Genomic DNA, 287,538 nt, shown 5'->3' with positions numbered 1-287,538 from the left:
CATATACACATACATACATACATACACACATACACACATACATACATAACATACATACACATACATACATACACATACATACATACACACATACATACATACATACATACACACATACATACATACATAACATACAAACATACATACACACATACACACATACATACATAACATACATACATACATACATACATAACATACAAACATACATACACATACATACATAAGTTGATACTTAGTAATTAAACAACCAATGATTTGCTTCTGCAGATCGTTCAGTTGGGAACACTCGCATCAGACATGCTTGTGTGGCCGGCGTAGATTGTCTCATTATGGACCTGCAACCTCCCGCGTATTTTGATTAATATCATGCGCACAATTATATTTTATTTCATAATTAGTACTATTCAAGAAAAATATGAGAACTCTGCTTTTAATATTTAAATATTCTACTTTTATAAACACTTGAGGAATAAAAGACGAGCTTATTGACTTTTGCTCAAATGAAGCCAAAGCCTCATCTTTGCTGTGTTAGTTAGTTCTTACCTGCAGTAAATAAAAATACAATTATTGTATTTAGATGAACTTAACATTTATTTAGCAATAAAATTGTGTGCGCTCATTTGTTCGCCCTACATTATATTGACAACAAATACATGTAAATTATGTATCCTGCGAGTAGGATAAGAAGTTAAAACTGGGCCTGTGTGTGAAAATTGGAATCGTAATGTAAAAGGGGTAAATTTGGCCATAAAACAGGATAAATTAAAATATATAAAAAATATGTTAGTGTTTTAAATAATTAAAAAAATACTTAAGAAATAGAGGAAAATAACTAACTTTTAAGTCTGATTTAGGCCTAATATAAATTTTGTTGGTTTTATGGTCGAGTTTACCCCACTTTACGGCATGGGATCCACACCTGTGGAGTAACGATTAGCATGCCTGATAGTAAATGAGCGGGCCTGGGTTCAGATCCTGGTTGCAACAATTTACCTGATTTATTTTCCTCACTCCATTAAGAGCAAATGCTGGGTAACTTTCGGCGCTAGACCCTGGACTCATTTCCCTGGCATTATCACCGTCATCTCATTGACACGCTGCATAACAGTCATTGATAAAGTATCGTAAAATAACCAACTAAAAAGCCATCAGACAAAATGTAACATAAACCTTTATTCGGCCGCTTGCTTATATATATATTAAAAATCAGAATGAAACGAATTTTTCAGGCACTTTTCTTTGTAAGTAGAAGGTGCTGATATTATCAATTCGGTGTAGGTAGATTGCATTAGGCCTATAACAGGCCTACTGTTCTGCAACCAGGAGATTAACCTTGAAAGGAATGTGCTTCCTATTGCGTCATCTATTGGAGCGAAGTAGATAGATAATATTACCGTTTTAACGTCAGTTTAAAAATCATGCGCTCTCCTGCATATGTTATTTCCTGTATGGAGGGATTAAAAGACCAGGAGGTTAACAGTGATCTAATTTTGTAACTAGGGTAGTATAAGTATGTGTGTGTATCAGTGTTATCGTTTGTGCTTTGAGAGTTAGCCAATGGAGATGCGTGTACCCACGTGTGTGACCTTATGACATCAACATTCATTCATAGCATTACCCCGCTGCGTCTCATTCCCCTGAGACTTTCTCCTGGTTGGAGTACAGTGCTGTATTTATTATTTGGATCATTTATTTGATATTTAAACATGCAAATGGATTTAATTGTAATTTCTGGAAGATTTAAAAAATAATTTTGGCCTTAAACGGACTTGGAATAGATGAATGTAATTGAATTTTAGAACAAAGAATTCTTTAATTTTAATTCTGCGCATTCTGGCTGTGATGCTATTGGAACTGTAGCCTATAACATTCAGTCCAGTTTGTACTTTCGTTCATAAATAGTTTCTGGCTATACTTTAAGTCTTTAATCATGATGGCACCGACAAGCACTGTCTACTTCTTTTGCAGATATCTACAGAATTTGGATTTGTCGTATAACAACATTACCTGCCTTCAGAATTTGAATCACTTGAATATATTTGAACTGAATCTTGAGAACAACAATCTCAGCGAGTACGACGACTCCATGAGATTGTCCACATTGCCTAACCTCAAGTATTTGAACCTCAACAATAACAAGTTCACCACATTGCAGTTCTTAAGGGTGAGTGAAATGCTTGATCTAGTGGCTAGCAACGCTGGAGGTTCCGGGTTCGGTTCCTAACTCTAGCAAGGAATTGTTGCTTGGTATGGTGTTTGTGTTAAGTGTTGGGCGCACCCTATCAAAATCACCGGCGGACTTGGATCATCATGTGCACAGGCCTGTTTACAGCTCCTAATCGTGCTGATTCATGATTTCCTGATGAGCATTATCGAATTTCAATTGGGATTCGAACCGAATATACGCGTCCGGTACAAAGCCTTGGTCTCATCCAGACGATGTTGGAGGGAACAGCCGTCACTACAGACAAGTAGTGTCGTATGATTTCAATGTGTAGTTTCATCCATGCACCCTTATTCTGTATTTCTTAACTTGCCTCAAGTGCTGGAGTTTCTTAGTCCTGAAGTGTTGGTCCAGTAGAATCTGGCAATTATTTTTTTCTCCAGTGAAACGCTAACTTCAGGATAATTTTTCTCAAATTAGAGAGAAGCTGTCCTGAAAATCTGATGAAGAAGTCTATTTTAATTCTGCTAGTAATATCTTAAGGTACCCATCTACCCTTGATTTTTAATTTTCCGTAAAAATTTTAATTTTAATTTTTATGTCATCTGGAAGCTTGAAATTTCTAGTTTTCAAAAATATATCAGTTTTGTCTCTGTAATATCTGGTTAATATTACTTAACCTGAGTTTTTATTGACCGGAAGCACCCTTTCCTTAAACCGGAAGTGCAGTTCTGTAAGTGTGAGTCCGTCACATTCTGTCAATTTGATGTATTTTTCGTCTAATAAGAATTCGAATTTGGCGGTAGAGTCTGACTGTATTATTTTTCATACAGTCAGGAAGCTGTGTGTTTAACTTTAAAAGTTTTCATGTCCTCAGGATGTAGATGATTTTTCTCCATGTTCAGTTTTACAGCATTTTACAACACAAAGTGCACTTAGAATTAAGATACTTTCATCGTTTTTGCACCAAAATGAAGCTAATTAACGTAGCTAAGTGCCAAACTACAAACAGTGTCCTACTGATTAAGAAAGTTAATTTAAAACTCCAAGATCTTAAATTTTTTTGTTTGATATTAAAAAAAAGGCGTACATTTTTCCCTAATGGGATAAGATAGAGAAAAACTGTTTTCACAGCTTATTCTGTGTTCTTTCAGCAGTAAAACTTATTTACTTACGTACAAATGGCTTTTAAAACAAAACAAAAAATTTCAGTTCTCGTTTTAAAAAATTGCCCCCCTGAGCTCCCAAAAAATATTTGAGGGATTTATTTTGTGTGAGAATCCTTAATTATGTGTCAAGTAATGAGGGAAAAAAGAGTTTTTAAAATTTGGATAAAAGTTACAATTTTTTTTCCCCAAGGTTGATAAGTACCTTAAGTACGACGGGCGTCTCTGTCCCTGGAATATAAAACTGGTGTACACTTGTCTGACGACGGCTTCACTGTACATTTAAAAATCGATTTTGGAGTCGATCTTTCTTTTATGGAGTGCTGAAGGAAGTGCAAGTCCTGATAGTCTCCACAGCGAATAGGGATTATAAAAAATGGACACTGAGCAAATTTTCCTGTGTTTTGTTTCTGTGTGCGCCAGCGTTTAGTTCCACTTTCAAGCGCTAGAGGTTAGTGTAATCGAGTATATGCTGAGATAATAAATGAGTATAGAGTTGAGTCACAGGATCCAAACATCGCCTACCTTATTGCATAATCCAGTAACGCTTTGCTTCAAATAAATTCAAGTTAACAGCTTTTCCTTATTTCTCAGTGGCAAACTAGTTGTAATATATTTTTTTATATTTCAGTTATAAAATAATATAATACATCATAAAATTAAGTATCGAATTCATTTAATATTTGTATATAATGTAATATACTGTAGGTATATAGTTAACTTCTCAGAAGAGTTTTGTTTTTACATTTTAAGTGCTATCAAATCATTACCGTAAACTGGGGTAAAGAGGATCACATGTGGTAAAGTGGATCATATGTGTATTGTTAGATAAGTCAGCGCCACATGGATCACACATGCAAAGAAAACTATTTTAGTGACATTTATAGAAGAAAGGTTTTCTTTGCATGTGTGATCCATGTGGCGCTGACTTATCTAACAATACACATATGATCCACTTTACCACGTGTGATCCTCTTTACCCCAGTTTACTGTACATATTTTAATTGTTGTTGGGGTCAACGTCTCAACTCTCATTATAAAGGAACTCTAGAGTTACAGTTAATGACTGATTTATTATTTCATCGATCCAATTTATTTTATTTGAGTACATAATGTACCTAGATGTATTAATTGTATTGTTATATTTCCGCTGTGTCGACTACTAGCTGGTGTGATGTCAGCGCCAACTCTAGGGAGAAAGCAGAATCTCACGCTCTAGCTGGCTTGAAGGTCATTGAAATCAGTCCGGCTACATCAAAGTACAGACGCGAAGTGTCCATACTTAATTACCTGTACGCTGGTCTCCCTTTTGCAAGTTTTCCATGTTTTCAACTCTGTCGTAGCTGATAGCGGACTAACCCAACACCCCTCGTGGGTGCATTTCCAAGAAATAGCTGGCCTGCACGTATTTGAAGAAGTGCTGTTCCTTCTTCCCTCAGGGAGTTTACTCTGTACGTTGCATGGAAATGAAGAACAACGCAGTGGCCGAACTCCTTGAAGTAGACAACATGAAGACCATGACGTTGCTGGAAGAGCTGGACTTCTCTTGCAATCCGATAACCACGTGGCCCGGGTACAGGGACGCAGTCATACACAGTCTGCCTGCATTGGCTTACTTGGATGGAGAGCCTGTGACAGTGGGAGAAAAGGTAAATTTTGATACTGCTATTACCACCTCCATTGCTACTACTGCTGATACTACTACCAAATTATAACTACTACTGATACCGCTGCAAGTGCTACCCGTACTACAGAAGTCGTATCACTCTCTTATACAGGGCGATTCACGAGGATTTACCGTCCCTTACGGAGCTTATTGCGGAAGACATTCTGAGCAAAAAAGTCATAGGCCTATAAACATTTGTCCTAATCTCAATATTTTCAGAGTTACAGTAATTTGAAGTTGTTTGTAAAATATCATTATTCTTGAGTTTTAAGAGTAAAATTACAGATAAAGAATGAACTATTCAGGAGTATCATTTCTTTAATTAGCTAGTATTCTGAAGCTAAAACTGTGTTGTGATTTCCATAGTTGCTTCGTACAGAGTTTTTTCCCCGTTTTTTTAAATTACAAAATTACATTTTCTTACGCTTTTATCACAGCAATTGTTACAAATCACGCCACTCTTGTAAATTCTTCGAGACTGTACATTAGGATGCATAATTAAACTGCAAAGAATCAAGTTCCTAAAGTCGTATGATTTGTAACAATTTTTGTGATCCGTGCGTAAGAATGATGTCATTTTTAGTTAAAAATTGGAAAACAAAATCTGCACAAAGCAACTGACAACACATTTTAGCTTCAGAGCACCAGCCAATTACAGAAATGATGTTTCTGAATAGTTCATTATCTATTTGTAATATTCCTTTACCCTTAAAACTAAAGAAAAAAAAAGGTATTTTACAAACAACTTCAAATTAGTGTAACTTTGAAAATATTGAGATTAGGACAAATGTCTGTAAGACATTTTTTGCTCAGAATGTCTTCGTAAGTGACGGTAAATCCTCGTGAATCACCCTGTATATTGCGATTGCTACCCTTAACGGGTCTACTTCGTTATTAAGAAATTATTTTGTTTCGCAGTAATTATAAATTTCAATATTTTCGTGTAAAAGGAAATCATTCTCTTTCATTTGTTACTTTTTGCAGATTCTTATATTATGTATTAGAGCTATAATAAAATTATTGTATTTTTATTAGCAGTGACATGATCTCTGCTAACTGAATCAGTTACTAAACTGCATAAAACTACTTTACTCCCATCATAACCAAACATAGTTTCTTGATAGTTTTTCCTTATGCAAAACTGAAAGTCGTGACTATTTTCGCATCAAATAGATATTGTAATTTGTAACGTAAAAATATGAATTATTGATTTTGTGAAAAAAATGTGGGTGGACTTTTGTTTTCTCATAAAAAAAACTGATTCAGTTAGTTATTCGCACAAAATGATTTACCTAGACCTAGACTTTCGAAAATTTGTTACCTAATATTTCACTAAATTTAAGTCCCCGTTTATTATTTAAGATGCAAGAAATCTCGAAAGGTCAGGTAAGATGCTCGAGATTTCACATAAAGGCACTTTCTAAGGGATTAATTGCATCTCAAAAGTTGGCATCTAAACTCCAGCCTCATGGTCTAGTGGTCAGAGCTTCTGGCTATAGTTCATGAGGTCCCGGGTTCGATTCCCGGTTAGAGCACAGGAATTTTTTCTTAAAGGGGATTATTCCTGTGTTCGTCCATGGTCTGGAATTTAGGTTAAGTTTAGATTTAAGACCTCTCCTGGCACCACATTATCATAATCATCCTATCACATCATCGGGGTAATGTAACTCCGCCTTCCAGGCGCCCCAATCTCAGAAGTGGGTTACAACTAAGCCACAGCCAGGAGCGAAGACCAGAAATGTCGAAAAGACAACCTGGTGGCATTGGATTAAAAAAAAAATATTAGACCTTTGTTATTTTTTCAAGTTTATATCACTTTATATCACTATATCCATGTGGCAGTCTTCTAATGAGGGAAGTTTTGTGACTGTGGGAGAGAAATGACATTTCAAATGAAAATGGTCAACTAAGTCAGATTCGAATGTCTGTTAGGAAGTAATCGTATACTGGGAAGGACAGCAGAACCTTCCCATAAAATTGTGTAAGAACAGTTAAGTTGGTTTCTACCCAAAGCACGTCTGCCGCTCTGACCACTGTTTGCATTGCAGCTCTCTTCCATGCTGACGTTCGAGGCAGACGTGCGGCTGCTCGCTGCCCAGAACCACGCCAGTCTGCTGCTCGCGAGTCCTGAGATCGACTGCGACATTCCGCCCTTCGACGAGCCTGCGCACCCGCTGTTCGTTCTGGTCGGGCCAACTGCTAGCGGCAAGGCACGTCTTCTGCAAAATATAAGGAAGACATTTGGCAATAAGGTATGCAGTCTGCATTGTTTGATTTATCACTCGTTCTCTCTGTCAGTGTTGCCAATTCAGCGGTTTTCCCTCTAAATCTAGCTTTTTTGGATAACCGTTTCGCGGGTAAAATTATATTATCCCGCTTAGCGGGAATACTGGCGGTTTTTAATCTTTAAAGTTTCTGAAATGAAATTCATATTAGCATTATAAGCGGCTTTCATAATAGTAATTACATTTAATTCTTTCAGTGTGTGTTTTGTGAAATAATGAATGTGTTAATGTAGTAATAATTCCATATTATATATTATGTTGACGTTAAAACCCGAAATCCGTCAAACCAGTTTCAACTAGTAAAAACTAGTTTAAGCAAACAACGATAGATAGAAAGTGAGTTTTCGTATGATCTAGAATCAGTGTCAGGTTAGGTTGGTTTGTTTAGGTTTTTGTTTAGTAAAAGCTTAAAAAAAAAACCTAAACAAACCAAACCTGACCTGTCATTGATTCTAGATCTTACGAAAACTCACTTTCTATCTATCTGTATTTTAAAACTAGTTTTTACTAGTTGAAACTGGTTTTGTCGAATTTTGGGTTTTAAGGGTAACATATATCGTGCAATAAGAATTTAAATATGTTGTGTCTGTGATAAAAGTGTTCAAAATTGCTTTATAGCGCCACGTTGGCAATGATAATAGTGTGCAGTATTCGTTACATTGGCGGGCGGATGCTCTATCTTGACCATTATTATTATTGTTATTATTATTATTATTATTATTATTATTATTATTATTATTATTATTATTGAATAATAAGTATATATTAAAATCTAGAGATATTTGTTAGAAAATCGCGGGTTTTCGAAAGCCATCTAGCGGAATTAACGAACAACTGTTGGCAACACTGCTCTTTGTATCCTTTTACTCTACATTGCATATCACACCCGTCACTGTCGTTTGCGGGATTGTTTAGCTCTGTCTGTTCAGGAATTGTTAGTTTTATCATTATGATTATTCGGTATTATAAAATAGTTCACATGCAATGAGGATCTTCCCAATTTCCGTCGTCTTTTCCAGTTCTTTCAAGCGCAGATTCGAACTTGTGTACCCTAGAGAGAGGTGAGCAGTTTAGCAATAGTGAACCTTTCACACTGCCCAATATGAGAAACACGGAACAAAGATCATGCTGGAGCGATATAGGCAGCCTGGTGACTGAAGCATCCTTGGCACTCAGAGATTGTCGCGTCCATGAATCTCAGGTTCCTCAAGGCGCAGAATCCTTGGATTGTCCAGTCCTATGCAGAGGGGGCGGTTATTCCTTTCGTAGAGGCTGCAGTTGCGCGGAAGTTCCAGATCGACACACTGAAGAATGTCCAGGTGTCTTCTCTCTTCCGCCATCCCACGTTGGCAGACGAGGCCAATTAAATTGTCTTCGTATAGCCTATTTATATTTCTCTAGAACAGCCGTGTCGAAGATGCCATCGTGCGCCGAGCCACTGTAAGCTGCAACGTGCATAGCACCTATGGAGGGAGGCGGACACCCGAAGGGAAAGTGAAGCAACTGTCTGACTTATTGACGGATTTTAATTTTTTACGTCAAGCACTTAAATAAAATTATATACAGTACAAGGCTACAAACTAATGTTTAGTACGTGTAACGAAGACAACCTAAAATTAATTGTCTTCAGAATGTCTCTGCGACAGAGTTTCAAAATCAGGAATTATGTCACTTACTGCCAGTCGTAGTTGATCACGAAGGTATTTGTCTGTCAGTCGTGAACTAAATTTGGTTCTTACTATTTTCATTGTTGAAAATAATTTTTCACAAACGTAAGTTGTAGCGAACATGGCTTCAACAGAGCAAGCGAAAGAACGAAGCTTCGGATATTTATTTTTGGCAACGATTTGAAAGTTCAACATTTGTCAAGTCCTTACATCTAGCTTTCATTTGAGATCACATTATAAATCTGTGAGTTTAAATTGAAGATCTAACCGCATTATTCGTACATCTGCTGAAAAAGGATCGACGTACAGAGTTGACGATGATGATGATGATGATGATAATAATAATAATAATAATAATAATAATAATAATAATAATACTTAACCGTTTAATGTTTCATCAGTAACATGTAGTAACTTATAATGCCGTTTTATGTCATACAACCGTTTTCCTCGTAATACTTGTAAACAAATCATACATTTAATATTTTCATCATATGGTCAGCAAAAAAATGCATCCTCCCATCCTACTTGAAACTTGCGTTTTTATAGAGGTAGTGTACATGGTTTCGAGAGAGACATTGCGACGATACGCCACTCGCAGGTCAGAGACAAATACAAATGGAACGGAGTTTGACTCCAGTGAGTGAGAGGGTGGGGGTGCGAGGAGGTAGGAAGCAAGGAAAATGCACTGCGAGCCACAATGTGCTCGTGAATCGCTTTTTGGCACGGCTGCTCTAGAATAAACAGTTAACACTGTTCAAAATAAAACACAAGAAAAATACATAATGGAACTTGACCTTGGAATTGTAAAATTAAAATACCTTCTGTCTGAGCATACATTTTGATGGGGTAGGTAAAACAGTGGAAGTTTAGTCTCTCTTCTATCCGACGTGCTTTCTATGCAGTTACAGCAAAAGTGAAGAAAGTTTTCCCCTCTGAATGTAAACCTCCGGGTGGTTTTGTGTTAGTGACGTGAAATGTTCAATTCATTTATGGTTGCTAAGTCAAAGCCGATGTTCTCTTGTTTTACAAATTGTCAAAGCCTGCTAATTTCTAAACACAGCCCTGTGATTAATTAATTTTTTCATTGGTTTTATACATAGATTTCTTATGAAGATGTTAAATCCCCACGTGCTACACCAGTAAAACACGCGCTATGCATATTATTACGTGTTTAGAGAGTGATTCTTATAGATCCGAACGAAGAGTTTTTTTGTTGGCCTGCCAGGAACTTCTTCAGTGGACAGAACATGTGGTGTTCACATGAGACTGACTTGTCACCACTGCAGTTGTGAATCGCCTGCAGTTTGAACTGTTATATATTTTGTAGCTCTCTATTTTACCAGGCTGGTTAAAGAATTCAGCCGCCCTATAATATTACTACTACCAATGCCTGACTACAGTTCCTTTTCCTGCTCGCTAGATCGTCGTTGGAGTTCGTCATACCACACGAAACAGGATGGAAGGCGGCTGTGAAGAAGACGGGGTGGACTACCATTTCATATCGCAGCAGAAGTTCAACGACCTGCTGCGTGGAGGAGCGTTTCTGTCCACAGTGACGGCTCGAGGGAACTCCTGCGGCTTGAGTAGGTCTACATAATGAACCGTAGCAATTTTAAACTGTCGCACTTTTTTGTATTTCCAGATTCTAATGCTTTGATTTGTGAAGACCTAATTTTTATACAACCAACACGAACCAACCTTGAATGAACTAGTTATTATGATGTAATCTTTAAGGGAGAACATCTTTTAATGAAAGGGGATCGGTGTGTGCATTTATCTTACCTTTAATGTTTTCACTGGTAACTCCAAGAAGTTCTTTGTATGCAATGTTCAAAGTGTGATATTCTGCGGAATTGCTGGAAGTTGAATTCCTCAAGGATCAATATTAGATCCCCTACTTTTCCTAGTGTTCATAAATGATCTTGCCCCCCTAATAAAAGATGTTAGGTCATCCCATATTATTTGCAGATGACACAAGTGTAGTAATTATAGCCAATAACTCCAACACATTCCAATCTTCAACAGAGGAAATTCCCTTCAAAATATGTAACTGGTTCTCAGTCTATAAATTGGTATTAAACTGTAAAAAAACTGACATAATTCAATTTAAATCCTGTCAAAATTCAACGTCGCAAATTTGTAGCGCAATAATTAACAATAGATCCCTATTAGAAACAACAACAACCAAATTTCTTGGCTTAAAAATCGATAATGTGTTAAATTGGAAAAATCATATTAAAGAAATTGCCCCCAAACTAAATTCAGCTTGTTTTGCTATTAGATCTATGCAAAAGATAGTAAATATCAATACCTTAAAAACAATATACTTTGCATACTTCCACTCGGTAATGAGTTTTGGAATAATATTCTGGGGAAATTCCACAGATAGTAACAATATATTTCTATTACAAAATAGAGTAATTAGAATAATAGTAGGTGCCAAATCTAGGGAATCGTGTAGGACTATTTTAAAAAACTACAAATAATGCCCATGGCTTGTCAGTATATCTTTTCATTAATAATCTTCCTCGTATGTAATCGTGAAAACTTTGTAACTAATTCAACAGTTCATAGCATAAATACACGTCAAAAATGACTTTCATACTCCATCGGCAAGTCTATCGTGCTATCAAAAAGGAGTACGTTATATGACAGTAAAAATTTTTAATAGCTTCCCTATCGATATAAAAAATGAAACTCAAAACATAAGATTATTTAGGGCCAAATTAAAGAAGTACCTAATTTCTCACGCCTTCTATTGTGTAGGTGAAGTCATGACATTCAATAACACTTCATGAAATTGATACTAAAACTTTGTGTTGTACTAGTAGACTATATTGTAAACCTCGTCTGTATATATTTCATCTAGACTGTGACTATAAATTAAGACTTTATAATAGTATTAAGTTTTTTTACTTGTTCCATATTCTAGCTGTAAGCAATGTATGAATACCATGGAATGTTAATAAATACAATACAATACAATACAATATAATACAACATTGACTGAAGGGATACATTCTCCTTGTCGCAACTAAAGTAGGCTAACGGGCTTTGCAGAATGTACACGTCAGCCATACTTCCAAGCGAATATCCAGTTTTGTAGTCTGGTGTCTCGTAAAACGACGGTGGGTCATGCTGCCCTTTCTTCCCTCACAATAACGTTTCCATTTTCTGACGTCATGCTGCTTACCTTACTGGTCTTCCCCCAGGCCGCGGTGGTCTACACACATCGGTACCGGTACTCAAAATGAAACATGTTTACAATAACTTAAATTTGAACTACAGTATTGAAATCTGCATTGTAGACGGACATAAACCGCGCGGGACAACTACGTTTCTAACGACCAAGAGTCTTTGTGCCCCAACATACGAGTATTATTGCCAATACATTGTTGTCTAGTCAACTGTCCGAAGACAGGTTTGAACCTCATAAGTAGCACTAATAAGGATCAGTCATGAGGCAACTAGGCCAGGAGATAATGGGGTAGGGTGGCCAGTTCCTTTCCCCCCTCCATTGCATACATCGCCGACTATCTACACATTACACTAATCAGACTTCAGTTGTTCTTCCTCTGACACACATCGTCAAGTGAGATGTACTGCCTGATATATTTTTATGATGGGCATTTTCAATTGATGAGATAAACATTAACATTTTTTTTTTTCGTTGTTGTAACTCTATAGCATCTATTAGATGCTTTAGGTTGTGCTAAAAGTTGGAGTTACTTATCAACAATGTGACGCTGAAACGTGTGTTCAGGTTACTGCCCAGCGACAGTCCTGATGTATTTTTATATTTGTGATGATTGGTTAATTAATATTAACCCGGCACACTCCCAGTCATAGAAATACATTTCTTAAAATTGTTTATTCTTATTTTGTTTGTGAATTTGTATTACTTTAGAATTACTTTTAATACAAGAGAAGCAGAGTCAACAGAGTAATTTCGATTTCTTTTAAACACTGTCAGCTCTTTTGTCGTTATTGTCTGGCCTTGTACAGCCCTCCGCCTTCTATTAATTAATTTTTAACGTCTTTTCCCCCCCCCCCAATTTCTATGGTATTTTTATGTAAGTGTAAGGGCATTTAATGGGCTATATTTGAGCTGTTTGATGTAATCAACATCCGCCCCCTACTGACGGGTGAACATCACGTTGCTTTGGTTCAGGCCGCATGGAACTGGCGAAGGCCGTGCAGATGCGCCGCATGTGCATCACGGAGATGGAGCTAGAAGAGGCGCTCACCTTGTTCCTGAGCGGGGTCCGGCCCTGCCTGATCCTGGCCATCCCTGAGAGCGAGTCCCTGCACCACGCGCGCTTGAAGAGCAAGTACGAGGGGAGCAAGTTGGGCGGCGCCGTCCACATCAGGCGGAGGCTTTGCGACGCGGCGACACCAGGTACAGGCGGCTTGGAGGCGGAAATTATTAAAAGTTCCGTCGCTCTAATTTCCGGCAGCCAATCGCGTTGCAGGTCGGCTACATTTAAACGTGTGCGTCTTATGATTCGCTGATTCATTTCTTAAGGCTCGATAAATACTTAATATAATCGTCCGCCATTTTGGCTCTTTCGTTGGCGTTCGCAGAAAGCACAGGAAGACGTTATTTGCCGAATTACAGTGCGTTTGATTTATTATCATAGGAACTACGACATGATAATGTTTAACGGTGTGGCAAATAGATTCCTCGTATGGTAGCTCGGCAACGTAAGAACAAAAATGGCGAACCATACTACCTACCTAGACTTTATAGACCCTTCACTTCCTAAGACGTAAGCAAAGAGGAGGAGTCACGCCGGGAATAAGAGCGTCGCGACTATACATCCGTGCGTACCAGAAATCTGAACGGATGACAAAGGTCTTTTGTTTTGCTATGGCACTGTATGCTTATATGATTTGAGTCAGGTTAAATAGTAAATGATTTCGGGACTGAAATATAGGGTGTTCCATTAAAAGAATACAATTTTGTGTTACTACGAATTTCTGTATCACATTGGATAATGCCCACTACTCCAAACGGTAGGCTTTGGTCAACCTTGTAATGCAAATACATAACTATTATTATATCTGGAAGGTTATGGGACACTCTGTATAGACTGCAGAGTATTATAATCCGTGAGGGTTGCAAGACGTAATGCTGTTCTGCTGTGCTTTGACATGGTACAGCAGTTCATAATTCTGTGCCAAAAGGCGATATGTCAAATTTTGACGAAAATTAGTTTCGCGATGTGCTGTGCATCCTTTATTGGCATGCTGCCTGTTATTTTTCTGTGTAACCCGCTGGTTGTTATGAAACATGATTACTATGGTTTGCGTGAAAACCTGCGAGCAATCACGTATTTATATTTATCATCACGTTTTCCTTACTACTCAATATTTATGGGATATTCTCGTGTAGCAGTTAATCGTTAACTCTCTGTGCTCTGTACCCAGTGTTGCCATATTTAGCGATAAGTCGCTAAATCTAGGGAATTTTGAATCAGTCTCGGCGATAAATTTTGTAAAATACGATTAGCGACTTTTCTGCTGATTTTTATATTCTTACACTTTTTCCTTTCTTTTAAGTTAAAACATTCAACTGAAGTCATGCACTTCTTAGTTTTAGAAGAGGCATGGGTGCATGTCTGAGTGGTCTAATGATTCATACGTGAAAGCCCTGATCTCATATATTTGTGATCAGTGATCAGGGTAAAAGATGATGTTTCAATGATTCTCACGGTTAGGTCTCTCTCACTGCTAGATTTCACAAAAAAATTGTGGTCAAACGCTTGGGTGAAAATTTCCACACTTACAATTTGCCAGGAAGTGTAGTGTCAATGATTGGCTCAAGCGCAGTGTATTCACAATCAGCTATTCCCACACCTTCCACCTCAACATCACAGCCGTCAACAATACAACCAGACTCCGCAGAACAGGTGACGACAGGAAATTATATTTTTCTCCGCATATGTATGTTTTTCTTATTTTTATTTACTGTAATTTTATTATTAATTTTTAGCGACATTTCTCGGGATTTTTTTAACAAACTTTGGAGAGGTTTAGCTATTTTTTGTTGAAATTTTAGCGAGATTGTAGGGCGATATGTTAGCAACAGTGTCTGTACCCGTCCTCTGCTTAAATGATTCTTATTAACGGACGATCGACGCACGTTACAATGTCCCTAGGAGCTTTACAAGGACTTGCTACAAGAAAGTTCCCAAATTGCCTAAATTCGCAGCTCGTTTAATTCCAATATTCGGGACAACTTATGTTTGTGAACAATGAAAGCGAATTATATTCATTTATCTACACCCGTAACGTAATAGCGTCTTATCCCATTCATTTTAAGTGGGGTAAGAAGTTCATTGCCGCACTCGGTTTTCTTATGCCACTCAGCAATGAATGATAGCATCAAGTATATTTCAGAATGTATTGAAACTAAGTAACATAATATTACAACATGATAATTGTATTAATTTTATCTGGATATGTTTTTAAAGCTTGCTCTTCAATACCTGAAGTCAAACTTTCAGAATCACTCATCTTAGACTAAAACTTACAAATTAAAAATTACAAATTTGCAGTAACAACAAACTTTTGTTTATAGTAACATTGCGGTTGTCATGGACACAGCGTCGCAATACATTATTTCAACTGCTACCTAGATAGTTAGCTTCAATTTTCTGCTTCTCAAAAAAAAAAAAAAAAAAAAAGATAAATTTTTAAAAGTGAGATTATTTTGCTTAACTTTTTTATTTTTGAACGAGTGTAGATAAAATATTGTACAATACGTGTGATAACGCCCTATAAATGTACTTGTGGGTATTAATAATGCTGTTATCTCACTTGTCTATTATCGAATTTGCATTACCCAATTCTTTTTTTTTCTTTTCCCGTTGTTGGTAAGTCTATAGCATCTATTTATGGTTGTGCTAACAGATAGAGCTACTTGTCAACAATGTGACGCTGAAACGTGTGTTCAGGTTACTGCCCAGCGACAGTCCTGATGTGTTTTATATTGATGATTGGTTAATTAATATTAACCCGGCACACTCACAATCATACAAATTTCCAGACTCTAGACACTCAGGGAATTCTTCTTCTTCAAGAAAAATTCACCGGGAGCCGAGCCCGGGAATCGAACCCGGGACCTCCGGATCTGCAAGCCAGCATGCTGACCAACAGACTACGGAGGCTGTCAAATTCTTGTACAGACCCTAAACGCAACACAGGGATCTCCTCCAATCCCCTTTTAATGTTAACCGAACTTTCAATTATTCTACAAATATGTCGATGTCTTGCGAGATGCCTTATAGAAATTTATAAAGATCACTGCAGAAGCAAACATTTCTCTTATTCTGCTTTTTTTCTAGAATCTGCGGAAACAAGCTCGAAAACATTGGCCACTCAACTCATGGAGGACGTGTTGTCTGGCACAGAGAGAATGATAACTGAAAGTGAGCGGAGCCAGCGCGTCACAAAACAAGCAGCTGATGTGCTGGCGTCCAGGCCCGAACTGTTCTCAGAGTCGTCAGTATCCTCAGCTAGAAGTTTTCCAAATTCCGAATCGTTCAGAGATGTCGAGTATAACGCGATGGAGCAATCGTGGAGCGCCGGGAACACGAATGACTCTGCTTCGAACTCCTTACCTTTGCGTGTTACACAAGACGAGAAGCAGTCTATGTCTTCCGGTTCCACCACGAACGACCCGGATTACTATTCCACGTCAACAACGGAATGTTCGTCTGAAAATACACGTTCGTTCCAAATGCCAACTGAAGAAGAACTGGGAGTATCAGAAGACACGTGGATGGATTCAGTCCTGCGTTCTCGACGGATATATTTCAAATTACATAATCAGGTTCGTATGCGAGCTTGTTTGAAAGAATGCGACAGTTCTGATTTCATTCACTGCCCATGAATGAGCGAACTAATAAGTGAATGAATGAATGAATGAATAATTTCAAGGAAAAGTTGTTCCGGGGCTGGGTATCGATCTCGGGACCCTTTTGTGCTCACTCAAAGTTGGGTTCTCGCGTCTTGTCAGCACATTTGAGTTGTGTGGCTATAAAGGAGAAAAATTGTGACGGTGTCGTGTATAGTTCCTAGGGTAGCTCAGTTGGTAGAGCATTCATGTTCTAAGCGAAGGGTCCCGGGATCAATACCCGGTCCCGGAACAATTTTTCCTTGAAATTATTCAAACCTGCTTTACAGGGAGCTACTACCTGAATGAATGAATCCAACCTGCTTATCTACTTACCTATCTGTATCTATGTCTGTCTGCCTGCGAATCTACCAACCTTTCTATGTACCTACCTACCTGTCTGTATGTCTGTCTGCGAATCTATCACTCTATCTACTTACCGTATTGTCTGTCATTCTACCTGCCTGTCTGCTGTCTTTATTGCGTGGAGATCAGGGGAATATTTTACTCACGGTGTTTGATATTTTATTCTTACAGCTCAGGCCCTTTAATTCTAACTGTTCATATCACTACACTAGTTGGTTGATGTGTCTATTCTTTTGTGGTAGAGTTTGAGTCTCATGTTTGTTAGTTTCATTGTAACGAAATGCAGCCGGAAGACATTTCAGATTCATTTCCTTGTGTTCTACACGTACTACATTCGAATTCTCTGTTACTTGTATTAGATACAAATATTGCAATTCTTTACTTTCTAAAGGAAACTAAGAGAAATGAACGAGAACCGAAAGTTTTGGAGGTTATAAATCTCTGTGTAGTAATGAGTAAGCTGGGCGTTGCCAGTAGGTGATGAATCTCACTGTGGGGACCTCCACGCGTGTAGTTGAAATATTACGTCATGTTGTAACAGAAGGAAAACCGTGTTGTTACAGAAACCTGGATTCTTCGAAGAGACGGTATACACAGATGATTTAAGAAAAGCTTGCTTCAAGTTGAAAAGGTTTCTGAAAGCTTACCCATCTGGAATGAAGAATCGTCCCCTGTACTCTGTGACAAGTGACCCGTTGTACGAGAAGATGGTTTTGTCACGAGTGGATAAATTTACCGAAGAACTGAACAGACGCACAGCTGCATCACAACATTCATAGTTCAAACAAACAATACGCCAACTTTTAAAATTGACTGTTCAAAGAGAATAATATTAAATATACAGTAACTTACAAAACATTGTCTTGGTTATTATGAATTTAAATAGTCCGGGAAAAACTTTGAGAAAAAAAATCCCCAAACTACTACATGTTTAGATGTTTGGAAAGAGAAACAGAAAGCCTTGTTGAATGCACGGGTAGCTAACCACAGTATACGAGTATGCATACCTCTGCGCGAGGAGGAAAAAATGGTTCTCTAGCGTCGCAATTGTTGACATTGCTGCTGTGATCCTTGCTTTCATTTCAATTTAATCTTGCTTTCATTGCAATTTAATCTTGCTTTCATTTCAATTTAATCTTGTTTCCATTGCAATTTAATCTTGCTTTCATTTCAATTTAATCTTGCTTTCATTGCAATTTAATCTTGCTTTCATTGCAATTTAATCTTTCTTTCATTTCAATTTAATCTTGTTTTCATTGCAATTTAATCTTGCTTTCATTGCAATTTAATCTTGTTTTCATTGCAATTTAATCTTGCTTTCATTGCAATTTAATCTTGCTTTCATTTCAATTTAATTTTGTTTTCATTTCAATTTAATCTTGCTTTCATTGCAATTTAATCTTGTTTTCATTTCAATTTAATCTTGCTTTCATTTCAATTTAATCTTGCTTTCATTTCAATTTAATCTTGCTTTCATTTCAATTTAATCTTGCTTTCATTTCAATTTAATCTTGCTTTCATTTCAATTTAATCTTGTTTTCATTTCAATTTAATCTTGCTTTCATTTCAATTTAATCTTGCTTTCATTTCAATTTAATCTTGCTTTCATTTCAATTTAATCTTGTTTTCATTTCAATTTAATCTTGTTTTCATTTCAATTTAATCTTGCTTTCATTTCAATTTAATCTTGCTTTCATTTCAATTTAATCTTGCTTTCATTTCAATTTAATCTTGTTTTCATTTCAATTTAATCTTGCTTTCATTTCAATTTAATCTTGCTTTCATTTCAATTTAATCTTGTTTTCATTTCAATTTAATCTTGCTTTCATTTCAATTTAATCTTGCTTTCATTTCAATTTAATCTTGCTTTCATTTCAATTTAATCTTGTTTTCATTTCAATTTAATCTTGCTTTCATTTCAATTTAATCTTGTTTTCATTTCAATTTAATCTTGCTTTCATTGCAATTTAATCTTGTTTTCATTTCAATTTAATCTTGCTTTCATTTCAATTTAATCTTGCTTTCATTTCAATTTAATCTTGTTTTCATTTCAATTTAATCTTGCTTTCATTTCAATTTAATCTTGTTTTCATTTCAATTTAATCTTGCTTTCATTGCAATTTAATCTTGTTTTAATTTCAATTTAATCTTGCTTTCATTGCAATTTAATCTTGTTTTCATTGCAATTTAATCTTGCTTTCATTGCAGTTAATCTTGTTTTTAATGCAATTTAATCGTGCTTCATACTAACCTTAAACACATTCCCACCTGTGGCAGGTGGGGCTCCCATTCTCGCCAAACCCTGTCTACAGTCCTACAATAAACAATAGCACGTGACTCAAGGTCTGATTGGCCTCAGCTCGGCGCCACCGACTCTCAGTAAGTCTCTGTTGTACAGACCAGAAACAAAACTTGGGCCGCTGAATTTTGTTTCTGGGTCTGTACTTTCTGTTTCATGTTGAACATTTCTCATCACTCATCAAAGTGGACCTAACGTCAGTACCAAGCATTCCTTTGCTTAGGAAACAGTTGCAATCTATTGTAATTAAATTATTTTGAACTTTTGTGTAAGACCAATCGCTGTCGCACAAAGGTGTAGTGCAGTCGCACATCGAGGGTGCTGAACCCAGACTACAAGATCAAGTAACAGTCCACCTGGGTTTGCTCTTTGCTTCACAGTAAATAACATATACAAGTACATTTCTTTTACATAAGGATGTACATACAGGTTAAGTTTTATGTTTTATCTAATTTGCCAACTAATTCAAACTATCTTTTAAAATAAATCCAAGGTTATTGTCATGTGTATGAAACTATATTTTCCTGCGTCGTGTGAGAGCCAATCACAGGTATGACGGTCACGTGCTTGTATTGTTGCGTCTTTGCAATTCCGGCAGTGTCGTTGGAAGTGGAGGGACATAAATTTTGTCATTGTCAAAACCTCATGGGAAGAAATGGTATATTGTGAGGTTTGGTGACCGTAGTGGTCGCTGCACGATTATTTTTTGTGATGAAGCGACATTTCATTTACTCGAAAAGCTCAACAGGCAAAATATCTGGTACGTTCTACTGCTCCTCTTTGTCCACGAGTTGTGACATTAGCCAGTTTTCCAGAATGTAGGCCGCAGGTACAGCTGCCCAATGAAACTCCTGTCCTCGAAGAAGAATGAATCGAACAGGTGTCTTCTAGAGAGCACGTTCAATTTGATGTTGTCACGTTCATTCTGGAATTTTGGGATCCTGATGTTGTGCCTAGATCTTTATGAAACTCGGTGTGCACAAAGGCCTTTAGCTGCTTTATATAAATTTGCGAAAACATATTGAAATATTATCTACTTAAGCCACACAATTCATGTCTTACTTTTAGGATTGTAATAGTAGTAGCAATAGATTTATTTCTACTGACAGAGTTAAGGCCTTGAATCCTTCTCTTCCACTCAACCAGTATTAGAACAATAGCAATACAATAGCAGAAATACAGGAACAATATACAATTAATAATAATAATAATAATAATAATAATAATAATAATAATAATAATAACAACAACAAAAGTCCACACCTGTGGAGTAACGGTTAGCGCGCCTAGCCGCGAAACCAGGTGGCCCGGGTTCGATTCCCGGTCAGGGCAAGTTACCTGGTTGAGGTTTTTCCGGAGTTTTCCCTCAACCAATATCAGCAAATGCTGGGTAACTTTCGGTGTTGGACTCCGGACTCATTTCACCGACATTATCACCTTCATCTCATTCAGACGCTAAATAACCTAAGATGTTGATCAAGCGTCGTAAAATAACCTACTAAAAATAAATAACAAGAAAATGAAAACAAATTCGGGTACATATAATTCTAAAAATCAAATAAATTATAGTAAAATGAATCGAATTGTTAAAATAATAAAGACAGTTTATAAGCTAAAAATAAAAATCGTATATTTAGAAATAAGCAGTCTATTTGACAACCGGGTTTTGAATTAGTAAATGTCTGAGAGCCCCTTAAGGTATGAGGTAGGGAGTTCCAATGACGAGAAACTGAAACGGTGAATGATGAAATGTTATGATGAGTATACTCAATGCACCGGCGATCTGAGATCGAGTATTTAGGTTATGGTTGGAGCATAAATACATAAGACGAGACGGCAGATAACTTGGGGCTGAGGTGCGCAGAATTTGAAATAGAAGAGAAAGACAGTGTAAAGTTCTGCGGTCGTTGAGCCGGAGACAAGATAAGGATTCGAAAAACGGTGAAATATGATCGTATTGTCGGACATTGCACGCATAGGCTATTGTGAACACGTTATAATTTGTTCGAGAGTTCAGTGAACAACGCGTCACAATAGTCAAAGTGCGGCATTACGAGTGTTTGAACTATACTTGTTTTTTTGAAAGATGGGGCATGACCGTTAAGCGGCCAAGCTTGGAATTACAGTGCTATGTTGCCAATATGGACTATCACGCTCCCAGCTGATGGAAGCTAGCAAATGACGTTAAGATGGCTGACGTTAAAGCATTCGTTGACAATTGACGCGAAGGTAAGAAAACAATACAAAAATCGACAGAGAATCAAAGACGAAACGTACCAATGCTAACATTGTGTGCACAATAAATGTCGCCAAGAGAGCTATTAACGGGAACGGTAAATTTGGCAACTCAACCGTTGTTACCATAGCAACAGGCCTACCACGCTATGTGACATTCAGTTGTTTTTCCGATCGCAACGCTCCTGTCATGTCCCATCTTAAAAAAAAAAAAAACAAGTATAAAGTTTGTTTCTGTGGCGCGGAGAAGAAATGCTTGAACCGGCTTAACAAGTGAATAGACGAGCAGATGTTTTGACAAGCGTGCTTTACTTGGTAATTCCAACCCAATTCGTTATCAAAATATATTCTTAGATTTTCAACGTTAGATGAGTAAGGAATTTTAGTATTACTAAGCGTAATGGCCGGAATTTGACTATCGTTCAAAGGATTATTTTGTTTGTAATCCAGAGATTCGATCGAGATGTGATATATCAGAAAACTTGAAACCCCAAGCCCTTATATTTTATATCAGCCTTCTTGAACTATTGCAGATGATAGATGAGGTGTCCACACCTGTGGAGTAATGGTCAGCGCGTCTGGCCGCGAAACCAGGTGGCCCGGGTTCGATTCCCGGTCGGGACAAGTTACCTGGTTGAGGTTTTTCCGGGGTTTTCCCTCAACCCAATTTGAGCAAATGCTGGGTAACTTTCGGTGCTGGACCCCGGACTCATTTCACCCGCATTATCACCTTCATCTCATTCAGACGCTAAATAACCTGAGATGTTGATAAAGCGTCGTAAAATAACCTACTAAAAAATAGATGAGGTGAAGGGAAAGTGGAATGAAAGGGAAACGGGAGTACCCCATAGAAACAGTATGGTTTGTCTATCACAAATTTATCACTACCAGGACGTGGACTGAACCCGGGCCACCTGGATAGAAGACCAATGGGCCACTGAGCCACAAACGCGACCGATCATACATCGTATGGTGCTTTATCGAAGCCAAGGTAACCGCATACAAAAGTATAACGAACACCATAAGTAGCTATAGGAACGCCTGGTAGAATGAATAAATACCACATTTAATTCAACGCAATGGCTTGTGAAGATAGAGAAGTGCCTTTGAAATATGATCGAGAAATACAATCCGGGGACAAAAGAGCCATGATGATGCAATCCGTCATATTTATATTACTGATGGCCAGTTTGTCCAAGTAATGTTTAATTTTACTTAACGAATGTTAAATTAACAGTCTGTTCATTTTTGACGCTTTGTTAATGCATTTTCCATTTGTTCAACATAATTATGCTTAAGATAACCAACACTTAACTATAACGTCTGTTAGCACTATTTTAACTACTCAACAGCAGTTGGCAATGATTCCACACATGTAAGACAATTTTTGACTGGCTAAAATTAATCTTTAAATTCTATATTATAGAGTGAGTCATGAAACTTGCATAAAATGACAACCTATTATAGTAGGCCACGCTCCATAAACAAACAGTTGACAAATGAAAGTTGTAGGTGACGTGCTGAATAATAATTACAAAGTAAGGTTATATTTCCTCATTGCTATTATGGATACGAAATAAAATAACACTGATGTATTTAAACAGTCCAAAGTATTTTTTAAATATTATATTACCAGTCATATGCTAAACATTCCCTACAGAGAGACACAAAATATTAATTTCGCAACTTCTGTTCGAACAGCTGTGGAGACATCGGCCATGTTTAACTAACTGTTAAACGAGTTAACTGCCCGAAATCCTACATTTAAAATTAACAAACTGTTAATAATCTGTTAAACCAAACTGGTGTTGAAAACATACTGTTTAGAGCTTCAGTCGTTAAATTTTCTAACAATACTTGGAAAAACCGACCATCAATGTTATTTCTGTGTGATATTAATGGATAAAAAGCAAGCCTCGGAATTTAAATATAGTTTTCACTACACAATCTAGAAAATACTTCATTCATGAATGTACGTTTCAGGAATTTCCACACGAGAACCTGGTGCACATCGGTCGCTTATCGAGCAGAAATAGCGGTCGGGCCAGCGTACAAAAGCCCACTTAAAATGGAAGACCATGTTTCTGATAAAATCAGCTGAGTGTAAACAATGAGCAATAAAGTGGAGTATTACTCTGTGCTTAGATAAGATAGAACAAGACGTTGTGCTTAGTCATGCGCAAATGGAAGGCAAGGACGAACCTGCAACTGCAAACTGCACTTGTGAATTTCAGTGAACTGGGAACTTATCTCCTGGAACTCGCTGCTGCATTAATGGACTACTTAAATGAAATCTGATTTTGGGAGTGATTGTTATTCTCGATAGGCCCTTGGGAAGGACAGTAAAGTCAGATATTTCATCCCAAAGGGTTCGTCTCTGAAATAATCCGTTCTTGAATGACTGGGCCTTGACGATGACTACGGTCTCCCATCCAAGGCTTGACCACACACTACTGGGTGTTCATTTCAAAGTGTGTCATGACGTCACTGTTGTTGGGTCACCGATTTGAAGCGAGTTTCAACTTATATGTTAGAGAAGTTGCCTATTATTTAAGGCGTTCTTCAATCTGAACTTGAGAACGTGTACGGTATAACTTGAACGTCGTAGCAACAGATAGCGGTCTGTACAGTCTGTGTGCTACCATAACCTCTTTCGAACTGTGTTTTGCGCCGGCAAGTCGTACGCAGGGTATTTGTTATCATCGGTTGCGTACGGTAACATTCCACAACACAAATCAAATGCTCCGTGTCCATGTTGACCGTCGAAGTTAATGTCAACAAATACGTAAGTAATCGTCTTAACCCTCTCCCCATATCCCGACAGTACGTATTTCCAAACAGTTCACATTCCTGCCACTACCGGCGTTACCGTACATATCTGTACGTACTCTTCAGAATGAACGCCGTACTTGCTAGGCAACTTCTCTGCCTCTTAGATTATACACCTGAGCTGCGGAAGTGTAGGAAGATTGAATTCTCTAGGCTCATCAGCTAGCCACATGACGGCATACAGCGAGCCAAGACACATTTTGAACTGAACACCCAGTATGTTGCTGCATTATCCCCATCAAGCAAATGCCGTAAAAACGATCAGAATTGTTTTACGTCATGAACATTCCATTGAGCTTGTTTCACCTCGTGATGATCTAGCAGATACCTTGCTAGTTATTGGTCCTGTGTTCAAATCCGGCTGAAGACGAAAATGAAAATGACAATTGTGTATATTTCAAATATACAGGGCGCTATCCAAGGAACGCCAGATATGAGAACATGTTTCAGATGGTTTTCATTTGCGTGCCTGACTTTTGAGTATATTTTTCTTTTGACATTCATGTGGTGTTGGTTTTGGTTTGAAGCTCCCTTTTTGGCAAGATCATCTGTTTCATTATTGCTAGATCACTGAACTGGTATGTCCTTATTCTTATTCTGCAGATTCTGAATTCAGAGAATATCTTGTTGTAGGCCTATTGTTTCTCTGATTTGGTTAGGTTGATAAAAAATTAATGTTCGTTAGGAGCCAGTCTGAATTTTGTTTTGACGCTCACCGCGACTATCGGCAGGAAATCTAAGCTATGTGACGGGGATTCCCCGTTGCTTATCAGAAGCGACCTATTCTATTTTCTTTCTTACTATCTCCAGTAATGAGAGCGTTACTTTATATACAGATGTTAAATTTTCTCACGTGCTTAGACATACTTGAAATTTGATCTGTTTCATTCATCTTTCTTACAGAAATTTTGCTCCATAGTCGTTCATAGTTAGGCTATCGTCCAATCTTGTTAGTTGTTATCTTAAGAAGTGGCGTTGGGTTCAGCTTTGCGAATTCAGTCATCATGTTACGCGATTTTCATGGCTAAAGTGCGAGAAAATAGTTGATGGAAGTGTTTGCTCTTTAGTAACCGGGGTGTGAAGGTGGCCCTCAGGTTGACACTAGACATCAGATTTACACTCGTGTAAGCTGCAGTTAAGTATGCCCCGAGTGAATGCGAGGGATTTTAGGTCCAGTTTACAAGGGTTTACGGGTGCCTGCAGTTGGGTCTGACGAATTCCAATATGCTGTAGGCATGGATTTTAGAGAACCCGCAGGTTGATTGCCACCCTCACATAAGCCGCCATCGATCCCTATCCTGAGCAAGATTAATCCAGTCTCTATCATCATATCTCGCCTCCCTCAAATGCATTTTAATATTATCCTCTCATCTACGTCTCGGGCTCCTCAAAGGTCTTTTCCCCTCCGGCCTTCCAACTAAGATCTATGTACAGTAGTGGCAATAAAACCGGACCGACCCTTGTAGCTGATTTCAGAGCCTTGTTCACTCCAGAGCACGATAGACTGGTAACTAACACTTTCGTGGTTCCAATCCTGCCTGGGAAGGAAACTTTTTTTTGTTCCTTATTCAAATTTATTCCCAATACGCTCACCGTAAGTGACGGAACACTGCCTTGTACTGGGAAAAAGAGCTCCTGACCATTGAGAAACATCATGCACTCCCTAGAGACATGTTTATGATTGGAAAGAAAAGAGAGGCAGATGATGTTTATGAAATTATAATTGCTTCCTAAATCAGCGTTATGATAACTTACAAGGCACTCCTAAATGACACATCAATGTTAATGTGCTCAGATAGGCAATTCCGAGAAACAATTGCCAGCTGTCTCGTCTAAGCAACTGCACTGAACATTCGGGTGATGATTAATCTGAAGTGGGGCTTTTGTCGAAAATTATTTGATGAAAACTTAATTTTTATGTGAATATTTTAAAATATGTATTTGCATAAAAAATTCAAAATATGTGTTTTTATGTGAAATGAAATTAAAAATATATGCTCAGGTGACCTTGTCCGAAACTTAAAACACAATTACGGGTTTCTATTACAGTGTAAATAAAATATTTATTTACCTAAGAATCCTAGCCCTAATAATCATATGCAGAGAGATTGACAGAATTATGCTTCCATTCGAAAAACGTTTCAGGGATAAATGTTTAACTGAAAACAAGTGCGTAAAACGTTGTAACCCCCTCAAATTGGAAAATTTCAATGTTTTTGCTGCTAACTGTGAGAGGTCTAACATGAGGACGCCGTATAGAGGTTAAATGTATTGCATCAAAATTCTTATGTTTATTGCTCTGTCATAATTAGGGCTAGGATTTTGATGACGTATAAAACATGAAAAAAAGTCCTAAAAACAATGCATTTATGACCTATAAAAATCTTTCAAAATTGCCCTGAAAATTGACCTTACATAATTGGCTTAGTAGGAAAAGAGTTTTTGTACTACCTACATAATATTTAGACTAGTAATTAAATTAAATTTTACATAATTTCTTCTAAGTAGTACACTTTAATTATTTTACCTGATATAGTTTCCATGTATGATCGTTCACCTTTGCTTCGGCTGTGATGTGAGGTCAGCAGTCAGCTGGTCGGTCTTGGCTCTTCATGGGCTGTAGCACGATGGATTTACTTTACTTTTAGTTTCCATGTAGTCTACCACAAGGCCACTCTTATCCGGAACTAGCAGGTATGGATGAGTGTATATTGAAAGGGTGGTTGGACTGATCCATTACGTGGGGTGTAAAAAAAATCCATGGCGCTACAGCCCCTGAAGGGCTAAGACCGACCAGCCGGCTGCTGGCCTCACGTACATTTTGCCGAAGCGGAGGTGAACGATCATCCAACCAGTATGGAGGTATCGTGTGGTTAGCACGATATAGCTGGTTTGCCAAACCGGATTTTCGCTACCTATCGTAGCTCCCCAAGTGCATCACGATGCTGGGTGGACACCGGTCCCATACACTGGCCGAAAATTTGTTCCCCCACGAGGACTCGAACCAGCGCGCATTCCGTAACGCGAGTCCTAGGCAGAATGCCTTAGACAACGACACCACGGCGCGGGACTACATGGGATGTACTACATTAAAATGCCAATATTTGTGTAGAAAAAGCGATTAAAATATTATACAAAATAATGGGTATCAATGGACAAAATATGTAAAGAAAATATCAAAGAAAATAAACATTATTTTACATTAATAATGGGGATTTATGGCCAAAATTAAATGAAAATACCTAAAAAATGACCGAATAAAACAAAAGATGCTCTTATGAGTTGAAATAGGCAAAAAATGCAAAAAATGCCCCAACAGATATGTCTTAAAACACTCAGTTTATCACATAACATATAAATACTAAGGCAGGTATGTTTCTGGCTTACTAGAAAAAAGATGCAATTTCATCAAAATCCTAGCCCTAGTCATAATTATAGCATTTTCAAAACTAAAATTTTTTCCTCTTTTAAAAATGAAGGTTAGACCGTTTTTGCGCACATGTCTTCAGTTGTAAAATTGGCCTACGTGAAATACTTCAATAAATTATAGCAATTCAAGAGACAGGGTTTGCAATGAGCTGAATAAATAGGCCTACACAGAGAGTCGGGAAAAATAAATTAAGTGAAGAGTTATATAATATTTATTATACATTATTATTAGTTTTTTAAGTCACTTCCTTGTATTACAGTTTCACACCAGCATTTATTTATTGAATTTACTTATTAGGTTATTGTACTACTATGAAGGACACAAATTTCCCGTGAATTATTATCAAATAAGTTGTGTTCATGGCATATCCACATGTTTCACTTGATTTTCCTGTAAAGTCAACAGAGATCTCATGTTTCTGAACTCGAAATAATAAATATAATAATAATAATAATAATAATAATAATAATAATAATAATATTTTATTGCCAGAACAAAGATACATATTGATTTTTTAATATAAGAACTCTCTAGCACCCCCAGAAAGAGTGTTACTTCTAATTTTTGGCACTCAGACCGTATTAGTCGGTTTTGTCTTAACGTTTACTTTCAGAATCAGAACTGAGAGAAGACATAGTCACGTTATTTCAAGTCATGACACATCTGTGGCACTTCTGTGTAAATCTAGCCAGATCCTAAATTTTTCTGCAAACACAAATCTTAGTTTTGCTATTTTATATTGGCAGCTTCAAGTATTTGGGATAGGGACTTAAAAGAAGTAACATGAGCTGCTGCCAGGAAGTGAAAAGAAGGATAGCGATGGTAAAGGAAGCTTTTAATAGAAAACGGAGCACCTTCTGCGAACCTCTGGAAAAAGAACTAAAGAAGAGACTAGTGAAGTGCTTTGCGTGGAGTGTGGCATTGTATGAAGTAGAAACATGGACATTACGAACGCCAATGTACATATGAACAAAATGGCGTAGCATGAAATTTTGAGCAGGGGAAGCTAACTCAAGTTGTCTTTCATGCAATATGAGAAAACGTAGTACAAAAATACAGTCTTAAAATAAATAGTAGTCAATGTCAAGTCAGCAGTCGATTGGTTGGAACATCGTAAGTAACACCAATAAGGCATGACCTCAAATGATACGTAGTAAAATATGATTTCACGGTTTACACATATCTCTTAACAAATAGACACGTATACGTATACCATTAGCTCACTCCCTGTCATACTTAGGGAAATCACAATATTAGTATCATTACGTAAGTATGCGTCTGTCTTTTGGTTGTGTCCTTCATTGACAGCAAGGGAGTCGGTCATTTGTTTTTTAAATCACACTTTTGTTCGTCAGTCAGTTTTGATAATACAATTGTCCTAAAAAAATTCAAGTAAATTAGTGTCAGGAACTGTTATTTCGCTCATTATTTATTACATCAGCCACAATACACACTAACACTTCAACTGAACACAACTGACGAAAAGGGATAACTCGGAAACTACTTATTTTAAATGTTAAAGCTAGCTTCTTGAGAGCCTTGCGACTAGGGTAGTTTAGTTAGAAAGGGATGGAAAATCTGCGGGGTGGATTACACAGAAGAAACCAGTCTGCTTGGAAGCTGGTGTGTGCAGGCTTCTTGTTTACTGCTGCATCACAAATCATCCTGAGCTGCCGCATCACAATATTTAACGCGTAAATAAAAATTCTATTAAAATTAATAAATAATTTTCTCCATAAACTGCCGGTTTATTATGAAATTATTATTAACTGGGGAAGCTAAGCCTTTTTAGCTTACATTGACGCTACGCCACTGATGTACAGTATGGTATGAATAAAATAAGTAACTGATGTCATCTTATGTTATTGCGTCCAATCTTATTTTGCGTATTTAAATATTTTAGAAGAGAAGAAATAGGCCCGTGTTATTTTAAGGCTGAGTTCTAATTTTTTAGTTTGCATCCTAGAATGGGTTAATATCGATTCCATAGTTTCCTACAATGTAAAGCTATAACAGAAGAATGTATGGCAGTAGTGTCACCTATTGAGAACTAGAGGAACTATTCAAAATTTGTTGAAAGTATGATCTTAAGTTTTGACTCATTCCGTGGTTAGAAAGTTGGCTTACACGATACGAAAATTCTAGGTCAGCTATCTTTGTCTCTGTGAGACACTGTCTACCAAGAACTGCTAATAAACGAACACGAAGTCTAGTTTTTCATTGGTTTTTATTCAAAACTGGCATTAAATTACTCAATTTGCAAACTTAGTCATACATTCTTATTCATTCTTTTCTTATTTTATTTATTGTTGCTTTCTTTCTTTGACCTCTATTTCCTTTCTTTCTTTCTTTGTTTCTTTCTTTCTTTGTAGTCTCTTTTCATGAAATTCGGTATCAGTACAAAATTTCACTGTAAGAGTGTTCAATTACATTTTAAGCATAATTTTCCTTACAATTCACCTCATTTTTCATTTAAGGAAAGGTAAGATTTTTTAAAACATTTTCGTAATTTTATAATCCTCAGACGTACGTACTCGTTCGTTCGACTCTCCTATCTCAATTTTCTACCTGTAAATTTTCGATGTTTACTGGGAAAAATAGGAGCCGAACAATTTATAGACGCCAAAGCATCTATTTTTGCGTGGAGCGAAATCTTTGGCCAACCATTTCACTGATTTGTAGTCCGACCAATTGTAAAACAAAGCAAGTCACTACGTGCCTTGTGCAAGCAATGTTAATGTCCTAACACTGTCTCCCATAGACGTGTACACAACTTCCGAGATAGTGTTCTTGCGGCTGGCCTTCCTGCAGGGACAGCAGCACAGATATATGTTGAAGTAGCGTCTGAACTTGCCGCTGCCCACGTACAAGGCGATGGGGTTGACGAAGGCGTTGAGGAATATGACGAGATAGCCCACCGGTGCGAAGTACACGAAGGCGTCTTGTATCGGCACGCAGGCGAACATGATGACGACATCCATCAAGTAGCCCGGGAGGTAGGTGAGGGTGAAGGCCACGCTGAGCACGGTCACGACCCTGGCACTCCTGGATCTGCGCCGCTTCACCGCCGTCTGGCCGACGCCTTCCCCAGGCATGTTGGCCACGCTCTGCCGCAAGTGCCGGGACGTTATGGCCGACAGGGTCGCCACCGTCACCACGGGGATGAAGTCGTGGGCGAAGAAGTTGAACAGGAACACGATCTTGGCTTTCTGCACCGGGTTGTTCATGAACAGGAGCGCCGTTGGAACTGAGACGATCAGCGCAGCGATCCACACCACGTAGATGAGGACGGGGCTGAAGCGGCGCAGACGTGAGCGGACGCTCTTCGTCATGGAAATCACTGCCAGGTACCGCTGCACGCAGATGACCATCGCAGAGTACACGCACACTCCGAGAGACACCGACCACAGAATTAGCAGGCTGACAGCTCTGTGGTCAAACTGCCAGAACGCCTCCCCCACGGAGGGGATGAACATGAAGCTGGCCGTGAGGAGGAGATACAGCATGTGCGCGAAGGCCAGGTTGAACACCATCGTGTTGGTGCCCGTACGCAACTCACTGTGGCGTAGGAAGATCACAATAAGAATTCCGTTGCCAATTAGACCAAAAGCAATGATGAAGCAAGAGATTATTATTAAAGGGTACAGTTTAGCCATGTGTGTATATATTTCTTTATAATCTTCCTCATTTAGAAGTAGCAAAATGTTGCACTCAGAATACTCTGATTTCGTCCATCTCTTGACGTCAAGAAAATGTTTCACCCATACAGCAGGAGGGCGTGGCGACGAATTGGGAGCAGTTATATTTACCAAAGAAATTAGAGTTAGGAATTTCTGTTTCATCTCAGTGGCCTGGCTGACACACTCGTGAACACCGCTATAATTTAAGATCACGTCAAACTGGGCAAGCAGACATGACACACAGTTCAATTCTTTCAACCCATCGCCTTCTTCACTCATTATTTCATCCAATTCCTTGTCGCAAAAAAGTTTCTTTGACTTGTCATCGTCGTCGAAATCAGTTCGTTGACATCGGAGCTTCCCTCTTATGTCCTCAACCACGCGTTGAATCCTGTCCACGCGATTCGCAGACCTCCCGCCTTGCTGAAGACATTGTGACGTTCTCGCTGCCTCTTGTCGCAGGCCTTCTTGGTCGTCCTGCCGAAGATCCAGGCTGCACAACTCTTGCTTGAAGGTAAAACCGCACTCTGCTTCAACCGGCTGCTTTGTTTGAGCTGCTTGCAGCTCCACAGACATCAGCAACAACGCAATCAGGAAGAACATCTGGAAAAATAATTGATAACATAGTTCATTTAAAAGATAACAAGGCAATTTTAAGATCACTTCAGATAAAATTCTTTAAAATTCATGCAAACATACTGTTAACTAGCTACAACTTATTTATCAAATTTATTGTAAAAAATGTTATGAATGGTTTTTGATACTCCAGTAGGAGTATAGGAAAAATACAGGGACATCATCTTATTTTTACTTCAATTTTTATTGTACCCGAGTTTTTTAATGTACTTCACTCCCACCCCTTCTACTAATGAAGTTCCAATTGTCCTCTACACACAGATCCAAGACCGCATATAGTAAACAGTACTGAGTTAGTGAGTATAGTACGTTCCAGAAATATGTTCGCGTTTTCCAGTGACAAAAGAGCTTTCAATATTGAATCATATTTTCGCACAGGTACTGTCGTCCGTTTGCCTACGTCGCATCCCGATTTCCTCCACCTGCTTCTGCTCGCCCCTCTGTAAAAGCTGGGTTGTCTTAGCTCTTTTCTGAAAACGTTAATTTCTGTTAGGAATTGGACGTTTACGTAATATTATACAACTGTTTAAAATAACTTAAAGAGAAGGGCCTCGTTAAGTAATTAACTCTCACGTGATTTCCCCCCTTTCTACGATCCTGCGGCATAACCACTTGGACGGACAGTAGATAGCAAGTGTGAGTAATTTTATCTGTGCGGGTCAGACAGAAGTGAAGATTGAATTTACAGTACGTAAGGTACTCTTTTATAGACTATATACAGAATTATTTCAACATGAGTTACTAGTACGAAGGACGAAACTGGCAATTGGAATTAGATGCAATAGTCTATAGTGCGATAATATGCACAAAAGAACTGAAGCCTGTATCGAAATGAACGGCTACCATTTTCAAAAATGTGTTTAAATATCCATATTATTATTATTTTTCAATTTAACTTCATTCTCTATATTGTACGCTAATGTGCTGTAGACAGTATAATATACACTGCATAATGAATACGTCCGCATGGATAACTCAGTTCGTGAGTAAAAACACTTATTCTTAATACAGTACTGTATTTTGATTAAACAAAAACCTAATGAAAATTATCGAACCCAAAATCGCGATATTTCCTAGTTTACGTAAATGGATGAACTACTTTTCTTCCCTCCTATATCTAGTAGAGTGATTTGTTTGTGTTTTACGCCAGTATCATCGAACTACAGTCGTGGAAGGGGGTAGCAATCTGTGTTTCCGGTTCTCTAAAGGTATAGCCAGGTTAATATTAAAAATAAAATGATGTCCCTGTATTTATGAATACTATTTTGTTACAGAATGTGAAAGACTATGTACAGAGTGTGCACAAAGTCCCGTTACCCATATAAATACCTCAAATGTACATACTATTTATGTAATTTCGGTCATAATACAGACATACATTCACTTTACATTAACTGTGTGTCGTAAGCGACCGAACGGTAAAGTATGTCCCCCGTCAACCTCCTCACACAAAACAACGCGTCGCCAGGTTCGGTGTGACATTCGCCCCAGCATTGCTGGTGTAATCTGTTGGAAAGCGCGTGGCACGGCGTTCTTAATTTCATCAATGCTGTCGTACAGTTCCTGTGCAACAATGCTCTTGATGAAACCCTACAGTGCGTTGTCGCAGGTTGTGAAGTCAGGACTGCGAGGTGGCTGGTAAGATGGCCCACGGCCAATCCAGCGTTGTGGAAACACCTCATTGAGATACTTACTAACGGAAATGGCATAATGGGCAGATGCGGTGAGTCATCCATCTTACCAAGTCATCTCCACTGGCCATCTCGCAGTCCTGATCACCCAGGTACGTAGTAAATGAGGGGGGTGTAATTGCTGCCCCCTCGGAGCATGCATTTCATGGTACACATTACCTGTGGCAGTTGAAACTTCAGTGGTACATACGAATATAGGGAAAAGATTTATGATTATTACCAAGTCACAGTGTAGGGAAAAATAGAGTTTTTTCTGTTCAACATCTTCTTGGAGGATTTAGTAAAGAACTGTTTTCAGAACATGAGAGGAGTGATAGTAGGAGGAAGAAGACTAAAGTGCTCAAGATTTGCTGATGATATGGCGTTGTTAGCAGAAGAGGAGATGATACTAAGGGATATGCTACTGGAGCTAAATGACAGCTGTAAGCAGTATGGGATGAAGATAAATGCAAACAAGACGAAGACCATGGTTATAGGAAGAAAAATGGAGAGGTAAACTTGCGAATTCTAAATGAGGCAGTAGAGCAAGTGGACAGCTTCAAATATTTGGTGTGTACTATAAGCAGTAACATGAGCTGCTGCCAGGAAGTCAAAAGAAGGATAGCAATGACAAAGGAAGCTTTTAATAGAAAAAGGAGCATCTAATGCGGACCTCTGAAAAAAAACTAAGGAAGAGACTAGTGAAGTGCTTTGTATGGAGTGTTGCATTGTATGGAGCAGAAACATGGACATTACGACGAAGTGAAGAGAAGCGACTAGAAGCATTTGAAATGTGGATATGTAGAAGAATGGAACGTGTGAAATGAACAGACAGAATAAGAAATGAAGCTGTGTTGGAAAGAGTGGGTGAAGAAAAAATGATGCTGAAACTGATCAGGAAGAGGAAAAGGAATTGGTTGGGTCACTGGTTGAGAAGAAACTGCCTACTGAAGGATGCACTGGAAGGAATGGTGAAGGGAGAAGAGTTCGGGGCAGAAGAAGATATCAGATCATAGACGACATTAAGATATATGGATCATATGAGGAAACGAAGAGGAAGGCAGAAAATAGAAAAGATTGGAGAAAGCTGGGTTTGCAGTGATAGACCTGCCCTTGGGCAGAACACTAAATAAATGTATACTTCTGTAATAAGTTTACAGATTTTCTGAGCTAACCCTACCAGCAGATAGCAGAGCCTTGCCCTGGAGAGATTATATGGGCTTATCTTTTACTTATCTAACAGATCTACTTGCGGGTAACAATAATAGTTAGGAACACAATCCGTCCAATGATTTAGGAGAATATCCTCTAAAAAGTAACGACACACCAAAAACACCTCAATATGAGGTTAGCTTGAAAACGTTCACTTCCAGATAACGCTTACAACAGTTATTTTACAGTCACAGTGATTTAGTGCAGTGCTTGAAATGAGAACAGTTATCTACATCACCTACGTTTGTCCCTGAAGATATTTTGAAAATACCCAAAAACATCACAGCCTCAAATTTGAATGCCACACGCTTCCACTTCACTAAACTGAAAATAAGTGTGCGATGATACTCACTGCTCAGCTCTGAACACACAACTGCGGCGCTCTGCTAGGCTGGCCGCTAAGTAGGCTCTGATAAGATTATCTGCACTTCATTAGCAGGATCAGACGCTGATGTGACAATGACATAAACATTCGTAACACAAATTTTATTTAATATCTGTTTATTTAGTAAAGCTCGAGCTTGGGGACAGTTGATAACATAATAGGAGTAGCCTGATACATAATTGACAAATATAGACTATCTAGCCTATGTGCTTTATAAACTAACATTTAAAATTGCAGACACCAGGATCAGATTTTTAAGCAGTGCAGATAATACTTACTTACTTACTGGCTTTTAAGGAACCCGCAGGTTCATTGCCGCCCTCACATAAGCCCGCCATTGGTCCCTATCCTGAGCAAGATTAATCCAGTCTCTATCATCATATCCCACCTCCCTCAAATACATTTGGTCCACACCTGTGGAGTAACGGTTAGCACGACTAGCCGCGAAACCAGGTGGCCCGGGTTCGATTCCCGGTCGGGGCAAGTTACCTGGTTGAGGTTTTTTCCGGGGTTTTCCCTCAACCCAATATGAGCAAATGCTGGGTAACTTTCGGTGTTGGACCCCGGACTCATTTCACCGACATTATCACCTTCATCTCATTCAGACGCTAAATAACCTAAGATGTTGATAAAGCGTCGTAAAATAACCTACTAAAATAAAAAAGAATCAAATACATTTAATAGTATCCTCCCATCTACGTCTCGGCCTTCCTAAAGGTCTTTTTCCCTCCGACCTCCCAACTAACATTCTATATGCATTTCTGGATTCGCCCATACGTGCTACATGCCCTGCCCATCTCAAACGTCTGGATTTAATGTTCCTAATTATGTCAGGTGAAGAATACAATGCGTGCAGTTCTGTGTTGTGTAACTTTCTCCATTCTCCTGTAACTTCATCCCTCTTAGCGCCAAATATTTTCCTAGGCACCTTATTCTCAAACACCCTTAACCTATGTTCCTCTCTCAAAGTGAGAGTCCAAGTTTCACAACCATAAAGAACAACCGGTAATATAACTGTTTTATAAATTCTAACTTTCAGATTTTTTGACAGCAGACTGGATGACAAAAGCTTCTCAACCGAATAATAACAGACAATGGTTTTTCTTTTCCTCCATTATTTTCCCTTGCTATTTATATGGATATCGCTTCATAGAGTTTTGATAAACAGTAACTTTCTACTAACTTCATGTCTTTAGAAACGTTGCAATCAATTAAATGAATTTAAAGATCTACCTAACTCTGTTTCAGTCAGGGTTGCCAGATTGATTTTACCTAAAGTCGCCAAATCTTGGTGTTAGTGTAGTCCAATGTCGCCAATTTTCTACTTTAAAAATAAGTAATGTCAATGTATGCGTTTTTATGATAATATAATATCGTTACTTTATATCATATTTATGTAATAAATTCTATAAATTTAGTCTTTATGGAATACACTTTGCATAGGTTTTTGTGCCGATCTTCTCAGATTTTCCCCACTTCTGCAATTTGCACAACACAAGTCACTGTTATACCCCCTACAAATTAAACCAATCTCAATATTAACACCTTTGAAAGCATTAAATATTTAAGGAGCTGGAATAGAAACTACGGTTAGATTGCGATTTTTCACGTTGTTAGGAAATTCTCTATAATGCTTCGTCTTAAGTTCCAGTATTGATCAGTTTATTGGTCCTCAGATTATGAAAAAATAGCGCAGTAGGCCTACTTCCTGGGCGAGGAAGAAAGAGCGATACGTTTGTTTAAACAAGCGTCAAAGATCGGTGACAAGTTACGGCGCTCAACTACAATGTTGAGAATAAACATGAACAACTATAATAAAGTTTTCTTGGATAAAAAAAAACGAGTTCCGGCGTGTCAACAGTGATAAGTGTAACATTTCATGTCAGTCATTGAATTGGATTAGCGATGTATCAGCAATGGACTACTGAATAAAATAAAATTAATAAACGATTAGTGATTTTTCTTATGCTGCCCAAACTTCGCAAAATTCCGGGCGAAAGTCGCTGAAATGGCGTTAGTCGCAATTCTTAACAAATAGGTCGCAGAATCTCTGTTTATGTAGCCCAAACAGCGACATATCGCCCAATCTGGCAACGCTGATTTCATTACCAAGCAGTAGAGCACGTAGTTATTGATAGACCTTGCAGTAATTTTGTTGTTGGATTGTGTGTGGCATGAGTGACGACGCGAAAAGTGTTTCAAAGCAAAATATGTTTCTACTCCGCGTGAAACAAAGAGGCTGTGTTGCATTTATAAAAATATAACTTTTATTTGATATTTGCATGAACACAACTGTTGCAATTACTTTTTCCCAGCTGTATCATTAATGTCCCTTCTAAATTTTATTAATACAAAGAAACTAATGGTTAGCAATACAACAGCTTCAACGGCTTTGACGTGCTAGTTGTACGTGGGTTGGATAAAAAGTAATGGCAACAGTTCGATATTTCTGACATGGCTTTATTCACAGGGGTACAACATTTACGTACCTTCTATATAGTCGCCCCCTTATTTATTACCTTTTGCCAAATGTTTGGAAGGCGTCGTACACCATCAGCGCGTCCATCTTTGTTGATGTTCCGTATTGACCGTCCTAAAGCACGGATAAGTTCATCTCTGGTATTGTACCGGGTCCCTCGCAGTGGTTCTTTCACTTTGGTGAAAAGATCGTAATCGCCTGAATCATATCGGATGAGTACGGATGATGTTCCAGAATCTCCCATTGCCAGCGACGCAAGAGGTCCTTGACAGCAGCAGAGGTATGACTCCTTGCATTATCATGAAGAATGATGGGGTTCTGTACCCCCAAGTGTCGTCGTTTTCTCCTGAGGGCTGGACGAAGGTGGTGCTGCAGTCTGCCTTGGAGGTACAGCGTGGTGCAGTATTACCCCATCAATGTCCTACGCCACAATGAACATCACTTTCACAGCACTTCCAACAAGGCCTTCCCGAAACGCTTTAACACATCGTGCCACTGTGCGATATGGCAACGCTGCATCGCCACATGCTTCACGCAGTCCCTGAAAACATTCTTGTGCACTATGACCTCGTGCCACTTCAATTTTGATCCAGGAACGTTGCTCTAGTTTTGTAAACGTGGTATTAGGGCGCTCGCACTATCCCTATGAAAGTCAACGTTCTACACACTGCAGTAGATTGACAGAGTACTGTCGCCACTGGCTACACTAACTCATCTAGCTAGACCACTTAGAAAAGGCAGCTATGGCGGAAACCTAAATCATTTCCTTCTCCCACACTCGCTGCGTGTTCTCCTCTGTGCATTCCCCGACGTTGATCACCAATCAGAATCCGTGTCTTAACCTAAGTTGGCGATACTAGGCCTCTGTTATCGTGACTCTTATTGGATTGCTTTCTTTACTTCCGCTTCAACTGTACACTTCTGGTCAAAATATGTGTCCTATATTTTCCGCACATGCTCACATAATTTCATCTATTTTTCGGGGGAATATTCATCAATGAGTTTATGATCTAACAATATTTCTCACGTAAAGACATGCCAATACTCTGGTTATAACTTAAACACACAGCACTATTACTAGTATTCATTTATTTATTTTATACTACCACTTCACTTCACTTTGGCGCAACTGTACTCCCTTCGAACTCAACGTTCGCCATGAACAAGAACAGTGGGAGGGGAGGTTAGCGCATGCGCATTACAACTGCATTTACAAAGTGGTATCCCTATAACAGTCCTTGTTCATGTCCATACAGCTGGCAACTCTCGAACGCACCATCGTCACGTGACAGCAGTGTTGCCATTACTTTTTATCCAACCTATGTATATGCTCTAAGTTCGTCATCGTTCATTTAAGCGTGTCTTAATGGCTTAATTCATAATTTTTACGTAAATTTCCCACATCAGGTATCTAGGCTGGACCAGATGCTTGAGAGAGGCGCGGCGAAAATGGCCGTCTTTAGCGACCTCTGCACAGCGCTACTGTAAAGCATGACGTGTGATTTCTTTTCCAATAACATCACTTTTCTAATTAAGATGCTTTTATACTGATGATCACGTAAGAGTAGGCCTATTTCCTAAAAGGCTAATTTGGCCGTCTCTTCAGTATTGCCAACAAATACCAGATATCACCAAAGAGGATAAAGTCACAATTTCATGTACTGAAAGAATAATAATAATAATAATAATAATAATAATAATAATAGTAATAATAATAATAATAATAATAATACAGCAGTAGTCTGCTATATTATAGGCTACTACTGTATTTCATGTTATTTTATACCTACAGTAGACCGACCACGATTCAATTTTGTGCTGGATATATGGACTACAATCTGCTAAATAAAATGGAATGGGTAAGCACGTGTAATGGTGTCTTTGGTAATACGAAAAACTGCGTCCAAAGCTACCTGTGTTTTTTTTTTCTTTGATAGTTCAAAGTTTATTGCAATGCGCCACTTTTAAACTGTTTTTCTACCATAATAACATACCCTGAAGTGTACAGTTGGTACAATATTGACTGGAGCCCTGATTTTAATGTAAAGCACAGTATCACCTGAAAATAGATCAAGAGAACACAAAGGCAATTTCGGGATAATGTCTCATGTATCCTACAGTTTGTATAATACTGGTCCAAAAGTTGATCCTTGAGCTACACTTGCTGTAATATTTCCGGTAGTTTAGGAAGAAACACCTTCAATCTTAAAGTAAAATGATTTGCTTACTAAGTTATTATGAAGGATCATAAACATAGGACACGAGATGTAACAACTTATAAGGTAAACGCTTTATGCTATACCTTATGAAAGACTTTATCTACATTAAGGAGCAGAGCTGCCTTTCTTTCTTTCTTTCTTAATAAATCCCGCTGTAATATCTTGAATTACTCATAGCAATTGGTCTATATTTGGCCAATCACGAAGGAATGCGTATTGTTCTAATAGTATTGTACTATTCACTGCCTTTTCAGCTTCAAGTAAGGGTCCTGTGTTCATACTGTGTCAGATTGTTATTTCCTTATAAAAATCTACAGTAAGTAAAATGCTTAGAATGGGTTTCAAAACTGCATTTACAACTCTATAAAACCAATAGTGCAGGAACCTCAATCAACTTGCTTCATAAACTTTACGCCAGCCAAGGAAGATACGTTACGTAAACATGACACATTACACACTTTCCGATGGGCGGTGTAATTCCACATTGAATTGCACAATATCGTGTGTTTAATAAATTAAAATTATGTAACATATTTACTTTCATAGGCCCTGATATAAGTTCTTATTTTTAGGATACTAGCCGTACCCGTGCGCTCCGCTGCACCTGTTAGAAATAAATATAAAGTAATTACATAATTAAAATAGGACGTTTGATCCAGGGAACATTCGTGTTTGATAGAAAGATAAATAGTTTAATATGTTACTTAATTTAAATTGTATTTAAATAATTAAAATGCGGTTATTTTGGTCCAGAGACCAATCATTTGATGCAATGACAATTCCTTTAACATGTTTCTTAATTGTTATTACATGCAACCATAGTTTAATGAAGATTGACATATCATTTAATTTTAGTGTGTATACTTTATATTACTTGCTATATGTTTCAGAAGTTACTGTAATAACATTGTAGAATTTTGTCCATCTAGAGAAACTACACTTTCCAATGGTGAAATAATTATACAATTAAATTAGCTTCCCTTATTACTTCATACAAACACAGAAACATTGTCTTAGGCTATGTTTCATAGCTTTCGATTGTTGTTGTCCAAGGCCTCTTATAGACGAAGTCATTTGTTTTTATTTCAGTACAGCGCCTTAGATGGCGTTGTTATTGTAATTTTAAAATTCACCTATCTCTTTAAATATCAGTCCTATCATAATTTTGTATAGAATAAAACTTATCGGAAATTATGTTTAAAGAAACTTTTGTTATGTAATATTTTTCATGATAATTAATAATAAGCGAGATATTTCTATTTATTTAATTCAGGCCCCCTTATAACCCCCCTTTTAAATAAAGTATTTTGAATGTCATATAGCCTAAAATCTAAGTTACAACGAACTTAATTTATATTCCAATTTTCATATAAATCGGTTCAGCCATTATCGCGTGAAAAGGTAACAAACATCCAGACAGACAGACAGACAGACATACAAACAAAAATTTCAAAAAAGCGATTTTCGGTTTTAGGGTGGTTAATTATACATGTTAACGCCAATTATTTTGGGAAAATCGAAAATTACCAGAAGAATTTTGGCTTCAGATTTATTATTAGAATAGATTAAAAACTTGTAATAAATTCTTAAGAAACACAAACAATGCCCTCACCTTGTTTACGATTAGTTGTTCGGCATATTGTGACGGATTCACGATACGTGAAAACGCACATAATAACAATCCCATAATTCTGACTGTCGACGCGCGGATGGATATTAAATTCCTAGGTGAATTTCGTTAAGCGCCGATGTACAGAGCGTTGTAGTCTACTGTATTCACCGCATGGCGAGCGACTAGCCTCCAGGATAGGAATCAAATGGGTACGAAGAAGGGAGGAATGCAAGGAGACGTAGCGTCAGCTGCAGGTAGGCCTACATGATCACTAACAAGAAACTTTCATTTTAAGAAAACTGTTATACTCGTGTTTCGCAGTTTAGGGCAAAATAACACAAAAGCTTCCGATCAGGTTACTTAATGGACCCATTCACAATGATTTATGTAAAGCACTAACGTCTCTATCGATAAAAGATGCAGACGGTAGTGCTGTAAAGTGTAAACCAAAATTATAGTTGTTTGATGTAAACATTTAAACGCTAACCCGGGAGTTCGCAAACTACAAGCTTTCATATCCGCGTCAACATGATTACAGAGAAAAAACACTATCGCACTGCTCAGAAACAAGAGAAGGACGCGCTAAAATGGAGTCATTTAATGGGAAATTGATCATTATGTTTCAAAATCATCGTTGTCTTTACGACAGAAACACGAGTCCTATAAATTAAAAGAAAATATATGGAAACAAATAGCTTGAAAAATGAAATTTGAAGGTAGGTTCTAATTATAATATTAATTTAATATCTTTCCACGTTATGAGAAATATAAACATTACAGATTATTACCTGTTTAAGTTGTTTTCTTTTCATGTAGGAACATACGTTGCACTGCTACATCGTCGTTCATCGTAGAAGCATCCATTTCGTTTTGACGTCAGCGTTCTATGGGCAGTTTCCTGTTTCGTGCTAATGTTAATGTTTTCATCGTGTTAATGTTTCAGAGAATGTTTCAATGTAATGTACATCAATAAGCAAACATGCCACGTGTAACATTCTTGTGAATCGTTTATCTCATAGCTGTCCAGGGAAGTACGCTACTTCTATTAGTAAAGCAGTGTTGTATATTAACTACCTCTACAGTACTTAAGTGCCGGGTTTGACCTTGTTTGTTTATTTATTTACTTATTCAATTATATCTTTATTGGTTTATTTATTAATTTAATTATTTGTTTATTTACTTATATATGTCTATTTATTTAATTATTTGTGTATTTATTTTCCTTATATTTTACTTCTTTGTATACCTATTTATTTAAATATTTCTTATTATTTATTTATTTATGTGTTTATTTACCTATGTATTTATTTGTTCATATTTTGCTTATTTGATTTATTTGTGTATTTAGTTATTTGCTTGTTTACTTATTTATTTTTATATTTATTACTTATTTTGCCTATTTATTTATTTAATTATTTACATATTTATTTGTTTACTTATGTTTTTAATATTTATTTACTTATATTGTCTATTTATTTGTTTGCTTATTTATTTATCTATTTACCTTATTTAGTTATTTGTCTATTTATTTATTTACTTATATATCTGTTTATTGTGTTAATTATTTATATATTTTTATTTATTGATTGGCCTATTTATTTAAGGTCTTAATTAAGGATATGATAATTTTAAATAAAATCTTTTAATTATAAGTTTAATTTTAAGGTCATCTTCTAAGATTTTATTTTATGATTGATAATCAATGATGCTTAATTATTACATTTTACTTTATAACAATATTAATATTTAATTAATTATATTTTTATTTACTATTAATTTCCGGATCCTCGTGGTCATCCTTAATTAAGGCCGGACGAGTTATTCCTCTCTCTCTCTTATTTAATTATTTGTATTTAATTTGTTTCTTTTTGTTTCTTTTTGTTTTTGTTTTTTCGTTTGTTCATTTATTTACTTAACTTATTTGTCTATTTATTTGATGACGCCCTATCAACTGCAGGGTTCCCCAAAGTCGATGAATTGTGATAGTGCATCTCCTTGCTTTGGCCCGCAGTGGATTGGAAAAGCGTCATACAGAAACTGGCCTATACGGACTCTGCTGTACGTTTCACTGAGACACATTTTAATTAATCGAACTAGTTTCTTGGGAATACCAAATTCAGTAAGAATATCATGTAAAACTTCTCTCTTAACCGAGTCATATGCCTTTTTAAATCTATGAATAATTGATGCACTAATAGACTAATATCCTCCGTTGCTCTGCTGGCTAGTGAGTGTGATAATTAGCTGAAATGATATTCTTACACGCTATGGAATGTTAAAGGCACTTTTATTTCACTTTGAAGTCCGATATTTCCACATCAGTATTACATACAGAACTATTTGAAATGCAAATATCCATATGACGATGGCCAGCAAGTCTCTCTCGTAGGAGGCGTACTGCATGTCGAACTCCTCCAGAATATCTGCAGGCGACTTCAGGCGGCAATACGGCTGCGAACACTTCAGGTTGGGTCTGTCGAAGCCGTACAGGGACTGCATTGCAGCCTGGAATGCGTACCGGTAGTAAGAGAAGATGGTGAAGACCCTGAGAGGACCTGGCAGGTCCCTCACCCTGACGAAGAAGCCGGACAGCAGCAGCATGGGGTTCTGCAAGATGCCGATCAGGAAGATCCCGACCTGCAGAACAAGGAAGCTTGACTGAGCTGTTCTTAGATCAGTTCCAACATAGAACAGGCCTTTGCGTTCGTGTTGCGTGAATAAGTCTTTAAGTTCGGTCCAGGATGCCGTCCCAAAAATCGACCGACTCAGTTTCAGGCCAATTTTGTCGCGCCTATTTCTAAACAACATCACATATTCCAATGAAGTAAGCTCGTCTCAATGTAATTATCTAGCGATAAGCGGCACGGAGGAAGTTACACAATTTTGTAGGTCGCGCGGCAACCGAGGCAGTGTAAAGGCCCATTCACAATGAACATTAACGTAAACGTTATAGTAACGGTAAGGGTAAGCAGTGAAGTCATCAGTCACCATGGAAACTTGACGATCCCATAACGCCATGAATTTAATTTTATGCTCGGCCATGCCGAAATGTAGTAATTATACACCTGGTAGCAGACCTTTAATGCACCTCATTAAAGTACACCTATTCATTATAATTCAGTTGTTCAGCCAATGAGAAATCACCTTTGTACTGATTGTACCATTATAAAACCGCAAGTATCGATTATTCTCGGATATGCAATCGAAAGACAATTAGCGAAAAGTCACGGAGGCTGGAAATCCAATACTGTCGCAGAAAGTTATGTTCTGTTACTATAATAATTAGCGTTAATTGTAAATAATATTCAAATAAATTCAATTTGTCATCTCGTTTTTCAATTCTAAATCAATTTCCAGGTTATATCAAGCCTAATCTTCATGTTATTCTCTAGATTATATCAAGGTCAATGACATTCGTGTTTCGGAAAAAATCAATATTTTCGCGTCTGCGCACATCTCACAATTCAGGTCATTTCCACTCCTCACTTACATAACCATAACATGAATACGTCTTATGAATAATTTCAAGTTAGAAATATGGTCGAGCATAAAAAGTCGTATGAAACTTGCCTATAATGGTAGTAATTAAGACGCTCGTATGAAAATTATGAAACTCGCTTGCGCTCGTTTCATAAATAAACATACTCGCGTCTTAATTACTACCATTATAGGCTCGTTGCATAATGTACTGTTAACGTACATATTTTATTAATCAGCAGAATAAAAGTAAAAAAAAAGAAAAACTCAGATATCACAGTATTTGGAACTTATATTTTCTCTCTAGACAATAATTTTAAATTGATTTTCTAAAATACGGAGCATTAGCAAATTGAATGTTTGGTAATTTAGCTGTTGTCTTGTTATAAAGCCTTGGACCGAAGTTGCTACTGTGATTATAAGCTACAGTTGTGGTACATTTAGGTTCTGTCAATCATATGTTGTCTGATCTTTTAGTTTTATATTTATGTGAATACAAATTAAATATATTTCGGTTTTTATGTACGAAATTCAATTAGACATTATTATAAATATGATGGACAGCAAATACTTTAAATTCAGAATACAGCAGTTCTGAGGGATACTCAAGAGGCTTATTAAGACATATTTATTATTATTTTCTGTAGCTGTCTTATTGACATGAGGGAGGTACTGAAAGCACAATCCCTTCTTATAGTACCGTATTCTAATATAGCCTAGCTCAGTGATGTCAAAGCAAGCGCATTTTTCTGACGACGTCGTGCGCGGGCAGCAAGCGCTAAGTATGGAAAGAGGAAGGGTTGTGTATATGAATAAGCAGCCTGTTGGATTAAGAAAACAGTGGCGCACACACTTCAAATGGAACGTGAAATTTTCTGTCGTTATTTTTATATGGCTTCTTTCTGTTTAATATTATCTATATCGTCTGTAAAACAAAAGTACTAACACTGATTTCTTAATATTGCACTTGTTTTAAATCTTAATAACATCATAGAGAGTTAAGGAGGAATATTCACTTAAATTCCATAGTAGTATAATATTATACTGTATTAAGTGGATGAAACACATCATTCATAAAGAAAGTGATATTCCAAAGAAAGAGATTGAGTATGACATGATAAGTTGGAATTGAATTTGATGGTAACTTTAGTCCTATAAAAAAATAATAAACTAATCAAAACAATATTACAGTACAAAGCAAAGTTACCTAGGTACTGTATCTGTTTTAAGTGTAACTAATATTACATAACAAAACTCTTATCGCATTATGCTTTTAAGGTGAAATTTGTGAGCAACTTCCTATCATCAGAATATTAAATTATTTTCTCGAAATGTGCTGAAGCTATAGAGCTGACATTTTTACAACACATGGGCACGTATCTTTTGCCTATGCTGTAACAGTAGTTGCTTTGTTAATTCATTTCCTTACAAACGATTTCCATGCAAATATTTTCAAAATTTTCAATACACTATCTTCAGTAATACGTATATACGGTATATTAGATTTACGAAAACATTCTGTAAGGCTACTAAATAAATAGGCCTATACCTGAAAATTTCACTTTTCTATACGAAAAGTTGATAAAATATTTCTTTTGACTAAAAAAATCAAAATTGTGAAAAATGAGCATTAAAATTAAAACTTACATTCTTATAATGCACTTATACTTCTCAGGTAAATCTAAAAATTAAAAGGATACAGTTTTAATAAGTTCTCTTCCCTTTATCTATTGAATCAGTGCTGGCCATCCCTGAACATAGCTCGACCAAGCGGCATATACCACCTCTTTCATCTGTCTCTTTCCTTTCCGCTATAAAACGCTCAGACTCTCCTGGGCTCTAAAGCGCGCGCTTGCTCCTGTGGGCATCAATTGACATGCCTGGGCTAGCTTGTACTAATGCGAGGTAAAACAGTCGTAAAGTGTGGACAGTCAAGTAATTTCCTAGAATAACAAAACAGTGAATAATTTTTCTTAATCTAATGCACAAAAAAGAACATGTTTATCTCAACGTAAATGTTGGTAGATTATTAACATGAGAAGATCCATAAAACATGAAATACTAAATTAGAAAGCTGTGTTACCTGTGCTCCAAAAGCCGCACCAAACACGTAGCCTAGGAGCTGGCCTAGAAATGCCAGCAGTATGCAGATGGACCAAAGCCTGATGATTCTGGAGCCCTCCTGGGGCTGGCCGGACAGGGCGTAGCTGGCCAGCATGAACAGCGTGGGGCAGAGGATCTGGAAGAGCCGAGGAAGTACAGGGCAGTGATCAGCAGTTATGCGACCATTACGATGCTTGTTATTGGGCAGTAAACGAAGTAAGGACAACACAACACCGGATCTGTAAGTTGTGTCTTTAAAGAAGTACCGTAGCTTAGGCTGAAATGCATAGTCGCGTTTGAGACCGTTGTTGAGGATATTCCACAAAGTTCATATGCACGATCAAGTTTTTGATTGGCTGTGAGAAAAAAATAGCGGCTAAGATGACAATCGAGTTTCTTGATTTTATTGGAAATGAAAATGACTGAACAACGACTGCCAGAAACATATTTTAGAGACAATGAAAATTCACTAGAATTTTCCAATGATTGTATTGTATTGTATTACATTCCATGGTATTCATTCATCGCTTCACAGCTAGAATATGGAACATGTCAAAAAAAATCTTAATAGTACTACAAAGTCTTAATTATAGTCACAGTCTAGTTGCACATGTCCTGGGCTCTTGTCCGCACGGTGAAGTACTCCGTAACTCACGACACCATAGAATTCGTTCGATGATCGCCGAACAGTTTAGATCAATAAATTTTCAAATGTTCGAAGAAGTTCACGGACTGGCAGACAATGACAGTACAAGAAGAATAGACATGATTGCCATCCCGCCAAATAACAACAATGGCTACATCATCGATCCCACCGTTAGATTTGAAAAACAAAAGAGCCAACCTGAAGATGTAAATGGGGAAAACAACGACATCTATGTTCGTACCGTTCCATATTTCATGGACAAACACGGTCTACAACAAATTGAAGTAATAGGCCTTATGGTTGAACTATTCCCGGTTTCTTCTTCCAAACCTGGCAACGTTTCGGCCTACAGAGGAAGGCAATTGATGACATCGTTCTTGCAGCTCTGAGAGGATCAATATTTATACTCCGCTACCATCTCTACGGTGAACAGTGATCTTCAATTAATTACTTAGTAGCTACTTACTGTATTTATTCAGTCATTTCTTGTCATTGTTGTGTGACTCCATTAAACTTAAAAATAAGTATGTTATTTCTACTTCCAACTGCCTATTGCACAATATGCTCTGTCGTTGTGGCAGCCTGTTAATACAGGGAGCTGTTATCGTTCAGATAAATAAATAAATAATACGTACATAAGAGTTTTACAATATAGTCTACTAGTACAACACAAAGTTTAATATCAATACTTAATAGAAGACAGAAATAGGCCTATTCATGAAGCGTATTGAATGTCATGAATTTACCTACAGAATAGAAGGCGTGAGAAATTAGGTACTTCTTTAATTTGGCCCTAAATAATCTTATATTTTGAGTTTCATTTTTTATATCGATAGGGAGGCTATTAAAAATGTTTACTGCCATATAACGCACTCCTTTTTGATAGCACGATAGACTCGCCGATGGAGTATCAATGTCATTTTTTATGTGTATTTATGCTATGAACTGTTGAATGAGTTACAAAGTTTTCACGATTACATAAGAGGAAGTTTATTAAACTGACAAGCCATGGGCAGTTTCACAAACGCTACAGATTTACAAAGGACACCATTCTGAATGTATTTTTATTCATTACCGGTTGAAGCATCAAGGAAAGGTCGTGGTCTTCCTGTTGTAAGAATTCTGGAACTCGTGACTGCCCTAATATGTATTTTATGCAGCATGAGACTTTCAAGTGAGTGTAACTTAAACTTCATCATAATTACGCAAGACACTAAACTGTGTTTGTCAGGTTTAATACCCAAACTAGCCTGTTACAAGTTAATGACAACACGGATCTTAATTCGCGGACACTGGTCACGTGATCAACAATGACGACGTAAATGTATGTTGGGGGTTTCCCGACAAGAAAACGAATGTTGGGTAATCTCGTGATATCGGATCTCCCGACTCGTGTCTTTCACAGCATAGCTACGCACGGAAAGTAACACAACGTGCTTCTCTTGAGATGACAGTAACATGCGTTACAAGAGCGGCATGTTGAAGTTTTCATGTTCGAGGAAAAGTTTGAAAAAGCGAAACGTAGTTGAGCTTTTTTAATTTCCGAGAATTGAAAGAAAACATACCGGTCGTGTATCGTACATTATTTTGTGCGAAGATCGTTTATTACATACCTGAAAGAGGAATTTCTAATTAGTTGCAATGAAATCTCCATCTTGGTTTCTGTTCAATGACGGCAAATTTGCAAAACAAAAATATCTATCTTTAACATTGTTGCTTTAAAATGTTGTCTGTGTTTACTATACTCTATACTCCAGCAGGCCGTGATATACGTCTGTCTTTTTTTTTCCCCCAGTCTATGGAATCTTGTTGATTTTTTCACGGCTTCCTTAATGTTACTTGCATCACGAATGCTGTAACTTTAGTGGAGTTGTAGAGTTTACTTAATTTTTGCAAATATTTAAAAACAATAATTAACAGTGCAATTTAGGTGAAATTGCAGTGGTAAGTTTCCAATTTATAATTATTACTATATTGAACGTCTCTAAAAATAATATGTTAAGAGCCTAAAGCAGTAAAATCAATATGTCACTTAAGCGGTAAGAAGAGGGAAATTGTTATGTGTGTTAGGTTGGGAATACTGAATGTGGAATTTTAGACTTTCCGCGGATTGGTTTTGTGCGGAAACCAAGCAAATACGCACGATCTCGCACAAAATACAGTACTGTCTTCTTGCATTGCCCCCCTCTATCCCAAGCAGAGAACAACAATAATGGGTACTTACCTGCAAAGGAACTTCGGCAATCAGTTTAGAAACACAGTATGAGTACAGCGTGTACCAACTGTTGAGATGCTCCCGTCCAACTATCCCAGCCTCCATTGGAACTGAAACAACAGCATACTGTTAAAGCTGTTTCTCTATTACATCAGTCTCAAAATAATTATTGTGAAGGGCAGTTCATAGCCCCCTCCCCTAGTTACGACCATATTTCGACTTCGCATGCCGGTAGTAATACCACAGTCTAGTATATACAGTCACGAAGCTTGAGTTGTGAGGTGCTACAGTCGAGCCGTTCTTATTTCCGGCAGCAAATCACACGACAGCTTCTGGTCAGCTGACACGCTGCTTCACTGGCAGTGGTTGTCGTCAAGGTTATGCAGACGACATACCGCTTCCCGCTCACGGTGGATGTTACTGTGTTGTCAAATCTACCCTTGTACTCTTAACGAAGTTTTAGCACATGTGTAGTCTTAAACATCGAACGAAAAATTATTTCCTACGATAAATAATTAGTAATATATGAATATATAATATTATATATTATTGTTATTGTTGATCCTAGCATCCCAGGACACAGAAGACTTACCATGTTGTGCTATAATTGGTTTTTACGACCATTTGAAGTAACGATTTTCGTAAATACAGAAACAATATTAGAAATTACTAAAATGGGAGAAAGCTGTAAAATATAATAAATAAACATTTTTTATGTGAATGAATAACTAAAACCACACATCCTGTAAATTAAGTAAAATATGTTAGTATTAAAAATTTTGTCATGGTAAGTCATTGCTACATGAAAAAATTACACGAAGAACCTTGCCGAAGAACCTTGCCTAACGGTATTGTTCAATTTAGAGGTGCTACGCCTAGATCGCTACAATCATTGTTAGTACCTGCCGCCGCCATAGTTCTCAGTTTATTTTCTTCTTTGCCGGATTGTCCGTACTTCTCTGTCGTTATCTGAGAAACCGTGCACTTGTTCACATCACAGCATCAGCTGTTCTTTGCACCACTTGCATTAAAGGCAATAATCTGCTCTTATTTTACGTTCATTTTCGAAATAATCTCTAACGCTAAGAATCATTTCTCTGCTTTCTCTTCCGACTCCTCCGCGGCATTATGATGCTGAAAACTCAGCGATAACATAGAACTAACAACAATACCGTCTGATTGTTCGACAACCAGCTATTAGAACTGCGTTCGTTCACTATTGGCTTGACAGAGATTTAGCAACACCGCTATTGCCTACCTTCTTCGCGCCAAAAGTCGAGAAGGCGTGGCCACGCCGGAAATAAGAACGGCTCGACTGTAGTAACAATAGACTGTGTCCCGTACTATTTGGCATCGTCTGTAATGAGGTGATATTAGCGATCCTAGTGGTTAACAACTATCTATGGATGCGTATTTACTACGTATTGAGCTTCGTGACTGTATATACTAGACTGTGGTAATATCTTTATGCCTACTAGAATCTGTGGAAGTAGACTTTTTTATTATCTTCCTTCACTATTTAATCCGTTCCGGTTTCAAATTGTTCGCACGACCTCTTCTTTGACGCACTCACATTTCTTCTGATTTTAGTTAGAGATGTTAAACCTAGTTTTCCTCATTCGCTCTATATGTTGTCGCCAGTATATACGCCTTTGTTTATTATTTCATTACGATTTTGTATTTCCATTTATTGTCGGATATCTGTTTTTCTTGCGAAGTTTTGTGTAGCCAGCTACTGATTTGAAGAATCTCTTTTTTTGCTGCTTGTATTCTGAATGTACAGGGACATCATTTTATTTTTACTAACATTTTTAATATTAACCTGCCTAAACCTTCAGAGAACCGGAAATGAAGTTTGCTATCACCTTCCATGACTGTAGTTAGATGATACTGGCGTAAAACACAAATCACTCTATAGGTATAGGAGGGAAGAAAAGTAGTTCATCCATTTATGTAGGCCACCGGCGTGGCTCAGTCGGTTAAGGCGCTTGCCTGCCGGTCTAAAGTTGCGTTCGGGCGCGGGTTCGATCCCCGCTTGGGCTGATTACTTGGTTGGGTTTTTTCCGAGGTTTTCCCCAACCGTAATGTGAATGCAAGGTAATCTATGGCGAATCCTCGGCCTCATCTCGCAAAATATCATCTCGCTATCACCAATCTCATCGACGCTAAATAACCTAGTAGTTGATACAGCGTCGTTAAAAAACAACTAAAATAAATAAATCCATTTATGTAAACTAGGAAATATCGCGATTTTGAGTTCGATAATTTCCATTAGGTTTTTGTTTAATCAAAATACAGTACAGTATTAACAATGAGTGTTTTTACTCACGAACTGAATTGTCCATGTGGACGTATTCATTATGCAGTGTATATTATACTGTCTACAGCACATTAGCGTACAATATAGAGAATGAAGTTAAATTGAAAAATAATCATAATATGGATATTTAAACACATTTTTGAAAATGGTGGCCGTTCATTTCGATACAGGCTTCAGTTCTTTTTTGCATATTATCACACTCTAGACTATTGTACCTAATTCCGATTACCAGTTTCGTCCTTCATACTAGTAACTCATATTGAAATAATTCTGTACCGTCCACACTTGTGGAGTAACGGTCAGCGCGTCTGGACGCGAAACCAGGTGGCCCGGGTTCGAATCCCGGTCGGGGCAAGTTACCTGGTTGAGGTTTTTTTCCGGGGCAAACGGCAAACGGACAGTACCTGTGCGAAAATATGATTCAATATCGAAAGTTCTTTCGTCACTGGAAAACGCGAACATATTTCTGGAACGTACTATACTCACTAACTTAGTGCTGTTTACTATATGCGGTCTTGGATCTGTGTGGAGGACGGTTGAATTTCATTAGTAGAAGGGGTGGGAGTGAAGTACATTAAAAACTCAGGTACAATAAAAATTGAAGTAAAAATAAAATGATGTCCCTGTATGTATGTCCATGATTCTGATCTGTATATTAGACTTGGTATTGCCATAGGTTTGTAAAGCTTTGCTGTAGAGTCTTTCCTTGCTTTGAGTTGAAGGATGGGTTGGAATGTTCCTGTTTTATTTTATTATTTATGTCAACTTTTGAAGTTCTGGCTGATATGCACATCTGTTATCAGGCAGTACATCTCACTTGACGATATGTGTCAGAGGAAGAACAATTGTTTGTATGCATCTGAAGTCTGATTAGTGTAACATGTAGCTATTCGGCGACGTATGCAATGGAAGGGGAAAAACGGGCCACCCTACCCCATTATCTCCTGGCCTAGTTGCCTTATGAGTTACGCCTTATTAGTGTTATTATGAGGTTCCAATCTCTCTTCGGGTTGCTGACTAAACACACTGGTACGGTACTGCAATTCTGTAAGATCACCCGAGGAAAACAAATCTTCACACATGACCAAATGTGACTAAAATACTGTTGTACGGTAGAAACTGAACAATTGACATGAAGATATTGTGAATGTGTTCCTTACCACATTTTAATCTTTCAGTTGTTAAACACTTTAATCTGATCTTAAAATATATCAACGCAATTTCTGACCTATTCGTTTAGACGAGCCCTTTGCAATACTTACACGTCAGCACTGTGAGTACCGGGTTGATGAAGAACAGAAACATGAGGAAGAAGAATATGTAGGCGACGTTGGTGTACACCTTGGAGGCCTCGTCCCCAGCCCTGTAGCAGAGCGCCCCGAGGACTAGCCCCACCAGCACGTGCGTCACAATCCTGATTCTGGTCGTGTACTGCGAACAGATGTTGAGTCTTGGAATCATACTGAACATGATAATGTCCCTACTAGTGGATACTGGAGATAGGTTTGGAAGTAAATCCCGAAAAGACAAAGTATATGATTATGTCTCGTGACGAGAATATTGTACGAAATGGAAATATAAAAATTGGAAATTTATCTTTTGAAGAGGCGGAGAAGTTCAAATATCTTGGAGCAAGAGTAACAAATATAAATGACACTCGGGAGGAAATTAAACGCAGAATAAATATGGGAAATGCCTGTTATTATTCGGTTGAGAAGCTTTTATCATCCAGTCTGCTGTCAAAAAATCTGAAAGTTAGAATTTATAAAACAGTTATGTTACCGGTTGTTCTGTATATGGTTGTGAAACTTGGACTCTCACTTTGAGAGAGGAACAGAGGTTAAGGGTGTTTGAGAATAAGGTGCTTAGGAAAATATTTGGGACTAAGAAGGATGAAGTTAAAGGAGAATGGAGAAAGTTACACAACACAGAACTGCACGCATTGTATTCTTCACCTGACATAATTAGGAACATTAAATCCAGACGTTTGAGATGGGCAGGGCATGTAGCACGTATGGGGGAATCCAGAAATGCATATGGAGTGTTAGTTGGGAGGCCGGAGGGAAAAAGACCTTTAGGGAGGCCGAGACGTAGTTGGGAAGATAATATTAAAATGGATTTGAGGGAGGTGGGATATGATGATAGAGACTGGATTAATCTTGCTCAGGATAGGGACCGATGGCGGGCTTATGTGAGGGCGGCAATGAACCTCCGGGTTCCTTAAAAGCCAGTAAGTAAGTATATTTATATATTTGTTCAATCTGAAAAACATTAAAATCGGAATAAATGAAATTTGTTGGGTAATAAAATGATTTCTTTAAGCAAATTTTACTTATTCTCTTTTGAAGCGATATCAGTGGAGGAGTGTGACTTTTGTTGCTGAACCCATCCTAGTATGCCGGATTAGTCAGCCTAGATAAACTAATCGCAAGATATTTGTATGGACATAAGGGCGAAGAAGAACAAACTCATAAATGCGGTCCAGCCACTTTGATTCCACAGGGATACCAACAATATGCTGAATAATAGTTGGTGTTAGTTTGCTGGTATTTGGTTTCTTTGATTGATCTTCGTTTACATTATTTTTTGCTTAGATTAGGTTTACCCTTTCTACGCTACTTTTAGTTAGTTCATATTTTGGTTTGGTTTTCTCTCACCACTTTTTGATTGTTCACGTGATTTTCTTCGATCCATCAATTTTTGCTTTACGATAGTTTTGGTTTTCTCAGTCTAAATTTAGTTTACGTGGATTTTTATTTGATTTGCTTAGTTAGTTTTGATATCACATTTGATATTTTCTTTTTCAGTTCTTCGCGGACTATGAAGTAATGCAGAACTCTTCTTGGGGAAGATTCATTCTCATCTTTTCGACTGCCTCCGAGGTTTAAGTGTTGAACTACTGTTAGGAGTATCGGCAGTGTTGCTGGTTCGAATCCTATGATCTTCAATGGTAAGTACATGTACAATTTCACAATAAGTGTGTTTGTAATGTATAATGTAACAGTTGATAGAAGAAAGGAAAGGAAGAGAGAAATCAGAAGGAAAAAACGACAACAATAGGAGAGAAGTAAAGGTGTGACGGTCAGAGTCCGTGGACTCTAGTGACGGTTGGCATACAGAGCCATCTCTTATCAGTTTTTTTTTCTCGTGAGCCTGTATGTACGCTATCGGACAACAACGGCTCAAGTCGTCAGGATTGTAGGTTTTACCAAATTAAGTTTAAAAAGAGTATGGCCACTGAGTTGCGATTATTCGCATGTTTAAAGGAGAGAAAAGACATGTTAAAAAGTATACATTCAGTACATAGGTCAATTCCTATTGTCAATAAGTTACGAAATATTTTCGAAACAATTCCCTACAAGCAGTCGTTCTTTTTTATGCCAGAAATGAATAATATAATAATAATAATAATAATAATAATAATAATAATAATAATAATAATAATAATGAACTTGGTTTCATCAAATAAATCTGGCAAGAAACTAAACTCTTCATATTTACATCGTTGTTGAATGATTTCTGAAGCTCTACCTCTGATATTCAACTTGGTTCGTATAGGCGTGTCTCCAGTGCCATAATGTTTACAATGCGTGCCTACCATGTCTCTGAGAGTGCAGAGGATCGACCTCCTCACCAGGATGTAGATCTGCAACCAGGCGGACACCTTGTACTGCGATTTACTGCGCACGCGCGAAATCATTCTGTTGCCAAGCGACGGAGCTGGAAAAACAGAAGAGAGCAGCTCAAGAGCAGCCAATAGTCGATTTGGAAATGTTCAGAACATCTTCGGATAGTCTTACCATTTTCATTACGAGAAGAGTACGTTTCGGGAGAGACAACTTCGACCCTTTTGCTGTATTTTGAGACTAAATTCGTAATCTTCTCGTCATCCTTTCTGCTTGCGATTTCCAACGCTGAAAATATATTAAAATCACAATTAACTGTACAATGAATTAAAAGGTTATGAATTAAAACAATAATAATAATAATAATGCTAATAATAATAATAATAATAATAATAATAATAATAATAATAATAATAATAATAATAATAATAATAATCTATACTAATAATAAATCTGTAGCCAAAATTTTTCTGGTAATTTTCGATTTTCCAAAAATAATTGGTGTTAACATGTATAATTAACCGCCCTGAAACCGAAAATCGCTTTTTTGAAATTTTTGTTTGTATATCTGTCTGTCTGTCTGTCTGTCTGGATGTTTGTTACCTTTTCAGGCGATATTGGCTGAACGGATTTCGATGAAAATTGGAATATAAATTAAGTTCGTTGTAAGTTATATTTTAGGCTATATGGCATTCAAAATACTTTATTTAAAAGGGGGGTTACAAGAGGGCCTGAATTAAATAAACCGAAATATCTCGCTTATTATTGATTTTTGTGAAAAATGTTACATAACAGAAGTTTCTTTAAAAATGATTTCCGATACGTTTCATTCCAAGCAAATGGAACCAAATGATGGGACCAAATTGCACCAAAAACGGATGTTCTCTGAACCAAATGATCATATTTTAATTATTTGCATGTAATAAAAATTAAGAAACATGTTAAAGGAATTATCGTTGCACTAAATGAGTGTCTCTGGAACAAAGTGATCGAATTTTAATTATTTAAATACAATTTAAATTAAATGACATATTAAACGATTTATCCTTCTATCAAAAACGAATGTTCCCTGGACCAGATGTTCTATTTTAATTATGTAATTACTTTATATTTATTTCTAACAAGTGCAGCGGAGCGCACGGGTACAGCTAGTAATAGTAATAATAATGGTGATTAACTGTCAGAATAACCTCATATTCGGGAGATTCAGGATTCGACCCTAAGAGTCGACTGTTCTGAGTTGGGTTTTTCGTGGTTTTTAAAGTTTCTCCAGCGAATGTGAAGATGTGACGTCAGAAATGCTCACGGCCCGCCCCCTTTGCAGCCTTATGACCTTCCATCATCGCATTCTGTAACCATTGCCAGAGAAATGTCGCAGCAATGTTCCCTCTGTCTTGGGACGAGGAAGGCTGTAACGTCATTGAGCTTGAACCACTCATGAAAGTGAAAATGCCTTGAAATACGAGTAATGTTATTCGGGATAGAGTTTAATGCACTAAGCAGAGTGATTTCCAAAACATAGGAAAAGCTGTAGACTGCAAAGAGCAAGCAGGGTCACAGTCAGTCATTACCGAATGGTCTTCCATCCAGGCAGTCCGTGTTCCATTCCTGGTCAGGTTGTGATGAAATTTCTGTTGGACAAAGTAGATGCTGCAGAGAGTGTTCATTTCCATCTACACTCTCCACCTTCCCTCTTTCAATTATCATCTGCAGTAGTTAAAAATAGACTGGGTGAAGTGTTGTGGGTTGCCGATGCTGACAGGCTATAGGAAGGGCGAAGACGAGATCTCTGTCAGCATAGGATTCACAAGTGCCATCCAGGTCACCTGTGGCATTTGAAACGTAGGGGCTTAAGCAAGGAATACTCGGAAGCGATTATTACGCTAGGAGGGGTCTGTACGTTAGCCTTTGACACAATAAGAAGTAGTGTTTTTAATTCATCGATGAATGCTCATGACACGAGTTATGACGTCACAGACTAGTTCTGCTTAGTTGGAAAACCTCACCGAATAAAGGAACGCCCACACTTAGGTAAGATTGTATAATGAAACATTATTATGGCTATTTAAGATTTTAAATCTGACATATAGGGAGGGTGATCGTATTCCACGTTATCGTAAGTTGTGGTCTTTCGTAAGAAGTTTCCTTATTTTAATGCATTGTCTTAGCGTTCTGAGTACCATGAACAGTCCCATCCTTTACGCACAGCTTCGGAGTCACAAAAGATGCGACTTTTTTTTTTCTTAGTCGGTTTAACTTCTCCCTTTTCCGTCTTACACGCCACTGGGGTAGAGGAGGGAGAACCACTGAACTACACACAAGTGCGGGCCTCCCTGGTTATGGGATTAGCATGGCACAAGGCCAGCGCAGAGACATCACAGGACAATCACAAGAAAACGAACAAGCACTCAGTCCCGTGGACGGAAGGTAAATTTCTTTTGTAGCTCACGCTGGGAATTGAACCTCGGACCACTTGGTCGGGAAACGCACGCGCTATCCACATAGCAGACATACGAAGGTAAAATTATTTCAGGGCCAACTAATAACATTTCAGCAACACTATTAATAGCAATATTCAGACTACGGGGCGGGCAATTGTTTGGTGGAGGCACTACGTTTGAAGGTTAGTGCTGTTTTCGTTGCGCAATCAGATGTTGCCTTCCTTCTCATCGCCGTACTGCAGTTGTTGGGCTGGTCACCTCTTTCTAGGCGTGCCCACAGTCTGTTTCAGTGTTGTAACCGTTCTGTGATTCAGATGTGCTCTGCTTTTCGGTAGTCCCTACTGATTCTGCCAGGTTACTTTCTGATGAACCCTGCGGAGGCTAAGTGGTCAGGCCTTCATGCACACGATCCGGTCCGAATTCGAGTCCCAGTCAGTCCTCGAAAAATTTTTCATTTGAAAAATCCATTACCTTGAACATGTCAGTAATGATAACAGTGCGGGCTAATTGTTCTTGGTCCCGCGCCGTGGCGTCGTGGTCTAAGGCATCCCGCCTAGGACTCGCGTTACGGAATGCGCGCTGGTTCGAGTCCTCATTGGAGAAAAAATTTTCTCATGAAATTTCGGCCAGTGTATGGGACCGGTGCCCACCCAGCATCGTGATGCTACGATAGGTAGCGAAATCCGGTTGCGAATGCCAGCTATAACGGCTGGGGGGATCATCGTGCTAACCACACGATACCTCCATTCTTGTTGGATGATCGTCCAACTCTGCTTCGACATGTGGGCGTGAGGCTAGCAGCCGGCTGGTCGGTCTAGGCCCTTCATGGGCTGTAGCGCCACGGTTTATTATTATTATTATTATTATTATTATTATTATTATTATTCTTGCTTTATTGTCATTTGATGTTCTTAAATTATTTCTACAAATATCAAGGACAGAAAAATGTTCACTCAAATGGGGAAATTTAGTTAATTTCGGAGTAAAATTCGAAGTCTGCAAACACTGCTCTGGAGCCCCACAAGTCACTGGAGTACGAATATGAGTAGTGTGAACACTCCTTTATGGGTTCAGACTTCATAGTTGGCAAGAGTCGTCTAGCACGAACAAGGTTTTTCTGTGCGCTACAAAGGACTGGCACCGCAGCCTAACCTGATCTATCGTGATTCACTGTTGGTGCCATCTGTCGATTAAAGGCTGGTTCACAATAAACCGGAAACGGGAACGACAACGAGAACGAAAACGGAAATAATGTTAAAAGAAATGTATTTATATATTTATTTTAACATTATTTCCGTTTTCGTTCTCGTTGCCATTTCCGTTTCCGGTTTATTGTGAACCAGCCTTAAGCTGCACAACACCCGGTCCGACGCAGTCCACGATGAACGCCCCTCCCTTCCCCTGAGAGTTCTGCAGCCTACTCCCATCGATGTCTCTGTATGCAAACCACGTTACTACATCCTGCTGCATCCTATATTGACCTGAAGATCGCGTTCAGAGGTCTGCATCGGACGATTTCGCTCAAGCGCCAAGTAGTTCATAGCATAATCCGATAGGTAGCGCACATGCATGATGGGTAAAATTGTCACGAGCGATAAATCCTCGAATGGTATAAGCTGAGCGTGATGAACTGTGTAGTAACATCATAGATGTTTATCATTTCAAAACTTTGCAGTGTTTAACTAACCTCTCCATAGTACAACTACCAAACTTGCTTTAAAATGTAATATAAATGTTGTAGGTAAATGTTTTTTTTTTCACACAGGAGTGATTTTGTTTTTGCCACATCTGATAGATGTTATTGGATGTAAATGTAATTATTATGAACGGAGAACACAATCACGACAACGCAAGAACTGTATCAAGTTTCCTAGTAATAATAATAGTAATAATAATAGTAATAATAATAATAATAATAATAATAATAATAATAATCATAATAATCTCTAATAATTAGTGTATCAATCTTTGCGTCTGTAACAGTCGTGCAGCATGATTATCCGTTTTATTATATTTTCTGTGACGTTATCTCTGTACTAATATTGTTATTAATCTACTGCTATATCAATAATATTTTGTAAAACGTTTCTACATTGTCGCAGTATATAGGCGGAACACCATGTATGGACCTATCATATTATATATGTGGTAAGTCAAATATTGAATAATTATTAATTAGCGATAATAACTGTATATCGAAGTTTTTCATACTATTTTATTTATAACTTCATGTTCCTGACTGTTCCATTAAACGTTTGTCATAAACGCAGAAAATAAAGCCTTATTTTTACCGTGTGAACAAAACATATGTGTATCTTATCTGTCGCCTTCCATGCAAGATAAGACATGTCGGTGAGATGACCTTGTACTGTGCTTCTATTTATTACGAGCGTATCACGATCGAGCTTATCTCACTCGAGGGTGCGACATTCGACCGAGTTCAAGCCAGCGATTTAACTCCAATGCAGCACTCTGATCGGGTTACTGCAGATATCGGCTCCTTCGCCTCCCTTGGACTTTGGTTATCACGGCACTACATCTGCTGCATTATCGGTCAGCCTGAAACTACTGAAGATGATAGATGAAGTCGAAATCAGTCCGAGGTCAACGCCGAAAGTTACCAAGTAGGCCTAGTTCTGCGCTTCAGTTTGTTCAGGGGGAAGAACCTCGGAAAAACCCAAACCAGGTAACTTGCCCCAACTAGGATTTGAACCCGGGTCAGACATGCTGCTCACCGAAGTCCGCTCGGTTGTGGTGCTCCGGGCACGGGAAGCCCGCCTCTTCGAACACGGCCGTCATCTCGCGCACCGGGCCGTTGTAGAGGCACTGCCCCTCGGCCAGGATGTAGAGGTCGTCGAACATCTCGAAGAGCCGCGAACTGGGCTGGTGGATGGTGCACACCACGGTTCTGCCGCCTTGGGCGAGAGACTTCAGGTGTGAGATCACCTGCAGCGACGACGAGCTGTCCAGACCGCTGAAACAGGAACGGACATGTTGAAAGTTCAGCTTCAGGGAGACAGCAGGCTTGCAGTTTAATAGTCTACTGTATTAGAGAAGCTTTCTGTTCTTTTCTTCCACATTTTTCATTATAATATAATATGATTTTTATATACCGTTTATAATGCAAAATACGTGCCGCACGAGATGACACGACATTTTATTTATTTTATTTATTATTTGTTTAACCTGGTAGAGATAAGGCCATCAGGCCTTCTCTTCCCCTCTACCAGAGGATTACAACTACAATATTACGAATACAATTACAATTAATATTAAATTTACAAATACAATAAAAAACAAAGTACTAAAAGATTAACTGATTAATAAAAGCTAGACAGTTTATTGTAAAAGTTAAGAAGAGAGAAGCATTTCTTTTATTGATTAAGTAAAAATTAAACCTACTCTACGCAGTAAGAAAATGCTTAATAAGTTTGCTTTTGAACGCTACTAAATTCCGACAGTCTCTGATGTCACTGGGTAGGGTATTCCACAAGCGCGAGAGCGAGATTGTGTATGATGATGAATACGATGATGTCTTATGTGTTGGTGTGGCTAGTATGCGGCTATATATTTGTGAATATATTGAATATTGCAAATAGAATTTCAAACAAACACAAACTACAATGAAAAGTGCAATATGGAAAATTGTTGTGACGCAACACATGCTCAATATGGCCACCATTTTGATTGTTAACTTGATTTAAGCGAACTGCGATGTTACCGGTAACCCTACGGCATTAGTGGATTTTGGCTGGCACAAAAACGCACATTTTGTTCGCTAATTACACCAACATCCAAATGAAAATGCCTCTAATCATAAAACCAAACGTTATTAGGAGTTCGTTGTCTAGCCTCAGCCAATGACAAAACAGTAGTATCTGTTGCTTGTGAGTCACTTTTCAGAATCCGTTGACCAGATCGTCTAGAAATTCCCAGTTGTAATGCTGTGTTTCTACTCGATTTTCCGGGGCTTCTCTGGTTCGATATTTTCCGGCAGACTTTTGTCAAGGACGCTTCGGTTGCAATATTGTTCCTTCTCTTACACATTTTTCATACAATTGATGAATAGTTTTGTTGGTAGGGGCGCATCGTGTTTGAAACTGTCGTCGAAAACGCCTCCGAATGAAAACAATAGCCTACTTTTTGTTTCATGAAAAATTAACACAACTGATGATCGCTGCTGCGTTGTAAGCCTTCCCATGGATAAATATATAATAGGATGCGAAACTGCGGTCAGCACCATCTGACAGTAGGGGGCTGAAATAAGATGATCAGCGCCCAACGTCGTAAGTGGTGAACATTAGAACTACGTGTTGGGTACATTACCCAGAGTTCTCTATCCGTTCGAGATATTGCTCGAGGACTCGACGAGGAGCCAAGATGGCAGACAAACTTGCTAATAAGTGAACATAAAGTGATATGTGTGTGTATAAGCAGTGTATGTTAAACAGTGATGTTTATGGACGTTGTAAAAATAGTGTTGTTGAATGTATTGTAAAGTAATAGTAATATAATAAATTGAACTATCTAAGTAGTTCTCGCAGACTTTTCCATTGCGCTGTACAATAAATACCCAAAGAATACAATCCCAATTATCTAACCTTTTGCTTTATTTTTTTTATCTCTGTCTGGTAGAGATGGGAAAAGTTGTTATTTTCTCGTAACAGTTCCAACTGTTCCAGTTCCATGAAAATACTAGGTTCCAAATAACAGTTCCAAAATAACAGTACCACCATATATTTTATAGCCTACGCCGATATATATATTTAATGTGGAAACTGTACCAAAATAAAACACACCAGGAATGAACGAAACTCCTCCAGAGTCAAGTCCCTAAATTCAGTTCTGTCATTTTGTGAAGCGTGTGACACAATTTATTTTTGTTAAAACCCTTTAGTCAAAGTAGTTTATGCAAACATTTGGGTAAAAAAGGCAATAGTATAAGTCGAGGGCCATGAGAAAGTCCAGAAGTCATACTGACAGTATTGACACCACGAAACCAGTTACGTTATACACGTATTAATGTAAGCCGCCAGTTCAGGATAAAAAGTTGGTATTTATTTTGTCCCTGAAAATTGTTAAAAGTAGCCAGATCTAGTGACAAAGTCGGTAAATTGATAACACTGCAGCAACGGTTGTCATAATGTAGTTCCATACACGGCCGACTTGATGCTAGCTTCGCTTCACCTTTGAAAGCGAAGGTATCATCAAGTCGGCCGTGTTCCATAACATCGAGTATATTGTAACATGTAACAGCAAGTATTTTGTATAACAGGTACAGTACTACTAGTATGCAATGTAACAGTGATAGTTTGGAACAGGCCGTTACGTTATTTTATAGTTATGACTCATAATGTAGTTCCATAACATCGAGTATTTTTTCTAACAGCAAGTTATTTTTTGTAACAGCAAGTATTTTTTGTAACAGGAGTATTTAGTGTAACACTGGAAGAGCCACGTACTACTAGTACGTAATGTAACAGTGATGGTTTGGAACAGGCCGTTACGTTATTTTATAGTTATGACTCATAATGTAGTTCCATAACATCGAGTATTTTTTCTAACAGCAAGTTATTTTTTGTAACAGCAAGTATTTTTTGTAACAGGAGTATTTAGTGTAACAGTGGAAGAGCCACGTACTACTAGTACGTAATGTAACAGTGGTATTTAAGAACATGTACGGACGCTAAATGGTCACATACTTGTGATGCAGTACGATGTCATAATGAGTCGAGATGTGAATTCCTGGAAATGAAATCTTTTCTAATGCTAAATTGAATTCATAGATCAGGTTTGTTCGAAGCAGGAAATGTAATGTAATTTTAAATTATTTGTAAATTGGTCACGAAATCGAAATGGATCCCAGTGGTAAATAAAACCTAACCTGTTCTTCCTCTTCTGCTCAGCTGAAGGTCACAGTAGTGTTCAATTTCTCCAAAAATGCGTAAATAAAAGCTATAATAATTTTGGCCGTGCTAAAATTCGTATTAATAATGTATCGTCATGAAGAATAATAATCTCATTGTAATGAAATATGAAAATTTACCGTTGTACTTTTTTTTAAACAAAAGAACTTCAATAATACAGTCATGTTTCAACAGATTTTAGTTTAATTTCAAGAATTGGCAATGAAACTAAAACTGTAAAATATTTGGAAATAAAACATAACCTATATATTTTCATCTCCCTTGATAAAATTCACAATGTAGTTCCTATAATACAGGCATTATGTTATTTGATAGAATCCTATACTTAATTAACATCAGTTCCAAGATAGTGTGTACATTTTTTAAAGGCTATCTTCGTATCTTTACTATTTATCTTTTACTTTAGTTTCCAACATTTATTTCAATACGACGAAAAGATTCCTAATTCTGCTTTCAAACAGTGGCGCCAACTTATATGAGCTCGTGGAATCCGAGCCCACCCAATAATTTATCGTGAGATTTATTTAACTTAAGGCTCGTCAAATGTTTGAGCCCACCTACTGTTTTTCAAAAGTTGGCGTCACTGCTTTCAATAGTACCAAACATGTTCCGTTCTGTGGAACAGGCGTTGTCATAATGTAGTTCCAAAGTGAAACGAGTATTTGTAACCGCAAGTATTTCGTACTAGGTCAGAGCAACACTGTTATTTTGGAACATAGTGTTCCAAGGTGCTGTTACTTTTTGGAACAGTTCCAAACAAGGAACGGTTCCAAAATAACTGTTACGTTATTTTTTCCCCACCTCTACTGTCTGGTTATATTTTAATTGGGTAGTGTAAAATAGATCGTCTCTTTTATCTTCCTGCTGGCTCCGGTAAGAATTTTCAGTAGAAGGTGATGTGAGGAATAAAAATGTAAATGTTTTATTTTAAATTGAATTTGAATATCGATGAGGGTGGGAGGGAATACTTTATGTACAGTTTAACATTTTCGTCGCCAGGTGCGCTGCTAAATGCATGGAGTAATTACTTTTTTCGCTACTTGGTGCGCTGCTAGATGTAATAACGCCCCTCCCTGTAACAGATGGCAGCAAGATCATTTTCTACAACAGCGCCTCTAGTATGTGTTACAGGAAACTCGGTAAGTTTCGCATCCTATTATATATTCATCCATGGTCTTCCTTTGTCAGCCATGTTGTAAATACAGTCTCCTAGAGACAGTTTTGAGTTTTACACTTCGTTTGTTTCTTCATTCATTTTCCCAAAGACCACTGCAACTGTTACGGGTCATTGAATTCGATGTTTCGTATCAATATTAAAATATAACAAAGACAAATGGTGGATGATCTCGTGCGCCACTCTGCTTCTCTCATACCACAGAATTATGTGCTGGAAATGTTATACATTTCACTGTCAGATACACACTGAAGGCTGACTATTTTTGCTTCAACCACTGAGAAGGTTTTATGCATTTAGTTAAAAAGTACATACGAGTCTGACCTGCATCACTGGCAGTCGCTTCCCAGACTGAATGCCTACGCGGTGTTGTAGTCGTCATACAATTAGGTGTAGAACCAAGCCGCGTCTGGCATTCAAGTGCCAGCGTTGGTCTTCCAACCAGGCGGCCCGGATTCGATTTTCGACGTGCTAATATTCGGATTTGTGGGGGGCAATTCGGACGTTCCAGAGGGCTTTTCTCGTGGTACTCCCGTTTCCCTCTACCATTTCACTATCAACCTCAGTAGTGGGGTGAATTCTTGGGGTTTCCGATGCTGATATAGGAAGGGCTTGGGGGGTCTCGGCCCTGGGACTTACCAGGTACTCGTCTCAGGGCTCTGTTAGAGCTGAGACAGGATAGTACACCTGTCAGCATCGGATTCACACACAGCTACCTGCTGGACTCTGATCATCATAGCAAATACTATCGGGCGAATGCAAGGATCCGTACTGGGTTCGGCCCTCGGAAGGCAAAGCCATGGCCTAGAACCTCGTTAAAATAACATTTCTTATTCGAGAATGATACTTGATGATGGCAAATGTTAAAATAAGAAAAAAAGTGTTTTCATGAAAACTGTATTAGACAGCAGGGAGTGCATTTTACCGCAACCGCTGGGATTACCACTTCCTTCACGGCGATATAGTCGTCTATTTTTAATTCTGTATGTGAATTTAATAATTTATTTCATAAAATATACTGTTTAGGTCTGTAGAAGCCAAATAACAAATAATAACATAATTAAGACTAATGCAGCTACCTTAAGTTGAACCTTCATCATGTGCTTTATACAAGCAATACGCCTCATTTTCAATCCCGTTTATCATTAAAGTTCAGAAGGTGAATTCTGACGAGTCCCGCGCCGTGGCGTTGCGGTCTAAGGCATCCTGCCTAGGGCTCGCGTTACGGAATGCGCGCTGGTTCGAGTCCTCATAGGGGAAGAAATTTTCTCATGAAATTTCGGCCAGTGTATGGGACCGGTGCCCACCCAGCATCGTGATACACTTGGGGAGCTACGATAGGTAGCGAAATCCGGTTGCGAATGCCAGCTATAACGGCTGGGGGGATCATCGTGCTAACCACACGATACCTCCATTCTGGTTGGATGATCGTCCACCTCTGTTTCGACATGTGGGCGTGAGGCCAGCAGCCGGCTGGTCGGTCTAGGCCCTTCACAGGCTGTAGCGCCAGGATTATTATTATTATTATTATTATTATTATTATTATTATTATTATTATTATTATTATTATTATTATTATTATTATTAGGTGAATTCTAACACTTCGGACCTCCGTCAATGTAGCCTATAGCTTACAAATCCTGAATGAATTTTCTTACTTTCGAAGTTGAATATTTTGAAGAATAATTCAACGTGAGTAATAATAGCACAACACAAAAACTGTGAGTGACGTCCAAGATGGACACTTCATCGTGTTCAAAACGTCGCAAGGGCGTTATTTCGTTTTGAATTTAGAATGATTCAGATATTCGTGTTGTGTTGCAGTTGATTGCATTAAATAAGAAATCGATCTGGTTGGCGAGTTGGTATAGCGCTGGTCTTCTATGCCCAAGGTTGCGGGTTTGATCCCGGACCAGATCGATGGCATTTAAGTGTGCTTAAATGCGACAGGCTCATGTCAGTAGATTTACTGGCGGGACAAAATTCCGGCACATCCGGCGACGCTGATATAACCCCGGCAGTTGCGAGAGTCGTTAAATAAAACATAACGTTTCAATAAGACTGCACACTGTAACACCACCACTCTGCGCCCCGGGCAGCATGTGCGCCTGTACATTGTATCTCTTGTTTAAGGGAAGGCATGGGTGAAATTACTAAATCTTACAGTTTTCAATCTATTGAGCTGACAGAAATTTTTGTCACATGCTACTTTTATATGTCAGTTACATTGTGCAAAATGTCTTGTATCTAGCTTTGATGGTTTTGGAGATATTGTAATTTTAATCAATTTAATTAATTAATATATAAGTAGTTCCACACGTCGAAAATTAAAGAAAATCACGTTGAAAAAAATTCCTGCCATATATTTCATCTTAATAAGGAAACGTGTCACATAATTTTATTCTGGTGTCACATAATTTTATTCTGGAGAATCGCATTTTTGTCACATTTTTGCCAAAATTTCACCTCTGTCTCCCTTTAATCGACGTAACTGTTGAGTTGTGGGTCTCTTGATTGAGGTGTACGACAGCTTCCCTGCTAGCCCGAAGGTCGCGGGTTCGATTCACGATAAAATCATTATGGAATTGTATGTGGTTTTGTTCACTATTTTCCTGAAAATTGTCACAACCTTTTAAATGTGCCTGATAATTTTGTATTTTATAATTGAAACTAGTTCGGAATATTGACAGTAGTTGGTAAATTAGGATAGCATTTATTTTTGAATCGCTATGGTGTTACCTGGTCGGTTCGTCGAAGAACATGACGGGCGGGTTCGTTATCAGCTCAACTCCAATGGAAAGACGCTTCTTCTCCCCGCCGGACAGCTTTCCAACAGATGTGTCCTCGGCTTTCCTGAGCCCCAGCAGATCCAGGATCTTGTTGATCTGTTGAAATCCACAACATACAGCAGTTTAAGAGGAGGAATATAGTCCAAACAAGTAAAAGCACTTCCTATGCTTCTGAATATTTTTAATAATAATCTATTCTGTTCACGAAGAATGCACCCGGCAGTCAGTCATTTTTAAAATAATAAATCGATAAAGAAAAATTGTAAATACCGACATTAAGTCAATTGTTTCGTGAGATCTCATTAATAATACCGGATGATAAAGATTTGTGCGTTTGAAATGTAACTTCAAACCAGAGTCTGTCTTATGAATAGACCTATTTTGATCACCGGCAATACTTCGTACTCCTAATACAATAATTAAATTATGTATTAAACTGTGTACAATTGAGGACCGTTTTTGCAAAACTTGCTAATTGCAAAATTTGCAAAATTGAGGTTTTGGCGGATTCATTAACATAAGACAGACCTCTACATGATGTTCAAAGTGTCTTAGTAAAATTGGATTATTTCTCTTCATTGTAGTGTGTCAAAGTGTGATCGTTTTTTCAAAACTTGCTTTCTGCTATAAGTGAGAGATACAGCAAAACTTGCTTACTATAGTATTTTGTCTCTCCTGTAAAATTTAGTTTTTTCAGTTAGCAAGTTTTGCAAAAACAGTCCTCAATTTATCATTATTATTATCATCACAATCATCATACAGCGTTCAACGATAGGGTTATAGGCCAATGTTGACCTGTTCGGCCTCAGAATTCAACCGTCAGATCAGAATATGTTTGGCCTCCACGCTCCCCAGATTTCAATTCATTGCACTTCTTTCTGTGGGACACTTAAAGTCGTCGGTGTATTCGACTTCTGTGGATAATGAAGAAATTCTTCGTCAGAGGATTCTGCAAGGCGCCAGACAATAACAACTGTGCCAGGGATTTGGAAGCATGTTCGGATCTTAACGAACTACGACCTGTATCAAGCAGGAGGTGGACAATTCATCTAAGGAAATGTGAACTGAATGCATCAAAATAATTGCAGCAAACAAACGTTCTGAAGTACACTATGGTCATACATGTAAGCTTTAGTCAAAAACCAAGCATTTCCGGACCCATGTTGGTATAGCTATACATACGAGGAATCCATACCTGAATATGCCCCAGTTTTTCGTAACACCCTGTAAAGACTGATGGGCGACATAGCCAAAATCACTTTTCGGTAGCACCGCCCGCGCCGTGCTCACTTCTTAAAAGAGGGAGTCAAGAAACAGCAATGCTGTACGGCAGCCGTGGCGAAAATGTCTTCGTGCGCCGAGTCACTGTGTAACCTGCAACGTGCATAGCACCTATGGAGGGAGGCGGACACCCGAAGGGGAAGTGAAGCAACTGTCTGACTTACTAAGGGATTTTCATTTTCCTTACGTCAAGCACTTAAATAAAATTATATACAGTACAAGGCTACAAACTAATGTTTAGTACGTGTAACGAAGAAAGAAATGAAGAAGAAAACATAGAACACATTATCACAACCTAAAATTAATTGTCTTCAGAATGTCTCTGCGACAGAGTTTCAAAATCAGGAATTATGTCACTTACTGCCAGTCGTAGTTGATCACGAAGGTATTTGTCTGTCAGTCGTGATCTAAATTTGGTTTTTACTATTTTCATTCTTGAAAATAATTTTTTACAAACGTAAGTTACAGCGAACATGGCTTCAACGGAGCAAGCGAAAGAACGAAGCTTCGGATATTTATTTTTTGGCAAAGATTTGAAAAGTTCAGCATTTGTCAAGTCCTTACATATAGCTTTCATTTAACATCACATAGTAAATCTGAGAGTTTAAATTGAAGATCTAACCGCATTATTCGTACATCTGCTGAAAAAGGATCGACGTACAGAGATAATAATAATAATAATAATAATAATAATAATAATAATAATAATAATAATACTTAACCTTTTAATCTTTCATGAGTGACATCTACAGTAGTATAATGCCGTGAACGAATCATACATTTAATATTCTCATCATATTGGCAGCAAAAAATGCGTCCTCCCATCCTACTTGAAACTTTAGTTTTTGTAGAGGTACATGGTTTCGAGAGAGACATTGCGACGATACGTCACTCGCAGGTCAGAGACAAATACAAGTGGAATGGAGTTTGACTCCAGTGAGTGAGAGGGTGGGGGTTGTAGGTAGGAAGCAAGGGAAATGCACAGCTATCATTGCGAGCCACAATGTGCTCCCGAGTCGCATTTTCGCTACGGCTGCTGTACGGCATACCGCATAAAATAAACGGCTGTCTTCGTGGGGAATCATCTATGACAGAAAAGTATTCGATGGCTAAGAAGTGATATCTTGTGTCTACAAAAATGGTCATTAGATCGACCACATTATTACGATATTCACAACATTGGACAGATGACTGATAGTTTGTCCTCCAGTAGAAGATATTTGAAAACAAGAAACATATATAAATAAAAAGTTTGCCCATTTTGAGGAGAAATGATGTTGAAACATGTTTTATTCACCTGCAAAATTACAGATACGAGGTTTCACTTAGCCATCGTATGCTCATTGTGGCTCCCATGTTGCGCCCACGCCCTTCAGTGAGTCGGACAGACTGGACAGTCTGGAGTGGAGGAACCTGGACGCCACACGCTCAGCGAGTAGCAAATTATTAATGACGTATTTCGTGCACCTGTGGACAGGGTCGTGTTTTATACCAGACTCGTCTAACTTTCGTGTCCCCCCCCCCCCCATGAGTGACAGTAAACACAGCCGCTGGTAAGGATCTGTGGCACAGTCATGCAATCCGGCTGTGTGTCCGTCTATAATTACAAAGTCATCAGATCGAAACCCTCTTAAAATTCTTATTTATCTTAAGTCACGAAAAGTAGCTGCCAATTATACGAGCCGCGATGCCTCATAAGTGTTAAATTATGAATATAAACGTTGCTATAAAATAAAAAAGAAGAAATCACGATTCACGATGGCAGCATGAACACAACCCCTTGATATAGGCTACTTCGTGGCCTTGGAAACGTAACAACGACGCCATTTCATCATAATATTCTGTTCTGTTGTTATAAAGCATGAACATGAATGCTTCGAATTTTCAAACTCTAGTGTTGTCTTTTTTTTTTAAGTTTTATGCTTACGTTATGTTTATGATTAATTTTCATTGTAAAGGCTCATTCACAATGAAAATTAAACATAACGTAAGCGTTAACTTAACGTTACAGTAAAATCAAGAAGTCATACCATCATTCACGATGGGAACATAAACATAACAGCAAACATACTTGGTAACCATGGAAACATAACAACGACGCCATTTCCTCATATTCTGTCGTATACTTCAGCGCTCCACGATTGTGTTCTGTTTGCAAATCACGTAAGCATAAGCATGAAAGTTTGGAGTTTGCAAACTTTCATGTTAACGTCTTACGGTAATGTTTATGTCAATGCTTATGTGAATCATTGTGAATGATCCCATTTGGTAGCCTGGGCGCAAACTTCTGTGTTTATGTTACGGTTATGTTTAATTTTCATTGTGAATGGGCCTTAAGTGAGGTATAATGCATAATAAAACAGCTTCCAGAAAAGACCGGCTTTGATAAGCCTTTTGCAGATGCTTCTTTACAGAAAATCAAGAAAAAGTGGAATGGTTTTCCAGTAAGCCTATTTTGCAATAATTTTGCTATTTTAAAAGTAAATTGCTGATATTTTCCAGTAAGAGCTATTAGGCCTATGCACTACATACTTTTGAATAATTGTATTTATTTATTTATTTATTTACTCACTCACTCACTCACTCACTCACTCACTCACTCACTCACTCACTCACTCACTCACTCACTCACTCACCCACCCACCCACCCACCCCCATCCCCACCATACCAATCGGACCCTTCCAACCCCTAAATAACGTCTTGCAGATACAGATTCACGTAATGAGGCAAAGTTCTTTATTTCGAACTTTTAAAATGAAGTCAAATGCTATATATACTGCTACATAATTCCTGAATTATAATAGTCTATGTATACATTATAGCAACTACAACATTGAACTTTACTGTTCATTCAACTTTCAGTCACTCATGTTCCACTAGGGGGTAACTACATTTAACCACCAATCAGTATTTCTCTGTTGATCTGGTTTTCTTTAAGGAATTTTTAGCAAATACGAATGAAATGCTACGCAACTGAAATTACAAACGTTGTACTTCACCATAGCCAGTCCTTCAGCTGACTCCACAAGAAGAAGATTCGACCTCTTTGAGCACCACATTTGAATTAAAATAATGACCAAATGCTCGGCGAGCATGGCGAAGAATCGCGATCCTGTCTGGAAGTTCGTGTGAACCAATTACGTAGCCATTAAGGTAACAGAACCTCGTGGGAGTCGTGTGTAGGAAACGGAAGTGAAATGAGCTCTGTAATCTTCAAAAAGTGTCGAGTGTCATTTTGAGCTGCTGACTCGTGAGTAGAAGAAAGAGAATCTTGGCTCCCGTTGTTTAAAAGCCATGTAAGTATTTCTTAAAATTAAATCCACAGGTCCATTCGCGTTGAGTTTGAAAATTCCTTCTGAACGGTAATTCAACCTTTGAAAATGAGGATTTGTGGTAACTCTACGTACTCTGACGCTCCTCGAGGCACCAGATGATTGCTAGCGTGGAGACCTTGTACTGTGCTGTTACGTAAGCCTTATAGAGCCATCACGCAATACACGGCATGCGAAATGTGATTCAGAGAATAGCAATCACCGTGCGGAAGATTACTGTTCTCAAGCAGGACTGTTCTGTCTTCATTACAAATCCTCGCCGCCAACAGTTTTCCTCTTAAAACATAGTTCCTGATTCGAGGCCATGCTCCTGTGCGAGTTCGAACCCCGCTTGGGTCAATTATCTGGTTGAGTGTTCTTGCCAACTGTAAGACGAATGTAAGGTAATTCTTTGGACTAATCTCAGCACACTGTTGAAAAAACAAAAAAGTGTCCTGAATATTTCTGTAGCTTTACAAGCTGTGAAGACTTGCGCCATGTGCCTTTAAATATGTTATTGAACGACACTGTATCAACTGGCAGGTCAGTGGAGTTAATAATGATGAGATGACACCGGACTATATCCACTAACATTCTGATGGGGCAGATAAAAAAGTTAAAATTTTCCTTCAACCATGTTAATAATGTCAAAAGAAGTGCTTATACAAATTTTGGCCACTCGACCGCAATTACAAGACCGTTCAGAAAGTGATTTTCCCGGGGGCCGTTTACAAAAAGAAAGCATAATTGCATGGAAAGATTTATTGAAACAGATACAGCAATTATTGCGCTATTTTTCGACATATCCCCCACTGGAATTGAGACATTTGTCACACCGTGGGATCAATTTTTGTATTCTTGTGTCGCAGAAGTCAGCCGCCTCAGATCGAACCAGCGTTTGACAGCCGTCTGCACTTCTCTGTCGATCCCACGGTATGACAAATGTCTCAATGCCGGTGGGGAATATGTTGAAAAATAGATCAACAATTGCTGTGTATGTTCCAATAATTTTTTCTAATGAAACTGAAGATATTATTACAAAAACAACCCTTGTCAAAATTGCTATTTTTCAGGAGAACAATAAAAATAAATAGAACACATATGTCAGCTGTTTCCGTACAACTGGTGTTTATTCTTGTGGCTATTGCACCTGACATGAGTCTTTTTGGAGTCTATAAACATTTGAAGTAGTAGCAAATGTACTGGACGAAATAGTGGAAGACCTTTGTTGCATGTAATAGTGTCGGACGAAAAAATGTGGACAAAATGTCCGTGGACATAACTTTTTTGGTCCTAATTTGAAGCGGAGTTTGTGTCTGTGGACCAAAAATTGTGTACGAAATGTCTCTGAATGAAAAGAAGTAGACGAAAGCACTGGAAATATTACTTCATATTTTTTCCAAGGTGCGAAATAAATTATGCTTACTTATGTTCACATTGGGCACTATATTCATTCAACATTTTGTGAGTTAATAATTATAGTTTCATATTTACCAATCAGAGCGACACAAACAAGAGTAGACATCAACCATTCGTGGGAAGAAACTTATTTAGTTACTGAATATAATAATGCGGCAAAATATTGAATCTTATGAAAAAAAGAAACCTGAAGCGACATTAATCGACATTTAATGCTAATTAGTACGAAAAATATTTAGTAAGGAAAGGATAGCGATACTGGAATAGCTAAAAAATAACTTGTTTGTGGACGTAAGTACAGATTGTGTTATTAAATCACGATAAATCCTAATTACTCTGGTTATTATTGATTGCAAAGTACTTTAGACTCTATCGTAACGGATATTTTATTTCTTGACGTGTGAATGAATCCGTTGTTCAAGCCACAACGCCTTGTGGCTCTGAAGGAGAATTTGTGAAGGAATGTGACAATACTTTACCCAGATAAGACTGACGTCCTATATATAGGAACCGGACGTTTTATTTTTTTAACATTGCTGTGTAAGATTTTCATAGTCGGCAACCATGATACCATAATCCTTATGTGTTATAAATTGCCTCCAATTTTTTTTCTTATATTTAGTCTGTCATAGTCATTGTTATTAACATATTTGTGTGAAACGTCCGGTGTCCTATATGTAGGACATCAGTCTTATCTGGGTTAAATTAATGCTATTTTAGACAAGGAAATAAGAACCGTCATGCGTACCACAGCATTTGATTTGTATTGATAATAATAATAATAATAGGACCTAATAATAATAATAATAATAATAATAATAATAATAATAATACTTACTTACTGGCTTTTAAGGAACCCGGAGGTTCATTGCCGCCCTCACATAAGCCCGCCATTGGTCCCTATCCTGAGGAAGATTAATCCATTCTCTATCATCATATCCCACCTCCCTCAAATCCATTTTAATATTATCCTCCCATCTACGTCACGGCCTCCCTAAAGGTCTTTTTCCCTCCGGTCTCCCAACTAACACTCTATATGCATTTTTGGATTCGCCCATACGTGCTACATGCCCTGCCCATCTCAAACGTCTGGATTTAATGTTCCTAATTATGTCAGGTGAAGAATACAATGCGTGCAGTTCTGTGTTGTGTAACTTTCTCCATTCTCCTGTAACTTCATCCCTCTTAGCCCCAAATATGTTCCTAAGCACCTTATTCTCAAACACCCTTAACCTATGTTCCTCCCTCAAAGTGATAGTCCAAGTTTCACAACCATAAAGAACAACCGGTAATATAACTGTTTTATAAATTCTAACTTTTAGATCTTTTGACAGCAGACTGGATGATAAAAGTTTCTCAACCGAATAATAACAGGCATTTCCCATATTTATTCTGTGTTTAATTTCCTCCCGAGTATCATTTATATTTGTTACTGTTGCTCCCAGATATTTGAACGTCTCCGCCTCTTCAAAGGATAAATTTCCAATTTTTATATTTCCATTTCGTACAATATTCTCGTCACGATGCATAATCATATACTTTGTCTTTTCGGGATTTACTTCCAAACCTATCTGTTTACTTGCTTCCAGTAAAATTCCCGTGTTTTCCCTAATCGTTTGTGGATTTTCTCCTAACATATTCAAGTCATCCGCATAGACAATAATAATAATAATAATAATAATAATAATAATAATAATAATAATAATAATAATAATAATAATAATAATAATATGCAAAAATCAGTTTGTACTGCCAGCGTCATTTTTGTAAACGTGTCAAATTACGATACGACACTGCTGAAACCACTTCTGTGTCTGAACCACACTGCTTCGGAGCACAGAGGAGCAGGTAGTCCGCGCTCCATAGTGCTTCGAGCTGATGACGTGTCAGATCTGGCCTCTGCCACCCTCTCATCCCAACCCCCGTCCATAGCATCCACAAGTCTAATCGTGCAACCCTAAGGCTTGACGCATATGAGGTGCGACCCTAACTCACCAACTCCGCCTTGTGGTGCTCCGTGACCCCTCGCCCCAGCTTGAAGTCCGCGGCGTACAGCAGGGTCTCCCTGGTGGACAGCTGGGGGAACATGTCGAACTCCTGCGTGATGTAGCTGGACTGGTTCCTGAATTCGTCCACAACCCGATCTTTGCCGTTCACCAGTATGGATCCAGCCACGCCTTTGTTTCTACGACACAGAAATGTGACCGTGGCAGTCACCTCTTGTTCTTCCTCCTTTATAATTTGGCCCATAACTTTAAGAAATCCAGTACGTTATCCAAGATGTGCTATAAGCAAAATACTTGAAGAATTTTTATCAGAAAATCTTTTAAATAATTTTCCAAGAGTCACCAAGCTTTCTTCAACATAAAAATTGAATAGTAAAGAGACAAACACAACATTCTGCGCTACCACAGCTTTCCATTTGAATGCCGATAAGTACAAATTGTTCATTATATCTGAACACATGACAAAAAATCTGAAAGTTAGAATCTATAAAACAGTTATATTTTCGGTTGTTCTGTATCGTTGTGAAACTTGGACCCTCACTTTGAGAGAGAAACAGAAGTTAAGAGTGTTCGAGAATTAGGTGCTTAGGAAAATATTTGGAGCTAAGAGGGATGAAGTTACAGGAGAATGGAGAAAGTTACACAACGTAGAACTTCACGCATTATATTCTTCACCTGATATAAATTAGGAACATTAAATCCAGACGTTTGAGATGGGTAGAGTGTGTAGCATATATAGGCGAATCCAGAAATGTATAACTTATAGTTGGCTGTAAGACCGGAGGGAAAAGACCTTTAAGGTGTCCGAGACGTAGATGGGAGGATAATATTAAATGGATTTGAGGGAGGTGGGATATTGGTTTTTTCCGAGGCTTTCCACAGCCTTGGGACTGAAGCCAGGTGGTTTATGGCGAGTCCTTGGCATCAACCCCCTTTGATTAGATTACCCCCCTTTGATTTGTTTACATGGTTGGGTTTTTCCGAGGTCTTCCCCAACCAAAAGGCAAATGCCGGGTAATATTTTGGCGAATCCTCGGATCTCACCTCATCTCACTACATCTCGCCAAATTATTGTAAAAAATTGCACAAAATTGTAAAAATTGTAGAAAATTACTAAACTGTAAAAATATAAAAATTTGTAAAAATTGTAATTGTAATATTGTAAAATTTTGACTTGTTCCACATCTTAAAGCTTCATTGCTCTTGTAAGATCTATGGAATAAAATGAATGAATGAATGAATGAATGAATGAATGAATGAATGAATGAATGAATAGTAGGGACTGGATTAATTTTGCTCAGGATAGGGATCGATGGCTGGCTTATGTGAGAGCGGCACTGAACCTCTGGATTCTTTAAAAGCCGTTTGTAAGTAAGACCATGTTGATCAGCGAAGGTTAAGGCATACAAGATATAGTACATGCAATTACTATGGAAGCAAGAAAAACCTAAACTTTCTTGATGGGAATCGAACAGAGTCCGCTACTATTTGCTATTACCGGGATGTAAGCGAACTGCACTGTAGGCTATCTCACTTTCAATGACATCACATGCGACAATCCTCACTCAGAACGGTCCACTTACCTGAATCCTGACAAAATATTCAGCAGGGACGTTTTGCCGGCGCCCGAGGGCCCGAGTATGGCGGTCAGGTAGCCACTGCGGAACTGGCCGCTGATCCCTCGCAAGATCGGCTTCTTCTCCTTAGCTGGAACAGACATTGAGTTACTGACATGTCAAATTATTGAAGAAGTTTCACACACGCCCTTTCGTCAGTGGCTGATTGTAAGTCTAGAGCTGTTTTAACATGTCTTACAGAAAACATATTAAGACACTGGAAAAGATTCAAAAACGGGCTCTCAAGTGTTGTCGGAAAAATTCACCATTAAAATGGGACACACTCACGGACAGGAGAACGCGAATTCGATTATGCGCACTGTTCAAAACATACAGAGGTGAGCCTGCCTGGAGAGAAATAAAAAATAGGTTGCAGCCGCCAAATTACTCTTCAAGGAACGACCACTCATATAAATTGAGGGAAAGAAGACAGAGGACGGACATTGGAAAGTTTTCTTTTCTCAATCGTACTATCTGGGACTGGAATACTTTACCTGCAGACTTACTAAAGGCTTTACCAACAACCAAAAATGTATTTAAAAATAGGCTTAAGGACTTTACTAATAGAAGGTAATTATACACAGTATTTAAAGGGTGTAATTGATATTTTGTTATTGAAGTGTTGTGCCAGTGAAGAATTATGTTGTGTCAGTGAAACGTGTTCCTGTCAGTGAAGCTTTATAGTTTATAGTGGCAGTGCAAAGTATTTGAACAGTGAAATGTTTTTGAAGTGTTAGTGAAATCAGGATAGAATCAGTGAAATGTGTCGTAGTTCCAGTGCAGTGAGTGAGTTGACAGCGAAATGAGTGTAGTGTTGAAAGGTACTTGTGCAGATATGAACATATCATACTCGTGGGTTTTAGTTCGCACTTAGGTTTAAGATACAAATTAGATTTACTTTAAATGTTATTTTAAGTGAACGTGCTTCATTTAATTTAGGAGATGTTCCTTGTTGTTGTTATTATTATTATTATTATTAATTATTGTTAGTATTAATTATTAGTGTTATTATTAATTGTATTTTTTGTTAATTGTGTTTATTATTGTCATTATTGAGTGTAATTAGTTACCACTGCCACCGGGTATATACCCATTGCAGTGTGAATAAATATATACATACAATACATACAAAAGGCCCATATCTTCAAGTTCTTGTAGGCCCTAACAAATGTCCACCAGAAAGTTATACGTCTGACAATAGATTTAACTTAAACCTAATGCAAATACAGTCACATCTCCTAACATACGCTCTTTATCTGACACCGCCTGTACTAGTAATTTTTTTTTTTCGTTAATATACAATACAATGTAATTCGTTTCATCTCTTGCGTTCAAATGCTAATTTGTTTACTACCCTTGAAATAAAAGAACCCGAGCTTTACTTCCCTTACCTTCGGAGGTCGGTGGCCCATTTGCAGTTTACAAACATAGCGTCAACTTTTGAAGTGAGCGAAATTACAGCGGCAAGTTAGAAGACACTTTAACGGAGCAGTAACGTTAACGGACCGTTAAGGGTTAAAGAACCAATAAATACATCCTTGAAACCCACCATCATTGTCACAAAATAAGGAAAAGACAAAATCTCTAGTAATACAGTTTGATGACAACCGAATCTGGAGCAATGTGGAAGTTTGGGAAGAGGCGTTCTTTATAGATTGTGCATAATATATTAATATAGATAAAAGTGTTTACGTTGTTGGCAGTTGTTTACAAGGCGGTTCATGGTTTACTACTCTGTATATTTTAGCTGCAAATTCTTTTTTCCAATCCTAATGTCTTAGTTTTCCATTCTAAACGGAATTTCAGCAAATAAATAACGTTAAAAAAATAAATAATACATATATTAATATATTTATGCTCGACCATGCCGAAATGTAGTAATTATACACCTGGTAGCAGCCCTTTAATGGACCTCATTAAAGTACACCTATTCATTAAAGTTCAGGTGTTCCACCAATCAGAAAATACCATTGTAACAATATGAATGCGCAAGTATCGATTATTCTCGGATATGCAATCGAAAGACAACAATAAATCAATAAATCATCTATATTTGAAATAAAGTCAGTTCTGTTACTATAATAATCAGCGTTAATTGTAAATAATATTCAAATAAATTCAATTTGTAATCTCTTTTTCAATGTCAAGGTCAATGTCGACATCTGTTTCTCGGAAAAAATCAATACTTTCGCGTCTGCGCACATTTCACAATTTACGAGGTATTGCACAAGGTCAGTTCCGCTCCTCAGTCAGATAAGAATAACATGAATACTTATGAATAATTTCAAGTTAGAAATATGGTCGAGCATAAAAAGTCGTATGAAACTTGCCTATAATGGTAATTAAGACGCTCGTATGAAAATTATAAAACTAGCTTGCGCTCGTTTCATAAACATACTCTCGTCTTAATTACTACCATTATAGGCTCGTTGCATAATGTACTATTATATTATTATAATTTTGCAATACATTTTTCAAATAATTATATAATTATAATTAAAATTATTATATAAATATATAATATTAAAGTGTTAGATTAGACTAAAAGGAATGTTGAGCAAAGAAGTAATTAGAACAACAAATGGTCAGCAAGCTTTTCTAAAAAAAAATGGCATCTCAACACGATGCCTGGACTGCGCAGCTGTGGGATGTTATGCTTGGCTAGCCCGGCTTATGAGGTGGAAGTTGCCGCTATTTGTAGTCAGAAACGTGTGTGTCCTTCTATAAATTATTTGATATTTTGCAATACATTCTTCAAATTCTGTTATCTGGAATTAATTTAGTATTTCTTTTTTTTCCCTTCAAGTCATATATGATTTCAATGATTTGACCATATTTTGTCAATTTGTATAATGCAGTTACATAGTTAACATTACATTGTGCAACGTCGTTCAACACCCCTTCTATGTACAGTACGCAGACATCGGATTCTAGGGCAAATGCCTATTTTGTTTCTTTAGGAGAAAAGTAAAAATAATTATTAATATTTGTGTTTCATGGAAATTGAAAGTTATTCAAAGAGTTTTATAGTGCCCTAAAATGCCCTAAAACGGTTACTAGAGCCTAATTTGTTAATATTCGCCTAAAAATGCCTAACTCACTGTAAAGTTTCGCATTTTACTCTTACTTTTTATAATTTATACATGCATTCACTGCGAAATTTAAGGCATTTAAAAAGTGGAAAGTTTGCTTCACACCGGCCATGAAACCATTGATAAAGGAAACAAAATGTTTTGAATCTCACGACACTCGCAATAGATTTCACCGAATTTAACATGTTTGGAGGCATAAATGCCGACAAACAACCAACCTTAGTTTTGAAGCAGGCAACAATAACAACATGTGCTGCTACCGATTCAGAGATATACTATACTATAAAAATGACTGTTTTCGGTCTGAAACCGATTAGCTGTACTGCCCTTCAGAGTGTCATAAAATCACAATTTTTTGAGAAAGAGTGTTTTTGAAATATTTATGAAAAGTCGTAAAACTGCGAATTAGTAGGGTAAACCGTTACAAAATATTTAAAAGAATGGCCCTCCTAGTGTTAACACTACCAGGAAATGCAACAATAAGTGGAACTTTGTATTTTTGTCCAATTGAATCTCAATAACAACGGTTCATTTGAATGCTCGTTAACAGTTGCTCTTTCCCTCACCTTATTTGTGTTGAGAAATTTTGAGCGGTAGGACGTTTTCCTGTGAAGTTTAACGCGATAATGCCGAAAAATATAAGTGCAAAATCTACATTCATCCGGCAATGGCTAACAGAATATTCAGAATTCACTTATGATGGAAAAATAATATTCTGCAAGATTTGTAGCAAACAGGTATGTAACAATAGTTGAAATATATAAATTCTATTAATTTTAATGAGTAGACCTATAATATTTATACATTGACTGAGCTATCCTGAGGTATAATTCTTTTTAAGACCACTACACTTTAACCTTTTAAATTCCGATAGTTAAAGTATTTGCAGGTCATTAAAATTTTGATTGTTCGAACCCACTAACTTTGTGATAGAAATACGGCAATACAACAATTAGGATTTTATTTTAATTCAGTTTACTTTACATTTTTAGATTTCGCAAGAAAAGAAGTGCCACCTAAAGCATGTGCAAGGAGCGGCTTATAAGGCTAAAACTCAGCAGAAAAATCAACTGCAACAAACTTTACTAACACAGCCTACTTCATCCAATCTCAGCAGCAATTTCTATGCTGATTTAACCAGAGCGTTTGTTGCTGCTAACATTCCCTGGAATGCAATTGAAAATCCGGTTTTAAGACAGTTTTTACAAAAATACTGCAAACAAAATATCCCATCTGAGTCGACCCTAACAAAAAATTACTTAGACAGAATATACAATGAAACTTTAGCTTCCATTCGGGAGGATATAGGTGATTCTTACATATGGGTCTCTGTGGATGAAACCTCAGATCCTATGAATAGGTATATAGCAAATATGGTAGTAGGAAAACTTAGTCCTGATGGACCTTCGATTCCACACCTCGTATGTGTTAAGGAACTTTCGAAAGTGAATAGCCAAGCCATTGCTTATTTTGTAAATAAAGGCCTACAGTCTTTATACTCAGGTAATATAGACGATTCTAAAGTTCTGTTGTTTTGTACTGATGCTGCCTCATACATGGTTGCTGCAGCTCCACTTCTTAAAACATTTTATCCTAACCTCACGCATGTAACCTGTCTAGCACATGGCCTTCACAGGGTTTCTGAAACAATCCGGAATGAATTTCCTCTTGTCAATTCGTTTATTTCTAACACAAAAAAATGTTTTTGTAAAGCCCCATCCAGGATTTCAATATTCAGAGAGAACTTTCCAGATATCCCACTCCCACCTCAGCCGGTTGTTACACGATGGGGAACCTGGATTCAGTCAGTGGTGTATTATTCTAAGTATTTTAAAGAAGTGGTCACAGTTACTGATAAATTACCTGAAACTGATAGTGCAGCGTGTGTGAAAGCAGTGAAAGATTGTCTGAATGACTCACGAGTGAAAAACGATATTGCCTACATAACATCAAACTTTTCTTTCATACCTGCAAGCATTGAACAATTAGAACGTGAAAAACAATCTCTTTGTAGCCAAATAGCAATAGTAAAGGAAGCTCAAGTGAACATACATTCTGCTTTGGGCGAAACTGGGAAAAAAGTTAAAAATAAGTGGGACAACGTATTAAATAAGAATGTAGGATTTTCATTGTTGGAAAAAGTATCAAGAGTGATATCGGGGGAAAGTGTAAATGTTCCAGTAAGTATTGATGTTTCTATTGTACCTAATTTAAAATTTGCGCCTCTCACATCAGTTTCGGTTGAAAGAAGTTTTTCTGCTTTCAAAATGATTCTCAGTGACAAAAGGCAAAGGTTAACTGTGGAGAATTTAGAAAAAATTCTGGTGGTGTACTGTGCAGATAATTATAATAAAGTCTGAGCATGGAACTGAATTTCAATAACTTAAAATGAGTAATCTTGATATCAATAATCATTATTTCATTAGTTTCAATATATTAAATTTGTGCAGCTCTGTTTATAAATATAATATAGTATTCTTTTTTAATGTTTAAACATACTTTTTTGTGCGTATTTTAGTGTATAACTAAAAATTTCAGTGAAAGAAATAAGTATGATACCTTGATGTGCCTAAAATGCCTATTTTCATTAAAATAGAGCCTAATTTTACAAATTTTGAGCTTATTTTAGGCGCCTAAAACTGCAATTTTTAGTGCCTAAAAATCCGATGTCTAATTATCAGGCAGTACATCTCACTTGACGATATGTGTCAGAGGAAGAACAATTGTTTGTATGCATCTGAAGTCTGATTAGTGTAATATGTAGCTAGTCGGCGATGTATGCAATGGAGGGGGAAAGGAACTGGCCACCCTACCCCATTATCTCCTGCTTAGTTGCCTGATGAGTGATGCCTTATTAGTGTGATTTGTGAGGTTCAAACCAAACAAACAAACAAACAAACAAACATCAGGTCGAGATGAGTTGGTTGCCTAGATCATATATACCCAGATTGCTCGGGGTTATAGGCTTTGACGGTAACAACTTTTGTCAGGTTTACTATGCTGCCATCTAGTTGTTACATAAGGAGTCACGTCATAACTCCCATTTGAATTGCATTAGCGACTGTATTGCCATCTCGTGTTCGTTTACGGCGGACGGGTGGCGATCCTGGCGGTTGTTCTCTTCAAAGTGCTGCCGATTTTAACATAGGAATGAGCAATCTGTATGTGATCTGGGGTTGGTTGTTACCTCTGGCCTGGTCCCCCATGTAGCGCAGGTCCCTGAACTCGATGTCCACCGTCTGCTGGGGGGCTCCTTCCTCCATGGCTTCAGACTCCTTTGGCTAGCGACTGGTGTGCATCTGGAAAAGAATGGACCGTTCAAGTCTACACATTTCATTAATCAGAGAATACACAATCACAGTCTATGAATGCATTGGACAAGTAAAGGTTACAGAATATAGCAGGTCTGAAATAACGAGAATAATAAGCTGCTAAATTCAGAATCTGCGGAAGGAGATGTTATGATGATGATGCATGATATTTATACAAAGGATATAAATATCTTGCCGGCAAGCGAAAGTTCAGCTCCATGTAAGAAACTGAGTCAAGAAAATCAGAGCCAATTTTTAGCTGAACACCCCCTGTTTTGCCAGGAGACATCCTCTTCTTTCGACAGATATGGTAGGTCTGTATGAATGTGCCATTGCACACTCTGCAAGCTTAAGCTCTTAGGAGATGACTTGGTTAAATCGTGTCTCTCTCTCGTGTCACACGAGTAAATCGTTTTTTTTTTTTGTAAGTGAAATCTGGCCTCAGGGACGATAGCAGTATGACGTGTAATATGCTGCAAATGTCAGTCTAAAGCGGAGGCAAGTCTTCAAGCGGTTATCATTTCAATAAAGGAGTTGTCTTGCAGGATAGACAGAGTTGTACTTAAGTCACAGTTACGACAATAATATTGTGTGCAATGCCGATATAAGTTAATATATTTGGTCTGAAACTCATGAAAGAGGCTTTTGCTTTTATCATTAATCCATGTTGAATATTTCGTGCAATACTTTTAACACTTGAATATAAATAATTGATTAAATGGCGATCTTACTCGTGTTAATTGTTACTCTTACTCATTCAGAAAACAGAAATACAACACAGCATACAGAACAGAAAACACACTACAAAGACATCTCAACACACAAACAAATAAATACAACCACACAGGCGTATACAAACTCACATGCAATAGTTGCGACAGTTTCTACATTGGACAGACAGGCAGATCATTCCAACTCGATACAAAGAACACATTAAAGCAATAACCAGAGGACACAATACATCTACATGCCGAACACATAACTAATGCTAACCACACATACAATAACATAAATACGGACATGGAAATCCTACACATACAACCCAAAAACCAAAAACTCAACACACTAGAACAATATGAAATATACAGACACACTAAAACACACCCTGATCAAATTCTCAACACACAGATCAATTTCAGAACACACACTATTTGACACCACATTTCAACACATTTCAACAATCGAACGCACCGACACAACAGGCAGCGAAGTTCGAGATGACGCCGAGATCTAGTAGGCTCTGAGGATGGTGTGAAGAAGCACCGAAACAGCTGTAAGCCGCACATGCTTAAACAATTAACACGATTGCCATTTAATCAATTATTTATCATTAAATTGCTTATTTTTCTGGGGGGTATTCAAATTAATTTGAGGTCATCGAAATACATTATTATGGAAACTACGCGTTTTTATTTTATGGAAACATTGCTTCATTCGTATATTTTTCTGCTACCTGTATTGAACCATGATCCTGTATAGGCCACTTAGCCTGACATTTGATTATGGAATGATGCCTTCAGCATTAGCGATGATGGGTAAGGAAACTTCAGAGAAATAGACAGTAGCTATATATTTGTTGACGTCATCGTCTGTCAGATGCACCCGGTCTCCGTCTCACGCTCATATCCAGGTACATTGCTCATGGCATTAGTCGTGATGCAAAACGCCTACAAGGGTCAACGGACGGAGACTAGCAAGACAATACGACGGTGCGGCGATCTGATCAGCATCGACAGTGATAGATACTTCTACGATACTTTTTGTTTTCCTTCTTTCTTCCTGCCATGGATTAAACCTCTATTATGTGGAAGTTTATGGGGTCGTGTGGTCTATCCATCGTAGTTCCGTGTTTCATAAAACCGTCATGGATAAATATAAATATAATATGAAAATATATTTATCCATGGAAACGTGTTGTCTTTTCCACCATTTAACACTGAAGCATCTGGCCTCGCGAGATTCACAGTAATAATAATAATAATAATAATAATAATAATAATAATAATAATAATAATGATTTATTTAACCTGGCAGAGGAAAGACTATACGGCCTTCTCTAACACTCAACCAGGAGTAAAACTGCGTTACAAAAACACTACAAATTTACAAAGTACACTACAATTTTACACACAAAACTGAATAAGATAATAATAATAAAATGTAAACAACAAGCAAGTAGAAATCAGACATAATATATAGCATACAGAAAGAAAGGAAAAAGCATAATAAAATGTGAACAGCAGGTCAAAATAAATGAGACATACAAAGTATAAAAAAATAAGATAATTATTGATAATAATAATAATAATAATACTAATAATGATAATAATAATAATGATAATAATAATAATAATAATAATAATAATAATAATAATAATAATAATATAGCGTAGTGCAAAGCATACAATGAATTTTAAGTACACACAGTAAGGAAAATTATGATTATATATAGCTCAACTTATCACATTATAGATATACCATTATCGGAAAATATGAAAACAAAAATATAAAATCAGTTAAATATCACTAGAACATAAAAAATGTGAATACGTGGAAACATGCAATACAACACTTGTCATAATAGTAAGTTAGTTTGGCAACTCGTCATAAGATAATTTTCTAACTTGGATTTGAAAGATTTCAATGTTCGGCAGTCCTTGACTTCAGGCGGCAGAGAGTTCCAGTGACGAGAGGTAGCAACAGTGAAAGATGAGGAATACAGAGATGATGTGTGAAGTGGAATTTCTAGCGTGTTATCGCGTTGTGATCGAGTATTAATATTATGATAGCGAGAGAGAGTATGAAAACGAGCGAATAAATAATAGGGGGATGAAGTGTGCACAATTCGATATAGGAGAGAAAGTGAGTGCAGATTTCTCCTCTCATGTAACCTAAGCCATGATAACTTCTCGAAAGAAGGTGAGATATGATCGTAGTATCGAACATTACAAATGAAGCGGACGCACGCGTTATGAACACGCTGGTAAAGCATTCTCTACCGAAGAGAGAGATTTGCACGGTTTCCGTAGAATTTATTGTAGCCTGGCTTTATAATGACAAATTCTGACAAATCAAGCCATATGTTATCTATGAAGAAATAGTAACATGCGTTACAAGAGCGGTATGTTGAAGTTTTCATGTTCGAGGAAAAGTTTGAAAAAGCGAAACGTAGTTGAGCTTTTTTAATTTCCGAGAATCGAAAGAAAACATACCGCTCGTGTATCGTACATAATTTTGTGCGAAGATCGTTTAGTACATACCTGAAAGAGGAATTTCTAATTAGTTGCAATGAAATCTCCATCTTGGTTTCTGTCCAATGACGGCAAATTTGCAAAACAAAAATATCTATCTTCAACATTGTTGCTTTAAAATGTTTTTTGTGTTTACTATACTCCAGCAGGCCGTGATATACGTCTGTCTTTTTTTTCCCCCAGTCTATGATGAGTCTGGAATCTTGTTGATTTTTTCACGGCTTCCTTAATGTTACTTGCATCACGAATGCAGTAACTTTAGTGGAGTTGTAGAGTTTACTTAATTTTTGCAAATATTTAAAAACAATAATTAACAGTGCAATTTAGGTGAAATTGCAGTGGTAAGTTTCCAGTTTATAATTATTACTATATTGAACATCTCTAAAAATAATATGTTAAAAGCCTAAAGCAGTAAAATCAATACGTCAATTAAGCGGTAAGAAGAGGGAAATTGTTATGTGTGTTAGGTTGGGAATACTGAATGTGGAATTTTAGACTTTCCGCGGATTGGTTTTGTGCGGAAACCAAGCAAATACGCACGATCTCGCACAAACTAGTATTATCGCCACCATGGCAAGCTCATTTAGTCTACCGTATGGCTCCTTTTTCGCTACCTGGCCGCGCAAAATACAAAACTCGAGTATCACATACTTTCATGTTTTATGACGTTTTTAATTACTATAATACTCAAGGATACGAGGTCTGTTATAGTTGCGCTTGTTTGTGCAGCCCTTGCGTTGCGAAAGAAGAAATAGCGTGTTTCTTATCCTTGCGTATTATAGTCAGTTTTTGAAGACGCTTTCAAAATCCCTCCCTAGAACTAAACTCAGGCTGCGTCACTGCTGTACCAGTGAAGTTCAGGAACTAATGTGAAGCAGCCCTGAGAACTAAAAGTAATAATATGCATTATATTAAAGGAAAAATGAGTAATGATAAATGTTCACTATCAGTGTAGGCTACATGTCGTCACCGTCATTACTTAATACTTGTAAAATTTTCCTCACATTGTAGATTTTCCAGATAAAATTCTTGAAAATAATAAATAAGTAAAATTACAGTGAAATTGTGAAACATGCTAAAAGATATGGAGTGATTTTATCCCGATCCATTTTGTTAAGGCCCATTCACAATGAAAATTAAACATAACCGTAACATAAACACAGAAGTTTGCGCCCAGGCTACCAAATGGTCATTCACAATGATTCACATAAGCATTGACATAAACATTACCGTAAGACGTTAACATGAAAGTCTGCAAACTCCAAACTTTCATGCTTATGCTTACGTGATTTGCAAACAGAACACAATCGTGGAGCGCTGAAGTATACGACAGAATATGAGGAAATGGCGTCGTTGTTATGTTTCCATGGTTACCAAGTATGTTTGCTGTTATGTTTATGTTCCCATCGTGAATGATGGTATGACTTCTTGATTTTACCGTAACGTTTATATTCTTAAGTTAACGCTTACGTTATGTTTAATTTTCATTGTGAATGAGCCTTTACGCATACAACTTGTTTTGAATGAACCTGGGACCTAAAGAGATCGCATAGGCAGCCAATTATTCTACCGCTAGATTAGTGAACACTCGTAATTACAGCACAGAGTGTGTGGGGTAGGTCACATTCCTTTGCTATTCATCCTGTAAAAACTAACATGGAGGGGTGTCCAAACTATTTGAACAGATGTAAGAACCTGTATGTGACGGGACCAATAGATAGATTGATTTTTTTTTACAAAAACAAAACAAACAAAAAATCTCATGAAATGTGATTTGCTCCTATTTCGCATTTTTTCACTAAATTTCGCATTTCATTGCAGATTAAAATAGCTACAATAATATACTTAATAAGCTTTTAAACATAAAAATTACTTATTTTCACAGCGTTAGAGCACATTTCGTATTGCGAAAATCCACCTTTTCTAGTAATGAGTATCGAAACTCTGAAGCAGTATCGGGAAAATGGACTCAACCACACATGTGGAGTCGTTTTTTTTAATTGGGTTATTTTACGACGCTGTATCAACATCTCAGGTTATTTAGCGTCTGAATGAAATGAAGGTGATAATGCCGGTGAAATGAGTCCGTGGTCCAGCACCGAAAGTTACCCAGCATTTGCTCGTATTGGGTTGAGGGAAAACCCCGGAAAAAGCCTCAACCAGGTAACTTGCCCCGACCGGGATTCGAACCCGGGCCACCTGGTTTCGCAGCCAGACGCGTTGACCGTTACTCCACAGGTGTGGACCATGTCAAGTCGTGAGGTTGCTGTTGTCATCATGCAAAGATCGTAGTACATCAAATAGGCAGTGCAAATAGCCTGCAATTAACTGATACGTATTGCATAGCACAGTCTCTAATTACGTCACTGATTGTATAAATAGGATTACGTGTCAGTTCGCTTGGCGTCGATAATTGTTTAAGTCCACAAGCCGTCGCGTCCAGCCGTTCCGAGAAGTGCGGAGTATGAAACAATACTGATTATCCGGCGGGTACGATCAGAGCGGAGATATCTTGCTGGGGGGCACTGTAGGACGATAACATAAGCTAATTCATGAGTACACACGTATACGAATGCGCCCACAAAGACAAATACATACGGGCTATTCCATCTCAAATCGATCGAAATATAGAGACATTTTTAAATACAATGAAACTTTTTCTGTCCGTTGACAACTGTGATACAATGCCTTGTGCAAAGTTTGAGGCATCAGAACTTCATAGTGTTTAAATTAATAATATTTAAATTCATCGTATTTTTATAAAATTAGCAACTTTAAACTGTTGTGGCTCCGAAACCCTTGCACCCAGTGATCAAAATCATGGTTTATTTTGATGTTGAGAAGTTAAAGTTTATATTGACATGAAAACAGTTTTTCTTACTTTTTATGGAGAAATTTAGATTTTTCTTCATTAAGAAGCCTTTGCCAACGAAAAAATATTTTAAAAATATATGGTTATATTCCGCATTGAAAGTACAAATAAACACATATTTTTTACTGGTGCAACGTTAATAAGAAAGTATTGCAAATATCAAATAAACAAAATAAATAGTACGCGCGTGAACTAACCAGCTGACTGTGAGGCGGGAGCTAGCCGAGGCAAGCAAGGCCAGGAGACATAAAAACGTGATGTTTCGTCTATTAGCGCATAGCTGGGTAGCTTTATCACAAGTTTCCATAAACACAGGAGTAAAATGACGCCCAACGCTCGCTTATCTTCATCTCTCGGCCAATTCGTGCGGTATTGCGCCATTCAAGTCTAGGTGTGTGAATATAATTTATTTAATACCCTCGAAACTTATTGCCGAGCCAATAAGCAAACAATGCCGAATCCCTCTTAATAATGCAAGGTTTTTTCTCAATATTTTTTACATTTTTACAAATTGGCAAAAAGCCTAAAAGTAAGTAAAATCAGATTATCTGTATCTCTGTATACAATAAAAATAAGGATTACTTCTTAACATAACCTACCAAATGTCAGCTTCAAAATGAGCTCCAGTTCAATGTTCTGCAGTAAATGGTTCCAGAGTTCTGAGCGCTGAAAGAGGCTTGTTTTTATAAAATACGCTAAATTTGTCGCTCAATAGTACGAAAACCGTTTGACTTTCGATAGTATATTTTTGAAAATGCACTCTCCTCAGCACCTTGTATAAACAGGGAAAAAATTAGAGTATAAAAAATGCGAGGTTTTTTACCGATCGATTTCATATGGAATAGCCCATTAGCAGATTCTCTATTACTAATACGTTTACTTCCAGTTTGCTTTATATTTAAAAAAGGAACATATATCTCCAGAAATCATTGTCACATTTAGTGAACTGAATTAGAAAATGTTCCGGGCTTATCCCAATTCATTCTTACCCAAAAAGATAAATCGCATAATGAACGCCGCCATATTTGTTGATTTGCATATTAATTTCAGATAAACCTATTACAACTCCTCAAAATTACGCTTTCTTCACACCTAAAGCTTGATAGTAAACTATATCACTTCGACCTCCCATGTGTTCTTACTGCGTTGTTATGGCGACAGTGAACGCCATTCTATCATTGATTTGTTTTACATAACATTCTTTCTTTCGTGGTATTGTTCAGCAGTAAGTACAATCACTATGTACAGTGTGTCCAGGACTAAAACGACACACCTATAGGTATCCCCGTCACATGCCATGAAGGCACTTGGGGGGCATGGAGGTAGAGCACCATGCTTTCCATGACCTCGGCACTAGAATGAGGTGGTGTAGTCTGCACCACGCTTTGACAGCCTTTTACCCCCGGGAAAGATCCGGTACTCAATTTTATAGGAGGCTGAGTGAACCTCGGGGCCGTTCTGGAAGTTTGGCAACGAGAAAAATCCCGTCACGACTCGAGATCGAACCCCGGATCTTCCAGTCCGCAGCCAGCTGCTGTACCAACTGAGCTACCCGGCCGCCCTAAAACTACACACTCACACTTTATATAAGTTTTGAGTCCAATACGTCTTCTTGAATTTCTGCTAACCGTTGAAGCGAGCAATCACATACAGGTAATAAATCAGGGGTTATTTATTTCTGCGGGAACAGTGAAAGTAGCACATATCTGCTATTTTATGAAGGTTTAGGCTAGGCGTATGGCTGCAGCAAACAGCGGGACCAAAATGTTTAATTGATTTAATTGCAATTTGAATACATTAATTTGTACTCGTTTCTCATTAAGTAAACTCTCTATGTTTTGGAAATAAGTAGACCTACAAGTAAATAATTCTCTGGAACATCACACAGCTTGTTGCCAAGGTGTACAACGGCTTATGGTGCACCGCTAGCTATCATAGTACTGGAATTACTTCGATCTCATTGCAGTGTGTACATCCATAAATTCGCTCGCAAGGACTGTAATAAAGCTAGTAGCCAAAATCAGTAATAAATCTGGGGTTGTCATAGCAGTTTTATGTAATATAGTTTCGTGGGCCTACCCAAGTAGTACTTTTAATCTAATTGATTGTATCTTCATGTCTTTGTATTGTATTGTATTTATTAACATTCAGCTAGAATATAGAACAAGTCAAAAAACTTAATGCTGTTATAAAGTCTTAATTTATAGTCACAGTCTAGATGAAATATATACAGACGAGATTTACAATATAGTCTACTAGTACAACACAAAGTTTTAGTATCAATTTCATGAAGCGTTATTGAATGTCATGAATTCACCTACAGAATAGAAGGCGTGAGAAATTAGGTACTTCTTTAATTTGGCCCTAAATAATCTTATGTTTTGAGTTTCATTTTTTATATCGATAGGGAGGCTATTTAAAAATTTTTACTGCCATATAACGCACTCCTTTCTGATAGCACGATAGACTTGCCGATGGAGTATGAAAGTCATTTTTCGACGTGTGTTTATGATATGAACTGTTGAATTAGTTACAAAGTTTTCACGATTACATACGAGGAAGATTATTAATGAAAATATATACTGACAAGCCATGGGCATTATTTGTAGTTTTTTGAAAATAGTCCTACACCATTCCCTAGATTTGGCACCTACTATTATTCTAATTACTCTTTTTTGTAATAGAAATATATTGTTACTATCTGTGGAGTTTCCCCAGAATATTATTCCAAAACTCATTACCGAGTGGAAGTATGCAAAGTATATTGTTTTTAAGGTATTGATATTTACTATCTTTTGCATAGATCTAATAGCAAAACAAGCTGAATTTATTTTGGGGGTAATTTCTTTAATATGATTTTTCCAATTTAACACATTATCGATCTGTATATCTGTCTGTATCTATAGTTTGCATATCGCAAATAACGTGATGATAGCTAAGGAATATCATGTTTTGGGGCGCCTTATCCAGGTATTGATCGTTTCCTGTGAATTGTTTGTTATTAGTTATGAGATGTCGTTCTTATTTTATAACTGCAAATATCTGGAAATGTTCAATCTCGACATTTAAAAAGTTATAAAATTGTCATCACTTTTCGGTGAATAGAACTCAGTTGTAAAGTCTAGCTGTTGAAGAGTCCAAAAGGTTAAAACCGCCATAATTGTGGGTACAAAAATGCGGACACTTGTGTTTTTGATGAAGGGTGGGTGGAGCGGAGAAAAATTCTCTCCGGCACCGGGACTCGAACCCGGGTTTTCACATCTACGTGCTGACCCTTTATCCGCTCCATCCGTCCTCCATCATATGGCAATGCAGAATTTCTGTACGGAAATATCATACGTACTTCGGTACATCACAATAACTTGCGTTTCTGGGATATCATTTGCACTGAAGAAAGCTACCAATACGTAAGGAATGAGAGCGAAACTGAAGATGCGATACTTCTACTATGTGCTGTAGGATAGTTACAAAGATTAAACACACTGTAGTAATAATTTCAATCATAATTTTCATGCTCATACGAAGAATGCACTTGCTTTTGTTTTCTTTGTAGTCATAGAAATACGCGCATGAAAACTCTGAACTGACTTTTATTTGAAGCAATACTTTTGTGCGAGATCATGCATATTTGCTTGTTTTCCGCACAGAACCAATACGCGGTAAGTGTCAAATACCACATTCAGTATTCCCAACGTAACACACGTAACAATTTCCCTCTTCTTACCGCTTAAGCGCGACATTCATTTTACTGCTTTAGGCTTTTAACATATTATTTTTAGAGACGTTTAACATAGTAATAATTATAAATTGGAAACTTACCACTGCAATTTCACCTAAATTGCACTGTTAATTATTGTTTTTAAATATTTGCAAAAATTAAGTAAAGTCTACTACTCCACAAAACGTATTGCATTCCTGATACAAGTAACATTAAGGAAGCCGTGAAAAAATCAACAAGATTCCAGATGCCGATGTTATTACTGCAATATGTTATATAAATAATATTGTCAAAATATTAAAATGAAAAATAAATCATTATATAACCTTACCGTTTGTTTTAAGTTCGCATTTATAGACTGGGGGAAAAAAAGACAGACGTAGCTATATCACGGCCTGCTGGAGTATAGTAAACACAGAAAACATTTTATAGCAACAAGATATTTTGGTTTTCCGAAGTTGCCGTCATTAAACAGAATCCAACATGGGGATTTTATTGCAACTAATTAGAAATTCGTCTTTCAGGTATGTAATAAACGATCTTCGCACAAAATAATGTACGATACACGAGCGGTATGTTTGTTTTCATGTTCTCGGAAATTAAAAATCTCAACTGCGTTTCGCTTTTTCAATCTTTTCCTCGACCATGAAAACGTCAACATACCGCTCTTGTAACGTATATTACTATTACCTTATTTACTTGGAGTCTATTCCTTTCAGGCGTTCAAACGATTTTCATGGAAGAAAATACTGTGCACAGGTGCAGAAGTTCTGGGAAACGGTACACACATTCTATAACTTCCTCAAAATTGTTAGAATTCGTTTTACTTTCTTTTAAACTGTTGAAAAGCCAAACATATTTACGCCTTTCAGCTATCTCTAGGGGTCTCCCCCCCCCCCCCTTCCGACTTGATTTTTTTAAAGCACAAGATTCACGATCACGACCTCATCAAAAAGTTTGTGTTGATGGAAGCATTGGGATTAGAAACGAGTGAATTTATAAACTCAGCTGATTTCTGCGGTGTGATTCATTGCCTGAATCTATTTGAATCCAAGAAAATTATTCGGTACCCTTAAAACTCTCCCCCCCCCCCCTTTGCACAGTTCGAGATTTGAAATGCACTGTTCATGAAAGTTCAGAGTATTTTGTTCGAAATCCTCTTCCTTCATTTCAGCTTCAGTTTCTGTTCAGCTGTCAGGGGATGAATTTATGTTTTCTCCTGGAAGCGAGCTTCGTAATCTGTGAATGCAGTGCTTTGTTTTTTATGTATCTTTAAAACCAAAATCAGTGCAAACAGTGGCTGTTGCTATTGATTACAATGTAGCAGGAGTGTCATCCCTTGAAGGATGTAGCGACTAGTTATTGATCTCCTTTCTCGATCCAGAAAATACGGACATCTCGTCACTTTTTGACTTGTACGATACGGGCCTGCAAAATACAGACGTATGGCAACCCTACTTTATGGTGGTGAAACTTGGACTCTCACTTTGAGAGAGGAACATAGGTTAAGGGTGTTTGAGAATAAGGTGCTTAGAAAAATATTTGGGGCTAAGAGGGATGCAGTTACAGGAGAATGGAGAAAGTTACACAACACAGAACTGCACGCATTGTATTCTTCACCTGACATAATCAGGAACATTAAATCCAGACGTTTGAGATAGGCAGGGCATGTAGCACATACGGGCGAATCTAGAAATGCATATAGAGTGTTAGTTGGGAGGCCGGAGGGAAAAAGGCCTTTAGGGAGGCCGAAATGTAGATGGGAAGATAATATTAAAATGGATTTGAGAGAGGTGGGATATGATGATAGAAACTGGATTGATCTTGCTCAGGATAGGGACCAATGGCGGGCTTATGTGAGGGCGGCAATGAACCTCCGGGTTCCTTAAAAGCCAGTAAGTAAGTAAGTAAGTATGGCAACCCTACAAAGTTTTCAAATTCAGTATTTCAGATTAACAAAAAAATGTCTATGCAGAATCAGGTTGATTCGACGGATTGGAGTTGTAAAAATGTGACTATAATACTGTGCATCAAATCTAGCAAGTAAGAGCGAATCTGACGAACGTGGGCAATTTCATACCGTTATACAAATAACAAGCCTAGGTCATGCTGTAATGTAAACATTTCTTACTCCACGAGATGCCTATGTTTCGCCTTCCACGAATTGAAATTTTGTCATTACTTCAGTTAGGATGTTGAATCATTAGTACCTTCTTACGCTGTATGACAGGAAAGACAGCATCTGCTTGAATGTTCATTTAAATGCCAATGCTAATTTTAGTAGCTGGGCAGGGGAGCCCTGATCTGGCACAACACGGACTACACCACCACGTGGGTTGACATAGCAACTCGTTTTATACAATGAGGAAACAATTGAATGAAAAGAAGTGTGGTTGTTTGCTGTTGAATTACCTTGTACATCGCACCTCACATCCTGGTGCTGAAGGCAGACACACACAGTTCGCGCACGTCTAGCAGCTGAGACTGGCGGCCGAGCGCGTATCGACTGGCGAAGTTCGGCTGGCGCGTGCCATATGACATGCGCAATGCCTAGGAAGCAGGTCAGGAACAGGCGGCGTGGCAGTCCATAGCATATAGGGATCAACATTGCCATGAGAAACTTCTATATTATATATAATTTGAACTGGTAATGGAAATTATGGGAAAACGGCTGAACGGATTTTAATAAATGACCCCTTATTTTGAAGCCTGGAACCCAAAGTTTTTCAGAAAAATAGTAGTTTTCAGTGAAATGTCAATTTTTCTACATCATTTTCCTATTTTCCGAAATCCATCTGTCGTCAGTTTTGAGAAATGTGGCTTTTCAGAATAAAACAAAACACTACAATAAACAATATCACACGAAGGCTACGACCTGCAGGATTGCCGACATATTTAGAGTTCAGGTGGCTCAGATTCTCTGACATCATAACGTCAATATGTCGATCTTCATTTGTGTAACTTTTTCAGAACGTTTCTGTAATATTGGTTATTAAAAACTTCAAAGTCCTCTTGCTTCAAGACTTACTAAAAAGAATTTTCAGGTCAGATTCTCTGGTGTGTAATTTTCTGAGTACAGCTGTCTGTGTATTGGATATTAAAAACTACAAAACTTAAGAATGTTTGCTGACATTATTAGCATTAAAAACGAAATATTATTATAGTGAATATCATGATGTGAGTATTTGTCACTTATTATACAGATTAATGCTTTATTGATGATATGAAAGTCAAACCTTTTGGGGTTATATAAGTAGGCGTATAGAATGTCTCAAGTTAGATCTTCACTTCTTTAATATTTACTGAGTGACGGCTATATAATAGTCTATACAAAACTTACGTAAGATAACAATTTACTTACTTACTCACAAATGGCTTTTAAGAAACCCGAAGGTTCATTGCCGCCCTCACATAAGCCCGCCATCGGTCCCTATCCTGTGCAAGATTAATCCAGTCTCTATCATCATATCCCACCTCCCTTAAATCCATTTTAATATTATCCTCCCATCTACGTCTCGGCCTCCCCAAAAGTCTTTTTCCCTCCGGTCTCCCAACTAATACTCTATATGCATTTCTGGATTCGCCCATGTGTGCTACATGCCCTGCCCACCTCAAATGTCTGGATTAATGTTCCTAATTATGTCAGGTGAAGAATACAATGCGTGCAGTTCTGTGTTGTGTAACTTTCTCCATTCTCCTGTAACTTCATCCCTCTTAGCCCCAAATATCCTCCTAAGCACCTTATTCTCAAACACTCTTAACCTATGTTCCTCTCTCAGAGTGAGAGTGTAAGATAACAATATTGTTATTAAAAATGAAATATTTTATAGTTATTAATCAAATGGTATGGGTCTATTCCATATATTTAATGGCGGTGTGGTGTAGATATTTAAAGCTGAAAGTTAGAATTTATAAAACAGTTATGCTACCGGTTGTTCTTTATGGTTGTGAAACTCGGACTCTCACTCTGAGAGAGGAACAGAGATTAAGCAGGATAAAATGATTCTACCCTCTACATTTCGAAGTGGTTCAGGAACCATGCAGCAGCTATGCAAGACGCCATGTCTATTGTTGGAAAGCATGGCAAACCTGGTATTTTCTTAACTCTCACCTACAATCCGCAATGACCTGAAATAGCTATTGCTTCACTCCCATATGAAAAACCGACTGATCGTCCTGACATTGTTGTTTGCGTTTTCGCATTGAAACTCAAGAACTGAAGATGGATAGGTTCAATAAAAAGTATTTAGCATAAAGAAAACCATTCAGAGGGGTATGTTTCATTATTATGGAAGCAAATAACTTCCAATATGTCTGGTATTCTCATTGGAAATCAATTTGAACTTCTAATGATCTTAGTTTGCAGCATTTGCTGCACAAGCCACTAGTTGTGTATGAAAACAATGAAGAAATAACTTATCAGTGGCAGTGCCGGAAGGCAGTTGCCTAGGGCGGCAATTTCCAGGGGGGGGGGGCATTTTTTTTAGACTAAAATTTGTTTTTAAAATACCTGTTGCTAAATCTTTCCGGAAGTTTGTCCTTGAACACCTTGTGGAAGTCCGATTTTGTTTTGTTATCGCATTGTCGTGGTCGCCGCGAGAGTAAAAGGAAAGTGTGCAGCTGCATAATTATATTGTAATGCCGATATCACGTTATTACACAATGAAACTGCTTAAATTTAACTGCTTATATAAACAAGAATGCATTGTTGAAAATCAATCACGAATGGTACAAGGGAATAATGTTGCATTGTTCCGTGTTCCTTGGTATTTAGGCTCTACCGAATATGTTTAGTTTTTTTTCCCAAACATTATTACCAACTTATTATATGCCTACGTGACAACAGCATTTTGTATTGAGACTATTGAGAGAATTAGAGAGGTCATATCTCTGAAAAGTTTGGAAAAAGACGAAGGAAATTAAACGCATCATATTTTTAATAGCCCTAAGTAATATCTGATATCTTAGCGCGTCACTATAACGATGCTTAATCTATGAAAATCGAGTTGTCGCCTAGACCTGGAGACATAAGAGAGCATTGTTTACAGAAATCCGTGTTGCGCCAATGGACTATACAGCACTTGTAGCGGAAAGTGCTACACGCAGAAAGTACCGTACTTTGAATGCATGATGCAAGTCTAGTTGTTTCAGGTAAAGTTGCCTGTGAAGCAGACTTGAATAATTTCAAGGGAAAAATTGTTCCGGGCGGTATCGGTGCATAAGTTATGTAATAATTACTGCAGGAATATATACGCATATAAAATTCCAAATGTCGTAAATTGTAACAAATTTTTAAAATCCACGCTTTTAACTTGCTTTTTACCTATTTTCCGAAAGAATCGTACATTTTATGTACTATCCATGGGTTGGATCGTATACGATCAAAGAGATATGTATGTATGTACATGTACGACCCAGATCGTACGGTTGGCAGCTCTGGGTTTACTGGCATATTTTATAGAACAATAATTACAGGAGGAGCATTGTGTTGGTTAGGTTAATTTTATTATTAACCAGTCGAAATAATTAATAGGATGGAGGAAGGAAATTACCACTGACTCTGGAAATTACTGAAATATGGTGTCATCTATTGAGGAACATCAAAACACCGACAGATGCTTTTAGTTTCATAGCAATAACAACAGATGGCAGCGTGAGTAGTCCAGTGATCTCAACGTTGTTTTAGTCAAAGAGCTCAATGTTTCTGTCCAAAGCAGTGTTGCCAACTGGACGGAAATTCCGTCAAAATTCCGTCAAAACTGACGGAATTTCAAAGTAGCGGACGGGAAAAGAATGGCTTTGGCGGGTGACGGATTTTCTGGCGGAATTTACGGTTTACATCGTCTTTTGAAATTTTTTAGCTGCTGTCATTTTAATTGTTTAATTTTTGGGGGTTTTTTACTTTTTTTTTTTAACAGCCTTGCCTCTTCCGTAACATGTTAAAGAATATATATATAGGGTGTACTCTGGTGAAGTAGTGAATGTGACGAAAACACAAGACATAGCTCAGTTTCCTTCCTTCCTTCCTTCCTTCCGTGGAATAACATTGAGCAGTTTGGATAATTCCATGGTGAATAATTTCGAAGGAAAAATTGTTCCGGGGCCGGACATCGAACCCGGGACTTTTGTTTAACGTACCAACGCTCTACCAACTGAGCTACCCGGGAACGCTATCAGACACCGATCCAATTTTTCCCTCTGTATCCACAGACCTCAAAGTGGGCTGACAACCGTCAAGCAACCAACATTGAGGTCCCGGGTTCGGTGCCCGGCCCCGGAACAATTTTTCTTTCGAAATTGTTCAGATCAACTTTACAGGGAGTTACACCTGAGAGCTTGACTTACATAATTCCATGGTGTTTGGGTGAAGGGAGTTCAGGCATAAAAATGAGTTTAGAAACAAATGAAAATTAAACTTCGGAACCTTATTACAAATGATTTTCTGCACAAATAAAACACGTCAAATGCTAGTAGTCTTCTGTTTTTTGTAGAATGTAACTTGTGCATTCACCCAACACGTCGAATTGTAACCATATTTTTAACATTGGAGAATAAATATTTGCTAGTGCGTCGTGACTGCATTTGGTGTAATTAGTTGTGTTTCTGGCAGTGAATTGTTTGCAAGTGAATCGCAATAATGTTTTTACAATACCTACGACGTAAGTTGATTACTAACGAATTTGTATCAAAGGAAGTTGAAGTTACAATAAATTCATTTACTAGTGCCTTGGGAACAAGATTGTAACGTTTACTTTAAGTGCAAAGTGAACTCTAGGCCTAATGTAAGTAAATATATTTATGAAGAGTTCACGGGAAAAACGATGAATGTCACAGTTTTGTTAAGGTTGATGTCATTATCTAATTCAATGATCACTGCGAAATTTAATGTTGTTCTTATGAAAAATGGTAAAAAGGAGAATTATCACCACGAATACAGTAACCCTTTCCTTTATTTTCTATAGATAGATAGATAGCTTTATTGATATTGTTCACAAAAGTACAAAACTTAATAATTTAACAAAAGATCTATATACAAATGTAGTTCTACATAATAAATATACAATTTCCTAAACTAATTAATCTATCGCAAATGACAATAATTTATTGGTTCAAACTTGCACTTACGTCTTGTTTTAGTGCATGTTTAAACCAATCGTGATAATCCTTAAGACTTTAAACCTTAATTATTTGCTCCTTTTCAAAAATCTAATTGTAATATTTAGGTCTTATTTTACATAATAATTTATTATTCCAATTAGATGATCAGATGTCGACATACTGTAAGTCATGAACCTGAAATAGCTGAATCGGTACATTCCATATGTAGGTTAATCTTTCTTTCTTACAATATTTTCATGTCAGCAGAAACGTTTGCGTAACTTCTACGAAGACTACCGCATGCCTGCTTAAAACAAGCTTGACAAATTGCTTACATAATCAACCTCAATTTAGTTTCATCATTATGTCGCATGTACTCATTATCGATTCATTTCTGTTATGATTTCTATTATGATCTAATAAATTTATTATAATTGCATTCTTATTGAAATTAAAATATATTAGTTAACCAATTTATAAAGTCAAATTTTCTTCTGAACTTTTACTAATTAATATAACTATCGGAATACCTTAATAAGTACCTTAGTTCTCTATTTTCAATTTTTTTTATTATTATTTTAAAAAAACCTTGACGTAATTCTATCTTATTTTCAAAACCTGTCTTCTTACCTTATTTAATTAATAATAAGTTTTTCTGATTTTAGGAAAATTTAATCTTTGCTGATGCCTATCTCTTAGTAGGTAGTTTCGTTCAGTATCTATAGTTTTGATTGAATCTGCTTTATTTCTGTTAGAGTTTCTATTTGTCATTTTACCTCTTATTAACTGTTCGTCACCTGCTTCTACTTCATCGGTCGGTATCGCACAGCTCCTCCAAATTGTAGCACTTTATTTTCTATAGAAACAGCACTACATCTTGCAGTTATAGACTCAATTAGCCTAGATCATTATCTAATCCTTAACAGAAATGTGACATTCATCGTTTTTCCCGCGAACTCTTCTTTTATGATTCCAAGCCGAAAGGTGATATGCCAATTTTTGACGAAAATGAGATTTTGCGATGTGCTGTGCATACCTTATTGTAATCTTTATTGTAGCAAAACATGGCAAGCTATCTCTGTTATTTTTCTCTTTAACCTGCTGGATGTTATGAAACATGATTACTATGGTTTGTAGTATAGGCTACGTTCAAACTTTAAATGCTCTGTCCTGAAAAACTGTAAGAAATGACGTCATATATTTCTGCTGACAAGTTTACTAGATTTATTTAGAGTCCACATTTGTTCTTTCACTTTGCAACGACGCAGAACATTTAGTGAGTCTAAATTTATTTGAAATTTCATGATATTAAATAATTGTTATTATTATCTTTTATGTATGTTCATGTAATTTGTTAAGTAATGTTCCTCCTCCCCCACTCCATCTTAAATTCCTGGTTACGTCACTGAGCGACATGACAGAGGAGCTGAGCGCTTGACAATATCGCGACTCGCATTTTATTTGGTGGTGTTTTAAATTTATGATTTTGCATCAGTTGCTGGTACGCTCTGTGAATCATTAATGTCAATGTTAGTGTCAGAGGATGTCCAAGCTCCTGCATTGCGTGCTCATGCTACAAGCAATAGTCCACACCTGTGAAGTAACGGTCAGCGCGTCTGGCCGCGAAACCAGATGGCCCGGGTTCGATTCCCGGTTGGGGCAAGATATCTGGTTGAGGTTTTTTCCGGGGTTTTCCCCCAACCCAATATGAGCAAATGCTGGGTAACTTTCGGTGTTGGACCCCGGACTCATTTCACCGGCATTATCACCTCCATCTCATCCAGACGCTAAATAACCTAAGCTGTTGATAAAGCGTCGTAAAATAACCTAGTAAAATGAAAAATACAAGCAATACAAATCCAACAAGGTTCACTTTTTAGCAAGATGAAGTACAGTCATCGCTCTTAAGGAAATGTGCGGGTTGCTGAGTGCACGCAGTGCAGGCGCTTTGACGTCCCTGGTCAACAGCAGGGACGCGAACTTGTGGTCCTTGTCCTGCCCAGTTCCAGGCGACTTCTGTCAGTTCGGTTATCGCGCGCCGCTATCTAGTAAGTAGCCAATTGTTGCCATGTACAAGAAAGCAGCGCTTATCTGCTGATAAATCTCGAACTTTGGCAATGCTCCCCATGTTGGTGGACACCTGCGCTGATAACTCCAGCCCAGCCGTGTGAGGAAAGCAGAATTAGTGAGTTCGGTCGTTGCTTTGTAAAGATTAATTCACAATGAAAATTAAACATAACGTAAACGTTAACTTAAGAATATAAACGTTACGGTAAAATCAAGAAGTCATACCATCATTCACGATGGGAACATAAACATAACCGCAAACATACTTGGTAACCATGGAAACATAACAACGGCGCCATTTCCTCATATTCTGTCGTATACTTCAGCGCTCCACGATTGTGTTCTGTTTGCAAATCACGTAAGCATAAGCATGAAAGTTTGGAGTTTGCAAACTTTCATGTTAACGTCTTACGGTAATGTTTATGCCAATGCTTATGTGAATCATTGTGAATGATCCCATTTGGTAGCCTGGGCGCAAACTTCTGTGTTTATGTTACGGTTATGTTTAATTTTCATCGTGAATGGGCCTTTATAGTCCCGTCGCTCTAATTTCCGGCAGCCAATCACGTTGCAGGTCGGCTACATTTAAACGTGTGCGTCTTGTGATTCGCTGATGAAGATGTTACGCATTTCCTAAGGCTGGATAAATACTTAATATAATCGCCCGCCATTTTGGCTCTTTCGTTGCCGTTCGCAGAAAGCATACGAGGACGTTATTTGCCACTCAATTATTTGCTGAATTACTGTGCGTTTGATTTATTATCATAGGAGCTACGACATGATAATGTTTAACGGTATGGCAAATAGATCCCTCGTCTGGTAGCTCTGCAACGAAAGAACAAAAATGGCGAACGATACTACCTACCTAGACTTTATAGAGCCTTCACTTCCTAAGACGTAATCAGAGAGTAGGAGTCACGCCGGGAATAACAGCGTCGCGAATATAGTATCCATTTGCAATACAAGAGAGACGAAAAGCCATCTGGTTGGCATGACAACGACACAAGCTCACATCTCGTGCCTTGTGCATGGAACCAACCTTGTGAAGACTTTACTCAGGCTCTGAACTCACTCCTCACTTCCCTTTCATTGTAAACGAAACACTATAAGCAATTCAGAGACTCTTTGGGTTCTGATGTAAATAAATGCGTGGGGAGGGGGGTTCAACAACCTAGTTCCTTTACTGTATGCAATAGGCAAAATAGTCTGCTCAGTTAGCCAGTATTTGTATATCAGAATTCATTGAATTGCATGTTGTTAGCTAGCAACATGTGACATGAAAGGAACTCCCAGCAACAGCGAGTGAAGTTACGGATTTCACTGGGGGTGTATAAAGCCTCTTAAAAGTGGCGAAGTAACGATTATCCTGAGCGTGTGTTATGAAGTATCCCACAGTGATTATTACAATTATTACGGAACTGACTGCAGAGTTTAAATACAGAGTGTAACAAAGTTTCTGTAACAGTATGTTAAAATTATACTCTTGTTTAATTTCCATTTTCTCAGGAACCATGACTAAATTTTATGGCGTAGGAGTTGGTACTACTTGATTGTGGTGTGATGTAATCCTTTATTAATAATTTGGCTGAAAATGTGAATATTTGAAAAAAAAAAAAAACTAAAATTTTCACTGTATCAGAAACTTTTGTTACACTCTGTAGTATAGAACAACGGTAATCAGCGCAATGCACCTCGAGCTACCGTCTCTTACCCGCGGATAAGAGAGGCACTAGTGTGCATCCGTGTCTGCTGGTAGGTATGCTTTCTACCTCTCCCTTCTGCACGATGGTGCATATTGCGATACACTCCTTACCCGTTACCCATTTCAGCGAGTTCTACCGATCACTGGGATAGAACATGCTGCTCGCTCGGAAACACTGAAACAGGAAAATTAACTCCCCGGAAAAAATCGCAAGAAGCCTGTATTAAAATTAGGGAGTGACGAATTGGTAAAAAGTGAAGTGCGAAGAAGTTTTCGTCACTTTCATGTAAATAATGAACCACTAAGAGTGGGTAAGGCTTTATTAGCAGCAAACAGTGAGTCAGATGATGTCTGAATTATGTTATAAACAGTGTTCTGTTTCTAAACATGGCTCTGTAGTATACCGTTAGTATTGTCTTCGTCGTCCTTTCCGTCACCACCACCACCACCACCACCACCACTTCTGCAGAATAACTTAGTTATGGAATGTCAGAGGAAAATACATGTTCTCGAATCTATACAGACGTGGACAAATTATTAGACTAAAACGTTTTCTTGGAACATAATATAATTCGTCATATTAACTATCAGTATAATTCACAGAGTCTTTATTGTTGTAAATATGATTGTTTACATCTTCTGGTATATTTTTCTAATGGTTAAGTATATTTTTTCTGGCTGTGTTGGTACTATATTAATTATATACTGGAGAAGATATTTTCCCATGGCCTGCAAGAAGACCGGACATGAACGAAATTGAGAATGCGTGATATATACTGAAGAAGAAAATGAACAAAAAGAGGCTTACAACAAAACATGGACTCATTTAAGCACTGTCTGATATCTGGCTAAATGATGCTGATATTCAAAGAAAGTGTCAAACTTTGGTTTCCAGCATCGCTGACAAAATCAACGTGTTAATAAAGAATAAGGGAATGTTCACAAAATATTAGTAACCTCCAGACTCAATTTTCTGTTGATTATATCTGTGCAAAATACATTTTTGTTTATTATTTCTACCGATAAATACAGCTTCGTTGCACATATAATTAATTTTGTCTAATAATTTGTCCACGTCTGTATGTAGAGGTTTTTATTACTGGGGAATTCTAGACGTCGCGTCGTTATGAAATTGTTTGAACATGAGTATAATATGACTTTTTATAAATGCAAAATTTGACGTTAATAGTGAAATTTGAGTACCAATTAATAGTCTTAATAACATGTAATTCAGGAGGAAAGGAACTGACCATCTTACTCTGCTACCTCTTGCCTTAGTTGCCTCATAAATGGCGTCTTATTGGTTTTACTTTTGAGGTTCAAACCTGTTTCGGACAGTTGACAAAACAACAACAATATATAATTTGAAGGTGGCCCTGTAGTACCTAATAACGTTAATAAAAAAGTGCAGCATTTCTGTTGGCTGCATAGGAGTATAAAAATCATGAAAGTAACCTGACACCGCCCGGCCTCGAAAAATAGTACCCTGACACTGCCAGAACTCATCAGGCCTGAAATACACCCCAGGGTATACATATATTGATATTAGAAGAAAAACACTTATCCTATCATTGTATGAAATATTAAGAAATTAACTTTGTTCAAAATCTGCTTTATTAAACATTACGATAGCGCTGTGATGTTACTGACATTCTGGGTTATTTCGAGCCGAGTGTAGACTCAAAAAGCATGTTTTAATACACAAGCGAAGATAAACATACGGTTTACTGTCACACACAGATCTTGAACTTTACAATTGAAGCGTCGGCTGGAACAACGTTGTAAGTTACAAAATTTTCATTCGGCGTGTTTCCGTGTAATAATGTTCTTATAACCAGTGTTGGCAACTCGATTCACACAAACCCGCTAAGGTACAGAGCAGAAACCGCTAAATTGCTATATTATCCATGTAAAATAAGATTATTTTACCGCTGTGGGTGTTAAAAAAACCGCTAAATCCCTATATCGACCCTCCCAAATACTAACATTGTAACTCAATTTTTATGGTTTTGAGTTATGCTAGTTAATATGGTCGTAAAGTGCTTCTTTTTCCTCCAGTACTATCACTGTAGTTCTAAACCTTCCCACTCGTATGTAAAATCTTATTGTTACTATCTGTACACACTGATTTACACGATCATTTTAAAACTTCATTTGCTTCTTCTGAAAAATGGAAGAAAGTGAGTTACAATGTTAATACTTGTGAGGGTCGATATGAGCAAGAGAAATTTAATAAATTTTAACCACTAAACTAACACTGGAAAACGCTAGATCTAGCGGGAAAACCGCTGAATTGGCAACCCTGCTTATAACGTTGTTCCAGCCGACGCTTCAATTATACAAACAACAATAAAGTACAGTTCACGTCACACATCCATTAACTAGCCTACATTTAATATTACGTGATTTCTTTGTTTCCTATTTACAATTTTTTTCCAAAATCTTGGATGGATTACTTTTTCCTTTCCTTTCTTGTTCTTTGATTTTCTTTTTCATACCCAAGAGACAAATAATGCCTGAATGTGGATCGGATTTCATATTATGGAGAGCTAGCCCGCCACTTGATCAGCTGTCACGCATGAATACTTGTGCTGCCGTTCAACAGCGCTCTCTCCTGAATGATCAGTGAACGATCAGAATTTGTGTTCTTCGGAAATGTGGTAAGCCTACTTACCCCTTTCTTACGCATGGGTGCACAGTTGATCTTCGTATACAGACGAAATATGCGGTTTCTAAAGTTTTGTGCCCTTTCTTTCTTTTATCTTTTACTCTAGTTTCCTTTACGCCAGCCTCCGTCCCGAACTAGCAATCTCAGACAAAAGGCTAGAGACGCTACGAACTGACAGTTGACACTTTCCAATAACAGCGACAGTGTTGCGATTAATTTACCTTCACAATATAAAATAAACTGTTCGTAGCTGCGACGCACCTATCCTCAGACACTCAGGAGTGTAATAATGCACTTACCGTGGGATCCGGCCATCCCGTGGGTCAGCTGATGCGTGTTCCGTCACTTGAAGCACACACACACATTGCGGTGCAGGTGTTAATGAAGCAGATTAGATTCGTCTGTGTGGATAAATCTCATTCAAGTGGCTATCCGAGGAACTTTAATTATGTACCGTATCAACACCTTCAAGTGCTCTGATAGTGGAAACGTCTGCCTCGAAACCTCTCCTGCAGATGTCTGCCGCGAGATTAGAGTCTGCTCGGGCTTGGGCTCAATTGAAATTGTGGGGCTCGGGCCTTAAAGAAATGCAAATCTTTCTTTCCCCGCCAATTATATAATACAAAGATTTTAACGCCTACATTATTAGATGTCCGCTATTACCCATCCAAAACAGTAGACTACCGATATCGTAAGTTGTTTAGCTCGACTTGGTGTTCCTAATGGTGTTTGTCTCGTCCCTCCTGCCATACACACACAGGCGGAGTTATGGGGGGCATTGTCCCCCTCCAAACTTGTCTGAAGTCTATTTTTATATTAACGTTAGAAAATATTAATTCAAAAGATTTTCCTTGCTTTTGTTTATGATTAAGTTTCTGTGCTTAAATTGACGAATTAATGTCTTCAGATCATGTGCCTGGACTATAATATTTATTTGAATTTCTGAATGTATAAGAATTTCTATACCTCATTTGAGGAATGGAAGCACTGTAATGTTTCTTTTGTAACAGCCTGTACTCGTGTATTAAAAGTCTGCAGGTGTTCAGGCCGCCACTTGGAGAAATATGAATAACATACTTCTCAACAATGCAGAAAAAAGAAAAGTGATCCGGGTATAATGTGTAAAATTAAAGACGAGATTAAATAAAATAATAATTGGAATTTACATTTCATATGATATCTTCAGGAAGGTAAACTTCAGATGAAAGTTCCTGTTAGCACTGTTACGTTTTGTTACTGATGTATACATGTGTTTGTGTATGACAGAGAAAAATAGGGAGACTGTCTTAGGTTACACGCAGTTATAAATTTATTGCAGTAGATCTACAGTTCTAGCTGGTCCGAAATATTGCGGATATGGATGTAACGCTGTAACAAGCATGCCCCCCGAAAATACCTTTATTGCACCACGGTCAAGCTATAACGGGGGAGAAGGTACATAATGTCCCACATGACCTTGTTGTATGGGGATTCTATGCTTTTGGTCCCCCCCCCCCCAAGGAAACAGTTCTCCCTCCGCCTATCATTGGTTATTTGTTCCATGTGGCAGCTTTCTGATGCTGTACTGGAGTGATATTGGGACAATGATTATTGGGGCTAGGATTTTGATGACCTATAAATCATGAAAAAATGTCCTAAAAACAATGCATTTATGACCTAAAAATCTTAAAAAATATATCCTTAAAATGCCCTAAAATTGACCTTACATAATTGGCTTAGTAGGAATATTAATATTTAGACTAGTAATTAAATTAAATTCTAGTACCAACATTTAAGTTTATTTAATTTTACATAATTTTTCTAAGTGGTACACTTTAATTAATTATTTTACCTGATGTAGTTCCCATGTAGTCCACCACAAGGCCACTCTTATCCGGAACTAGCAGGTATAGAGGAGTCTATATTGAAGGGGTGGTTGAACTGGTCCATTACATGGGGTGTACTACGTTAAAAGGGCAATATTTGTGTAGAAAAACGATTAAAATAATATACAAATTAATGGGTACTAATTGAAAAGTATCAAAGGAAATAAACAATATTTTACATTAATATTGCAGATTTATGGCCAAAATTAAATGAAAATACCCCAAAAATGACCGAATAAAACAAAAAATGCTCTTATGAGTTGTAAGAGGTAAAAAATGCAAAAAAAAATGCCCTAACAAATATGTCTTAAAACATTCAGTTTGTCACATAACATATAAATACTAAAGCAGCTATGTTTCTGGCTTACTAGAAAAAAGATGCAATTTCATCAAAATCCTAGCCCTAATAATTATTATGATAGTAACGGTTATAGGGACTTGAGCGGTGATATTCTGGAACTTATCGCTGCACGAACTAAGGACAGCAATTGTGCTGTTGTGAAAAACGTGCACGTCACGGACTCGTGACATGTGTTGTGGTTCACTACGTTATCACAAGAGGCCCAGCTACTCTGTAATAGCGGAGGGCTTCGGTTTCATTTTTTAAGATTTAGGCGGAATTTTGACTTCAGATCAGATCATGATTCGAGAACGAAGGCAGAATGTTGTGATTTTCTTCTTGTTCCTCATAACATTCACCTGAGCGCTGCAGTCTCTTGTAGGCCTAGCGCTAATAAAATTTGAAGATAAACAGTATGGAATGTTTTCCAAGTAAAGAGAGATATATGGAATTACGTAGTGCAGAATATTAACCTGCGTTTACACGATAAGAAATAGTTGTTTAGTCATCTGTCCGAAGACAGGTTGGCACACCATTGAGGCATAAAATTGAAAATATTCACAAACAATTACAGTAGCTACATTATATTCAGTAACCATATGCAAAGGGAAGTGAAGAGCTTCTATTGTTCAGCAGATGGAAGATTAAAAAAATGATAGAACTTGTCGATTCGTGCTTTGTGTGGTGATGACACACATAACAATGCTAACTAAATCTTTTCTTTCTTTGTCCTTCATCTACCGCTGCTCGTGTCGTCATGTTTTTACAGTGGCGGGTACTTGTCCCTTGCGTCATTGCCCCAGTGTCCCCCTCTAAGGAGAGGCGGTCTTACTTGTAGACAGAGCACAGTCTTGGTGGACTAATTTACAGCACACCAGTGTGATGAGTATGGGATTATGGAGCAATGGTTGAATGCTGGTGTGGAAAATGGAAATACCATCTAACAGTCTTTGTTCACCACAAAATCCAGTTGGAACCACCGGAACTCGAAACCGGGTTACTAGCATGGGAAACGGACGCTGTAGTTGTTACACAAACAGTCACCTATGTCAGCAAAATGAAAATGTCAAAAGAATTGAAAACCAGCTGTATTGGCCTGATAACACAGTATAAGAGTGGTGACAGTATAAACGGTGCATTCAGTAGGCTACTTTCAAACTTTTAAAATTTAAATTCGAAGAAGAAATGGGCGTCATATTGGAGGAGATCAAAGTGCTCTTAAAATACAGTAGGCCTATGTTTTATTATTGATTTGTTTCTTTATTTATTTACTCTGATATTAACTGTAATATCACATGACTTAGGTTTTATATATATTTAATAATTAATGTATTGGGACAAACACATGAGCAGAAGCACAGAAAATACGTTGGAGAGGTGCTGTTGGATATTGAAGTGAAGTTTAGATGCTAAATGAAGAATTAAGACATAAAATGTGTAGTGGTATTGGAATAGGACACCCCTGAGGTATTTTATAGATATTAATCGATTCGTTGAGTTCGCCCTCCTCTTAGAGTGTAGAGTGTACAAGAAGTTCCACTACTTCTGTTTTATGCTATATTTATGAACTATTGTGAATGGATATGTACCTCCTATGTGCCGAGGACGTCAGTACTACTTCCAACATCAATACATGCAGAGGATTGTGCCCAATTTCTTGATAAAAGTGGGGATGCTCTTTAGTCCAGAACAAGATGTTCCGATTTTGTATGGCATTCGTCAGTGGAGAGAGTTCCCTCTGCGTCACTCGTGTTGCAAATATTTGCAGCAACAAGGCACGTGCAATCTGGCGCCTGTCCAAATTCCGCCTGAAAATTCATTGATAGCCAGAGGACGAAAAGCTTTCATTCCAAAGTCTTCTTGCATGTGGTCGCGCATTGTTGATCACGGCACGTGAAACTCGGAGGCAAGCTTTTCTTGTTGATTTCATCGGCGACTGCAACACCAGTTTCCGTCGAATGGAGGGTCTCCCACTTCGCTTCGCATGTTTAACACAGTCCGTGCTGAAAGCTTTTCTCCCAAACCTCAACGAATTACCTCTACTCAGATGCTGTTTAATAAAAACAGCCCTGCAATCCTGCATGTTCTTCCTGCACGTGGCAGCTCACGACAGCCACAACTCTCTCTCCAAATTGGAAACTTCGTATCTGCATTTTGCAGTCTTGAAACGACAGATTTAACATATTGTTAGGATTTTGTTATGGTTTCTCTCTGGGCCCACTAGATGTCTTCCATCATAACCACATTTCGAAATATGTCTGCCAAATGTTTCCTGCCGTCATATTGGTATATTTTTCGTGCACAGACTTATTTTAAGGAAAAAAGGCGTAGTGGTTAATGTGTTAGTCTATTGATAAGTTTTTTTTTATTTTGTTGGTCATTCGATTTTTTAATTCTAGATCTTTACATTTTCTGTTTATCACAATAGTATTCAATCTCTCCACCTAGTTGAGTTGATTGCTTAGTCTATGCAGGCACTGAGCTGAACACAGTCTAGTTTCGAGCGCTGCTCCGCCTCAGCGTGAGATCTTGAGCCTGAGTCGCAGGATGAGGTGCAGCGCCACCTGCAGGGCCACGATCCAGACGGCCAGGCCCAGCAGGTCGAACCAGTAGTTGGAGTGCTCCATGCCGAACTCCTCCAGGTACTTCCTGGGCGACTTGAAGTGGCAGTAGGCTTCGGAGCACTTCAGGCTGGCCCTGCCGTAGCCGTACACGCACTGCATGGTGGCCTCGAAGCCGTACCTGAAGAACGTGACGTAGGACAGCCACTGCAGGCACACGTGGATGTCGCGCAGGCGCAGGTAGAAGCCGGAGAAGAGCAGCATGGGGATGGACACGACGGACACCACGAACACGCCCAGCTGCGGCACAATCAAGGAATGTTACCAGGCGTCTGAAGCACTAGAAAGAAAAGATCAGCATGGGGACGGACACCACGAACACGCCCAGCTGCGGCACAGACAAGCAAGGAATGTTACCAGGCGTCTGAAGCACTAAAAAGAAAAGAGCAGCAGGGGGATGGACACCACGAACACGCCCAGCTGCGGCACAGACAAGCAAGGAATGTTACCAGGCGTCTGAAGCACTAAAAAGAAAAGATCAGCATGGGGATGGACACCACGAACACGCCCAGCTGCGGCACAGACAAGCAAGGAATGTTACCAGGCGTCTGAAGCACTAAAAAGAAAAGATCAGCATGGGGATGGACACCACGAACACGCCCAGCTGCGGCACAATCAAGGAATGTTACCAGGCGTCTGAAGCACTAGAAAGAAAAGATCAGCATGGGGACGGACACCACGAACACGCCCAGCTGCGGCACAGACAAGCAAGGAATGTTACCAGGCGTCTGAAGCACTAAAAAGAAAAGAGCAGCAGGGGGATGGACACCACGAACACGCCCAGCTGCGGCACAGACAAGCAAGGAATGTTACCAGGCGTCTGAAGCACTAAAAAGAAAAGATCAGCATGGGGATGGACACCACGAACACGCCCAGCTGCGGCACAGACAAGCAAGGAATGTTACCAGGCGTCTGAAGCACTAAAAAGAAAAGATCAGCATGGGGATGGACACCACGAACACGCCCAGCTGCGGCACAGACAAGCAAGGAATGTTACCAGGCATCTGAAGCACTAGAAAGAAAAGATCAGCATGGGGATGGACACCATAAACACGCCCAGCTGCGGCACAGACAAGCAAGGAATGTTACCAGGCGTCTGAAGCACTAGAAAGAAAAGATCAGCATGGAGACGGACACCACGAACACGCCCAGCTGCGGCACAGACAAGCAAGGAATGTTACCAGGCGTCTGAAGCACTAGAAAGAAAAGATCAGCATGGGGACGGACACCACGAACACGCCCAGCTGCGGCACAGACAAGCAAGGAATGTTACCAGGCGTCTGAAGCACTAAAAAGAAAAGAGCAGCAGGGGGATGGACACCACGAACACGCCCAGCTGCGGCACAGACAAGCAAGGAATTTTACCAGGCGTCTGAAGCACTAAAAAGAAAAGATCAGCATGGGGATGGACACCACGAACACGCCCAGCTGCGGCACAGACAAGCAAGGAATGTTACCAGGCGTCTGAAGCACTAAAAAGAAAAGATCAGCATGGGGATGGACACCACGAACACGCCCAGCTGCGGCACAGACAAGCAAGGAATGTTACCAGGCGTCTGAAGCACTAAAAAGAAAAGATCAGCATGGGGATGGACACCACGAACACGCCCAGCTGCGGCACAGACAAGCAAGGAATGTTACCAGGCGTCTGAAGCACTAAAAAGAAAAGATCAGCATGGGGATGGACACCACAAACACGCCCAGCTGCGGCACAGACAAGCAAGGAATGTTACCAGACGTCTGAAGCACTAAAAAGAAAAGATCAGCATGGGGATGGACACCACGAACACGCCCAGCTGCGGCACAGACAATCAAGGAATGTTACCAGGCGTCTGAAGCATTAAAAAGAAAAGATCAGCATGGGGATGGACACCACGAACACGCCCAGCTGCGGCACAGACAGTCACGGAAGGTTACCAGGCGTCTGAAGCACTAGAAAGAAAAGATCAGCATGGAGATGGACACCACGAACACGCCCAGCTGCGGCACAATCAAGGAATGTTACCAGGCGTCTGAAGCACTAAAAAGAAAAGATCAGCATGGGGATGGACACCACGAACACGCCCAGCTGCGGCACAGACAAGCAAGGAATGTTACCAGGCGTCTGAAGCACTAAAAAGAAAAGATCAGCATGAGGATGGACACCACGAACACGCCCAGCTGCGGCACAGACAAGCAAGGAATGTTACCAGGCGTCTGAAGCACTAAAAAGAAAAGATCAGCATGGGGATGGACACCACGAACACGCCCAGCTGCGGCACAGACAAGCAAGGAATGTTACCAGGCGTCTTAAGCACTCAAAAGAAAAGATCAGCATGGGGATGGACACCACAAACACGCCCAGCTGCGGCACAGACAATCAAGGAATGTTACCAGGCGTCTGAAGCACTAAAAAGAAAAGATCAGCATGGGGATGGACACCACGAACACGCCCAGCGTCGGCACAGACAAGCAAGGAATGTTACCAGGCGTCTGAAGCACTAAAAAGAAAAGATCAGCATGGGGATGGACACCACGAACACGCCCAGCTACGGCACAATCAAGGAATGTTACGAGGCATTTGAAGTACTAAAGAGAAAAGAAATCTGGCGAAAGCTACATGTAAAGACAGTGCTGTCCGTTGTACCCGATGTTCGTGGGTTGAAGCTCCTGAGAGGCGATGGATTTTAAAAGGCGACAAAACTTAGGAATGGTTGCTTTCGGGGGAGAATCAAGCTTGTGGGTGCCGCAGATGTAGGGCACGTAAAATTGCCCTGTAACTGATGGAAGGCTTCAGGCAAAATTCGTCGGTCATTTCTAACCCATGTTCTATTTCGAATTTTTGTAAACCAAACACTGAATCTGAGAACACAGATCGTTCAGTGTGGAGTGGCTCTCAAAGCACATGCATGGAGTATTGTGCTAATAGAAAATAATAAATCAATAACACGGATTGTAAGCAATTTGATATAACTTGCTGCCAGGATATAGCTTACTGTAAACCATCGGGGAAGCCTTGCTCTGAATCAAACAAACTTTTTCGTCTGAGAGTAACCTATATTATTCACGTGTGTGGCTCAAGTGCTTGCACCCTGGGCTTTCAGCCAGGTGGCCCGCGTTCGATCCCCAGCCAGATCGTGTTGGAATTTGCGGTGGAGAGACAGACGATGAAGAGGGGTTTTGTCGGGGTACTCCTGTTTCTCTGTATCATTGCACCAACGTTGTCCGTTTCCCCCTCATTTCATCTGTCATATGCAATAGTAAAAATAGACTGAGGTGGAGTTTATGTGAGTAGTACGGGTTTGCTATGTTAAACAGGAAGTGCTTACGAGGGACCTCGCTCTATCGGGGGTTGAGGCACGAAGGCCCACCTGTAAGCGTCGGACTTGGAAAATCATCGCGTATATAGGACGCACAATAGTTAAATTTAGCAGACTGATTGTTTTTAACACAGGTTTAGATTATCAAAAATACTAATAATTGATTAAATGGCGATCTTGTGTTAATCATGTAAGCATGTGTGGCTTACAGCTGTTTCGGTGCTACTTCACACCATCCTCAGAGCCTACTAGATCTCGGCGCTATCTCAACTTCGCTGCCTGTTGTGTGGGTGCGTTCGTGTGATGAAGAGTTGTGTCAAATAGTGTGTGTGTTTTGAAATTGATCTGTGTATTTAGAATTTGATTAGGGTGTGTTTTAGTGTGTCTATATATTTCATATTGTTCTAGTGTGTTGAGTTTTTGGTTTTTGGGTTGTATGTGTAGGATTTCCATGTCTGTATTTATGTTATTGTATGTGTGGTTAGGATTAGTTATGTGTTCGGCATATGTAGATGTATTGTGTCCTCTGGTTACTGCTTTAATGTGTTCTTTGTATCGAGTTTAGAATGATCTGCCTGTCTGTCCAATGTAGAAACTGTCGCAACTATTGCATGTGAGTTTGTATACGCCTGTGTGGTTGTATTTATTTGATGGATAAACAATACGTTACAAAAATGTTTTTTGCGGTTTATGGAAAATATATAAACTGAATATGAAGTAACTTATTTTGAAACCTGACGCCTCACATGTTCAAGCTCGTATATTCTTAATCTGCCCTCGCAGACCACAAGCTTCCTATGTCAAAATGTTATTCCTGTTTAATTTTAGCACGCTTTTATTGAATCATCCTGTATAATATTACTACGCTGCTACCCCTTCCTACATGCTTTCGTAATTTCTTAACAAGTTCTTACATCCTATCCATCAAGATTGTGAGTACCTACCAGGTACCAACCCTTCTTCATGCTTTGATATCACATATTGGTGGCAGCACTGACCTGAGGCTCGACGGCCGCCCCGGTCACGAGTCCCAGGCTCTGGGCCAGCGCGGCCAGCAGGACGTACACGGCCCAGAACTGGAGAAAGCGCGTGCCGTCAGGGGGCTGGCCCGTCAGGAAGTAGGCCGAAAGCAGGAAGCCGGTGGGGCACAGGATCTGCAGCACAGAGCAGGGCCACTTCAATACTAGATTGGCTATTTAGGCAGGACTGATTATGTTATGAAGTTTAAATGCAGGAAACAAAGAAGAGACGTGGCAAAATGTTTATTTGTAAAAGGACAATAGTAGATTGGAACAGATTACCTGCGGCCATCTTTCAGTGTGGTCCTCTCAGAATCAATACATTTAAGGAAAGGTTGAAAAGATTATGCTGACATTTAATAGTAACGTAGATGCAGTGTAAATACAGTATTTAAGTTGACATGTAATTAAGTTCACGTGTAAATAAGTTGACATGTAGAATAATATCAGTTTGACGTGTGGCATAATTAAGTTGATGCTCGACCATGCGGAAATGTAGTAATTATACACCTGGTAGCAGCCCTTTAATGCACCTCAATAAAGTACACCTATTAATTAAAGTTCAGGTTTTCGATTATTCTCGGATATGCAATCAAAAGACAACGAGGGAAACGTCACGGAGGCTGGAAATCCAATACTGTCGCAGAAGGTTATGTTCTGTTACTATAATAATTAGCGTTAATTGTAAATAATATTCGAACAAATTCAATTTTTCATCTCGTTTTTCAATTCTAAATCAATTTCCAGGCTATATCAAAATTAGTTCATCAAGGTCAATGACATTATTGTTCCTCGGAAAAAATCAATACTTTCGCGTCTGCGCACATCTCACAATTTACGAGCTATGCACAAGGTCACTTCCGATCTTCAGTCAGCTATGAATAAAATAAATGCTTCTGAATAATTTCAAGTTAGAAATATGGTCGAGCATAAAGAGTCGTTTGAAACTTGCCTATAATGGTAATTAAGACGCTCGTATGAAAATTATGAAAGTCGCTTGCCCTCGTTTCATAAACAAACATACTCGCGTCTTAATTACTATCATTATAGGCTGGTTTCATAATGTACGATTATATATAAGTCATTAATTTGAGTTGTAATTATTTAGGTTCACAATGTTGGGTTAATAGAAATAGATTTACTTGTAAGTTAGGTTTAGTTTGGCTTAGGTATGCTTTATAGTAGACGTTATTGAGAGTTTACGCTTTATTTATAGTTAGATTCACTTTTATCAATGTTACTTTATTGCTGAGTAGCTGTAGAGTGTTAATACATATAGATACGTACATATAGGCTATACAGACATAATACTCATACATATAAACATACCTGCATGCATACATACATACATACTGTACATACATAACTTACATACTGTACATACATACATGCATGCATGCATACATACATACATACATACATGCATGCATGCATGCATACATACATACATAATGAAAGACTCAAATTTTCACAACAGAATAACAGACCTACATACGCCTAGAGAGTGACAGAAACGAGGCATAATGTGTTATATTCTAACACACAGGTAGCAAGACATGTAGTATTACCTTTATTGTAATGGGACATGCCGTTCAACTAATATTAAAAAAATACATACATACATACATACTGTACATACATACATACATAGGGGAAGGAAGGGCATTGGCGCTCACCTAAGAAAGAATGTTTAAAAGAAACCAGATTTTATATATAATAATTTAATATAAGTATAAAGTTTAACACTGGACATTTACCTTCTTGTAGACCACATAATTGAAACTCTAGCTGTGTAAATATCAAAATAAAAAATGGAAAAACAAAGAAGTACACTGAGCGGCATTGCCCTCTGTAGTAGGGCAATTGCGCTCAACATTATTCTAATTGAATAATTATTTACTGATCTCTTAAAAAGACAATAAATGCTTATTTTGAGCAATAATCACACACATAGTCATATGGAGTGTCTTTCCCGCTGCATTCCTCATGAGTTCATTGTGAACACAGTACACAGCGAAGCCAAAATTCATTGTCACGCCCAAGCTCCCCACATACCAAGCACAGATCTCGTGCTCTGTTATCCTCATAATTCATTACAATTTCATAATCATCAGAATCGTTGCATAGTTTATTGATATCAATATCCTCATCCGATGAACTTTCAAATAACACTTTCTTAGGAATTCTCTTTTTTCTTTTTCCACTACTTTCCTTGGTTTTAGGCGTTTGTTGGTTCTGCAACGTTCAGTTTCTTCCGGTTTTTTTTATAGGGGTTGCCGTCAATATTTCTGATCTCAATTTTCTTGACTGAGCCCTACATGCTTCTGGCTTATTTGCGTGGGAATGTTCTGGAATCGGAAATATTTTCATTTGCTAATTTTAGGGATAACTAGACCTTCATGGAGACACATACTTAGTTTTGCTTAACTTACATAGAATGAATAACCAACCTATTTTTGTAACATGTTAACAAATAGAAAGTTATGAAAATGAACGAGGCTTATTCTTTATAAAAATATAACAAATATTGTGGGCAGTTTCTCCCATCTAAGGTAAAGATAGATTTAATTGTAATGAGTTATTAACACCTAAAATAACGGAAATAAGATAAATTCATAGTGAGTTAATATTTAATTGTGTATAGGGCAATGGCGCTCAGTGGTAGGGCAATGCCGCTCGGTCTGAGCGCCATCGCCCGACATGGCTATCTTTGTTATTTGTCACAGTCTCGCCGCTAACACGTGGTGAATGTAAGACGAATATGGTATTATCAAAGAAAAGTGTACAGGATTCAATATTATAACACAGGCAAATATCCATTACAAAGAATATAGTCTCATACCTTGATATATGAATAAAGACTTCTTATAACAGGTCAATGCGGATTCATTTTTCTGTCACAAACTTTCATGCAACTATTCTAGAACAACCATATTTCTACTAAGGGGTTTCGGGAGTGACCTCTAGCTGTCAGCACAATCCTCTCGCTTTACAGTAGCACGATTATTCAAGCAAGCTACTGAGCGCCATTGCCCTCTGAGCGGCATCGCCCTTCTTTCCCCTACATACATACGTACGTACTCCGTAGAAAGAAAAACAATAAAATGTTTATAAATAGCAGCAATCCGCTTTGAATTTCCGGAAGAGAAGTACATATTTTGATGTAAGTGTATAAAGACTGGACGGTTTAACTTTCTTGTGTGCGTACACTCGGTCTCAGAAACGTTTGTCGTCTCTACGAAATTCCTAGGCTAGCGAACAGTATAAGACGTGTGCAGGACATCTCGTTAGAAGGAAGAGGTCTGTAGCGAACAGCGAAGGATACAAAATAATAATAATAATAATAATAATAATAATAATAATAATAATAATAATAATAGTTGGTACAACCTGCAGCGGCAGCTCTGCGATCAGTTTGGAGATGTGGTAGGCCTCCAGCGAGTACCAGTTGTTGAGGTGCTCCCTCATCACCACGAGCTTCTCCACGGGAACTGCAACAGCGGGTTTCTGTGACACTTAACACACATGTATTGCATGCTGCTTTTTGGCCGATCTTAGTAAAAAAACTTAATATTACTAATCATTTTAGTTTGTTATTTGTCGGCAGGTGTCATTAATATGTTTTTATTCGAATTTATTGATAGGCGTTATTCGTTTGTTATTTACTTACCGCACGTGTGTTGTAAGTTTTAACTTACAAGACTTACCAAGAACATCGGTAAGGTTGTTAAAAACACGATCGGCCAAAAAAGAGCATTACAAATTTATTCTTGAAACATTCTTCTGCACAGGAGTTTTAGGGACAGAGGCATCGTTGTGATGCTGATAATTACGTGAATAAATTCAATCAGTCAGAATTGAAGGCATTAGTGGATGAAGGGGTTCTGTAACGTTTGAGTTTTCTTAGTGAATAAATGTGGTGTAGCACCTACAGTATATGAGTTGACCAGTTCAGTTCCCTCCCAGTAGCGCTCGTCTCTCTCACGTAGTTGGCATGAAACCCTCGTGCATGTTCCGGTAGTCTAGGCACTACAGTCTCATATAACACTTTTGCAATTTCCATTCTGTTTTCTTGCTTGTCACTTGTGACGGCAGCTGAATATTCTACATCTTCTCCTCCAATCACCAGTGACGTAACCACTAATAATGCAGACCCTTATAGTTCATGGAAAGTATTCAGAATGCAACTAAATGGTATCCAATATCTAAGCAAGCTATTTCAGTTTATCTTATCACAGAATATAGAAATACAAAGAGGGTGAAGAACGTATGTGTTTATTGGATAAAAGTGTTATTTTTGCATGATAAAATTTGTAACTTAACCATCTTCATCCGCTAATACCGTCAATTGTTATGAAGTAAATTCAACATGTTGTTATTAAAGCGACTAAATAATACCTCATTCTCTAAACGTACATAATTAAAGAATATTGTTCAAAAGTGCCACAAACTATTAAATCAATGGAATCTTCTGTCGTTGGTTACACTTGAACAACAAGGCGTGACGTCGTGAAACTAAAATCAAGTGCCAGAAACTTTGATTCAAAGTGGAACCACTACTATTACTGTTACTATTACTATTACTACTACTATTACTATTACTGTCACTATTACTGTTACTACTGCTACTACTACTACTTTTACTGTTATTACTATTACTAGTATTAGGTACAGTTACTATTACTACTAGTATTACTTTTACTACTATGTTTACTAGTACTAGTATTACTGTCATTACTACTTTTACTGTTATTACTATTACTAGTATTAGGTACAGTTACTACTACTACTACTACTACTACTACTACTAGTATTACAGTTACTATTACTACTAGTATTACTTTTACTACTATGTTTACTAGTACTAGTATTACTGTCATTACTACTTTTACTGTTATTACTATTACTAGTATTAGGTACAGTTACTACTACTACTACTACTAGTATTACAGTTACTATTACTACTAGTATTACTTTTACTACTATGTTTACTAGTACTAGTATTACTGTCATTACTACTTTTACTGTTATTACTATTACTAGTATTAGGTACAGTTACTATTACTACTAGTATTACTTTTACTACTATGTTTACTAGTACTAGTATTACTGTCATTACTACTTTTACTGTTATTACTATTACTAGTATTAGGTACAGTTACTATTACTACTAGTATTACTTTTACTACTATGTTTACTAGTACTAGTATTACTGTCATTACTACTTTTACTGTTATTACTATTACTAGTATTAGGTACAGTTACTATTACTACTAGTATTACTTTTACTACTATGTTTACTAGTACTAGTATTACTGTCATTACTACTTTTACTGTTATTACTATTACTAGTATTAGGTACAGTTACTATTACTACTAGTATTACTTTTACTACTATGTTTACTAGTACTAGTATTACTGTCATTACTACTTTTACTGTTATTACTATTACTAGTATTAGGTACAGTTACTATTACTACTAGTATTACTTTTACTACTATGTTTACTAGTACTAGTATTACTGTCATTACTCCTTTTACTGTTATTACTATTACTAGTATTAGGTACAGTTACTATTACTACTAGTATTACTTTTACTACTATGTTTACTAGTACTAGTATTACTGTCATTACTCCTTTTACTGTTATTACTATTACTAGTATTAGGTACAGTTACTACTACTACTACTACTACTACTACTAGTATTACAGTTACTATTACTACTAGTATTACTTTTACTACTATGTTTACTAGTACTAGTATTACTGTCATTACTACTTTTACTGTTATTACTATTACTAGTATTAGGTACAGTTACTACTACTACTACTACTACTACTACTACTACTACTACTAGTATTACAGTTACTATTACTACTAGTATTACTTTTACTACTATGTTTACTAGTACTAATATTACTGTCATTACTACTTTTACTGTTATTACTATTACTAGTATTAGGTACAGTTACTATTACTACTAGTATTACTTTTACTACTATGTTTACTAGTACTAGTATTACTGTCATTACTACTTTTACTGTTATTACTATTACTAGTATTAGGTACAGTTACTATTACTACTAGTATTACTTTTACTACTATGTTTACTAGTACTAGTATTACTGTCATTACTACTTTTACTGTTATTATTACTATTACTAGTATTAGGTACAGTTACTACTACTACTACTACTACTACTGTCACTACTAGTGTTACTATACTGATATTTCTGTTACTATTACTACTATGACTGTAACTACTACTACTACTACTACTACTACTACTACTACTACTACTACTACTACTTCTGCACTACTACGTACTACAAACAATTTTGTTCAGAGGCGTTATTTTCATACGCTGCATGTAAAGCCAGGAATCATAGAAGTGTATATACGGATCAATGTACAGTTTTACTGAAGACGTAGGTTGAAACGTGATGTGGCAGAAAATGAAGAGAAATAAGGTTTTATATCTTTTTCATTATTAACTAAGATCGAAGTGGAAGGAGAGTGAGAATGTCTCTGTGTTGATTACAGGTCGATGTATAGCTGGGCAATGTTCGACATTGAAGTCAGTTCCGCGCTGTGACCTTGAGCTGATGATTGCGAGTTCAACTCCCGCCTAGGGCGTGGTTATTCCCATCCTTTGTGTGCTGTGTTTCGTTGAGGCTGGTCTGAGATCTGTGCAACATGCAGTTTTATATCATTAAGAAGATCAGCTCTGCGAAGGTCGTTCACTGCTATGGTAGCCACGCAGGTTCTGGTTCAAGCTCCCAGCGACGCTCTTCTAAGAAGAAGATGAAAAACGCTTTTTATTCATAAGTTAATTTATATTCGTATGAGCTTGCTTAGATATTGGATACCATTTAATTTTAACCTTTGCAGTCTGAATACTTTCCATGAACTATAAGGATCTTCATTATTAGTGGTTACGTCACTCTGGTGATTGAGGGAGAAGATGTAGAATATTCAGCTGCCGTCACAAGTGACAGGCAAGAAAACAGAATGGAAATTGCAAAAGTGTTATATGAGACTGTAGCGCCTAGACTACCGGAACATGCACGAGGGTTTCATGCCAACTACGTGAGAGAGACGAGCGCTACTGGGAGGGAACTGAACTGGTCAACTCATATAGAACTAAAATTTGACAAACTCTAGTGTATCTCACATAGTGAATGTGAATGTAAATATTGTTCACGTGAAATAGCTCATCATGTGAACCACACCCCATGGCAACTTGAAGAAAGACATTCACGGACATCGTTTTGTAACGGGCGAGGGTAAGGTTGTGGTTCCTTCTACAGTCCTCCAGTGGATAAATGTACGAAGATTACTTCTGAGGTAATAAATGTTCATTGACATTTTTAGTGACTAATCCATTTTCATTTGACTACCCTTCGTAGCAGGGGCGAATGCTAGTCACGAAAGTTAGGCTTTTTTATTCATAGGGGAAGATGGGGGGATGTAATAATTCATAATTAATAAAAATAATCAGACCCACATAAATAATTTATTTTATAATTATGAAATCATTATGAGTCATGGATCATATTCGCTTATCAGATTTAGAAGTTCGATATAATACAACAAACCTGGCCAACAAAACAGTTTATTTAGTTTTTTCGACCCTGCCAAACAATGCACATTGTTGTATTGAGCTGCAATGAACGAGCGCACATATTCTCTATAATGTCTGTCTTCTCTTGAATAGTCCTTCGGGAAAATGGATTTAATAATAAGGTTTCAATGACACACAATTCCGAACTCATTGCAATACGTCAAATTAATGTTTAAGAATTAATAATACATGCATTCCGCTCATACAATTACATTGCACAGCACATTCCCGCTGTCGATACTGCTCTGTGTAACGTTAAATAGTCGTTGGTGTAGCTCTCGGACCAGAGCTTCAAACAACACATAACAGAAGCATGTGCGCCTAGGACGGACCAAGGAGGAAGGCACTTGCGCGCGCATCATATTCTCGCTATTTCTACGTCTTTCCTGTAGCTCCGAGAAACGAGCAAGCATTGCGATACTTGCGATATGCAACCTGGGGATGGTATTACCCCTATACAATATTTCAAAAATAAATTTTAGTACGTAATCCCATTTTGAGAAATACACATTCTACGAAAATATTGGGCTTGCGCAGCAAGCATAGCATGCCCTGAGAAATCGCCCCTGGTTCGTAGTTTCACGGAAGAGACTGTGTATTGAAATATTGTTTTTAACCAAGTTTTTTTCTTTATAGACCCTATTGATAAAACAACACTAGAGTGAAAAGTTTAAAAACAATGCCATGGTAAGAAGTTCAAGGTCTTGGTTGCGGTTAAAGTGCACCTAAACCAGATTAATATAATATAGCTATCACAAACGTGATTGAAATCTCCCCTCAGAAAGAAATGGTGCGTACAGTGTGTTACTTACACGAATGCACGAAAGGGAAGAGGTTGCAGAAGAAGAGGAACATCATGAAGAACATGAGGCAGGCCGTGTTGCTGGGCACCTTGGAGGCCTCGTCGCCGATGCCGTAGTACACGCCCCCCAGGAACAGGCCCACCACCACGTGCGCGGCCAGGCGCAGCTGGGCCAGGTGCTGCAACACGTTCCAGCTCAGATGCATTCCTTGCCACGTTGGGGCCCTTGTCATATATTTATACACTTTCTGGTACAAAGCTTCAAGCGACATTTCTCGTCCGCGTTGAATAATCTCTGCAGCTGGATTACAGGGGCGGTTATTCAGGTGAAGTGCCACTTCACCTATTTACGTGTGAAAAACAATTATTTTTTCTCGCATTAATAATAAATTCTAGTTATTACCGGTACCGTATTTCTAAAATAAAAAAAGTTTTCTTTTTATTCGTCATGAACAGTGTTTAGTTATACAGGGACATCATTTTATTTTTACTAACATTTCTAATATTAACCTGGCTATACATTTGGATCAACAGGAGAACAGGAAACACAGTTTGCTACCCCCTTCCGCGACTGGAGTTCGATTATACTGGCGTAATATACAAACAAATCATTTTACTAGGTATAGGAGGGAAGAAAAGTAGTTCATCCATTTACGTAAACTAGGAAATATCACGCTTTTGTGTTTGATAATTTTCATTAGGTTTTTGTTTAATCAAAATACAGTATAGTATTAACAATGAGTGTTTTTACTCACGAACTGAGCTGTCCATGTGGACGTATTCATTATGCAGTGTATATTATACTGTCTACAGCACATTGGCGTACAATATAGAGAATAAAGTTAAATTGAAAAATAACCATAATATTGATATTTAAACACATTTTTGAAAATGGTTGCCGTTCATTTCGATACAGACTTCAGTTCTAATGTGCATATTATCGCACTGTAGCCTATTGTACGTAATTCCAATTACCGGGTTCGTACTTCGTATCAGTAACTCATGTTGAAATAATGCTGTACTTACTCTATAAAAGAGACCTTACGTACTGTAAATTCAATCTTCACTTCTGCCCGACCCGAAAAGATAAAATTACTCACACATACTATCTACTGTCCGTCAAAGTGGTTACGTCGTAGGGTCGTAGAAAGGGAGGAAATCACGTGACAGTTAATTACTTAACGAGGCCCTTTTATTTAAGTCATTTTAAACAATTGTATGGGTATAATATTACGTAGACGTCCAATTCCTAACTGAAATTAATGTTCTCAGAAAAGAGCTAAGACAGCCCAGCCACTAGCATTTACAGAGAGGCGAATAGAAGCAGGTGGGGGAAACCGGGATGCGACGTAGGCAAATGGAAAATGATGCAATATTGAAAGCTCTTTCGTCACTGGAAAACGCGAACATATTTTTGGAACGTACTGTTCACTATACCGTAAGGCTACTATGACTGTATATGCGGTCTTGGATCTGTGTGGAGGACGGTTGAGCTTCATTAGTAGAAGGGGTGGGAGTGAAGTACGTTAAAAAACTCAGGTACAATAAAAATTGAAGTAAAAATAAAATGATGTCCCTGTATAAATAGTACCTGTTACCGTCCGCTGAATAGAATAATGCCGAGCGGTGTCTAGTGGAACTTACAATACTGTGACATCAGAGACTGTCGGAATTTAACAGTATTAAAAAAACAAACTTGGTAAGCATCTTTCTTACCACGTAGAGTGCAATGCAGTAAACTGAACACCTGTTTTAACTTTATTGCAAATGTTTCTCTTGAAATTTCTACAGTCGCTTATTTTTAGAGATTTAGTCATTTCCTTTAATCACTAAAATATATTAGATAATTAATATATTATATTAGCACTTTTTATACGTAATTTGATTTTATCTTAGTATTTTATTTTTTTCTCCTTTTTGCATTTTATTTTTTTGTATCTGTATTCATGCTTTTATTTCTTTTTATAATTTACTTCTATCTTCAGTGCATTTGTTTTTTTATATTATTGTATTCTGGTGATGTGGTAGTCAAGGGGCCTTAACCCTGCAAGATTAAATGAATGAATAAATAAATAAATAAATAAATAAATAAATAAATAAATAAATAAATAAATACATACATACATAAATAAATAAATAAGTATGTAAATAAATGGTTAGAAATGAATAAGAGAATGAATAAAAATTAATCCTTTTTTGAGGTTGGGCACCCATTAAGTCGGACTCCGTTCTCCCCGTATGAATATGGAAGTAGGCTGGATGAAAACGGAGTAATATTGACGGTGAAATAAAATTAGAGGCCGGCGCCGAAAGTTACCACCATTTACTCTTAATGGGTTGAGAGAAAACCTCAGAAAAAACCTTACCCAGGCAATTTGTCCTAACCAGGGTTCGATCCCCGGCCCGCTAGTTTCACAGTCAGTCAAAGTGATGGACACTCAAAGACTTGTCCTCAAATCCTGTAACAGCGTATCTTTCTGGCCATTTTCCACGCCTTTTAAAAGTTCTTGGGTGTAGCCGGGAATGGAATCCCGGACCCCTTGGTTCGTAGCACGCTAACCACTACGCAACAGGCAATCAAAATTCCAATCCAGAACGTAATGTGTGGAATTCAATAGACGTCATTGAGCAATCGAGATTTATTTTTTGTGTGCATAAAACAAGAAATTGTTCGTTCTTCGCTGGTTGGCCTTGAAGCGCGTATCACTTGTCTGCAAGGTCGCTTGATTACCGTCAATTGCACTGACGTCAATTTCTTTCTTTCTTTCGGTTTACGTCTTACATTTTCAATGCAGGAGATGTGAACAGCGACGCCGAGAACTTCAGCACTAACATAGACGAAAAAATGACGACAAATCTTAGAGGGAATTCTCCAACACTCCTTTCATAATTTCTTCTCTTACATCTGATCTTTAATTCTTCTTACAAAGCTTTCAAATTCTGAAACATTCCCTATTTTATTTTAGAAAAGAAATCTCCTTCAACTTTTAAGAAAACCCTAGTATTTTCCTTTTTTCACTATACAGAAGCGAAAATGGAAGTTCCTTTCCTTTAGTACTGAAGGAAGCCCAAGAGGTACTTACTTACTGGCTTTTAAGGAACCCGTAGGTTCATTGCCGCCCTCACATAAGCCCGCCATTGGTCCCTATCCTGAGCAAGATTAATCCAGTCTCTATCATCATATCCCACCTCCCTCAAATCCATTTTAATATTTGATGAAAGAGTAATGGAACGGATATATATATACATGTATATATATATATACATATATATATATATATATATATATATATATATATATATATATATATATACATTTTAATATTATCTTCCCATCTACGCCTCGGCCTCCCCAAAGGTCTTTTTCCCTCAGGCCTCCCAACTAACACTCTATATGCATTTCTGGATTTGCCCATACGTGCTACATGCCCTGCCCATCTCAAACGTCTGGATTTAATGTTCCTAATTATGTCAGGTGAAGAATATAATGCGTCCAGCTCTGCATTGTGGAACTTTCTCCATTCTCCTGTAACTTCATCCCTCTTAGCCCCAAATATTTTCCTAAGCACCTTATTCTCAAACACCCTTAATCTCTGTTCCTCTCTCAAAGTGAGAGTCCAAGTTTCACAATCATACAGAACAACCGGTAATATAACTGTTTTATAAATTCTAACTTCCAAATTTTTTGACAGCAGACTAGATGACAAAAGCTTCTCAACCGAATAATAACAGGCATTTCCATATTTATTCTGCGTTTAATTTCCTCCCGAGTATCATTTGTATTTGTTACTGTTGCTCCAAGATATTTCAACTTCACCTCTTCAAAAGATAAATTTTCAATTTTTATATTTCCATTTCGTACAATATTCTGGTCACGAGACATAATCATGTACTTAGTCTTTTCGGGATTTACTTCCAACCCTATCACTTTACTTGCTTCAACAAGAATTTCCGCGTTTTCCCTAATCGTTTGTGGATTTTCTCCTAACATATTCACGTCATTCGCATAGACAAGAAGCTGATGTAACCCGTTCAATTCCAAACCCTCTGGTACCTTTAATATTTCCATGAATCTTCGATATCTTTCACGCCACACACGAGAGAAGAAACGCACTTAAATAATTTAAGATAACTCCTAAATTATAACACAGCACTTTTGAAACACGATGTGATCAGTACGAAAATTATATACAGAACAATGTTTTTGGTGAACTTTTTAAAAATAAATAAAATATCATATTTATAGTTAAAATATAACAGTAATTTCGTGTAAATTTCGTGATTATTTTCTCACCGTGTCATGCTGTCATACACAATCTTAATTACCAATATATACCGCATTGTATTTGCAACATTCTTGGAGAAGTAAAGTTAATAATAATAATAATAATAAAAAATCATAAATCATACATAGTGTTTTGCCCAAGGGCAGGTCTTTCAGTTTCTAGGAAGATATCGATTTATTGTGGAGTTTGTAGTGTCAATAATTCTGGAGGTGCCAGAAACACTGAGATGCTTGCGTATTCCGCCAATTATTAAATCGACAACTGCTTCTAGATTATTATGCTGTCGAAAGTCACCAAGTTGTGTAGTTGGTTTCTGAAGTCCCTTGTGAGGCTAGCCTATACATTCTTGTACTGTACTGTTACAAATTAAAGAAAAAGGCCATAGAAAATAATTTGTTTCTAATACTCGTATACGTGATATTATGTCCACAATAATAATTACATCTCAGGAAAGCTAGCATCGCAGTTCCCTGACAGTGTGCATTTTTTTCATAACAGAAGCCCAGAAGAGAAGTGAAAACTGACTTTTTTTGCGAGAGGATTTCCTACTGATTTTCTTTCTTTGATAAAGTATGGCATCGTCCGTCTATATTCAATTAAACTTTTATATTTGTTAATCACGAGCAACAATAAATTCTTTTCTTCGTCTGTAAACCTCTTTCTATCCAAAACACAGCATAAGAGTGAATTTAAATAGGTAAATAAAATACACAAAACGTTTTATCTCGCAATGTGTTTCTGATGTAGTGACTTGTACACCAAGTGCGGCAACGAACCACGGTAGAGAAAGAAGATGAAGATGCGAACTCTGCAGAAGGCGCTGTTGCCAGATGTTACGTTTTTGTAATAGGAATATCCTGAACTAGCACCAACAGATAGCGCGCGTGTACTTTGAGAGATGCGCTTTGCGTGTGCATTTGTTTTCCGGTATATAAACATTGTGGATTTACGTAGTATATTAGTGCATTAAATACTCTTAAAAATAACTCAAAATGCCAAATTTTTGTTGTGTTCTTATATGTAAAAACCAGGGAAATCCTTTGTTTTCATTCAGGTCCCGAAATATTGTGAATATATGTTTTAAACCATAAAAAATTTAACCAATTAAATTGCGCCTCGACAGTTATTAAACAAAAAGAACTACTTCAAGTAAGGAATTCCTGGCTACAGTTTCATTTTGGAAGAGGGGAAAGAAAAATTAATAAAAACATTTGCAACCTCGATAGCTAGCTATGTTAGCTTAGATTATATTCATTACTTCTACGAGTCTCGGAAGTTTACGCCAGCATTTTATGCCGGCAGTAAACTCTCGATTAAGTGGGATGTTTATTATCCAGGACAATCCATAGTCAAATCCATTTCCTGAATAATGTTTTTAATGTGCTGTAGACTAATTATTAAAATCATGTTTTTACTTCAGATTTTCAAACTCATCCTACATACTTACTTACTTACTTACAAATGGCTTTTAAGGAACCCGAAGGTTCATTGCCGCCCTCACATAAGCCCGCCAGCGGTCCCTATCCTGTGCAAGATTAATCCAGTCTCTATCATCATACCCCACCTCCCTCAGATCCATTTTAATATTATCCTCCCATCTACGTCTCGGCCTCCCTAAAGGTCTTTTTCCCTCCGATCTCCCACCTAACACTCTATATGCATTTCTGGATTCGCCCATACGTGCTACATGCCCTGCCCATCTCAAACGTCTGGATTTAATGTTCCTAATTATGTCAGGTGAAGAATACAATGCGTGCAGTTCTGTGTTGTGTAACTTTCTCCATTCTCCTGTAACTTCATCCCTCTTAGCCCCAAATATTTTCCTTAGCACCTTATTCTCAAACACCCTGAACCTATGTTCCTCTCTCAGAGTGATAGTCCAAGTTTCACAACCATACAGAAGAACCGGTAATATAACTGTTTTATAAATTCTAACTTTCAGATTTTTGGACAGCAGACTGGATGATAAGAGCTTCTCAACCGAATAATAACACGCATTTCCCATATTTATTCTGCGTTTAATTTCCTCCCGAGTGTCATTTATATTTGTTACTGTTGCTCCAAGATATTTGAATTTTTCCACCTCTTCGAAGGATAAATCTCCAATTTTTATATTTCCATTTCGTACAATATTCTGGTCACGAGACATAATCATATACTTTGTCTTTTCGGGATTTACTTCCAAACCGATCGCTCTACTTGCTTCAAGTAAAATTTCCGTGTTTTCCCTAATCGTTTGTGTATTTTCTCCTAACATATTCACGTCATCCGCATAGACAAGAAGCTGATGTAACCCGTTCAATTCCAAACCCTGCCTGTTATCCTGAACTTTCCTAATGGCATATTCTAGAGCGAAGTTAAAAAGTAAAGGTGATAGTGCATCTCCCTGCTTTAGCCCGCAGTGAATTGGAAAAGCATTAGATAGAAACTGACCTATACGGACTCTGCTGTACGTTTCACTGAGACACATTTTAATTAATCGAACTAGTTTCTTGGGAATACCAAATTCAATAAGAATATCATATAATACTTCCCTCTTAACCGAGTCATATGCCTTTTTGAAATCTATGAATAACTGATGTACTGTACCCTTATACTCCCATTTTTTCTCCATTATCTGTCGAATACAATAAATCTGATCAATAGTCGATCTATTACGCCGAAAACCGCACTGATGATCCCCAATAATTTCATCTACGTACGGAGTTAATCTTCTCAAAAGAATATTGGACAAAATTTTGTACGACGTGAACTCATCCTACATAGTATTCAAAACTGCAAAACACAGGAATAATCGTAATGCTACTGCGATCATGTTATATCATCTTATCAAACATTGGATTTGATCTTTCTGCAACGAGGAATTCAGTCTCGATAGTCCCTTCCCTATAAAAAACACATTAGTGACTGCATATCCTGTTTTTAGTGTACGGTTCTTACAACACTAATGATTAAAAAAGGCTATATTCACCTTCGCAAAGTTCCTATTTTTTTTTCGTGCACCTCGTTCTCAAAGTTTTCGTATTGTTAATGAATACTCGATTTACTCGTATCTATATTCTGCATACTGCAGATTTCCCCACCCATCTCTGAAGGGGAATCGCCCAGTATTAAACAAGTTTACGCTATTATTTATTGTAAATTAAATTAAATTGTGCCATTTAACGGTAAAACTTTGCATAAGATAAGGACACAGACTTGCACGTACCAGGTCCCTCACCGTGCACAGCACACTCCTCCGGAGCAGCACGCAGATCTGCCGCCACACCGAGATGGGGTAGCGCGAGCCCAGGCTGTCCGCCGCCACCTGGACCGCCGTGTGCAGCGACGGCCTCAGCATGGTGGCTGGAATGAAGGAGGACAGTTTACACCTCTGCCTCAGCCCAGACATGAGGGGAACATTGACGATAAAGTCGACCCCGGTAGCGTAGTTGGTGTAGCGCTGGCCTTCCATGCTGATCCCGGCCCAGGTCGATGGCATTTAAGTGTGTTTAAAATGCGACAGGCTCATGTCAGTAAACTTACTGGCATGTAAAAGAACTTCTGCGGGACAAAACTCCGGCACACCAGCGACGCTGATATAACCTCTGTAGTTATGAGCGTCGTTAAATAAACCGTAATTTAATTTATTGGCGATAAAAGAAACATATAAAGCAGGGCTGGGCACCAAGAGCGGATTCTACTCTCTCACGGGGAGCCATATGATTTCTCTTCATCCCCTTTCTTCCCCGCCGAACACCGCGCAGCGCTGATTCAGGGACGGATGAATATTAAGCATCCTCGTTTAGAGACTGGTTCCGCTCTCGATGCCCAACCCTGATATAAGGCGATCTGGAATTACAGAGACATAAACATGCCGCGATAAGAGGAGAGTGCAGCCTACTACTACTACTACTACTACTACTACTACTACTACTACTACTACTACTACTACTACTACTACTACTACTACTATGATGATAATCTATACTAATAATAAATCTGTAGCCGAAATTTTTCTGGTAATTTTCGATTTTCCAAAAATAATTGGTCCTAACATATATAATTAACCACCCTCAAACCGAAAATCGCTTTTTTGAAACTTTTGTTTGTATGTCTGTCTGTCTGTCTGTCTGTTAGTTACCTTTTCACGCGATAATGGCTGAACGGATTTCGATGAAAATTGGAATATAAATCAAGTTCGTTGTAACTTAGATTTTAGGCTATATGGCATTCAAAATACATTATTTACAAGGGGGGTTATAAGGGGGCCTGAATTAAATAAATCGAAATATCTCGCTTATTATTGATTTTTATGAAAAATGTTACATAACAAAAGTTTCTTTAAAAATAATTTTCGATAAGTTTTATTCCTTCAACAATTTTGATAGGACTGATATTTAATGAGATAAATGAGTTTTAAAATTAAAATAACTGCCATCTAAGGCCGTGTAATGAATTAAAAAACAAATGACTTCGTCTATAAGGGGCCTTGGACGGCAACAATCGAAAGCTATGAAAGATAGGCTACAGATAATGTTTCTGCGTTTCTATGAAGTAATATCGGAAGCTAAATTAACCGATTTGTATAATTAATTATTAATTCACCATTGGAAAGTGTAGTTTCTCTAGATGGACATAATGCTATAATGTTATTACAGTAACTTCTGAGTGAATCGAGGACAGGTAAGATTAAAATAGCTTCTTATGCACAGAAACCTTGATAGGCTATTCTGTACATTCGTTTCCTGTATTTCCTAAACTAATTTTTATGACCAAATGAGTGGTCTCTGGATCAAAATGATCGCATTTTAATTTTTTAATACAATTTAAATTAAGTAACATATTAAACGATTTATCCTTCTATCAAACACGAATGTTCCCTGGGTCAAATGTCCTATTTTAATTATATAATTACTTTATATTTATTTCTAACGGGTGCAGCGGAGCGCACGGGTACGGCTAGTAATATAATAATAATAATAATAATAATAATAATAATAATAATAATAATAATAGTAATAATAATACCAACACATCAAAGCAAATCGATCATCGGTTCCTTATTTTATAAGCAACATTTTATATCTAATATACAGGGTAATTCAGTAAAAATGACCAAAAATTAAACAGGAAGTAGGGAATGTCTTCGGAACATTTTCAGATATGGAACTTGGTGTCTGTAAAGTCAGATTATGGAGATATGAGCTGAAACATATCTACCGCTATCGATTACTGTTTGCATATTATCTACGTTCATTCTTTACATTTGTTTGCGCTTGTTATTTCCATTTACTTAAATTTTAAAATTATTTTCATATAATTCACAGATCTTAGTTAAAGTACCATTTTGTACTTCAGAAGTGCTCGAAATGATGGCTGTTAACATTTAGTATGTACAATTGAATATACATTTATAATTTACATTTACTATCACATTTATATTTATTATTTACATGTAGGCAATCCTTCAGTTTTGTCTGTTCACTTATCGTCCACCAGGTGGTTCTGTCGTATTTACATTGTCACATTACAAAACATGATATCAGTCAACGACAGACCCTTTCATACCTTTCCAAGAGGTAATCACTAATCACAGTGCGTTGTTAACTCATATTTGTAAATTATATTAAAATGTAAATAAATGTAAACAATATAGTCTATATATAATAAGCAAAACAGTAAGCAATAGCGGCACCGGCTTAGCTCAGTCGGCTGAGTGGCTTGCCTGCTGATTCGGAGTTCTGCCCGGGCGTGGGTTCGAGTCCTACTTGGGCTGATTATCTGGTTGAGTTTTTCCCTCGTTTTCCCCAATCGTGAGGCAAATTTCAGGTAATCTGTAGCGAATCCTCGGCCTCATATCGCTGTCACCAATTCCTTGGACGCTAAATAACCCAGTAGCTGATACGGCGTTGTTAAGTAACCAAGTAAACAAAGTAAGGATAGCGATAGGCATGTTTAAGCTCATATCTGCTTAATGTGACTTCACAGATCACAAGTTCACTATCTGTAGAGAATTTCCTATTTTCTGTTTAATTGTGCACGCTTTTCTGAATCACTCTGTATGTACTCCAACGCAGTGTGGCGGCACTCACTCTGTTCCCCAATAACCCCGTCGGGATCCTCTTTCTCGTTGGCGAAGGCCTCCTTCTCGTTCTTGGCCACCAGCTTCTCTATGTTGGCTCCTCTTTCTCGGCAGGCGACTTCGATAGCTGCAACATTGGCAATACACATTCTTATTTATTTATTTATTTATTTAATACTTTACACTTGAGCTACATTAGGCATTGCAGCCCGAAAGAACAGAAGCTCGTGCTCGGGCGCAGTTCAGATCAGTTATACAAAATATATCACAAAATTAAGAGAGTTCGTTGAACACAATAACATTAATAAATGGTAAAATATGTACAGGGTGTAATAATAGGGTCTATATACAAATATAAAATACGAAAGTACATGAATATTAGAGTATCAATTTTTAACTCAATTAGCTTAAACAATTAAATAATTAATCTGATTTGTTTCTCAAATCTATGTGTGTTAAGTGTACTTAGCTCAGGGTAAGCTCTAATTAATTCATTATATATTTTGGGTCCAAAATTCATGCTGTGTTTTAATCCGGCAGTTGTGTGGCATTTGATAATAGTGTAACAGTAGACATAAACTCAAGAATTAGGATGGCAAACAAATGTTATTATGGATTAAAGAAGCAACTCCAGTCCCGCTTTCTTAGCATAAAAACAAAATGTAGGCTATATAAAACATTGATTAGACCAGTCCTATTATATGGATCAGAGAGTTGGACCTTGAGTAAAGAAAATATAGAAAGGTTAATGGTATTCGGAAAGAAAGTGTTAAGAAAAGCTTATGGCCCAGTAAATGAAGAGGGTACCTGGCGTATCAGATATAACACTGAATTATGCAATTTGTATAAAGATGCGAATGTAATTAAAGTGATCAAGACCAACAGACTGAGATGGCTAGGAGGATGGATGATGATAGCCCATGTAAAAAAGTCACTCTTACCGACCCATTCTACACAGTAAGAAAAGTGGGACGACCAGCAACAAGATGGCTCGACGATGTTGAAAAAGATTTGAAGTCAATCGGAGTAAGCCGCTGGAAAAATGAAGCGCGGGACAGAACCAGATTGAGGAGAATCATTGAGGCGATGTTGGCCTAAGAAGGCTGTTGTACCATAGAAGAAGAAGAAGAAGTTGTGTGGCATTTGGGAGTATTTAGAAAGAAACTGTAGTTTTGTCTCGTATGGTATTCATGAGGATCAAATTTAAATTTATTGTGGTTTTTATGGAAGTAAATCAGCAATGTTTGTTTATAAATTTGTTCTAGATTTGATACACCAAATTCCTGAAAAATTAATTTTGTTGGGTAATCAAAAGGTTTATATAGACAAATTTTGATAATTCTTTTTGGAGCAAATTTAAAGGATGGAGAGTCGATTTTGCCATTCCTCCCCAACCTAAAATACCATACTGAATTATTGATTGAAACAGAGCTAAGTACACAGTATATAGAACATAATTATGAAAGTACAGTGTGACAAGCATGCCAAACGTCCATCAAACAGTTGTGTTAGTCGTTGTTATTATTCCAGAATCGCGGGTTCGGATCTGGCTGAGGACGGTGAAATTTGTATCGTTTCATCCTCCGGGAGTAAAGTCAAGCTGTGGGGCATGTCGCAGAACCTCTTTCCTCTAGGAATAATTCCTCGGAACTAAGGTCAGCATTCGTCGTAAGTCAGTGGAGTTCGTGTTACATTAGGCCTGCTGCTCACCGAAGTCGGCCCTGTTGTAGTACTTGGGGCACTGGAAGCCAGCCTCCTCGAAGACTGACGTCATGTCATTGACGGCCCCGTTGTAGAGGCACTGCCCCTCGGCCAGGATGTAGAGGTCGTCGAACATCTCGAAGAGCCGCGAACTGGGCTGGTGGATGGTGCACACCACGGTTCTGCCGCCTTGGGCGAGAGACTTCAGGTGTGAGATCACCTGCAGCGACGACGAGCTGTCCAGACCGCTGAAACGAGAACGGTAATAGAATCAAGCGCTAATGTTGGGTCTGCTTCAAGGCTGACTGTATTAAAGTATTTGCGCCTATTATTATATTTTAATAACCTTCATAGAAAAGGTATAATTAAAAAAAATTCCAAAATTTTTTTCAAGTCTCGTGAGAGGATTTATATTAAACCTCCAAACGAAGTTGAGATTTGAAAGGCTTCTCCAATGTCATGGCTCTTAAACATGGTTGAAAAACCCATATTCTTGACAACCCAATTGTATTGTATTTATTAACATTCCATGGTATTCATACATTGCTTACAGCTAGAATATGGAACAAGTCAAAAAACTTAATACTATTATAAAGTCTTAATTTATAGCCACAGTCTAGATGAAATATATACAGACGAGATTTACAATATAGTCTACTAGTACAACACAAAGTTTTAGTATCAATTTCATGAACTGTTGTTGAATGTCATGAATTCACCTACAGAATAGAAGGCGTGAGAAATTAGGTACTTCTTTAATTTGGCCCTAAATAATCTTATGTTTTGAGTTTCATTTTTTATATCGATAGGGAGGCTATTAAAAATTTTTACTGCCATATAACGCACTCCTTTTTGATAGCACGATAGACTTGCCGATGGAGTATGAAAGTCATTTTTGACGTGTATTTATGCTATGAACTGTTGAATTAGTTACAAAGTTTTCACGATTACATACGAGGAAGATTATTAATGAAAAAATATACTGACAAGCCATGGGCATTATTTGTAGTTTTTTTTAAATAGTCCTACAAGATTCACTAGATTTGGCACCTACTATTATTCTAATTACTCTTTTTTCTAATAGAAATATACTGTTACTATCTGTGGAATTTCCCCAGAATATTATTCCAAAACTCATTACCGAGTGGAAGTATGCAAAGTATATTGTTTTTAAGGTATTGATATTTACTATCTTTTGCATAGATCTAATAGGAATATAAGCTGAATTTAGTTTGCGGGTAATTTCTTAAATATGATTTTTCCAATTTAACACATTATCGATTTTTAAGCCAAGAAATTTGGTTGTTGTTGTTTCTAATAGGGATCTATTGTTAATTATTGCGCTAGAAAGCTTAGTGTAGTGCCTTGGGATACCACGTGACTGATATAGGTCAGAGTGTGGTCAAACGCTTGTCATCCCAATAATTGTATCATCATCATCATCATCATCTCATCATCATCATCATCATCATCGCCTTCCTGGGTTAGGCCCTGTATTCCACTGTTTTTAGGTTGTCCTATTGGCCGATATTCCCATGAGATTTTTGAAAATTGATAACCAAAAATTCTTTTTAAATGTTCACTTTATTTATTTTATACCTGTGGATTTGTTGATTTATTTAATCTTGTCGTATGTGTCAGTCCTAACACAGTCATTAAAATATGTGTAGCTATATTTCGCAGTTCGTGACTTTTTTTTTTATATTTCTTCCTTACTAATAAAATCTACTTCAATGTTTTCAATTATTTGTTCGTTTTATTTACCATTTAAATCATGTTTCCTTCGTTGCATAACTTAGTAGACAATATTATTAACTATTCTGTGTCAATGTCAATTACAAACCAACGAAGCCAGAAAATCACGTAAAAGATTCAGCCTTATATATAACTTGCCTTTCACTGTATAACTTTCAAGTGTTAAAACCAAGTGATCTTAAAATCTGGCATAGTTGCAACATTCAGTGCAATTTATTGCGTAATCCTGTGTGAGAGAGTGGGCAAAAAGTTGACACACGTTTACACCAGTCACGTGGACTCGGTGTGGTGTCTGAGAGCTGAATTTTGATACAGGGATGAATGGCCGATACATCGTTGACCGTCTCTGTTCAGTGCTTGACAGCATCTTCTTCCACGCCGAAGGCGCTCCCATCGCTCTTATGGCCGTTTTCTCGATCCATAACTATTCGTTGAAGATAGTAAGTCTGTACGTATTATGTACGATTGTCTCGATGTTCAGTAAGCCTAATGAATCCGTAAATCAGCGATTTAACTTCTCGATGTTGGTGGGATATGGAATCCGTAACTCTTCAGTTTTCAGCTGTTTTCATTTAAATAGCAAACAAAGCCCGCTAGATATATTGGAAATATTTGGTTGCTATGGTGATTATTACAGAAAAACAATATTACAAATCGCCAAATAAATTTATGAAGAAGTATTCGATATTGCATACAATATTAATAGACCAAGCAGTCCACGGTTAGCGTGCCTGGCGTGAAACAAGCGGGCCCGGTTTCAAATCCTGGTTGGCGCAAGTTACCTGTTTGAGGTTTTTCCGAGGTTTTCTCTCAACCCATTAAGAACAAATGCTGGGTAACTTTCCACGCTGGACCGTGGACTCATTTCGCTGGCATTATCACCTTCATATCATTCAGACGCTAGATGATCATAGCAGTTGATAAAGCATCGTAAAATAACCCACCAATCGGGTTGATTACTTTACAGAGTATTATAAATAAGAATTCTAGGAACGTTTTTGTCTGAATAAAGTACACCGAGCTTCGGTTGTGTTCGTGAAATGTGCAGTGAGTTCTGTGAACTATATCACGCTATGTGCTGCAAACAAAGAACTGTTTCATTGACAAAATTCTGTACTGACTAATGAACTGTTTCTTGTGCCAACTCCATTATTATTATTATTATTATTATTATTATTATTATTATTATTATTATTATTATTATTATTATTATTTAAGCTTTATATAGCTATACACAATGATTTTATGACAAAATTTCAACATTTTAAGCTGTAAATATGTTCAATGTTATCATTAATAAACTATTTCATACTAAAATTCTAGGACCCCGATTAGAGGGTAGTCAGGGAAGATTATGAACAGAATAACTTCAATACTTTTTCGAACGCTGGAAAAATAAACGTGTCCAACATGCGAGGTTGCCAGACTGCTTTGATTCCATGACGATCGCTGCTATGTGAAGAGGACAACTTACTTTGCTGTGACAGGGGAAGACAATTTGTCCAGTCATGCGAATTTATTGTGAGACAAATGAATGTGTGTGCCTCTTGAGTGTACGTAATTCCTTGTGACGTCACATTATTATCAGCAAACGTCGTGTAGTTTTATACTATGGATACTTATATCTTCTAGGATTGTGAGCTATAATCATATGTTGAAAATAGGAGAAATGAATGCAACTTAAAGCTTGGGAAATGTTAGTTTCATTATACCGTCAAACTCTTGTTTTAATATAATATCCACACGTTTGCATGCAGTGGCCTTACGTACAGTCCAGATATGTCAAGTGACATTTCTTTACTTGTCATGAATTATTCAGTGAAGTTTCAGACATAATTACATGTCTTGTAGTGCTTTGAGAAGTATGCACATTTTAATATTCATGACTTCTTACCGATGAAACTGCGATGTTGGATTGTCACGACATTCACTGGTGTCGTGTTTTAACAATCAAAGTTTAATGCAGCAGTACTGGTCTATTGCGGTAACTGTACCCCTATTGTCAGATATCAATTTTAATTTCAGTATTTCTAAAGATGAAAAATATGCGTATACATTTAACAGTGACATTATTTTATTTATTCTGGATATGAAGCGGTTCCCGATATCATCTCTGGTGAGGAAAGGAACTATACAAGTGATATACGCATATCTGTAGTCTATTGTATTGTTCAACAAACAGAAGTAATATACTTCCACCAGTCTTTAGTAGGAGAAAATATCATTTCCGGCCAGGAACGCGCGTAGAGACATGCATCAGTGGCCGGCTTAGGATAGGCTGAGATGATATTGAAAGGGGAATTGAAGGGTTCGGAGCCATAGTGGGCCAAGCGCCATTGATTAAAAACGGAGAAAGCAAGGGTTGAAGTTAAATGAATACCATAGTTTAATGAAGATTGACATATCATTTAGTTTTAATGTAAGGGTGTTTGAGAATAAGGTGCTTAGGAAAATATTTGGGGCTAAGAGGGATGAAGTTACAGGAGAATGGAGAAAGTTACACAACACAGAACTGCACGCATTGTATTCTTCACCTGACATAATTAGGAACATTAAATCCAGACGTTTGAGATGGGCAAGGCATGTAGCACGTATGGGCGAAACCAGAAACGCATATAGAGTATTAGTTGGGAGGACGGAGGGAAAAAGACCTTTAGGGAGGCCGAGAGGTAGATGGGAAGATAATATTAAAATGGATTTGAGGGAGGTGGGATATGATGATAGAGAATGAATTAATCTTGCTCAGGATAGGAACCGATGGCGGGCTTAAGTGAGGGCGGCAATGAACCTCCGGGTTCCTTAAAAGCCAGTAAGTAAGCAAGTAAGTATACTTTATATTACTTGCTATCATTGAAGTAAGTAAGTATACTTTATATTACTTGCTGTCATTGAAGTAAGTAAGCAAGTAAGTATACTTTATATTACTTGCTATCATTGAAGTAAGTAAGCAAGTAAGTATACTTTATATTACTTGCTATCATTGAAGTAAGTAAGTAAGTAAGTATACTTTATATTACTTGCTATCATTGAAGTAAGTAAGCAAGTAAGTATATTTTATATTACTTGCTATCATTGAAGTAAGTAAGCAAGTAAGTATACTTTATATTACTTGCTATCATTGAAGTAAGTAAGTATACTTTATATTACTTGCTATCATTGAAGTAAGTAAGCAAGTAAGTATACTTTATATTACTTGCTATCATTGAAGTAAGTAAGCAAGTAAGTATACTTTATATTACTTGCTATCATTGAAGTAAGTAAGTATACTTTATATTACTTGCTATCATTGAAGTAAGTAAGCAAGTAAGTATACTTTATATTACTTGCTATCATTGAAGTAAGTAAGTATACTTTATATTACTTGCTATCATTGAAGTAAGTAAGCAAGTAAGTATACTTTATATTACTTGCTATCATTGAAGTAAGTAAGTATACTTTATATTACTTGCTATCATTGAAGTAAGTAAGTATACTTTATATTACTTGCTATCATTGAAGTAAGTAAGCAAGTAAGTATACTTTATATTACTTGCTATCATTGAAATAAGTAAGTAAGTATACTTTATATTACTTGCTATCATTGAAGTAAGTAAGCAAGTAAGTATACTTTATATTACTTGCTATCATTGAAGTAAGTAAGCAAGTATACTTTATATTACTTGCTATCATTGAATTATGATAATAACTTAATTGTTTTCTACGGTTTTAGTAAATGGTGCTTGACCCAATATGATTCTGAACCCTTCAATTGTTGGCAGTGTTTGTGGAATGGGGAAGGGAAAACGCGAAATCTGTAAAAAATCCCCGAGTTTGGCTTTCTTCACTACAAATAAAATTCCACCAACGCCGGGATTTGAACTCTAGTCCGCGGTTGTTGTAACTAACTGGCTACCAAGCTGTCTTACATAGAGTACCGATATCCTGGTGTCCTCAGTTACCTGGTGGGCTCGTCGAAGAACATGACTGGCGGGTTGGTGAGCAGCTCCTGTGCGATGGACAGCCTCTTCTTCTCCCCCCCGGACAGACTGCCCACGCGCGTGTGCGCCGCCTTCCTGAGCCCCAGCAACTCCAGAATGTCGTTTATCTACGTGCAGAGGCTCCGTGTCAGCTTTGAAGCGCGTAATAATAGAAATGACGACTGCTGGTGGTGATAATCATAATAATGATTATTGATGATAATGGTAATTTATACTGGGTGTTCAGTTCAAAGTGTGTCATGGCTCGCTGTATGCCGTCATGTGGCTAGCCGATGAGCCTAGAAAATTCAGTCTTCCTACACTTCTGCAGAGGCGTATTACCTATGTGCCAGAGAAGTTGCCTGGCAAGTATGGCGTTCATTCTGAAGAGTACGTACTGTTACGTACGGAAACGCCGATAGTGGCAGGAATGTGAACTGTTTGGAAACACGTACTGAGGTGAATTTTTTTCTTACTGTCGGGATATGGGGAGAGGGTTAAGACGATTACTTACGTACTTGTTGACATTAACTTGGACGGTCAACATGGACACGGAGCATTTGATTTGTGTTGTGGAATGTTGCCGTACGCAACCGATGATAACAAATACCCTGCGTACGACTTGCCCGCGCAAAACACAGTTCGAAAGAGGTTATGGTAGCACACAGACCGTACAGACCGCCATCTGTTGCTACGACGTTCAAGTTATACCGTACACGTTCTCAAGTTCAGATTGAACGCCTTGATTAATAGGCAACTTCTCTGACATAAAAGCTGAAACTTGCTTCAAATCGCTGACTCACAATAGTGACGTCATGACACACTTTGAAATGAACACCCACTAGTGATAATCATCATGCTGTAATAACGATTGATGGTGATAATAATGAATTATGATGATGACTGATGGTTAAAATAATTATGACAATGATAATAATGATGATAATAATGTAGAATAATAATAATAATAGTTATAATAATATAATACTAATAGTAATAATAATAAATCGAACTATACAGCACCATATCCGTACATGGGCCAGGGTCGAACCGAGCATTTGCCATCTACTAATTGACTGCATATCTACCACACGCGATAAGAACGACGCATGGTGGCTGGTGCATAAAGATATTTTACACATTATTACATATACCTTGCCTCCCGTTTCAGTTACCTGTCATCATATCATAATCTCTTCACACGCACGCAAAATAGCCGCATACTAGCCATACCAACACATAAGACATCATCGTATTCATCATCATACACAATCTCGCTCTCGCGCTTGTGGAATACCCTACCCAGTGACATCAGAGACTGTCGGAATTTAGTAGCTTTCAAAAGCAAGCTTATTAAGCATTTTCTTACTGCGTAGAGTAGGCTTAATTTTTACTTAATTAATAAAAGAAATCCTTCTCTCTTCTTAACTTTTACAATGAACTGTCTAGCTTTTATTAATCAGTTAATCTTTTAGTACTTCGATTTTTATTGCATTTTTATTGTATTTGTAAATATAATATTAATTGTTATTATAATTGTAATTGTATTCTTAATATTGTAGTTGTAATCCCCCCTGGTAGAGGGGAAGGGAAGGCCTGATGGCCTTATATCTACTAGGTTAAATAAATAAATAAATAAATAAATAAATAAATAAATAAATAAATAAATAAAATATAATTATTGAAAAAATGCAACGATTTTCGCTCACTGTCCATTTTGAATCGCTTGTCAAGTGCGAAGTACAAGAGTCGTATTCTATACATAATCCGAGTGAAATACGTAACTACATGCGACATACCTACAGTCTGTATGCATATTTCAGCTAGCACAGTTTAAGGACACCCTCCATAAGTGATGTTGCACTCCTGTCCTTATATTAACTTATGTGAAACACTCTGATGTTCATACAGGGACCAAATGCTTGTGTTTTTACTGCAAATCCAATCTATCTTCCAAACTGTGGATTATATAACAATTTTTTGTTATGAAACTTATTGAAAATTACATATTTTGTAGGAAAAAAGAATTACTCCAGAATGGGTAGACTTAGATCAATGAATATTTGAAAAAAATAAACAGGAAACCTCGGTTATCAAGTAACCGGTAAATAATGCTGTGTAAAGATTTTGAGGTTTATTGCTATAGTATAGCAGTCCGGTTCCCCCGTAGGCGATTCCCACCTGAGCGGTCCGTGGTTCGATTCCGGCGTGAACGGAGATTTATCTCTATTCCACGGGTCTGAGTGCTTGTCCTCGCCTTGTGTCGTATCCACGGTGATGTTTGCATCGTGCTGGCATTGACGCCTGTACTCTGGAAGAGTTTAGTGTAGGTGCGAAGAAGATGACGTCAGAAAGAGAGGAAAAATGAAAATGAATGTGTAGTTACAATAGTAACGTTGGTGTAATTTTTGGGAATCACCCTGTGTATGAAGTTAATTTGAGATTTGGAAACACTGTTGACGTTTCAACAGTAGAGGTCGAAATTAAACACGGGCTAGAATTGACCAATAAATTTTGTCTGGAACTCTGAAGTCTGTAATAGGGTTGTCCCTCGCAGAGGAAGCCACGGCAAGGGTCTTATCCCCTGGATTTAATTTGGATTACCTTGTGTGGCTGATTGCCATGTTTAGATATATCACAGAATAGTACATTATGCAACGAGCCTATAATGGTAGTAATTAAGACGCGAGTATGTTTATGAAACGAGCGCAAGCGAGTTTCATAATTTTCATACGAGCTTCTTAATTACCATTATAGGCGAGTTTCATACGACTTTTTATGCTCGACCATATTTATAACTTGATATTATTAATTTTTTAGCAATGTCCCGTATGTTGTGAGATGTGCGCAGACGCGAAAGTATTGATTTTTTCCGAGGAACAGATGTCCACATTGACGTTGCTAGGCTATAAGAACCTACAGAGATAACATTGAAATTAAATTAGACATTGAAAAACGAGATGACAAATTGAATTTATTTGAATATTATTTACAATTAACGCTAATTATTATAGTAACAGAACATAACCTTCTGCGACAGTATTGGATTTCCAGCCTCCGTGACTTTTCGCTAATTCTCTTTCGATTGCATATCCGAGAATAATCGATACTTGCGGTTTTATAACGGTAGAAAGATGAACTGTCATTGGCTGAACAGTTGTAACCTGAGTCGTCTTTGGCTGAAAGACCTGACCTTTAATGAGTAGGTGTACTTTAATGACGTGCATTAAAGGTCTGCTACCAGGTGTATAATTACTACATTTCGGCATGGTCGAGCATAAAAATTATTAACGGTAGTTAATTATGGGGGTAAGTATTCGATGGACACATTTCTATCAATGTTTAGACTTCCGGCACTATGTTGAGCCTAAAACAGAATGAACAATAACACGACAAAACAATTGTTAACCTTAAAGTGCAGTTACTTTGCTCACTCAGTTCGACCTACAATTTCTTTGTTCACATTTTTGCGCAGTTTGATACCACCAGCCTCCTCACAACCTGATTACTCGACGAACCTTAGCGCAGTCAGCTGGTATGGGTTGGGATTGCATAATGGGCCAAGTGCACAGGCAGTCGGTTACCATGACATTCCTCTCCTGTTTTCCGATCTTTGGGTTCAGCTTGAAGCTGGCAGCCACCGCCAGGGTCTCCCTCGTCGTCAGCAGGTCCATGAGGTAGCAGTCCTGCGTGATGTAGCAGCACTGCCGGCCGAACTCTTCCAAGTCCCTCTCCACGCCGTTCACCAGGATGCATCCCGTCACGCCGTTTATCCTGAAATCAACGAGTCTCCAGTTATCACGCCAAAGTCACGACCCCTGTTAACAGTTCGTAACCACAGTGTACGCAGGCCTTGCAGCTTCACGATCTTGGATTCGAATCCTGTCTACGTGGATATTCGTTTTCGATGTGTTAAGCCACCCCCGGCATTAGTAGCAGTATGAATGCTTGCTGCCTGGCACTCGTATCTGTCGCAGGCTGAGTTGACCTCGTCGGAAATTGAACCCGCGAGTAACGTCGCCCCAGTTATGGCTCCTAAGAAACCCGCAGGTTCATTGCCGCCCTCACATAAGCCCGCCATTGGTCCCTATCCTGAGCAAGATTAACCCAGTCTCTATAATCATATCCCACCTCCCTCAAATCTATTTTAATATTATCCTCCTATCTACGTCTCGCCCTCCCCAAAGTCTTATTCCCTCCGGCCTCCCAACTAACACTGTATATGCATTTCTGGATTCGCTCATACGTGCTACATGCCCTGCCCATCTCAAACGTCTGGATTTAATGTTCCTAATTATGTCAGGTGAAGAATACAATGCGTGCAGTTCTGTGTTGTGTAACTTTCTCCATTCTCCTGTAACTTCATCCCTCTTAGCCCCAAATATTTTCCTAAGCATCCTTATTCTCAAACACCCTTAACCTATGTTCCTCTCTCAAAGTGAGAGTCCAAGTTTCACAACCATGCAGAACAACCGGTAATATAACTGTTTTATAAATTATTCTAACCTTCAGCTTTTTCGAGAGCGGACTGGATAATAAAAGCTTCTCAACCGAATAATAACAGGCATTTCCCATATTTTTTCTGCGTTTAATTTCCTCTTGATTGTCATTTATATCTGTTATTGTTGCTCCAAGTTACTTGAATTTCAAATTTTTATATTTCCATTTCGTACAATGTTCTGGTCACGAGAAATAATCATATACTTTGTTCTTTCGGGGTTTACCTTCAAACCTATCTCCTTAATTGCTTCAAGTAAAATTCCCGTGCTTCAGATATGATTATTATCGTTACTAAATACCAGTAATTGCATACTAGAATTGGCCTTTACAAGACCTTGGCGAGGCCTGTACTTTGTTACGGCAGTGAGGCATGGACATTGAGGAAGAAAGACGAAAGCAGAATAACGGCTAATGAAATGAAATTTATGAGATATACAGCGGTATATACGAAATGGGATCACAAACGCAATGAAGATGTAATGGAAGAATTACAACTAGAACCTGTAATTAATCACGTAAAACATTATCAGAACAACTGAATAAATCATCTGCAACGCATGCATAGAGATAGAATCCCAAAAGTCATGCTCCACTATCGTCCAAACGGGAAGAGATCTCTCGGTCGTCCAAAGAAGCGCTGGATTGAAAATTCAACTGTGAGATCGTAACTGGCCATTTGGCCTAATACTTGAAGGGAAGAAGAAGAAGAAGAATACGAGTAATGTAATCCCTGTATCATTAATTTTGTACAGGATGAATGTAATCCATAACGGAAATCTTTAAGTTACAGAACTTGTACTATGCTGTACAATTGAGAGCTTCTACTGCTGCACTTTACGGTGAAGAATCGGTAGAATGGAGAAAAATTCTCTCGGCACCGGGACTCGAACCTGGGTTTCCAGCTTTACGTGCTGGCGCTTTATCCACTAAGCCACGCCGGATTCAAGCTTCGATGCTGTCGGACCCCGGCCACTCAGTCACTCGTAATGAGTGCACCTCTGTACTGTGGTTGGACACTGTCTACTGTCACACACCCCACAGTATACTGTGACAGGGGGACACAGTAGGTAGGACATAAGATAAAAGGTAAAGGTAACCCCGTCACATGCCATGAAGGCACTTGGGGGGCATGGAGGTAGAGCCCCATGCTTTCCATGACCTCAGCACTAGAATGAGGTGGTGTGGTCGGCACCACGCTCTGGTAGGTAGAACATAAAAAAATAAATAAAAATAAATAATAATAAAAATATTAGAGGTATTCAATCGGCATCGGAGCTTGAATCCGGTGTGACTTCGTGGATAAAGCGCTAACACGTAAAATGGAAACCCGGATTCGAGTACCGGTGTCGGAGATAATTTTTCTCCGTTCTACCGATCCTTTACCACATGGAAACGCAGAATTACTCCACTGAAACTTGGATACATCAGAGTAATATTCTGCTACTGTAGTTAGCGTGTATATTGATTAAACATATCAATATGCCGAGTATTTCAGTGAGTATTTGAGGGGGAGAAAGAGGGTAAGTGAGCACGTCGACTGAGTTGGCAATCCTGTGTTAATCTTTTCTCTTTGTATGTACAATTTGATTTTTTGTTAACTAATTATGTTTTGTTAAAATATAAATCTTAGCCTAATTATGTTACAAACTAAGTTGCTAAATCATAACTAGTGTTAAAATAAAAAATAATTAACACCCTGTGAACAATTGGTTTCTGACCATTGATTTCTTATGTCTAATTGTTTAGTTCGCTGTCCTGTATAACTCCTCGGAGTTTGTCGGTAGAATTTAGGTTCACCCTGTATATTTCTTTGAAAATGTGCCACTCATTCCAATTACTTCTTGACGATTTCATTTTTCCAATGAACGTGTTACAATAGATAGATAACACTGAGTACGCCGTAAGTTCTAATTTTTTTCAGAATTATACATTTATTCAGAAAATTGTTTAAATACAAGCATGTTCGTACCACTTCAAAACAAAAGCGACGCGCTGAATATGCATGGCCTGCGTGTTGAAACAAAGGAATGTCTTCTATATTTAACTGCATTATGTAATAATTTTCGTGTGACGTAACGCTATTGAGCAAAGTAGTGATAGACAAAATTGCACACAAAAAGGGAAAAACAATGGAGTTACATAATTTTTAGAAAAAAATTCATGAACAGCAAAACTATATGATAGCACAAGAGAAGAGTTGATATGATATGTTAAGACCGATACTGCAAACATCGACACTTTCTGCATGTGATATTCAGGCCTGTATCGATTTCAGATGGGTCGATAGTACAATTTCTCTGTAGGTGTAATCGATACTCATATCTACTTGGTACTACTTCTTGAGGTCCTAAGTCATCTAGGTGTTTTGGTCTTCCTTTGGACCAACACTGTACTCGTAAGGCAGGCTCTCTGATCGTATGGTTAGACGATGCAGAACAACCGTGGAGAGTCAAGTCAAAGGGAAGACACCCAGTCAAGTAGAATGAAGATGAATGTCCACCGACATGGAGAATCGAAACACAGACTACTTGATTGGGCAGACCGACATTCGATGCCAGAACTTCAATGCCTGCTTGAACATGTGAGTCCTGCAAGCACAATGAAGAATTTGGACTGTCTTCCAGTTGGTACTTCTTATGTTCAGTCGAAATGTGAATGAAAAGCATTATATTGAATTAAAAGTTGTGACTTGTAATTTGTCTAGGCGTATTGCCCTAGTAAATTTACTCCTAAAGAAAAACATTAACAAAATCTGTTGGAGGTCTCAGGAGAAATGTACGAAGGTAAACTCATAGAGACACAAAGGAGGATTGTTGTAGTGATAATTTAACATTTTTATTTAGTTCATTCCAGCCGTCCTGCTTTCTATCAGGTTCTCTCCCGAATTGTTCCTCTCAAAATGTTCCTTTCAAAACGAAATATTTATGTAACCCCATCGGATTGTAGAACTTCCACTGCTACGTTTTCTGTCAGGAATCAAAACTTACCAAATGGCGGCATCGCTCATATTCCTTACCCACAAGGAGCGAGCAACAAGTTGCGGACAGAATGTTTCTGCAGCAACTCCTCGCTTGCCTGCGTATAGATATGATTTGGTCATCCGTGCAGAAGAAAACAATTCTTGGCAAGCAAACCAAGCAGCAATCGATAGCCATCTGTCTCATTGCCTTACCTTGACCGCGGGGTTCGCACATTAAAGTTTCATGAGGCGGTCTGCCCAACCGTCTCGTAGTGACTCCTGCAGAATCGTGGATTCAATCGCATGTAATTCTTAATTTGTCTAGTTTCGGTTTCACACACTGAGCTCCAAGTAGTACATCGATGCATATTGTGTGGGGCATAGCGCGATAAAGAAAAAACATAATAGTTTTCTTTTTAATTTCTGCTTTGAACTTCATTAGAGTACTTTCTTTTGTAGATCCTTGTATCTGGCCTTGCCTCATGAAGTCTGGTACTTCCAAGCTATGCTTGGTGGATCCTCCTCTTCGTGTATTCCTCGCTAAAGGTTTTAACTCTGCGAGGCTCTTCTCTTCTTTTTGACTCCCGCAGCTTTCGTCTCGTTCCCGTCTTGCGAGCCACTTGTCCAAACCGTTTCTGCTGCCAGCTAGCCAGGCTGTTGGGAGTCGATCCCGGTAGCTTCGCAAACAGCAGCGGTGATTTCCCCAATGTCGCATCCAGTGCTCACAGTTACTGCGTCCGGAAGGATTATATCAATGGGAAGAATCCATAGTCCCACTGGGAATCGAAAGCCGAACCTTCTGGCTTGTGGCTCAACGCCTTTAACACGACGTCACTGGGCGCCCTCTTGAGTGGGGTAATTGACTCCTCTGACATGGACATTTTTATCAACATACCCACTGCGTAATTTGTATGAATGTATGTATTTACATTGCAAGTGGGCAACTCCCGGTGGCAGTGGTTACTTAGTTACACACAATAATTACAATTAATGCACAGTGACAATTAATACACAATAAACAATTAATACACAGTGACAATTAATACACAATAAACAATTAATATACAGTAACAATTAATACACAGTAACAATTAATACACAATAAACAATTAATACACAATAAATAATTAATACACAGTAACAATTAATACACAGTAACAATTAATACACAATAAATAATTAATGCACAGTAACAATTAATACACAGTAACAATTAATACACAATAAATAATTAATGCACAGTAACAATTAATAAACAAATAATATACAATAACAATTAATACACAATAAACAACTAATACACAATAGCAATAAATTAATACACAATAGCAATAAATTAATACACAATAAACATTTAATACACAATAACAATTAATGCACAATAATTAATCTACAATAACAAATACTAACCAATATATAATTACAATATACAATAATTACAAAATACACAATCATTACAATTAATAATAATACATAAAATAACTAAATTAATAAGTGAACATAATTTTCCATTACAAGCTACACCTGTATAGGCCCTACATAAGTTTGACATTGCTACTGATTATCTTTCACTTCACTCTCGCCTCACCCAATGTTATAAAAGAAGCAGGATGAATACATTATCGTTATAGCTGATCAACTGAATATCCAGCATGTGTTCTTGATTTCGAATAGAACCATAGCAGTTTCCGTAAAATTGATCAATATTTCGGTACCAGGGACGCTGGAAGCAGCAAAAAGTAAAGATGGAGGTCTTATCCTGCACAACGCTAGTCAACAGCCGATACCTTAATTCCTGTTAACGTAACAGATCTAACCTGGAAGTTTATTATTATTATTATTATTATTATTATTATTATTATTATTATTATTATTATTATTGACGGCTGGCTGTTGATGGTTTTGGAGGTGGACAGTGGGTGGTTGCTAGATGGTTAGTTGGTGGTGGTGGTTAATGGTAGTACAGGTATATTCTATTATTGCAAAGAGTTTTGCTTTCCAAAGGCCTCATTTGTCTCTCATTAAAAAACCTCACGTTACCAGTTGCGCTGCATCTCTCCAGCGTTGTGACAGTGCAGCTGGCTTTAAGATTCCTTTGCAGATCGAAAACCTACATTTGTTGGGATCAGCGTTTAAAGGACAAAACTAAAATTCTTTCAGTAATTTATTATCATAGTGCACTGATCTCTTAAACTGACTAACCATATTGAGAATTAATTAAATAGCTTTCCAAAATACGGTGTGAAATGTTTGACGTAAAATAGCTTTTTTCTCGAAAAGGAAGCACAAACGAGCAAAATTGTGTTAAACTTTTGTGTTTTAAATATATATAAAAAATAATCCCTTGAAATTAATGGCATTACTGTATATTCCTACAATACAATAGATCCATAGTACAACATTCTGTATACGACAGAGTTGTCTGGGAAATAGGTCTATTCGAGGAACGAAATTTTAAGTAAAATATTAGCAACTTACTACTAAAAGCAGGCGTTTCACTTACTTGAAGCCTGACAGCACGTTCAGCAGAGAGGACTTGCCGGCCCCTGACGGCCCTAGCACAGCTGTGAGCCGTCCTGAGCGGAACTTGCCGCTCACGTCCCTCAGGATCGCTATCTGCTGCTCGTTGCGTGCTGAAACTGGAAAGATCCAACGTTAGTGTAGGGCTGGAAATAACCGATCAGCCTATTTTAAAATGTAGAACCCCCTTTGGTCTGATTTGTCACTCGCTTTGGTCTGATTACCTGGTTGGGTTTTTACCGAGGTTCCCCCAACCATAAGGCAAATGCCGGGTAATCTTTTGGCGAATACTCGGGCCTCACATGATCTCACTACAGCTCGCCAAAATGTTGTTAAAAATTGTAGAAAATTACAAAATTATAAAACTATAAAAACTGTAAAATATTGTAAAAATTGCAATTGTAATATTGTAAAATTTTGACTTGTTCCACATCTTAAAGCTTCATTGCTCATGTAAGATCTATGGAATAAAATAAATGAAATGAAATGAAAATTAAAGGAGGTTAACCGTTCAAAAATAACTTTTTGAATTCGAAAAATTAGTCACGAAGACAAAATGAAAGCTTCCTGAAAATGTACTCAAAGACCAATTTACAACGATTTGTTAACTAACCAAAAATGACGTCATTAGATGCTGAATAATAGAGTTCATAAAAAAAAACTACAAGTGATAACAAGAGTTTATTAAATTGTAGTATATAAATCTCAGTTTTAAATTTAAATATACATTTATTATTACAATAAGAAAACCATAAAAATATATATAAAGTTATAGAAACAATAGTAATATGCGTTACAAGAGCGGTATGTTGAAGTTTTCATGTTCGAGGAAAAGTTTGAAAAAGCGAAACGTAGTTGAGTTTTTTTAATTTCCGAGAATTGAAAGGAAACATATCGCTCGTGTATCGTACATTATTTTGTGCGAAGATCGTTTATTACATACCTGAAAGAAGAATTTCTAATTAGTTGCAATGAAATCTCCATCTTGGTTTCTTTTCAGTGACGGCAAATTTGCAAAACAAAAATATCTATCTTCAACATTGTTCCTTTAAAGCGTTTTCTGTGTTTACTATACTCCAGCAGGCCGTGATATACATCTGTCTTTCCCCCCCCTCCCAGTCTATAAATGCGAACTTAAACAACAAGCGGTAAGGTTATGTAATGATTTAGAGTTTACTTAATTTTTGCAAATATTTAAAAACAATAATTAACATTGCAATTTAGGTGAAATTGCAGTGGTAAGTTTCCAATTTATAATTATTACTATGTTAAACGTCTCTGAAAATAATATGTTAAAAGCCTAAAGCAGTAAAATCAATATGTCACTTAAGCGGTAAGAAGAGGGAAATTGTTATGTGTGTTAGGTTGGGAATACTGAATGTGGAATTTTAGACTTATCGCGGATTGGTTTTGTGCGGAAACAAAGCAAATACTCACGATCTCGCACAAAGGTACATTAAAAACTATTACATAGGTACATACAACAGAAATATAAATTAAAGAATTTACCCCCGTATGAGCAAACCTCGTGGTCGGGAGTTCAAAACCGCACTATAGACAAGCAGAAAGAAGCAAAAAACAAAATAAACAAGTTGCTCACTTAATTCACAAGGGCTTATAATAAATATAAAAAATAAAATAAAACTACACAATTACATCATTTTTTCAGTGCGGTAGTAATCTGTATATGACACATTCCGACAGACAGTCTGCTTATCTGTAACCAATAAATACTGAAGTTAACATTTCTCGCCGTTGAAAATGCTCCAATATTCTGAGAAGTCAACGATTAAGAAAGGCGTAGATTATTAACAGTTGAATGAGAATCGAATCTCATTTTGTCATCTATGGACAGATGAAGTGAGTAGGAAAGATCCACGCGACAATAATTTTGATTTGCAAGCTGTTTACTTATAAAATAAACGATGTTGGACAGGTATTTGAGATATATTTCATAGACGAGCATATTAAGAAACAAGTTTATAACGCAATAATTGTATAACATTATAAACCAGTTTCATACGCTATTTTTTGCATGACAGCGTTATAAAACAATATAATATATTGTAAATTTTATTAGTAACAACAACAATGTAATTTATTCGTCACAACAATAATTCCTTTCTACAATTCACCTTAAACGCTCTCGTCAACAATTGGATCTTCACTCAACACAGTATTCGGTATAGCACTCCACCGACGACAATGACAATTTACTTGTACTATTACGCACAACAATGAACTGTTAATCTTAACTAATATTTACAAATCACTATTTACAAATCAGAACTATCAGTTCTCAGTTCACAGTTCTTCTATCTCAGTCACTCGAGTTCACAGTATCTCGAACCAAAGACCTTCAGAGACAGTTCACTGTACTCGAACTCGGGTCCCTCCAACTGCGGTCCACTGCACTCGAACTCAGGTCCCTCCAACTGCGGTCCACTGCACTCGAACTCAGGCCTTCGGATGCTGACGCAGATGCGGACGCACACTCGAGTCGAACTCCGGTACACAAGACTGGCTTGCTTGCTCTGGCTTTCTCACTGACTGGCTGACTAATCAACTGAAAACTGCTGTCGTTCCTTCGCGTCCGTAATTTATAACCACAGCGACGTAGCCTCGAAGGTTCCACGCGTCTCTAGAGATGGCACTCCAGAAAAAGCCAGAGCCCTCTCCTCTCTACCAGCACCAGATGCGCGCGCACTCTCGCTCCACTCTCTCGCCGCGTTGGCCCTTTCCCCTCTTCGCCGCGCGCCATCCCAAAGTGCTCCGCGCGATCTTCTCTCTTGCGGGACGCTGGTCGTGAGTTCGAATCTCACGTCGCTGTCACAATATTATACAACGAGCCTATTATAATAGTGATTAAGACGCGATTGTTTATGAAATGAGCTTACTCGAGTTTTATAGTTTTATAATTTTCATACGAGCGTCTTATACACAAGATGCATACGACTGTTTTTGTTCGACCATAATTATAGGTCTCAGTTTTGAGCTTTTACAAATATGTTGCCATGTTATTTTCATGATAATACTTATTAATAATATATCTGAACTGCGACCGAACACGAGCGCTGCTCATTCGGTCCTCAAATTTTGTTAATATTACTGTATCTCCTTTTTTATATTGATTGTATTATTTTATTTCTATTTCTATAGTTGTAATTATATTCTGTATTCTGTATATTTAAATTTAAATAAATAAATAAATAAAAAATAATGAAATGGTGAACATGCATGTATTTTCAGCATGTTCTCGACTATTGCAACAGATGGCACTAGTGTGAGTGTCTTTTCATCGTGTTCCCGAGTAGTGCAACAGATGGCAGGCGTGTACGCCGTATTTGTTGATTTTTTGCTGGGCTTGGTATGGAGATTTTAACCTCAAAGCAACACACATTAAAACACGGGAAATTAACTCAATTTATTAGAATATTAAAATTAACATGAATATAATTTATTTTATTTTAAATAGATATTGTTGATTGTGCAGTTTGTGAAATTTATCTGGGGAATGGCTCCCAGTGAAATGTTTGGAGTTGTGTTAATGTTTATTTGAGTGATTCCATCAATGTCACTTTCAAAACTTGCGCCTGTCATTTTGGATTGGTGCTCTCAAGGCTTGCGGGATGTTGCGAGTACGATATTAATCAATATCGCATATGCTTAGTTGTAAATCGATAGTTGCAATAACATAATGAACAGCAGTACTTTAATCCATGCCATTAAGATACATGTAATTAGTGTATTACAGTATGGCAGAGCAAAAAAGAAAAAAATCAGATTTGTAATGACGGGAAGTTTGATATCATCACAGTCTAGTATATACAGTCGCGAATCTCAATACGTAATAAATATGCAAACATCAGATAGTTGCTCACCACTAGGATCGCTAATATCGCCTCATTACAGGCAATGCAAAATAGTACCGTCACAGTCTATTGTTTCTGGCACCCTCAAAACTCAAGCTTCGTGACTGTATATAGTACTTTGTGATATCATGATCTGTGAAGAAAGAAGTTACTATGAGTACAATGATACTATAGCATTGGCATATCGTTTCAGAATGAGACAAACTAGGCCTCCTGAATAGAAGTCATGACGTTTTAGTTGTCATGGTGATATTATGGCAGTAATGCGATAGTGTAGCATATTATGCAAGATTTTGACTAACGATAAAGATTGTTTGTAATGCTGGTGTACAAATAAATACATTATTTTTATTCAATCTATATTTAAAAAAATAACCGGTCGTTCGGTTATTGATGAGCAGAACCGGTTACCAGGTTAAGCCGGCATAAATGACCGGTAATTAACCGGTTAACCTTGTCAAAATAGCCGGTTATTTTTACTCATCTCTACGATCTAGCGAGGCCTGAACCGGATAAATGCTATTGGAATAACTCGTGCTTACTAAAACTAATACTGTGGTATGAACAATAGAAATTCATTATCGCATTCAGCGCACATAGGAGTAAAAAATCACATTGTTTTGCATTGGGGTAAAATTTCATGTTGTTAAGTAAATATTGGTTAGTGGAAATTGGTAGTTTATAAGTTCATGTGTACATTAAAACCTACAAACTTCGCAGGAAATTAATATGGACATGGCCACATCTTCAGATTCAGGACAATTCTTTCTTCAAATTAGATTATTATTATTATTATTATTATTATTATTATTATTATTATTATTACTATTACTATTATTTGGAATTGAATGGGTTACATCAGCTTTTTGTCTATGCGGATGACGTGAATATGTTAGGACAAAATCCACAAATGATTAGGGAAAACACGGGAATTTTACTGGAAGCAAGTAAAGCGATAGGTTTGGAAGTAAATCCCGAAAAGACAAAGTATTTGATTATGTCTCGTGGGCAGAATATTGTACGAAATGGATATATAAAAATTGAAGATTTATCCTTCCAAAAGGTGGAAAAATTCAAATATCTTGGAGCAACAGTAACAAATATAAATGACACTCGGGAGGAAATTAAACGCAGAATAAATATGGGAAATGCCTGTTATTATTCGGTTGAGAAGCTTTTATCATCTAGTCTGCTGTCAAAAAATCTGAAAGTTAGAATTTATAAAACAGTTATATTACCGGTTGTTCTGTATGGTTGTGAAACTTGGACTCTCACTTTGAGAGAGGAAGAGAGATTAAGGGTGTTTGAGAGTAAGGTTCTTAGGAAAATATTTGGGGCTAAGAGGGATGAAGTTACAGGAGAATGGAGAAAGTTACACAATGCAGAGCTGCACGCATTGTATTCTTCACCTGACATAATTAGGAACATTAAATCCAGACATTTGAGATGGGCTGGGCATGTAGCACGTATGGGCGAATCCATAAATGCATATAGAGTGTTAGTTGGGAGGCCGAAGGAAAAAAAATATATTTAGGGAGGCCGAGACGTAGATGGGAGGATAATATTAATATGTATTTAAGGGAGATGGGATATGATGATAGAGAATGGATTAATCTTGCTCAGGATAGGGACCGATGGCGGGCTTATGTGAGGGCGGCAATGAACCTCCGGGTTCCTTAAAAGCCATTTGTGAGTAGGTATTATTATTATTATTATTATTATTGCGTCCATATGTTTCATTTTCCACAAATATTGTAAATCCGTTTTTGCACCAGTTGACCCGCTCTGCCTGAAGCTGGTGAAAGCGGACAACCTTGATTATCACGTTGGTTGATTTCAGCAATTGCTGACTTATTCGACACCCAACCGTAACGTGCAATGAGGCGGATCTTTGACAAATCAGCTGAGGACAAGCTGAGACTTCTATTGTAAACGAAGTACAGTTGTCAGAAGTCACGAGGCCTTGCTACAATCATTGCACATTCCGATAATGCGAATTGCATTTTCGCTTCGACCAACTCTCTGCCACCTGACATGTAGCTAGATAGGATATTATTTTGTTCTAGAACAATTGGACTGTTCTAACTAAATGAAGAAATGAATGCAGTCAATGTAGGAATGATCAGAAATAAATTATAATGAATAAACGTCAATAACGTCATATCTTGGCTCACAACTTAATATAGGCGGAGTTATGGAGGGGATGGGGAGGCATTGCCCCCCACATAAACTTGTCTGAACTCTTTTTTTTTATCGTTAGAAAATATTGAATTCAAAAGATCTTTTTTGGTTTTGTTTATGATTAAGTTTCTGTGCTTAAATTGAAAAATTAATTTTTTCAGATCACGTGTCTGGACTATGACATTTATTTTAAATTTCTGAATATATAAGAAAATCTATACCTCATTTGAGGAATGGAAGCACTGTAATGTTTATTTTATGCGAGATCGTGCGTATTTGCTTGGTTTCCGCACAAAACCAATCCACGATAAGTCTAAAATTCCACATTCAGTATTCCCAACCTAACATACATAACAATTTCCCTCTTCTTACCGCTTAAGTGACATATTGATTTTACTGCTTTAGGCTTTTAACATATTATTTTTAGAGACGTTCAATATAGTAATAATTATAAATTGGAAACTTACCACTGCAATTTCACCTAAATTGCACTGTTAATTATTGTTTTTAAATATTTGCAAAAATTAAGTAAACTCTAAATCATTACATAACCTTACCGTTTGTTTTAAGTTCGCATTTATAGACTGGGGGGGAAAAAAAGACAGACGTATATCACGGCCTGCTGGAGTATAGTAAACACAGAAAACATTTTAAAGCAACAATGTTGAAGATAGATTTTTTTTTGCACATTTGCTGTCATTAAACAGAAACCAAGATGGAGATTTCATTGCAACTAATTAGAAATTCCTCTTTCAGGTATGTAATAAACGATCTTCGCACAAAATAATGTACGATACACGAGCGGTATGTTTTCTTTAAATTCTCGGAAATTAAAAAAGTTCAACTACGTTTCGCTTTTTCAAACTTTTCCTCGAACATGAAAACTTCAACATACCGCTCTTGTAACGCATATTACTTTTGTAACAGCCTGTACTCATGTGTTAGAAGTCTGCAGGTGTTCAGGCCGCCACTTGGAGAAATATGAATAACATACTGCAGAACAATGCAGAAAAAAGAAAAGTGATCCGGGTATAATGTGTAAACTTAAAGACGAGATTAAATAAAATTATTAGGGTGGTATTCATAGACATTTCGCAGCACGCGCTACGAGCGTACTAAGCTAGCCCCGGCTATCCACTGGTTACTAGTACAGAATTCAAATCATATCCTATCGCTAACACTGGTTTATGGATACGAAAAACGCTGATCATCCACCGGAAACCCGCGCTAAAAATGTCTATGAATACGGCCCTTAGAGTTTACGTTTCATATGATATCTTCAGGAAGGTAAGCTTCACATAACAAGTTTCTGTTAGCACTGTTACGTAGTATTACCATGTATTCATGTGTTTGTGTATGGCAGAGGGACGGAATTGCATAACACGCTTATTTTTAACGTGAAAGCCTCCGCGGTGGTCTAGTGGCTAGAGCGATGGACTTGTAATCCTGTGGATATAGTTCGATCCCCAGCATGCCCCCGATTGATAACTTGTGTTGGTCAAGCCCGTGGTCGCGATTTTCTCCGGGAACTCCGGATCCCCTGTCGTATCCCAACAAATCTCCATCTCATCGCGGCTGTAGCGTAGACCAGCCTCGTATGGCGCACCCTGGACAACGTCTCTGTCAGTAAACTGGTCTACACAACTGGCTTCATATGGGTGAATGACGAACAGTCAAATACCCGCCATTAGTTAAACGAACAACGTGAAATGTTTAAGCTGGATAAAATTGTAATACGATGACATCACTCGTGATGGTTTTCCACACTCCATTCTGTGTTTCATATGCCTCGATGTCGGGTACGTGGATTGTGTGACTTCAAATAAAGCACACTGCAGTGCAGTGCTGAAGAAAGTACTTCAGTTCGAGTCCAGAGATTTATTATTACGCGATTATTGGGATTGTCCTTAAATCCCGTCACTTCTAGTTATGGTTGCGTAACCAATAGTTTTTTAACCGAATTGGTGTGTAGCATAACCTTGATTTCAGCGTTTCAGCAATTGGATATCTACCACTCTCCGATCATTCATTTTTATGGAACATTGAGAATATTTCCAGAGATTTTAAGAAAGACCATCAACAGGCACTTTCAGACCAACTTCTGATCCTATGCAACACGTGCCACATCAAGTTCATCAGTGGCAAATAATGAAGTTGTCGTGGCCTGTAAACTGGTTCAGCGGTAGTGAAACCTTACTGTCTGCTACTCTCCAGTCTTATAAATGTTTTATGCGTTTCTTATAGCAGTCTGTACCCCTGAAATCAGTGGCTAGTCTGCCAGGTCTGTAACAGTGAATCACTTTGACTGTCTGGTGGAATCACACGCTGTGTTCCCAAAGTGCATACCGCTCAACACCTCATGGGTGAAAGCCGAGAACCAGATGCACTCGAATCCTTACGAAGTTGGCTTTTACATTGCCTCTTCCGACCATCATGTTTTCATCCATGCTCCATTTCTTCCTGGGTACATTTATATGTAGGTATATTATGTGAATCGCGGTTTTTCTGGGTATAGTATTGGGTTGGTGCTTAAGTTCGTAGCGTTTTTGTGTACTTTCATTCATTCAGTAGTACTATAGTAACACAGTTACCATAGCAACGAAAAACGCTGCGAACTTATGCACCAACCCAATACATACGGATTTAACATTGCCATAAGAACCCATGTACAAAATCAATGAAGAAATAGTTAATCAGAGGGCCATGTTTACAAATTAGCAGGCCTTGACAGTTTGTAAAACAGGTGAACATCAGACTTTGACTTAGCAACTACAAATGGTGTTCTCTTGTTTTACGAAAAATTGTCAAAGCCTCCTAATTTCTAAATATGGTCTACAGATTAACTATTTCTTCATTGTTTTTATACATGGTTTCTATGGATATGTTGAATCCGTATGTCTTATACAGTGACATCAAACACTTTTTCCATACATTTTTCCTTGTTTTTTGACTATACCATGCAGGCTTTGCATGTAGAGTTGCCATGGTAATATTTTACATTGCATAGGTACAATCAGGACATAGTTAAAAATGCAGGGGAAAAGTTTTTGATGTCACTTTACTTAGAAAAACACACGGCATATAATATTATAGCCCTATATAAAGAAACCCGATTCTGAACTCCGCGAGTTCCTTGTATCAGTGACCACTGAGATTGAGCTTAGCTGAAAGATGACACGGAATCATTTATTTTATTTTGAAGATTAAATAATTTGTATCTTAAAGCTTAAAAGAGATAATGTTTTTAAAAAACCGGCATTTTAAAATGAGACTCCTGTATGTCTTGCATCTAATATGTCCTATGTCTTTCTATTAAGGTTTGGATTAAGTAGCTGTATCAGGATAGGCATCCTTGTTCCGTGCGTTTTGTTTACAAACAGTAACGTGTTGTCGTGTGTCCCAGCCGACAGTAGTGACGACACATGATATATTATAGTTCACAGACAAAAATTATATACATATAATCATGTAAAACCTTACATTACACACTTTATAATTTTACACGTACTGTACATATATCATTTTTTAAATACAATTTCTACAAATTAAATATTTAATATAAGATTTTTTTATCTTGCGCTTGCGTCTAGTTTTGTGCAAGACTCAACTCATTTTAATATGCTGTTACGATTTGTATTTGTTCAATTGCCTAAGCTGTACTTTACGTTTCAATCTGCAACGTGTAGCTAGCATATAACACTTGGTACTTTCTTCCATGCATAATTCTACATCTATAACATAAAAACAAGGGAAAAAGACTTTTGGGGAAGCCGAGACGTAGATGGAAGGATAATATTAAAATGGATTTGAGGTAGGTGGGATGTGATGGTAGAGACTGGATTAATCTTGCTCAGGATAGGGATCAATGGCGGGCTTATGTGAGGGCGGCATTGAACTTCCGGGTTCCTTAAAAGCCATTTGTATGTATGTATATTATTATTATTATTATTATTATTATTATTATTATTATTATTATTATTATTGTTGTTGTTGCTTCTGACTCAAAATTAAGACGCGAAACTTAGTCGTATGCTTGTGTATGTTGTAACTGTCACACTTATGATATGAGGGACAATTCTCAATCAGTGCTGCAGATACATGGACAGTGTAATGATGTACCTACTGTTGTGTGCTTAGAATGATCACTACATCGCACTTCACTTTATACATTGGAATATGTAAACTTGTTTCTTATTGACTGTTACACGAGGCAGCTGCACTAAAAAATGATGACGTTTGATTCCAAGATGAAATACAATATTGTGTTTATTATAAACATCCGGCAGATGGGCAGACTATTCACATTACAATAATTGTAATTCCAGTATACGTCCTACAGAAAGTTATATACACTTATTTATCAATGTGAACCTAGATACTTATTGCTATTTTCATGATTTTGGTGATATTCATCATGCCAGGTCCACATACTGTACAGTACTTCCCCTTCATTGGATTGTCTCGCTGAGTGTGCCACGATGTGAGTAGTGGCAGAAGAGCGAGCGCTGACTTAACAGCTACTACGGACTCGAGTTCAAATCCCGGGGATGTAGTCTATTTGTAGTGGACAAATTCGAGATTTTAAGGGTTTTCCTCGGGTTTCTCCCGTCTGTCTGTCTTCAATCCACCAACAATTATATTATTATCTCCGTTTCGAAAAACAGAGCACTATTGTGTTTCTTCGACGTCGTATCGGCTGTTCGCCGTGCCAGTGCTCCTTGTAGATCGTCCCTCGGGTTCGTAGATGGGATTGGTGGTGCGTTCTGGATGACTGCAGGCGAAAGAAAGGTTTCGCTGTCCGTGACTGGGAATTGTACGACTGGGTGGATCTGTGACAATCACCAGAAGTAGGCTACTAGTTGACTGTCGAGCCTGCTTAGCCGAGTGACACAATCGGCACGCAACTCTTCCCGTGACGGGTGCACAAATGCTTTGGGCTGCAATTAGAGATGCTATACGTTCCGGATTTTCGGAGGACCATGGAAATGTGACCAGCACAATGTTGCCACATTGCCACAAGAGTCAGTCCTGAATCAAGATTAAAGGAAAGAGGGCTGAATGAAAAAATTCAAAACTAAATAAAATCTGGTGAATTTCATTTACCACTAGGAGACACGTGACCACGTGGTAGAGCCGCTACTGCACCCTTCATAAATAGGCTACCTGCATGGCGCCTTTTCTTAGCCTGTTTTCTTTCCCTTCATGTGTCACAGTGCGCCGGAAATTAAATCATCGCGGGAGAAATGTTTGTCATTGGTGAATGACAACTGAAAATAGTATATAGAATATAAAAAGTCAAACACGCAAGAGTTAGATCTGCTCATCAGGAGCAAACTTTATCGAATGTTTTCGATAAGATCCATAATCTAATAGAATTCAGGGTATGTCAAGAAAATGAACTGAAACATGTAGCAACCCTGTACAACTGTACAGCATCCTACAGACTTCCAGGGGTGGGTTTATTGTGAAGTACCCCAGCTGCAGTGTTGCCGGCTTTCCACAACCACGTTATTATAGTTGAGTGGATTTTGCAACTCCTTTTCAGGTAATTAATCCAAACGTGACTAATACTGAAACAGCTTACTCTGCACAGACATAACTCATATTTCAGACACTTTTATGGAAGCTGTAATAAACACGTCGTTCGCAGAGAACGAAATTATATAACACGTTCTTGTTCCTCATACTTGTGAATGTAGTAAGTTCCCTTCCACCCTGTATAGGCGGCCTTCTGTATGTTTGTCCGCCACTGCTCACTAAGGCCCAATTGTATAAAACTCCCTGACTAAAGATCAACTTTGATCGAAGATCGAAAAGTAAACCGAGTTCAGACACTTCTTCTATTGTATAAAACTTTTCTGCGATCAAATTACCTTGGTTCAAATGCAATCTAAGTTCACGTGAAAAGGATTTGGCAACATCGCATAAACAGGTGAAATACGTGATGCGCGGACCATGTTATACAGGTTTGTTCAGTGTTGCCAATCTAGCGATTTTAACTCTTTTTCAACAACAATTTCTTTTAACTTTTATATTGCTTAAATAGGGATTTAGTGACCTTTTTAGCACCCCATAGTGACAAAATTTAATCTTTCTTTGTTGATAATGAGAAATCTAGCGGATTTACAACTACTTTTTCGCGACTTTCCGTATTACACTCTGTTGGAGACACTGGTTTTTTTGCAATGTAAATAATGGCGGACAATAAGTAGGTTGACTGTTCTCCAAGTTGTTATCATGTTATGGTGTTTGATACTGCTAAACATAATAAAGCTTTATAAAACGACAATTTTCGTTTAGTAATACAGTTAATTGAACATTTATGAATGTACCTATCATATCCATTAATAATTAATGGTTGTTATAAACATAATATAATTATAGGTTATGTTATTTGATACTGCTAAACACGATAGAGCCTTATAAAATATAAGAATGTTTGTGTATTAAGGCAAGAAATTGAAATAAATATATATAAATGTACCTAACATATCTATTAATATTAATAATAATAGGTATTTTATTTGCACAATCTGTCACTCGTATATTTCAAACAGAAAAGAAATAACTGAACTTGGATCATCTAACTTAATCGGAGAAATTTCTTCAGTCAAAGTAGACTTTAGTTTGAGACAAATTAATCTCAGATTAGACTTTATACAACACAAAATTCCAAGTTCAGCTGAAACAAGGATCAATTTAACCTCTGATCTAAGATTAAATGGTTTATACAATCGGGCCTAACTGTAGTGTGATGCACGTGCTTTGAAGTCCCTAATGAATACACAACATGTTCAGTGTTTACAGGGAAAAAGTCTACGCTTCAATTCTGTTTGCATGTAACCTTTTCCTTCATAAATAAAAGAACTGAATTCTGAACTCATGAAAATCAGATAGCGGGTGTGTGACTAAAACCAGGACCTCCGGAAGAGATGAATAACTTTAGGATCTGTTTTATGACATGTTGTGCCTTTCATTCACACGTTGTGTACGATCCCACACGGTCCGAGGTTATTGCGGTATGATCAAGGTTTGTCATTATAAAAACAGAAGTGATTCACTCTTACGAATGAAGGCTTCGGCCCAGCATTTCAGTGCCATGAAGATGGCGTCCTCGGTGGTCCTTGGTTATACTGACAACGGACCCGGGTTCAAACCCGGTCGAGGACGATGGATTTTAAAGGGCGATAAAATCCTTAGCATGGTTTCCTGCGGGAGAGAAATAAAGCTGTGGACTCCATGTCTTGCGCCATAGATGGGCATCGTCACTGCCATCGTGATCTAATACAGGCCGTAAGGCAGACCACGTGACTCGCTTAACAGCTGATCGCGAAGGGCGGTCTTTCAACCATATGAATTAGTTGCAGTGCATGAAGAATAACATATATTTCTCTGAAATGCAGTGTAATTGCGTCAGTAAAATTTTAAACAGTGATTGTGAGACACTTGAGACACAATTTACTTGCAATTTAAGGTATAATATTATTTTTGGTGTGAAAATTACGTTGTTGCAGGCAAAGTTCGTATGTGTAATACCTGCCTTTATTTCGATTAAACATTGCGCCCTTATGTGGTTAAGTGAAATTTTGGTCTTATAAACAGTAGGCTAAATATGTGTAATAATACACATACTAGGTTAAAAAAGTTCCCGGAATTTGCTAGTATCATAGAAACAACGTACTTCAAACACTATTCTACAGCATTCCCTTCAAAATAGTTGCCTTCCGCAACAACACACTTTTGCTAACGCGTGTAGAGTTCCTGGAAGCAGCCTGGAAGCCATTTTGTGAAACCCGTCTTAGTGCTCTCGTCGCGTTTGCGATAACCTCTTCAGCATTGAATCTCCGTCCTTTCAGATGACTTTTCAGACGGGGAAACAGAAAGTAATCAGGTGGTGAGAGATCAGGAGAGTATGGTGGGTGATCCAAAGCAGTTATGTTGTGCCTGGCAAGAAAATTCTTTACAATAATTGCGCGATGAGCAGGTGCATTGTCATGCATAAGGAACCAGTTGTTTTCTACCCACTTTTCTGGACGTTTCCTTCTCACTGCGTCCCGGAGGCGACGGAGGATTTCTACGTACAATTCTTTCGTTACAGTACGACCTTCTGGAATGAACTCATGGTGGATAAGACCCTGAGAGTCGAAGAAAACTTCCAACATAACTTTGCCTTCGGAAGTGTCCCTAGGAAATTGTTGCTTCCGAGGAGATGTTTTCGATTTCCACTCAGATGACTGTCGTTTAGGGACTGGGTCGTACAAGTAGCACCAAGTTTCATCACCAGCAATAATTTTGTTTAAGAAATCACCATCTTCATCAGCCATACTGATCATGTCCCTAGCAAGAGTCATTCTTGTTTCTTTCTGTTCTGCCGACAACATTTTCGGAACTAACTTCTGAGACACGTAATGCATGTTGAGATGCTTGTGAAGAACATTGTGTACACTTCTGACTGATATTCCGACCTCTGCTGCTATCTCTTTTATGGTTTTACGTCGGTCGTCCCTCACAACATTATGCACACGCTGAGCGATTGCTTCATTTGTTGCAGTTGTTGGTCGGCCGCTGCGTACGTCATCTTTGATGCTATCACGGCCACCAGAAAAGCGTTTATGCCAGGCATACACTTGAGTTTTTTTCATTGCTGCTTCGCCATATGCTTCTTCCAACAATCTTAATGTCTCTGCAGGAGTTTTGTATAACAAAACACAAAACTTGACGTTTGTACGTTGCTCTGTGGACATAATTACAAAATGCGACGAACAAACAAAACACTATGATAAACAATTGCCTAAAACTCAAAACCAACAATCGCCAGTATCAACAAACTTTAAGGAAATGACATCATGAACGTTACCAACAAAACAAATGTATAATATCCCTTGTTATATATTAATACGAAAAATGGTAGTAAAATTCCGGGAACTTTTTGAACCCAGTAGTATACGTGAAAGTGAAACATTGACTGGCATGTAAAGTAAGTTGTGATTAGGCCTAAGTGCAGCGTTACCGATGTTACTCTTGTCTAATCCATTATTGCTAGTTTACCGTATTTGTCTTATTAAATTTAAATTATTGCGCCCTTTTTATTTGTGAATAACCTACATTATACGAGTAAATAATACGACGTTTGATAATATACACAATTTGAACTAAAAACGAGATACATATAGTATAGTATTATACCCTACTGTTAAAGCACTCATGCTTCATTACGAAATTCTTGCACATTCATTTATGCACGTTTCAACAATTTTCAGTTGCATCGCACGCATATTTTAATGTGTTGAAGTTATAGGTTATGTTTACTCTATCAGTACTTGCCTTATTTCCATATTCGCAATTATGCATTATAATTAACCATAACGCTACGTATAACTTACAAATGCAATTTGTCTACACTTCAATTGTATTTATTCGTTTCAGACGGTACTCCAATCTGAAGTCTGATTAGTGTAATATGTTACTAGGGCTAAACTAGCGCTGAGGTAGTTCCCTTCGTATTCATACATCTTGCATATACAAATTAGTTCGGTTCGTTCAGGATTTTAATATGCCTTGCTTATAGGATCAAATGCATCTCCACAAAAAATAAATTCAACTGTTTTCAGTTCAGAAATTACCGGAACTATACCTCAACGCTACTAAGTAATATAACGTATGTACATTTCATAGGGGGGACTGTGGCGAATTTTCTACCTACAAGTAAGGACGGTAACCATGTTCTGAAGTTTATCCTAAAAATATATTCTTCTTTATTAAATCTCAAAACAGTTTTCGTTCTCAACTTAAGCCTAAAATGTTGACGCAGATAGGTTATGTTAACATGGTAAATTCTCTTCACATAAAAATAGGCCTAACATAGTTTTATTTATTATTCCTGCCACATTATGCAACACATAAATGGAACTTACGCACATATTACATTGAATAAAAATTTAATTGTAGTATTTATTTGTTCCCTACTATACTGGGTTGTAATGAATTGTATTTATCTAACCTACCAGATTAACACACAACTGTACATACACTAATTTCATAGGAGGGACTTTGGTAAATGTTGTACCTACAAGTAAGGAAGGTAGATGTGCTAAATTAAAATCACAATATAAATAATTCTTCTTTATTAAATCTCAAAATAGCTTCCATTCTAAACTTAAAATGTTGATGCAAACAGGTTATGTTAACATGTAAAACTCCGTTCACATTAAAATAACACAGTTTTGTAATTATTTCTGCAACATATTATGCAATAAGAAGTGAACGTATCTTATACACACATTACACTAAATAAAATTGAGCGCCGACACGCTATAAAGTAATATATTTCACTCAGCTCCGTATACTCAAATAGAAAAGCCCGACTCATCGAGTTACGTCACACAACCTGCATTACGGCCTGGTCTAGATCACGATGGCAGTGGCATCGTGCCTCACTTGAGAATTTGTGCCTCACTGACCTTCACAGAGCTTATCGCTCTGAGTGACATCATCTTCACAGTCCCCGTCCCTCCCTCACGTAGCTCCTAGGCGTGGGCAGGTTCTATATCAGTTTCTTAAGCAATATCAGTGGTGGCATAATGGCATTATCAAAGCAGTGTGTACGCGTTAGAAAACGATTATTTCATGAGAAATGGGAGGAAGAGTTTTTTTGCTGTTTAGAAGGGGAGAACATACGATGTATGTTATGCTCGAAAATCCTATTAGGCATTAATAAATTTAATATACAACGACATTACTCCTTATGTCATAAAGAACATGCTGAATTAGAAGGTAAGACAAATTAAATGTTATTTTTCGTACTATTCCGAAGAAAATTTATGATCTTAACATTTGCATAGTATACTAAATACGACATTATACCTTAAACACGCTGCATTAAAAGGTACGAGGAATTAAATGTTGTTTGTAAGTATTATTTCCAAAAGAAACTTATAAAAATATATATATATATATATATATATATATATATATATATATATATCAAATGTGCGTAGAAAACGAAATATGATTTTCTGAAATTATTTTAGGTCGAGAACGTGCAAATCTATTAAGTAATCTTGAGAAACGCCAGAATATTCAAGAAAATAAACGTAGACAACGTGATGGAATATTATTGGCTAGTTACGCAATTTCTCGCCTATGATTTAAATCAGTTCAATGATGGAGAAATAGTAAAGAGGTTTATGATTAAAGCTGCCGAATTAATTTGCCAAATTGAATAAAAGTTTTCTAGTCTCTCACGTTAACCAAGCGCTTTCCTAATAATTCGCCACTGACCGCCTTAGCGATTACGATAAGGTGACGCAGGTCACAGCAGTTTATATTTCCCATCCTACTCTGCAGTCTCCTCTCCTAGTAAACAAACTATTTCAAATCGAGTGCCTCACGTAACCGAAAATTGTGCCCATGTATGTCTTACACGGACGTGGAAGAATCCTGTCGTATAGAATTCCACCATTCGTCGCCCAAGTTAAATTTCGACGCAGAATAAACTGCGGTTCAATAAATTATGTTTGGTCTGCATAAGAATAGATATGGAGATCTCTAGACGAGAGCCTCTCCTTAGGGTCACATACAGGGCTTGAATTTCGAAACTCACCAGTCTAAAAAAACTGTTTATTTCGATTAAATTTAATTAAAAAAACAATTCAATTAAATATTGAGGGGAAGATTAAAACTGGTATTGATTGCATTTTACGTTTCACCCTCTCACTCCCCCTCCCCTTCGACATTTCAAATGACACCCTGTATTATGATAATTAAATCTGAATGAGAATTCAATTGTTTATACATCTCATTCATTTGTTCTCACATATTTTGTTTTCTATTGCCTCCTGGCCACTCGGTAATGAGTTTTGGAATAATATTCTGGGGAAATTCCACAGATAGTAACAATATATTTCTACTACAAAAAAGAGTAATTAGAATAACAGTAGGTGCCAAATGTAGGGAATCATGTAGGACTATTTTCAAAAAACTACAAATAATGCCCATGGCTTGTCAGTATGTCTTTTCATTAATAATCTTCCTCGTATGTAATCGTGAAAACTTTGTAACTAATTCAACAGTTCATAGCATAAATACACGTCAAAAATGACTTTCATACTCCATCGGCAAGTCTATCGTGCTATCAAAAAGGAATGCGTTATATGGCAGTAAAAATTTTTAATAGCCTCCCTATCGATATAAAAAATGAAACTCAAAACATAAGATTATTTAGGGCCAAATTAAAGAAGTACCTAATTTCTCACGCCTTCTATTCTGTAGGTGAATTCATGACATTCAACAACGCTTCATGAAATTGATACTAAAACTTTGTGTTGTACTAGTAGACTATATTGTAAATCTCGTCTGTATATATTTCATCTAGACTGTGACTATAAATTAAGACTTTATAATAGTATTAAGTTTTTTTTACTTGTTCCATATTCTAGCTGTAAGCAATGTATGAATACCGTGGAATGTTAATAAATACAACACAATGCAACCTGGATTATTGTAATTGTTGATTAGAGCGGAAGACAATAAAACTAGAACGATAATAAAATTGAGCATTTAATGCAAGAGTTTTTTTAGATATTAAATTATTTAAAATTAATGAATTTGTACCCTTCAAGAGAGAACAGGAATAATCTTTATATTAATTTATGAAATTGCCCAATCAACTGATAGTAATAACAATTCAGGTTGCTAGGCGACAACAAAAAAAATGTGAGAACAAATGAATTAGATGTATAAACAAATGAATACTCTTAAATATAATAATAATAATAATAATAATAATAATAATAATAATAATAATAATAATAATAGGAGTGACCTTTTAAATTTTAAAGGGAGGTGAGGGTTGAGGGTGTGAAACCTAGAACGCAATTAACACTGGTTTTAAACTCCCCCTCAATATCTGATTTGATGTTTTTTTTTTTTACTTTGCATTAAACTAAATTGATATCCGTGGCTACTTAGACTTAGTCATAGTTTTGAAGCACAACAGTGATGCCTACCTTTCTTCTCCTGCACGGAGTAGCTGAGGTTGCGGAACTCGATGGTCAGGCGGTTCGGACACACCTGGATCTCCCCCTTCTTCCGCGTCTGCAGCTCTGATTCCATTGCTAACGGCGTGCGTATCAATGTTATACGATACTTTATTAGCTGCACTTCATCATACTTGCAGTTTGTGTGGACATAATTCGTTTCTGACGAAGGAGCAACTTCTGCAACAAAGAAACCTTATTACTTATGGCTTTTAAGGAACCCGCAGGTTCATTGCCGCCCTCACATAAGCCAGCCATCGGTTCCTATTCTGAGAAAAATTAATCCAGTCTCTACTATCATATCCCACCTCTCTCAAATCTATTTTTATATTATCCTCCTATCTATGTCTCGGCCTCCCCAAAAGTCTTTTTCCCCTCCGGCCTCCCAACTAACACTCTATATGCATTTCTGGATTCGCCCATACGTGCTACATGCCCTGCCCATCTCAAACGTCTGTATTTAATGTTTCTAATTATGTCAGGTGAAGAATACAATGCGTGCAGTTCTGTGTTGTGTAACTTTCTCCATTCTCCTGTAACTTCATCCCTCTTAGCCCCGAATATTTTCCTAAGAACTTTATTCTCAAACACCCTTAACCTATGTTCCTCTCTCAAAGTGAGAGTCCAAGTTTCACAACCATACAGAACAACCGGTAATATTACTGTTTTATAAATTCTAACTTTCAGATTTTTTGACAGCAGACTAGATGACAAAAGCTTCTCAACCGAATAATAACAGGCATTTCCCATATTTATTCTGCGTTTAATTTCCTCCCGAGTATCATTTATATTTGTTACTGTTGCTCCAAGATATTTGAATTTTTCCACCTCTTCAAAGGATAAATTTCCAATTTTTATATTTCCATTTAGTACAATATTGTCGTCACGAGATATAATCATATACTTTCTCTCATCCCTCTTAGCCTCAAATATTTTCCTAAGCACCTTATTCTCAAAAACCCTCAATCTCTGCTCCTCTCTCAAAGTGAGAGTCCAAGTTTCACAGCCATACAGAACAACCGGTAATATAACTGTTTTATAAATTCTAACTTTCAGATTTTTTGACAGCAGACTGGATGATAAAAGCTTCTCAACCGAATAATAACAGGCATTTCCCATATATATTCTGCGTTTAATTTCCTCCCGAGTGTCATTTATAGTAAATAAAAGTAAATACATTAAAGAAAGCAAGGAAGAAATTCTAGATAAGATTGAACAAAAATTCTTAATTTTAAAACCAAATGGCGATTTTTCCATTGATTCTTTTAATTTTGGAATAACTTCAGCAACAATTTTGTTTGCCCCATCCTTGATATTTCGTGATAAGGTTGTTGAATGTAGAATAATAAAATCTGCATACACCTTACCATAAGTAGCTTCAACGTGAATCATTGTCTGCGATTAAGGATCTGTTAATGTGCACTATTGTAAAAATGTTGAGCAAAGTGAACTTGTAGGTTTGGTTTATTTTTATTAAATATAGTGACTGAAAAGATTATGTTCGCTTTTGAAGACATTTGAGACACATCACAAAATCTCTGTTATTTTATGCAATCACATATTTACTAAGTTACATTGAACATAATGAGTTCGACAAGATGGATGCTGCATAACATTATTGATAATATAAACCCCTATTTCATTTAAAGAATTGTGTTATTTAAAAAGTATGTTTCTGTTTAAATGTTCAAATACTGTCTAATTGTCGTACTGAGATGAAAAGAAGTGGCAACCTTGTCAGGTAGGCTGTTTGGGTATCAGGCATTAATTGTAGTGCAACAACCTCGATCGGTCGCGATTCTCGACTGCGTGCAAATCAAGTCCCTGCCGGCTGTCCTCTTCGCAACAGTGTACTCGGGTCGGCCAGCGTTTCTCAAACTTTTTTGAAGTGAGGACCACTTTTTTTAAGTCAGAACAGTTCCGCGGACCACCTTATTCTTGTTTCCTTCGAAAGCAAATTTATAATTTTTGTAGGATATTTTAATACCAGTATACTTATATTTTAAAATAGAATTATTTAATTAAAATTAATTTAATTCAATTAATTTTATATTCGTATTAACTAATTAACAGACATCGGATTCCAGGGCAAATGCCTATTTTGTTTCTTTAGGAGAAAAGTAAAAATAATTATTAATATTTGTGTTTCATGGAAATTGAAAGGTATTAAAAGAGTTTTATAGTGCCCTAAAATGCCCTAAAACGGTTATTAGAGCCTAATTTGTTGATATTCGCCTAAAAATGCCTAACTCACTGTAAAGTTTCGCATTTTACTCTTACTTTTTATAATTTATACATGCATTCATTGCGAAATTTAAGGCATTTAAAAAGTGGAAAGTTCGCTTCACACCGGCCATGAAACCATTGATAAAGGAAACAAAATGTTTTGAATCTCACGACACTCGCAATAGATTTCACCGAATTTAACATCTTTGGAGGCATAAATGCCGACAAAGAACCAACCTTAGTTTTGAAGCAGGCAACAATCACAACATGTGCTGCTACCGATTCAGAGATATACTACTATACTAGTATAGACCCTACTATAAAAATGACTGTTTTCGGTCTGAAACCGATTAGCTGTACTGCCCTTCAGAGTGTCATAAAATCACAATTTTTGGAGAAAGAGTGTTTTTGAAATATTTATGAAAAGTCGTAAAACTGCGAATTAGTAGGGTAAACCGTTACAAAATATTTAAAAGAATGGCCCTCCTAGTGTTAACACTACCAGGAAATGCAACAATAAGTGGAACTTTGTATTTTTGTCCAATTGAATCTCAATAACAACGGTTCATTTGAATGCTCGTTAACAGTTGCTCTTTCCCTCACCTTATTTGTGTTGAGAAGTTTTGAGCGGTAGGACGTTTTCCTGTGAAGTTTAACGCGATAATGCCGAAAAATATAAGTGCAAAATCTACATTGATGCGGCAATGGCTAACAGAATATTCAGAATTCACTTATGATGGAAAAATAATATTCTACAGATTTGTAGCAAACAGGTATGTAACAATAGTTGAAATATATAAATTCTATTAATTTTAATGAGTAGACCTATAATATTTATACACTGACTGAGCTATCCTGAGGTATAATTCTTTTTAAGACCACTACACTTTAACCTTTTAAATTCCGATAGTTAAAGTATTTGCAGGTCATTAAAATTTTGATTGTTCGAACCCACTAACTTTGTGATAGAAATACGGCAATACAATAATTAGGATTTTATTTTAATTCAGTTTACTTTACATCTTTAGATTTCGCAAGAAAAGAAGTGCCACCTAAAGCAGCATGTGCAAGGAGCGGCTCATAAGGCTAAAGCTCAGCAGAAAAATCAACTGCAACAAACTTTACTAACACAGCCTACTTCATCCAATCTCAGCAGCAATTTCTATGCTGATTTAACCAGAGCGTTTGTTGCTGCTAACATTCCCTGGAATGCAATTGAAAATCCGGTTTTAAGACAGTTTTTACAAAAATACTGCAAACAAAATATCCCATCTGAGTCGACCCTAAGAAAAAATTACTTAGACAGAATATACAATGAAACTTTAGCTTCCATTCGGGATGATATAGGTGATTCTTACTTATGGGTCTCTGTGGATGAAACCTCAGATCCTATGAATAGGTATATAGCAAATATGGTAGTAGGAAAACTTAGTCCTGATGGACCTTCGATTCCACATCTCGTATGTGTTAAGGAACTTTCGAAAGTGAATAGCCAAGCCATTGCTTATTTTGTAAATAAAGGCCTACAGTCTTTATACTCAGGTAATATAGACGATTCTAAAGTTCTGTTGTTTTGTACTGATGCTGCCTCATACATGGTTGCTGCACCTCCACTTCTTAAAACATTTTATCCTAACCTCACGCATGTAACCTGTCTAGCACATGGCCTTCACAGGGTTTCTGAAACAATCCGGAATGAATTTCTTCTTGTCAATTCGTTTATTTCTGACACAAAAAAATGTTTTTGTAAAGCCCCATCCAGGATTTCAATATTCAGAGAGAACTTTCTAGATATCCCACTCCCACCTCAGCCGGTTGTTACACGATGGGGAACCTGGATTCAGTCAGTGGTGTATTATTCTAAGTATTTTAAAGAAGTGGTCACAGTTATTGATAAATTACCTGAAACTGATAGTGCAGCGTGTGTGAAAGCAGTGAAAGATTGTCTGAATGACTCACGAGTGAAAAACGATATTGCCTACATAACATCAAACTTTTCTTTCATACCTGCAAGCATTGAACAATTAGAACGTGAAAAACAATCTCTTTGTAGCCAAATAGCAATAGTAAAGGAAGCTCAAGTAAACATACATTCTGCTTTGGGCGAAACTGGGAAAAAAGTTAAAAATAAGTGGGACAACGTATTAAATAAGAATGTAGGATTTTCATTGTTGGAAAAAGTATCAAGAGTGATATCGGGGGAAAGTGTAAATTTTCCAGTAAGTATTGATGTTTCTATTGTACCTAATTTAAAATTTGCGCCTCTCACATCAGTTTCGGTTGAAAGAAGTTTTTCTGCTTTCAAAATGATTCTCAGTGACAAAAGGCAAAGGTTAACTGTGGAGAATTTAGAAAAAATTCTGGTGGTGTACTGTGCAGATAATTATAATAAAGTCTGAGCATGGAACTGAATTTCAATAACTTAAAATGAGTAATCTTGATATCAATAATCATTATTTCATTAGTTTCAATATATTAAATTTGTGAAGCTCTGTTTATAAATATAATATAGTATTCTTTTTTAATGTTTAAACATACTTTTTTGTGCGTATTTTAGTGTATGACTAAAAATTTCAGTGAAAGAAATAAGTATGATACCTTGATGTGCCTAAAATGCCTATTTTCATTAAAATAGAGCCTAATTTTACAAATTTTGAGCTTATTTTAGGCGCCTAAAACTGCAATTTTTAGTGCCTAAAAATCCGATGTCTACTAATTAAGTTAATGTTAATACAAGAAAATTAATTTTTTTTTTAATAATTCAAGGTATTAGAGTTTGGATAATCTTTAACTAATTTACTAAAAAAAAAAAATTTTGGTACTCGCACTAATGAGATGGACGAGCCTGCCGATTCTTGCATAGTTGTTCTATAGCCTACTTGGATGTATGCTGGTAAGCTTAAAGGCTGGTTCACAATAAACCTGGAACGGAAACGACAACGAGAACGAGAACGGAAATAATGTTAAAATAAATGTATTTAAATGTGAGCATTCACAATAGTTAATTGTGAATGCTGACATTTAAATACATTTATTTTAACAATATTTCCTTTCTTGTTCTCGTTGTCTTCCCGTTACAGATTTATTGTGAACCAGCCTTAAGTCGGAGATCGTCACATACATCAAGTCGATTTCGGTACTTTGTTTTTATTAGAGTTAGTGATACACACAGATACGTAGAAGCAAACTGAATTACAATTTCTAAAGCACCATTGTACAGTTCGCTGTATTCTCTTTTCAGTTGTGATGAGGTCCAGAAATTAACCATACCTTCCGCTGGGAATTTCATTTAAGTCCGGTGTCATTCGAGAGTTCAATTGACTGTTCTCTTTCACTCAATGAAAGTTTGTTAGTTCAATATCTCAATGAAAGTCATCACGAACCATGAAAATTCGTCACATTTACTTGGAAAATAAGTTTCAAATTGTGACCTCAGAGTTGTATTATTGGTGTACGACGTACAGTACGTGACCATTTCAATGTGCAGGCTGGGTGTCGGCAAAACTATTAAGAAAGTCGTAAATACATGGAAAGATTCGGTACTTTGGTCCTCTGTTATGAATTCGGGTGGTCCCTGCCTGGGTTACAGGCACCAGATGAGCTATAGTGTGATACGCAATTCGTTTCAATTTTATTTTTTCTTCTGTCTTTCTTGAAGGACCACAAGGGCAGACCTCGAGGACCACAGGTGTTCCGCGGACCATAGTTTGAGAAACGCTGCTCTAGAGAATGCAGGGGTCTAGTCGGCTGAGCAGCGCGACGTTTCTGATAATAATGTGACGTCACAAGGAATTACGTACACTCAAGAGGCACACACATTCGTCTTACAATAAATTCGCATTACTGGACAAATTGTTTTCCCCTGTCACAGCAAAGTTAGTTTCCCTCTTCACATAGCAGCGATCGTCATGCAAGCAAAGCAGTCTGGCAACCTCGCATGTTGGACACGTTTATTGTTCCAGCGTTGGAAGAAGTATTGATGTTATGGTTTCTTTAGTTTGTATAACAATTTTTACTGAAATGGAGGGACGACCATGAAATTGATCGCGTTTCACGAGATCTGCAGTTTCGATTCTATTATTAATTCATGTTCTGTCATCTTGACATCTATAATTAAATTGCTCAGTTTTAAAATTACGCGAACCCACAAATTTAGAAAAATAAATTAACGTAAGAATGATGCAAAAATTATTCTTAGTCCCTGAGAATTGTAATAAAGTTGTCCATGCTTAGTAGAAATTTCACTAGTTAAATATTTAGGTATTATCATAGATCAATATAAAATGGGATAAACGTACCTGCTGCTTACGTATGTAACAGGCCGAGTAAAAGTGTCTATAAATTTGTCATTCTCCGAAATTATTTACCCATTCTTCATTAATTAAAGAATAATACACCTAGCAATATTTGACATGGTGTAATTGGTTGGGGAGAAAGTGTTAAATCACAACTTATTCCGTTGTGTTTGCTTCAGTGAAAATTTATTTATCAAAACAATTATTTATTTATTTATTTCTGTTCATAATTTTCCCTGATCACCCTTTAATCGGGGTTCTGTAATTTTAGTGTAAGCCCTATTAATAATAATGAAATTGTTTATTAATAATAAAATTGAACATATTTACAATTTAATCAGTTGAAATGTTTTCATAAAATCATTGTATGTATATATAAAGCTGACATAATAATAATAATAATAATAATAATAATAATAATAATATTTGTGGCTAAAAGAGATGAAGTTACAGGAGAATGGAGAAAGTTACACAACACAGAACTGCACGCATTGTATTCTTCACCTGACATAATTAGGAACATTAAATCCAGACGTTTGAGATGGGCAGGGCATGTAGCACGTATGGGCGAATCCAGAAATGCATAATAATAATAATAATAATAATAATAATAATAATAATAATAATAATAATAATAATAATAATATTTGTGGCTGAGGGATGAAGTTACAGGAGAATGGAGAAAGTTACACAACACAGAACTGCACGCATTGTATTCTTCACCTGACATAATTAGGAACATTAAATACAGACGTTTGATATGGGCAGGGCATGTAGCACGTATGGGCGAATCCAGAAATGCATAATAATAATAATAATAATAATAATAATAATAATAATAATATTTGTGGCTAAGAGGGATGAAGTTACAGGAGAATGGAGAAAGTTACACAACGCAGAACTGCACGCATTGTATTCTTCACCTGACATAATTAGGAACATTAAATCCAGACGTTTCAGATGGGCAGGGCATGTAGCACGTATGGGCGAATCCAGAAATGCATAATAATAATAATATTTGGGGCTAAGAGGGATGAAGTTGCAGGAGAATGGAGAAAGTTACACAACACAGAACTGCACGCATTGTATTCTTCACCTGACATAATTAGGAACATTAAATCCAGACGTTTGAGATGGGCAGGGCATGTAGCACGTATGGGCGAATCCAGAAATGCATAATAATAATAATAATAATAATAATAATAATAATAATAATAATAATATTTGTGGCTAAGAGGGATGAAGTTACAGGAGAATGGAGAAAGTTACACAACGCAGAACTGCACGCATTGTATTCTTCACCTGACATAATTAGGAACATTAAATACAGACGTTTGAGATGGGCAGGGCATGTAGCACGTATGGGCGAATCCAGAAATGCATAATAATAATAATAATAATAATAATAATAATAATAATAATAATAATAATATTTGTGGCTAAGAGGGATGAAGTTACAGGAGAATGGAGAAAGTTACACAACACAGAACTGCACGCATTGTATTCTTCACCTGACATAATTAGGAACATTAAATACAGACGTTTGATATGGGCAGGGCATGTAGCACGTATGGGCGAATCCAGAAATGCATAATAATAATAATAATAATAATAATAATAATAATAATAATAATAATATTTGTGGCTAAGAGGGATGAAGTTACAGGAGAATGGAGAAAGTTACACAACGCAGAACTGTACGCATTGTATTCTTCACCTGACATAATTAGGAACATTAAATCCAGACGTTTCAGATGGGCAGGGCATGTAGCACGTATGGGCGAATCCAGAAATGCATATAGAGTGTTAGTTGGGAGACCGGAGGGAAAAAGACCTTTAAGGAGGCCGAGACGTAGATGGGAAGATAATATTAAAATGGATTTGAGGGAGGTGGGATATGATGATAGAGACTGGATTAATATTGCTCAGGATAGGGACCAATGGCGGACTTATGTGAGGACGGCAATGAACCTCCAGGTTTCTTAAAAGCCAATAAGTAATAATAATAATAATAATAATAATAATAATAATAATAATAATAATAATAATGGAGTTGGCACAAGAAACAGTTCATTAGTCAGTACAGAATTTTGTCAACGAAACAGTTCTTTGTTTGCAGTACATAACGTGGTACAGTTCACAGAACTCACAAACACAATCGTATTGCTTCTTGTAGTACCGCATATCTTGCCATGACATGTCGCAGTTCATAATGAATAAAGCTGAAATAAAACATTTCATAATACTGGGCGCCTCCTTTACTTTAATCAAAATGCAATACAAAAGCTGGGCAAAGTTATTCTTCATATTATGGATTAAAATTATACAATCGGTTTATTAAAATAAATCCAGAATTAAGTAATCTTATAATTAGTAACATTTTCAGTGAGACAATTAAATGTAATATTTCTTTAAATTGAAAGTGTCCATTATTTAACTTCCATCGTATAGATATCTCTCCTTTTCTTTATTTTCGACTAGTTTTTTTTTCTAAATTTCTACTTTAAATTTTAATTATATCGCACTAACTTCTAGTATTATATTAGGTAACTAGAACTGCCCCAGTCACAAGCATTTTTTGTTCTTTTGGTTGAAACTATAATTATATTTGAAATATGTCTATGTAAATTGTAATATGAATAAATTCAATTCAATAATAAAACTATAACACAAAAAGCTGTTATATAAGCGGTTAACGATATTTTATGTGACAAACAATTTCATAAAACTAGGCTTTAGCTTATAATGCTATAGCTCGAAGCACGGATCCCAGGTAAATAGCTAGTATATTATGCAACGAGTCTGTAATGGTAGTAGGTAAGACGCGAGCACGTTTATGAAACGAACGTAAGCGAGTTTCTTCATAATTTTCATACGAGCGTCTTAATTACCATTGTAGGCTAGGTGCATACCACTGCTTTTGTTCGACCATAATTAAATGTCTAAGTTTTGAGTTTTCACAAATAATCTTACCTTGTTACTTTAATGATAAAGAAATGGTGAACATGCGTGTATTTTCAGCGTGTTGTCGATTATTGCAACAGATGGCACTACTGTGAGTGTCATTTCAGCGTGTTCCCGAGTAGTGCAACAGATGGCAGGCGTTTATGCCGTATTTATTGATTTTTTGCAAGACTTGGTACGGAGATTTTAACCTCAAAGCAACACACATTAAAACACGGGAAATGAACTCAATTCATTAGAATATTAAAATTAACATGAGCATTATTTATTTTATTTTAAATAGATATTTTTGATTGTGCAGTTCGTGAAATTTATCTGGGAATGGCTCCCAGGGGAATGTGTGAAGTTGTGTTAATGTTTATTTGAGAGATTCGATCAATGTCACTTTCAAAACTCGCGCCTGCCATTTTGTTGGTGCTCTCAAAAAAAATGTTATGTTTTATTTAACGACGCTCGCAACTGCAGAGGTTATATCAGCGTCGCCGGATGTGCCGGAATTTTGTCCCTCAGGAGTTCTTTTACATGCCAGTAAATCTACTGACATGAGCCTGTCGCATTTAAGCACACTTAAATGCCATCGACCTGGCCCGGGATCGAACCCGCAACCTTGGGCATAGAAGGCCAGCGCTATACCAACTCGCCAACCAGGTCGACTTAGTGCTCTCAAGGCTTGCGAGATGTTGCGCGTACGATATTAATCAATATCGCATATGCTTAGTTGTAAATCAATAGTTGCAATAACATAATGAATAGCAGTACTTTAATGTATGTTATTAAGATACAGTTACGTCACATGTCATGAGCGTATGGCCGACAATAAGAAACACTATTATCAGTGAGAATGTATTATGGGAGGCAGTCTGCTAGGATGTCAGAATAGAATAGAATTAGAAATAACATAATCAGACACAAAATGACAGTTCGAATAAATATTTTGAATGATTACTAGCAAATGGACACGTTTTGACAATGCCTTAGGTCAGATTGCCAAAAATCACACATAATTGGATTCCAACATGAAGAAAGCAAACAACAGTGAGCCTATGAAGGAAGGAAATTAATTAGCCAACCAATGGATAGACGGTGTAAAATGGAACTTTTCTGTTTGGAGAAGTGTCCTTCAACAAGCTAGTTGGCAATGTATATTGATTCGGTTTGTTACAACATGTTATAGTAATATGCGTTACAAGAGCGGTATGTTGAGCTTTTTTAATTTCCGAGAATTGAAAGAAAACATACCGCTCGTGTATCGTACATTATTTTGTGCGAAGATCGTTTATTATATACCTGGAAGAGGAATTTCTAATTAGTTGCAATGAAATCTCCATCTTGGTTTCTGTTCAATGACGGCAAATTTGCAAAACAAAAATATCTATCTTCAACATTGTTGCTTTAAAATGTTTTCTCTGTTTCCTATACTCCAGCACGCCGTGATATACGTGTCTTTTTCCCCCCCCCAGTCTATGATGAGTCTGGAATCTTGTTGATTTTTTCACGGCTTCCTTAATGCTACTTGCATCACGAATGCAGTAACTTTTGTGCGAGATCGTGCGTATTTGCTTGTTTTCCGCACAGAACCAATACGCGGTAACTGTGAAATACCACATTCGGTATTCCCAACGTAACACACATAACAATTTCCCTCTTCTTACCGCTTAAGCGCGACATTCATTTTACTGTTTTAGGCTTTTAACATATTATTTTTAGAGACGTTTAACATAGTAATAATTATAAATTGGAAACTTACCACTGCAATTTCACCTAAATTGCAATGTTAATTACTGTTTTTAAATATTTGCAAAAATTAAGTAAAGTCTACTACTCCACGAAACTTATTGCATTCCTGATACAAGTAACATTAAGGAAGCCGTGAAAAAATCAACAAGATTCCAGATACGGATCTTATTACTGCAATATGTTATATAAATAATATTGTTAAAATATTAAAATGAAAAATAAATCATTACATAACCTTACCGTTTGTTTTAAGTTCGCATTTATAGACTGGGGGGGGGGGGAAGACAGACGTATATCACGGCCTGCTGGAGTATAGTAAACACAGAAAACATTTTATAGCAACAATGTTGAAGAAAGATACTTTGGTGTTCCGAAGTTGCCGTCATTAAACAGAAACCAACATGGAGATTTCATTGCAACTAATTAGAAATTCGTCTTTCAGATATGTAATAAACGATCTTCGCACAAAATAATGTACGATACACGAGCGGTATGTTTGTTTTCATGTTCTCGGAAATTAAAAAAGCTCAACTACGTTTCGCTTTTTCAATCTTTTCCTCGACCATGAAAACGTCAACATACCGCTCTTGTAACGCATATTATTATAGTGGAGTAGTAGACTTTACTTAATTTTTTTCAAATATTTAAAAACAATAATTAACAGTGCAATTTAGGTGAAATTGCAGTGGTAAGTTTCCAATTTATAATTATTACTATATTGAACGTCTCTAAAATAATATGTTAAAAGCCTAAAGCAGTAAAATCAATATGTCACTTAAGCGGTAAGAAGAGGGAAATTGTTATGTGTGTTAGGTTGGGAATACTGAATGTGGAATTTTAGATTTTCCGCGGATTGGTTTTGTGCGGAAACCAAGCAAATACGCACGATCTCGCACAAACATAATTATGATGAGCTTTTGTTAATATTAACATTCCAAGTAATATTTTGCACCCTACATGTAGATTTATTAATAATTTATTTTATCGAGATGGAATTAGTCAGAATCTTAAGGGAATAATAAGTAATCGTAATAAAATACAAGTGGGTCCATGAAGTGACGGATGTCACAACAGCGCGATATTGATATGGAATTAATTCAGATAATAAAGATGGTTTACTTTTGCAACAGTAGACAGACATTCATGTTTTTCATTCAAAGTTACGCAGTGTTAATGAAATTGTTTTTCTTATTTATTCCTATTGAAAGCTGAGTTAAAAAATACGAATTATATATTTTTTAAATTGGTTATTTTACGACGATGTATCAACAACTCAGATTATTTAGCGTCTGAATGAAATGAATGTCATAATGCCGGTGAAATGAGTCCGGGTTCCAGCACCGATAGATAGCATTTTCTCGTATTGGGTTGAGGGAAAACCCCGGGAAAAAAACCTCAACCAGATGACTTCCTTCGACCGGGATTCGAATCCGGCCATCTAGTTTCGCGGTCAGTCGCACTAACCGTTACTCCACAGGTGTGGATGAATTATATTTTTAAAAATTAATTCGATTGTAGATAATTACTCTTATAATGGCTGAAGTAACATAACATCATTCCCAACGCTTTTCCTCGCGTCGAAAGTACGAATCTGTAACGTACGTAGTTTTACAATGCACTGATTCAATTTCTGTAACCGAAGTTATATTTCAGTATTTCCAGGTTATTTTGGTCTTTTAATGCAATATTAAAAATTATGTAAAATATTAATTATATTTCTATGAAATAACTTTATAACTCAATTGTAACACTATAACAAAATATGATCGTCACAAATGATTTAGTTCTGTAATTCACAAAGCAGGGTTGCGTTACCTGTGCGGCCAGCGCTGCCAGCTCCGATCGCCTCGCCGTGCAGCGGTGCACTGACTGGCCTGTCCACGCTTCGATCCACTGCTGACAACCTGTGGAGCGCCGTGTAGCTGCTTTATTTCAACACGGAGCAGAGAACTACGGGCGGTGTCGTTCAACAGCCTTCCTTGGCTTACAGCAGTAATACGAAATGTAGCCTTCAACTGCACGGGAGAGAACTCAACTATTCCAATGTGGATTTTGTTGACCAATAAATTATATTAAAATGCCCTAAAGTAAGGAATTATGACCTAAAATCCTTAAAAAATGACCTAACGACTAAAAAAAGAACATCACATAAAGTAGATAGCTACTACGAGTATATTGTGAATTTGACACATAGGGAAAGAGTTAATTGATTAACTAGCGGACTTACTCCTGTTAATTATGTAAGATTTGTGCGGCTTACAGCTGTTTCAGTGCTTCACGCACCATCCTCAGAGCCTACTAGATCACGGCGTCATCTCGAACTTCTCTGCCTGTTATGTGGGTGTGTTTGGTTGTTGAAAGGTGTTGAAGAGTGGAGTCAAATAGTGTGTGTGTACTGAAATTGATCTGTGTGTTGAGAATTTGATCAGGGTGTGTTTTAGTGTGTCTGTATATTTCGTATTGTTCTAGTGTGTTGAGTTTTTGGTTCTTGGGTTGTATGTGTAGGATTTCCATGTCCGCATTTATGTTATTGTATGTATGGTTAGCATTGGTTATGTGATCGGCGTATGTAGATGTATTGTGTCCTCTGGTTATTGCTTTAATGTGTTCTTTGTAGCGTGTTTGGAATGATCTGCCTGTCTGTCCAATGTAGAACTTATCGCAACTATTACATGTCAGTTTCTGTACACCTGTGTGGTTGTATTTAATTGTTTGTGTTTTTGTGTGTTGAGATGTCTTTGTAGTGTGTTTTATGTTCTGTATGCTATGTTGTATTTCTGCTTTCTGAATGAAGATGCGATCTTATGTGTGCTTTTGTTTTCATATGTTAGTGTGATGTATTTCTTGTGGGTTTGTGTTGTGTTTTGCGTGTTTTTGTGTTTGTTACGTTTTTGGCTCTGAGGATGGTGTGAAGAAGCACCGAAACAGCTGTAAGCCGCACAAACTTACATAATTAACAGGAGTAAGTCCGCTAGTTAATCAATAAATTATATTCAAGTGTTAAAAGTGGGTTACACAAGATTCAAAATGGATAGGAAAAGAGTTTTGTACGGTTATGGGCCTACACAGCCTGTAAGCTATCTCTTGCCCCTGTTTTTGGGATGTAGGCAACACTGCATTTTAAGGAATGACCTTTGTGCACAGAATTCTCTCTACATACAAATCAAAAGCTTTACCCCTACACTACTGGTGACTGATTAAAAAAAGGCAACAGTTAGTTGTACGCACGAAACTGCCTCCACAAATGATATGCACACCGGCTCAAGGAGCGCAGGTTTGTGAATGTGCGGGACTATACAGGGTGTTTCCGAGGTGGTGTTAAAAACTTTCAGGAATGATGGCGAAGGGCACATGTATCAATTTGAGATAAGGAACCCTGGTCCGGAAATGACTGAGTCGAAAGTTATAAACAAAAATAATTGTGTGGAAATGGAATTGCAATTTTGTAACACGTGCCCTCCTTCCCTTAACCTTTGGAACAGTCGTGGAAAGATGGTATAGGCCTAATGTCTCCTACGTGGGTACTAGGCCCGATACAATCTGTGAGCTTGTCTACTGTTCCCATTGGCTCATCCGTATTCGAAAATCAGGTCTGCTTTTTCCGCTCTCGTGTACTCCTCCATTTCACTAGGACTGATCGACTGGACACTGCAACTTGTACACATACACTGCTGTCTACAGACGTGCATATCAGGACCGACCATGTCCGTTACACATTACGCCATCTGCATTGCTTTAGTGTAGTTTCCTGTCCCCACCCCTCAGACAGCGCACTGAATGGAATATTGTAAGTAGACAACGTAAACAACGTCAGATGAATACAGTATGTGTAATATGTACAGATAAATACACATAAATAAGGTGTACAGAGGAATAAAATTATTTCATTTCCACACAACTATTTTTGCTTGTAACTTTCGACTCGGTCATTTCCGGACCAGGGTTCCTTATCTCAAATTGATACATGTGCCCTTCGCCATCATCCCTGAAAGTTTGTAACACCACCTCAGAAACACCCTGTAGAACTTCAAAAAAATAGGGGTAAAAGTTACATCCGGTATTCAGACTGGTAGTATTAATAATTATTCCCACAATTTAATTCTAGTACCAACATTGAATTGCAGGTGGGGGTGAAATCTAAAATGCAATTAAGCCTGGTTTCAGACTTCCCCCTCAATACCTAAATTGACGTGTTTCTTGTTTAAATTTAATTCAATTTAAATAATTAGTTATTTAGACTGGGAAGTTTTGAGATGAAAGCCCTGTATAATGAAATAGCCGTGTACAAAGGCTCTCTATAATGTTATTTTCTGAAGATGACTTATTCGATTTATTCTAACAAACTTATTCAAAATATCATCTCGCAAATTCTCAAAGATTCCCTGCAGATTATACAGTTACATTTATACCATTCAGAAGGCCTTAATTAAGGATATGCTAATTTTAAATAAAATCTTTTTTATCAGTATAATTTAGTCATCTTCTAAGATTTAATTTTACAATTGATAATCAATGGTGTTTAATTATTACGCTTTATTTTTATAACACTATTCATATTTAATTAATCGTATTTGTTTGCTATTCATTTCCGGATCCTCGTGGTCATCCTTAATTAAGGCCGGATGAGTTCTCTCTCTCTCTCTCTCTCTATTATTGTTATTATCATTACTACTAATACTATTATTACTACTGCTTGCCACCAAGTTGTTTGAAATTCTCTTCATGTAAAAGTCAAGTGTTGGAGAACTCCATAGATATTCTATTGAAGAAGAAAATTGTACCCAAGGCGGTATATATATATATATATATATATATATATATATATATATATATATATGTAATATTTACAAGACTCGTCCCAAAAATTAGTTTATCGACATAGTCTGCATAGCGATTGAGGTATTTATCTGACCTTGAGACAAGTTTTTGATGCCGGATATGCATAACAAACCTTAGCAATCTCGTTATCTTCCATTTATAAAATTCCTATCCACATGTGCCGTCAGTCCCCGACAGGCAACGACGAAACTGGGGCACTCAGGTACGGCGTGTGTATGAGAATACACCACCACTGCCATCAGACAGTCTTTGGATAAATCACGAGAGATCCATCATAACGAACTATAGATTCGGCGTCACACAAACACAAGTGATGCCCTATTTTTCGGGACAGAGATGATAATGAGAGGGTAAATTGTAGAGAGTGTTTGGTAGAATGGCGAGGGAAAATGAGAGAACAACATTGGCTTTGTCCATCCCAAATACAGCTCTGACATCGCCGGGATTTGAACTCGGGTCTGAAGCCAGCTGAGCTGCCAGACGATGTGTAGAACTGGATTTGTGCCCTGAACAACTTTCGCGCCACGCAGTGCCGAGATCCTTACACATGGCGTTGCTAAGGAAATATTTCCTTAGAAACAAGAATAAAATAAGACTGTAGATGGGATTCTGTCCTGAAGACGTCGGCTGCAGGGAGCAATGTTGTCAGAATTACTGAAAAGAAAGACTGCTTACCTGCCACAGAGGGATGTACGCACGGCACACTGTGGGGATCCTTCCGAAGCATAGCCATCCCACCGCAGTTGTTTCTTATCGGCCAGGTTCAAAAATTCAGTTAACTTATCACGAACAGGAGAAAGTGTGTAGCAGGTGTCCTATCGTTGATTTTATCAGCATTATGAGCAGTAACGGCTTTCAGGGCACATTCATCGCACATGATACACTTTATCTTCTTTTGTAGCAAAGGAAGGCAACAACATCCACGTGCAGAAGTTCATGCATTGCTACATACAGCAGAGGGGTCTGAAGGGCAGTAGGGGACCCGAAGATAATTTCGATGGTGTTCGCGTAAAGGGTATTAGGTCATTTTTTGTTTCCCAGGTGAATACACAAGTTAATTGTACAACTGGGAGCAAAAAAAAAAAAAAAGAATACTAGCATTTGATGTGTTTCATTTGTGTAGAAAATTATTTGCAATAAGGGTTAGAAATTTAACTTCCATTTATCTCAAAATTTATTTTTATGATTTCTTTTCCCTTTTGTCCAAACACCATGGTTTATTTCAAACTTCAAAAAATGATTTCATTTAATTTATTATGGATTTATTAATTTGTCCTACAGAATAATATCTGTAATGTTGACAATTAATATTTGAGGAGAAAAATTCGCTCCGGCGCCGGGGATCGAACCCGGGTCTTTCGTTCTACGTACCAAGTGCTCTGACCACTGAGCTACGCCGAATTCAATCCACAGCACCGGAACGAACCATCCTCCTTCAATGTTTTCCCTTTGTGGCCTGACTCCAAGTTAGGCATACATGTTGAGTGTATCCAATGTCAACTGCCATTATACTAGGGGCGCACTCAGCTGAGTGACTTCTTTGGCCGGGATTCCGCAGTTATGATGCATTGCTAGCTATGATAATATTATGGATTTATTAATTTGTCCTTCAGAATAATATCTGTAATGTTGACAATTAATATTTGAGGAGAAAAATTCGCTCCGGCGCCGGGGATCGAACCCGGGTCTTTCGTTCTACGTACCAAGCGCTCTGACCACTGAGCTACGCCGAATTCAATCCACAGCACCGGACCGAACCTTCCTCCTTCAATGTTTCCCTTTGTGGCCTGACTCCAAGTTAGGCATATATGTTGACGTGTATCCATTGTCAACTGCCATTATACTAGGAGCGCACTCAGCTGAGTGACTTGTTTGGCCGGGATTCCGCAGTTATGATGCACTGCTAGCTATGAGAATATTATGGATTTATTAATTTGTCCTACAGAATAATCTCTGTAATGTTGACAATTAATATTTCAGGAGAAAAATTCTCTCTGGCGCCGGGGATCGGGCCGAATTCAATCCACAGCACCGGGCCGAATTCGGCGTAGCTCAGTGGTCAGAGCGCTTGGTACGTAGAACCAAAGACCCGGGTTCGATCCCCGGCACCGGAGCGAATTTTTCTCATCAAATATTAATTCATTTAATTTAATTCAGTAGATGAAAGAAAAATGAAAGAAAGTTACGCACTTAAGTCGATGAAACAACCGATCTTCATAATATCTCACATGATTTATTGATGGCGAATGTCAGGTAATCCTTGGCCTCACTTCGCCAAACACCATCTCACCACCACCAATTCAATCGACGCTAAATAACTGCTAGTAGCTGCTATAGCGCCATTAAATGACAGACTAAAAATAATTCATCATTGTCGTGGATTAAGTGAAATTCTTCTGAAAGTTTATATTTTTCTACAACATTCCACAGTGGGCCAGAATCTCGATCTAGCTGGAAAAAATTATATTGTTCAGTCACTGAAGTTTGTGTTTTTACCCTGTAAACACTAATCAGAAATCCGCAATGCAGAAACATTAACAACAGTAAATACATAGCGGAAGTTGATGACTGATAACACCCAGGCGGTCCGCACCCCAATGCAAGGGAAGATCATTCTATGTTGTGCTTAAGCAAAATATTTTATAATTATTTGTGGGAAGTGTGTCCAAAGTTTAATTAATTTATTCCTTGTTAATGATAATGTTCGGAATTACTGAATTTAAAATTAAATTTTCCGTCGTGAATATATAAACTAGAGAAATCTGTCATATCAGTTGTTTAACTCTGGATTTCTGAATTGATTTGGAATTGAACGGGTTACATCAGCTGCTTGTCTATGCGGATGACGTGAATATGTTAGGAGAAAATACACAAACGATTAGGGAAAACACGGGAATTTTACTGGAAGCAAGTAAAGAGATAGGTTTGGAAGAAAATCCCGAAAAGACAAAGTATATGATTATGTCTCGTGACGAGAATATTGTACGAAATGGAAATATAAAAATTGGAAATTTATCTTTTGAAGAGGTGGAGAAGTTCAAATATCTTGGAGCAACAGTAACAAATATAAATGATACTCGGGAGGAAATCAAACACAAAATAAATATGGGAAATGCCTGTTATTATTCGGTTGAGAAGCTTTTATCATCCAGTCTGCTGTCAAAAAATCTGAAAGTTAGAATTCATAAAACAGTTATATTACCGGTTGTTCTGTATGGTTGTGAAACTTGGACTCTCACTTTGAGAGAGGAACACAGGTTAAGGATATTTGAGAATAAGGTGCTTAGAAAAATATTTGGGGCTAAGAGGGATGAAGTTACAGGAGAATGGAGAAAGTTACACAACGCAGAACTGCACGCATTGTATTCTTCACCTGACATAATTAGGAACATTAAATCCAGACGTTTGAGATGGGCAGGGCATGTAGCACGTCTGGGCGAATCCAGAAATACATATAGAGTGTTGGTTGGGAGGCATGAGGGAAAAAGACCTTTAGGGAGGCCGAGACGTAGATGAGAAGATAATATTAAAAAGGATTTGAGGGAGGTGGGATATGATGATAGAGACTGGATTAATCTTGCTCAGGATGGGGACCGATGGCGGGCTTATGTGAGGGCGGCAATGAACCTCCGGGTTCCTTAAAAGCCAGTAAGTAAGCATTACTAAAAGTAGCCAATTCTGGATGAAGGTTTACTGTAGAATTGTAGACGTGGGCCGTGATTTGTACTATGTACTGTATGTAGTAAACCAGTAGTTTGAGACACTGAGATTCAATAAAATTAAAGTAGAATTCTCAATCCATCTTGTATTATCATGAGAGTAACAGTATGTATATAGGTACGCATGTTATAATACTCAAGCTTGTGAAGCGACTGAAGTTTTGTCGCTGTAATTAGTCTGTTTTTAAGAGAGGAAGAAAGTGGACCTCCTCGCTTAATCTGTCGTCCTGATGGAATATCTGTGTAGGACTCAGACCACTTGTCAGTCCCTCATTAGAGAGATCTAGATAATTCTGAAGGGATGAAAGTCCAAAGAAGACGTTGACATCGGTAAGATCACGAGAGGTTTTCATATTGCCACTAAATTGACTAGCAACTTCGGTCGCGAGTATAATTTGTCTGCGAAATATAAAATCCGCGAATGATATTTAGTAGAAATATTTCGCGAATATAATAATTAATTATTAAAATAAGATAAGAACGCTCATTGTTATTATCAAATTATAGTTTGCTGATCTGGTGTTATATTCCATAGATTGGCATATTCTTATGAATGCATGTACGTATTTACAAACATAGCCACCGCCATCTAACAGGTCATCCCAAGAGTACAGAGTGAGCCGTAACTAATGTCATTAATTGCAGGGGGTTATTCTTTCAGGTATTTCAAATAAAAAAGTTAAATACAGTTTTTTGTTTCTTTTTCGAGATGAAATTGTTTCATATGAAATATGTCATAGCGTGTTTTGGGAAAGCCATTGATTTAACTCCCAATATGCTCAATCAATTTAACACAGCAGTATATCATGGTAATAAATGTTTGAAATAATTTTAGTTTTTATCCTTAAATATGCAGAAATTTGGTCCTTACAAATGTAACTTTTCATTCTGCGTAGGAGTCTTACAATGTTGCATTTGTTCGTATCAAATTTATGCACATTTAAAGGACAAAATTATTATTTTTTCAGTAACCATGGGAATAAGAACTATGGGAAAACCAGACGGATGAAAGTTGTCAGAGACAGAACAGATTGCTATCTTGGTGGTTCTCATGTCGGCCTGTACACATACCTTTCAGGGGACGGGGATACGACAGTTGCAACGCGAGTGTTACGGGTGTACGTACAAATACAGGGACATCATTTTATTTTTACTAACATTTTTAATATTAACCTGGCTATATCTTTGGATTAAAGGTCTAGAACCGCATACACCGCTTGCTCCCCCTTCCAAGACTGCAGTTCGATGATACTGGCGTAAAATACAAATCACTTTACAAGGTATAGGAGGGAAGAAAAGTAGTTCAATTATGTAAACTAGGAAATATCGCAATTTTGAGTTTGATAATTCTCACTAGGTTTTTGTTTAATCAAAGTAGGCCTAAAGTACTGTATTAACAATGAGTGTTTTTACTCATCAACTGAGTTATCCATGCGAACGTATTCATTATGCAGTGTATATTATACTGTCTACAGCACATTAGCGTACAATATAAAGAATGAAGTTAAATTGAAAAATAATCATAATATGGATATTTAAACACATTTTTGAAAATGGTGGCCGTTCATTTCGATACAGGCTTCAGTTCTAATGTGCATATTATCGCACTATAGACTATTGTACCTAATTCCAATTACCAGTTTCGTCCTTCGTACAAGTAACTCATGTTGAAATAATTCTGTACCTACTCTATAAAAGAGTACCTTACGTACTGTAAATTGAATCTTCACTTCTGCCCGATCCGAAAAGATAAAATTACTCAGAAATGCTATCTACTGTCCATTCAAGTGGTTTTGTCGCAGGGTCGTAGAAAAGGGAGGAAATCACGTGATAGTTAATTACTTAACGAGGTCCTTTTATTTAAGTTATTTTAAACAGTTGTATAATATTATGTAGATGTCCAATTCCTAACAGAAATTAATGTTTTCAGAAAAGAGCTAAGACAGCCCAGCTACTAGACTTTACAGAGGGGCGAACAGAAGCAGGTGGGGGGAACCAGGATGCGACGTAGGCAAACGGACGACAGTACCTGTGCGGAAATATGATTCAATATTGAAAGCTCTTTCGTCACTGGAAAACGCGAACATATTTCTGGAACGTACTATACTCACTAACTCAGTACTGCATACGCGGCCTCGGTTCTGTGTGTAGAACGGATGGAAGTTTACTAGTAGGGGGTGGGAGTGAAGTAGATTCAAAAACTCAGGTACAATATAAATTGAAGTAAAAATAAAATGATGTCCCTGTATTTTGTTATGTGTTTAAGAAAAATTCATGTAAAGCAACGCTGTATTTACTTTTCCCTTGCTTTACTAGTTTTTCCATAAATGAATGTAGGCCTATTTTACGATCTGATGTTTTATGAATGATCATATTATGAAACGCCTGTCATTTTAGACTGTATGAGCGTCTTTCGATCACATGTACTCCAGCATAAACATTATAAGTCATATAAGGGTCATTAGCCTAGCAGTAAGCTCTGTTGACGTAATGCAAGAATCGATTTACTGATGCTGTATTAGTCGATCTTCATTTAATACACGGAACAGCAAGATGTCATGGCAAGGGAGCTCTATTGGCCACGATTTACAAATAGCCTGATGTTACCAAAGACTCGATCTCTTCGTCCTCTGGCAGGGGATGGTAGACCGTAAAGGTGCGTACACACTTAGCGAACGAACGACAAACGAATGCATTCGCTGATTGAAATCGGTATGTGTGTACGTCGCAGCAAAGGCAAGCCGATCGTTTGGTTTACCTTCGGAAGTGATCCGTCGCTTGTCGGTACCTCAAAGGAAGTTGTTATTCGTTGTGGACGGGATTTGCCACTAGCTTGTAGTTCGTAGCAGAACGCAGCGCTTAGTTCAATTTCACCAACAGGATGTCGAAACTGGAGTGGACGGAAGACGCTGTTATAAATCTTATTAATCTGAACTGCGACCGAGCACGAGCGCTGCTCATTCGGTCTCAAATTTTGTTAATACTACTGTATCTTCTTTTTATATTGCTTGTATTATTTTATTTCTATTTCTCTTGTTTGTTTTGTAATTATATTCTTTATTCTGTATATTTAAATTTAAATAAAATAAATAAATAAATAAATAAATAAAATAAATAAATGCATATAAGGAGAAGGAAACTTTATGGAATCCCAAGCATCCTACTTACCACAATAAAGTAAGAAAACTCATGATGTTTGGGAAGCTATTGGAAAGATGTTCAGCTCCTAGACAGGCGAGTCAAACACGTGCAAAATTTGAAAATTATTTTTGTTTATTTATTTTCAGTGGATACATGTTTGTTGTTTATTGTAGGGAGCAGAAGTCACAATTAATTTTGAGTCCCTACTGACATCATTCACTGTCTTTCTTGGAAATTTTGGGCCCTATTTTGCACAGTAATATTTCGAAGTCTGTTTCTGAAATGCGACAGAAGTTGTGAAACTGTCCCGATTCCATTCGACGTAAATCATGAAGCAAGTCAGTGCCTCCATATTGATTACGACTTTCGTAGAGTGGCGTCTGCCACCATCGCCTTTGGTTTTAACTTTCTTTTTGTTAAACTGCCTGTAATAACAACGGCTGCACTTGCTATAATTATATTTTCGTCTGCCTTTATTGCGGATAATCAGCGAGCGTGAATGTTTTCTGACCATTTGCTGATGATTTGTACGTTGCTCCAAACAGCGAACGAACAACGAAGTTTCGCTTCATTATTCGTTCGTTGTTCGTTCGCTAAGTGTGTACGCACCTTAACGTGACGTTGTTTCCTTCGTAATGTGACGCCTTTCTAAAAAAAATCAACATTAATTGAGAAAATATTAACTTGGAAAAGTGAACGGATCAGCCTGAGAGTATCAGGCTGGACGTCTTTGTTGTGTGATTGCGTCACATCACTTGCGTGCGTGTACATTCGTCATGTGGGAGCAAACAGCTGTTCTCTCAAGTGATCGATCCACTCACAAAGTATCATTTCAGCAGCCAATTACTATTATCGAAGGCTTATCTGTCTGTCTTGTAGACAATGTAATCGATAGCGATTTTCAACCCAAGACACGATAAACGCTAGGAGCGGCTTCCTGATAACCAAGGCCGCATTCGTTCCACGTGTGTGTAGACCACAGCAGCCCTCTGTGCCTAATTTCCACGGTGAAGGACTAACAATTTGAATTCCTAGCCCGAATTGGCTAATTTATCGATTTCAACTAGCAGGGTGCCCTGCAACCCTCTCAATTCGTTCACCTGAAGAATGGAGTGGAATGGAATTTACGTGAAGGGAGCACTATGACACAGCACTGTGACCTCTTACGATCTATTGGGCTAAGTCTCAAGCTAGGCACATTCCCAAACAAACACTAGTGGCCGTGTGCACCATTCTCGATCATCTAGCTCGTTTATCAGCAATCACGGAAACATGGTTAATTCTTGACAATGATCAAGTTACAGACGCGGTGCACCGACATTTTCCCTCGATCAACTCAGTACCGTCAGCTGACGGTACGCTCGCTTGAGAAGAATCATCTGAGCGCTAGGTTACCGCGTATAAAATACCGAACGAACGCACTCTGTCAATTATCGCTTCGTTTTTGTTTGTCGGACTGCTTTCAAACATCCTCGCAGTTTTCACATAACAAGTTTCAATAATCATGGAAGAAAAAAAGAAAAGAGCACCGAACTTCTCACAGTTCGAAGTGGGAATTCCTTTAGAACTCGTCAGCAATTATGCATCCATATTACAGAATAAAAGTACTGACGGAAGTTCTCTGAGAAAAGCAGGCTACCTGGTTGGATTTAACCTCACAATTCACATGAGTTATACGTGTTTACATAATTCCACATAATTTGTAACGTAATTTATACAGTGGTTATTTCATATTCTTGATAATAATAGGGAAAATTTCAGTATACGGATACCTCACTGACAATTATCTTGAAATAGGCTACTAAAAAGAGCAGATTGTATGTATTTGTCGAATGCTCATCATCTTGCTTACGAAAAGACACATTTCAGTGCCAATAATTAATTTGGGAAAATTTCAGTATACGGATACCTCACTGACAATTATCTTGAAATAGGCTACTAAGAAGAGCAGATTTGTATGTGTTTGTCGAATGCTCATCATCTTGCTTACGAAAAGACACATTTCAGTGCCAATAATTTATTTGGGAAAATTTCAGTATACGGATACCTCGCTAATAATTATTTTAAAATTAAAAAAAAAAAAAAAAAAAAAAAAGAAGCAATTCGTCTGTGTATGTCGAATACGCATCATCATGCATACGAAAAGGAAGTTTTTAGTGCCAATTTATTTTGTGTGCACAAGGTTGGAATTTTGGAATAAGAGGGAAAGGAAGGTATTCGTGTAATTTCTCTTAATTCAAGCGTAAATAGCCTAATTGTCCAAAACGTCATGTAGGTCCTAATAGTTTCAAACGGCAAATCTATAGCTAATAAGTGATAATCTCGCATTCTACAAAATGGTCATTTAGTTTTGCTATATTATTACCGGCATAGAATAACTACTTTATTATTATGTTAACAAAATTGGACAGTTAGGCCTAAATAATATTTTGTCCTCAAGTAAAGTCCCGATCTTCCAAAGCAGAAACATGTATAACACATTAGTCTATTTTGAGAAAAAAAAAACATTTTTATTATTCATCTACAAACTTACTCTTTCTACAATAACACCAATTCTGTCATTTCCGCAGTGATTTGCGTGTTCAAGATACATCATTTCATCTTCAATTCCATCAAGCACGTCAAATCGTGCCGCCATTTTGGTTTTCTCCACTTGACCATGTTCAGTTCAAGATAATCGGTCCCACACCCGTGATCAAATTTGATCATCATCAACTCGCTTGTTTAATTTTGATCGAGATTGATACTCCGCAAATTGGCGTTGAAGATGGTCAAGTGCGACTTAACCATGTTCAAATTTTAATCGAGAATGGTGCACACGCTCCATACCCAGGTTTCGAGCAGGCAACCCCTCGTCGGGGAATGATGAAATGGAGAAATGGTGACGGAATGATGTAGATGCCTAGTATGGGGATAAACGGGAGAACCTCGAGAAAAACCCCAAATGGACCTTGTCCGCTACAAGCGTCACTATGCATTTTTCAATGAAAAATCTCAGACCTGACCGGGACCCGAACTCGGGCCGCCTATATGATAAATATCTATTACACACACTAGCTGTTAGTGCACCATATTAAATGTCTTACAAAAATCTTGTCCTTTAGAAATTCTCTTAGTGTCTTCCTGCAGGAAACGAACGCTAACGACCGCTTCACTTTTGGAATTGTTTGCACTCGGAAGTCACATCGTCCAATTCCCCCGATGTATTGACATCGGTAAGTGAGGGATTACGCTGGAGGCTGAGCTAAGTTCCTCCCCATCATGAGCTGAAAGATGAAGTTGCTCATAATTGGTTCCAATCGCAGCACCAAGAGCGTAAAATGTAACCTGATGGAGTCATCCTTAAGAAGATCCTTACCACAGGAGATGCGAGTTTCCTGTCTTCCAAAGAGGACGATATAGGTGCGTGCCACTTCGTCAAAATGAAGTGAGTTGACTTTCATCGTTATAAGCAGGGAAAGGGATTTGGAGTATTATAAAGAATGGTGAAACATAGTATACTGGGTGTTCATTTCAAAGTGTGTCATGACGTCACTGTTGTTGGGTCACCGATTTGAAGCGAGTTTCAGCTTATATGTTAGAGAAGTTGCCTATTATTTAAGGCGTTCTTCAATCTGAACTTGAGAACGTGTACGGTATAACTTGAACGTCGTAGCAACAGATGGCGGTCTGTACGGTCTGTGTGCTACCATAACCTCTTTCGAACTGTGTTTTGCGCCGGCAAGTCGTACGCAGGGTATTTGTTATCATCGGTTGCGTACGGTAACATTCCACAACACAAATCAAATGCTCCGTGTCCATGTTGACCGTCGAAGTTAATGTCAACAAATACCTAAGTAATCGTCTTAACCCTCTCCCCATATCCCGACAGTACGTATTTCCAAACAGTTCACATTCCTGCCACTACCGGCGTTACCGTACGTATCGGCACGTACTCTTCAGAATGAACGCCCTACTTCTACCTCAAAGGTTATACACCTCTGAGGAAGTGTAGGAAGATTGAATTCTCTAGGCTCGTCAGCTAGCCACATGACGGCATACAGCGAGCCAAGACACATTTTGAACTGAACACCCAGTAGATATTCGTAGCTCAGTGACTGTCAAGCGAGCTGCGTCAAGGCGCATGGAAGAGTACAGTCCATTTCATACAAACTTACACGCAACGTCTGTAAATATATTTCAGAATAAACAAATTGAATAGTTTAATGACATATAGTGACCTACATACATAATCTGCATTTCTTTTTGAACTACATGTGCTTTTCTTCGCAACGCACAAGACACCAATAAACAACATTACAAATATACATAATTAAATATGAACCTCTGCATCTTCGAGTGTCAGTGGACATATTGATGTTGATAGACAGTTGTCTTCTGTATGGAACTCGCCTCTGAATATGTAGATCCAAACGAAATGGCATTTTCAATTAATGCTATGCCTTGTTATAATAAATTGTAAATATTATTTTCAAATTTTCAAAATACAACTTTGCTCTGTTGCAAGGAAGGAAATTTTGTAACATGGAAAAACTCCGCTCTCCATCTGCAGTGACAATTAGAGAGTACTTGAAACAAGATACGTCAATTAAATTCACATGTTGAATGACGTCATTGGGAAACGTCTTTGTTAGTACATCTGAAATCCGACTAAGAATACTGTACCTATCATTTTTAATCAAAACTTTGTTCATTTTTTCACCAACACGTTTTCCTACTTCACCTTCTACTGCACTCAGTTTATTTACAATAGTCCTCATAATATTTATTTGCTCAACTAGTTCCACTCCTGACTTTCCTAATTGAATAATGGCATCCGGTAAATATCCAAAATTTGACTTAATATCCGTGACTTCTTTCTCGATTGTTTCATCATTTAGCAGTTCCTGGCGTATTTGAATCGCAGCCGCGTCATCGGTATCGAAAGCCTGGACCACTTTCTTCACAGATTGGAGGTGACGTGCGTAATAATTGCAAGCTTCTAACCATGACCCCCATCTCGTAGGAACTGGACATGGGGGAAGCGACAATTTAGGGAATTGTTTCCTGAATTTTGATATCTGATCTGGAGGTTTTACAAATATAGTCTTTCAATTTTGTATTGTTAGTTGGTTTCACTTTCGGCATTGTGCCTGCACTTCATACTCTGAACTGTAGACCTGCACGTTGAAGTTCTTATGCGACAACTGTCCCGTTCACCTGTTGTTGACATGCAGAGATCTGCGAGTATGTCATGGAGGGGAGGACTTGGTATAAAGGGTTGTAAACAAATGACTGTGTAGATGCCAATACTAGCTTTTACTACTCCAAATTCCGTTCCCTAGTTATAAGGAAAGAAAACAGACAACATTGTATTGAGTATTTTAAAATAAAATGAACTAAAATAGGCCTACGTTCTGACATTGATTGGTTTCTTCCGAGGTTTTCCCCAGCCGTGGGACTGAAGCCGGATGGTCTATGGCGAGTCCTCGGCATCACTTCATTTCACCTCTTTGATTTGATTACCTGGTTCGATTTTTCCGAGGTTTTCCCCAACCAAAAGGCAAATGCCTGGTAATCTTTTGGCGAATCCTCGGACCTCACCTCATCGTTGTAGAAAATTACTAAATTGTAAAAATGTAAAATATTGTAATTGTAATATTGTAAAATTTTGACTTGTTCCACATCTTAAAGCTTCATTGCTCATGTAAGATCTATGGAATAAAATAAATGAATGAATGAATGAATTTCTAGGCTCTACAGAATTGAGCATTATTATTGAGCAATCCATGAAAAGTGTTCATGCAAATTTATGAGGTGATTTTTTGAAGAACAAAATTGGTCTTCATCTAAACTCCGGTGCCATTATAATAAGTAATAGTCTTTTGTTTCGTTAGCAATGGCAAGAGTTGTCCATTACAATCTCTTCTGAAAAGATGGCGACTGCTACGAATTTGTTAGGCAAACGACGCGACTTTTATTTGTAGGCAATGACGTCAATGAAACATCGGAAGTCTTCTGTTTCTTAACCTATTGAGATTCTACGAATTGATTCATATAGCATCCAATATACAATTGACACTTCATTGACCCGGACTTGTTTTCATCAAGTAGCGTTGTGGCCAGGCAGTGGCGTGCATGGCGGAGTTCTGTTTATGCTTTTGTTTGCATATGATACTTATGTTGTATGCTGCATCGTTATCATTCTCGAGTGAGGACAAGTACAGTCTGCTTCCAGTGCAAATAGACATGAGAGAGACAGTATATACCGGTAGCTGTTTATTCGGCAGGTTTACAATTCCTGGAATATTTTTCTGAGCATAGACTTTACTTTTTCCTTTCACTTCCTGGAGCATCTTCGTGTCCCTATCTCCAGTCTTTTCTCTCTCATCTTGCTGTTGTTTGTAATTTATGGATCTTATTTCGTTGGATCCAGTCAGTAACTTCCTCAGAGATCAGTTTTCATATAACAGTTTTTTTTTCTTATTTTATTAAAAACTGAAAATAACAATTTACTGATACTTCTTTGGTTTTGCAAATGATCCGTTAAATTTAATTCAATATCGACAATAAACAAGAATTATACTTTAATAGCTATCATATGCTGACTGACTGACCTCTCCAGCACAACAAAACGAAACTTCAACGTGCTCATAATTTGTGTGTACGTTTTGTAAGCAATGTTCGTAAATATGATCATATTACCCCATCCTTGGACACAATAGGTTGGCTTAAACTAGATAAGAAAAGAAATTTACATTCACTTCTCCTTCTCTTTGAAATCTTGAACTCTTCTATTCCTTCGTACCTGTCGTCTCGCTTCACTTACCTTTCTTCCCACCACAATCTGAACACACGCTCTCGCCATGAAACAATACTAACAATACCATCCCATCGCACCTCCTCATACTCATCCTCTTTCACAATAGCCCTGCCAAGACTCTGGAATTCGTTACCTGCTAGCATCAGGGACTGTCGAAATAAAATTCAATTCAAACGCAAACTTACTAGGCACTTGGTCAGTAATTGAGACTCGTTCAGACATGGTTTCTTGTAAATAGTTCTCTTAATCTATCACAAAATATCTCAATATATGGTAATTTCATCACTATAGAATTTTGTTATTGTAGGTTTAATTTGTAATTCAGTAAATACAAAAATATTCTTTGTTCTTAACTTCTATGATAAATTGTCTAGCTTTCATTAATCAGGTAATCTTGTCGTACTTTAATTTTTATTGTAATTGTAGTTTTAAATTTAATATTAATTTTAATTTTATTGTTCATATTATAGTTGTAATCCCCTGGTAGAGGTGCACAGAAGGCCTGATGGCCTTATCTCTACCAGGTTAAATAAATAAATACTAAAAAAATATGCCAGAAAATGTTTAACCAGCTAAAATACTTTATATGAAAGAGTTATAGACCTTTATTGTTAAAGAAGAAATAGGCCTATAAGTTACGAAGTGAATATAAGTAAGCGACGTATCGATTCCACGCAGGATGGATATTCTAAGCTCTAGCGTCCTTCAATATAATTCCACGCCGCGTCCCTGTGTCTGGGGGCAACACGACACGACACTCGGTTCACTGCTAGTTCGCTGATCAGCAAGTACAGCTGTCACCGTAGATCACTGTTGTTCTCCTCATACGAATTATGCTACAGAAAATGTTGTTGGTGCAGTTCCAGATTCTGATGGCAGTATATTTTTTTACATTATCCCTAACAAGGAGAATGTATGGTTTATACAGAGACATCATTTTATTTTTACTTCAGTTTTTATTGTACCTGAGTTTTTTAATGTACTTCACTCCCACCCCTTCTACTAGTATTTAAACTTCCAACCGTTCTCCACACAGAACCGAGGCCGCGTATGCAGTACTGAGTTAGTGAGTATAGTGCGTTCCAGAAATATGTTCGCGTTTTCCAGTGACGAAAGAGCTTTCAATATTGAATCATATTTTCGCACAGGTACCGTCGTCCGTTTGCCTGCGTCGCATCCCGGTTTCCCCCACCTGATTCTGCTCGCCCCTCTGTAAAGGCTAGTAGCTGGGCTGTCTTAGCTCTTTTCTGAAAACATTAATTTCTGTTAGGAATTGGACGTCTACATAATATTATACAACCGTTTAAAATAACTTAAATAAAAGGGCCTCGTTAAATAATTAACTGTCACGTGATTCCCTCCCCCCTTTCTACGACCCTGCGACATAACCAGTTGAACGGACGGTAGATAGCATTTAAATATCCATACTATGATTATTTTTCAATTTAACTTCATTCTCTATATTGCACGCTAATGAGCTGTAACAGTACAATATGCACTGCATAATGAATACGTCCGAATGGATAGCTCAAATTGTGAGTAAAAACACTAAGTGTTAATACAGTGCTGTATTTTGATTAAACAAAAACCGAATGAAAATTATCAAACTCAAAATTGCGATATTTCCTAGATTACGTAAATGGATGAACTACTTTTCTTCCCTCCTATACCCAGTAAAGTGATTTGTATTTTACGCCAGTATCATCGAACTCCAGTCTTGGAAGGGGGAGCAAGAGGTGTATGCGGTTCTAGACCTTTAATCCAAAGATATAGCCAGGTTAATATTAAAAATGTTAGTAAAAATAAAATGATGTCCCTGTATATCGACCTATGCTGTACTTCGCACATGTACCAGTACACGAAAGGAGTGTAAGAATCTATCGAGTTTAAACCAATCAAAGCCAACTATTTACCACAATCGTGTGGCACCTGATGCTCATTTGTCTAATATCTTGGAGCACCTAATGTTCAAATCTTAAATATCTTTTATCAATATGAGTACAGTGGGACGTTATATTGCGTGATGGCCAAAATGTATTAAATATCATGATTTATAATATAGTCTGTTTCTGTATGATATAAATGATTTATTAATTCGCGAAATAGTCGCAAGATTTCGCATCTTGTGGATAGTTCAAAATACAATATTATAACCTCAAGTAGAACTGTACATTTTTTAAATTTTGTTCGTTCACTTTAAGTCCCGTCGCTCTAATTTCCGGCAGCCAATCACGTTGCAGGTCGGCTACATTTAAACGCGTGCGTAATGTGATTCGCTGATGATGACGTTAAGCATTTCCTAAGGCTCGATAAATACTTAATATAATCGCCCGCCATTTTGGCTCTTTCGTTTGCGTTCGCAGAAAGGACACTAGGACGTTATTTGCCGCTCAATTATTTGCTGAATTACAGTGCGTTTGATTTATTATCATAGGAACTACGGCATGATAATGTTTAACGGTGTGGAAAATAGATTCCTCGTATGGTAGCTCGGCAACGAAAGAACAAAAATGGCGAACGATACTACCTACCTAGACTTTATAGAGCCTTCACTTCCTAAGACGTAAGCAAAGAGGAGGAGTCACGCCGGGAATAACAGCGTCGCGACTATAGTTGTATTTATTTTCTACAGCTATTGTCATGTTTACCCATTCTTATCGGTCATTGAAATATATTAATTAGGAACTTAAGTAGCGGTATCTTATTTAATAGTAATGTAATTACGTTCATTTTATTATTTATTTGTTTCTTTATTTAGTTAACTGTTCATACATTTGTTCATTTATTTACTTAGTTATTTGTTTATTTACTTAGTTATTTGTTTATTTAATTATCTATCTGTCTGTCTGTCCGTCCGTCTATCCCGTTGCTTCCACATCGCAGTTTCACTGCCATGGAAGTCGATCCGACCTTGCCAATAGATATTCAGGCACATTCCAGGTTGATAGCGCGTGAGAAAATGTCTTACTCAAGGATTCGAACCAGCACTCATTCGTTATTACTTCTCTTGAAATGACGCCTTACACCAGCCTTTTTTCAAGTAACAAAATCAAACTTTTCATTTTGCTGCGCAACTTACAGTATAATTATAGTCTATACGTGGACTTGCACAAGGCCGACTTTCTTTGTCTCTGCTCCCAGACAATTCGCCGCCTCAACTTCATGTGCGTGGGTGAGCCGCAATCAATTGCAGAGAAACAGATACTGACGTGACGAGGAGCGAGGCACTTCATTTTTTGCGCTATGAGCAATAACCGTACCAGACTTCAACATCCCCAAGGCTTCAGAACTGCATTCCTGGGGCAGCCGAACATAACAACTGGGCATGGGACCATAACTGTGTAGAGAGACTTACTACTACTACTACTACTACTATTATTATTATTATTATTATTATTATTATTATTATTATTATTATTATTGTCTCTGCACGTCGATTCTTTTTCAGCAGATGTACGAATAATGCCGTTAGATCTTCAATTTAAACTCACAGATTTAGAATGTGATGTTAAATGAAAGCTAGATGTAAGGACTTGACAAATGTTGAACTTCTCAAATCTTTGCCAAAAAATAAATACCCGAACTTTCGTTCTTTCGCTTGCTCTGTTGAAGCCATGTTCGCTACAACTTACGTTTGTGAAAAATTATTTTCAACAATGAAAATAGTAAAAATCAAATTTAGATCACGACTGACAGACAAATACCTTCGTGATCAACTACGACTGGCAGTAAGTGACATAATTCCTGATTTTGAAACTCTGTCGCAGAGACATCCTGAAGACAGTTAATTTTAGGTTGTGATAATGTGTCCTATGTTTTCTTATTCATTTCTTTCTTCGTTATACGTACTAAACATCAGTTTGTAACCTTGTACTGTATCAAATTATATTTAAGTGCTTGACGTAAGGAAAATGAAAATCCGTTAATAAGTCAGACAGTTGCTTCACTTCCCCTTCGGGTGTCCGCCTCCCTCCATAGGTGCTATGCACGTTGCAGGTTACACAGTGGCTCGGCGCACGATCACATTTTCGCCATGGCTGGTCCAAACTGTTATAAGAACAGAATTGTCTACCTATTCAAACCTCGCACTTACATTTAGCTCTTGAACTGCCTACTCGTACGTTTGTAAATTAAATTGATCTACTGTGGGGTGTGCAACAAGTAAAAAATTATGAAAAAATATCTCGTACATGTACTTCATAATTACGGAACGGATTTCTAGGTGCTAAAAAGAGAGATTTAGGACTTTATAAAATCTAAGTTAGAACTTTGAAGAGTTTATATATTACATATTATACCCAAAATTTTACCTGGAACCCTATTTTACCTGACATAGGCATGTTAGAGTTATAAATATATTATTATTATATTTATACGATATTGATTAATGAAATCTTATATTGAAAGTATTTTATAAGTACAATATGTTGTAATTATCAACTAATTTTAATTTTAGCACATATTCCGATTCAGATGGAATTTACGTACACAGAACTGGTGCTGACAACGCGTGCTACTGAACTGAAGGCTCAGATTCTATCAGAGAAACAGACTGATGTTGATTGGCCATTTTCTTTTCGCTTAACGGGGTGCACTGACGTTAAAACTAATTTCTAAGCTCTCGCCTAACCTGGACAATCTACCAGCTCTCTTATGCTAGGGTGGACTTTGTAAACGAACTCGGCTCCACAAAATCAGGCAAAAATCTTCCCCCCTCCCTTTCTAAGACCGATATTGAACGAAGTTGCCAGACCGTGTTTGTCTGTAAAAGAAGTTTTTTACATTTTAAGTATCATTTTTTTTTTTTTTTTTTTTTTTTAGTTTATGGGAATTTTCTCATTTTTAGTACCGGTATTTTAATTTTAAATATACGGCAAATACTAAAAAAGCACTTTTCAGGTACAAACATAGTTTTTAGATATTTATGGGCGTTTATGGTTCATTTGGGTGTTTTAGATCCTATAGAATTTTAATAAGGGGATCCTGCGTACATGAAACGTGGAGATATCTGAATAACATAGACTAGGACGTAGCAAACAAAAATAGGTTCGGAACTAGAAATCCGTTATCTGTTAATAATATAATAATAAGTTACAATGCCTATGGAAGATCTATGGGTTAATAAATGAAAAGAATTTTTTAAAAAGTTGTATCTGACGTACTTTCGACAATAAAATTACAAAATGTTAATGTTAAAATTTAGAAAAACTCTATCACAAATCGTGGAAAAACAAAATTGCAGATTCCTGTACATACTAGACGCTGTGAAGATGGCTGACTGTGGAGTAACGGTCAGCGCGTCTGGCTGCGAAACCAGGTGGCCCGGGTTCGAATCCCGGTCGGGACAAATTACCTGGTTGAGGTTTTTTCCGGGGTTTTACCCCAACCCAATACGAGGAAATGCTGGGTAACTTTCGGTGTTGGACCCCGGACTCATTTCACCGACATTATCACCTTCATATCATTCAGACGCTAAATTACCTAGATGTTGATACAGCGTCGTAAAATAACCTACTAAAAATAAAATAAAATAAAAAGATGGCTGAGGAGTGAGGCAGATTTACCGGAAGCGGGCGAAACCTCTTAACTTTTGATAGGCGTAATAACGAACGGTTGTTACGGAAAAAAAAAAATGGCAGCAAAGATTGGCTGTTTATGACTGTATTCTTGCAGCCATGTACTCGACTTCATGTGTGTGATTTGCCACGTGATCTCCCAGCATCCTTTTGAGTTTCAGTTAGGCATGGAACTTTTTTACTTCACCTTCAGTTCATTTGTACACAATCTATAAGTAAATCAGATATTGTTTTTCAAAATCAGAGACTTCCATGTTTTGGTATCGCATAGTAGTAAAGAAAGACACATTCGCAGAATTGGCCAGGGTTCGATTCCTGTTTTTCTGAAGAGGATGCTGCAGTAATGTCTGAATGTTACGTGTTGTGATGGCAGTTCAGAGCCCACACCGGCTGGCTGGTGGATAATGAAAGTTGTAATTTCCCTTTCTTCTGCTATTACTTGTTTACACAATTAATCTTTTTTGTTAAATCGTTTTATTATTGTTCTCAGCTGTTTTACAGAATAATTTGTACAGTACGTTATCTCGACAAGATAGAGGCAGGATGTGTTTTTCCGCTGCACATACAGTAACTTCCGTTTACAGAAATTGCTGGAATAGCTCATTTACCCTTCAATGTGCGACTTTGTCTTCCATATCTTGACAAAACCTACTGCTCCACAGCTCTGTGGTTCTCTGAGTCAGGTGAGAGCTTTCGAGAAGTGTTCTTGTACATAATTACTCCATAGTAAGTAATATATAAGTTTAGCTAACTTGGGTGCTAAAATAGATGTCATTATTAGGGGTAAATTTTTCTAACGTTTTGTATATCGGTTGCCTAACCGTCTCAAATGTAACTCATTTTACTTTTTAATTGTGTTTTCCAAATTATATATAATACGCTTTGTCAAACCTGGGAACCTTTTCGTAAAGGAAGTTTAATTAATTACTTACAATTGTTGTTATTATTATTATTATTATTATTATTATTATTATTATTATTATTATTATTATTATTATTATTATTCAGGGGCCTCCGGATAGCTCAGTTGGTAGAGCTGGCTGCGGACTGGAAGGTCCGGGGTTCGATCCCAAGTGGTGACGGGATTTTTTCTCGTTGCCAAAGTTTCAGAACGGCCCCGAGGTTCACTCAGCCTCCTATAAAATTGAGTACCGTGTCTTTCCTGGGGGTAAAAGGCGGTCAGAGCGTGGTGCCGACCACACCACCTCATTCTAGTGCCGAGGTCATGGAAAGCATGGAGCTATACCTCCATGCCCCCCAAATGCCTTCATGGCATGTGACGGGGTTACCTTTACTTTTACCTTTTTATTATTATTATTATTATTATTATTATTATTATTATTATTATTATTATTATTATTATTATTATTATTATTATTATTATTGGAGGATATACCCCTGATTCAGGTTCTGGCTGATATGTACAGTCTTAGAAAAAAGTTTTGTCGCACAGAAACTTTATAAGTTCCAGAAAGGAGGCAGTGCGCATGATCGGAGGACGAGCACCTGGTTCACAAGAGGAGGACTAGTTGAGGTGATACAATTAGTTTTGTTTCGTTGTATTTCAGATCATGCGCACTGCCTCCTTTCTGGGACTTATAAAGTATCTATGCGACAAAACACTTTTCTAAGATTGTACATCTATTACCAGGCTGTACATCTCACTTGACGATGTGTGTCAGAGGAAGAACAATTGTTTGTATGCATCTGAAATCTGATTAGTGTAATATGTATCTGGTCAGAGATGTATGCAATGGAGGGGGAAAGGAACTGGCCACCTACCCTATTATTTACTGGCCTAGTGGCCTCATGAGTCATGCCTTGTTGGTGTCACTTGTGGAGTCCAGACCTGTCTTCGGACAGTTGACATAACATTGGAGGATTGACTGTTATTCAGAATTTATTAGACACACTTAAATCGTACAGCAAACTGTTTATTTATCCTAATCCCATTACCCTAATTCTTGTATAGACATTACACGGAGTTTCTGAAATCCCCTGTCACTTCGTACCCTAGATGTTATGAATCAAATGAGGAAAAGGTGGACAGTTTTGGTTGAACGAAAGAGGGAAAATGTTATGCAACGTTTACATTGGCCATCACAAATTCCATCCTGCCCTGGGGGCTCCTGGATGGAAGACAAGAACGCTAACGATGAGCAAGAAACTCGGAGTCCACGTGACTTAGTACTTCGAAAACATTAACAGCGACTGCGAGAGACGTATAACTGAAGGACTTGCTGTAGTAATGAAGGAAATACATTTCTCTGTTCAGGCAATGACTGAAGTAGACGTGCTGCGCGTACTTCTAACGATAATGCTGTTCTGGGAATCATCGAGTGGATGTCCAGCAGTTTGCACGTGCTTCAAGTTCGACGCGGACTGCTCCGGCGCTTCTCTGCAAGCACTGCCCCAGAAAGTCCCTGCGAGCATCCGGAAGCTCGTACTTGACTCCAACAACTTCTCACTTCTGCAAGCAAACGTCTTCAACGTGTCGCGACTCCTCCACCTCGAGGTTCTGTCCCTGCAGTCGAGTGATGTGCATGTCATCGAACCTGGCGCGTTCAACGGCATGACAGTTCTGAGGAAACTATTTCTGGAGGACAACAAGATTTCTGACTTGACACCCGGAGCTTTCTTCGGTCTGAATCGCGTCGGGATGCTTCGCCTCGACAGAAATGAACTCGAGTCTCTGCATGAACACAATTTCATGGGACTCGGCGAGTTACTGACACTTTATCTTGGTAACAATTTGATTTACAAAATAGAACCTAACACTTTTAGAGGCCTTGAGAACTTGATGTTCCTCGCGTTAGAAGGAAACAAATTACATTCTCTTGAACCAAATGTCTTCGAACATCTGATATCCATGCAATATGTAAATCTTACGAGTAACTTAATAAAAACTATCCGCGTGGGCGCATTCTATTCCTTGGATTCGATGGCGAGACTGATGCTTGCTCAAAATGCAATTGAAAGCTTGGAGAATGACACGTTTCAAGGCATGCCGAATTTGATATATCTGGAAATGGAAGGAAACGCTTTAAGAAATATACAACCTGCCGTACTTCGAGGTTTAGAGATGATCAATCACATCCAGCTAAATTGGAATCGTATTCCACAGTTGCATTTCGGCATGTTCAACGGCATGACTCTAACAATCTTAGATCTGAGTCACAATGAGATCCGCGATCTACCAGCGAGAGTCTTTGAAGGTGTGGAAGTGGAAGAACTGCACCTCGAGTTCAATAAAATCCAAGTTATTAGCAATGACACGTTTCTGGGGCTGGCAATGGCAGCCGAACTGCATCTGCATCACAACAACATACACACGATAGATTCGAATGCGTTTCATGAGTTGGAGATACATATTATCAATCTGCAGTATAACAACATCACGTCTCTGTACAAAGATATGTTCAAAGCAGTGGGTGACACAGGGGTGCTGTACCTCAGCAACAACCAGATAACAGACATTGATGTGGAGGCGTTCAGTGGAATTTCTTTAATGCAGTTACATTTACAATACAATGAAATTCAGTCGTTCAGCTTGGGTGTGTTCAAAAATATCCTCCTCGTTAATGAATTGGATTTAAGCCATAATCGATTAAAAGATTTACCTACGAATGAATTCCATGTTGCTGGCCCAGTAGAACTGTGTCTTCAGGACAACGAATTGCGTGTGTTGAGATCCGGGACATTTGTTGGACTCACTAATTTATTACAACTAATAATAACTAATAACAGCATAAATCATATCGAAGCTGGCACTTTCCAGAATGTCAGTACTTCCCGGTTGCTGTTGGATTGGAATAGTTTGGAGAACATTACAAATGACACGTTTGTTGGAGCGAGCTACATTCAAGTATTATCTTTGAGTCACAACAAAATTCGAGACATTCACCCAGCAGCATTTGAAGCACTTGGCCTGAGGGAACTTTACTTGGACTGGAACAACATACAATCCCTGCACAGCGACGCGTTTAAAGGAATGCGGAACTTGGGAATATTGAACCTATCTGCGAATTCTATACTCACTCTGCCATCTAATGTATTTAGAGATTTGAATTTATTGAACTTAACCTTGAATTTCAACAAACTTGGAGTACTGCACCCCAATACATTTGCCAGTCTACTTAAGTTGACGCATCTCAACTTGACTCATAATGCTTTGCATGCTATAAATACGGGATCGTTCAACGGATTGCGAGGTGTGATGCGTCTTTGTCTGTCCTGGAATCATTTACAGAGTTTAGATGCAGGTATGTTTAAAGGAATGGAAAACTTGCAGGAACTGGACATCAGTAATAATATCATACAAGGCATAAATTCAAGTGCGTTTCAAGAAGTTCATTACGACATTACCCCGGAGAGGACAGACACGGTTCATAATTCCAGTTTTCAACTACTGACAAATTTGAAGCTCTTAATTTTGAGAAACAACTCCATTCGCGACATTGAGCCAGGATCGTTACGGAGCCTTGGCTGGTTGGCAGAACTGATACTGAGTCACAACGCCATCGACAACCTGCTGCCGGACACATTTCTTGGACTGGCGAGACTGCATCACCTGGATCTGGAAAATAACAAGATCACTCAACTGCACATGGGAAGCTTCAGTGGTCTAGCAAATTTAAGAAACCTTTGTCTAAGACGAAATAATATACGTGCAATTCTACCGCTAACTTTTCGAAATCTTCCAGAGCTCAAGACTCTTGATTTATCTTATAATCCTATAAAAATTGATGGAAACTCGATGTTCGAACTATCATCATTAGAGAACTTTGATCTGAGCGCTTGCAACATCACGAATTTGTCGCCGTCGTTGTTTCGAACGTTACCCAGTCTCCTTTATCTAATCTTGTCACAGAATTCAATACAAGGCTTTGACGTGGAAATTTTGAAGCCCATGAAGAAGCTGACACATCTAGACTTGAGCTCCAACCCCCTGCACTGCGACTGCCGCCTCCAGGAGTTGTGGTGGTTCTGCCATGACCACGTGATCGCAGATTCTTGGAGTGGGCATCGCAAGCCCACATGCAAGGAGCCTGCAGAGTACACAGGTCTCGAGTGGGACGTGCTGAGGGAGAGGCGGTGCAGCGGCAGCGTCGTGGACTTCAGGGATGCTGACTTCGAGCTGTTCAGGCTGTACGTGGAGCCAGTGCTGCTCGCTGTCATCTTCGCGGCCGGTGCAGTCGGCAATGGCGTGCTGCTACTGATCTTCCTGCGTCATCCCGAAATGCGGATTGCACCTAACGCATGTCTGTTCAACTTGGCATTCGGGGATTTCGTGTCGCTCGTCGTGAACCTCCCCTTGAGCTACGTGAACACTCTCCTCGGCTCCTGGCGTCTCGGGACTGTCATGTGCAAGTTGTTCACGTTTTCTCGCGATCTGTCTGTCGGCGTCACGGTGTTCTCGGTGGTGGCGCTCAGCGCCCAGCGGTACAGCGTCACCGTCAGGTCCTTCGACAGGGCCGCTGACTGCCACGTGTCCCCAAGGGCCTCCACAGCGCTCTATCTGTGCGCCATATGGACTCTGGCAGTCCTTCTGTCAGTCCCTACCGCCGCTCTCTCGTCTGTGGACAGCACTGCCAGCCAGTGCAGCTACATGTCCCCGGTTTACGTCCTGTTGCAGTTCCTGGCGTACTGCTGCGCTCCCTTGCTAGCCATAGCGTTCTTCTACACGATGACAGCTCTGCACCTCAGGAAGAGCGCTAGGCAGATCCCTGGAGAACTCCAGCAACAAGACAAATCGCGCTCCAGGAAGAGAGTTGCCAACGTGGTGCTCGTCCTCACAGGCGTGTTCTTCCTCAGTTACGGCCCTAATTATTTCGTTAGAGTTCTAGTCACGTGGTCAATGATAGATATTAACTCCAAATGGTCTCTCTATTGTGGATTTCTGTCCTATTGTTTATTTTTCTGCGACGCTTGTTTCAACCCCCTGGCGCTGTACTTCGTGAGCAGCAAGTTCAAGGATTTGTTCCGTAGATACCTGCTGTGCAGCAGTGAAGCAGCAGCGCCAGCCATCCCGTTACATGTGAGGGGCAACTGAATGGTTGGTTCGTTTATTGGCGTCAAAAGAACCTCCAGTGATGCAAAGCTGTTTAGTGTACAGATACGGAGCGGGTCTTGATTGGAGTCCACATGTATGCAGGCAACAATTTCGCACTTCTGTCCACAAGTAGCATATAAACAGGGGCTCCTATTTGCTGCACATGCGCAGTGTGTTGTAAGCGAAACGTACAATAAGAGAGCTCCAAATTTTATTTCCGTATGTGTACCTGATTTTTTTCCACTACCATATCTTTATATAAAATCTAATATATACACAATGGACCAAAAGTAATGTCTTTAATTTTAGGGCGTTATTCTTTGAGATATTGTAAACACAAAAGTTTAATACAGTTTTGCTCGTTTTTGCTTCGTTTTCTAGATAAAAATTGTTTCATATGAAATATTTCATAGCGTGTTTTGAGAAAGCCATTGATTTAATTCCCAAGATACTCAGTCAATATAAGAGAGTAGTGTATATGATAAGTGATTGGAAGAATAAATTTTAGTTTTGTTTTCTAAATGTGCAAAAATTTGATCAGATGATGATGATGTGAGCGGAACGGAAAATTATTGCAATAGTGTCTGGAGACAGGTTTTGTTGAGCATTTGTTTTCTACTCCATATGGTCTCCATTATGTATTATCATTATTAAGTTATTATTATTGTTATTGTTGTTATTATTATTGTTTTATCGCAATTGATGAATGATAATGTAAACGGAACGGAAAACTATGGCAATACTCTTTGTAAATATGATTTCTTGAGATTATTTAATTTTTCTGCGCGATAGATACATATCTACTCCATATTATTATTATTATTATTATTATTATTATTATTATTATTATTATTATTATTATTATTATTATTATTATTATTGGCATTATTGGCATTGTTTTTGTTGTTATTGGTTATGTAAACGGAACAGAATGTTATGGCAATTGTAATTAAAAACATGTTTTCTTGCGACTGATATTTCAGCTTTCTGCGCTATATATCCATATCTGTATCACAAAAACAGAATTACAAAAATAGTCCACGGCCGACTGATGTACACAAAGGTTCTCGTATAAATGCAATATGACCGAGATGTTGAATAAGCTTAAAATGAATGAATGTGTAAATAATATTATAAATGGCTATCTTTAGCAGAAATCGCTGGTGCACTGTGTATGTCAGGAGGCGATGTTTAAAAGAATGTCATACTCTGCTTTTACGGGTTCAAAACGGCAGAGAACGATTAAAATGAAATAAAATAATCTTGTTTGCACTCTTGAAACGTTACTGTAAAATTATTCATACCCTTCATCATAATTCTGGAAGTAGATCGCAGCTTCATATAGTTCTGTCTATTAATTTTTTGACCCAGCATCTTCCTCTTTTTGCTGTCCGACATTTGTAATTAAAACTGCTGATAGGTAAACAGTGTCTAGCATTTCATCATCTGAAACCGATTAGGGGACAGTTGATCCATTCAAAAACGTTCATACAGAGTCTTTGTTGTTCCCAAATGTCCATAAATTAGTGTTTTTAATCATGTCCGCAATATAATAAGCATAATTGAAAAACATAATATGGTCCACGACTTATGATCAGTGCTTAGAAGACGTCCGTAGGTTGTAACAGTCAAAGATATGAAGTTGATGCTTCGTTCATTAACTCTGCTTCATGCAATGTGAATACTGTAGCTCCGTGTTGGTCAAATTCACGGCTGTACCGGCAAAATCAGGTTCAGACAACCCAAATTGTTACTAGACACAACGAATATAAAGATAATGACACCAATGTATACTTGAGCGATTCTTGATTGTGGGATGAAAAACAGCTTATTTTGTGTAATTTCCTAAATTTAATGAGTAAGAATGATTATCTTCTCTCTTGAGGAGTATACACCATTTTAAAATAATTTAATACAAAAATAACTATTACATAAAATGTTCAATAAGTTTTTGTAGCTTTATTCTCTTCAGCTCTAATCAACAATAACAACAATCCAGGTTGCCAGGCGACGATAGAAAACAAAAGATGCAAAAACAAATGAATGGGATATATAAACAATTGAATACTCTTTCATATCTATACTAATAATAAATCTGTAGCCGAAATTTTTCTGGTAATTTTCGATTTTCCAAAAATAATTGGTCCTAACATATATAATTAACCACCCTGAAACCGAAAATCGCGTTTTTGAAATTTTTGTTTGTATGTATGTCTGTCTGTCTGTATGTTTGTTACCTTTTCACGCGATAATGGATGAACGGATTTCGATGAAAATTGGAATGTAAATTATGTTCGTTGTAACTTAGATTTTAGGCTGTATGGTATTCAAAATACATTATTTAAAAGGGGGGTTATAAGGGGGCCTGAATTAAATAAATCGAAATATCTCGCTTATTATTGCTTTTTGTGAAAAATGTTACATAACAAAAGTTTCTTTAAAAATAATTTGCGATAAGTTTTATTCCTTCAAACATTTTGATAGGACTGATATTTAATGACATAAATGAGTTTTAAAATTAAAGTAACTGCCATCTAAGGCCGTATAATGAAATAAAAAACAAATGACTCCGTCTATAAGGGGCCTTGGACAGCAACAATCGAAAGCTATGAAAGATAGCCTACAGAGAATGTTTCTGTGTTTGTATGAAGTAATATCGGAAGCTAAATTAACCGATTTGTATAATTAATTATTATTTCACCATTGGAAAGTGTAGTTTCTCTAGATGGACATAATGCTATAATGTTATTACAGTAACTTCTGGCATAATATAATATAATATAATATAATATAATATAATATAATATAATATAATATAATATAATATAATATAATATAATATATGTAATATTATTTAATATAATTTAAGTTATTTGAAGGGTTCAGAACCATAGTGGGCCAAACGCCATTTACTGAATACGTAGAAAACAAGGGTTAAAATTAAGTTATTACCATAATTCAATGGAAACCTATAACAAGTAAAATAAAGTATACACATTAAATCGAAATGATGTCAATCTTCATTAAACTATGGATGCATGTAATAAAAATTAAGAAACAGGTTAAAGGAATTGTCATTGCACCAAATGAGTGTCTCTGGACCAAAATGATCGCATTTTAATTATTTGGATGCAATTTAAATTGAGTAACATATTAAACGATTTATCCTTCTATCAAACACGAATGTTCCCTGGATCAAACGTCCTATTTTAATTATTTAATTACTTCATATTTATTTCTAACGGGTGCAGCGGAGCGCACGGGTACGGCTAGTATAAGTCTAAAAATAAAGGAGTGCAATTTTAAATTTCAAAGTAGGGATGGCTGGGAGGGGGAGAGTGAAATCTAAATGAACTCAATTTAAATCATTAGTTATTTAGACTGGGATGTTTTGAAATGAAAGCCCTGTATACTGCATATATGCTTTATAAATTATTTTAATACGCAATAGTACTTGCATTAATTAAAACGGAATGCTTTGATAGAACACAAATATAAATAATATTAATACAATTTACTTGTATGATGAACGCACTAAAACTTTAATTCCTTTTACTTGTAATACGCCGAATTATAATATATAGCGCAACATTTATGTAGGATAACAGTACGTTATCTCTTGAAGAAACGACAGTAGAATACTTCATGGCAGTGGCGGTTCCTCTATATGAGCACAGGAGCACGTGAACACCTTAAAAACCAACAATAATCGTACATATTACTGTATTAATATTATTACATCTATTACTTTCCAATGTGTAATGACGTTCCTACATATTTCGTCTCGAGAGAATGTCCTGTTCGTGTGTCGTGTGTCTTTAAATCTCTATTGGACAGATTGACAGCAGTTCGCACAATTTTTTCCGTAGCAGGGTGGAATAGCCTGAGGCGAGAATATTTTCTGGTTTGGTGCAATGGTTACAATAGCTCTGGCTCGCACAGGTCTTAACGTGCTAGTGACAGAGAGAGAGAGAGAGATGTTCCATCTCCCTTGGGTCTGGCATCCTGTTCCTTTCTCCCTCTTCCCTCGTTTTCTCTCTTTACTGTTTCTTTTCAAAATACCGATACGCACGGGGGCTGATTCTGTTGTCTTTTGTTCAGCAAAGTAACACACATGTGTAAAGTTGTGAGGGTGTTAAATTAAGAGAGGATTAAAATATTCTTCCGTAGCACAATGACATAAGAGCGATTAAGTACATTGGCTATCTTGGCCGTGGAAAAAAAACTTGTTAACAACATTAGAGTTATTGATAAATTTGCATCTCTCAAAACTAGGCGCATGCAGTTTCTCTACAAATAAATCTAGATCTTCAACAACAGCAGTGAAGGTGAGTCCTATGAATTAATTTTACTCTACTCTTGTTTAATGGTTTTAATTTTGGTGTATATGCGTAGATTTGGTGCATGCATATTAGAACTCGTGTATCTCTGACGTGTGACTCACCTATACGAGAATAGCCTATATCAGTGTGTTCATTACCAATATTTTTTTTTTGTGAACACCCATCCAAGAAAGGCACGAGCCGCCACTGCTTCATGGATATTGCAACACCGAACTTACGATCCCAAACAATAATCAATCAATTAACTTATACGTGATTGCGGGCGATAATCAAAAGTAAGTGAACGCCGACGTTAACCCAATGCGTGGGACGATAATACTAACCCTGCGCTATACGACAAGTTGCCGAGCTCCAGTTACTGCGGTGATGGACCGGCGAATGTTACCGTGTGAATCGCGCTGTAGACCATAGACATACCAGCACCAAGAGTCGACCCAGCCTTTCTTCGGAAAAGAGTAGTTTAGGTTAAAGAGAATGCTGATAGTAATTCCAAATAATTATTTATTTACTTTTTCTTTCAGGGATCCACACATAAGTTGATCGAAAACAACAGTCCAGCCTCAGATCCGACTCTCCACTCGTCCGATGCAGTTCGCTGTTCTGGTCTCTCTGTTAGTGCTGAGCTGTGAGAGTTCAGGCCAAGCTTGCTTGAAGGACTGCCTCTGTGATTCATACACAAGGACTGCCAACTGCACAAATGTTGCAGTCCCGGTACAGAACCTTGGAAAAAAATGTCAGTTGCATTACGACCACATAATCTTTGATAACACAAGTATCCCTACAATCGCTAGCATGCAGACATTCACTAGAACCTTCACAAAGACATTGTCGCTTAGGAGAAATAACATTAGCAGAATTTTAGACGGAGACTTCAAGGGCCTAAGAAATCTATTAAATCTCTATCTGTCTGATAATGTCATAGAATGTTTAGGGCCCAATAATTTTCACATTCTGGAATATTTGATATATTTAGATCTTTCAAGAAACAAAATAAGTGAAGTTCATAGAAAATCTTTCAGTGGGCTGTGGTCGCTGAAGTTCCTATTTCTATCAAGTAATCGAATACGCACCTTGCAGACAGGTCTGTTCTCTGGTCTGTACCTGCTTCTTGAGCTAAATCTGGAAGACAATCAGATAGAGGAGATCGAACCTGGCGTGTTTGACGAAGTATCTCAGCTATCTCAGCTGTCACTTGCAGGTAACCACATAACGTTTTTGAATAAAGAAATATTTTCTAATTTGGGAAGTTTAGTGAGTCTTAATTTAGAAAGGAATCTTCTGTGCTCATTACCATCTGGCGTGTTTGAGCCACTTGTTGCACTGAATCGTCTGTGTTTGGACAGAAACAGAATTGCCAGGATTGAAGCAAAATCGTTTCACTCTCTCTCGAAACTGAAAATACTCCTTTTGAACTATAATGTAATGAGTTCTGTAGAAGGAAGTACCTTTGAGGGGCTAGTAAATTTGGGTGAGCTTCACCTTAGAAATTGTTCGTTGAAATCCATATCGCCGCTGGCTTTCCAAGGCCTCACATTCTTGCATGAGCTACACTTACAAGGAAATGACTTGACAGTTTTAAACCCGCAGACATTTAAAGGATTAACAAGTTTGACTAAGCTGCACTTGACACATAATAAAATTGAGACTTTTGATGGAGCTGCGTTCGAAGATCTGAATAACTTAAACTTTCTGGAAATGGGCAGCAATGCTATAGCTGACATACAGCCATCTGCTCTGGCCAACCTTCCTAACCTTCGCACTCTCTACTTGCGAAATAATCTACTGGAGACGTTGGTGCTGGAATCAGTTGGTGAGGAGCACCATAGAGCAGGTCTGTATCTTCGTGGAAGCTCCGTGAAGACGTTACAGGAACCGGAAGTTCTTCTGCGTTCGAGAACTCTCACTAGCCTCGACCTCCATAACAACAAGATACAGGATTTGCCTTCCGGAAGCTTCCGAGAGCTTCCCGCATTGGAGTCACTCGACGTGTCCAACAACTCTCTTCGGACCCTGAACGCGGATGTCCTTCGTGGAGTGGAGGGTTTGCTGGAACTGGGACTGGAAGGCAATCCTTTAGTCTGCGATTGTGGCCTGCACAGCCTGAGGCGCTGGTGTCGCAGCCGTGACGTAACAGTGCCAGGAGAAACAACGTGTTCACTCGATAGTGACAACACAACCAATGCAGACTGGAATTCAGTGCATGATTTGCCGTGCTCTGCTAGAAATCCCTTCGCAGCATATTTCGTTGTGCATCTTTGTGTAATACTGAGTTCCCTGTAGAACCAGAAATTTCAGAGTACACAATAAAGCAGTGATTGTTTATATAATTTTTATTTTATTTCGTCTTCAAGTAGGAATAACTAAAGTCGCGTCGCTGTTATTCCCGGCGTGACTCCTCCTCTTTGCTTACGTCTTAGGAAGTGAAGGCTCCATAAAGTCTAGGTAGGTAGTATCGTTCGCCATTTTTGTTATTTCGTTGCCGAGCTACCATACGAGGAATCTATTTGCCACACCGTTAAACATTATCATGTCGTAGCTCCTATGATAATAAATCAAACGCAATGTAATTCAGCAAATAATTGAGCGGCAAATAACGTCCTCGTGTGCTTTCTGCGAACGCCAACGAAATAATCAAAATGGCGGGCGATTATATTAAGTATTTATCGAGCCTTAAGAAATGAATAACGTCTTCATCAGCCAATCACAAGACGCACACGTTTAAATGTAGCCGACCTGCAACGCGATTGGCTGCCAGAAATTAGAGCGACGGGACTATATGTCTGTCACACATGACGTGGTATCAATGTCAAGAAAAGTATGCTTTTATAATTTAGTACAGCTACCGGTGTAGCTCAGACGGTAGCGCATTTGCCTGCTGATTTTCGAGACTGCAGTCAAGCGTTCAGTTTCTACTTGGAATGAGTACCTGCTTGGGTTTTTTCCGAGGTTTTCCCCAATTGTAAAGTGAATGTCAGGTATGTATGGCGAATCCTTGGCCAAATAGCATCTTGCTATCAGCAATTATATCACAAATAACCTAGTGGTTGATATAGCGTCGTTAAATAACAGAGTAAACAAAAATTAAAACCTTCATACCCGTACCTACAGCACCCTTTATTAGACTAGACGGCAGTTCGGAAGGCGGTCGGCTAATACATGCGCCGTAGCATTTCTGGTATGTGACGTCATAAGCTTGTACAGTAGAACCAATAGGAATCAGTCTGTAACAAGTACTTCCCGAGTTCGTTTGTTCACGTGTGAGTGTTTCAATACATTGAATAAGTAAAACTAACATTTACTGTGTGTGTATAAGATAAATAAATGGAAGAAGAGACTGTAAAAAGACAGGCAGGCTCGGAAAATAGTGTTTTAAGTGTATAATTATTTTAAAAACGTTGAAGAGCAGAACGCTGCCGGCCAACTTGATGCTGGCTACAACGTTGCCAACTTGCAAGAAACGACTGCAGAAGCATGTGGTGTGGGATTGAGAACGTGCAAAGAATATTGTTAGTGAAGGAAAGAGGGTTTGTTTGGTGTCATGCTTACAGTAATCAACGGCTAAGGTCATTATTGTCTTTTGATAATTTAAATTCTCTTCTGTGCTATTTGTATTGTACGTGCTCGTGAAGTACGATGTGGCGATGTTGTATGCTGCCTTGCTCTCTCTATCTGTCTCTCTTGACGCAAACGCTAGCAGGCTACCGCCTTCTGTATTGCCGTCGACTCTAGATTACTTGCCCTTCCCACATTATGCCTTCCGAAATAAGCAATAACCTTAGTTTTCGTGTGTTTAGATAATAATAATAATAATAATAATAATAATAATAATAATAATAATAATAATAATAATCCGTTGCAGCCCTCTAAGATTCTAGACTGACTCGCCGGCTCCTGGCCTCTCGCCCATATGTCGAAGCAGAGGTGAACGATCATACAACAGAATGAATGTATCGTGTGGTTAGCACGATGATCCCCCCAGCCGTTAGATAGCTTTCGTACTCGGATTTCGCTACCTATTGTGGCTACCCAAGTGCATCGCGATGTTCGGTGGACACCGGTCCCATTCGCTGGCCCAAATGTCATGAGATAATTTCTTCGCCCATTAGGACTCGAACCAATGACAGAAAACCACGACGCCACGCCGCGGAACTTACATATGCCTGAACAACTCTCTTAGCTTTGTGTGTTTCAAATATTTTGGAAAAAAAAAAAAAAAAAATATTTGGGGGCCCAGATTTGAAAAAAAATATACCCAATGCAGGATTGTACTAAAACCGATATATCCAAACCGTTTTTAAAGATAGATTCAAACATTTTTTGCAATGTATTTGCAAAAGCATGTTCTACAAACTGTCTGTAACAGAATTTTGATATTGGTCCCTACGTTTGTAAAATAAACAATTAAAATTTAATAAAAATATTCTGATTTCCTTTCTTGCAAACAAACGGACGTATTTTTAAAATGAAATCAATTAACAAAATTCTGTTACAGAGAAAAGTTTCCTAATAGTCTAAAGAATGTGTGTTCTAAATTTCATGCATGTATCTTTAATAGTTCAGAAATTATATTCATTTTGTCTGGTAATGTAGCGAAAAAAATGAAGTTACTGGAAACCGATAAAAGCGGGCGTGTGATTTAAAAATACATAGCGCAGGAAGTTTAAAAATGGCGTTTCAACATCCGATAAGGGCACAAATACCCACAAAATATTATGCAATGCATTCCACATATATCAAAGGGTTTTTGGATTTTTTTTTTTTTTAATTTAATTTACCGGAAACAACAATAAAAGGGAGCGACTGATTTAAAAATCCATAACGCATTAAGTTTAAAAATGGCGACCCAACATCCGATAAGGGCACAAATACGCACAAAATGTTATGCTATGCATTCCACACATATCACAGAGAATTTTAAAGAATATATATATATTTTTTAACTTACTCATTTTTCACCAAAAAATACCATCCTCTCCCCTTTAGAGATCCCGAAACACGACAATGAAGTGCAGATGTCAGGGAGACTTTAGACATTTTAATTTTTTTTTAGTTAGGTTATTTTACAATGTTTTATCAACATCTTATGTTATTTAGCGTCTGAATGAGATGAAGGTGATAATGCCGGTGAAATGACTCCGTGGTCCAGCACCGATAGTTACCGAGCATTTGCTCATATTTGTTGAAGGGGAAAAAAACCTCAACCAGGTAACTTGCCCCAACATAGTTATATAGGCACATACAAAGAATGACAGATTTCCTAAAATATTACTGAATTGCAAACAAAAAGGAATCGGCCGTCCACTGGCTAGATGGCAAGATAGTCTCTTGATGTGGAAACAGACTAACGCCTATCAAGAAGAATAAGAAGAAGATTATCATCGTTTCGGGGCAAAATAAGATAGATGATAAGACGACATTAATGGATCATATGCGGGGACTAAGAGGTAGGTGGAAAATAGGAAAGATTGGGGAAAGCTGGGTTTGCAGTGAAAGACCTGCACTTGGGCAGAACATTATGAATGAATGAATCATCATCGTGCATAATGACAGCTAATTTGATGTAGTTTTACAAAGATGATTATTTTATGGCACAGTCTAGTATATACAGTCACGAAGCTTGAGTTGTGAGGGTACTAGGAACAATAGACTGTGCCGGTACTATTTCGCATTGTCTGTGATGAGGTGATAGTAGCGATCCTAGTGGTTGGCAAATATCTATGGATGCATATTCCCTACGTATTGAGCTTCGTAACTGTATATACTAGACTGTGACTATAGCGGTGAATATAAAAATCTTTAGAATCAGGTAGAAACACCAGAGCTTAAGAAGATCAATGGCGAAGAGACGTTTATCTCAATCTGACTACAGTGCCAATTTTATAGTTGTGGCTGGCCTTCTATGCCCAAGGTTGCGGGTTCGATCCCGGGCCCATTTATGTGTGCTTAAATGCGACAGGCTTATGTCAGTAGATTTACTGGCATGTAAAAGAACTCCTGCGGGACAAAATTCCGGCACATCCGGCGAAGCTGATATAACCTCTGCAGTTGCGAGCGTCGTTAAATAAAATATAACATCATAGTTGTGAAGAAATTCCTGCTTAAGGTACAACAGATGAAGAAGTGATAAGGTGAAAGTGGGTGAAATTTATTTTTACAAGATCTCGACAGATGTACATGTAATTCAATAACAGTGAGACTATCATTAGAAAGATTGAATCTATAGCTACAATGTATCAACATTGAAACATACGTCACATATATCAGTAATAACAGCAAGAATTCTTTTTGAAGAAGAAATAAAAGTAACACACTTTGAAATTGAGGACGTAGCTGCAATAAGGGCCCATAGCCCCGTAGGCCCTTTTTCCGGAGAATGCATAAATCGATTCTCCGTAGTTTCTTTGTTATACCCAAAAAGTTTCGTTGAGAAATGTTGAACAGTAATGCTGATAAACCTGTTTATTTTAATATATTTTATAGGCCCTGCACTGTTTCTAAAATTTTCAACGCTATATATCTCAGAACAGCTTTTTGGAGTGTGGGCCCTTATTGCAGCTACGTCCTCAATTGTGATATGATAATTTGATTATGGTTATGGATACCTAGCAGACTTCTATGGATTGAAGATGAAATATTCTTCAAAATATGAAGTTATTTTTGTTACGGGATCAACTGACTATTATTTTATCATGTGATAAAAATGATGCTATTGTTTTATTGGAGGTAGAAAGTTTTAACTTAACGAAATGTGAGAAGAAGTAATACAAGTGATGAAAGTTGTGATTGATGATGTGGTTTAATAGCCGAGGTCCTTGTTCTAAGATCGCAGAGCTTTCTCCGTCCTTTATTCTGCAGTTTCGAACCATTGACCTGAGCTCAAATATATGAAATGAATGATTCATAGGTTTGGATATTTGGAGTTGTTTCATGTGAGAGGTCCACACCTGTGGAGTAACGGTTAGCGCGTATAGCTGCGAAACTAGGTGGCCCGGGTTCGATTCCCGGTCGGGGCAAGTTGAGGTTTTTCCGGGGTTTTCCCTCAACCCCATATGGGCAAATGCTCGGTAACTTTCGATGTTGGACCCTGGACTCATTTCACCGACATTATCACCTTCATCTCATTCAGACGCTAAATAACCTAAGCTGTTGATAAAGCGTCGTAAAATAACCTACTAAAAATAAATTCAAGTGAGAGAAACATTTTATAAATAACTGATTAAATGGCGATCTTACTCGTGTTAATTATGTAAGCATGTGCGGCTTATAGCTGTTTCGGTGCTACTTCACACCATCCTCAAAGCCTTCTGTCAATTCAGTGACAGTGACAGAAGCTCTGAGGAGGGTGTGAAGTAGCACCGAAACAGCTGTAAGCCGCACATGCTTACATAATTAACACGAGTAAGATCGCCATTTAATCAATTATATATATTCAAGTGTTAAAAGTATTGTACGAAAGATTCAACAGTCCACACCTGTGGAGTAACGGTCAACGCGTCTGACCGCGAAACCAGGTGGCCCGGGTTCGAATCCCGGTCGGGGCAAGTTACCTGGGTGAGGTTTTTTCAGGGGTTTACCCTCAACCCAATACGAGCAAATGTTGGATAACTTTCGGTGCTGGACCACGGACCCATTTCACCCGCCTTATCGCCTTCATTTCATTCAGACGCTAAATAACCTAGATGTTGATACAAAAAGGATTCAACATGGAAACATTTTATGTACAGTTTCATTATTCATAGTTGGATAACCTGAGATATCATCCGTGTTTTATTAGTATTTTGAGTTACAAGGTTGGTATTCAGTGCAGCGTTGGATGGCGGAAATTTTGTAGAGGTTTGAAATAGGTTATGTTAGATTTGTGCGGTATTTGTTGCATTTAGTAATTATACATGTTCGTAATTTCCGTGGGAAGTTATAAACTGATCTCGGCTGTTCTAAATAAAGGTAAATGTTACTATAATTATGTTAGTCCTTATTTATAATTGAGGTATTTCTGTACTACTGATTTACCACGCTAAGGTACGAATGTATTTACTGTACGTACTTGGCTACTAGTCGAGTCATATATACCGTAAATAAAAGAAAAATTAAGTACCGACGTCAATATCGCTCCGAAATAAGTGTGGAAATTTGCTTGAAAGTAGTGGCCGGCTGAGAGAGGTGCGATCGCATGTCGTGTATGTAAGCTTTTTTGGTAGGTACGTACCGGGATATACCCCTAGCGGTAGATAGAAAGTGTTTTCGTAAGATCGAGTAATAGTGACAGCTAAGGTTTGGTCAGTACAGGTTTTTGGTATGCCTTGTATATACACATTTTGGTCTGAAGGTGAAAGATTAGATATCAGCCTTCTTTGGCATCGCAATTGTAAAGAATTATCGTAATGGGAAATGTATCACAAATTGATTATAATTAATTTTATTTGTGTATCATTGACAGCAAAGTTGTGAAAAGAGCTTAATATCTTATTCGATTTGGTGCGAAATGAGAATTTGTAATACTTGAAGACTAATTGCTGGCATTATTAAATATAAGCTAACAACAAACTGAAAATGTCATTGGGAACTTGGTAATAATATGAATCGTTATCATACGCATAAAAATACAATCGAATAAGTGTGTGTCATTTTCACAAACTTAATGAACAAGTCCAGGCCTATTTCTGTAATATTTTTGGGGTCAATACAAGTCAATGTTTAAAAATTTGATTTATATCTTCTGTTTTTATTAGTCCTAGGTAAATTTTACATTTCTGTTGGTATGTTTTTGTACCTAGGTCTACATGAAAAATTACGATCAAAACAATACATTAACTGCACTTCATCTAAGACGTTAGGTATTGATCCATCAGTGGTTATCTCTGGACTGATTTAATAATAAACACAATCATATTTTTGAAATTATGCATTGTTTTCCCATGTTTAGTTATGGAATAGGCCTAGCCTATTGGAAACCTGCCAGAGTAAAATTTCGTTTCTGTTAACTTTATAGCTTTAGATGTTCAACGCAGCTCTGAATTCAGTAATGCAAATGTTGCAGTCATCCGAGCTGGAATGCTTGCTGTTCTGCATTAGTTTCCGAGATGATGTCCTTGCATAACGTTTCCAACGGACGAGGGAATGCAAGTATCATTCACTCCGTAAGTGTGTCATTCTCATATAGTGCATAAAAAAAGAGGCTAACAACTTTTGAAATAACAGTGTTATGGTACCGAATTTTTATTTGTCCTTAAAGAGGAAAGGGATTTTTTCTTTTAATTCTTATGGCGTGTCTTGCTGCGTGAAAAGGGCATATTATAATTACAACCTTTTAAAATAGGCTGGCGTTACTTTTAATAAGTCAAAACAGAAGAATTTTCTACAGAGCAAGTCAAAACCAAGAGACCAGCACTCATACCATTCATTTTCAGCACTAGAGTCTGAGAAACAGATTGCCACCTAGGGAACCTGTCTTGCCCTGGAAAATTCTAAAATGTGAAATACGTATTGTATTGTATTGTATTTATTAACATTCCATGGTATTCATACATTGCTTTACAGCTAGAATATGGAACAAGTCAAAAAAAAAATACTATTATAAAGTCTTAATTTATAGTCACAGTCTAGATGAAATATATACAGACGAGATTTACAATATAGTCTACTAGTACAACACAAAGTTTTAGTATCAATTTCATGAAGCGTTATTGAATGTCATGAATTCACCTACAGAATAGAAGGCGTGAGAAATTAGGTACTTCTTTAATTTGGCCCTAAATAATCTTATGTTTTGAGTTTCATTTTTTATATCGATAGGGAGGCTATTAAAAATTTTTACTGCCATATAACGCACTCCTTTTTGATAGCACGATAGACTTGCCGATGAAGTATGAAAGTCATTTTTGACGAGTATTTATGCTATGAACTGTTGAATTAGTTACAAAGTTTTCACGATTACATACGAGGAAGATTATTAATGAAAAGATATACTGACAAACCATGGACATTATTTGTAGTTTTTTTAAAATAGTCCTACACGATTCCCTAGATTTGGCACCTACTGTTATTCTAATTACTCTTTTTTTGTAATAGAAATATACTGTTACTATCTGTGGAATTTCCCCAGAATATTATTCCAAAACTCATTACCGAGTGGAAGTATGCAAAGTATATTGTTTTTAAGGTATTAATATTTACTATCTTTTGCATAGATCTAATAGCAAAACAAGCTGAATTTAGTTTGGGGGTAATTTCTTTAATATGATTTTTCCAATTTAACACATTATCGATTTTTAAGCCAAGATATTTGGTTGTTGTCATTTCTAATAGGGATCTATTGTTAATTATTGCGCTAGAAATTTGCGAGGTTGAATTTGCTGAGGATTTAAATTGAATTATATTAGTTTTGTTACAATTTAATACTAATTTATTGACTGAGAACCAGTCACATATTTTGAAGAGAATTTCCTCTGTTGAAGATTGGAATGTGTTGGAGTTATTGGCTGTAATTATTATACTTGTGTCATCTGCAGATAATATAGGATGACCTACATCTTTTACATAACACACAACATTTTTCGAAATAGGTGGTAATAGACTCCTATTTCTGAAATAGGCTATTATCAAAAAATTAGGTCTTCATAGGCACTATAAAACTTGGGTAGGCACTTTTAAATGACCAAACATGGGTTTCTGATTAAGTTTCCTAAAATAGCCAAAAAAGAGCAATGTCCGAGCTCTATTTATGACAGTGGTGTGGAAAAGACTTGTAACTGTCGGATCTGTTACAAAGAATATCTGATCCACAAAACAATTGTTTCGTGCCCCTAATATGGTCCAGTTTATTAGGCCCATTAACATTAAAATAATATGTAGAAATTTTATTTCTCAGACTATACAATTACCATTCAGGAGTCTTTCACATAAAAGAATATTTTAGTAAAAATTTACAATAATGTCAGTTATTTTATACATTTTGTTATAATTTTACTGTTTAATTTTTTTTTTAAGGAATGGGGAAGATTGAGGCAAAGTTTTTATGAAGGAAGCAGTTCACTTCGTAACTTCTCTCCTGCCAGTTCCCCTCCAGACATACTGTGGAGTTCTTCAGGCAGTGATGGAGATAGTTCTTCGAGAGCTCATGTGCTTCATAAAGTCATAACACGACTTGACTTCAATTCCTGCGTGGGCCGCAGTCCGGGTGTCTGTCGCCAGTTCCGAGCTCGTGTAACTCGCAATGTGGTTAACGCGGACGAAGCAGCCAGCCAGAAATATAATTTTGAAAAATGTTCAGAAAGCCTAGATAACTCCATTCCTAATCCAAATAACAAAGATGAAATAAAAAGAAAAGATGAGAATTCGATTCAAGAAAGTGGTACAGAGTTCAGTATAAATCAAATTAAAGATGAAATTAACCAAGGTGGCGTAATACATCATCAGTCATCCAGACACAATTCAGGAGCAGCAGATATGTCTGAAATTATGAGGTTGTCTCCAGCCATGGGAGTCGAGAAGCTGTCACCAGTGTTGGGAGGTAGGAATTTGTCATCAACATTCAGGGCCAAGAACTTGTCACCAGTAATAGGTGGGAATTTGTCTCCATTGTCTGAAGTCCAGAATTTATCACCGGTGATCAAAGATGAATATTCGTTAACAGAAATGGAGGTTAGAAATTTGTCACCAGTAATGGGGGATAAGAAAGCAACACCTTCAATGAGAGTCGGAAGGTTGTCACCGGTACTAGGAGAGAGGAACTTGTCTTCACAAGACAAATCTTGTAGAAAGTTATGCAAGAGGAAGAGGAGGAAAAAGTTGAATGAAAGTTGTCAACAAGAGCAACCAGCAATTCCTGTCCTTGGTTTGCATAGGAATAGTCAAGAAGTAATATGTCATTCTAAAAAGGAGATAGAAGACAATACTTCTCCAAGCAGTATTTGCTTATATGATTCTGAATGTGCGAATGAAGAAAATCAGTTGTCAAAATCTAGTGCATTATCACCTGTTCTGAAGTCCAGGCGAAAGCTGCGGAAGTTGAAACTTTCTGTTACTGCACTGCATTCTGAAGAGAAGCAGTTGGTTGGCACAGATGTGTGCAGAGAGACACGACTGAAAAACGAGGACACACCGACTTTGTGTCCTGCATCGTTGTCCCCAATATTAGGAAAAAGTAGTGAAAAAAAGTGTAGAAAATTCAGGAGAAAATCTTCAAAAACACAGAAGCCAAGTGACATTGCAAACAACAGTGGCATCCTGGAAGAATCTTCATTGTGTCAAAATGTTATTGAGATCACACCGAAGCAAAAGGAAGTGTGTTCAGGGCGATGTAGTAATATGGAATGTACAGATGTGGACGATGAAGGTGAATGTTTTGAATCTGAAAATGCTGATATCTTACAGAAGAGAACTAGTTCTGTGAGAGAAACAAATTCCAAAACAAGTGAAAGTATTGTGCAGCAGTGTAGCCAACTGGACATTAATAACAGCTCCGTGGAGATCAACGAGATTACTAGGCCTGTGGAATTAGTGAGAAATTCAGACGATGTTGTGAGTAACATTTCACCTGCAAGCCAGTTTGTGATTGAAGAAGCTTGTGATGCTGGAAAGGAAGCTAGTCCTGATGCAGCAACATTAGATCAGTTAATAGAAACTGAAACTTCTCAAGATATCAGCCAGGGAAACCGTGATGGCTTTACTCAGGTAATAATTTAAATTATTTGAGGAATATCTTTGGTAATACCTTTCTTGCAGGTAATGGTACAGTGCATCAAAAGAAGTTGGGACCTGGAAACAGGTATTTTAAATAAGTTGTAGATTTCAACATGCCGAATTGCAGGAGCAGATGGAAATTTTTAATGACTTTTTAAATGGACCTGCATTATGTTTAGTTCTAGATTGTATTCTGTTTCAAAGGGCCAAGCTGAGGGTCTGATCTCACAGGCTAACATGCTTTAGTTCATGTGTTCGAATCTATTTGCATTCTTTTAGTTTGTTAGTTTCCGCCGGCGTGGCGTAATGGTTAGCATGTCTGGCCATGAAACGAGCAGGCTCGGGTTCAAATCATGGTTGGGACAAGTTACCTGTTTGAGGTTTTTCTGGAGTTTTCTCTCAACTTATTGAGACCAAATGCTATGTAACTTTCAGCACTGGACCCTATACTGTATGTACTTTCACATGTCATTAGGGTTGAGGAGAAATGCTCAAACAATGTACAAACTAACATGCTTGGCTTACTATTAGCGAGAAATGTTGTTATTACTTACTTACTTACTTAGTTACTGGCTTTTAAGGAACCCGGAGGTTCATTGCCACCCTCACATAAGCCCGCCATTGGTCCCTATTCTGTGCAAGATTAATCCATTCTCTATCATCATATCCCACCTCCCTCAAATCCATTTTAATATTATCTTCCCATCTACGTCTCGGCCTCCCTAAAGGTCTTTTTCCCACAGGCCTCCCAACTAACACTCTATATGCATTTCTGGATTCACCCATACGTGCTACATGCCCTGCCCATCTCAAACGTCTGGATTTAATGTTCCTAATTATGCCAGGTGAAGAATACAATGCGTGCAGTTCTGTGTTGTGTAACTTTCTCCATTCTCCTGTAACTTCATCCCTCTTAGCCCCAAATATTTCCTTAAGCACCTTATTCTCAAACATCCTTAATTTCTGTTCCTCTCTCAAAGTGAGAGTCCAAGTTTCACAACCATACAGAACAACCGGTAATACAACTGTTTTATAAATTCTAACTTTCAGATTTTTTGACAGCAGACTGGATGATAAAAGCTTCTCAACCGAATAATAACAGGCATTTCCCATATTTATTCTGTGTTTAATTTCCTCCCGAATATCATTTATATTTGTTACTGTTGCTCCAAGATATTTGAACTTCTCCACCTCTTCTAAAGATAAATTTCCAATTTTCATATTTCCATTTCGTACAATAATCTGGTCACGAGACATAATCATATACTTTGTCTTTTCGGGATTTACTTCCAAACCTATCTCTTTACTTGATTCCAGTAAAATTCCCGTGTTTTCCCTAATCGTTTGTGGATTTTCTCCTAACATATTCACGTCATCCGCATAGACAAGCAGCTGATGTAATCATTAATCCATCCATCATTAATGTTGTTATTATACTGACATTTTGTAGTAACGATAATCTGGTACACCTTGTATGTTCTTTGTTAATATAAATGGCTGCCTATATTAACACTCCGTGATTGGGTGCACTTGTAGGATAGTTGTGCAGATAGGATCTCAAAAATATCATCATCATCTCCATCTTCTGGGAAACTTGAAGTAGGTCTGTTGATCAGCAGCTGCAGCACCCCAGAGAGTCAAAAGGTGAGGGCAGTGGCATCACAAAATCCAGGCAATGAAGAGGTGACCACTCTGTACATGGACTCCTGCAAGAAGAGGAGGCTGAGACTCAACAAGTATGTGGAAGTGATCCAAGAGAGCAATTTTATGTTTTTGTGTTATAGAACATGAGCAGATTAGTTTTGGATGTGAGGCTGATTTTGTTTCTTCAGATCGGGGCTCGCCGCTCGTCTTAAGAAGCTGCTCGCCCGCCAGCACTCGTCCACCCGCATCTGGCAGCACGAAACCAACTATTTTAATCCTTTGCGTCCAAATAATAGAGGGCTGCTTCTCGTTGTGAATTCCGTTTGGAGGGAATATTCCAGGTTAATGATTCACTGCACACCATCCTCAGGTGTGTATTACGTGTCAGAGCTGGTTCCTGTGTGTACATACTCCATTTTTGCATGTTTTTGTGAGTAAGATAATTGTTACTGCTTTAAAGAAGGGAAACTTTATGGTTACTGTTACAAGGATGAAACATGCTTTTGAATGATGTATTTTGATGATACTGTTTAAGATGAAAATTAATGATCTAAAACGAAGTATAGCAAAGCCAAATCATACAACTCTCGAATGTTGTCGAGTTATTGGTAGCAAAGTTACAATCTGCCACCTTTCAGTTAATGTGCTTATCTTTCTCCCACTTTCGTAAAGTAGCTGCAGTAGCTCAGTGCATAGATGTATGTCAGTCACAAATGTCTTGCTGTAGCTGAATACCTACTAATTTGTTGTAACCTAATTGATTCCTGACAATATATATTGCATCATAATCCACAGTTAATTCCCAATTTACCACGAAAATCGTCTGTAGCTGCATTTAGATTGGCAACAGGCCATGACTGTTTGACCAAACACCTGCATAGAATTGGAATATATCAGTCCCCTAACTGCCCATTGTGCAACTCAAACCAAGAAATGGAATCGGAACACCTCAAAATCTGTGCTTCAGTGGCTGACCATGATAATATCTTTGAAAAATATTGAGTACAAGAGGTCAAATGACTTTATTGTCAAACACCTGGCATTAGAAAACAACAACAACATATTTTCAACGAGATGTTTCGAAATGTTGTTTTGATTGTCTTACGACTAAATGGGGAAATTATCCCATTTTGTTCCTGGCTTCTCAGTAGAGCCTACAGATGTTGATGCCAGGTCTTCTGTCCACCTCTGGGCATAGCAACAGTGGCTGTCATCATAAAGACTCCGGAGTCTGGTGTAGTGGACATTCACTGAATGGTAGGTAGATGTTCATTCTATGAAGATGAGCTGCTAAGCAGTCCTGAATCTTGCCACTGCTTCCTTTCGGTGTTTACTCCTGTTCTCCTCCCATGTTTTTCCGATGTCATACAACTTCTTGTTTTTATATATATTTTTCTACTGCTTTCTAGCTATCTGTTTTGTCATTGCACTCATTCAAATTCCCGAATCCTCGGCCTCATCTTGCCAAATATCATCTCGCTATCACCAATTCCATCGATGCTAAATAACCCAGAAGTTGATACAGCGTCGTTAAATAACCAACTAAAAAACTAGAAATTTAAAATATTTTTATGCTCGACCATGCCAAAATGTAGTAATTATACACCTGGTAGCAGTCCTTTAATGCATGTCATTAAAGTACACCTACTCATTAAAGTTCAGGTGTTCAGCCAATGACAAGTCAGCTTTGTACCGTTATATTGATTATTCTCGGATATGCAATCGAAAGACAATTAGCGAAACATCACGCAGGCTGGAAATCCAATACTGTTGCAGAAGGTTATGTTCTGTTACTATAATAATTAGCGTTAATTGTAAATAATATTCAAATAAATTCAATTTGTCATCTCGTTTTTCAATTCTAAATCAATTTCCAGGTTATATCAGAGTAATCTTCATCTTATTCTCTGCCAAGGTCAATGACATTCGGCCTCGGAAAAAATCAATACTTTCGCGTCTGCGCACATCTCACAATTCAGGTCAGTTCGCACAAAACCATAAGAAGACCTAATTTTAAATAATTTCAAGTTAGAAATTTGGTCGAGCATAAAAAGTCGTATGAAACTTGCCTATAATGGTAATTAAGACGCTCGTATAAAAATTATGAAACTCGCTTGCGCTCGTTTCATAAACAATCATACTTGCGTCTTAATTACTATCATTATAGGCTCGTTGCATAATGTACTGTTATTGTCTCATAATCTAGTTAGGCATTCAGAGTACATGTATTGTAGTGCTTAGTGTAGATTTCACTGGTACTGCAATGAAGACTGTTTATGTTCAGGCAAAACGATATCACCACTCAGTTCAGAGAGTGAAGAGTCCAATAGCAACAGCAACAATGCCAGCCTGGGGATTGTTGTTGTACTGGATCCACTGCTGTACTCTCATATTAGGCCTTCGTCTACTATTCGAGTTTATCCTCCATGGTGAGTAAACATTGAGCTTCCTAGTAATTATATTATTGTCCTGAATCCTGTTATGAAGTTATAGATTAAGTTCATGTTTTGATCTAGTCCTTTCCACTATCCAGCATATTTTTCCTCTAACATGATTCAAATGTTGCTTATGTGTATTTTTATTTTTGATACCCTTCTTATTCTAGACTTAATTAGTTTATCTCGCATTGCAATAGCGTCAATTCCTTGATTCTTCAATTTTCATTTGCTACTGTGCTTGTTTGATACTGCACGTGATGACTTTCTCAAGTATGGAACTCCCAATTTTTTTACTTTTCCAGGTTAGGAGGGTCTTCCTTCAAAATTTTTTAACTTTCAGTTATAACAGAGGCCTGCATTGGACGTTTTCGCTCGAGAGCCAAGTAGTTCATAGTGTAATCCAATAGGTAGCGCACATGCATGATGGGTAAAATTGTCACGAGCGATAAATCCTCGAACGGTATAAGCCGAGCGTTAGACATTCGTTCTTGTTACAGTGATGAACTGTGTAGTAACATCATAGATGTTTATCATTTCAAAACTTTGCAGTCTTTGACTAACCTCTCCATAGTACAACTACAAAACTTACTTTAAAATGTAATATAAATGTTGTAGGTAAATGTTTTTTTTTTTTCCACACAGGAGTGATTTTGTTTTTGCCACATCTCATAGATGTTATTGGATGTAAATGTAATTATTATAAATGGAGAACACAATCACGATAATGCAAGAACTGTATCAAGTTTTCTAGTAATAATAATAATAATAATAATAATAATAATAATAATAATAATAATAATAATAATCTCTAATAATTAGTGTATCAATCTTTGCGTCTGTAACAGTTGTGCAGCATGATTATTCGTTTTAATAAATTTGTGTGACGTTATCTCAGTACTAATATTGTTATTAATCTACTGCTATATCAGTAATATTTTGTAAAACGTTTCTACGTAGTATATAGGCGGAACACTATGTATGGACCTATCATATTATATATGTGGTAAATCAAATATTGAATAATTATTATTAATTAGCAATAATAACTGTATATCGAAGTTTTTCATACTATTTTATTTGTAACTTCATGTTCCTGTTTTGGTACGTTCCATTAAACGTTTGTCATAAACGCAGAAAATAAAGCCTTATTTTTACCGTGTGAGCAAAACATATGTGTATCTTATCTGTCGCCTTCCATACAAGATAAGACATGTCGGTGAGATGACCTTGTACTGTGCTTCTATTTATTACAAGCGTATCACGACCGGTCGTATCTCACTCGAGGGTGCGACACTCGACCGAGTTCAAGCGAGCGATTTAACTCCAATGCAGCACTCTGATTCATAATCATACTACTTCCCTTGGCGTTGTGTGGCAAAGGATTCTGTGTGCCTGTTTCTTGAACAGTCCTTGTATGCTTGAGGAATGATTCCAGTGCTAGGGATACTGTAGATGTGTCTAATGTTTTTTTTCATCATGTTTAGGCAGCAATTGTGTGTCTCCCGACTAAACGTAACTTTGGTACTTGGAGTTAGTTACGTGGAAGAGGTGAATTCAGCGCAGAAGCAGTGGCTAATCTCTGGAGAACGACAGCCTCAAGTGTCGGAGGTTCTGTACACATGTCAGTGTTCGTGTCAGAAAGGTAACACTTGTCAATTAGCTACAGTCCTGGCCCTAGACTCTAGTACCACGTCACGAAATGTTGATTGTTGTGTTATTTTTTCCAATAAAAAGGCCGTGGACTTGTAATCCTGTGGACCCGGGTTCGATCCCGGCATACCCCAGATTGATAACTTGTGTTGGGCAAGCCCATGGTGCAGGTAGCACAGGGGTTTTCTTCAGGAGATCCGGTTCTCCTGTGGCATCCCAACAACTCTCCATCATCTCGTTGCGGGTGTAGTGTAGACCAGCCTCCAACGGCGCACCCTGGGCAATGACTCTGTCGGTTAATTGGTCTACACAACTGGCTTCATATGGGTCAATGACAAACAGTCAAATACCCGCCATTAGTAAAAAAAAATCTACTATTATTACTAACCTTAGCTTCCTCAAATGGGTGAAAGTGTTTATAAATTACAGTAACTAAAGATGAGTTTAGATGTTTAGATGAGATGTTAGGAGAAAATCCACAAACGATTAGGGAAAACGCGGAAATTCTACTTGAAGCAAGTAAAGAGATAGGGTTGGAAGTAAATCCTGAAAAGACTAAGTATATGATTATGTCTCGTGATCAGAATATTGTACGAAATGGAACTATAAAAGTTGGAGATTTATCCTTCGAAGAGGTGGAGAAGTTCAAATATCTTGGAGCAACAGTAACAAATATAAATGATACTTGGGAGGAAATAAAACGCAGAATAAATATGGGAAATGCCTGTTACTATTCGGTTGAGAAGCTTTTATCATCCAGTCTGCTGTCAAAAAATCTGAAAGTTAGAATTTATAAAACAGTTATATTACCGGTTGTGAAACTTGGACTCTCACTTTGAGAGAGGAACATAGGTTAAGGGTTTTTGAGAATAAGGTTCTTAGGAAAATATTTGGGGCTAAGAGGGATGAAGTTACAGGAGAATGGAGAAAGTTACACAACACAGAACTGCACGCATTGTATTCTTCACCTGACATAATTAGGAACATTAAATCCAGACGTTTGAGATGGGCAGGGCATGTAGCACGTATGGGCGAATCCAGAAATGCATATAGAGTGTTAGTTGGGAGGCCAGAGGGGAAAAGACCTTTGGGGAGGCCGAGATGTAGATACGAAGATAATATTAAAATGGATTTGAGGGAGGTGGGATATGATGATAGAGACTGGATTATTCTTGCTCAGGATAGGGACCGATGGCGGGCTTATGTGAGGGCGGCAATGAACCTCCGGTTTCCTTAAAAGTCAGTAAGTAAGTAAAGATGAGTTTCCCTGAGCTTTAACCTCTTTTCTCTTGGTACAACAATCATATGCTTGGCTGAGTCAGCTACTGAGGTAGCTCAAGAAATCATGAGGAATTTGTGCGCTCTCTGAGCTAACTATATTTCTTATAAATACGAAAATGGATCAATTTTATTTTATTGATGTGGATGTGAAAATTATCTTTGGAACTAAGAGTAAAAAGAAACTGCTTCTTTTTATTAATACCTCCCCATGTGTGAAAGACATTTGTGTCTTGAAGGTAAAGATGGGATTATGTTACAGTGCAGAAATGCAGGATCACAAGGTGTTCATTGTAATGTTGTTTTATTGCCAATGTTTTAGGTGATAATGGAAGAAATAAATGCCAGTTTCGATTTCCACGCAATGGATTAGAATTTTTAGAATATCTTCTTCCTAGGAAGATGCAAGTGGAAGCTTTGCATTGTGGGACAGCTAATACTGAACAGTTGTCCATCACAGAAGAAGTCATTTGTCAGAACAGGAGGATGAATACGATAGCAGAAGTTGTAGCCAAGCAGAGCTGCTTGCAGTCCGAAGAAGAGTGCCTGCAGCTGTGCATTCTGCAAGTCTTCCGCTACAAAACAAGGTGCAAGTCTTGATTTATGTAATGAAAACGCTTTCCTCATACATTCAACAGTCCACACCTGTGGAGTAACGTTCAGCACATCTGGCTGCGAAACCAGGTGGCCCGGGTTCGAATCCCGGTCGGGGCAAGTTACCTGGTTGAGGTTTTTTCCGGGGTTTTCCCTCAACCCAACACGAGCAAATGCTGGGTAACTTTCGGTGCTGGACCCCGGACTCATTTCACCGGCATTATCACCTTCATATCATTCAGATGCTAAATAACCTAGATGTTGATACAGCGTCGTAGAATAACCCAATAAAAAAAATACATTCAACAGTTTCAATGAACTGTCCTATTGTGTTCTGGAAACTTGAAAGTATTGTTCAGATTATGTCATACATGAGATCATATGTATGTATTTTTATTTTATTGGGTTATTTTACGACACTGTATCAACATCTCAGGTTATTTAGCGTCTGAATGATATGAAGGTGATAATGCCGGTGAAATGAGTCCGGGGTCGAGCACTGAAAGTTACCCAGCATTTGCTCATATTGGGTTGAGGGAAAACCCCGGAAAAAACCTCAACCAGGTAAATTGCCCCGACTGGGATTTGAACCCGGGCCACCTGGTTTCGTGGCCAGACGCGCTGACCGTTACTCCACAGGTGTATATATATATATATGTATGTATATAGACACACACATACAGTATATATAGTGTTCATTTATAAGACAACTTCTTGGATTTACAGGATGTCGAAAAGAGAATAATAACGGCAATAATATCTTAGGATTGAAGTGTACATACAATAAATGAAAAAAAAAAACTAAATTAATATGAAATCAGAGATCAAAATAACGTTTAAGTTTTACCTCTAAAAATTATTATATGAATGATTTTTAATATATGCAAGGATCTCCTTATTACAATGATAACAATGCTTTTAATTTTGTTAATGAGTAGTCCGAGACTTTTCCAATTTTCCCTCGTTTTTTCAAAATTATTATTTATTTATTTTCTTTTTTCAAAATAATTAGTTTGCATAAAACATTACGAAATGATTTTCTCTGTACAGAAAGGTGTATTGAATACTCCTATTTTGTGTAGAAGGCTTGATAAACAGTCGTGGCCTGTCAGCAATCTAAACAAAGTGGCAGCAGATTTTCAGGGTTTTTGTAGAATTTCTTCAGGATTTCTGAATATTATTTCCCATGATTTGCCTTCAATTTTGCCCTCTGTTTCTTTTTTTCTGCTTGAATGAAATTTGTTGTGGATGATTTGTTTTCTAGAATGGAAAGAAAATGCCTTGCTTTGTTTCTGTATTATTGTTGCACCTCTTTTTGCCAGGGCATCTGCTACTTCATTACAATGTGAGAGGATCCATTGTATAGTGACGATCTTTTTTAAGTTGATCAGATGATTTATAATTCTTCTAGATTCCTGGATTTTCACACTGAAGCGTACAACTGATGTATTTTCCCCACTCTCTTGTAGTCATTGACAAAAACAGTGACAGCAGAAAACCTTACAGTGTAGTGTGTGTTTAGTGTGTACCTTGCGTGAATTTCAGAATGATGCCTGTAACGTAATAGTGTTGTTTTTATTTCTTCCAGAAGCAATATTAAGACAGGCGATGACGATACAGGTTGGTCAGTGCTAGGCTGTGATGCAACAGGTGTGTGCTGCGAACTGGTGCTGGGTTCGAGTCCTCCAGCTTCCGAGATGCCGCAGTGGTGGGAGGGCATCACCAGCAAACAGGTTCTCGGGAAGTTCTGCAAGTTCACGGGCTTCACAATAAAGCGACGTATCCACAGGACAAAGTGAGTGAACTGTGATCTTGGTTATCCAACATCATCACACTGTACACGATCTTCACTGGGAAAAGTGAAGTTTTCAGTAGTTGAGATTATTTCGTAACACATTATTTATTTTGAATTTCCAATCTCTCTTCTTCTTCTAATAGCCACCATTGGAGAATAAGCCTTTTGTTGCCTAGCTGTGCAATAGAGTGCACTGCTTCCAGGCTGCTGTAGATCATTTAGCATTATCCAGGAAGCACTGCATACTTTGCTCCCCAATTTTCCAATGTAGTAATGAAAAAATTCCACCTATTTTATAACGAAAAATACTTGACATTTTGTATCGCTTGAAAAATTTTGTAGCAGTAATGATGCTGAAATTAAATGTAAGAATACCTGAATTATTTACAATTTGTTTTAGAATGAGGGTTTTTTTGCTGTAGTTTATTTTGTTTTGTCATGGCTTGAGAGTGTTACACTAGTAGTTTATTTATTTATTTATTTATTTATTTATTTATTTATTTATTTATTTATTTAACCTAGTAGAGATAAGGCCATCAGGCCTTCTCTTCCCCTCTACCAGGGGATTACAACTACAATGTTAAGAATACAATTACAATTATAATTACAATTAATATTAAATTTACAAATACAACAAAAAACAAAATACTAAAAGATTAACTGATTAATAAAAGCTAGACAGTTTATTGTAAAAGTTAAGAAGAGAGAAGCAGTTCTTTTTATTAATTAAGTAAAAATTAAACCTACTCTAAGCAGTAAGAAAATGCTTAATAAGTTCGCTTTTGAACGCTACTAAATTCCGACAGTCTCTGATGTCACTGGGTAGGGTATTCCACAAGCGCGAGAGCGAGATTGTGTATGATGATGAATACGATGATGTCTTATGTGTTGGTATGGCTAGTATGCGGCTACTTTGCGTGCGTGTGAAGAGATTATGATATGATGACAGGTAACTGAAACGGGAGGCAAGGTAGGTAGGTGTAGAGGTGTGAAGGACTTGGAAAAGGAGAACAAGAGAATGAAAATTTCTACGTTCGTTAAGCCGTAGCCAGTTTAGAGTTTGGAAGGATGGGGTAATGTGGTCAGCACGACGGACATCGCAGGCGAAGCGAACACAAGAATTATGAACACGTTGCAATTTTTGCGACATTGAGGTCAGTCAGTAGAAAATCACAATAATCGAAGTGGGGCATTACTAGTTTTTCCACTAGTATTTTCTTGAGTGATAGCGGAAGGAATTTTCGAATGCTGTTTAAGGAATGTAGTATGGAAAGCCATATTTAGTTTGTGCCATATTTAAAAAGTCTTCGCCTACAGTTAGGGACAACGTAAAATGATGAATAAACTCCTTAAAACAAAAGAATAAATACAGTGCAACAATAAGTTAAATTAATTTGTGGATGTTTTGATTTATGTAAACAGATGTCCCAGTTTATGGTCTCTCATCGTGAAGAATAAAGAAGTAAATGAAAAACAGAACCTAGCTGGAAGAGGGAAGAGATCACCAGCCTGTGAATTGGAGAATGAAAAGGCAGCAAGCAAGAAACATGTGCAGGAAGTCAGTGGTGACGTGCATTTAGACAAACATTTGAGAGACAATATTTCAGAGAGTGAAGTTCACAAGAATGCAGCCCAGATCAACACCTCAGAACTTCCAGGGTCTGTTAATATGGGGGGAAATCAACTTTTTATTTATGTCTTCTCTCCTGCTACTGAGTTGTGGGAAATGGAGCAATTGGAAGAGACGCCGGATCTAAACATAGCAGCCTCTGCCAGTCCTCAGCTGTCCTCGTTGAAACAGACATTAACAGAGGTAAGACATGAGCATTCTATCTAGAGCTGGGGACGGAGCGAGTAGAACTGTTGAGTTGCTGGGTTCTATCGGTTTATGTGCTTGGCAGCGGAGCACCGAAGTTACTCTGTTAACCGTAGCCGTTACCGGTCAGTTCAAACGTTCAAACAGAGTTTGCGTGTTTTACTTAATTCCAGCAGACAACAACGTAGGTACTGTTGTATTTAAATATTTTCTGCTGCAGGACAAATTATTTCCTTATCCCCAAGGCGGGCTGAAAGGCCTCTAGTATTGAAGAGGAGTTCATCCTATTATATGACCTGTCAAGTGGGCCTAAAGAACATTGACAGTCTGAACATATTACTTCTACATAGTAATAATAATTATAATAATAATAATAATAATAATAATAATACTATATTATAATATAATATTATTATTGTTATTATTATTATTATTATTATTATTATTATTATTATTATCATCATATTAGAGTATTTGATTAATATTAAAATATGTTAAAAAAAGAAGTGCATTATATTTTTCTTCTATTTGTGTTTATTGGATTTGTGTTACCTCATCAGTCATAATTTTATTTGTATTTATTTCTACGAATTATGTTACCTAATTACTTTAATTTATCAATAATATTACTCTTCACCAAAGAGAACATGGTTGTATTGAAGGCTAGTAATGTTATAGAATAAATAAACATTATGTTCATAAGTTTAAGACTCCACGTTTTATTGATTATTTTATCTACTTTCCGTAATAGTAAATAATTCTGTGTGTTATTTTAAGTGTTTTAGGCAGCGCTTCATTGGGCCCGTTTCCTTCTATCTTCTTTTTTAATTAGTTGCAGCGTTTAACGTATAGACCACATGTTAATTTATTAGCTGTTAGTATTATAAATGATTTTATCAATGTTATTTCGTCTGTCATATATAACAACACTGAAAGTTAAATAGGCCTTTCATACAAAATAACTCCGCAAATAGTTGTAATCACGCAAATGAAATTTGCAACCGCCATTTTGCAATGAAGAGAAGCACTTTTTTCTCGTCAATTGGCAAAGCAAAAGCGCTTTACTACAACGCTTTTAAAACACTCTTGGTTCCACTTTCAAAGTATGTTCTAAAATCGATTCAATCTATCTAAATTTTAAATCTGCCGCCACAAATTTGTACTCGGTATTGTACTCGGTTCAACCGAGTAATGACGTCACAGTAACTGCTCCGAACCGAACCGCTCTGTCCCCAGCCCTAGTTCTATCCACTTAGTCCACTTTTATGTCAACCAGACATGCATGCCCTGATGTGCTATCTGCATCATTAAACAATGGTCTTGTCATGTGAACAGATTTCTTCAAGAGCCCGAATCAGTGAAAGAAGAACTGACAATTCAGTATTTTTTATGTCTTTATAATTCTCAGACGTGTGTGTTTTACATATGCCTCTCTCTTCCTTCCAGAGTGACAGTGGTGCTCATAGACACTCTTGTGTGGTGAAGCTTCTGTACCTTACAGACGATTGTATGTATGTAACAGATCCATCAGTCTGTTCTGTTGCTGCACCAGGATATGTCATTGTGTCTGTGAAACCTTCCTGCATCATACCTAAACAGGTGTCTTCTAAAAAGGTGACACTTGTACTGTTGCAAGACATTCTGGCAGACAAAGGTATAGTATACAAATCAAGCTTTCATGTATAAAACCACAATTTAAATCACACAGAGTTAGTATGCACTCATTGTTGATTGCTTGAAGGTTGTCAGCCCACTTTGAGTTCTGTGGATATAGAGGGAAGAATTGGATCGGTGTCTGGTAGAGTTCCCGGGTAGCTCAGTTGGTACAGCGTTGGTACGTTTAACCAAAGGTCCTGGGTTCGATACCCGGCCCCGGAACAATTTTTCCCTCGAAATTATTCAGAGGTATAGTATGTTGGTGAATTTTATTTTCTTCTTTTACAAGTAAGTTGCATATTAGTTTTGTAATTGCTAACAGTGAAGATATTTAGTAGCCAGTGTCGTTGATTATCGAGTACATAATCTATTTTAATTCCTTCTAACGTGTTAAATTTTGATTATATTTTCAATTCGTTGCGAAAATATCACTTGTTTTGTTATTTATATAGTGATAAATATGTCTAGATACTTGATGCCATATTGTTGTCTAATATAAAAAATGAAAGTGATAGCCTGATCTGGCACAGTTCTCTGGATATGTCAATGCTATTAGCAGTATAGTGTATAACCAGTGTGGTATATAATTTTATGCTCGACCATGCCGAAATGTAGTAATTATACACCTGGTAGCAGCCCTTTAATGGACCTCATTAAACTACACCTATTCATTAAAGTTCAGGTGTTCCACCAATCAGAAAACACCATTGTAGCAATATGAAAGCGCAAGTATCGATTATTCTCGGATATGCAATCAAAAGACAACTAGTGAAACGTCACGGAGGCTGGAAATCCAATACTGTCGCAGAAGGTTATGTTCTGTTACTATAATAATTAGCGTTAATTGTAAATAATATTCAAATAAATTCAATTTGTCATCTCGTTTTTCAATGTCTAAATCGATTTCAAGATTATATCAACATTAATGTTTATTTTACTCTCTAGATTATATCAAGGTCAATGGCATTTGTTTCTCGGAAAAAAGTCTGCGCACATCTCACAATTTACGAGATATTGCACAAGGTCAGTTCTGCTCCGGAGTCAGATAAGAATAACATGAATACTTATGAATAATTTCAAGTTAGAAATATGGTCGAGCATAAAAAGTCGTATGAAACTTGCCTATAATGGTAATTAAGATGCTCGTATGAAAATTATGAAACTCGCGCTCATTTCATAAACATACTCGCGTCTTAATTACTACCATTATAGGCTCGTTGCATAATGTACTAATAATGTTTTTCTTGTCGATTTCTTTAGGCAGCTTGAGTGCAGATAGGTACAGCTGGCTTGAACCTGTATCCAGCACGGTCGCTATACATGCAGCTCTCTCTGAGCAAGACGTGAATTTGATTGCCAATGTGAAAGGCTCAGTAATGGATCTTGCATCGTCCTCATCTGTTAAAGACCTTGTTAACGTCATGGGTAGGTGACACTTGTTTATATTAATTTATACCTTCATTTTTACATGTTTTCATATGAATATTTATATTTACAAAAATAGAAACATTATCTCACGAGTTGCTTTATACTCGTATATAGGGTGTCTACACCAAAATGCCCTGTTTTTATTTTGCTCTCAATATCAAAGAAATAAAGATAAAGGAATTTTATTCACAAATATGAGTCGTATGAGGCATTAAGGCATTGAGACTTTGTGTTGCAGGAACTGTTGTGGGTGTGGACGAAGAAACGGCATTTGCTTGGCCTGTGTGCGGAATCTGTGAAAATGATATTCTAGTGGAATTGGATTCCAACGAGTACCTGTGCCAGGAATGTAATACTTCGCCACACACATTTACAAAAATGTCACTGGAAGTGTTCGTTTCATGCCCTCAGTTCCCTGAGTCACGCAAAGTGAAAGTGAAGGTAACGTACTGTCTTGTTTTCCTTTATACAATGTAGTGATCATCATCATCATCATCTTTATCTTTCTATCCAGTTATGGTCTCCTCCCATCTTTTTGGTCGTCTTCGAAGTGATCTTTTTTGTCTGGAGTGTAACGGGAAAATTCTGTACAAATGGTTATATTATTATTTGAGATAGATTAAGAGGTGAAGCTTTTTTTCATGGTAAGCTGTCTTTACTGTGTTACACTAATCATAACAGGTATGGCTGTGTTAGTGTGATCTTTCCATTTTGCAGAAGCTGGGTTAGACCCCCAACATAAACAAGGTTGCAGGATGAGGATTTTCCCAGGATTCTCTCATTTAATTCCACCAACACTCATAATTTCGCCTTGATTTTCCGTTTTTTTTTTTTTTTTTTTTTTTTTGGTTTTTTTTTTTTTGTAACTCTTCATGAAAGGACATTGTATAGGATGACACATGATTGCCAGGTTTTATGAAATAGATCCCTGATAGAGATGCTCAGCCAGAAGTACTAGCTTTCTAATGCCCTCACTGCCATGTAATAGGGAGAAGAAGCTTGAAGATCACTTACTTACTTACTTACTGGCTTTTAAGGAACCCGGAGGTTCATTGCCGCCCTCACATAAGCCCGACATTGGTCCCTATCCTGAGCAAGATTAATCTATTCTCTATCATCATATCCCACCTCCCTCAAATCCATTTTAATATTATCTTCCCATCTACGTCTCGGCCTGCCTAAAGGTCTTTTTCCCTCCAGCCTCCCAACTAACAGTCTCTTTGCATTTCTGGATTCGCCCATACGTGCTACATGCCCTGCCCATCTCAAACGTCTGGATTTAATGTTCCTAATTATGTCAGGTGAAGAATACAATGCGTGCAGTTCTGTGTTGTGTAACTTTCTCCATTCTCCTGTAACTTCATCCCTCTTAGCCCCAAATATTTTCCTAAGCACCTTATTCTCAATCACCCTTAACCTATGTTCCTCTCTCAAAGTGAGAGTCCAAGTTTCACAGCCATACAGAACAACCGGTAAAAATAACTGTTTTATAAATTCTAACTTTCAGATTTTTTGACAGCAGACTGGATGATAAAAGCTTCTCAACCGAATAATAACAGGCATTTCCCATATTTATTCTGTGTTTAATTTCCTCCCGAGTATCATTTATATTTGTTACTGTTGCTCCAAGATATCTGAACTTCTCCACCTCTTCTACTGTAAACAATTAGCTGATCAGCTCTGTTCAGAACACACAAGTGACTTTGTAAAGAAGCAAGTCTGGTATTCTGTACCATGTAGGCACTTTACATAAAAATATGGCCTAGGTAATGCTATGCCACTCGATCAATTCATATGTGTCATATGCTGATTTGTTCTATGCATAGTAGGGGTCTTCAGGCTTTTGTAGACGAAGAACCAAATTGTCCGCTACAGTAGACACAAGCTTTGCAGCTCATGCATTATGTCCAGACACTCCCCCACTCTTCCTACAGAGCTACGCATGAGATCGAATGAGTCTACTTACGAATTATAGGGGAATGGGCTAGCCTTTGCCTTGAACTCGGTACACACATGCCCGACATTCCCTTCTACTCCTACCCCCTCCATAGAAATGTTGTTCCCGTACTGCACATCGCAAGTGTCTTGGCAAATTCCATGAGCTGTACAAGAGTGTATGGTGTGGCTATGGTAAGCCAATGAGAGGACGGTGCACCACATTTTATTGGAGTAGGTCTAGTTAGAGTGTGCAGGTATTGTCTGCATATGTTGAAAACCAGTTCCAAGCAAAATCTATTTCTGCCCACTCACATTCCGAAGGAAGTTTCTTTAAAAATGAAAATACATTGAAAATAATGTTCATATCCCATCCTGGGAACCGTTCACATTTGCTTCATGGAATCACTCCAAGCACTAGTGCTGGGTTCGCTAAGAGCCACAATTTCAATCATTGTCTTAAACTTCTCAATCCAGATACCCAACTCCCATGTGACTTACTCACTTATGGCTTTTAAGGAACCCACAGGTTCATTGCCGCCCTCACATAAGCGGTCCCTATCCTGAGCAAGATTAATCCGTCTTTATCATCATATCCCACCTCCCTCAAATCCATTTTAATATTATCCTCCCATTTTTGTCTCGGCCTCCCCAAAGGTCTTTTCCCTCCAGCCTCCTAACTAATACTCCATATGCATTTCTGGATTTGCCCATACGTGCTACATACCCTGCCCATTTTAAACGTTTATGACACAAAGGAATTTTAAAATGTTAATTTGTTCGGATCAAATTTCTGCATATTTAAAGGACAATTAAAATAATAAAAGAAGACTATAAATGGCTGAAAAATATTAACGTTTTCTTTTTTCCCACAGCTACAACAAGAGTCCATACTGAAATTGCTTCCGTTATCACAAGACAACAGGGAAGTAAGTAACTTTTCAATCATATTACTACCACCGTTGAATAAATTCGCATTCAGTATCTTGTTCAATGAAACTGCCCATTGCAAAGAATTCACAGCTTTCCTCGAACTAGTGCTTTCATAGTCAGTGGTTTGTCTTAGCAGAATATGTGCATTATCTCGGTTTGTTTTTGTGGTCCAATATTTACTGGAAGCTCTCTAAGCTTTTTGTTATTATTAGTTTATACTTTCCAGCTTCAAATTATCGACAATCACTTTTGAATCACCCTGTATCCTATTTCCTCTCTCTTGCCTAACAGTTGCTAATTTCTCTCTTCATTGATTTGTATGAACGTTGTACAGTATTGCTTAGCATCATTGTCAGTATTTTACATTGGACTAAATGAGTCTCCTGTTTTGAGAGTGTGTCTGTCACGTGACTGGTGTGTACTGTATGTGTTTGTGCGTGCACGCCACGTAGTACAGACAACAGGATGGATAAGAACCTTGCTAGATGCAGTGTCAACATGGGAAGGATGCGTCCATTCATAATTTGTACCTTTGTATTTTATTGTATTGTATCTGGAAGGGAGTCAGCACTACGACCTAGAGGAGGTCTATCACACTTACCCTCCAGCTAGAAGCATTTGCAACCACACTGGCTGACTCCCCTAAGACAGCCAGGTTTGGAGAAGGCAATTCCACTCGTCTTAGACCAGCTAGCATTCAGGAAATGCTGTAGAATGATGACAGAATGGACATTGGATGGAATGATGTTGATGCTAACCTCTGACCACTCAGCCACCGCAGAGGTTAATTTGTATACAGGGTGTTTCAAAAATAAGTACAGATTTTTTTATGGGTGATTGGTTGGGTCTAGGCAGTCTTAAGTAAGAGAACATAGGGTAACTTCGGCACTCTGCAATACCAAATTGCCGGCTATCCATCTGGAGATTAGACAGCTGGCAGAGTGCTTAGATGTCTATTTTCATTTGTTTACACTGATACAGTGTGCCTCCTTTCGAAGACGTGGTGCTCTGCAGTTAACCAGCTCACAGTCTTAAGCAAGCAGCTGAGTGTGGAGGTTCATTTGCGCAAGTCAGTGGAAGTAAGCGTAGCAGAGGCGTTGATCTGTGTAATGATTGAAAGAAGCCGGAGTGAAATGGAGGATATTGAAATGAAACAAGATTTAGTAGGAGACCATAGTGGAGATGGGGAAGAAGATGGAAGTAACCCAACACGAAAATGAAGGTTTGAAAAGCAAATGGGAGCACTTAGAGGAGGAAAAGAGGAGAACGAACTTGATATTTTATGGAGTAGAAGAAGAGGAAAAGGAACATAGTGGTGAAACATACGAGAAGATTATAGGAGTGTGCTGGGAGTGTTTTGGAATGGATTTGAGCGACATAGAAATTGGGGATGTATTTAGAATAGGGAGAAGAAATCCAGATCAAGTTAGGCCTATACTAGTGAAATTCAAGAGCACGACAACGAAGGATAAGATCGTGAGAAGCAGAAGGTTGCTAGGGAACACTTCCATCAGAATGGACAATGATTGGAGTTATGAAGTAAGGAGCAGAAGACGAATTTTGGTCCCTTTCCTGAAAGAAGCTAGGAAAAGTGGTCAATTTGCAAGACTGTGGGGTGATAAATTAAAGATTAACAATTTGATCTTTAGTGTTGAAGAATGTCTCGAAAGCATCAAGGAGCCGGTAGTAGGTTCGGAAGAAATGGAGAGGAATACAAGAGTCCTGAAGGAGAAAATTAGGGGATTAGTGTCGAGGAGCATTGGAAATGATATCAGCTCGGACAACAGTTATGAAAATAGCAAGGCAAGCACGACACGGAGTTCATCAAACAGACATGGAATGCGGAAAGAAGCAACTTCAAGTGATCGAGTAAAGCCTATGACGTCATCTGAGGAGTTAACCAGTTGACTGTTCATCATGCCGTGTTACTGATGTGTCCTGGACTAGCTTTATCAATTATTGTCAAAAGTTTGTGTGATCTCACGCCACTTGGTTTTTATATTGAAGGCTCTTGTGTATCAGAACCCCTTAAACACTCCTCAACTAATTGTTGCTGCTGCAGGAGATCGAGCACATAAACTGTTCTTCAGTACCCCATGGTCCAGGTCCGATGATTTGAGTTGTGTAACCAAGACAATGAAGGACACTTTGAAGATCATCTCCAGTAAATATGAATAAAAATTATTTTTCACATCTATTATCTTCTTTTGTCTTTGTAACACTTATACAAAAATATAAAAACTTTCTTAAATTAAAACTGTTTAAAAGTGCAATAGTTCGAGAACACTGATGATGACACTACACCAGTGTCGAAACAGGACCGTCTGTCATTAAGGTGTATTACCTTTTTTAACAATTCCAATCTGTACAATTGTATTCCAATGGATACCATCCCATTGTGGAATCCTGGGAAACGAGAATGGGGATGCTTTAGCAAAAAAGGGCAGCACTGCTGCTTACAGACCTGTTACTAAATCTACGTATTACTCTGCGAAGAGATTTATTAAATCTACATACTTAGACTTCAACAAATAAAATTTGATAACACAATCTTAAGGGAAAAAATGGAACTCTCTGCATCATAATCCACAGTTAATTCCCGATTTACCACGAAAATCGTCTGTAGCTGCATTTAGATTGGCAACAGGCCATGATTGTTTGGCCAAACACCTGCATAGAATTGGAATATATCAGTCCCCTAACTGCCCATTGTGCAACTCAAACCAAGAAATGGATTCGGAACACCTCAAAATCTGTGCTTCAGTGGCTGACCATGACAATATCTTTGAAAAATATTGGAGTGCAAGAGGTCAAATGACTTTATTGTCAAACGCCTGGCATTAGAAAACAACAACCTTTTTTAACATATTAATTTTAAGAAAGTTTTAGACTGTCTTCTCCGCTTTAGATATCCTGTGCTTAAGGCCTCACACCACTACAGTATCTTAAAAATTCCTGTGTACTGTTTCCTCTTTATTCCACAGTCACATACCACTGGCTGTATATCCTCCAGGTTATGCAGTGACGATTTTGGCGTTACATACCACCAAATGACTCATCAGGGATACCATATTCTGTCCTAGACCCAATCTATCATTCCAAAAAAATTCTGTACTTATTTCTGAAACACCTGTATACTAGCACATTCGGTTGCAGTATACTGTTGTAGAGCAAGGCACCTACTGGCACCTCACATTCAGCCCTTGATATGAACAGTGTAATGCCATACCTAAAAAAAAATTTGCACAGAATGTGATGTAGTTTATGTATGGAATATACCACACTAAATGGGAAATTTTGTACTTACTTACTTACTGGCTTTTAAGGAACCCGGAGGTTCATTGCCGCCCTCACATAAGCCCGCCATTGGTCCCTATCCTGAGCAAGATTAATCCATTCTCTATCATCATATCCCACCTCCCTCAAATCCATTTTAATATTATCTTCCCATCTACGTCTCGGCCTGCCTAAAGATCTTTTTCCCTCCAGCCTCCCAACTAACACTCTATATGCATTTCTGGATTCGCCCATACGTGCTACATGCCCTGCCCATCTCAAACGTCTGGATTTAATGTTCCTAATTATGTCAGGTGAAGAATACAATGCGTGCAGTTCTGTGTTGTATAACTTTCTCCATTCTCCTGCAACTTCATCCCTCTTAGCCCCAAATATTTTCCTAAGAACCTTATTCTCAAACACCCTTAACCTATGTTCCTCTCTCAAAGTGAGAGTCGAAGTTTCACAACCATAAAGAACAACCAGTAATAACTTATAAGTGTTTTATAAATTCTAACTTTCAGATTTTTTGACAGCAGACTGGATGACAAAAGTTTCTCAACCGAAAAATTGCAGGCATTTCCCATATTTATTCTGTGTTTAATTTCCTCCCGAGTATCATTTATATTTTTTGTACTTGATGTATGTATATAATGATGTAACATATTTTTGCATCTATAGATTTAAGTTTGCGTATAGCATATGTGGTATTTTCCTTAGTGTAATATATTTTATGTCCTGCGTTGTCCAGCCTACGTGTTATTTTTTTATTTCATATTTAAATGTCAAATGTATGGTCAATATAACAAGTTTGTGTTTAATGTACTTGTTAAAAAAGAACTTCATAGACGGAAGTGTTCATGTGTTACAGAGATGTCAGAAGTTCATCCTTTGTTTGTTTGTTAGGGTTATGAGTTGTCGTCAGTGCTGGGTCGTGAAGTGGGGCCCCTTGTCTGTGTGGTTATGAGGACTGGAACTGATGGCTTCATGTTGAAGGAAATACCTGCGGTGTGTTGAAAGGATTAAAATGGCTGTTACAACTTTGCTATTACTTTTGTGTGACAGAATATATTTTTAAAACAGTTGACATACGTGTTATATTTTATCATTGTTTGAAGCAGTAATCATGAGTACGGTTTTTAAAAAAATAAAACCAATAAAGTTTACAATATTGGTACAGTTGATGTTTTGTGCATTTGCCCCTCACATGTGTAGATGTTGATTTCCTTTTGTTGTTACCTCTCAGACTGATACTTCGAACACTATCATATTATTGTATAATAAATTATAATTTCTTTGTATGAGACGTGGTGGAACGAAACTCGTTTGCTTTTGTGTTTTATGGAGCTTTTCCAAGTTCTGAATGATATATGGCAGATATATTTGAACCCTGGTATGAAATATTGTTTGTGAAATTGCATTGGGGGATGGGACAGTAGTTTTGCCGAAATATAAAAAACTGAGATTAACAAGCAGAAATGCAATGAAGGTTGGACAAACTTCTGAACTATATATGCGTGGAAGTCAAGGTACTGATTCAAACACTATATTTTTTTGTAGTCCACACCTGTGCAGTAACGGTTAGCGCGTCTGGCTGCGAAACCAGGTGGCCCAGGTTCGAATCCCGGTCAGGGCAAGTTACCTGGTTGAGGTTTTTTTCCGGGGTTTTCCCTCAACTCAATACGAGCAAATGGTGGGTAACTTTTGGTGCTGGACCCCGGACTCATTTCACCGACATTATCACCTTCATCTCATTAAGAAGCTAAATAATTAAGATGTTGATAAAGCATCGTAAAATACTTACTTACTTACTGGCTTTTAAGGAACCCGGAGGTTCATTGCCACCCTCACATAAGCCCACCATTGGTCCCCATCCTGAGCAAGATTAATCCAGTGTCTACCATCATATCCCACCTCCCTTTATTTATTTATTTTATTGGGTTATTTTACGACGCTGTATCAACATCTAGGTTATTTAGCGTCTGAATGATATGAAGGTGATAATGCCGGTGAAATGAGTCTGGGGTCCAGCACTGAAAGTTACTCAGCATTTGCTCCTATTGGGTTGAGGGAAAACCCCGGAAAAAACCTCAACCAGTTAACTTGCCCCGACCGGGATTTGAATCCGGGCCACCTGGTTTCGCGGCCAGATGCGCTGACCGTTACTCCACAGGTGTGGACCCCCACCTCCCTCAATTCCATTTTAATATTATCTTCCCATCTACGTCTCGGCCTCCCCAAAGGTCTTTTTCCCTCCGGCCTTCCAACTAACACTCTATATGCATTTCTGGATTTGCCCTAACGTGCTACATGCCCTGCCCATCTCAAACGTCTGGATTTAATGTTCCTAATTATGTCAGGTGAAGAATACAATGCGTGCAGTTCTGTGTTGTGTAACTTTCTCCATTCTCCTGTAACTTCATCCCTCTTAGCCCCAAATATTTTCCTAAGCACCTTATTCTCAAACACCCTTAACCTATGTTCCTCTCTCAAAGTGAGAGTCCAAGTTTCACAACCATACAGAACAACTGATAATATAACTGTTTTATAAATACTTACACTTCAGAATTAGGTAGCTACATTCTTACATTACTTTTCAATGTAGTCTCCTTCTCTGTTGAGGTGGAAGATCCAAGAATCAAAATCTTGTGGGTAGAAAGATGTATTCTGACTATGCAAACATTTTCTCACTTCATCATTTGTCTGGAAATGTTTGCCTCGAAGAGTTTTCCTATGTTTGAAAAGAGGTGGAAATCTAAAGATGTGAGTAATTATTGTAGAATTTATAGTTGCAGCTTTCCAAGAGATTGTCAATAGAACCAGCAGTGCACACCTGTGGAGTAACAGTTAGTGGGTCTGGCCGCGAAACCAGGTGGCCCAGGTTCGATTCCCGGTCGGGGCAAGTTACCTGGTTGAGGTTTTTTCCGGGGTTTTCCCTTAATCCAATATGAGCAAATGCTGGGTAACTTTCGGTGCTGGACCCCGGACTCATTTCACCAACATTATCACCTTCATCTCATTCAGAAGCTAAATAACTAAGATGTTGATAAAGCATCGTAAAATAACCTACTAAAATAAAATAAAAAAAATAGAACCAGCAAAGTGACTTGCTGTAACACTGCTGCAGCTACTGGAATTGAGGCTTTTTTTTCATTCTGTTCTCAAATTTGTGAGGGTTGACTTTGCAATGCCATGACTGAAGACATTGTAGAAGTACCAGACAAGAATCTCCAGAGTAGTGATTCCTGAACTTTATTAAACCTCGACCTAACCTCTACAACGACCACTTAGCTTCAGTAGATAAGAGGAGGGGCATAATACTTCCTTCTTACTTTGCTTAATTTCCCTTTTTATCCGACTTAAGCATCTCTGCGAGTAGGGGAGGGGGAGATTCATCTGCTCGCACACTAGACATTCACACATACGGACCTCCCTGGCCACGGGATCGGCATGACACAGAGACATCACAAGACACATCTCATGGACTGAAGATAAATTTCTTCTGTTGCCCACTCCGGGATTCGAACTTCTGACCGCTTGGTTAGGGAGCGCACGCGCTATTCACGTAGCCAAAAATGTCGAGAGTATAATCTTAATTGAATGATTTCTGCTGCTGTCTTTTACATGTGTCAGTCTATATAATTTTACGAAAAAAATCCGGATGTGGCAGTGTGATGGACACGGCCGTGGGTTTTACATCTGACTTATCTGGACAGATCTGGGTGAGATCTTTCGTTTGACGTCAAAATTAGCGTGCTAGCACATCGGACTCGCGAAATATACTGCCCGGAAATTTTTGCTGACGCTCAAATGGCTGCCACCCGCGCTTCACGCATGCTCGACGCCAACTCAAGGTCATGCTCGCATCGTAGTTTTATACCGGATCGAACGAGGTCACATTTATTTGAAATCATTGTGTCGGAATGGATCGCCTTGCAAACGTTACATCGCCGGTTCCGACCTGGTACCCCATGTGCCACTCTGATTCTAAAGACGTTTTTACAGCAAAAAAACTTACGGACGTCTGGAATTTCGATTCGTAGCATCACCGGAAATTCTACTTAATCTATCCTGCTTTCAAAGATTCCCACAGGTAGGCCCTACTTACGAACATAAAAGTCAATGAAAAATCGAAAGAGAATTGGGAGGACAAATTTAAAAGGTACGCAAAACGCGTCCTTGCAATGGGTTGGGGGCTGTACAAACTAAGTATGTGAGCTCCAAGCCTGTTGGCCACTAGTCTCACTCCGGGTTACGCTGCTCCACTGAAGGAGCTCTAGAAAATTTTGGAAGGGGAAGCCGAAATTGGACGTAACCTCTTAGGTACCACATACGCGAGGGGGACTGAGATGTGATCAAGTGATCACGGAACGGGGCGAGGAGGAGATGGCTGGCGAGACGCTGTCATCTGTTGTTCGATGACAAAGCATGTGAAGGCCGTCGGAAGAAGCGCCGTGAAATCGAAATCTGCAATTTGAGAGGTCCCTGCCCTTTCAAATTGCGACTAATTGAGTGACCTCGTATATTTAATAGACAATTTATAGGTTCTGAACTAGGGCATACGTCGTTTATAATAAAGGGGAATATATATGGGGAAGGGCATATAGGTCCGTGGCCCATTTCTTATAGGGTTCATCCCAACATTTGTCTTACGCCTTAGGAAAACCACGGAATACCTTAGGCAGGATGAGTTGTCTCATACATAAGAGACTAGCCAATTTGGCTATTATGTAGGAGGTGATTGTTGCCATGAGCTTGTTGAATAGTCTCAATTTAGAGACCAGCCATTTGGCTATATGATGGCTCTATTACGAAGAGGGGGGAGAGATGTAATTGTTAATTAATTTAAAGTAATTAGGGAGATTCATGGGGATATGAGTGCAGGTCCGTGGCCCATTTATTTTAGGGCTCATCCCGACATTTGTCTTAGCGCCTTAGGAAAACCACGGAAAAACCTTAGGCAGGATGAGTTGTCTCAAATCAGAGACTAGCCAGTTGGCTCTTAAGTTGAATGACTCTATGAATCGATGGATATATACTAGCCAATTGGCTCTATGATAGTTCCATCGATCAACAAAAGTAGATATTGTTAGGGAGGGATTTACTTTACCCGTTTTTAATACATATTTTTCTCCGTTCTTCAGTTTTTGTGTCGCATTTCATGACTTCATGCTTTCAAACATTTATATAAATTTCATAACTACAACATTCTCTGTCTGAGGTTCTAGCTGATATGTACATCTATTATCAGGCAGTACATCTCACTTGACGATATGTGTCAGAGGAAGAACGATTGTTTGTATGCATATGAAGTCTGACTAGTGTAATATGTAGCTAATCGGCAATGTATGCAATAGAGGGCAAAGGAACTGGCCACCCTACCCCATTATTTCCTGGCCTAGTTGCCTCATCAGTGGTGACTTCTTGGTATCACTTGAGAGATTCAGACCTGTCTTCGGACAGTTGACTAAACTACAACAATACCCACAATTTGGAAAATATTTCCGCAAGGAAATAGCATTCACGTTAAATTACAATTACATTAAAATAATGATAACATGATTGGTGGGCTTAGGAATTGGGGTACCGTACATTAGGCTATCATTGAATTGAACTGCGCGTTCTGTATTTGTCTATGGCTATGAGTATTGTCAGCAATTCCTTTGTTTGACTCCGATTCTTGTCTTTCTCGTTAGCAACAAGTATCGTGATGTGACGTCATATGTGCCAGGTACCGGGTATTACGAGCTGATCCGTAAACGTGGCGCGCTTATTCTGCCCTCTCACTTTAACTAATGAAACTACCCCTCCACAGTACATTTTAAACTCATAGTGAACAGTGTTGTTATCGTACTATTTTTACGTTTTATACGTGTAATTATGTTACAGTGCCGAAGGAAAAGTGTTCAAGTCGCTCACAATTGGAGTGAATAATAGAAAAGCTTAGAAATTGTATTTTGGGTATAAATACTTTGTGCGAATTAGGAGTAAACCGGCTGCTGAACAGTGCCCCAATAAGCTGCATAGAAACAAATAATGGCGAACCTAAATCGAAGGTGCCTACATCAAACGTAATCGTAAAAGTTCTGTACAGAATAATTAATTGGACAGTTCGTGTATTTTCAGTGATGTGTGACATACGTGATGTAGGCTGAAGGTACAATGTCTGTGGCTTGCATTACCTATATGCAACACTAACGTCTAATGATAATGAAGGAACTTTCTCGCAATGTAAAAACTGTTAGCAAACTTATATATGTTCATCGTTGTTGACTGCATCGGACGGGGAATGAACCTGGTTAGGTATGTGTTTATACTGCATATGCACAAGTATTTACTAGCATAGCGTGTTACAATCTTGGTAATTATGTAGAAAGCATCGGCCAAGCTGCCATCTTCCCACAATGGAGGTCCAGGGAACTACTTCCCCGTTAAAATGTAAAGAGGCTGACAAATGTCCACCACAATGAAACTTGAAAATTTAATTTTATATATATATTTCTTAACCTCTATTGCAGAAAGATGACCTGACCTATGACTACTACATACTAATTACCGTCGGTAATTTACCGATTTCTTTGTTAATGTCGGAGAGTTAGTAACATATAGTATATGCATACTTAACTTGACAGTTTGTGTGTCCTAGTTCGTAAATGTAGTACCTAATGCGTGTTGCATGTGTTAACAGTGCTGTACTTTTATAACAACATTTATTTGGGTCAATTTTTATTACTCTACTGCCACTTCCAACGGACTCCTAACGAATATTCACACGTTTATCGCTGGGATTGTGGCGCTGGAAATCAATTTAGAACACTTTTATCTCAGCCACGACACATTTCAATTTTTATTGTACAATATAAATGCAATTATCACTACAATGACACAATAATTCTTGCAGATAACACAGAAACAACCTCGTAAACGTTATTAACAGAGTCGCAGTTTCACTTCACTTCCACTAGATGACTCTTGAGTTCCAGGCTATAGGCGTAGCAGGGATGCCAATATCGGCAAACGAAATTAAACTGTGAGGAATGTTACAACAGGTGTGCTAAACGTTAGGAATGTTACAGTAGGTGTGTAGCACGTTAGGTTAGGTTATGTTACGTATGTAAGATAATATGAATGATTACCACAGTTGGCGACACTGCAATCATTCTCCCACTCCACCTCAAATATCGTCACAACGACGGAATATAGCCGCCTTCTTTCTTCAAGTACGACGATTTTTCTATATAAGTAAGGAACCTATTTAGGGCGGGACCACAGCTCTCCCAGTGATCACATCGAGTTTCTACTACTCCACACTACAAAACTAAGGTATTTTCAATGTTTGTTTTTAATTTCCTATACTGGCAGCACATTAATAAGACTTCACCGAAATTCGTGGAATTGATTATGGTTTTTTTTTTTTTCATAAGAATACGTCTTTCAAATCAGACCGACATATGGAGTACCAGGACGAAAACGGCGATGTAACGATGTATTTGACTAATAACACCATTGAAATGTCTTGTTCGATCAGGTATACGACTACGATGCGAGCATTGGCGCGCAAGGCGCCTGAGGTGCCCAATTTTGGCATGCGCAAAAATAATGTATTTATTTATTCATTTATTTACTTATTATTTCCGGTACTTAATTATTTATGATATATATTTTTGGAAATTAAGTTTAATATTTAAGGCGCCATACTTCAGTGAGCCAGATTAGTATTTCCGTAAAAGACGAGTATTTTCCAAAAATCTAATATAATCACTTGAACTTCCTGTGCGCTAGTTTCTCCACATACAGAAGTAACAGCGTTCAAAGAGCAGATATTTTTTTCTTCCAGCGCAAAGATGATGTATTTTGGATTTAACAGTGATCTGTAAGGGATTTGACACGGTGATCCGTTGTTGCTTACCATTTACATCTGGGGGATACTTAGGTTTTACTTAAACTTTACATTTCGGACCTTTTACATCCGAATACTTTACAGAATATTATTGTCCTTGAAATAGCTTGATAATTTACTCCTGGTGGTCTTTATTTTATTATTTCGTGGTCTATTTTTAAACATTGCTAGGGTCAGTGGTGATATTCGGCCGGTTCGGACGAACTGATTGTTAAATTATTTATAGGTATTTGCAGTTATCAAGGACATATACAGTATATGTTTAACATACATATTAGAGAACTGGTTGTTAAACTTCTTGAATATCACCTCTGGCTAGAGTCTAATAAAATTGCATATTTTATTTTTTTACAAACCGTCTTGTTTTTAATGCATTTATCCTACTTCATTTTTGTGTGGCAACGTTTTTAGATCGTGTTTGCATTTAGTTTATGATATTGTTTATGTTTTCTTTTTTAAATAATTTCAGATAAGGACGGAAATAACTTAGCCGTAGTAGCTGATGCTCCCTTTTAAACCCCATTAACTGTGATCTGAAATTGGAAACGACACGCTTTGGAAAACTTATAGATATTTTGGTAATTGTAAATCCTTAGGTTTACACATGTAGGCCTAATCAACTCTTAATTCAAGGAAAAGACTTGAACGTAGCGTACATAGAAAATGAGAAAAGAAATACGATAGGTTGTATTGCAATTGGATCGTAAACTTCATGAGTCATTTTACAATATCTGGAAAAATTAAGAAAATACCTTATTTCAGGAAAACAACAGAGCACAAAAAAACACTTGAGATAGGGGAGGCTGGATTAATATCCCTCAGCCCTGACCTGAAAATATATTATACTCGCAGTTGAATCTAAACACTATAAATGCATACACTACTCTGCGATAAGGAAATTCCGTTTAAAACTTAGCCCCTTTATCTTCCAGCGCTGGTTGAAGACAAGTCCCTAACGCTCGCTAGTCTTGTTTTGTTTTCCGCTTTTGATGTAGTAAGTTGACAGAGTTCAGTGAGACGGGGTAGGAGGTTTGGTTGAATGGAGACGGTGACTAGTGAAAATGATGTTTGTAGTTGATGGAAGTAGATATCAAAAGCTTCTGAAGGCTGGAATTGAACTCTGGACTGCGTGTAGTGTTGCATGAATCTTAATCACAATAGGTCTAAACGAGTACGGTGAAGCACTTCATAGACAACAGTTAAATAAAAAGAAAAGCAGTTGACATTTCCATCAGGTAGATCGTCTGAAATTATAGTCGTGGAATTAAGAAAGGCAGGTTGTTACTTTGATCTGGCTTAAAGTTGGTTTAGACGTGCCGAAGTAGTAGAGGCCTGTATCATATAAATTCAGAGGCCAGCAAATTGTTAATATCCTTGTGACTTGAATAACGCCTTTAAAATCAAAATGATAAAATATAATATGGATATCAGGACTGAAATGTCTATGTAACGTTTACAGAATTATCCATTCTGGCACTGTAACTTCGTTAATCCTATCATACATTCCAAGAAGTCGCAGAAACCTAGGAAGACCTAAAAACGACGGATAGAGACCGTAACAGCAATGGGTCTAATACGTAGAATGTTGTTCATGATGATAAAGAAATTAAGCAATTAAATAAACAATTAATAATAAATTAGCAAGCAAGTAAACGAATGAATAAATTAACAAGCATATAAATAAATATATTAGGAACCAAGAAACGCACAAATAGGCCCTAAGTAAATCAGGAAAACAAATAAATTAATAAGCAAATTAGTAAGTAAAGAAATAAATTACTAAGCAAGTAAAAAGATAAATAAGTTCCATCTCTCTATCACCAGTTGCATCGAGGCTGAATAACCTAGTATTTAATACAGCGTCGTTAAATAATTATCCATTGAGTTAAATTTCACAGCCAATGTGAGCATCCACAGAAGACACGTTTTGCCGGGGGTCCATATTTCCACTGATAGATGGCAGGCCTATCGCGCTAGATGGTATAATATAATATCTGAGAAATTATAGTAAAGGGTTGTTTTTAAAGGATCCCATACAACCAAATATTTATCTGTTGAAGTCAATTACTTCCCGTCGATAAATGCAATCATTCGAGAAATTCTGTTTCTTCGTAGCTGTGTGTTCGTTTGCCATTTTTAAACAGTTTCTCAAATCTGTAGGCCTATACTTGTTTTTTTGAAAGATGGGACATGACAGGAGCGTTGCGATCGGAAAAACAAGTGAATGTCACATAGCGTGGTAGGCCTGTTGCCATGGTAACAACTGTTGAGTTGCCAAACTTACAGTTCGCACGTGCCGAGTGCTTAATAGCTCTCTTGGCGACATTTATTGTGCACACAATGTTAGCATTGGAACGTTTCGTCTTTGATTCTCTGTCGATTTTTGTATTGTTTTCTTACCTTCACGTCAATTGTCAATGAATGTTTTAACATCAGCCATCTTAACATCAATTGCTAGCTTCCATCAGCTGGCAGCGTGGTAGTCCATATTGGCAACATAGCACTGTAGTTCCAAGCTCGGCCGCTTGACTGTCATGTCCCATCTTTCAAAAAAAAAAAAAAACAATTATAGTTCAATAGCTTACCGTCTTTCGCTACAGAAATCTGCTTAAAAAGATTAAATGCTCGCAGCATCGTTTATTTCCATGTTTACTTTTACTCTCACTTAATTTGGAGAGCGGTTCAGTCGGAAAAAAATTCAAGCAGCCGCTGAACTCTGGAGACTTACCTCAAGGCCAAAAGGCTCAATGCTTTTCTCCCACACAGCAGGGGATTTGCCTGTGGATTTAGAGGTAAGTCCTTGAGATTGGGAAGGATTTGGGTCGTGGTGCTATCCCATCTGGAGGGACTTGGGGAAACCACGAAAAATGTAAGCGGGAATGATGGTCGTTACTGCACAAAGTTCTGGAAATACTCGCTCATGCTTCATGAATTTGCTTTTAAAATTATCGAGCACTTTATTAACACTACCATTATTACATAGAACATAGTGTGACGTGTATTGCATGGAACTTGACGCCGGCATTGTTACATTCAACTGCACATGCGCAGATAGTTAAGGAACAAATTAACAGAGAGGGAAATTAGTTTTCTAGGAAACAATTCGGAAGCTCTTCAGATATTGCAGACCGTCGAGAGGAAAAGACGTCATCATCAGCAAGAGTTGACTGCTGGGGTCGCTATCTGCAACAGATGGACATTTGAATTACAGATATGCGATGCAAAGACTAGAACATTTCAAGGACGTGTGACAGTTCACAAGTAAAAACATTTGACGTGAATAGGGAAACATATTTTGACGTGGAACTACGCCCTTTCCCGAATATTGTTTCTTTTTCTGTTATTGATTTATAATCATTTCCCCATCGACTCATTTCCTTGATATATGGAAAATTAAACAAATAAATAGTGAAAATACGCAGATGAGGTAACTCATTTTATTAAAAGATTGATCTTAATTTTTTTAGATCTGATTTTGTTGATAGTGCCCTTTTTACAAAACACCATCGATATGTAATAATGCTAACACTTTTTGTGTAATATAGTTCGCTTAATTTGTTTATTTAAAAAAAAACTGGCGTACGGTTTCCAAGTACAGTTAGCTAAGACCTTCGTGAAATTCTTATAGGCCTAATCTTACATAAATCTTTTAAAAACTGACAAAACTATATTAATGAACATTAAGCTCTTTAAAAAGCAACCACGTGATTCGAATTACACGGGATTTCATTCTTGAGGTTGGAAACTCGTGCCAGTTTCTTGCTCCAGGAACACAATGTCAGAGGCGTTGTACATCGTAATAATTGCACAGAATGACTTCAATAATATTTTCTATTGGATCTGTCATGCCGCTGTGATATAATAAATAATCCACGTTAAATTTTTATTGTTGATTATTAGACTTCGTGGAATTGTCACAAGAATCGTAAGGTTTACTATGCACGCGGTATAGACTGTATGAGAAGAGGACGTGCAACGGATGGAGTATGCCTCCGATGTAAACACTAAGCAGTATACTGCGGTTACAATAAAACCTTTGTCCTGCATTCAAGAAATATAATGAATGATCATTGAAGTAGGAAATGTCTAAACATATAAATACACAATTATTTTATAGGGAGATATATTAACTCTTAAAATTTAATGTAAGATACTCACATCAGGGGCGTATTTTGCGGGCTACCGGCGGTAGCCCAAGGAAATTACAAAAGAAAAAGTTTATAATATAACATAATGTAATAATTTTGTATTATTAGTTTTACCATAGTAATTAAAATTAAAGTAATTGTTAGATATATTTTGTGTAATAATAGGGTCAGCGGTAGCCCAAACCCTTTAACCAGTATACGCCACTGACTCATATCATCCTTGAATATGTGCATTGCAGTGAAGAGTTACGTACATTTTGAGCGACTGCAAAGTGAACCTCCTCCGATGGTCACTCAAACAGTTTTTATATTGGGAAAATATACGTTCAATATCACACGATGTAATAGGTGCATATTTGAAGAACGGAAAGTCACTACTTTTTAGTACACCAATTTCAGACGTCTTGTCGTGACCTGATAGTACATAATTTATAATACGATGTTGTGAATAGGCAGAATTTTTAGCAATAATGTTCCTCAACTTACGTTTCACTTTTTCTGAAATTAGTACATTGTTATTTTGGATAACGGTTTGTGATACTTTATCCACTATATTAAAGGCCTCTGAGAGTTGTAGTTTAGACAATTCTAACAGGGTGATGCTTTTGGACAAGATTTTAAAATTAGAATCATTGAACAGAATATCTTCCAATAGCTGTTCAGAAGGCAATGATTTTACAGCTGCAACAGCGGAACTGTCTGTGCTATCCAATGCATCAGTTACCTCCATTATTTTGCCGTAATATTCTGCATAATAATTAACAGCATCCAACAACGTTTCCCAACGGGTCAAGACTGGTTGCGGGGGTAAGGGTATTCCAGGGCAATTATTTGGAACAGCAACACTCTCATTGTAGTATGTTTGATTGAATTCTTGTCTGCACTGAACAAATGTTAAGCTTTGACTATTCCAACCACAGTAATGCAAAAACAAGTGCTTACGTAGGTATACATTAGCTGTAGCTGCTCCATCTATTTGGACCGGTCACAACTCTTAACATAAACTGCTTATACTACGAGACCGGGCGGTGGCTCATCTCCTCTATACTACCGTACATCGGCAACCTGATTGCATGCTGCGTGTGGCAATTCAACGAAGTCTATTGATTATTATCAATGAACACTAAATTTACGTCTGAACATCTGCAAATGAATTCCACTGTGAAGACAACGTTAACAATAATTGAATAATATTGACACATACGATTTCTTACCTTTTGATATTCTGCTTTCATTATATCATGAAGTAGTACTGAAAATTGAAAGAAGAGTTGTTAGAATTGAAACTAAAAACTATTAATATGAAATAGTGCTGCACTTCTGACGTATCTTTAATGGATATAGCCTACATCGAGCATTGTAAGTGATGAAAGATAAAACAGGAAAGCTACATTAAACAAAATACGAGTATTAATACAAGGAAGAAAAAAATATTTTGAATTTGGGCATTCTACTTACCCCAGGATCGGCTTTGAAGAAACACATGTTGAGCTTGAACGCCGTATCGCCTGCATTGCTCCCACCTGTGGACAGACGAGAAACGGAAATCATGCTTGTCTACTGTGTGTGCAAAGCTGGAAGTGCAATGCCTCATATTCATGGATTTATTTGGATTCGATATGTTATCAAGCTTACATATTTAACCTCAGTCTCTCCTGTAGCTGTCCTCACAAAATGTAAGCCAATTTGTGAGCACCAAAACTCCGAATTGACGATAATATAAACATTTACAATCACAAGACATTTGCTACAGTTGCCTAATATGCTCAGTACACAACCAAATTTTATATAGCTATTTTGAGATATGATACTACTTATAAATAGATAGGCCCGTGTATACAGGGTGATCCAAGACTAATGACCCGCGCTTTAGGTATTATAAAATGTCATATGAACACGAGTCCCATTATCAACCGTTAAGAAGTTGTACAGCTGATTGAATCCTACTAAACTAGCAGTGGTTTTGAGCAGAACTAAAAATTATTTACTTAAAATACACAGAAATATTAATTCAAAATAATGTATTAATCATAAAATAACATACCGTGATTTCCTATAACTATGGTCCACGATACAAATATTCAAATTTTGTACTCCATAACGTAGTACCTCGTTTATCTATATTTTTGTTGCAGCCTACTGTAGTTTGAAGTCAAGTCACTGCAGCTATCTACGAACGGTCTATGTTACTTCTACAGTGTTCTTTGAATGTTTGTATCGTGGACCATAGTTATGGGAAATGACGGTACATCAATTTGGAAGCATATTTTCAAAATATCCCTCCTTCCATTTCAATGCATTTGGCCGCACGGATGTGAATGGCGCGCGCATTCCGTACCTAGGCGCAGCTGTTAGTCACCAGACCCATCTTCCCCTTCTCCCCCGTACTTTACGTCACTGCTCCACCCTCCGTTTAGTTTACGTTTGTAGAATGCAACTCCAAAGCCTGATTCACAGTGTGACGTTTGCATTTTTAGGAATAACTTTCAAAGTAATGATAATCGGACCTATATTCATATGACATTTTATCCTCAAAATGACATATAGCACTGATACATACATATACAGGGTGATTCACGACTAATGACTATATTCAGTAGCTTCCCCAAAATACGCTATGAAATGTTCCGTAAGTTATAGATTTGTTTCTTGAAAAGGAAGCAAAAGCGAGCAAAATTGTATTAAACGTTTTTTTGTTTGAAATATTAAAAAAAAAATAACCCCTCGAAATTAATTACCGGTACATTAGTTACGGTTCACTTTGTATATATGTTAAATGCAGAGAACTCGGAAACAGTTGTAATGGGATATAATCGTCTACATCTTTTGACGCGATACGACCGCAACTATGAATTTAACTACAGTGAGAACGCATTGGTCGGTCTTGCCTCCTCCTCTACTTTCAGAATCACGCATTCAAATACAATGTATTAATGTAGCGGTGGCATATGATGCTGCTCCGTACTTACTGACACTCTTGCAGGCTCTGATCATCTTGCCCCCTCGATCCTGCATGCTGTCCGGCAACATGTCGATCATGGTGTCCATGTCCGGCACTCCGTCGTCATCCAGCTGCAACACATTGTACCAGGGGCTTGACTGAGGACCCTTACCTATAGGGATATCTTATGCGAAGTTTTACCACTAGATGGCAGGAGCGTTCCATGCGGCGCAACATGTTGTAGGGCTATGTTATGTCATATGCTACAGTTGATTACGTTTTCCCGCTTGTTGGTTTCCTGTGCGTGTCAAAATTATATTTACAATTATTTTGTATCACCTAGTATAATTTAATATAATTCAATATTTTCTTACCTCATAATTTAATTTAATTTACAATAAATAATAACGTAAACCTGTATAATATTGAGCGATTCCCCTTAAGAGATGGGTGGGGAAATCTGCAGTATGCAGAATATAGATACGTGTAAATTGAATGTTCATGAACCTAAACAAGAACTTTGAGAACGAGGTGCACGAATAAAAAAATAGGAACTATGTCGAAGGTGAATATTGCCCTCTTTAATCATTAGTGTTTAGGAACCGTACGCTAATAACGGGATATGCAGCCACCAATGTGTTTCTTTTTATAGGGAAGGGACTATCGAGATTGAATTCCTTGTATTTTTTTCTGTAGTTGCAGAAAGACCCAATGCAATTTTTAATAGGATGATATAATATGATCGCAATAGTATCACGATTAGTCGTGTGTTTTGTAGGTTAAGCACATGCAGTTTTGAATACTGTGTGGGATGATTTTGAAAATTTGAAGTTAAAACATGGTTTTAATAATTAGGGTACAGTATATTAAAAACATTATTCACGAAATGGATTTCACTACTGTTCGTCCTGGATAATAAACATCCCAGTTTATCGAGAGTTTACTGCAGGCGTAAACTTCGGAGACTCCTACAACTACTGCATATAATCTAAGCTAACATAGCTCGCTGTCGAGGTTGCATATGTTTTTATTAATTTTTCTTTTTCCTCTTCCAAAATGAAACTGTAGTCAACAATTCCTTACTTGAAGTAGTTACTTTTATTTAATAGCTAGCACTTTCGAGGCGCAATTTAATTACTTATATTTTTTAAGGTTTAAAGCATATATTCAGAATAGTGGGGCTTTAAATATTGTGTTATGCTTGAATTTAAAATGGTCCATATTTACCAATATCGCATTAGTTTCTTTGTGTTAGTGCTGTGTATCTAGAAAATGTGATGTGATAGAAAGAAACTGATTTTTCCACTGAATTCAGCACCCAAAATTAGGTAAATCCACACATTTACACACCAGATACACGAAAAAAGTTTGAATTTGTTGACTGGTAATTAATATTGACCAGGACGCTGAGAGAAACCTGGTGTTTTCTTACGGAAGGAGCGATACAATTATAATAACCCAGTGGAACTTACAGAATAACTAATGCTAGTATCTAACACAGATTGAAATGGTCTACTCACCGCTCCCAGTTGCTGGAAAATGCACGCCATATATCCCTGTAAAAAGATATATGAAGTTTTATTTACATTATATGATTATTAATAATAATCATTTAGCATATTCATGTATTAATATTAACATGTCAGCCAATAGCGGTTGACCAATAGTAGACTAAGACAATAGATATAATACTAATATGGCGATAAAAATGAAAGTAATAAGTATTGCAATGATAATAATGGCAAATTTTATAAAGTAGGCCTGTAGAAAACTTCTTCTTCTTCTTCTTCACTTCATGGTATGGGCAATTGCCCGTTCCGGCTTCAAAGATCGTTCCATCTTTTCATCGGTCGTCCCTGATCTCTTCGTCCTTTTGGTTTATAATTTATTGCTTTCTTAGGAAGTCTGTAGTCGTCCATTCTCTCTGCATGTAATTTCCAATCTTGTCTGTAATTGTCTATTTTATCAATAAGTGGGTATACTCCTAGTTCCTGCCTGATATCTTCATTTCTAATTCTATCCAATCTCGTGCATCCTTTTACTTTCCGCAAGAATCTCATCTCTGCCGCTTGTATTTTACTAACTTCAGGTTTTGTTGTAACCCAACTTTCACTTCGATATAAAAGAATAGGGGACTGCCATTACATTGTAGAATTGCATTTTTGTTTCCTATAGAAAACTAAATCTAAAAATTGAATTGATGAAATTAAACTAATATGTTACAATGTTAGTACTCTTACTGCCTGTAAGTGATGTCGGATCTGAAGCAACGTTTTAGCTGGAGTGTGCTGTGTTAAGATATTAATCTAATCTTCAAAGTAAAGGTCATTAGATTCTAACACCTTTCAACGAGGTTTGTTATACCACGACGATACTAGTTTCTGGTTTTGATACCAAGAATTCGGTGATACTCATTTCAGCGGTTTCCAAGTTATGGAAATTTCTTGCACACGGAAGTGAGTCATGGGTAATCTGAAGGCGCAAGATCAGGGTTGTATACCGGGTGTGACAACAGTTCTATTCCTTCCAATTCTAGTATGGGTCTTGCATTGTCCTGGTGCAAGAGAATTCTATTTGCATTGACTAATGCTGGAAAACTCTCTTTCAGAATTTCATGAACTTATTCTACCTATCGAGAATCAACTGCCCGTCCGTTCGGTACAAACGCCCAGTGAATGACATCTTCAAAATTCTACCAGACGAATAACATTACTTTGGGAAGGAACCGATTTTGTTTAACGATGACTTTGGCAAGCTGACGGGGATCAAACCACTGTTTTAAGCTGTCAGAATTCTTTTGTGGGGTGAGCCCTTTTACCTGGACCCATCTATCTGTTCTTGTGTGCTCTGGTTTAGATACTGGTAACGCGTGAAATATTGTATGCAATGCTAGAGTAGATGGATTTCATTGTCCCGTGCAAATTATTGGATACCTCGGCTACGTCTGGGACGCTGAACTTTCCACTCACGAATAAAATCCTACTTTACTCTCTGGTGCCATAAATTACTATTATCTGCTACTGAAAAACTAGGTTAGTTAATAGTAATTGAATGAGTTGAACTATAGTAAAAACTCGACGGCATTAGTTGAATTTTAATTTGGAAACGTGTCAACAGAGCGCGGGCCACATGCTATAATAGTGACGTTTTCACTTCTTGTCGTCATTCCCTTCTGTTTTGTACTGTTTATCTGTCCTGTGCAGTACGCCATCAGACCATACTACACAGGTGGCGAGCATCTCGTCACTAATTGTGATTATATAGAAATGAAATAAAACATTTTTTTCTTTCAAATGATATCGTGTTATTCTTTGCACTGAGTACTCTAAGTTTTCTAAGTGGAAGTGTTGGGTGTCTCTTGATCTATAGTCCCGTCGCTCTAATTTCCGGCAGCCAATCGCGTTGCAGATCGGCTACATTTAAACGTGTGCGTCTTGTGATTCGCTGAGGAAGACGTTATTCATTTCTTAAGGCTCGATAAATACTTAATATAATCGCCCGCCATTTTGGCTCTTTCGTTGGCGTTCGCAGAAAGCACACGAAGACGTTATTTGCCGCTCAATTATTTGCTCAATTACAGTGCGTTTGATTTATTATCATAGGAGCTACGACATGATAATGTTTAACGGTGCGGCAAATAGATTCCTCGTATGATAGCTCGGCAACGAAAGAACAAAAATGGCGAACGATACTACCTACCTAGACTTTATAGAGCCTCACTTTCTAAGACGTAAGCAAAGAGGAGGAGTCACGCCGGGAATAACAGCGTCGCGACTATAGTGACGCCGTGGGAAAAAATTCTAAAACGCAAAGGACTCCTAAGAGCGAGAAAATTTGGAGACCTCTGGCATATAGAGTTATACAGCGCTAAGGGACAGAATAAGTATCGAATAAGAGCAGAAATGGAACAGGAGAAAAAGACACGCTGATAACCAATTGTTGGGCATGTGCGGTGCTTACCTTCAGCTTGTCGTCCTCCACAAAGTCTCCCGCCCTGGCCTTTTCGATCAGACCTGTAAATTATACTTAATTAGTATATTTTTATCTTGCCATGATATGCTACTGTGTGTTGTTATGGTTACCAGAGCAGACAAAAGAAACAGACTATCCCGTCATATAGGCCCTAAACCAGACAAACCACGTGGTACCTAGCACTTCTGTCCTTACCTTCGTCTGCCCCGGAGTCCCCCACGCAGTTGTCGTGCAGCATCTTCAGCATCTCCTTCTGGTCGTCCGTCAGAGACGCGAACTAAGAACAAACACGCGTCAGTGTGTGACATGCCCTGCTGTGCTTTAGTGGCTTGATTTGAGATTGTCGACGAATTGACTGGATCTACAGTCCAGGACGTCAATTGGGCAGATTGTTTAGTTAAGATCTTATAGGGTATATAATGTGACGTAATCCCTTGCTATTTCTCTGAAAGGAATTATTTTCATTACAGTAAATTGGGGTAAATTTGACCGCTGGGGGAGTAAATTTGTTCTTAAAAAATTGAACCATGATATCAGATGCATTGAACATATTTTTTAAATTAACTTTTTCTCCATTTCTCAAGTTTTTTTTTTTCATTATTTAAGTTATAAATATGGCTGATATGGTTTATACTTTGTATTATGTTCAGCTTTACCCCACTTTAAATACATTTCCAGTTTCCACACCATCCTACTTATACTTACTTACTTACTGGCTTTTAAGGAACCCGGAGGTTCATTGCCGCCCCCACATAAGCCCGCCATTGGTTCCTGTCCTGAGCAAGATTAATCCAGTCTCTATTATCATATCCCACCTCCCTCAAATCCATTTTAATATTATCTTCCCATCTACGTCTCGGCCTCCTAAAGGTCTTTTTCCCTCCGGCCTCCCAACTAACACACTATATGCATTTCTGGATTCGCCCATACGTGCTACATGCCCTGCTCATCTCAAACGTCTGGATTTAATGTTCCTAATTATGTCAGGTGAAGAATACAATGTGTGCAGTTCTGTGTTGTGTAACTTTCTCCATTCTCTTGTAACTTCATCCCTCTTAGCCCCAAATATTTTCCTAAGCACCTTATTCTCAAACACTCTTAACCTATGTTCCTCTCTCAAAGTGAGAGTCCAAGTTTCACAACCATAAAGAACAACCGGTAATATAACTGTTTTATAAATTCTAACTTTCAGATTTTTTGACAGCAGACTGGACGACAAAAGCTTCTCAACCGAATAATAACAGGCATTTCCCATATTTATTCTGTGTTTAATTTCCTCCCAAGTATACTGTACGTAATTACATAGACTTCCAGGTAATATGATTTAGGTATGAACAAACTGATAGTGTAAACACAGTTTTATTAGTAAAGGAATTTTAATTTCAATTAACAAAACATTGTACTTTTATTTACAATAGGTAACAACCGCTATTATAGCATAATACTACTTAGTTATAATTTCTTTAGTCTTAAACTAAGGGGAAAGAATTGAACTACCCTGTGTCCGTCCCCTAAATGATGCCTCTGCTACAGTCTTTTCCATGCGTTCTGATTCCGATTTTCGACATTTATTCAAAACAATAACATGCACAAAAAACAAGCACTGAGAAAAAGGAAAGTTGGTAGTTTTGCAAAGGAAACTATCCTTCTGTCAAAAGACCTAACAGTGTGCCTTTAATGAAAATTATTGCTTAAAAATATCGGTTTTCTAAAAGGTTAAAAATACAAAAAACCTCAGAAGTAGAGTATGACTTTGGCCAAAGCTGTCATTTCGAGGCTCTTTGTAACTTATCTGCAGGCACTCACGTGGTCCTCGCCCAGCGCTGCTCCCACGAGGACAACGACAACGATGACCAACGACGCAACACGCAGCATTGCTGACCTCAACGGTACAAAGAGGGAAATGGTGGCTGTCCACGGTTTGAGCCCTCATATATGTCCCGAGTGTATCATTACAAGACGTACCACGCCTCTCCTGAAGGCCACTTGTGGCATGGAAACGCCGCGAATTAAATGGTCGACGTCTTTCGGAACCTCTCCGCGGTCTGATGTCTAACTTACGTGTGGATAGCTTCGTTACACATTTCGCAAGTTAACTGATAAACATCTGTTTCACATAGTTCTGTCAGAGGGTTGTCTCACACTGCATTCTCTGATATTCTTTGTGTCTGCAAAATCACGGTCGTCCCTGAGTTTGAGAGTTCTCTGTTTGCCCTCGTAAAAGGAAAATCACATTTTGGAAACTCGATATTGTAATGAATGAAGTCTGCACTGAATCACGTCATTTGAAAGCATTCCAAAGATCTTAGTAATATAAGCCAGCGAAATGAATCCGGGATCCAGCGCCGAAAGTTACCCAGCATTTGCTCTTAATGTGTTGACGGAAAACCCCAGAAAAAATAACAGCCAGGTAATTTGTCCCAACCAGGATTCGAACCCGGGCCCGCTTGTTTCACTGGCAGATATGCTAACCGTTATTTTATCTTCTCTTGAAGCTTCTTCTATGGAAAGAAGTAGATTAGTTTCGTTTCATGTTATTCTGCTGCAAGGCCTGCTTCATTGGGCGAGTAGGCCTACACCCATATTTTAGTTGACCCTATTCCGTATTCTTTCTCTTTCCCATCCAAGAATCGATCTTCTTTAGCTCTCCTCCCTTCTATTTACGTGTTTTTTGTAATATTTCCTTCTGTCTCCATTGAATCTCGTAGTCTTTCAATTTCCGTAATTCTACCTTCAGTCTTTTCAGCGTCAACGATACGGGGGTCATACCACAAGCTGGACTGGACATCTACCATCACAATACAGAACAAAGGTTAACTTAAAAACAAACATACAGTCAGTAAAAAATGTCTCCGTACACCAGGCTTGCATGTAAATATTTGTGAAAAAATTTGATTAAATATATAATAAAAAAATAAATTTTATTATTGCGTGAAATATACTCTGTTTACGGTTAATACCTACAGAAAACAGCGCAGTTACCTCTGTAAAATTTCTTGTAAACACGACAGAACTCAAAACTAAAGGAGAGTACATAAAGTCTCCGAACGGGTAGCACTGGTGTAAGAGAACCTGTGTTTGTTGTTCAGAAAACTGCAGAGTCAGTATAGAGTTGTCTGTGACTGTAGTAAGGTAAAATGCAGCAAAATTTGTGACTACAATGGAAATACCAAATTGTTAAGTTGAGAAAGGAAGGACAGTCGATAAAAAATAGCAGAAAATGTAAAAAAAAAACCCCCTCTTCTGTACAATATGTGTTTGAAAGGTACAATGACACGAAATAACTGGTTAGTAGAAGTCGATCAGAACGATCCAAGAAACTGGAATCCAACAATAGACGGGCAGTATTGATATCCATCAGAGAAAATCCAAACATAATTGCACAGAGATTGACGGCCATGGTTAAAGAAGATTATGGGATAAAGGTGGTATCTCAGCCTATAATAAATGTCATAAAAGACGAAGGTTACCATGGCTGAGTTGCCCGAAAGAAGCCCTATGTGAGCAACGTCAACAAGCAGAAGAGATTGGCTTTCGCCAAGGAGCATGTTAACAAACCGCAGGACTCCTGGAATTCAGTCATCATCTTCAGTGATTCGGATGGTAGGACAATGGTATGGAGAAAGCCAAGTGAACAATTACAGAGCAAGAATTTGTGCCCTACTGTAATACATGGAGGAAGTAATGTTCTTGTTTGGGGCTGCATGAGTGCTGCAGGTGTAGGAAATTTGGTTTTTGTTGACGAGACTATGGACTGGATACAATATTTGAACATCCTTAAGGAAAGCCTACATGACAATGCTGGAAAACTCAACATCAGTGAGACATTTATCTTTGATCAAGACAATGACTCTAAACACACTGCCTCAAATGTAAAGCTCTGGTTATTGTACAATACAAAAAACAGCTCTATACTCCTCCCCAATATCCCGACATGATCCCTATAGAACATTTATGAGATGAAATGGAACGAAGGCTGAAAAAACACAAGATGAGAAGCAAGCAACAATTGAGAGAAAAATTCTAGAAGAATGGGACAACATTGAGCCAAAGAAAACAAGATAACTAGTACAAACAATGCCTAAAGGCATGAAGGATGCAATAAAAACAAAAGGAGGTCCAAGTGATCACTGAATGAAGAGTGGATGTGATTTGAATGCATATAAACTGTAGTGCACGGAGACTTTTGTTTTATTATGTTTTTGGTTTTCAGTTTCATTCAATGTAATTTACAAGTTAGTTAGTTTATTTTTCAAACTATTGTATATAATTCCGTTAGTATAAATCAGGATAATCTATAGAAACGGAACAGCATGTTTTTGTTTTACTTTTGTATATGTTATTATGTAAAAGAGAATATATTGGTAGGTTGTACGGAGACATTTTTTACTGACTGTATATCTAGGAACTTCCCAGATTGTGGTTAAGTTTCTTTTCTTTCTTTATGTCTTGTGGTAGTCAAATAATATATCGCGGCGCAAGTAAGTAAAATTGCCAACGTAATGTTAGACTATCTCATTTTCGCTAACTGTAGGTTGTCTCGTAAATAATCTGTCTTTCATATTGTCGAAGATTTGTAAAACGCAGTGCTTACGCCCATGTTTTTTAACAATAATTAGTTGACCTGGTTGGCAAGTTGGTATAGCGCTGGCCTTCTATGCCCAAGGTTGCGGGTTCGATACCGGGCCAGGTCGATGGCATTTAAGTGTGCTTAAATGTGACAGGCTCATGTCAGTAGATTTACTGGCATGTAAAAGAACTCCTGCGGGACAAAATTCCGGCACATCCGGCGACGCTGATATAACCTCTGCAGTTGCGAGCGTCGTTAAATAAAACATAACATTTTTTTTAACAATAATTGAAATCCTGGAACTGCTATACTTACGGAGCGAAGACTAGGGAGAAGGCACCGATACTGGAAATGATGGCCACGTGCATAAACCTCACTCTAACCATCGGATGGAATTGTCACTCAACCCATGGTGCATGAACCTCGATTAATACTTAAACAGGAAGTTAACAACGGCAGTCTCTTTCCGGCCATATTGTAGCGGTGATTAGTAGTGAATTAAAGTGGCAGCCAGATTCTCAGCTGATGATTTCGAAGACGGATTATTGCATTCGGATTACTTGAATCGGATAATGGTGAGCAGAGGGGATCCGTTCGTGGAATTGAATGATGGACATTTCGTTTGTCGAAATCCATCGTGAACAGATGAGGAATAAAGGCTGGTTCACAATAAACCGGGAACGAGAACCAGAATGAAAACGAGAAGCAGAGGACGTGAATATGAAAATTTTTGATTCACAGTAAACCGAGAACGTAGACGACTATGCATATCGATATGCGTGTCAATAACGATATGTAAAGTCGATATTACGCATTCTGGTGTTATTTGTGTATAATTGACCAATGGCGTTCTCTCATGAGTACAAGGCAGCCAACATAAACACAGGTTAACTAACTTCGAAATTTCAACTGAAACATTTCATTAGGTACGGTACTATAAATATGCCCATGCATCTTTATTATCACAACCTATATTAAGTCTACCATAACTTAAAATAATTAGAGAAGAAACATTTGTAATGGAACAAAATGAACACAACAGTAGTTATTGAATTGAAGCATGAATATGTAGTGTGTAATACAACCAATACAGTAATAAAATATGATTCGCTTCCGATCGGTGTTCATTTTCTCATCTTTATACGAGGCGCGCCGCTTATCGTAAACGTGAGGATTTTCCTCAACACTCAATATTAGAATCTCCTCAAATAAAACTTGCTCCAAGATGCACAGCACAGAACAAAATAATGCATAGGTTATGTCACGGTCTTCTTGCTACAAAATATACGACAACAAAATAGCTTTTAGATGGCAATAGAATGAATCTATTGGGCTGTGATCGGAAACGTGGACGCCAAAGTTGAAACTTGGCCAACTCTCCGTTGCCGATCCCGGGCTCCGGCAAGCTTTTCGTTAATTGTGAATGCTCACATTTAAATGTACACATTTTAACAATTTTACCGTTTTCGTTTTCGTTCCGATTCTCGTTTCCGGTTTATTGTGAACCAACCTTAACCCGTAAACAGAAACAGTCCTGTGAACCGGCTGATTGCAGCATTGCGATTCTATGCAACCGGTGCGAGCATTGCAATGACTGGTTTGGCCCAGGTATCTCTCTTTGCCTACGTCGCAGGGTGTGCATGGATTCTGAAATACTGCAGTTCCCTGGTGCAATTGGTGCCCTAAATTGTATGCATATTCGTGTTAAATTTTCTCCATCGGTACTTTTCAACTACATGTTTACATGAAATATTTAAATTAAGTCTATCAAGACTTAGATGATCTTTTTTCGCTTTTTACTTTCCATTTCGTAGGATTTTAAACTGTAATTGGAGATGCCAATGACGTGGAGAGAGATTTTAGTTTTATTACCGCATGCTACACGCATCGTTTCAGCTCCACCATCAGGGAAGGCAATTCAATGTCCTAATTAAAGAAGACGCTTTATAGTCAAAGTTGAAACTGTGATCAGACTTTTCTTTCGAATTTTCCGCCTGAAAACTGATCTTACACAAGTCTGACATTAATCTTTTTGTTTTTTACAAACCTAAAATTTACCTCCAACAGCGTGGTTATCGCTTTCCTGTCTTCAATTTATTCATCAATAAAAATATGGCAGGTATTACTGTAATCGTGCTGCCACAATTCATAGCTGCAATCCGGTGAATTATTTCCTGTTGAGTCTGTAATCCCAATCATTAGACAACTTGTCTGCGAAGAGTTACTCAGCGTGCCTAAACATGCTGGATTATACAGCACAGGTTTACATGGACGTGACCTTGGCAAATGATGCTTCTTTCTTGATTACAATGTGGGCTTTATATTTTGATTTCAGTATTTGTTTGTCGAAGCTATCTTGAATTCATTATTGCATGTTTTAAGCAACATCTTAAGACTATGTTCAGAAGTGTGTCCATCCCGAACTGTCATTGAAATAAGTCGCAATTTGAAGGAAATCTTGGATAAATGAAAGGAAAGTGACACATAAACGAACATTAAGTTTTGCAGATGTATTTATTAATTCTGCTACACGTAACTACAGTTTTATTTGGAAATAAGCAATCTAAGTGTTGTACCACTACGTGAAGGACAACAGACGCAGGAACTAGGGCACAGGATGGTCACGTCTGCAATCTTGGTGACTGATCTTCAGCTTCATTCGTGTGAGGCAGGAACGCTGAGATTTCTTCTGTAACAAGCGAAAGTGCTGGTTTAAGGGGATGTAACTACTTGAGAAAGGTGACCATTGCCACCATCATCAATTTCCACCACGACTGCGGCTTTGAAGGATTGAGATATGTAGTCAGTTCCCAGGAGGACCGGTGTTTGGCACTTTGTCCCGAAAAGTTTTCTCGGGACTCGAATGTGTCCCTGTTTCCTAGTATAGTTTGAAACATGTCCCAGTTTTCTTTCAATAGTGAAAAAATTTTGAGAGCGGTTTTACTTTCCCATAAAATGTAATACAGAGTGATTTATATAGAACTGACACATTTCTTTCTTTAATTATTCCTTTGGAAATTCATTCAATGACCCAATTTTAGCACCAAATTAAGCAGAATGTTCTGGAGTTTCGATTCCTTGTCACTAGATGCGCAGATGTTTATGTTTTATTCCTATTGTTGGCAGCACTGACCCAATTTTAGCACCAAATTAAGCAGAATGTTCTAGAGTTTCGATTCCTTGTCACTAGATGCGCAGATGTTTATGTTTTATTCCTATTGTTGGCAGCACTAGATGCGCAGATGTTTATGTTTTATTCCTATTGTTGGCAGCTGTTTTCAACATTTTGTGTCAACGTGAAAATGGAGTACACATTAAATCAACGACTCTTCCTTGTGAAGCAATACTGGATTACGAATTCAATTACAGCTACTCAAAGGGCATACCAGAGAGAATTTGGTGTTCGCAATCCTCCCAAAAGAAACACAATACTGGGACTGGTAAACAAATTGGAAACAACTGGATCTCTGGTGAGTGAAAAGGGCAAGCATCGTTCATCTAGGCTTCCCACGGTTGTTGTTGACGTAAGAGCACGACTGGAGCAATCACCCAAAAAATCATTAAGACGTTTGTCGCAGGAGATAGGGTACACCTACTCAATGTGTCAGAGAGCTGCGAAAATTGCAGGCCTAAAGCCATATAGGGTTACGGTTGTTCATCAGCTACAGGATCCAGATAAGGATAAAAGATTGAATTATTGTCGTTGGTTTCAGACGTTCATTGTGCAAAATCCTGCCATATTGTCCATCACATGGTTCACAGATGAAGCATGGTTCCATTTATCCGGTTATGTGAACTCACAGAACTCACGCCATTGGGCCATCGAAAATCCACATGTCACCCATGAAGCTACCTATGCACCCGGTTAAAATCGTGTTGAGTTGTGCCTTATGCAGGATGGAGGACATTTTCAACATTTGCTATAGAGGTAAATAATCTCCCAAAATTCCTCTACATTTTAGGTATAATAAGTTGCCGCTAGCACAATTCGTTTTGAAACAATTAATGAAAGAAATGTGTCAGTTCTATATAAATCACTCTGTACGATTCACTCAAATTATGCCGGCAGTTCCAGAAACCATAGCAACAGTCAGAAAAGCAAAGCAGCTGTCTTGTCTGATGTGATGTAGAACATAATTTTAAAGTAAGGAAACGTCAATATATAAAGAATCTTCTGCTGATGCTTTTTTCATTAATTGTGTGGAATACATGGATCCAACATGATGAAGAGTTAAAATGTATTTGAAAATAGCTCTCAAATGGAAATTAGTGTGGGATTAAGTAAAAAAGTATATAAACATGAATTTTGTGTCCACTGATTTTACTTTAGGTTAGGTTTGGTTTCCCTTTCGTTTGTTTATGTGGCTTTGGGTGCATCAATTTTTTATTTAGTTAGATTTCATTTCCTCAGACTATCTTTGGTTTGTTTACTTGAAACCAATGTATCTTAGGTTGTGTTTTCTCAGACTACTTTATTTACAGATTTCTCTTTTGGCTTCCTCGGGTTAATTTTACTTTTTTTACGTTACTTTGGTGTCTACCAATTTTTGGTTCATGTAAGGCTTGGTTTTGTCAGTAGGTCAACTTTTCGTTTATTTAAATTAATTTTAAACCGATTTTTGCTGTATTAGAAATTAACATAATTTAATAAAAATGATGACTAAAATATTCAAATAATGTAATTGAAATAATTTCAACAAACAAATTCATTAATTTAATTTTATAGGTAAATGAATTAGGTTTCGTTCCTTCAGGTTACTTGTTTACGTGATTTTGGGTTTACCGATTTTACATCAGGTTAGATTTGGTTTTGTCAGGTTACATGATTTTTTGGTAAACCGATTTTTGCTTAGGTTTGGTTTCCTCAGGCTATTTTTGGTTTGTTCACTTGGCTTTGACTGCACCGATTTTTAGTTTAGGTTAGGTTTGCTTTTATCAGACTACTTTTGGCTTGTTTACTGGGTTGGGTTGCTTTTTCTAAGGTTACTGTTTTGTTTACTGGTTTTGTGATTCACACACGTAGAGTTTGTGAAAGAAATTGCCGGTTATGTCGTCCTAGCAGTCCACAATGTAGTGTAACATGCTGTATTATATGTCGGTCTGATATGAAGTCTCCGTCACAGCTCAGGTGTCGGCTTAAGGGTATATGTACGTGAACGACCAAAATATTACCAGAAAATGCAGGCTCTAAATTTCTAAAATTTTATAAGATGAACTCGCAATTGGACAAAAATTACAAGGTACCACAACAAGACTTATTAGAACTTAAATGTATGATAAAAGTATAAAAAAGGTTACTAATAATATTTTTCAAACCAGTTTTATAAGAGTATGAAAAAAAAAAAAACAAAACAAAAAAATTCTGCAGTTACATCATTTGGTAACCATAACATTGTCATGGTCTCTCTGACATCTTTAATATTCTTCCTGGACGTAATAAACACTTATTTCTGAAAAGTAGACTACTCTCAGACATGTAGAGTTGTTTATTTTAATACAATTAATTTTTTATTTGTCCTATATAAAATATATTAAAATTTACATAATGTTTTGTGACCTCATTTTTCTATTTTCAAAGAAATGGGCATTATTGTAGTCTACCTTTTGCATAAATGAATGTTAAATCAGTGTACAAAATTTCAGAATTCTATCTCTAATGGTTGTGGAGTTATAAAATAATATGTCTGAAAATTGTCATATTTTGGGAAATTTAATTTAAAGTAAAAAATGAATTCTTAAAAATATTATTAGTAACCTTTTTCATACTTTTATTACATATTTAAGTTCTAATAAATGTTGTTGTACATTGTAATTTTTTGTCCAGTTGTCAGTTCATTTCGTTATAAAATTTTAGACATTTAGAGCCAGCATTTTCTGATAATATTTGTGGTCGTTCACGTACATATACCCTTAAGCAGGGAGGCCCAGAGCCTACAACGTTTACTGAAGCTATAGTTAACTTAGACACGAAGTTTTCTGTGTAGCAGATCATATCATGGTGTTTCGAAATAAAGTAGTAATTTATCGCTACCCGACAACCACATGATATGCAGTCCTTCCAGGGGTACATAACGGCACGTGCTGTAGGATGTTACAGTGCTGGTTGGCCCGTATAGCGGTGTTAAAGAGAGGGGGAAGACAGTCTGTGGAATTAGGCTGGAGGAACTGAAGTATCTCGAAAAAACGTGTCGTAATATAATTTTTTCCACCAAGAACTCCGTTAGAGTTCGTCGGAATTCGAATCCGAATCGCCAGCATCGAAAAATCTACTGTGCGTTTTTTGAGTTTTGTTTCTTTCTGTATCAGAAACGTTCTTCCCTGCAACATTCTTGCTGTCCGAAGAGATTCAGATTATTTAGTGGAGCGTTGTGTTAATTTTACTTACCTAGGATGGGGCCTCCGGAGGTTTCAGAAGATGAAGTAGAACTGAAACAAAAATAACGTAACGTTAGAAATTAAAATATTTCCGGGAAGGGTAAACGTTATTACTGGAGGTGTGATAAATACCATATTTCATGTATTGGAAACAAGTTATTGACATGTAGCAATAAAAGACACGGTGCTTCCCTATCATTCTTTCAGTGTGTTCAGGAAAGACACTATTTCCGAAGCATAAATTGATCATCCATGTTGAAACTTTCGTACACTACTTTTAACACTTGAATATAAATAATTGATTAAATGGCGATCTTACTCGTGTTAATTATGTAAGCATGTGCGGCTTACAGCTGTTTCGGTGCTACTTGACACCATCCTCAGAGCCTACTAGATCTCGGCTCTATCTCAACTTCGTTGTGTGGGTGCGTTCGTGCTAACCACACATACAATAACATAAAATACAGACATGGAAATCCTACACATATAACCCAAAAACAAAAAAACTCAACAAACAATATGAAATATACAGACACACTAAAACACACCCTAATCAAATTCTCAACACACAGATCAATTTCAGAACACACACACTATTTGACACAACTCTTCATCACACGAACGCACCCACACAACAGGCAGAGAAGTTGAGATAGCGCCGAGATCTAGTAGGCTCTGAGGATGGTGTTACGTACTACCGAAACAGCTGTAAGCCGCATATGCTTACGTAATTAACACGAGTAAGATCGCCATTTAATCAATTATTTATAAATTGATCAGTTGGCTACAGCAATCCTCAGGAATGCCAGACACCTAATTGCTCAAAATTGCCTTCAATCACAAACCCCGCGGTCAACGAGACATGCTGAGGCCTAGATAACGTTGATCCAAGAAGCTTATCTAGAATTTAATGGGAACAGGTCGTAATAAGCCTAAATCCAGAACCATAGACTAGAGTGAAGCTTTATGCAAGAGTAGGTCCGGTTAGAACACGACATAGACACATTTTGCGATATTCTTCAATAAAGCTAATCGTATTTGCCATCATTTTCAGGTTAAAAGCCCCACCATCACAAAACAAAAGCGTTTTCAGTTCATTCACGGCCATCTAGAACAATCAGCTAGCTGCTCGCTACAAGCTGCTGTTGAACGAAATAACGCACCGGCGATGGGTAACTTTGAATTGCTGCATGCGTTCTCATTTTTAGTGGAAAAGGCATGCGCAATTGAATGCGTTTCGTTCACTCTTGCATGCATTGCGTGACTGCATAAAAGTGTAGATCCATCTTTAGGGACCTCTTCGAGGGTTGTACAACACGGCTGTAAGGAAGTAAAGGCCCATCACAATGAAAATTAAACATGACCGTAACATAAACACAGAAGTTTGCGGTCAGGTTATCAAATGGGATCATTCACAATGATTCACATAAACATTGCCGTAAGACTTTAACATGACAGTTTGCAAACTCCAAACTTTCATGCTTATGCTTACGTGATTTGCAAACAGAACACAATCGTGGAGCGCTGAAGTATACGACAGAATATGAGGAAATGGCGTCGTTGTTATGTTTCCATAGTTACCAAGTATCTTTGCGGTTATGTTTATGTTCCCATCGTGAATGTTCTTGATTTTACCGTAACGTTTACATTTTTAAGTTAATGCTTACATTATGTTTAATTTTCATTGTGAATGAGGCTTAACAGCGTTTAATTGGCTCGTAACGATTTTGCAGCATATCCTCTGCATGAGCCTTTCATTTATACTGCCTTACGCGTCAGTCTCGACCGCAGATCTAGGATCGAACTATCAGCCTCACGACACTTTATGAAGTGAAGCTTTAATTAAGCAGGACGAATGGTGACGAAAACGTGGCGCCTTCCCAGAGACAGTACTCGTATAGTGATGTCAATAAAGTGGGACGTCATCGCAGATTGCTGCTGTCGCGTCCTTGAAAGGGCAAGTGGCTGCCACGGACTTCTACGAGACAAGGTCACGTGACACGCGTTCACCTGAGCAGTTGTTTGCAATACGTAGCTCTGAGAGAGCAGAAGACTGGGCCGTGAACACAGGGGCTTTAGGAGCAGCTGAAACTAGATTATAATAGGATATACCCTACAAGATGACACAAGGAAATTGTATAACATAGATCAATATATTCTATATTAAGGCTCATTCACAATGAAAATTAAACATAACGTAAGCGTTAACTTAAGAATATAAACGTTACGGTAAAATCAAGAAGTCATACCATCATTCACGATGGGAACATAAACATAACAGCAAACATACTTGGTAACCATGGAAACATAACAACGACGCCATTTCCTCATATTCTGTCGTATACTTCAGCGCTCCACGATTGTGTTCTGTTTGCAAATCACGTAAGCATAAGCATGAAAGTTTGGAGTTTGCAAACTTCCATGTTAACGTCTTACGGTAATGTTTATGCCAATGCTTATGTGAATTATTGTGAATGATCCCATTTGGTAGCCTGGACGCAAACTTCTGTGTTTATGTTACGGTTATGTTTAATTTTCATTGTGAATGGGCCTTTAGTGTTAAACAGTTCAAAAACTTATGTGATACATTTTTGAAAGTAATACATGGCATTGCCTTGTATTAAGATTTAGATGAATATCTTTTTGGCCTTGATGTTCCAACTTCTGTTCCTTTATATCTCTATATTTTTTATATTTTTCATATTTATCTCATTAATTTGTCGTTGTCTCCATTTATTGCCCGTTTGATATACTGTACATTTGTCGTGTATATAAATCTGTAACAACTTACAAATTTATAATTTAATATATCCATTTCTTCGTATTAAATAATTACTATTTGTTGCATAAGTGGACATTGTAATTGGGTTCGTTGTGCATATGTTCACATCTTGAAATAAATAAATAAAAATATTGAAGATAACTGCAAACAAGACGAAGGCCATGGTCATAAGAAGAAAGATAAAGAAAGTAAACTTGCGAATTCTAAATGAGGCAGTAGAGTAAGTGGACAGCTTCAAATACTTGGGGTGTACTATAAACAGTAACATGAGCTGCAGCCAGGAAGTCAAAAGGAAACCGTCGCTTCTCCTGTGTTCATTCATATAACAAAACATTTTCATCCTCTAGATGTTAGGACTGTTTGACGTAGCTTTTGAGTCCACCGCTGTGGAGTAACAGCATGCTTGACTGTGAAACGAGAGGGCTCGGGTTCAAATGATGGTTGGGACAAGTTACCTGGTTGAGGTTTTTTGCGGGGTTTTCCCTCAACCCATTAAGAGCAAATGCTGGGTAATTTTCGGCACTGGACCGTGGACTCATTTCGCTGCCATTATCACCTTCACCTTCACTTCATGCTAGATAACCACAGCAGTTGATAAAACGTCGTAACATGGTCAATTAAAAAAATTGACGTGGCGTTTAGTGACACTCTGTAGCTCGCTGCACTCACCTCGGGGTCGGCCGCGTACATGCACTTGTTGAAGGCGAAGGCAGTTGCCGGCGCGCTGTTCTCTCCTGTAAAGATGAAAAAATTACGTCACTCCACGAACATGAGATGAAATCACCAGATGACATAGGCAGCACTTGACAAAGCGATTTCTTCATTTATTTCAGGTAATCGAGATGAGATTCAGCCTTCAAAGTGATTGCCAGTCTCCAACCAGTCAGTCCAGCACAGCGGAGTGTGAAATGAAGACCGGTGAGTTCCCAGCATTCGCATTACATTATGGAAATCAGTGCTGTGCTGTACGCTTTGTACTTGTTTACTAGTTTGTAGCGAAGGATAGAATAGAACCAGTTCAGAACCTTCCTTGTAATGTTAAGCTGTGGTGAACTAGTGGTCTGGAAAAATATAATTGTCAGCAAGAATTAGAAGATTCAAGAAATGTGTTTGAAATAGTGCATTAAGGCTGGTTCACAATTAACCGGAAACGAGAATCGGAACGAAAACGAAAACGGTAAAATTGTTTAAATGTGTAGCCTACATTTAAATGCGAACATTCACAATAAACGAAAAGCTTGCCGGAGCCCGGGATCGGGAACGGAGAGCTGGCCAAGTTTCAACTTTGGCGTTCACGTTTCCGATCACAGCCCACTAGATTCATTCTATTGCCATCTAAAAGCTATTTTGTTGTCGTATATTTTGTAGCAAGAAGACCGTGACATAACCTATGCATTATTTTGTTCTGTGCTGTGCATCATGGAGCAAGTTTTATTTGATGAGATTCTAATATTGAGTGTTGAGGAAAATCCTCACGTTTACGATAAGCGGCGCGCCTCGTATAAAGATGAGAAAATGAAGGAGAATACGTGGCTTTCAATAGCTGCATCTTTGAACACCGATCGTAAGTGAATCATATTTTATTACTGTACTGGTTGTATTACGCACTACATATTCATGCTTCACTTCAATAACTACTGTTGTGTTCATTTTTGTTCTATTACAAATGTTTCTTCTTTAATTATTTTACGTTATGGTAGACTTAAAATAGGTTGTAATAATAAAGATGCATGGGCATATTTATAGTACCGTACCTAATGAAATGTTTCAGTTGAAATTTCGAAGTAGGTTAACCTGTGTTTATCTTGGCTGCCTTGTACTCATGAGAGAACGCCATTGGTCAATTATACACAAATAACATCAGAATGCGTAATATCGACTTTACATATCGTTATTGACATGCATATCGATATGCATAGTCGTCTACGTTCTCGGTTTATTGTGAATAAAAAATTTTCATATTCACGTCCTCTGCTTCTCGTTTTCATTCTGGTTCTTGTTCCCGGTTTATTGTGAACGAGCCTTTTTGTACTCTACCGTAAAGAAAGGACGGGCCGACTCTTTGTACAGGAAAGTCTATGATCTATAGCGCGATTCACATGATAACGTCCGCCATCGTAATAAGGAATGAGATACGAATGAAAATAAAAAAAAAAACAGGGAATAAGGCATATCGTATAGTAAAATGATTATCCTAACCCAAAATTACAAAATGAATAGTAGAAAATAACAGGAAGGTCAGTTTCCCAGCTAATATCAAGACTAATCAAATTTAAGCCCAATTACATGATTTAACAAACCCACTGTGACAACACTCCACATAGAGGAATTTCAGGTTGCTAAGAAATAACTGCGGCTAAGCGTTGGGCCGTGGAACCAAGCAATAAGAGTTGGCATCCGATCGAGGAATATAATTTATAGTTATTACGTTAGATTTCACTTACGGTACAATCATTGATATTTACTAAAATGAACAGTGACTTAACAGGACGCAGATGGATCTAGAATCATCCGTCTGTCCTGATCCGTATTTCGGATTCTACATGTTAACAAGCATCCATGAGTGTTAATAATTTGAAGATTATCGATGTTTATTAACTTAATTTTTCTTACAAATTATCAACAGTAATCTCACTAGACGTTTTGATTTATCTAGAGAAAATCAAAACTCGAGTGGGATTTAATTGACTATTACACGATTAGAAGAAAGTATATAAAGATTAGAAGTAACGAAGTACTCCAGTACAATAAAATATTGACTTACGAAAATACAACTGTCTTCAAATGTTTTTTTATACCATCTCAACATTATAAATATTACGCTAGGTGCATGCTAGATGGCAGTAGTGAACAATGCCTTCTCGTCGAGATCTATACACGATGGCAATGTTACTAGTCAAGAAGGCTTTGTTGATTCAGTTTCATTTTTATTAAGACAGTTTCATTCCACTTCAATTATCCGAATCCCAGTAATCAACGTCACTTGACAGATGATTTTCAATAAATCTTAATATTAAACAATCTCTGATACGTGACTATCCATAATATCATATAGCAGAAGCTATAACATAACCTAACTAATATACACAAGTGTTAGAAAAGTTTTAATTAACGACGATGACATAAAAATAAACATGAATAATTTTAAAAGGAATAATTATTGAATGTACAATTTTCAAATTTGAATGTGGTTGGTGGTTCAATTGATGTTATATTGGACGTGTGCGTAATAGAAGTGGAACTCGTTGATTTAGGCCTACATGGTGTATTCAACTTATTCAGAATTTCCGAATGAATAATTTTAAAAGGAATAATTATTGAATGTACAATTTTCAAATTTGAATGTGGTTGGTGGTTCAATTGATGTTATATTGGACGTGTGCATAATAGAATTGGAACTCGTTGATTTAGGCCTACATGGTGTATTCAACTTATTCAGGATTTCCGAATGGTGCTCTTCATTTATTTGTAAATCGGATTTCAGATGATGCATAGGTATGATCAGTGATTTTTATTAATTCTTGTTCTTGAATGCCAATGCGAGTCATATTTGAAACTGCTGTGCATCGACTGGAGTGGTTTGTAATTTTATG

The 287,538-nt window shown here is 37.7% G+C and overlaps 9 protein-coding genes across 16 annotated transcripts in view; 4 read left to right on the top strand and 5 right to left on the bottom strand.

Moving 5' to 3' along the window:
- The window catches only part of LOC138713945 (leucine-rich repeat and guanylate kinase domain-containing protein-like), a 29,414-nt gene extending 11,309 nt beyond the window's left edge, over positions 1-18,105 (top strand). The window contains exons 4-10 of one of the 2 annotated variants that reach the window (XM_069846502.1): positions 1,972-2,167; positions 4,773-4,982; positions 7,048-7,251; positions 10,375-10,537; positions 13,126-13,353; positions 16,304-16,791; positions 17,784-18,105. In XM_069846502.1, coding sequence (XP_069702603.1) covers positions 1,972-2,167; positions 4,773-4,982; positions 7,048-7,251; positions 10,375-10,537; positions 13,126-13,353; positions 16,304-16,791; positions 17,784-17,999 — 1,705 coding nt within the window. In that variant the 3' untranslated portion in view covers positions 18,000-18,105. The remainder of the gene's footprint in view (positions 1-1,971; positions 2,168-4,772; positions 4,983-7,047; positions 7,252-10,374; positions 10,538-13,125; positions 13,354-16,303; positions 16,792-17,783) is intronic. The other variant, XM_069846503.1, reaches the window with a different exon arrangement.
- Positions 18,106-28,994: 10,889 nt separating this feature from the next.
- LOC138713944 (endothelin receptor type B-like) lies at positions 28,995-35,664 on the bottom strand. 2 transcript variants are annotated; one of them, XM_069846501.1, is made up of 2 exons: positions 35,564-35,664; positions 28,995-32,296 (listed from the first exon to the last, which is right to left on the bottom strand). In XM_069846501.1, the coding sequence occupies exon 2, from the start codon at positions 32,294-32,296 to the stop codon at positions 30,725-30,727; it is 1,572 nt and encodes a 523-aa protein (XP_069702602.1). In that variant the 5' UTR covers positions 35,564-35,664; the 3' UTR covers positions 28,995-30,724. The 2 variants fall into 2 exon arrangements, with proteins under 2 accessions (XP_069702602.1, XP_069702600.1); XM_069846499.1 differs by having other exon boundaries at positions 35,450-35,578.
- An 8,514-nt stretch (positions 35,665-44,178) lies between these two features.
- LOC138713943 (ATP-binding cassette subfamily G member 4-like) lies at positions 44,179-108,478 on the bottom strand. 3 transcript variants are annotated; one of them, XM_069846497.1, is made up of 12 exons: positions 108,337-108,478; positions 84,538-84,649; positions 78,226-78,349; positions 76,632-76,821; positions 68,575-68,720; positions 61,470-61,708; positions 56,468-56,581; positions 56,266-56,387; positions 53,930-54,098; positions 50,357-50,457; positions 47,467-47,622; positions 44,179-44,543 (listed from the first exon to the last, which is right to left on the bottom strand). In XM_069846497.1, exons 2-12 carry the CDS (start codon positions 84,611-84,613, stop codon positions 44,199-44,201), a joined length of 1,782 nt encoding a protein of 593 aa, XP_069702598.1. In that variant the 5' UTR covers positions 84,614-84,649; positions 108,337-108,478; the 3' UTR covers positions 44,179-44,198. The 3 variants fall into 3 exon arrangements, with proteins under 3 accessions (XP_069702598.1, XP_069702599.1, XP_069702597.1); XM_069846498.1 differs by lacking the exon at positions 108,337-108,478 and adding an exon at positions 108,044-108,064; XM_069846496.1 differs by lacking the exon at positions 108,337-108,478 and adding an exon at positions 96,915-97,066.
- A 3,349-nt stretch (positions 108,479-111,827) lies between these two features.
- LOC138713942 (ATP-binding cassette sub-family G member 1-like) lies at positions 111,828-185,588 on the bottom strand. 3 transcript variants are annotated; one of them, XM_069846495.1, is made up of 12 exons: positions 185,477-185,588; positions 172,410-172,619; positions 153,333-153,468; positions 146,955-147,144; positions 143,353-143,498; positions 137,669-137,907; positions 135,969-136,085; positions 133,103-133,239; positions 125,619-125,787; positions 120,572-120,672; positions 117,161-117,316; positions 111,828-113,103 (listed from the first exon to the last, which is right to left on the bottom strand). In XM_069846495.1, the coding sequence occupies exons 2-12, from the start codon at positions 172,513-172,515 to the stop codon at positions 112,759-112,761; spliced, it is 1,842 nt and encodes a 613-aa protein (XP_069702596.1). In that variant the 5' UTR covers positions 172,516-172,619; positions 185,477-185,588; the 3' UTR covers positions 111,828-112,758. The 3 variants fall into 3 exon arrangements, with proteins under 3 accessions (XP_069702596.1, XP_069702595.1, XP_069702594.1); XM_069846494.1 differs by having other exon boundaries at positions 112,974-113,103; positions 117,107-117,316; positions 185,477-185,578; XM_069846493.1 differs by lacking the exon at positions 111,828-113,103 and adding an exon at positions 115,329-115,391 and having other exon boundaries at positions 185,477-185,578.
- Positions 185,589-208,269: 22,681 nt separating this feature from the next.
- LOC138713941 (protein artichoke-like) lies at positions 208,270-216,506 on the top strand. Its single transcript, XM_069846492.1, has 2 exons — positions 208,270-208,421; positions 210,014-216,506. Exons 1-2 carry the CDS (start codon positions 208,353-208,355, stop codon positions 213,788-213,790), a joined length of 3,846 nt encoding a protein of 1,281 aa, XP_069702593.1. The 5' UTR covers positions 208,270-208,352; the 3' UTR covers positions 213,791-216,506.
- A 9,347-nt stretch (positions 216,507-225,853) lies between these two features.
- Positions 225,854-252,436, top strand: LOC138713940 (DNA repair-scaffolding protein-like). 2 transcript variants are annotated; one of them, XM_069846490.1, is made up of 15 exons: positions 225,854-226,077; positions 227,171-227,270; positions 229,120-230,805; positions 232,351-232,550; positions 232,647-232,828; positions 234,743-234,887; positions 236,381-236,538; positions 238,147-238,411; positions 240,007-240,213; positions 241,636-242,026; positions 243,476-243,683; positions 244,946-245,110; positions 245,352-245,554; positions 247,924-247,977; positions 252,164-252,436. In XM_069846490.1, the coding sequence occupies exons 2-15, from the start codon at positions 227,214-227,216 to the stop codon at positions 252,272-252,274; spliced, it is 4,032 nt and encodes a 1,343-aa protein (XP_069702591.1). In that variant the 5' UTR covers positions 225,854-226,077; positions 227,171-227,213; the 3' UTR covers positions 252,275-252,436. The 2 variants fall into 2 exon arrangements, with proteins under 2 accessions (XP_069702591.1, XP_069702590.1); XM_069846489.1 differs by having other exon boundaries at positions 227,123-227,270.
- A 9,653-nt stretch (positions 252,437-262,089) lies between these two features.
- Positions 262,090-272,129, bottom strand: LOC138713935 (general odorant-binding protein 83a-like). The gene is made up of 8 exons (XM_069846476.1): positions 272,025-272,129; positions 270,414-270,495; positions 270,207-270,259; positions 267,767-267,802; positions 266,275-266,377; positions 264,764-264,828; positions 264,520-264,557; positions 262,090-262,340 (listed from the first exon to the last, which is right to left on the bottom strand). Exons 1-7 carry the CDS (start codon positions 272,091-272,093, stop codon positions 264,540-264,542), a joined length of 426 nt encoding a protein of 141 aa, XP_069702577.1. The 5' UTR covers positions 272,094-272,129; the 3' UTR covers positions 262,090-262,340; positions 264,520-264,539.
- A 9,044-nt stretch (positions 272,130-281,173) lies between these two features.
- LOC138713939 (B2 protein-like) overlaps positions 281,174-287,538 on the bottom strand; it is a 17,117-nt gene continuing 10,752 nt past the window's right edge. Inside the window, exons 6-7 of the mRNA XM_069846488.1 lie at positions 284,615-284,679; positions 281,174-281,214 (exon numbers count right to left, since the gene is read on the bottom strand). Coding sequence (XP_069702589.1) covers positions 281,197-281,214; positions 284,615-284,679 — 83 coding nt within the window. The 3' untranslated portion in view covers positions 281,174-281,196. The remainder of the gene's footprint in view (positions 281,215-284,614; positions 284,680-287,538) is intronic.
- The window catches only part of frc (fringe connection), a 267,265-nt gene continuing 264,551 nt past the window's right edge, over positions 284,825-287,538 (top strand). Inside the window, exon 1 of the mRNA XM_069846482.1 lies at positions 284,825-284,863. The gene's annotated coding sequence lies outside the window, so the exon portion shown is untranslated. The remainder of the gene's footprint in view (positions 284,864-287,538) is intronic.

This window comes from Periplaneta americana, chromosome 14, assembly GCF_040183065.1.
Source record: "Periplaneta americana isolate PAMFEO1 chromosome 14, P.americana_PAMFEO1_priV1, whole genome shotgun sequence".
In the NCBI taxonomy this organism is placed as follows: Eukaryota; Metazoa; Arthropoda; class Insecta; order Blattodea; family Blattidae; genus Periplaneta; species Periplaneta americana.
Note: the sequence above shows the minus strand (reverse complement) of the source record. Positions and strands in the feature narration are given on the sequence as shown.

Excerpts from the sequence above, each read along its gene's own strand:
- LOC138713941 (XM_069846492.1), top strand. The coding sequence starts at position 208,353 with ATGTGCGACTTTGTCTTCCATATCTTGACAAAACCTACTGCTCCACAG. Across the intron at positions 208,422-210,013 it reads TCTGTGGTTCTCTGAGTCAG|GCAATGACTGAAGTAGACGT; the intron begins GTGAGAGCTTTC and ends TTCTCTGTTCAG.
- LOC138713943 (XM_069846497.1), bottom strand. The coding sequence starts at position 84,613 with ATGGAGGAAGGAGCCCCCCAGCAGACGGTGGACATCGAGTTCAGGGAC. Across the intron at positions 76,822-78,225 it reads AATATTTTGTCAGGATTCAG|AAACAAAGGCGTGGCTGGAT; the intron begins GTAAGTGGACCG and ends TCTGTGTCGTAG. Across the intron at positions 50,458-53,929 it reads GGTACTCACAGTGCTGACGT|TTCCAATGGAGGCTGGGATA; the intron begins GTAAGTATTGCA and ends CTGTTGTTTCAG.
- LOC138713940 (XM_069846490.1), top strand. The coding sequence starts at position 227,214 with ATGATGTCCTTGCATAACGTTTCCAACGGACGAGGGAATGCAAGTATC. Across the intron at positions 232,829-234,742 it reads TCACTGCACACCATCCTCAG|GCAAAACGATATCACCACTC; the intron begins GTGTGTATTACG and ends GTTTATGTTCAG. Across the intron at positions 240,214-241,635 it reads CGACGTATCCACAGGACAAA|ATGTCCCAGTTTATGGTCTC; the intron begins GTGAGTGAACTG and ends TTATGTAAACAG.
- LOC138713942 (XM_069846495.1), bottom strand. The coding sequence starts at position 172,515 with ATGGAATCAGAGCTGCAGACGCGGAAGAAGGGGGAGATCCAGGTGTGT. Across the intron at positions 125,788-133,102 it reads TGTGCACGGTGAGGGACCTG|CACCTGGCCCAGCTGCGCCT; the intron begins GTACGTGCAAGT and ends AACGTGTTGCAG. Across the intron at positions 113,104-117,160 it reads GGGCGGCCGTCGAGCCTCAG|CTGGGCGTGTTCGTGGTGTC; the intron begins GTCAGTGCTGCC and ends ATTGTGCCGCAG.
- LOC138713935 (XM_069846476.1), bottom strand. The coding sequence starts at position 272,093 with ATGCTGCGTGTTGCGTCGTTGGTCATCGTTGTCGTTGTCCTCGTGGGA. Across the intron at positions 270,496-272,024 it reads CAGCGCTGGGCGAGGACCAC|TTCGCGTCTCTGACGGACGA; the intron begins GTGAGTGCCTGC and ends GTTTGTTCTTAG. Across the intron at positions 266,378-267,766 it reads TTTTCCAGCAACTGGGAGCG|CTGGATGACGACGGAGTGCC; the intron begins GTGAGTAGACCA and ends AATGTGTTGCAG.
- LOC138713944 (XM_069846501.1), bottom strand. The coding sequence starts at position 32,296 with ATGTTCTTCCTGATTGCGTTGTTGCTGATGTCTGTGGAGCTGCAAGCA.